The sequence below is a fragment of the Urocitellus parryii genome, chromosome 9 (assembly GCF_045843805.1).
Source record: "Urocitellus parryii isolate mUroPar1 chromosome 9, mUroPar1.hap1, whole genome shotgun sequence".
Taxonomy (NCBI): Eukaryota; Metazoa; Chordata; class Mammalia; order Rodentia; family Sciuridae; genus Urocitellus; species Urocitellus parryii.
Window position 1 is genome coordinate 14,188,509 of NC_135539.1, and position 288,240 is coordinate 14,476,748.

Below are 288,240 nucleotides of genomic sequence, written 5' to 3' on the forward strand. Positions count from 1 at the left end.
AAAGGACAGCAGCTGCTGAATGGCTTCCTTTGGCATTACCCAAGATTTGTGTTGAAAGTAGCAGGAAAAGCAGGTGGTAGAAGGAGGTTTCTGAGAGCAGGCTGGGTTTCCAAGAAGAGGACTAGGTAGAACACAATGCCCCACACCTGAATCAGAAGCAGAATCTGAAGGGTTACTCAAAGCTATTTGGACCATCTTGGTTTCTGCAACTAGTGCTTAAGGGGGAGCCAATCCTCACCGACATGCAGTCACAGTCCAGGTTAAACGGGATCTATGCTATATTTTATAGCTTAGCAAGGTAATAATTCTGATTGGGGGTAGTGGGAATCCCCTCTACACTTAGGAAAGATACTGGGAGTAAGAGGAGGATCCATAGATGTCACATGTCCTCAAATGAGTCCTAATTAACATTTCAGTAACAGTCCTTTTAGCTGCTTAAACAAAATACTGCTGGAGTCCTCCAAGGAAGATCTTTGTCCACCAAGAAAGACCTTTGTCCGTTCAGGTATTCAAGTCATTAACCAAACAATTGACACAAGAAAAATAGGAAACAACTGAAGGAAATAAATTCTAGAAACAGCTACCTTTGGGCTTTGCTGCACTGAAGACCTCACGAAATACAGCAAACCAAACACTACAAAAGATGATGTTTTGGTTCATAAACTTTTCTACAAGTCTCAGTATTGGCATGGTATGTGAGGCCATCAAGTGAAATACCGGGTCCCAACACCCTGCAGTCTCCTGGCCTGAGGACTGAATTTTGGCACCAGCCTTAGACAATCAGTACTGTTTCAGACCAATGCCCTGTGGCTTAATCCTTTCCTCTTTCACAAGAAGGCTAGTTGTATCCACTTTTTAGTGGAAGTTAACTGCTGAAAACACTGCCTTGTACATTTTCAATTGTATTTTCCTGGGCCTACAAGTTTGGGATTTGGATCTTCAGCCAGCTTTTTCCATTACCATAAGGGTATCTATGGGGTTGATGTAACTCTTGTGTGTACACATCTGGAAGGATGAGAGGAGAACTACTGAGGCAACCAGGGGCAGCACAGCAAAGTGCCATTAGAGGAGGTAAAGTTAAAAATGATACACTCAAATTTGGCAAGAATGGGGGGAAGCGATTCAATGAAGCAGTATTTCATCTCATACCAGCTGGCTAATAAATTGCTAAAGAAACATCTCACAGAGCCTTTTGTCCAAACGAAGCAAATTTCTAAGAAGCAAATTTCTAACACGTACTCTTAGTCACCCTCAAATGTTGCAGATCTTCCACATGGCATCCACATCTTGCCCCTCTCCATCTCACCCTGTTGACACAATGCTAAAATGAGGGGCAAGTATTTGGCTTCTTCCCCAAAATTATTGCTCACCTTCCATGAAGCAGCAAACCTATTTCTACACTGAGAGGAACAGGGGCTTTCCATTTCACAGAAATACAAACCCAACACACACTTCAGCTGCTTTCCTCGTGGTCACAAAAGGGTCAAGCACTGGCCCAGAGCTACTGTAGAAGCTTGACTTCCTTGCTGAGCATCAGGGACTCAAACCTGCAAGTCCCCTCCCTGACTGCTCCCTCTTCTGACTTCTCAACAAAGGGATCATTAAAATATAACCAAAAGTAATTTCTCAATGGCTCTTTCATGGGGAAAGGGGTAAGGAAGCCAAATAGTTTAAAAAAAAAAAAAAACCCTGTCAAACCTAATGCACAAATGCAGGCTTATAGTCTGGGGAAAGCATCCAGCCACTTCTAAAGTCCTCAGGTTCTCGGCTCTCTTGTGCTCTCTCCCACACACCCTACTGATCTACAGAAAAAATGTAACTTGGCCAGGTGAAGCCTGCCTCTCCTCCCTCATCCAAACTCTCCTAATCCAGGGTTGGCAAAAACAAGAGTTGCAAACTCTCTGGAAGAGAACGTTCTTTAAGAGAATCTGTACCGCAACTACAACTGAGCCCACAACTGGGGACCCTGGAGGCTCTTACACAAGGACTTCGTGTCTTATTTAGCTACAACCAAAAGCGACACCTGGCCTAGGAGCCTTTTCAGCTTTCCAGCAGTGTTGTCAGCGTTTAATGGGGCTGATAGAAAAATCTCTTATCTGCCACTCTAGAAGGGGCAACCATCTGGTTTAGAAATTTAAAAATTCCAAGTATGTTCAGTATCAATTGTAGAAAAACAGCCTAAACTCCTTAAATAAGCATCTCTGTAAATATGAGAGCCCAGAGCTACTACTAATAAAGGAACTCAAAGCATGCGATTCCTGTCCAGGTTAAGAAATATATACCTGGATGGGGTGGGAGACTAATTAGGGGAGAAAACTCCAAATGTTTAATAGACAAACTCTCATTACCTCAAATGTGTAAAGATTTTTTATAAGTTTTTATTTAAAAGATTCCCTTTAATCTGTTCCAAAGTGTTGGAAGCCGAACTGTTACAAGCTCCTGCCATCCACCTTCCAATACAGCTTTTGAGGATATATATGTTAATGGAAAAATAACAAGAGGACCCTCTACTGAAACCAGATAGGACCAGCGTTAGTTCCTCAGGCCCCAATGGCAGTATGGCCAAAGCTGGCCACATGGAACAAGCAATGTGGGCAACAGGCCCCCATCCTGTAAGGAAGGTGTGGGCAAATTCATGTTCTCCTGTAGTAAAAATGGTCAGATTCAGATACGAAAGCCTCCATTATGATGTTCCCTGGCACTCTTCTTACTTACACTTTATATATTGAAGGCAGCTCCCTCTTTTATGGCCAGTTTAGCAGGCAGAGAAACAAAGAAATATAGATACATATATGTGTATATATATATATTTTATATAGGTAAAATATATACATATTTAATATATGTATATATACATATTTGAGGGTAGAGGAAGGAGAAGAGGATCATGTAAACCTAAACAGTCATCACATCACCCCAAATGAGCCTGACATTAACAAAAAGATAATAAATAACTCCTAGGGGTTAAGTGACAACATGGGTGCAGCAAGAAGGGAAAGGGCACATTTATTAAATACACTTTGACATTTGTTTGGCAGAGTTCAGACCAGCCCCAGGCTTCTGCACATGCCAGACAAGTAAGCTAGCTGATGACACTCGGAAAGGGGAAAAAAAAAAAAAAAAAAAAAAGATTCAAGCAGAGCTCCATACCACAGTTTTCCTTCAAGTCAGCTGGCCGGCAGGCACAGTCTTCCGACCACCAGGAACAGAAACTTTGGCTCCAAGACAAATGAAAAACAAAGTATTTCCACTTAAAACATGAAAATACAGAAACTTCATCAAAGAAAGAAAACTATCAAAGAAGTCAACTTCCAGCAAAACTGAGGTAGCACTGCTTTCTCTGCATTCAACACTTAAGTGGTTCTCAGTACAATGTGTTCTAAAAAAAATAAAACTGCTCACTTGACTGACAGGTGCAGCATGTTGATGGATAAACTCAACATGAAATGCAATAGGTCAAAGAAGGAATGAGCAAGAAGTGAGAGAAATAGGGATTTTGGATAAATTAGCTTAAAAGGGGGTTGTCACCAGACTGCAAATGCTCTTGATTGGCCTTGGCTCTCCAAGAGCTCTCAATTGTCTGGAAATTAATGCAATGTGGTTAACAGTTAACACTGCTATCAAATCTGGGTAAATCTTTAAAAATAATAATTACAAACTAACTTCAACCATGTAAACAGCACTACACACAGTACAGACCTGCCCTGAAAAACAATATGCAAAACTGAGATCTGGCACTGTATCATTTTGTAATGTTAATTCAACCTAACAGTCCCATTCTCCCCACCCGGCTCTACACCCTCCCCCACCCCCCCCAAAAAAACCCCAAAAACCTAAATTTGTGCAAGAAATGGCAGGCTTATTCTATCTGAAGGCTTCAAAAAAAGAAGATACACAACATGTAGCCAGGTTCAAATATTTTGGGGGATTCCCCCCCCCCCAAAAAAGAAATAACCAAAAATAACCAAAAATGAAGAAAGTGCCTAAAACATGATACAGCATTTTAGAGCCCTTTCAGATACAAGGCAGAGAAAGGTGTAAAGTAGAAAATATCCGGATCTTCGGTAATTTCCAGAAAGGTCCAATTCCTCACTTGGCTGCAGGGCAGCAGGCAGATCCTAGCTGCTGCTCCTGGAACAGAGCCATTAAGTCTGCTCCTCGGGACACAAGCCCTCGGGCCCTGAGCTGAGTGCGCCTCTCCCTTCTCCTTCTCGTTTCCTTCGTTCCATTTCCCACTCCACAAAGGTATCGAAGAGACTTGGCCAGGCCTCATCTTCACTGTAGTTGCTGAGGTCTGGGCCAATCACCTGAGTGAAGTTAAGGAACATGTTCCAAGTGTCCCGGGAGATGCCCTTGATTCCCGAGGGGTTCTCTGTTAAGAAGTTTAGCCATTGGTCCAACACAGGAGGATTGTTCTGGGTAAAGACTAGTTTCCACAGGGCAATGGCTATTTCCCGATGCAGTGACCGCTGCCCTTCTTCAGAGTCCAGGCCAAACTGAAATGTAAACCTGTAGAGATCCTTGAATTTATCCTCTTGTTTGGCTTCTATTAAGAGGCTAGGGAACCGTGCACAGATCCCGTCAATGCTGTCTGCACTTATTGCTTTGCAGCCATCAAAAAACTCCTTCCTATAATGGGAAGGAAAGGACATAATTAATTATGATAAAAGATATCATTAATGGAGAGGCAACAGACTATAATGACTGAAGGCAGCAAGGCTCTGAGGCCTAAGGATCGGGATTAGAATTCCAACTCCTCCACTAAGCATTCCTATTTCCTCAGTGATCACACTGAGAACACAGCCTTCATAGGGTTTGGGGGAAGACTAAAGCTAACAGATGCTGACTGCTTCTAACTGTGCCTGGCACTGGGCGGCAACTGATAAAGGTTCATTCACTTATAATCCATTCACCTTCCCAAAGCTAAGAGCAAGTCTCCTGCTCTCTGGCCTGTTGTTTCCTACAGTGCAATAGGGAAAAAGTCTCCTCCCAGACAGAGAGACTTTCTGCTTCCTTTCTGATTCTCTAAGAGTTGTTTTATGAATATTTTTGGTGACGGCCAAGGAGACTCTTGGAACCAAGAATTCTGCATGAGCCTGGGCAACTCTGCCACTAGATCTTAAAGTTCTGGTATTAAAAACAACAACTACATCTGTATTTTAAATACCCGTATGACATGGTCTCACACTGATCGTCTTCCCAGGGGCTGCTGTACTTACTGAAGAGGTGAGGCATCTGAGGTGGAGAGAGCAACCTACCCATGAGGCCCTAAAAACTAGAAACTGTTCATCTGGGTCTTAAAGTTTGTTCTTACTCATGATCCTGTGCTCCTCAAAGCATGCCCTGAGATGACCCTGCCTCACCCTCAACCTCCACACAGATGCATGACTGAGGTAACATCTACAGAACAAATGGCTCCATGGAGTCCCAAAGGGATAGCCCAGAGGTACTCACTGTATGGGCACTAAGTGCCCCGCACATGATAGGCAGACAGTCAATACTGAGTGAGACAGCAAAGGAGTGAAAGGAAAGAAAGGTCTAAGACAGCAGTGGGGCTGAGCAGCAGCTGGGCAATAGGACTTGCCCTGGATTATTCCTCATTTAACTTCAGGCAAAGATGGCTGGTGTCCAGATTCTCACAAGCTGCCTGGTAATGCTATGATAGGCTTCAAACCTGACCTACAAATTAGGCAAAGGCTTTATCCTGCGAGAACAAATGTGAAGTACACTTCAGATACAGGAAGCGTTATCAAAATACAAATGCTTGAGCCCTACCCCGAGATTACTTTCAATGAGTCTGTTGTGGTGCCAGGGATGCATTTTTTCAACCAATAGGAAAGTCTCAGGGGATTCTCTGGATCAGAACCACAACTTAAGTCAGAGCATTTAAGCTTCAGAGAATTTTGTCAGCAAAAGTAAAATAAATAAATAAAACTTACCCCAAACCCTGTGAAGTCAACTGTTCTATCCTAGCTGGCACCACTGCCCAAGGGTGCTCTCTCCTCCTCTGTTCACCTGCTGACCTGAACTGTTGGGGACTTACCTGGTAAATTTGCACATGGTAGCAGCCTGGAACTTCCAAGCCAAGAGCAGCACTCGAAATTCCGTGGGGTCGACACATAGGTCATTGCAAAAGCGCTCCATGCCTTCCTCCAAAATTGCATCCTCCCGCTCATCCTTGTAGCGCCTGAACAGTTCTTCCAGTCTCTGCAAGGAAGACTCCTCAGCATTGGACTTGGACTCCCTCCCAGCATCTCCGGAGGATGTTGGCAGCTGGCAGGCTTCAGTGGCAGCTTCGGCTTTCTTGGTCCCATTGACGAGGATGTCCCCACCTGGCTTACCACAGGGTGGCACCTGTTCCTCACGGTGGCTTGCCCCTCGCCTGCTGTGTGACTTGCTGCTGGGGTCCCGGTCTCCATTCTTGCTGCCCAAGGTTGATGAGGGATTCTTGCACTTGGTGACACACTGGCCCATGGTGGTGGTGGCCTGGCCTCTAGAGTGGCCCCCTCTGGAATGGATGCCCTCGCTGCCACTGGCCCATGTACCTCAACATGCCATCAGCCAGAGGAGCCAGCCAACCTGGAAAGAAATTAAAAAGTGGTCACCTCTCAATAGAGGAGTGGGGTATGGACACTGCCCGCCAGGAACCACTCCATACAGTAACCACTCCATTTCACTGAACCTGAATTCATCATTACCTCCCTCATAAACCAGCTCTGTAAGTTCCCTTGGAAATTCAGGGGCTAGGGTACACATGAAGAACCAGTAAGGGAAATTCCTGGAATTCTTTAAGTAACATGGGTTACAAAAGGCTGTTTCATGTGCAGAACCCATCAGAGACTACAGTTGTGACAGGAATGTTCCAGAGGAAATTTGTCTTGCCAACTAGCCATCACATAACAAAGTTATCTGGACTTGGGTTAAGCAGGAAGGTTCATCTCTGGTTCCTAATTTCAATACCCTCAGATTTTCTTTTTAAGAAAGATGAATAAGGAGAAGGGGTGACCATGTCCAAGGTAGCTATACAGTCTTATTATGGCCTAACGAGATTTGCAGCATCAAGACTATGAACAGGGGCCTAGACAAACAGCAAAGTGAAATTTGCTCTCTCCAGACTCTTTCTTGTGCCTTCCCCTCACAGCAGGCGTAATATCCTTTCTCTACCCTGCTCCACTCCTCCACCCATAGAAGTCAGCCACCAGCCTGTACGCCAAGCAGTTTCCCAAGGAGTAGCTTCTTTTTCACCTCCTTTGGGTCTGCAGCAAGGCAATACAAAAAATGCAAGCCCAGCTCACAATAAATGTGACCATCCTAGAGGACTGTCAGGTCTTCTTCCAAAGCAGTATGTCTCCACTAAAAAAAAAAAAAAAGGCTGGACTGGTAGCAGACTTGCCTAGCATGTGTGAGGCACTGAGTTCGACTCTCAGCACCACATATAAAGAAATAAAATAAAGGTTCACCGACAACTAATATTAAAAAAAAAAAAAGGCTGATTCACCCTGCACAATCTCTAAATGGTAGGATAACTAACCACTGGAAGAAAAAGAAAAGTCTGCAATGATACATACCAGCTCATCATGGTGGTTTATTAATTGCTTATTGTAATTAATAACTTTTAAATGAATTGCCAGAAATGTCTGAGGAAGGTGATTTCTAAGACTACATTATCCATTCAGGCCTCATCCTTACCTTCAATTAGTTTGCTAGAAAATCCATTTATAATTTACAACTTTCAAAATTTTGCCAGTTGCAGCCACTGAAATTACACTGTTAATAGAAATGTGGATCAGGAGCCAGAAATACGGAAAGCAGACACCAGACAAAATCAATGTCAGTCCCAGATGGGCCTCCTCAGTTCTAGTGAGCTTTCATGGGCCTCCCTGATATAAATTCAAAGCTCCTGAAAGCCTAGCAGCGGGGCACAGGGTAGTTTTTATGAAAGGCTGAAACTTTAAACTTTACCTTAACTTGACTTCCTCCAAATAGTGTCAGGATAAAATGGGAGTTGTCTTCAAGAGGAAATTCTAAGGGTAAGCTCTGAATATGCAAGCTTAAAATGAAGTCAGAATCATTCCTGTAAGTTACTGGAGACTCATCATATCAGGGAGTGTCCCATTCTCCACCCTCAAAGAGAATAAATGACAAAAAGACATGTCCACACATGTCCTCAACAGATCTGAAGTTTCAATTCAGCCTCCCAAACACACTGAACCCCTTTTTAGGGCTTTTGTTGTGAAAACGACAGACCCAGGTAAGGTTTTTTTAAAAAGTCTTTTCACGCTTTTAGAGTATAACTAGTAATCCATAAGCACGGCCTATTCAAATTTTCAAAAGGCAAGGGGTTCATTCTTGGAAGACCATCATACCAGAAAAGCAACTGTTCAAGTAGAATTATATCCAAACAAGAAGGACTGTACCATGTGGAGGGTCTGGTCTCCAGATTTGTGTTTCTAAAGACTGGAGCGCTGAAAGAAACAAAAGGCCCAAACTTACACAAACCCCACATGCTCACAGACTGGCAACTCTGATTCCCAGGCAGGATGACTCACCAGGGTTTACTGCTCAGCTCCTGCTGCTGAGGGAGGCCAGGGCACCGGGTGAGATAAGAGGATTTCTCGGCCTCCACTGACCCACCTACCCCAGGCCACTCACCCCACCCACATGGGCAGATGCTTCACAGTGCTGCTTCCTCCACAGTCTGGCACCAGGGTGTCTAGGTAAGCACCAAACGAACGGGGCTCCCAAAGAGCCCTAAGTCTCATTCACCCCATCAGCTTTCAATGTAAGAGCATCTTAGATGACCTGACACAGTGGAACCAGCTGAAATCTGAAGGCTTTTAACATGCCCAGCAGATGAGAAAAGGAGGGAAAAATCAATGTCGACAGATGATCAACCGGTCAATGTCAGAAGGTCAGATCCTTCTTCCATTCTGGGTCCTTTCTTTGAAAGGCCCCCGTTCCAGTTGCCTGTCGAGGCGCATGGTGATCTCAAGTCAGAAGAAAATATTTTCAGGTCTGATGGTGAATATGGCTTCCTAATTACTCTGATTACTGCCCAGTGGACTCCCTTCTTCTTTGTCTACCCCTTTCCTGGGAAAATACTTCTGCTCACAGAACTTTCCGCAGGCCCAATCACAGTGCTCAGTCCTGCATCTCAGGCGGGCAAGCCTTTTAAAGTTAAAGGTCTCCCTGGATTCACTAACTGTTGACTAATAGCTAATAATAGCAATTATCGATTATTGAGCACTTGATTTGGTGCCAGGCACTATGCTAAGCATTTTAACTCACATACCTCACCACAATCCCTTTTAAAGACAGGAACACTGAGGCACAGAGTAAATCACTTGAGATCCCACACCAAACAGAACCTGGTAAGTCTGGTCCAAGAAACCATGACCTATACCCCCGAGCTCTACTGCTGCACCTACCTCCAAGGGAGGAACACCTGGGTTTGGGCCCAGAATTCAGGAGTGACACCACAGCAACCCCAAAACAGCAAATCCTCAACTATCCAGCCACTGGAAGGAAACAATACATGGTTCTATTCCTAGTGCTCAATAAGGAAATGCTCCCCCAGGCCAGGCCAGCCCTGCCACCATGATCCTGGTAAGCACGGTGCCCATGGGCTCAGCCCCACCAGAGGTGGGGACTAGAATTAGTCCAGCTGTCCTAATCCTGGGATGTTTCAGTCCACCAGCATGGTTAAAGCTCCAGCTTTAGAGCTTTAACCAAAGCCCAGTTCTGCTACTGGCTAATTATTTAACCCTGATGGAAACCTGAATTTCTTAGATCTGCCTTATAGAGCTGTTGTAGGGTTCAGTGAAGAAATGCAGACTGAGTATGTGGCACTTTTCCTGATACGGTACCTGTTAAAAGATGCTGAGCAAAGGTTAGTCTGGTTAGCCTTTTGGAAGGCTCAGCTTGTCCCATCTGAACAATGGGCTCCAGGCCTCAGTTTCCCTAGGTCCAGCTAAGATTCCCATACCACCTTGAGTCATTAGCTTGGGTCTTGCTCAGAAACAGTCTCCCTATGTACAACCATAATGCATCTGCACCCACCTTAGCACCGACTCTACTCAAAGGCACCACTGCCCCAAAACACCAGGGGATCAGGCTCTCCACAGGACAGATTTCCTAGTAATTGAGCCTGAATAAAATCCACTATGAATCCTCGCTGTGCCTGATGAACACTTTTATTAAATCGATGATCACACCCTGTCCCTTACCTGAAGCAGGCTTTCAGCCAGTTCTAGATGCCTTTCCCTTCCCACCTACTTCAGCTCTGTAGGTTTACAGGTCAGAGTGTCCAGTTTTCTACTCAGTTAGCTCATTCAGTGGAACTGCCTCCCCAGTTGGTCCTCCTCCTGACCTTTGCAACTCTACAGGAGCAGCCTGAGCACAATCCAGGCACCCAAGTGCCAACATTCCAAAAACAACCGCATTATTATTAAGAAATTCCCTTTATATGTTAGTCTTTTAGTAGCTATATTTAAATGTATTTCTATGAAGTAATCACCCTCAATTACAGGAAAATAAATGGAGGCATACTGAGGTCAAGGAGACTATCTAGCAAGGGAGAAAAGAGGAACACAGTAATTAGGAGGCTGAGCAAACCTAGATTTCAGTCATGGGGAATGTACCAATTAACTGTCAGCAGCTCATCCTTTTGTACATCCAAGGACTGTGGGCAGAGTACTTGAGATAATCCATGTAAAATGCTCTTTTAGAATCAGGCCTCCCTTATGCTAGGAACAGTATTCTACTCAGTGGCAAGTCCAGAGCTGCCACAGCCATTCAGGTATGTTCTCAAAGTAAGTGACTCTGGCTGGGTGCAGTGGTGCATACCTGTAATCCCAGTGACTCAGGAGGCTGAGGCAGGAGGATCGTAGGTTCAAAGCCAGCCTCGGCAAAAGCCAGAGGCTAAGCCACTCAGTGCGACCCTGTGTCTAAATAAAAGGCAAAATAGGTGGGGATGTGGCTCAGTGGTCAAGTGCCTGTAAGTTCAATTCCTGGTACCCCCCAAAATTTAGTGGGACTGCCTTCTGCCTCAGCTAAGTGGCATCAAAGGGTTAAATGGAGCCAAGACAAGTAGCAACGGGGAGAAAGAAAAAAAAACCACAAAAAATAAAAATATATGCACACAAACCAGGGAAACCTACTTCTAAACAGTTTTATCTGAAACACCAATGTCAGTAAATCTGTTCTGCTTAGCTTAGATTGGACCAAGATCAGCCTCTAGCTTTTCTCAATCTCAACTCCAGCTGCTTCTGCCTCCTGCCCTCGCATCAAACAATCTCCAGACTCTCTCCTCCTCTGTGCCAGCCCTGGTTGCTGTTCCTGGGAATAGGCTTATCTTGCAGCCTGGCCCCAGGCCTGCAGCAGGCACTGCTGGGCCCAAAGGGCAATCCCAGAGGCTGAGGTCCCCATGGATGCTCTAGCTCCAAGAAAAGGTAAGGAAGCTGCTCCTGTCTCTCACACAGCTCCATGAAGTGACAGCCAGCTGTCTGTCTTCTAGGTGATTACTCTCAACTGCTGTGACAGACTGCCTCTTAAGAAACAGAATCACCCTGAACTAACCCTACTAGGACCTGGAATAAATGGCAATAGAAAAAGGAAAGAGATGTGGGAACTACTACTATGGAAAGAAAAACAGAGAGGGACCCAGCATTCGCAGAGCCTGGGGCTGTATGCTTCATAGTATCACCGTATCACCTTCAAACCTCACAACAAGCCTAAAATAGGTTGTTCTGTCTTTTATAGATTAGGAAACTGAGGTTTCTTAACCTCTGGCAGTGGGACCTGGGCGGGGGAGCAGTCTGTCAGAGTTCCCATGGGAATGTTTCACAAAGAAGGTAGGTCTTGATCATAACATGAAACAGGAAGAGAGGGGGCAAATATGGTTGGTCCACGTTAACAACATACTATCAATATTTTTAAATCATAATACTTAGGAGTAGATTATCATGAATTGTCATGTCTAATTCATTTGATAGTGGGAGGAAGTGAATAGAGTTTAAGGGAGTAGGCCTGAGGTCACAGAGCCAGCCTATGAAGAAAAAGGGATTCAAATCCAGGAGTCTGACTCTTGACTCTGCTCTCCATACTAGCCTCACTACTGTTCCTGCTGTGATGTGTGCCAGGATACACCCCTCCTGCAAGGAGACAATGGTGCCCCTAGAAGAAAACATACTTATCAACAACCTAAGTGTGTTCCAGGAGTACTGAGTAAATCTGCTCAAACTCCAGGGAGGCCTTTGGTTCTTATCTGAAGTCTTCCTAAGCAATGGGTGTCCCTGAGGTAGTCACTTAAATTCTCTGAGTTTCTGTGACCTCATCATTAAACAAGGGGTCTGGATTAGTGTTCTGGGACTTCCTTCACATTTCTGACATCCAACAAGCTGAAGTTCTAAATGTACAATGCTTCAGGGTACTACTTTGCATCCTAGTGAAAGGTTCTCATGCTTCTTCCTGTCCATGCCTATCAGAGCTAAGCCCCAAAGAGAGAGAGAGAGCATACTCCCATCTGGACAAGGAGTATGGATAACTTGGTTCTGCTGCCTTTCTTTTCCTTAACCATTTCAGTTTGATCTCTGCAGGGTCAGCAATGGGCTCTGACATATGGCAAACAGACCAGAGCAAGCTGGCTTGCTGCTGCAGCTGGTTGGGTCAGGAAGCCTGCTCTGAGGAATGCTGTGTTGGCTGCGGATGGGGAGCCTGTCACCCAAGGAACAGCTTTCCGAAATGAGGAGCTAAAAAACAGGAGGCAACTGCTGGCACACAAAAAAAGAGTCTGCCAAGCACTTGAGATCTACTCTAAGACTTCCTCGACAGAAGGGACCAATCCGATCCACTTCTCTCTGTTCCCAACTAGAGTCTATTCAGTAATAAGAAGCCACTGACAGATGCTGGTGTTCCCAAATATTAGCGATAAGAAACCCATCTTTTCAACTTTTATCTAAATAGTTAGTAGCATTAGCTGGATGTATCTTATTTCTCACTGTATATGCCAGATACCCAAAGGCCAGAAGAAGTAAGTATGTGAATTCCTCAGCTTTTCTACAGCTGCCAAGGGCTGAAGCAGCTGTACTGGCAGAAGCCATCCTCCAGGGAGTCTCAAGGCAAGAACACAAGAGCCCCTGATTCTACCTGGCAGCCCCAAATTCTGAATGACCGGAGAAAAAGATGGAAAGAGGGTGGTGTCCATTTGTAAACTCTTTCTAGAATAACAAAAATTCCAAAGAGGAAAAATCAAGCACCTGCTATAAATGCAGAGTCGCTATTGTCACTTGGAACTCGGGACTTAAAAGATCACCTTTGGAGATTAGGTCTTACTGAGAGCTACTTGGGAGGGAAAGCTGCTCCTTCTGCCAAAGCAAACAAGACCTGTCTGCTTCTATTTTCACGCTTTTAAAAGACTTTTTGTCCTAAAATGTCCTACAGCAGCAACCCAAGGCAGCAGTTCCAGTTAGGAACACATGAGGTTCTACATAGTCAACTCAATACTGCAAAAGGAAAGAGGGATGACGGGAAAGATGAAAGAGAAAACATTTTTAAAAGAAAACAAACCAACTCGTTACATTTCTATAAGATAATCTTAGGTCACATGACTAAGACCAGCTTGTTTAGCAAAGCAATTTCTTTTCAAAGTGCTGTCATTGTTCTTTACCTGCACATTTTGAAAACAATCATGCGCCACATAAACAATGCTTCGGTGGAGCACACATACAACAGTGGTCCTACACTATTATAATGGAGCTAAAAAACTGCTATTGCCTCCTGACATGGAAACCATCCTAGCCATCCTGCTGTGGTCATGATGCAACTTATTACTCACATTTTCGTGTTGATGCTGGTGTAACAACCCTACTGTGCTGCCAGTCATCTAAGAGTACCACACACACAATTATACATAGGTACACAATACTCAGCAATAATAAACTGCTATGTGACGGGCTTATGGATTTACTATGCTTTTTATCTTTAGAGTGTACCCCTACATATAAAAGTTTCCTGTAAAACAATATGTGGTGTGACACCAACAGCAGCCTCATACATCTTGTGTTTACCATCTCTTGATTGCATCAGAGGCTATACAGAGTGACTGACTTTTATCATCAAGATGTTAAGTACATTCTATGATGTTTGCTCAATATCAAAATCTCCTAATGACATATTTCTTAGAACACAACCCCCTCATTAAGCAACACATGACTGTACACTACTGAGAATATATATCCAGTTGAGGCCTGAGGACTAAAGCCAGCGTGGACTGGCTAAACCAAATGTCTGGCAAATACCATCAAGCCAACACACATAAACTACTATAAAAATTTCCAAACACAGAATAACAAATCATTTTTGGTCTCTGGGTTTAAGAACTGAGGTATTTACAAGAGCTACATCCCACGTGACTCAAAATAATCAAAAAGGGGCTAGAGCATTTCACTGACCCACAGTGAAATAATTTTTGCTGTCACTATTTTTCTGGACAGGTCTGACTGCCCATTTATGTGGGAAAGGGGGCAGGAGGTATCATTAAAAAGTATGGTATTTCCACGTTGGCTACTCTTTTTGTTTCTGAGCCAGTTTTCCCAGTGACTTTCCCTGTTTAAAAACCAGAGGACAGTCTTGGGTTGGTTTGTGCTCCATGGTACTATAATAAAACTAGCATGCCTGCTACACTCATCTCTGGGTGTAAGCTTGCAACTTGTCTCCTTCTGTAGGATGGTGGCTCATTAGATCCCACTGAAGGTGTAGGCACCAATTCTCTGCTTCCAGGCAGCATATGGCTATCAGCTACCCTGGAGGCTCACCTGACCATACACAATTTGCCCTCAAACATCCAATTACCATACTTCTGTTCACTTTTCAGTCACCTTCTGAGAAGTTCAAGAGTCAGCAACTAACTGAAAAATACTTAATTGGAGTCGATTTTTGCATCTCAATAAAAGGCAAGAAAGGAAACTGAAATGAGTCAAAAGATGAGGAAGGAACCTGACACAAAGATGATAAATGACTGCCCTCCAAATGTCTTAAAGGGGCACCTGAATGACCACAAATGAACAGATGTGGTTTCTAGAGCCACACAGCCTCTAAGTAGGCCTCAAGTTCATCACATGGTAACTAATCAATGTCTTTTAATGTTTGCTAATTATTTACAAAAAAAAAAAAAAAAAAACCTAAATCCATTAGGACTACATTTATCAGCTTTTTTCTAGAGGCCCATGATAGAGGCTGACAGCTAATGCAGGGCAGACAGGAAGAGCTTGAAGAGGGACAGAAAAGATCTGTACAATAAAAGAATTCCTGCTTTCAACCACATCACCAACCTGGTCAGAAAAGTCAGGCCACTAAAACTTTCATTTCCTGATGCCCAATTCAAAAGTATTACATATTTATTCTGTGAAGATTAGAAAATGTAGACAAGAAAAAAAAGAAAAAGGGTGGCGGGGGGGGGAGGGAAGGAGGGAAGAAATGTAGAGCAGTATAAGGGAGAAAAATAGTCAGTGATTCCACCACTCCAGTTATATTTTAGAGTACCTAATTTCAGTCTTTAAAATAAGCACATATGGATGGCACACATATACACACATGTACATATTATGCACATTAAACCTTTAAACAAAACTGAAATCATACTGTTCATCCCATCTTGCAATCTTTTCCACCCAACACTTTTCATAAAAATTTTCCCCTCTCAAAATGTTTTTAAAAGAGCAGCAATTCAATGGTATTATTGGTATCACCACTAATGCTCCAGCTATTTCACATAACCCATAGACTATTTATACTCAACTATTCAATCTGTCAAAAATCTGGCACTGTACTCCAGAGGTGGACAAAGAGATTGAGATTTTGTGTTAAAACATTTTTAATAGCCAGATAAGGCTTCCACTGAACGCAAATATTATAATTTGTCGATTTAATCCCTTATTGTTTCTTGGACACTTAGTTTGCTTCCAATACCTCACTATTATAAATAATATCAGGATAATAAATAAATTTAGCATATTTATAATTACTTCCTGAGAATAAGTTCCTAGAAGAGAAAATAATGGATCAAAGATCATATATATATATATATATATATATATATATATATAGACAGATATAGATATACACACACTCATACATATATATTTATATACACATGACTTTTTTTAAAAAAAAAGTTTATTGACAGTGTTTATTTCTCTTAATATCTTCTTATAATATCTGCCAACTGATTCAAGATCCTTAAAATTTCTTTTTACCAAAAGCACTTAAGACAACATACTTAAGGAAAAATATCCAACTACCAAAGAAGGATATAAGATAGCTAAAGAAAAAAAAAATTTCTTTCACAGTGAGTCCAAGGACTTTAAGAAAGTAATGCTAAATGATAGAATGGGATGGAAGAGGCTGAAAAGAGAATTCTCCTAAGAATGTCTTTCAAGTTTTATTTAATCTAAATTTCCTCAATATGTTTTTTCAAAAAGAAGACAGAGAGCTCTTCTTCCCTCATGCTCAACCTCAAAAAGAGAAAAAGACTCATCTGAAGGTTTGATGAGTAACTGTCCCCTTTCCAAAGGTTTAGCCTCTGGCCCATAGGCTAGCCAGAACCAGAGAGAATTACATTCCCTGGGAGTAAAAGGTTCACTTGAATGGGAAATGTGGAAGCCATGAAATGGTTCATGGGCTGGACTTTTTTTTTTTACGTGCTTTCAAGCCACAGACTGGATCAAAGGATATCACTTCATGTAGCAGAGTTGTGTCTTCCTCCCCAACAGCTTGGCTCTTGATCAGTGATCACCCAACTTCACCAGTAGGTCCCTGCCCCTCAGTCTTGGCAACAAGGCAGGGTGGGGTTCATAATGGAACATGTGACTAGGACCACAAAAACCTCATATGCTCCTGACTTCAATGGAGATTGGATCGGGAATATGCAGGTGACCCAAGTTAGCCAAAGTGAATCGCAGCACTAAAAATACCATCCTCTTACCACAGCCACCAGGGAAAGTAACACTGCCTATCAAAGGTCAGTGTGAGGATTATATGGGCCCTCCTTACTACAGAGTCTCAGCTCTAATGCAGGTAGAACCCAAGAATGAAATCCCCAAACAGAAAGTAGCACCGAAGACAGAGAGAAACTGAATTCTCAAGGCATTATTTGTACCCCAAATCCAACTATACCTAGGTAAGATAAAAGTCTGGACTTCAAAAATATGTGAGCCATAAACAAGTAAATTCCCTCTTGCACAGACCAGATGTTAGTTTTGGTCACAACTGAAAGTGTCCCTACCAAGCTATGTTACTCAGTTCTACTTCACAGAGCACAGAAAGGGAAAATCTAATACTCAGACTTTCTGATTCATGCTCCAGGACCAACTTGCTAGGCCATATTTCACCCCAATATGTGAGAACCTTTAGCTGAACAACAGGACCAAAGATCCCTAGCTCACAAAAACTGTCAAATTCCATTACAACTCAAAGGATGCTAGTTAGAAGACTGTAGGACTAACAAGCCTGAAGAACCTTTCCAATTGCACATTTTCACAATCTTCGCCCTCCTGAAGTAGACATGCCCCAGAGTACTTACAGGTGTTTTGCTGTACTGTGGGCATATTTTCTGTCCTGCTCATGTTCCTGAGGTGGAGCCTCCTCCCAACATTCAAGGCTATAAAGTAAGAGCTTCTGGAAGTCTTTTCCCATGAAAAATAACAATCTTCCAGCTGAAATGGGTATTTGATCTAAACCACATCCTATGAAACAGACCAGAACTGACCAGAACTTGGCTACACTCTTGATTTCAATTACTATCACTGAAACAATCTCTTTTTGATTTTAAGTGCTGAGGAGCAAATTTAGAAAGTGTTCAAGTTTCTAAGACAGTGACAGGAAATGTTCATGTTTCGTGTCTTTATTGGAAATATATTCCCTACAGGTTGAAACCTGAGGCTCTGCCTGTTTTTTTTTTTTGACAGTTACTTATTTTCACAAATGATTATATGGCATGAAGCCCCAGGATACATGTATAGAGATGAGCAGATAATTAAATCAAAATAGAACTCTACACCTTTTGCTAAGTAAGGCATCTGATGATCCCTACCAGTTCTTGCCCACTACCGACCACATGACCTGACAAAATTGCCACACCTCAGGGCCAATGCAGTGCTGTCTAATCCAACTCTGTCCTCATAGCTAGTCCCTATTTTAAGAAAAGCCAGTATGAGAAAATTCTAAAACAAAGCAAAAGCAATAGAGCCAATAAGATCATTTGATACATATGAAAACCTCAGGATAGCTATGGGTCCCAGAATAAACTGTAAGTGTGCGCACGTGCACACACACACACACACACACACACACACACACACACACACACAATTTTGCATCCAAGAATGGGACTCCACAGAATTACCAGCAACTCCCTGAACTGCCATCATTGTTTAGCATGTACTGCACCACAATCAACCCCTTCACTCAAAATACTGCAGCTCCTTCAGCTGCTCTAGCATAGTTCTGTACCTTTTTGGAAGAACAAAAAGTGATTCAGCTGCAGAATGATGATGTTTGTATAATCTGACCCTCTTGGCTCTCCAGCACACACTTGAACCACCTTACACCTCAGTTTTCTCACCTGAAAACTAGGAAAAACAAAAGATCACTTCCTATCTGAGGGGTCTCAGTTCAAATGTTGAGATGAATTTAAGTGTCCAACCAATTTAAGTGTCATTTCACTCCACCCCAGGACAACACTGTTTTATCTCTTCAAAAGACATGCCACTCTCTGAAATTCTTATTTGTTGACTTATTTATTGCCAGCTTCCACTACTCACAGGGATTTTTATCATGTGCACCTGAGTTATGTGGCACACAGCAAATGTTTGCTAAGTATGCTGAATGATGATCCCTGATACTTACTGAGAACTCCCTCTGTACAAGGCACCTGTCCATCACTTTAAGTATATTAACTCATGATTGAATAAATGATCAACCTGACATGCTTGGCACTTTCCCTAGAACAGTTTCTCAACAAATGGTAGCTATTTATACCAATTCTAATTAAATGCTGATGTTAACAAATACTCAACAGAACTTCTCAAGAGTTGGTTCTCAAGATCCAATTTCTCCTAGACCTCTGCACTCCCAGCACCCTGCCAGCTTCAGGAAAGAGGGCGAATAAATTGTCTCATTGCCCCAATTATTCCTTCCCTTATCAGTTTCTTAGATGTGATAAAACATGGCTTCTCAGTTTCTCAGTCAGCAATATAAGGCTCCATCTCTCCCTGACACTTTACAAGTTGATTTTCACCTCCCACACAGCAAATGTCAGAATTTGAAGCTGAAACAGGGAGATGTTTAACCTGTCTCTTTCTGACCTGCACCTCGGCCTCTTGGGAAAAATTCACATTATTAATGGAAATCTCTCCTGTCTCCTCTTTTATCAAGGACGTAAGTCAAAAGGTTTACTGAGGCTACTTCCATGCAGCACTCTAGAAAGCCCCAGTGAAAACCTTTCCGGTACTGGTGTGAACAGTCTTTCCTATTTCAATAAACGAAGGCATCCTATCAAAGAGGTCTGAGATGCAAGAATAAAAACCAGTACCATCTCTGAACACTGCATACTACTTATTTTAAATAGGGATTCAACTGTTTAAAACAGAAGGGCTCACAGTTTTACATTTCTTAAGATGTTACACCACTGTGTAATTTACAAAAACTCATTCAATGGCAGAAGAGCTCTGGATTCAGACAACTGAAGCATGTACCTTGGCAAAGAGGGTAAGAGTATGGGCAATAAAGGTCTTCCATCTCTTGTAGAACCACCAGAGACAATGGGCATAGGATGGCAAGAAAAGACCAAGATCTAAAGTCCTAAACGGGGCTTCCAAAGCCAGAGGCACTTGCCAAGAAAGCAAAGAGCAAATTCCACCCCCGCTGGCTGGCAGGCCCACACACTCTGCTTACCCTGTGAAACAGCCAGCTCGTGCTCTCCCCACCCCCAGGCTCAGCTATGATATTTGGGGTAGAGAGAGAATAGCAACACTGGTGACTTTTATAGGAGCCTGCTTTATAAAAATAGAGCCTCCAATTTTAGGACTAAAATCAAAAAGAAAAATAGCCAGAATTAGAAGTTTGTTTTAACACAATACATTGAAAATTACAAGTTTAAGTGCTGGTAGCTGGGGATGGGGATCACACCACCACATGACTTCTCAGTGAGTCATAAAAAATAGTACAGGCTTGTTAACAGTGGATGTCCACCAACGCCAGGCTTAAGGAGTCCACTGTGTCAGGTGATGGAAAACCAAACTGACACCCCTTGCGCATTAGTTTCAGCAGTGGCAGGACTGACACAAATGAACTGCAGCAGCAACTACAACACAGAGCATTAATAGACCTTTCGGAGGCTGGTCAGAGGGAATGTTGATTATGCGACTCATTTTTTAGAAGTTAAATCAGTTAAAAGGAGAGAGAGAAAAAACTTCTAAACTATTAATAAATCACTAAAATATTTATGAATTTCTAATGCCCATTCTTGATTAACACACCCTTGTGTCAAAGCAAAAGCCAAATGCAGGTATTTAACAGCAAGGTGCTACCCTTTAGTTATGAGAATCATTCTGGTGGAATTAGATGAGAACAACAAAATTCACCTTCAGGCCTAGATGGATACTGTCATGATAATAAAGACCTCCCGAAAGGGCTTGTGGGTACCAAATTACATAACAAATTCATTTGTGCCAGGCAACCAGGATTAACTCCTATTCACCCAGGTTTCAACTCAGTACTGCCAATGGGCTTATCAAAATGGAAGAGTCATTATCCACCACTGCTTAGCAAAAAGCACAGTCATCTTTCTCACTACAAATCGGTTTGCTGACATTAACTGCTCACTGCAAGAAGTCAAACTTAAAACAATCTTAAAAAACTGACGCTGTTTTCTTCCAGGCCAAAAAAATGTTTTTAAGAACCAGAAAAGAAAATGCTTCATTACTTTCTCCCTCAGTAAGTTTTTCTGACTGAATTTTTAAGTGTGCAATGACATTTTTTTTAATAAAACACTTTATTCTATTATATATTTAAGGTTTAAATGAATGACAATAGTATTTATTTGTAAAGAACACAAACATTCATGAGTCACAAGTAAACAAATATAACAAGGGAATAAAAGAAACAGGACATTACTGCAAGCTCCAAGAAGGGAAGAAGAGTGTAAGACAATGTGAAGAAACTCCTAAGAAACACTTTCTAAAGAATCAAATGAAAAATAACCACCTACCATGTACCTACTGCACTGCACAAATCTTACATGCACATTACACATCCCTTTTTTTCCTATCACTGAGCTACAACCCAGCCCATGGTGTGTGTGTGTGTATGTATGTATATGTGTGTGTGTGTGTGTGTGTGTGTGTATACGTAGACACACATATGCTTTTGAGAGACACAGTCTCACTAAATAGCTGAGGCTGAGGCTGGCCTTGAACTTGCAATTCTCCTGCCTCACACCCCCAAGCTGCTGGGACTATAGGTGTGCACCACTACAACAGATTACTCATCACTTTTACATAATAATATCCACAAATACTTCCCTAAGGTTTACTATGTACCAAACTATATTTTAAAAGCATTTTTGCACATACTAACTAATACAACATCCCAATAATCCACGCAAAGACCCCAGAGGGTAGATGTTATTTTCACCATTTTATAGATGAGAAAATTGAGGCATTAAGTGAGAATAATTTGCCTAAAGCGACACTGCTAAAAAGTGGCAAAGCTAAAATCTAACCCCACGTTCTACTCTTTCTTTTAAGGAAAATGCTTTCAAAGACATTTTTTTTAATGCATGTTTTTAAACTGCCTCTTTCACAAAAAGCACACCACTGTAGGGTGGCATTCTGTATGTTTTGGTGCTCCATATCTTTCAGTTACTCAGAATGAGAGCTTGAACTAGACCAGCAGCTTTCAAACTGCAGCTACAACCTTCAGTGAGAAATACATTCTACATCCTGACTTAATACACCCATGTAAACACATGCATGACCTAATGAAGTTTCACACAATAATATTTACCCTCCTGTGATGCACTCTGATTTATCATATTTCTTTTACATTTCATTTTTAAACTGGTTGGTATGACCCTCCAGTGACATACATGCATAAAATGAAAATCTCAAGACCAAATTTGAAGGTTTCCTCCAACCTCTTATGTGCCAGACACAATGCTGGACATTTTCCAGTCATGATAGCATTTAATCTCCACAGCTACCCTGGGAGGATGGTACTACTGTTATCTCTGTTTTACAGATGAGGAAATGAGCTCGGAAATAAAGCAGCTTACACAAGTCCCTACTCTATGACAGAGTCAAGGGAGCTCAGCAAACACTCCATCGGCTCCCCAGTTTCCAAGTGTCCTTTCATTTACATGGGGAAATGTGTCTATTTCTGGCCAATGGGCTGTAGGCAGAAATGACTCAGTGACTGCAGGCAGATGTGATATTATTTTGAGGCCCAGGCACAGATTTGTCACATGACATCTCACCCATCTTTCCCCCTTAGTGAGCTGAGCCAGTGACCCAAACTATACAAACGGTACCATATGAGATAGTGGAGCCTTCCTACGTCAGCCTGGGTTCCTGTGTGGTTGTATGGAGCAGAGCACTGCTCTGTCTACTGAGCCAAATGGAACAAATCAGTTTTTATCAGAATAAGCCAGGTTTTTAAGTTCTAACTCCTGAGTATCTATCCTTCCCCAATCTACAGTGACTGACTTAGTTCAGGCCTCTGCTGTCTTTATTGTAATACCCTCACAAAAGGTTTAACTGCTTCCAGTCTCTCCACACTGCCACTGTAGTAACACACACACACACACACACACACACACACACACACGTGGGCATGCCATGTCCCTACTCAAAATAAATTCCCCTTCATATACAGAACAAAATCCAAACTCAACAAGGCATACAAGGCTCGTCTGGATTTGTCCTCAACTGCTGTCATTATTCTTCCCCTTTTATTTCAGGTATCTCAGGCACATTGCAAATCTGCCATTCCCCAAGACGTCAGGGCCTCTCCTGTCAGCTATAGGGTTATATGCACCATCAGTACTGTTGGGAATATCTCTTCATTCCCTGTTCTCTAGTCTTGGTCCTTCGAATCTAGCTCAGCTTTTCTTCCTACAGGACTCCTTCCTGCTGACCAAGTGTTTCTATGCCTCTCAGTACCTTTTTTTAATACAACTAATTTTTTTATAGTATTGATTTTACAACCTTAATTGTTCTTGTTTCTGATGTTCCTAAAATACTATAAGGTCCTGAAGAACAACAGGCGCTCCAATTTGTTGGAATGAAGAGCTGGCAGCATATAAATACATTTCTTCTTTCGAAAACACTACATATTTAAATCCTGGGGTCAAACTATGCACGCTTCTCTACGAAGATCCTATGTAATCCTGAGAGGATTACATTTTGGAGGCCAAAATTTTCTAGCTTATAAGACTGGTTTTGAGTTTCAGAAGTCCCCTATGAATGATTCACATTCCATCTAGGAAAGCCAGTCCCTCATTCATATACTTCTAACTGAAAAACCACAAAATCTGGCTCTTTTTAAGGAGAAAATATCTTTTTTATCTGTTTAGAAATCTTGAGCAATGTTAAAAGTGTGTTTCTAAAAATTTTTGCTCTTTTAAGCTGTTATGGCAATCGAAGCTCTTTTGCTTAAGCAGGTTTTGTCAGAAGTATTAATGCTGGAAAGCTTTAGAATTTTGTGTTGAGTGAATCAATTTCAGCACTATATGCAAATAAGAAAGGGGAGTGGCTTGGACCAAATTACTTACTGAGAACAAAAAAAAAAAATCATTCCTTCCAAACAGGGGGAAAGGCAACTGGAAAGATTTTAACCTGTTGCATAACTTTTTATTAGCTCTTTTCGCTGGGTCAAGCAATAGTTGAGAACTATATACTCAGAAAAGCAAATGCTCTGATAGATTGAGCAATTTCAGTTCTTTGCCTAGGGAAGTTTTAAAGTTCGAATTAAAGATTAAATCTTCAATTAAGTGTTTCTTTTTTTTTTAATTTGAATTTTCCAGGAAAGTTCAAGTTTCCAACATCCCCAAAACTCTTTATTTTAGAAGCAAAAAGATTCTAGATGAACTGAAAGTTTACTCTACCTTAAGAAGATCATGATAAGTGGTCCTGGAAACAGCCTGGAAAGGTACTGAACTCTACTACCATGTTTGTACAACCTTCCTCTGAATTATGTATCATCTTTTTAACTGAGTGGTTTCATATGCTTATACTTTTATGGAGATTATACTACCACGGAGATAATTATTTGTATGACTGGGAAAGAATCTTCTTCTTTCATGTGGCTCTCATCTCTAAAAACCCTACTGCTCAGCTGCCCACAAGAAAGCTTAACCAATACACATTGATCCAATGGCAATTTCCCAAGGAGAGAAGGAAATAAATAACCCCACTTTAAGGGCTTTACAAAACCTAGTCTGTAGAGCAACGGCAAATGTCACAAACCATGCCCATTCCCTTTCAAAATTCATCCAGACTCATCAATCATTGTACTAAGGGAATGGACTATTTCAGAAACCTGATATATATCTGCCCTGAGTAAGGTGGTCTTGTGAGTTTTACATCCAAGGAGAGAGGTAAACTGGTTACAATTCAAATAAAATTGCTGCAGATGCATACCATGAAGTAGATCTTTCTGGGAATGAAGATTTTTAATCCGGCAAAACAGCCTTAAAACCTGAAGTGGTGTCCCACGCTGGTAATCCCGGAAGCTATTCCCGAGGCTGAGGGAAGAGGATGGCAAGTATGAGACCAGTCCCAACTTAGCAAGGCCATTTAGAGAGACCCTATCTCAAAAAAAAATTTTTAAAAAAAGGAATAGTCTGGGGTATAGCTCAGTGGTGCAGTTCTTACCAAGCATGCATAAGGCCCTGGTGTGTGTGTTCATGTACATGTGTGTATATATACATATATATATGAATGTATATGACCTTAGGTAAAAGACTTCCCCAATGTACCAGTAACTCAAGTCACAGCCGTTTTCAGAAGACAGTGTGAATAAAAAAAAAATCAAAATTATATAAGGATTTGAAGCATGGAACACTAAATCCCACCTCAGCTGGGGAACATAAGAGGAGTTTCTCATTAGGAAATCATACAGAGGGCTGGGGGTGAAACTCAGTGGTAGAGCACCTTCCTAGCATGCTCAAGGCCCTGGTTTCCATCCTCAGCTCTGTCAAAAAAAAAAAAAAAAAAAAAAAAAGAAAAGAAAGAAAAAAGAAGAAATCTTATATATCTTATATTACACAAATGAAGTAGAAGATAAACTTTATGCTACATCATTATCACCATTTTCCTCAATATTAAACTAATCCTGTAACATTTGGCACAGAAAGGAAATAGACTTGAAAACATCTTTATAGCAATTTTCAAAAATTATCATTTGAAACATTAAACAATTTATAACAGGGAGCAATAATAAATCCATGGTCCTTTATGCCGAGTAAATTTGGAATAAGATCACTTGAAAAACATATACCAACCACCAAATGTATGTAGATGATTAGAGTGGTAAGATACACAGAAAATATACAGTAATGATAGATAAAAAAGGCTTAAAAAAGCAGAAAAATCAAGAAACACAGACTACATCTGGAAGCAGCTTTCCCAACCTCTATTGCTCAATAGAGATTTCAGTTTTATTCTGGGGGTTTACTGAAAAAAGCACCTCCCACAATAGATGGTATCATTTTCACCACTACTAGTCTGCCTTCAAGATCTCCTCATTGCGTTAAATCATGAGCAACAGGAAAGAAAGTGAAACAAGATTTTTAAAAACTGTCTGCCTCAGTGTTTAACTTCACTTTAGGGCACATGTGTCACTGTCCTTCTAAAACAGTTACCAGCAGTAAGTAATGTACAGGTTGGCTCTTGAGATGAGGCAGAGCCTCCGGCTTTCAGAGCCTTGAATCCGTGCCCTGGCTTGTGTGCAAGAGAAGCAGTCAAGGGTTTTTCTTCTTCTTCCCTAACAGAGCAAGTCAGACCCTAACTTCTACCATAGGAGTCCCAACATCAAAGAGTGAATGGAACTAAGGATCAATCCAGGTAGCAGAGAAACTGCTAACAGTGAAGGATACAACATTATGCATTTTTTATTGTTTTAAAAAAAGGGGGGCACAGGCTGGGGATGTGACTCAGTGGCAGAATTCTTGCATAGTATACACAAGGCCCAGTTTTGATGCCCAGTACTATACAACAGAAAAAAAAAAAGGCAGTGCTATTAATGTTTATGACATTTAAAATTCTATACAACCTATGAATATTTTTTCTATGAAAATAAAAATTTGTTAATTTGCTTGAGTTAGAAAAGTCTGTAAGCCCACTCAAATTTGGACCTGCTGGACTGTGGCCATCACCACAAAGATTTAACATTAAGATCTGGCACTGCACTAGAATTAATGAGTCTTTAAATTTACAAACTTCAGCCATTCCTTACCACCTTTATGATTTACATGTCCATTTTCCAACCCAACTACTGTTCATGAGATTTTTTTTTAAGCTTAAAACAATTCTATCTACTTTAGCATTATTCTAAGCCTAAATATCCAGGTGGACACATGTGTCATATTCTAGTTATGTTTTCAGTAATACATATTAAAAACTAGAATAAATTAAAAGTAATCATCACATACCACCAAAAATCATCTTGTATACTGTCAGTGACACAAAAATACACACCTTTGAGTGCTCATAAGAGCAGCTCATATACTGTAAGTGTAACCAAAGCCATAGAGTAACCAAAGCCACACTTCAAGAAATTTAGTCATTTGTCACAGTTAAAGGCTGGGCGCAATGGCACAAGCCTGTAATCCCAGAGGCTTGGGAGGCTGACGCAGGAGGATCACAAGTTCAAAGCCAGCCTCAGCAAAAAGCGAGGTGCTAAGAAACTCAGTGAGACCCTGTCTCTAAATAAAATTCAAAATAGGACTGGGGACATGGCTCAGTGGTCGAGTGCCCCTGAGTTCAATCCCTGGTACCCTTCCCCCCCAAAAAAAATCAGTTAATGAAACAAATTCAAAGAGGGGATATGACCTGCCAAAAGTCACACAGCAAATAATGGCAGAGTCCAGGCTAGACTCAAGGACTGCCCAGTGGTGGTTCTACTTAAGTACTCTCCAGAGTACTTAACTGAGCTAACCAAGTTAGAGACCAGGCCTCAGTAGAGTTTGCCAACAAGTGAGACTAGTCAGTGAGCCCTCTGTGTGTGGATGTGGGCTTTTCACTTCTCCTAAGAAGCAAATTCATAACATGGCACTTACCAGCTGACTCTCTTGTCAAAGATTATCTGGACCTGCTAAAAGAAAACCTTGTTTCCTTCCAAAGTCTCATGTGGTTTTGCCCAACTCACTGAACTTTAAGGCATATGGCCAAAGATTAAAATGTCTCCTGGATCAGTTTCCCAATTTTTGATCCAACAGTATCCTGACCCCTTGTCCCATTGTTAGACTCATGCAGGCTCTATAGGGTTTCAAGAGGAAGGTTTTCCATCTCTGGGTTTTAGGCCAGCTTTGGAAACAGGCTGGAAGTTTCCATTACAGAATCACTCATGTATTTCCCAGATACCCAAAGGGCAGGTTTTATTTTCAAGCGATAGATAACTTGTATCTACTGTGTGCCTAGCAATGTTTTATACACTGCCCCATACTTTGACTATAGGAAGAGGTAAAATGACATAGTTTCTAGCCTCTTGAAAGCTGCCAATCCAGGTAAGCTTAGCTATGTATGCCATGCAGCTAACAATAACTAATATTATTAAATGTTTATCTATATGCAAAGGCCCTATGCCATGTCCTTCAAATGCATTATCTTATTGAATCTTCACACTTATTTCCAGAGATTACTGTCAATGTACACATGATAGAACTGAGGCCTCGTGATACATGGCTCATTCAAGTTCAAATTGCAAGTAGGTGCTGAAGTTTAGACTCAAACCCGGATTGACTCTAGACCTAATCTCTTCACCAATGCACTATATATACCTACACTGTTTTAAAATCATATTAAAAGGTAATGTAATATCTGTATATCTAATTTCTCATTATCTTTTTTCTTCTATTAGGGAGGTCTAGAATTAGTGCACCAGCGTACTGTGAAGTTTTAAGAATATAGCACATTCTGGGAATGCGACCTCCCCGCAATCCTCTACCCCAATGCTGGGGATGGAACCCAGGCATATGCTAGGAAAGTACTCTGCCACTGAGGTACATCTCCCATCCTAGGAATGCCATTTATATTGAGGGAAGTTCACTTCCTGTAACCTGAGTTATTCAACTGTTTGTAGCACCCTGGGTATCAAAAAATACCATCAAATAATAATGCACATTGCTAAGTGTCATCTAAATTAACTGTAGGTAGCCTTATTCCATTACAAAACTGGAGGAAAATGTGGTATAATAAAAAATATGTTCTGTCTTTGTCCCTCATTCCTGGCTCCTGCCAACTCCTAAAACTCTTGGAATTTCCTGACTGATGTGTCTTTTATTATTTAAGAAACACATTTTGGACACACCACAGAAAAACAGGTCCACATTAAAGCCAACTTCACTGATGCTTAGAAGCCACTTCCCAGGCTTGATCTAATCATGAAATCTTCATGTGTCACCAATTCAGAGCACTGCTGAATTTGGCACTAGTAAGAAATCACACTCTTTAGGCAGATTCACATGCACCTCAGTAGAACACAACATGATACCAGGCATGGTTTTGCATGATTGTGAAAGTACCTACTCGGGAGGGTGAGGAAGAGGATCATAAGTTCAAGGTCAGCAGTGTGGACAATAGTGAGACCCTGTCTCAAAATAAAATAATAATATAATAGGGCTGGAGGAAAAAAGTGTCGGGAGGCCCCTCTGGGGATGCAGCTTAGTGATGGAGTAAAGTCTTATATCCAATCCCCAGTACCACCAAAATTAAAAAAAAAAAAATTAAATTAAATTTTTAAAAATGCAGACATGGTATTTTTAAAAAATTTTAAAAATTGCAGACAAGTTTTACAGTGATTTATTGCACATTTACTCTAGTTTCAGGAGAGAGTAATCATGTATAACCTCAAGAGCTTACCTGTTCACACTGAACTGCAGACATTATTATGTGACAATAGTCACTATCTATTGTTCTCTTCCTTACGCACACTCTTTTTTTTTTTATTTTTAGGGGGGAGAGAGAGAGAGAGAGGGAGGGAGGGAGGGAGGGAGGGAGAGAGGGAGAGAGAGGAGGGAAAGAATTTTTAATATTTATTTTTTAGTTTTCGGCGGACACAACATCTTTGTTTTGTATGTGGTGCTGAGGATCGAACCGGGCCGCACACATGTCAGGCGAGCGTGCTACCGCTTGAGCCACATCCCCAGCCCTACGCACACACGCTTAACCCAAACCTTAACAGATCATTATATTTCCCATCTTACTTACCAACTTCTGATTTGTGAATATAAAGTCCTAAGTGACATAAATCTAAAAGAGAAAGCCAGCACTCCATAAGCAGACCATCACAAATAACCAGGGAGTCTTTAAGACCAAGCTAGTCAAACCAACCACTACATCCCTGCACTCCTCTCTCTGCAGCAGAAATATACCTTCCAATTGGGGGACAGAGGACTTGTGGTCAGGGCCCTGATGGGGGCCAGTATATTGCATAACTCCACAGGTCTCTGTCCCCCTCCTAGTAAATGGTATTCCCTGAGTTGGGCAATCATGTGGGACTGTATCTTTCCTACCCACTGTCCCCTCAGTAAGTGCCATTTAGTACTTTTTAGCCCTTCCCAGCTGGACCACTGAGAACAGGTCTCTTCCCCACTATCCCCTGGCCACAATACCCTCCTCTACTACTCTGTTCCTATAAAGGTCTGCTCCCCTAACTCTAATTCTCTCCACCCCAACAGAATCACCTAAATGGCTCCTGAAAAGCCTTTAGATTTTTCTTTTTCATAAAGATTTGGAAACCCCAAGCAGAAATGTCCAGCCCATGGCCATAACTTATAACCAACTGTTCTGAATAAATGATTGGACAAGTGACAAGTTAGGTCTAAGAAAAATTAATTTGCTAAGACAAGAGTGCCATGGAAATTTGGGGGTGGGCGGGGGGCGGCGAGTACCAGGGATTGAACTCAGGGACACTCAAACACTGAGCCACATCCCCAGTACTACTTAGCACCTCGCCATTGCTAAGGCTGGCTCTGAACTCGTGATCCTCTTGTCTCAGCCTCCTGAGCTGCTGGGATTAAGTATGTGCCACCACGCCCAGCACCATGGAAACACTCTTAAAGATGGACACAGCATTCATTAAATCACTTTTTAAATCCTTAATTCTACTTCCAAGAAAGAAAGATAATACTACCACAAGTGAGAACCCCCCCCCCCCAATCCACCCTTATAGGGCCTGAAACTTCTAGCATGTCCCTTGATCCTGCCACTCAGGACTCACTCATGCTTTTAGTGGGCTAGCACGCTCCCCAAAGATGTATCCAAAACCTCTCTTCCCTGTTTAATGAGCAAGGTAACCAGTGGATAGAGAGCAAGCATTTAAATGAAAGTAAATTTGCTTTACAAACATTAAAAAAAAAAACAGTGTATACTCATTGTGGTTATTTCCACAGAGCTATCTGTCAGTGGGTATACCTTCATTTTCCTGTTCAGATTCCAGAGCAGATCACTGGGTAAAGGAAATACTGTACATGGGTCAATATTTTGCACAGGTCTTCTCTAAAGCATGTGGAATTAGCTTAAGATTTAAGTGAAAAAAAAAAAAGCCTCAACTCCTATTTGAATGTAGTGTGACAACTTTCAGAAATATTTTGAGGGGGAAAAGCCTGCTCTCCAAGTTAGTATCCACAACTTCTCTAAACTGGGGAACTCTCATCCTATTAGTCATTAATAAAATTGCTTCACACATGCCATGCTATATATAGAAAGAGTCCTATTTAGAAGATTAATAGTTTGTGACAAAATGTTTAGGTAAAGAAACCAGGAATATAGAAAACCAATACCAAGGATTTACTCAGACTCTACTGAATGTCTACACAGACTAAGAGAGGCTGTGTAATGGAGAGGATAAGAATTAGTGCTGAGAAGTCTCTGTAACTTTCTTGATTTGTTTTCCCACTAAAATCACTGCTATTCAACCTGTTTTCATCTTCAGAACATTTTGTTCAACTGAAATTTTATGGGAAAGCCCACTGTACAAGAATATTATAAGAATAAGAACTTTTTTCAGAATCAAGCAGTGGGGTAAAATGGAAGGAAGAAAGCAAAATCCCCTCATCCCTGCCACAAGCATATTCCAGTAAAGGTCACCAAGAGAGCATCTTAAAGCTCAACTTGTTAAAAAAAAAAAAAATCACAATAAATATTCTAAGGTTCTGCAAAGATCTGACTTTTTTCCTGATTCTTCCTAAACTCAAGGAAGTGGAATTAACTGTATTCAAAAAAGTAAATGCTACCACCTGAGTCTTGCTCAGAACCAAAATTAGAAGTCACACTCCAGTCCAGTTCAGGTCAACACTGAAGAGTCCAAATAACTTCAAGAACAAAATAGAATTAAAAGCTGTAGTCAAATTCTGCTGATTAATAGTGTGGGAGCAATCTATTACTAAAACAAGGAGCCAGGTCCTTCCAACACTGTCTCCTAGACTAACAGGCAGAGAGTAAGGCAATGGCAACAAAAAGGTAAACTCTCTTCCAAAATGAAAAGTCCTATACTATGCAGGGGTGCTATCCAAGATCCTCAGTCAATCATCTTTATAGGTCTCATCACAGAATTATTTCCATTTGCCAGGTTTAGTCCTCCAGCAAGACAGAGCACAAATGGAACATGGATGATGCTTCCCAAAGCTATGTAATTTAGGCTCCCATGATGCAATTCAGCTCAAAAGCCAACAATGCAGCTCAGCCCAAAGGACACACCTGGGCAAGGCCAAGCCCTCAGGATGACACAGATGTCTACCTATCTATATCTATGCAATCAGGTTGGTAACCAGATGCTGGGGAAGTGACTTATTCTGTCACAACAAGGGCTAGTCACCAATTTACTGAGTTTCCCTATTCTGATTTATGGTATTAAAATGAGGTCTCATTTGCACACATCCTAAAAAAGATGACTGAGCATTTCCCCCCTGCTGTTTTCTCTTTTCAGCATACCACAATTTCAGAGAACTGGAGATTGAGCCACTTCCTACCTTTTATCTATTATCCCCCCCAATCTCCTTCCCCCCCCCCCAAATAAGACCCTCTATCACCTACAAAAACAGAGCTAACAAAATCAGATTTGAACTAAAGGACACTGACTCAACTGACCCTGATGTGCAAAGGGCTCCAGCCACTGTCCCAACATTAGGAAGAACCGATCCAGGTTCAATGGTATCAACATCTGTAAACAGACACAAAGAGGTAATTGTAAGTTATCAAGAGCTAGGGAAATAGAAGTTACCACATAATTACCATTGTTTCAATCTGAGTTACCACTTCTTCACCTCAAAACAACTGGCAGCCAGTGTACAATTAACTCTCCTTACTGCAGAACATATATCAAACAGTAACAAAATCAGATCAACTTTAAGTCATCTAATGTGATGCAAAACCACTTACCCACAACTCCAACACCAAGTGATGTCAGCTGACTTTTTAGGTGTACACCTTTCAGAAGAGTTTGCCCAAAGCTTCCATCTAATTAAGAAACAAATTCACTGGTACCCTACATTAAAAGGCCAACCTAGCTCCAAGGCTCCAAATGTACTTGGATTTGCAGATTCTTTCTCCAAACACAATTAGTGGCCAATGTAGGAGTCAATGGCCTCTCCCTGTGTTCAAGTCCCCTCCTACCCATCCACCCCCTTTCAAAAATTAGAAAAGAGCCACCAGTCTTCAAACTGGCTGATGAAATTTCAGCCTACAGGATATTTTCATACTTGAGTTATAATAAACAATTGAAATGAAGATAAATAGTGGACAGCTTAATAACCCACTGGATAGAGCATTTTATGCCTAGCATGAACATACAAAATTAAGTTCAAAATCTTTAACCTGGGCCAAACCAAATGTGTGGCTAATATATGTACATATGTGCATATGTGTACATCCATAAACACAGGTGTGTATCTATATGCATATATGTGTACCTGTATACACCTACATACATGTATGCATATACACACATATGTACATGTGTATGTGTGCATATATTACTTCCAACTGTCCATTTCTTAGTTCTACTCAAAGTATGAAGGGTGGAGTCTATTGTTTGCCTCACCCTAAGCTGTTCACTTTAGTCATTTGCTTGGTAAGGTTTTGATCGTATTCACATCAGAATTCGGTACCAGGCTCTGCTGCATCCCTTCATTGCCCAGAACTACCCCAGAAAGCTCCATTCAAGTTCATTCTGACAACCATCTATAGGTGCTATCACAATACCAGAACCTACAACAGGTGACAAATTCTCAATTTTTTATTAATCTTTCCCAAACACTAAGAGGTTTTATTAAACATTTCTAATACTGAGTTTACTTCAAATAGCCTAAGCAACATTTAAGTCTTTTAATTGTTTGGCTCAAAAGGCTGATTCACTCAAAGAACACACTAGTTACTGTTGTAAAGTTCAAAAGAAAAAAGAAGCATATTCTTTCTGTTTCAGACCACTGTGATATGGCTGAAAAGGGCCAAATCAAGGAGAAGTCTTTATTAGACCTCTCAAGTGGACAATCTGGTCAAGGTGAGGCTCCAAAGCAGTACACTGTACCTCCAACAAAAGGCCTTGGTTATGTGCCAACCCAAAGATGCCAACATAGTGGAAATGAGCCCTACAGTGGTCATTATCTAATGTAATCCATTGAGTGAACTTTTAGTACCAACCTACATATCAGCTGGGTGTTATTAGCCATCAGGAGGACCAGACAAGAGTGGACTATTGCAACATAAAGTCTTCCTCCCCACAAAAAAACAGCTTTAAAGTTGGATCTTCATGGTCATCTCTGTAGACCAACAGGGCATGTATTAACACATGCCTGATCCTTCAACCCTAAATTCACAGAGATGAAAGATTCACATACTAGCATGCATTAAAGTATGCCCTCAACTGAACATCCCAAGTGCCTCCTCCTTTCCCACTCTCAGCTCGGTGACTTTTTGTTACAATAGTCCTACAGTACCTGCAAAAACAGTGATAAAACCCTTAGAAATGTAACAGATTTAATCAAAAAGGAGCTTCATTACCTATTTCCTCATCCTTTTAGCCTTTATTTTTCTACCTATTCTGAGCCCTACCTCCACCTCTCTGACCCTCTCTTTTTACTCAACATTTTGCTCCCTATTCTGGCTATTACTGCCCTCTTCCCCTTCCTTCCACCAATTTCTTCCCAGTCTCTGGAACTTGCCAGTTCATTCCAGCTAGTTTCTGCACTAACCATTCGCTGAACCTGGAAGGCTCCTCCCCTTATCTTTCATGGCTGGCTATTTATTTAAAGCTCAGCTTAAGTATCATCTCAGAAAAATCTTTCTTGAAGCCAGATGTGGTGGCACACACCTGCAATCCCAGCAACTAAGGTGGCTGATGTAGGAGGATCAGGAGTTCAAGGCTAGCCTCAGCAACTCAGCAAGGCCCTACCTGAAGAACTTAATGAGCCCCTATCTCAAACTAAAAAATAAAGGGATGGGGATGCAGCTTAGTGGTAAAGTGCCCCTGGGTTCAGAACCAAAAAAAGGGGAGAAAGATGTTTCTTGATTTGCATTACAAACATTTTCTATCACAACATTCATTTTCTTTAGCACTTAATCAAAATTAGATTTCTTTATGTACTATCTCACTGTCCCCACCCCCACTTCAATTAAGCTCCAATACAGAGAAGACTTTTGCTTGTGTTCACCTTTGTACACTGGTTAGCACTTAGTAGCCAGTCAATAAATGTTTGTTGATTGAATGAATTTTGGACTTTTCATTCAATGGCAAACAAGGCTCCAAATTTATTAAGGTAAGAACAGCAGTCATTCTTTTGTTATTCTTTCATAAAACATCAAGCACACTGTTAGTTGTACAATCAAGGCATTAAGCATTCTGTTTTATCAGGCCTGAAAGACCTGATAAATGGAATAGGAATGTCTTTCCAGCATCAGAAGAACATCTGTTACGATAATTCTTCTAGCAAAATGCATATCAAGCTCAGTTACAGAGGGACAGGATTTATATCCACTTTCTAATCAAAGAACACCTAAAATTTAGGCACTATCAAAGTTCTTAAGAAGACAGTTTCAGATTCAACAGAGAATTTCTTAAAAAAAAAAAAAAAAAAAAAGACCAACACCAAAACAAGAATCATTATACTTCACTCTGAAATCCACACATGACAGGCTAGAGGAATGCTACTTGATGATTTTTTTTTTTAAACAACAGAATATCAAAGACATCTTTCCAGTTATTCTTTGCTTTCTTCGAACATTTTTTTCACACCCATTACTGGTTTATATTCTTCTTTACAATAAAACTGTACAGATCACAATGTCTCATTTGAGACCACCTATACACAAAGAATCAGCTAAACAAATAAGATGAAAATCAGCACAAGTCGATTGTGTCACTGAAGACGTGTGTGCCAGACACAAATGGAGAAAAAGATAAAAGAGCCATTGTCCAATTGTAGAAACAAAAAAGTAATATGGGGTTTTCTGTTCTCTGAAGTGCATCATGAAGTGTGGGTGGAGAGAAACAGAGAAATCCAGAATTAGCCTAACATCAAATCATTCTGGAAAGAGTTGACAACATGTAAATTCCTCACACATAAAGTATTTAGAGCAAGAGACCTTGATTCCTGGGCTATGATGCCATTTAGGATTCCTTGCAAAGGCTTTAGAATTCCACTATTCACAAAAGAAATTGCTCCTCCTTATAATAGGAAGCTACAAGGCGCTGAGAAGTACTCCCAATGCACAGCCTGTGACTGAAGTATTACAAAGCTTGCAGTTAAGATCTGGGATAGAAGCTGAACACCTAATTCAAAAGAGGTAACCAAGATACTAAGTGCCATAAAGGCGGGGGAGGGGGGGACCACGGCTGACACTCAAGCCACAGAGAATTAAAGTGGAAACGAGGGGTGTGTATGGGGGTAAGGGGGGGTTGGAAAAAACAATACATTTGTCACCCCATCCCACTTCCTATACAGGATACAGGCAAAGCGTCCAGCCCCATTACCTCAGGCACAGATGGTTATCGTTCATAGCAAAGGTGCACAGAAAGGCCTTCAGGTCGGAGCCCCTTAATTCCGGGGCTGTTAACGATTAAAGAGACGGATGGGGGTGGGGAGGGAAATGAAGGCGGAGGGAGCTGGAGATTCACCCACCGTCTCCCCCTCCGGCTCCTACCTCTCAGCGCTCACCCGAGACTTAGGACCAGAGTCTGCACCTCCTCCAGGGCAGTTCCGGCCTCAGACCCCCAGGCCCTGGGTTGAGGGGTGCTGGCCGTGGGAGGCAGGGACAGTAGGCAAGTTTTCTGAGCCCTGCGGCTGACACGCCACAGGCTCCCCTCACAGCCTCTTCTTCCTGGGGGACCAGTCCAGACAAGGCGCTGATTTCCACTCCTCCCCTTCCACCCCGCTTTTCTCGAAGGAACCCAACCCCCGCCCCTGCATCTCTCAATGCTCCCCCCTTTTCCTCAACTCCCCCCTCCCCAAACTCACAGCTGCTCCAGAGGTTCCTCCAGTCAAACCCTTTCTGGAAACGACGGCGGCTCGGCGGGTCCAAACCACCTACCATCCCCGTTCGCGTTTCCAGGTTCCCTACCCCCGCCGCCGCCGCCTCTTCTTCCACCACTGCCGCCGCCTCCTCTTCATCTGCGGCCCACCGGCGGCGGCCGCCCCGAAGCCCCGCCCCCTCCATCGCCTCCTGCATCATCACTTCCGGTAACCCCGCCGGCCGCCAGCTCCAGGAGGGAGAATGGGAGAGGGGCGGGGAGGGAACGGGTGGAAGATTACGTCACGGCGTACGCAAAGACGTACGAAGCCATAGCCAAGTAAGGGCAAAGACGTACCACCAGGAGGGAAGGCTACATGGAGCTGGGCTGGACCATTTTTTGACTGGAATGGGGGAGCAGGATAGCGAGAGTGGTGAAGGGTCAAAAACAAAGAGTATGAGATTGGGTACATTGTTGGATGCGACCAAGAACGGCATATAGTTGGAAGTTTAGGAAAGCTCGAGACTGCCCCTGACCTGGGACTCGTGCTCCCACATTAGTCCTCCCGGTGGTTTGGTCCGGCCTGTCCTACCCGACCTGCCGGAGCTCGGTCGGCCACCGCTCTGCAAACCTCCTGGCGCCGCCTCCTCCCTGCCAGCCAGGGGCTGCGGGGCTTCTGTGGGTGGGGGAAGGTAGGACTGACGCAGAGTGAGTGTAAGGGATGGAGACTCTGACTCCTGGCGCCGGGAACCGGGGGAAGGGGTTGGCTCCCCAGAGGCAGGGATGCCGTTGGGGTGCGGGTGCGGCGTCGCTAGGAGACGCGCCTGTGTGACCCCAGCCTCGCGAGGACGGCTTGGTGTCATCGCCACTAGCCTCGGAGACCTGGCTCCGGGAAATGGGCGAGGAAAGGGAGGCTTGGTTTGGGGGTCCCTCTGAGACTTCTCTGAACCTTTTGGATCCCCGAATGTAGATGCGAGAAGACGGGGGCAGTTTTGGGGGCGAGAGGCGCTTGGCTTAGGCAGGTCGGCCTAAACTAGCTCCCGCACGGAAACGGAGACTTTGTGGGACCCTTGAGAGTCAGCGTCGTACCTCCCTGATCAGCAGACTTGAGAACATTTTAGTGCAGGAGTCAACAAGTCAATCAATTCAGAAGATATCCACAAGTGAGAAATGCCCGGTGCAATGATGGAAGATGGTGGGAGGGCTGCTCTACATAGGGTGAGACTGTCAGAGGAGGTCACGGTTTGAGAAGAAGGAAGAATGTGCTTTCTAGGTGGAGAAAAGAGCTGGTGGGAGGACCACGTGACCACCATTTCTGAAGCAGAAATGGGCAGTGTTCTGTGTTGAAGCTGAAGAATTGGCAAAACCTTTTTGCCCAAGGCAAGGATTTGGCTTTTGTGGTACCAAAGGATTTTAAGTAGGATGGTGACCTGACCTGATTTACATTTTTTTTTTTTTTTTTAAATCACTGTAGCCTGGCTGGGTGGTAGCTCAGTGGTAGAGCGCTTGCCTAACATGTGTGAGGCACTGGGTTCAGTTCTCAGCACCTTATCTATATAAATAAAGGTCCATCGACAATTAAAAGAATAGTTAAAAAAAAATCACTCTGGCTGCTGGATGGAGAATGGTAGTCAGACCTGTTGAGAGGCTGTTGCCTTAGGCCAAGGGAGAGATGACAATAGTGTTTGTTGAAAGGGCCTTCATTGTGGAAAGAGAGAGAAATAGATTGGAGTATTTTTGGAGTTTGCAGGACTTGCTTCCAATTGGATGTGAAGTGTGGGGGAGAGGGTGGAACCCAGGGATCACTCCCAAAGTGAAAAGAGTTTGGAAAAGAATGTTAAGTTCTCCTGAACAGAGCTAAGTATGAAAAATCTGTTAACAATCCAGAGAAAGATGTTGAGAGAAGTTTTTAGGTATTCAAGTTAGGGGGAAAGTAGTAATTGGAGATAATAAATGTGTGTGTGTGTGTGTGTGTGTGTGTGTGTGTGTGTGTGTGTGTTTTGGGGGAGTCTGTTCCTAGGTCACCTAGGAACAGGGTAGAGATTCCCAAACTCCTTGGGCTTGTAACACTTAGAGATCTCGCAGAGAGGGAGAGACCAGTAAAGGAGACTTAATATGGACAAGACATCAAAAAGACATCAAAGATAAAAGAAGAAATCCCCCTTAATATACTGGAATAATGGGACCCACCCTCATGATGTGAGATGCATCCTCAAAGGTCTGGCTCAAATCCTTCCTTCCTCTCCCAGCTGTCAGTGCTTTTGGACTTATGCACAGGTAATTTGCATCCATTATAGAAAAGGTGACTTTGATAAATGTTTATTTACATGTCTGTCTTTTTCCTGGACTATTTCATCTTTTTGTCTTCCTGACTCCTGGTACAGAGCCTTGCCAATAGGGTACAACATGGGGTTCTACTGGACAGGAACACAAAGTTCATATATTATCAGCTATGGAATTTAGTAGCTTTTGACAAAGGGGTTCTTGTGCTTGCTGCTGCTGCTGCTAACATCATCACAATTATGTTCCATCTCATAATCTAGTAGAAAAGATATCAGAAGAAGAATCAGAAGGACTAGGTTTCTATCTCGAATCTGCTACTAACCAGCAGAGTGGTCTTGGATAAGGCCCTTTGAGCCAAAATAGTTGGCGTAGATTAGAAGTTGCAAAATGGCTGGACATATTTTGCTTACATATTTTTGGGCCCACAAAGTAATGTAAATTCTTTAACTTGACAACATTGGGTATCAAAACCCAGATTTTTCAACTTCATTTGAAAAATCAAACAATCTGACGCTAGCCTGAGGTTCTTTTAGATTCCTACACAGCAAGTCCGTTAAGCATAAGAACTGCTTTCCCCATTTGTGTGACTTATTCCCCAAGTATGCTGGAGGCCTCTTTTCCCTTCCAGTGCCTGGCTGACCCCTGTGGACATTTGATTTGCATTTTTTGGTCTAGAGCTATGCTGTCTATAATATATATATATATATATATATATATATATATATATATATATAAATCTTTTAGTTACATGTGACTTTGAAATAACAATTCAGGTCTTTGGACACACTATATTTCAAACACTCAATAGCTACATGTGGCTCGTGTCTGTCCTGTTGAATGAGGCAGAAAGAACAAATATTTCTGAAGACAGGGTCTCTCTTAAGTTAACAGGCTGGCCTTGATCAGTCTCATCCTCACAAGTAGCAGGGATTTCAGGCACGCACCACCAAGCCCAGACAGAACAGTTTCATCACTGAAAGTTTTGTTGATCAGTGCTGAAACTGGAGGAACTTAAGGGTACTCTGGCTGCTTATTATTCATATCATAAGACTGGACAATCATTGCTCCTACTCTTAAGGGACTTAATCTGGTTAGAAGCTGAAGTGTCCCTACAGATAAGAAAAGTTGCTCATTTGGTAGTGGATTGGAAAATGTTCTGAAGCCCTGGTCCCTTGTGCAGATGATGTTTTCTCTTGAATAGTTGGAGCTAGGGTTAGTTGCTAATAAAAAGCTCCAGCTGTATCTAATGTAATCTAACCCTTTTATCAGTTTCCTAATCCAGTTTCTAAGAATTATCACAAAACAGGAATTTAGATTAATGTTTTGGCTCTCTTAACTTCCCTAGCTGCTATAAAAGGTTGAAAATCCTGGCTTGGGTTATGAATGACTGGTTGATCTTCAGCATTGGTCTGATTCCAGCCTGTCCTGTACTTCTTTGACACCACTTACTTCTAGTTAACTGGTTTTTGCCACCTCCTACTGACCCTCAGCTTGTCTTTATCTCTTAAAATGTGCTGATAAGGAGCAAGCATGATAGCTCATGCCTATGCCTCAGGAGGCTGAGGCAGGAGGATGGAGAAGGCCAGCCTGAGCAATTTAGCAAGATGTTGTTTCAAAATATTTTTAATATTGACTCCAGGAGAAGTCAATCCCCCGTGTTCCTTCCCCCCCCCCCAAAAAAAAAATGCTGATAAGGAACTAGATATTCCTATTTCTTTTGAATTGAGGGACTGTGACTTGAAATTCACTTAGAATTTGTTTCCCTAAAGGGAATAAGAGTTGTATATCTATTGGTTGATATATCTTGGTTATAGTGTAAATAGCCTATATATCTATTGGTCAGTATAGCTTGGTTACAGTGGTCTGATTGGAGTTCCCCTTCACAAGTATAATCTTGTGTGCACTCCAGTGCTGATGGAATACACAGATGGGCCCAACTGAACGATGGTTTAACTTAGGATTTCTTGTCTTCAATGGTGTGAAAGTGATATGTGTTTGAATTTTGATCTTTTCCTGAACTAGCAATATGTCATCCAGTACTCTCCCAGTACAGGGCAGCCACTGCTAGCCACCCAGAACTTCCACTCGGCCATGAGGGTGAGCAACCAAGACTTCACATTGTGCTGTGTTGCTAAGCCATGATGGTAGTTTAGGAATAACACGTGCATTTTCCACTTAAGATGTTTTCAACTTTTGACAAATTTATCAGGTCCGAGTTGAGGGACATCTGTATTTAGAATGGGTATGTTTACCTCCTATGATCTTATTTGGGATAGTTAGTTTAGAAGTCTTTTGGATATTTCAGTTTTGCCCCTTTACAGAGAGTTTCATTTCTCTTAGGTAAAATAAAAGTACCTTTCCTCCCTGCCCCCAGTCTCTGACACACCAATATTCTCATCGCTTTCTGTGTGTAAAAAAAAAAAAAAATGCTGTTTCAGAGAATAGCTGCGGTAGGGTGAAGCACACCCACAAGTACATCCTGAGATTTGCAAAAGTATGTGGCATTACACTTCCCTTTTTGAATTCTAGTAACCAAAAACTGAATCCAGGACAGGAAACAAGTCTCTGTATGTGGTGATGGTGGTGGTGGTGGTGGTGGTGGTGTGTGTGTGTGTGTGTGTGTGTGTGTGTGTGTGTGTGTGTGTTGCTTGATGGAAGGGAAGGAAGGCAGAGGACAACGGGTGCGTGGTGCCCAGTTTCACTTGAATAGTAACGACGCTATTGTATAGGATACAAATAGTATAGGATACTGTGTGCCAAACAGTAGGAAGTGTCACAGATCTAGGAGAAAAGCAACCAAAGGATAAACAAGGAGTAAGAGATAAAGGAAGAAAAATAGGAAGGAAAGCCTGGTCATGCCTTTGGTGTTGGCACCTGCACTGTATTTCCAGTAAGAAGTATGTGCTGTGGCCTGAAGATAAGCAGTGTCTCCAAAAGGTTATTTACTCACACTGAAGAACAATAGCCCTTTACTGTAAAGGGATTATTAATGATCAGAGGGAAACAGCTTTAGGAAAATCCATTCTACCACAAAGCAATAAATTCACCAACAGGCATCAGACTTCTTTTCCCCTCTCTGCAGACAAAGCATGGCATAGATATAAGAGGCCTCTCGGTGTTCCTTCTTTATTTCCTCTTACTCGGGTAATTTGTACCTCTAACTCCTAGTGCTAAGTGTTTTAATAAAATATCTCATGACTAATCCTTACAATTCTCAAAGAAAGTGCTATTGTAACCCTGTAGTACATTTTAAAAATCTGAGGCTCAGGAAGGCTAATAATTTGTCCAATGCAGAGTAAAGTCAGGATTCAAACCCACCTTTGTCTACCCAAAGCCCATAAATTTGTTTTTTGGACTTTATAGTAAGAAATGTGGAAAATTTTTGATGTCCATATCCAAGATGGGTGTTCTTCACTCTGCTGCTCAGGGAAAGAAAGTCTGATTGCTTTAGCATCTTCCAGAGCATTTCAATTCCTAGAGGTTTTCCAAATGACAAACACTTTAAATTACAATTCCCTGGGTTGGTTTTAACCTCTGATCATTGGTTGTAATGGGCCTTATTCCCCCAAAGTATTAGAAGAAAAAAAAAATCAGAACCCCATTTTTCCCAAATCTTTGGTTCTAAGCTTCCAGAAGCCTTATAAAACTTTTTAGTCCAGTGGGCAAACCCTAACTGGCCTTAAAACAAGTGATGATTATATCATAGCTGTGTATTTTTTACAGCTAGATGGAACTGATAGACCCTCCCCTTACCTCTAAATAACACTGAGTTTTCATTTATTTGTCCTGCATAAAAGTGTAGTGAATAAAACAGTTTCAGCCCTCTTCCCCTCACCCCCACACATACACACACAGTAAAAGAAGAAAGGTAGGTCAAATTAAAAGTATAACAGAGTAGGCTGAACGTTATCCTAGGGGCAAGCTGGAGATGCCAGGGCTGCACATAGTAGGGACAGTGACCCATAAAAAGCCACCCCTGCCCCAAAGTGGTGGAAGCCAAAGCATGAGAAGTAGCAGATAGGCAAAGAAAGAATATTTCAGTCGTGTGGGATGGGGCCTTCATATGGCAAGAAGAAAGGGCCCCTAGATCTAAGCAGCCAGCCAGCAGGACATGGGACGTGCCACCGGTGCAGTGAGTCATAGGCCTGATTTCATTTGGGTGGATTTCACAATCTCCCCCATGCCCCACCAAAAATCATGAGGTGCTTGAGAGATTTCAACTATGGTCATTAATTGTGCTGAGAAAAAATAAAAATTCCATCCAGGGTCAGGTCTTTCTTCAAAGAATGGAAAGAGGTCTTTCCCTTCAGCTCCTGGGGCTTGAGTGTCTTTTTCTGTCTCTTCTCTGGTTTGTACTGCAACACTTTTTTCTTCAGTGGAAGGCAAAGCCTCCTAAGAGTCCAGCATTTGGAATCTGGACATTCCTGAGACTAGAGTCATACTTCTATAAATTTCATCTGGGGAAAGGGAGTTTTCATCTCTGCTCTTAAACTCCTAAGTGTTCCTGCTGTAATGGTCTTTCCAAAGATGGAGGAAATTGTTCCCAGAGGTGGGAAAGAAGGGTTAAGCAGATGCAGCCTGTGGTACTTATGTAAAACTGGATTGGACATACCCTGCACCTAGGTGTGTGCCTGACAGAATAGGTTCCTGAGGCGTCCCCAGGCCTTGTCACTGTACTTACACCCTTATAGCAAGTGTAAAAATTAGTGGGTGTTTAGTTTTATTTTTTAGACTGATCACTGCATGTTATGAGTTCCATTACTGACTCCAAAATAAAAGCAGGAAAAAGCTTGTGGTGAGACAGGGAACAATCATCCTGCTTTTTGGGCCCTTGATCCTGACTCTCCTGTCAATTAGTTAGGTGGCTTTAAGCCAGATTCCTATTTTACCATCTATAAGAGTGATGAAATCATAAGTAGTATGATATGCTTTGATTGCAGCACATTTTAAAAGACATAAAGCACACCTTGTTGGTACACTTTGCTTAGGTTGAAACCACCAACATCTTCCTTTTCCTCTTGGACTACAAACTCTTCTGAGGCCATCCCCACAGTTGGTGCTGGGTGTGTTGACCTGCGGCCTCCTCCCGGGACACTCTTGCTGCACTGCTGTTCACCTTTGAAGCTGTTTCTCACCTCCAAGGCTTTGCTCCTGCTGTTCCCTCTTTCTGCCCTACTCTCTCCTTAATTCTTTCCACTGTTAGGCTCTTCCACACCATTCTGGACCCAAGTGAAATGTCACTGACAACCCAAAATAACTGATTTCTGCTCATTTGTAACATTACTGTTTCATTCAGATCATGTTATCACTGTCTGGAATTCTTTGTCTTTCTTGCATATCATCTGCTTCTGCCGCTACAACATACGTTTAGGAGGACCTGAGTGCTTGCTCATCATTGTATTCTCAGACCCACATGTGTCTGGCATGTCGTGGGCACCCCATAAATGCCGAGTAGATGAACAGATGGTTGGGAAGAGTAAAGTCGCAGGGTGGTAGCAGTGGAATGAGCCCATGCCGTGGTGTCTCTGCTGTGATGTCAGCTCTCCTTGGAGTCAGGGGACAGGGTTGCCACAGGGAACAGGAGAACAGAGCATTCTAACAAGTGCACAGCCTCCTTGAGAGATACTGATGTGCGCCATAATTATTGAAGAAGGGCACTTAGATGCAGGGGCAGACGCTATATGAGGAATCTTATAAAAGATTGTAATTCATATCAAGGAACAAAATAATTTGCTTTCTTTGCTCTTTGTATAGGAAGGGAATGAAACTGTTTGGTTCTCTTTGTTCCACTGGCTAAGCTCTTTCAAGCAATCAACACACATCCAACAACATTTATTAAGATGGAGCTGCCTATGTAGTAATCACTACATACTAAAAGCTTACACAGGTTCTGGCTTCAGACGGGGTTTGAAACCTGGTCCTGATTTACTACTAGCTTTGTGACCTTGGACAAGTTCCTTAATCTCTCTGCTTCGGATTCCTCCTTTGTAAAATGAGGATAATAGGAGCACCTGCCTTATAGAATTGCTGTGATGATTATGGGGTTAATATTTGTAAAGTACCTTGTGGAGTGTCTGTCTGGCACATAGTAAATGCAAAGCAATGTAGCTCTTAATATTGTCACTGTGATGAGCAGTCCCCGCCTTCTGGGAGTTTGGAGACCCTGTGTTATACACACACATGTGTGCACACACACACAATGATATAACTATAAAAGCAATAGCTGGCTATGATAGATGCAGGGAGAAAGGTGCTCTGGGAAAGCTGGATAGTAAATAGGTGTCTACTTGGTGAGGTGAGGTGGGTAACAGAAAAGAGTCCTTCTATGTGGAAGGCTGCATCTCTCCCCTGCAAAAAATGACAAAAAAGTATGCTATAGCAGGTGCCTTAGAGCACAACTCCCATGCTTCTGTTATTCAGAATTTTTACGGTTCTTTTTTTTTTTTTTTTTTGCTATTTTCCTGTGTTTTAAACCAACATAAAAATTTTGATAATACATTTCTTTTTGTTGTTGTTGTTCTCAGTAGTTATATATGACAGCAGAATGCATTTAAACTCATTGTACATAAATGGAGCACAACTTCTCATTTTTTTCTGGCTATACACCATGCAGAGTCACACAGTTTGTGCAATCACATATGTACCTAGGGTAATAATGTCCATCTCATTCCACCATCTTTCCCACCCCCAAACCCCTACTCTTTCTAGCTCTCCCCGTTATGGATCAGCATTCTCATATTAGAGAAAACATTTCTTTAGAGCAAGCTCTATATTACACAGATTCGAAATAATGTGTTCAGTGGGCTATTTCTAAGATTCATTAAAATAATCACAACTAATAGATGTATTATTTGTTTATTTTAAATATGTGTAGATCTAGAATCACCTCCCCAAACAGACTTCAGGGCACCTGCATTAGGGGAAACTTCTCCCAACTAAGACCAGAGACCAAACACTAGCAACAGCACCTTCTCTACACGTGGGCACTCCATAGTGAACTACATCTTGACACTCTTCATACGTGAGGTGTGATTTTAAGAAAAGAGACCAGCTTCCAATTATATTTACTTCTGGGCTCACCTCTTATTTTCTATCTTTTCTCATTCTGGGATTTAGGGATTAAGGGGATGAAAAGGAACAGAGTTTTAAGTGTCAATCTCAAAAATTATAAAACTCAAACTGTAGGAATTGTATAATAGACTTCATGGCCAGTTGTGACTGCAGTTCAAGTGTTGTCCTCTAAACAACCATATTGCTGAAAGAACCCTCCCAGCAGACCCCATTATGCTCAGTTGTCCTCTGACACCTAGAAAAAAGTGTGAGAAGAAAAAAATATTGATTGCAGGCCATTAAATCCATGCAGAGAAAATCTCCTTATAAAAAAGTTACAAATGAACTCTTTTCTAAGAGAAAAGACAAAACTAAACCAAAAGCAAAAGAACTGCTTTTTTTTTTTTTTAATGTCTGACCAGTTCCATGTCTAGAATCACAGGTATTGTGTAGCCAGAGATATTTTCATTTATTCAGCAAACATTTGTTGTATACCAATGATGTCCTTTTCTAGACACTAGAGTCCACTGGGGGAAACAGACATTAACAAGCCTTTACTTGAATGATGAATGCTAAAAAGAAGAAATATTAAGAGCCATGGGGAGCTTCCGCAGAGAGCCCCCAAACTGTGGGTGGGGAAGGAGATAAGAAGGGGGAGAGGATTTTTCTGAGTCAACCATGTTTTCATGGGGAGCTGAAGGATGTATAGGGGTTGGTCAGGTAAAAGGGAGGAAGGAGGTCAGGGAAGGGCTTCTGAAAAGAGGGAACAGCATGGATAAGATCATGGTTCCCTCAGAGAACTGAAAGAAATCAGTAAGGGAAAAAAAAAAAGACTTTAATTTTTCTTGCTTTTATTCTCAAGACTTGTTGATAGTACTTATTAGTGACTACGGCTTTAAAACCTCCTCTCTGGAAATCTTTGGAACTCGGGCTTTCTGAGTCACCTAATAGAGAGAGAATCATCACCTATCTCCTTTTCAGGATTAGTTTTCAAAACACATTAATTAATGCGTTTTAAAAATAGTCCTTCTAAGTATCAGTTGTTAGTATTGCTTGTCCCCTTGACTAACCTAACTACAGGACTTCTGTTTTCAGATTATGGTATATGATCAGAGTTTAAAGGGTGGTTCTCAGAGCAGTGGAAGAAAACTCATTCAAGTCAGGCTCTGGAGGAGTGTGCTAGATCTTAATATGCCTGACCTTCACTTTCAGGGGCAAGTGTCTCCAAGTTAAGGAAGCGTTGTCTGTTAATGACAGAGAAGTGAAGCAATCATTAATAGACGTGACTGTCCCTCACAGGAACTGACTCATGTATTTTCAGATGAAACCATGGAGTTTTAGGGAGAGCCAGAAACTCAGAAACCTGTTTCCTTACCAGGAAAAAATGTCGTCATCTCATCTGGTTTTTTCTTTATTACGCATGATGTTCTCTATTGGTTTTTATGAATTCCTTTTAAGCATTTTTTTTCTGTGAAGCATCATGGACTTCAGAATTGGTTTTGTACATAACTTTGATCCATTTAACCTTTTCCTTGGGTGGAGTAGTGCTTTCAAGGTTTTCATCAAATAGCTAAGCCTCAGTTGTTCCTCATTGCTCAAGAAAGGTCACCCAGGGTCAGGGTAAGTAGGAGGGGCAGTCATCTTTAATTCTCTGGAAGGTGAATTCCTTGAAGGTGCCTAGTATTTCTAGATATATACACCCTCTTCCAGCTTCCATCGCCCAGATTCCTGTAAGCCCAGGACCACCCTCTAAAGCATACCATCTCCAGGTATCCTGCCTCCTCCTGGGGGCTGGAAATAGGTCATGTTCCCAAATGGCAGTGAGTAGCCTACTCCCCAATCCTGATCAGCCTGTTTGAGAAAAATCCAAGACTCATAATGGCATGTCCAAATGTCTGGCCCTGCTACTTACTCACCAAATCTGTCCCCCTGGTCTTCCAGCCTGTCTGTCCCCTTGTCAAAGGCAATACAATATTTATTGTTCTGTCTCACCAAGCAGAAACCTCCACCAGTGAAACATTTCCACAACTGTTTTCCCTGAAATTTTAGATGCAGAAATGTAAATATTAAATAGGCTGAAGCTTTTGTGTAGAGATTGAAATACATAATGCCCATCAACAGAATAGACAGTATATTGGGATGTCTTCATTAGTGGACTGAATTGCAGGTGTGAGAATGTCTGAACTAGAGCCCAGGTGACAACACAGATCTTGCAAATATGATGCACAAAAAATGCAAGTGGCAGAGCAATACCATACAGTGTTAAGTGCAGAGATAACTCATGACAATGATAAAGAGCATTCAGGATAGCAGTTTCTTCTAGAAGTGAGGAAGGGGAATGTGATTTGAAAGTGGCTAAATGAGAGTTTCATCAGAATACACTTAATCTGTTTAAGGTTTGTTGTGAATATAGGACTTGTATAATTCTCGATATTTTTGTATCTGAAATATTTCAGGTTAAAAATAACTTAAAAGTGACATTTTTTTTTTTTAATGAAGCCAGGGGCACAAGTCCCCAGCCCTTTTCATTTTTTATTTTGAGACAAGCCCTCACCAAGTTGGGTACAGCTGAGGCTGGCCTCAAACTTTGATCCTCCTGCCTCAACCTCCAGAATCCCTGGGATTATAGGCATGCAACACTGTACCCAGGTGAAAGAAATTTCATTTAAAAAAAAAAATCAGTTAGCTCGAGGAAATATACTTAGGTCAGTTCTCATTTAGCCAAGCCCTCAGGAATTAAAACTGTTATCACCAGAAAGATTTTCAATTATAATTATTTTACAGTTCTTATTAGACAGGAAAATAGATTTTAAAAATTTGAGAAATATTTCCTAAAATGTTATGATGAACTAAAGAGAGGTCATAACCTGCTGGGTGTGTGTCACACACCTGGAATCCCAGCTATTCAGAAGACTGAGGCAGGAAGGTCTTGAGTTCAAGGCTACCCTGGTAACTTTGCAAAACCTTGTCTCAAAATTTTAAAAAAATTAAAAAACTTTTAGTTGTAGATGGACACAATACCTTTAATTAATTAATTTGTTTATTTATTTAATGTGGTGTTGAAGATCGAACCTAATGCCTCACCCGTGCTAGGCAAACACTCTACCACTGAGTCACAACCCCAGCCCTCAAAATAAAAAAAAAAGTTTTAAAGGGGTGTGTGTGTGGCTCAGTGTCAAGTATTCCTGAATTCAATCTTGAGTATTCTCCCTGCAAAATGGCTAGGGGTGTAGGTCGGTAGAAGAGTGCTTGCCTAGCATATGCGGGGTCCTGAATTCCATCCCCCATATGGCTGAAAAAAGAGAGAGTCATACACTGACTGCCTTTGGGTGGAATTGAGCCTACAGAGTCATTTTATTTGCCCTGCATGGTGCTCACATTTTCAGAAATAATGAATGAGCCTGTTTTGAAATTTATATTATTAAAATCTGGATTGCCACCTATTCTTAAGCTATAAGGCCCATCCATCTGACATCTCTAGGCTCTTGTTTCTGCATGTTAACAGCTGGCTGGAGCTGAATAGCAACTGTCCCCTTTCAGAGGGGTGTGTCCTGTCAGTTGGCCACTGTCCCCATCCAGCCACGCACCCTCACATATGTTGCCTGCCAGGCCCTGGAGGCACTTGAGTACACAACCTAAGCTTTAATTACCAGTTCTTACTTAATTAGAAAATTCAGTTATTCCAAGTGTGTCTTCTAGGCACTCAGGTTTGTGATGTAATTTTACCACTAAAAGTATCATTTCTGATATAATCTGTTAACACTGGCTTTAAAGGGTAGTAAATGCGAATTTTGGTTTTGCCAATGTTTGCAAAAATGGCCCTCAGGGCAGACAGCATGATAGAGCAGCCCTCAGCCATGGGATGATGTTCAACGTCAGTTAAGTTTGCTGCTGGTTCTGCCAAGCCATTCTGGCAATGCTACACAACAGATCTGTTGACAAAGAGCAGTATTTCTAGACTAATTAAAAATCTTGATTTTTTAAAAATATACATCTGCCTAGCTGCTTCCTGTCAAATTGCATTTTTATGCAAATTTTTTCTCTTCTATTTTGGTGGGTCTGGAGATGACAACAGCAACACGACAAGAAGTTCTTGGCCTCTACCGCCGGGTTTTCAGGCTTGCAAGGAAATGGCAGGCGGCATCAGGGCAGATGGAAGACACCATCAGAGAAAAACAGTACATACTCAACGAAGCAAGAACACTATTCCAGAAAAACAAAAACGTAAGTAGGCCTCCGTTGGAGATTGTGAGAAGGGTAGTTTCTCATGTTGTTCATTTCTTTTCTCTCCTAAATTCAGAGGACAGAGCAGCACAAATCAAAATGGTGGCGAGCTGGGCAGGAGGGGCCTGAGCACAGTTTTACTAGCTTGCGCAACCGCTAGAGTTGAACACAGCCGTGCTGCTCTCTTCACTTGTTCCAAATCTCAGTCTGGCCAGTAAGTGGCTCAGTGTCCTCAGAAGACCTTATGAACCAGGTGACCTAAAGTCAGACCAATGAAGATTTTTAGAGGAACAGTTGTTTGTCACATGCTGTGCCCTTTGCAAGCCATTCCCACAGGAGGTGCACACTGAAAAGTTTTTTTTTCACTTTATAAACTAATCATTGCCTCCAAATATAGATGTATTCAGAGGGAAGAGAATAGCATTAAGACACAGGGTTCCCTTCATAACTGAGCTTTGAACTTGAGCCTCTTTGGAGAGCAGAGTGAGGTTGCCCTTTGGGACCATAGAATTGAATAAAATAATGCCTCTATTAGCCAGTTTAACAGAACTGCACACCCAGACCCCAGGGAGCCAGATTTGATCCATTCCCAACAAGCCATAAGGCCTGAGCTCTGAGCTCCTTAGGGAGACCACAGGTGTCATGCATGGAAGGAGATTATCAGCTTCTCTTCAGCCTCGTTTGCATTGATCCAATGGATTCGTGAAACTTCCAATCTGCTCTCATACTTTTCCCTCCCTGAATCTTGAGTCTGTCTCTTTTTGTCCCTGCCTTCTCCACACTCCCTCCCATAAGCTATAGGGGTCCCCTGAAGGTCAGCCCTCTGCACTGAGGCCCATGCAACATGAAACCATATGTGGTTTCAGCCCTCACATCTGAATACCTGGCCTTGGCCTCCAACCAGCACCTGAAAGGACCTCACCACTGTCTGATAATCCAGAGCAGAACTCGCCTCCCTTCCCCACTTGTGCACTTGTCGTAGCTCCTGTCACCACTCAGCAACTCTTTGTTCTTATTCCTCATTCAGAGAGCACTCAAGTGCCCAGCATGTGCCCAACACCAGCTAGACATCAGGGATATGAAAATGAGCAAAACCAAGACAAAGTCCCTCAAAGATGTTTCAGAGTTAGATGGGAGGAAATATAAAATTATAACTGAGACAAGTGCCTCCAAAGAAAACCTCCTGATTTCCCCTTTTTGGAATCCCTGAAGCCTCCTTGCCTTTTAAGGCTGAGTTGGTAATGATGGCTCCCTCTACTCTTCTGACCCTTCTCCAGCTTCTCCAAACTCTTTCTGCTTAGTGTAGACCAGGCTTGCCAAACCAGGGATGTATTCCCCATGAAGTCCTTAAACAGTCCTCAAAGAATAGAAATAAAATACTTCAGCTGATATTTTTGTTTTTTCTATTTCATTCTATAAAAAATGTCTATTTTGTATATTATTTATAATGAACTTATTAGTACATATATATAGATGACCCCTAAGTATTCAGTAGAAACTGTACCTCAAATTTTGAGATATTCATCACTTCATTATAAAATATACATTGGCCAGGCATGGTGGTGCAAGCCTGTAATCCCAGCAACTTGGGAGCTGAGGAGGAGGATTGCAAGTTTAAGGCTAGCCTCAGCAACTTAGCAAGGGCCTAAGCTACTTAGCAAGACCCTATCTCCATATAAAAAATAAAAAGTTGGGGCTGGGGATGTGGCTCAGGCAGTAGCGCACTTGCCTGGCATGCGTGCGGCCCGGGTTCGATCCTCAGCACCACATACAACCAAAGATGTTGTGTCCGCCGAAAACTAAAAAATAAATATTAAAAAAATTCTCTCTCTCTCTCTCTCTCTCTAAAAAAAAAAATAAATAAATAAAAAGTTCTGGGGATGTGACTCAGTGGTAAAGAGCCTCTGGGTTCAAATTCCTAGTGCCACCAAAAAACATAATAACAAAAATATACTTATGTTAGATGATTTTGACCAACCTTAAGCTAATGCAAATGTCTCAGGCACATTTAAGGCAAGTTAAGTTGTGATGTTCGGTAGGTTAGGTATGTAGTATCAAATGCATAATTTTCAACTTACGATGGGAGAATCTGGAATAATCCCATAAGTCAAGGAGCATCTATAATTTATAAATTTATAAACTAGTACATTTATAGATTGATAAAAAGTACACATAAGGGAACTATGGGCTCAGAATTTTTTATTGTAAGGAAGAAGTGGATGATAAAAAGTTTGGAGCCAGGTGCTATGACACATACCTGTGATCCCAGCCACTTGCCAGGCCGTGAGAAGAGCATCACAAAGGCCAGCCTCAGCAATTTAGCAAGACACTGTCTCAAAAGAGTTAGGGGTGTAGCTCAGAGGTTAAGTGTCCCTTTGTTCTATTCCTGGTACCACAAACACACGTAACATGTTTGGAGACCCCTGAGTTGTCATATTCTTTTTCCTTCTTTGTTTCATTTATGTTAGGTTGGTCTTCCCAACAAAGGTCAGTTCTAGAGCACATAGACAGTATCATACACTTATCTCATATCCCATGAGACCTGCCTTGCAGTTTTCACTGAATTAATGAACATTTAAAATTTTTTTTTATTTTAAGTTTTTTATTTGTTCTAATTAGTTACACATGACAGCAGAATGCATTTCAATTCATTATACACAAATGGAGCACAACTTTTCATTTCTCTGGTTGTTCACGATGTAGAGTCGCACCATATGTACAGTCATACATGTACCTAGGGTAACAATGTCCATCTCATTCCACCATCTTTCCTGCCCCCATGCCTCCTCCCTCCTCCGCTTCCCTTTGCCCAAAGTTCCTCTATTCTCCCCCCACACACAAATCCCCCATTATGGATCAGCATCCATTTATCAGAGAGAACATTCAGCTTTTGGTTTTGCGGGATTGGCTTACTTTGCTTAGCATGGTTGAATTAATGAACAATTTACAAATCATTTGATTCAGTTGACCTCTAAGAAGTTTTCCTCAATTTTTCTGCTTCTCCTAACCCCACGTTAGCCACTACTTTGAACAAAAATAGTCTGTAGCCATCATTGCCCTTGATTAATTATATACCAAGGTCCCTTTTTTGTAGCTTTATTTTTTAGAGCTGTTCTGCACAGATAGTAGCCTTAATAGTTGAAGGCAGAGATTATGATCCCACAATGTCCAGCCTGGTGTGGGGGAGTAACCTAAGATATGCCCACTATATCTAGGCAGGCTCCCTCATCTGAGAACTACTTGAAGCTATGTTTTCAGGTATCACGGTAATCCTACCTCTTCTTGGATTGGCCCAAGGGGTAAGCCAGCGGGAGATGTATGTGCCACCGATGCTACATGAAATTATTTGAGGGTGCAGAAAAGAGGTGCCCTAGTTTCTAATTGTAAGGTATGTACTAGCATGTACTAGGGGAAAAGTAGCCAAGGTAGAATTTCACAAATACTACTGCTTAGGAGAGAGTCCATTTAGAGAAAAATTTTACTGTTAGTATAGGTGATGTGTGGATATGGCAAAATCCTGCAGGCAGCCCATGAATGGCTGAATTTGGAGTACTCTGGCCTGAGCTTGTTCAGATAGACAGCTGATCTCCAGAAGATCCAGCATACTTCACAGTATCTTTGTCAGGGGTTTTTCCTTTTTCCTTAATCCTTCATGCAGACATAAGCAGTTTCTTGTAACTTTAATTGCACTAAGAATTTAATAATCCAAAGGTATCTCATTAATTGCTTTGAATCCCAATGGGCAGATGGGAACGTGGAAATCTGTTCCCAATGTGGCAGCAGAGCAGTAGTTTCTGAGAAGCACAGAGGTCAGACAGTTGAGACTCTGCCCCAGAGGACTTGGTGTGCCTCTCTGTGTTTCTGTTCCTGGAACTCTTCCCCTCTGCTCCAGCAGGCACTGTAGGCAGGAACTCCCTTGGAATTTCCAAGCCACATGAGCCCAGACTTCACTGTGGGTGTCATCTGGGGCTGATACAATCCTAGCTCTACTCTGGGGCCACTTGCAAACTCATAGCAGATCCACGTGTTGATTCATTTTCCATCCTAGAATGAAATAGTTTCTCCCCTTCTCCTGTTGGGCTTTCTGTTTTTCGGAATGAATTTTTCATCCCTTTACTTGAAAATAGACTCTCACAATTTGACTAATTTGAGATTTTGAAACTCTTTGTTCCTCTTACTAATGAGCAAAACAATTTACAGTTCTGGGGGATTTTGTTTTATTTTTGTGGTTCTGGGGAGCAAAGAAATTGCCGTTTAAAACAAGAGGTAGATCATTCTCCAGTATCTTACTGAAGGGGATTCTGAGCAGCACTGGATGAAAATTCAGGTTACTTTAATGTTAATCAATATAGAAAGGTGTTAAAAGCACTTTTTCATTCATTGTTGATGGGAGTATAAATTGGTGCAAACTCTAGAAGGTAACTTGGGAATACTGTGAGAATTAGAAATGCCTAAGCATATACTTCTAGCAGTTCTTTCTCTATAAATTCATCTTTTAGCTATATTTGCATCTGAGCCAAAAAAATTTTTTCAGAGGGATCTTTAGCAGAATTGTTTATGGTGACAAAAGATTGGAAATTACCTAAATGTCCATCAGCAGGATATTGGTTAAATTATAATAAAATCTTATGTTGGAATTTTGTATAGCTTTTATAAAGAAAAGGACAGCCCTATATTCGGTATAAATATAGAAAGAGCTTCAAATTATGTTAGTGAAAAACAGGGCTTAAAACAAAGTGAGCTATTGTTTGTGAAAGGGAAAAGCCAAGACTCTACATACATATGGGCTTATATATACATTGAATATCTTTGGAAAGACGCAGGAGAAACTGTTGGTAAATTATCTCTGAGAAGGGGAATTGGAAGACAAAGGAAGAAGGGAGACATGATTTTTTCATTATATCCTTTGATATTATTTTTTAGCATGTATATGTATTACCTCTTTTAACTATTTTAAAAATTGAGTCCACAGTAAGATTTAATATTAAATTTTCATATTTAATTTTTCAAATGATCAAATATTTTTGTGCTAGGAATCAAAGAAATTATCAATATTTAATTTACTGGCTAGTAAACTGAAAAAGGCTGAGAGAGCATGTGTACCTATACTTTATGAACATTTAGAAGGATGCAAAAAGCCTCACTTGTTTTCCAATTTTGATAGCTCACAGACAGAGACCTGATTAAACAGTGTATAGATGAATGCACAGCCAGAATTGAAATTGGACTACATTACCAGATTCCTTACCCAAGGCCTGTAAGTGCAACTCCAGTTAACAGGTGGGGGCTACCTATCCTTGTTGACCCAGTTATTTCTAAGAATGTATACCAAGCTACTGTAAGAGGCATATCCTTGCATGCCACCTAGAGTGTCAATGAATGCCTGGTTTCTCCTTCTGGTACAACTTCCCCACATATGGGAGGGGAAAACAGCTTATGCTTATATAGTGTTCTCTTTTGACCTCCACCTTTTTTATGAAAATCCTTTTACTTTCCTTATAAAAGGCAGGTTTTTTGTTACTAAAAGAATAAAGTTCAAACGTTAAAAGAATACATAAATTAGAAAGTAAAAACTGTCAAAAATTCTCACCAAAATCCTCACTGTGTGGTAATAAGAACTGTAACTATTATATTGCAACACATGAAAATGACAATATTTGGTCTTTGACCTAAAAAAGCAGCAATTTGATATTGTATTGACTCAATCTAATCATTTGGTGATACATCTTTTAGGTTTTTTCCTATACATTTCTTTACATATATGAGATTCTAGGCATACTTATTTTATTATTGCCTACTTATTGCCTACTCCTGAACATTTTTTGTTGTTCTGGGTTTTTGTTTATTTTGGGGAGAGTACCAGGGATTGAACCCAGAGGCACTTAACCACTGAGCCACACTTCTAGACAGTTTTTCTGTTTTGTTTTTTGGGCTTTTTTTTTTTTTTTTTTTTGAGACAAAGTTTCATTATATTGCTTAGGGCCTCACTAAATTGCTGAAGCTGGCTTTGCGTTCTCCCTGTCTCAGTGTCCTGAGTCACTAGGATTACACGCATGTGCCACCATGCCTAGCTCTTCTGAACATCTTTGTTTAAAGCTCTCCCTCAATCTTTTTAAATGGTTACGTTGTATACTATTGTAGGAATGTACCCTTGTATTAGGGTTCTTCAGAGAAACAGAGCCAGTGGGATGGGTATATATTTGGATAGATTTATCTGAGTATATATAAAAGAAGATGTATTATGAGGAATTGGTTCACACAATTATAGAGGCTGAGAAATCTCATGTTCTGCTTCCTGCAAGCTGAAGTCCCAGGAAAAAGCCAGTGGCAGAATTCAGTCTTTGTCTGAAGGCCTAAGAACAAAGTGGACTGATGGTGTAAATCTCAGTGGGAAGGCAGGAGAAGATATCCCCACTCAAGCAAGGCAGACAGAGAGCAAAAGGGGAAAATTCTTCCTTCCTCTGCCTTTTTGTTCTATTCAGGCCTTCAGCAGATTGGAGGACACCCATCCACACTGGGGAGGGAAGTCTGCTTTACTACATCCACTGATCCCAATGCTGATCTCGTCAAGAAACACCCTCACAGATATATCCAGAAATAATGTTTGGTCTGGGCCAGTCAGATTGACAAGCAAAATTAACCATCACAGCCATTATTAACTAGCTATCTACTAGCAGGTTGGTCCCAGTTTTCCACTGTGCACTGAATATCTTTGTATACACACTTTGTTTTTCTCTCCCTTTGGGTACCTTTCCATCTTGCTGAGTGATCTGTGCTCACTGTTTTCTATTTAGATAATATGGTAAAGAAGAGCACAAGAGCTGGAATCAGACAGGTCTGGGTTCAAATCCTGGTTCCCCCACTTAATGTACAATCTTGAGCAAGTTAGGATGTAATTTCTTTGAGCCTCTGTTTTCTCATGTATAAATACTGGAATAATAATTTCTTATGATGTGTTGTAAAGGTCAATGAGTGAAGAGATTATAAACATGAGTCACTGGTAGATTTAGCACTTAGCAGGCAGCATAGTAGGGAGTAAATCCTCAATGAATATAAGCAACAGCAATAATTTATGAGTATAATTCTTAATATCATCATTATCCTTATTGTTTAGATTCATCTGCCTCCAATGGGCCTTACTCCACTACAAGGCCGGGGACTTCGAACCCAGGAGAAACTGAGGAAACTTTCCAAACCAGTGTATCTCAAGTCCCATGATGAAGTTTCTTAACCAGAAGTCAATTTATTTCCAAGAATGATGAGCCATCTCTGTCTTAAATGGAAACCCGAATACAGCACTCTTCACCTTTATTAGGGACAAAAAAACAAGCTGCTTCTTCGGACCTCCACAACTAGTCCTCATCCATAGTATGTGTCTACACATCACAAGGGTTTGTTTGGGTCTTGCTGCCTGAGCAGATGGCATTAACCCTAGAGGTCACTAAAGTCACCTTTAGAAACAGGTGGGAGGAAAGCTAAAGGTGATGAAATTTTTCATGGGAATGCTGTTTGCCACACATCAGCCAATGCAAAGCATCAGTTGTTGGTATAGAAGTTCTTTTGGCTATTCAAAAACTATAAACTCCTTCAAAATATTTTTTTAAAGGAGACTTATTTTTTGTACTGGCAGCTGGGATGTTTTACCACTGAGCTACATACCCATGCACGGCACCCACCTTCCTGCATCCCGTTTGATTTAATCAGAGTTAGGGCCTTACTAAGTTGCTGAGGCTGGCCTCAAATTTGTGATCCTACTGCATCGGCCTCTTGAGTTACTGGGATTATAGGCATGTGCCACTATACCCAGCAAGCAAAATGTTATAGATTTACATAAAAGTGGTTGTTTCTGTGTGAGCTTGTTTATAATCTTGTGATCCTTTCAATTTCCAGATGAACTCCCTTTAAAAAGTAAGATTGATCATGGTGTTTCAATCTGACCATGGAAATTTTATGTGACACCTATGCCCCCCCTCCCCATACACAAAAGCGCATGCCTTAGTTAAATGTGTTTATCTTTGTGTGTGTGTGTGTGTGTGTGTGTGTGTGTGTGCGCGCATGCGTGCGCGTGGTATGGTACTAGGGATAGAACCCAGGGCATTCTACCATTGAGCCACATCCCAGCCATTTTTATTTTTTGAGACAGGATCTCCCTAAATTGCAGAGGCTGGCCATGAGCTTTGTGTTTTTCCTGCCTCCACCTCTTAAGCCGCTTTGAATGCAGGCATGTTTACCTTACCTTAGAGCCTTCTCTTAAAGCCATGATTTCTTAAGATGCATTTGGATCTGAAGAGCTTACTAGAAATTCATCCTGCATTCATTATGAGTTTTTGACTTTAACACAATTGAATAATACAAAGTCTGAAATAGCTTTCAAGTATGTCCAAGCAGAAATAAGACCAATAGAAAGGAACACACAAAGGATTTATATCTCTGTGTGGAGTCAGATGAGAGTTCACATTAAGACATTTGTATATCACTATCATTCTCTGTTACCTCCAAAGAGAGTTGGAGTACCAATAAAGACAAGTCTCTACCAATTTTGGTCTCTTTGTATTCTTTCCAAAATGGGATATGATGACCCTCAGAAGCAGCTGATGAAACTTGCCTCCTATGAGCAGGAACATACTTTATCATGCTCGGGGTAAGTACTACAGGGTTTGGCAGTGATATGCAGAGCAGCTGTGAGTAATAGCATATGCACATGCGTACTTAACACAAATGCAGCAATAGGCCTTTGATACAGAGAGACAGAAATTTTAATGTGCTGGCAGGTGTAGTGGCCATTCAGTGTGCAGTGTCCCAGCCTGGCTTAAATTGGGGGATAGAAATCTGCCATTCTTTCAGTCACTTTCCTTCATTGGGTCTCAGTATGGAAGCATCTCCCTGCCTAAAGTTGATTCTAGTGTTCTAAGTATTTCCCATGCAACATTGTGTCTGTGAACTCAAGCCAACTGCTTCCTCTGGTGGTCCGCCAATGAGCCAGTGAGCTGTATGTACCCACATTGGAGGAAGAACTGGCTGTGTTGCCAAGTGGGCTATGGCTTGTGCATCTCCCTCATGCTCCATTTTTAAGTAACTTTTGACTAGGTGTAATTTTTGCCTTAGTCCATTGAATGTAGAAACCACCCTTCCCACCCAGCCTTCTCCTCAAAGTTGATTTAATTGCTAGCCAACCTTTGAGGACCTTCTACACCACAGAAATCTTACCTACATGTGAATTTTATGTCTAGCCCCCTTTGCAAAGATGCATATACTGTTGCACAGCCTTTATTGTCAATGTATTATCAAACCTTCCATGTAACTTTTAAAAATTTTGGTACTCGGGGCCCTTTACCCCTGAGCTAAGTCCCCAGAACTTACAATTTTGTATTTTGAGACAGGGTCTCACTAAGTCACTTAGGGTCTTGCTAAGTTGCTGAGGCTGGCCTTGAACTTGCAACCCTCCTGTCTTAGCCTCCTGAATCTCCAGGATTACAGGTGTACACCACCACATCTGGCTTGTTTTTATTTTTAATATGATTTCTCCCCATTTTCTTTCCAAGACTATAAAATCCCCATCTTCAGTCTTTTAAAAAAGTACAACCTAGGGCTGGGGCTGTGGCTCAGCGGTAGAGTGCGTGCCTAGCTCGTGCAAGGCCCTGGGTTCAATCCTCAGCACCACATAAAAATAAATAAGATATTGTGTCCAACTACACCTAAAAAATAAATATATATATTTAAAAGTACAACCTAGGGGCTGGAGATGTGGCTCAAGCTGTGGCGCGCTCGCCTGGCGTGCATGCGGCCCGGGTTCGATCCTCAGCACCACATACAAACAGATGTTGTGTCCGCCGAAGACTAAAAAATATAAATATTAAAAAATTCTCTCTCTCTCTCTCTCTCTCTAAAAAAAATAAAAAATAAAAGTACAACCTACCTTCCTGCATCCCCTCCTTTAATGTAATTTTCTTCCATCATTGAGATGGGCTGAACATAACCAGCTACTCAGCAGCTAGGTTTTCAAGAGCAAGGTCTAGCTTGGTGGCCAGGTTTGTCTGATGTCATCTATGCATCAGGGCCTGCTGCTTCCCCGCAGCCTCTAACTCACCATGGTTTCTGAAGAGCATATTGCTTTTTCCCAGGAGGAGACCTTATTACCACACTGGCCCAAATTAAAAATGACCTCAAATTTAGGGCAATCTTTGTTTTCAAAGTGGAGGAAAGATTTTTTTTTTTAAATTACAAAAATTTCATCCATCACACAAAAAACATTTTGTCCCTTGATCCCTGAAGAATGAGAGTTTCTGCCTCCCTCAGCTTTTTGTTGCTGGAGCTGGAACTGGATAACTGTAATTAAAATTCTGTTGTGCTCTTAGCAACCCCCTCTCTGACAGTTCTTTTACAGATGGCAATGTGACTTACCTACCAGTCCCAGATTCTGGGATGTGGGATCCTGACCATCTTTCCATCTCACGTGTCTGACCAGGCTACTTGGAATGGTACAGCAATTCCAGCTATCTGTGCATTCTGATTTTTTCCCTCACTGTAAAAAGTCAGGTTTCTTCAGAAAAAAAAAAAATAGCTATTAAGTTACCTACTGCAAAAGCTAGACCCTAGCTCTTCTTCATGGTTTCTACTTCCTCAGTGGCAAGATTTGGAGAACAAGGGTGTGCTTAATCTCTTGGGTCACCAGGATGATCTGCTGATCTCAGAAGTCAGATTCCTCAATCAGAATTTGGTGCCATAAAGGAACTAAAATGGAAGTTTTCTGAAATATGTTTATTGGTTCTCAGAAACTTCCCGCATTAAGAAGAAAAAAAATTGAAGACCCTGAGTCAGGACATTTGTTTTAGTGAAGAGGATCCTGGCCAGATACATTAAGACTCAAATAGCTATATGTCTGCTCAGCTGTGAAGTGACCAATAGAATACCCTGAAAGAAGCCACTTAGAGCCAAAGAGCCACGTGAAAGGGTTAGTGAAGACTCACTACATCAAGAATTCGATCTTTTATCTCCCTCGGGATTCCCTTCCAGCTGGCCTTGGGGAGAAACAAGTGATTGAAATTTCTTGGCAGTGTTGTGTAGTTGGAGCTAGACATCTCTTCCAGGAGTCTGTATCAACACAGCCAAGTGCTTAGGGAGGCAGCATGTGGCAAATGCATGGGTTCAAGAACCAGACAAACCTCGACTGGAAACCTGGTCTGCAAGTATGAAAAACCTGGATGATCTCAAGCAACTTACTAAACTCCCCTTAACCTCCAGAGGGAGAGTCAGTCATGCCCAGCCTACAGGATCAAGTCTGAGGCCTGGGCACAAATCTTGGTACCCAGTAGGTGTGCAACAAATATGGTTCTCTCATCTCTCCTTTCTTCCTGAAGCTTTAGTTCATCTGCATGGGCTAGTCAGGAAGCAGCTGGGTCCTAGTTCTACCACTGACTGACTGTGGAACTCTGTCTATAAAATAGATAATAGCCACCACCTAAGATCATTGCAGGACATATGCATTTTAAATCTATCAAGAGCCTTAGCAAATAAGAGTATTTCAAGCCCCTAAGGGGCATTGATGGTAGCCCTGTAGATAGACTAGGAAAGAAGTGATCGAAATAAAAAATAATTATGAGAGAACTTAAGTCATATGACCAAAAGTCTAGGTAGAAGAATTCCACTGCCTGTGTTTTAATTCTACTTTAGTGGCTCTGATCTGGGGAACACCACCTACCTTTTCCATATCATGGTTTCTGTGGCCATAAAGTAAGCCCTACCATATAGGGCTGCTGTGAAATATCTGGCTCAGCTCTGTGATCATTGTCATCACCACCACCACCACAATCATCATCATCATCTAATGTCTCTCAAGAATAAAATGGCTTTTAGTAGAGAATAAAATGGCTTTTACTTTGTGCTTTGAGATAAATGCCATCAGTTATCCAGCTGACACAGCGAGGCTACCCCTCGGTTTATCCAGTGCTTCTGGGGCATGTCTGTTGGGAGCTCAATGGAGAGGACGTAGTTGGTGGAGTGGCCCGTGGTGGAGAGGGTACCTCTCCGAGCACTTGTTTTGTAGACTGGACACACGTAAATGTTCTGATGCAGAAATGTTGAACTCTCCCCTGGTTTTAGCCAAATGATGGGCAATGGGTCATAAAGGATTTTGGGGAAAGACTCTGCAATCTGCATCTCTATCCTGTCCCAACGGGCACCTTCTAAGTAAAGTCCTTTTATGTAGGCCCCATCTTCTGGGTTCCTCTCCATGGTTGTTTCTTGTGCCGTTACCTGGAAGAGTGGAAAGCTGTGAGTACCATAACCTGCCATTTTCCTATATGAGGTAGCAATAAGAACAACCTGGCTGTAATCCCTGCATCTGCCAGGAAGCACACTGAAGGACAACAGGGCTTCTGTGATACTTCTGCCAGCTTTATGGGAGCCAGGTCTGATCCTGGTTAGGCTTGCGGTCCTTGTATATTCTAAGCATAGAGAATGTGCTCAAGGAGGAGTCAGAAGGCCACATTAACTGTAGCTTAGTAACCTTCCACAATCCTTTCCCTTTTTGGACATGAATCTAGGAAGTGAAGGGTTAGCATCTGACTCAGAGGCAGGCTTGTAAAAAAGTTCTGGGATGGGGGTGGATAAATGAATTTACAGTTTTTTGTCAGTTTTTGTGGTGTACAGACTCCCACCATGGTTGGCTTCAGGCTACTAACTAAGCTGGCTCACAGAATCCCAGAGAATGTAGTAACTGGCTCTGGTAAATTAGTATGAATGAGCTCCAACATACCACTGTTTAGATTAAGAAGTGGTAAACTCAAATTCTTTCAGGTAAATAGAAAATGGTCCAAGTATAGGATAATAGGGAGTGGTGGGGATTACAGTGAACCAGAGAACACAAGCTCCATTTAATATTCTATTTTTTTTTCATTATGAATGGAATGTTTTCCCCCACCATTTTTTTTTTTTTTTTTTGGTACTGGGGATTGAAGCCAGGACCACTCAACCACTGAGCTACATACAGTCCCAGCCTTTGAGACAGTGTCTTGCTAAGTTGATGATGCTAGCCTTACACTTGTGATCATCCTGCATCAGCCTCCCAATTTGCTGAGATTACAGGCCTGCACCACCAAGCCTGGCTTTTTTTCCCCATTTCTAAGGAAGAAAATAGGGTATTAACATTCCCAAGGGTATTAACATTTCTCCAAATAAAGAGTCCACCATGTTGAACAGGCTGCATGGAAGGATGCTTTCATATTTCTTGGCACCATGGTGACAGAAGTTTTCTCAGAAAAGATTCCTTTTTATACACACAGAGACAAAGCCCTGGGAGTCCCCCATTTCGTAGAGAATAGCTTTTGGAGTTACTGTAAGTCATGCTAAGCATTTCATTTGCTTCTCAGAGGCATTTGGGCCTTAACACGCCCAATGTTTGGATTTACAAGGAAATTAGGCAATGTTGCTTTCTCTGGCTGGTCGCTTGAGAGGTCCTCACCCAGAGTGCCCTTACCTCAAACTCAAATCCAATGTGGTCAATAGGGATGGTGTATTTCCGGGCATAATTCTGAGAAACACCAGTCAAAAAAGACTGTGTGAAGTAGAATCCAGAAATCCAAAAGACCACAGGGGGCCCCTTGTCAATCCATTCCTGTAAAATCAACAACACATCAAAGATAGTTCCAAGGCAGAGAACGGCGAATGAGTCCCACAAAGAAATATTCTAATTCTCATTTTCCTTAAATTGTCGGTCCTCGGTTTAATTTATATTTTCTCACTTTTGAAACGAAGATACAAAGAAATATGTTGGAAACATATGTTTGTTTGTTTGTTTTTTTAAAGAAAAGCACAGGTGCAAGCTGCTGTTAGGGACACAATACAGAGTGATGGGGAGCTTAGCCGGGGTATGTGTCTTGTCTGACTAAGCAAAAGTCGCTCAGCTCCTGTGACAGTTGTCAGGTATGAACACAGGCACGTTGTTTCAGGTCTTCTGTCTTTTGTAGGACAAACATCTATATTTTTTTTTCTAGCAGTGGAATCTGAACTCAGAGTCTCTCATATGCTACCACAGAGCTACACCCTGCAGCCCCTACATTTGAGTTCTTATGTGAAAAATTCCAAGTTCACATGCTAACTCAAAAATTTTAAATGACCAGGTAGCTAAAACAAGTGTATCCATTAGCCAAATCTGTCCCATGAGCCACCAGTTGATATTTATTCTAGTCCCTGTTCCTGCTTCCAGATCTGGAAAGAACATTTCTGGTTGCTCAGCCTGGGGTATTGCATGGCTGCCTGCCCTACTCCCCTACCTCTGAGCTGCTATTTCAGAATGTCCTGTCCACCTGAACAAGCATGCCAGGTACCCAGTTACTCTGACTCCCAGGTACCTGAAAGAAGGCCAGGCGGGCCAGCAAGTCAGCCACGTAGCCCCCCAAGGGCTTCAGTGATGGGTAGGACTTGGCAGCCCACATGGCTGGCACTTTACCCACGAGCATGCTATTAAATACTTCCTCCAGCTCCGAGGACATCAGGACCTGCCCTTTGATGGCTCGGCCAAGATCAATGAGGCTTCTGCGAACCACTTTGGTCAGTCTGTAAGAACAAAAGATATGGCTGAGCCTGGGTTTCCAGTGGTTCCATTCTAGCCAACTTCACTAATTCCAGCCTTCTTGCCTTTAAAAAGTCAATGAACATACAATCCTTAATTGATGGAAAAAAATAGACCTCCCATGACATCACCACCTAAAGATAACTTCAATATACATCTTTTAAGATTTTTTTCTATATAATCACAAATCATTTTTAATGGGTTCCTCCCATATCACCTTGTTTTTTTTGGGGGGGCTACTGGGGATTGAACTCAGGGGTACTCAACCATTGAGCCCCATCCTCAGCCCTATTTTGTATTTTATTTAGAGACAGGGTCTCATTGAGTTGCTTAGGGCCTCACTTTTTGCTGGGCCTGGCTTTGAACTTGAGATCTTCCTGCCTCCGCCTCCTGAGCTGCTGGGATTACAGGCATGCACCACCGTGTCCAGCCTCATATCACCTTTTTGTAATCTTTTCTTAGAGAAATATTTTCAATTCAGTAAAATAAGAGACCTAAATTGTCCTTTCTTTTGACTACAAAGTGTTCCATTTTATTTATTCCCCTATCATTATTATTTCTAGACTATTGTCATTGTAAACAACATTGCAAGGAAAATCCCTGCATATCCATCTTTGTGCAAAATTCTAATTATTTTCTTAGTAAAAGAATTTTGGGGTCAAAGGGTGCATGCAGTTTCAGGGCTTTAGATCCTCAGTGCCAATGTCGTTTTTTTTATAGATTATGAGGTACACACTTGAGAAAAAGCAAGTGAAGGGCAATCTGCAAATACCAAATCACCTGCCTCTCTTTCTGGTCTCTGTGTTCTGAGGCTCAGCCCAACCCACTGAAAATTCAGCTGAGGATGCCAAAGAATCCACCACTGGAAGGAACCTGTCATGTTCAAAGATTCATCCAATCTCAACCCAATGGGCAAAAGAATGATCAAATGTCAAAAAGGGCCTTTTGTCTGTGCGGCCACTGAGCATTATGTTAAGAGGAATCAAAGGTTCAGACACTTGGTGCTTGGGTAGGCTGAGGGGTCAAGGAGCACAACTACCACCTGATGGGTCACACCACGGATCACTGTATCCTTCAAGGCCTATTCTAATAACTGTGAACTCTGCCAGTTTAGAAGTTTTAGTGCTTAAGAACACTTGTGCCAGAAGACAAGATAATGGCCCCCTGGGCTGGAAGCTGATCTGTCACCTCATAGTTTGGATTTCCCATGCCACTGGGAGAGCAGGCAAAAACAGGTAGTGAGGTGGAATGGTAGAGTATTGCTGAAGGTGAAGACTGCTGTGACCCTGTCCTCTTGCACACAATGGCCAGTGGAAAAGTCTGGTGATGGCCCCTGCAATCACCAAGAACCAGCTCCAGTGGCCTTAGGGGAGAATGGGTAGTTGCAGAGGAGGGAAGCCATCAGACCTGATTGGGCCAACGAAGACTGCAGCCTACTGCGCCTAAGCATCTGACTCACAGCAGAAGTGCTGATCATATTCCTCCTGGGTATATATCCCATACCTTGCTTGGTCCCCTATGTGGCCAACTGCCTATTGACTCTAGAGACTAACCCTAAGATTATAGAACCAGGAAGTTCTCAGATGACATTTCTGCAGGACCCTAGTCCTCTAGAGCCAAGGCTGTCTCTAAAACTGAGCTATGGCCCTGTGTGGCAAAATGGAGATAGCAACACAGAGTGTGGAACAAGAAGGACCTTGGAGGTACAGGTGATGAGTTTTAGCCCACATAGTTCTGAGTTGGTTGAGACTTATATCAAACACTAGCATGTCTGAGCCTCAGTTTCCTTTTCTGGCCTACATGGTCTTTGATAACCCTTTTGCTTTGAATGTTTAGAAGTCAAATTGAGATGACTCACTGGGATTTGTACTAGAGTAGCTAGAAGAAAAATGAGATGGGACTAGAAAAGGACAGAGACCTTTGGCCTCATGGCCAGCCCATAATACCCCAACTTTGTAGAAGAGGCAATGGGATTTTACTTACCCTGATTTTGCAATATTGGTTGAGTGCACTGGCTCTGAAATCAGACAACCTGGGTTCAAATTCAGTTCTGACATGGAATGCCTGTGTGATCTTGGGTAAGCTACTTAACCCTTTTGAATTTCAATCTTATGTTACAATGGCCATTAGTAAAGAAGGGCTCCAGTGACCTTATGGGAGACTGAGTAGTAGAGGAGGGTGGCCATCATTGTCAGAATGCACAAGTGAGGGCTACAGACCATCATGCCAAGGTGCATTTTCTCATCTGTAAAATACTGGTACAGGATTAGTAACTGCACATTCCAAAGATTATGTGTGACTTGAATGGGGACCACGCATAGTGCTTGGAACCATGTCAGGCACCAGGGGCTCAAAAACATAGCTCTGATGATTGCTTTTACTATTAGCCTGTGCTTGGTTTCAGTTTGAACTTGACTATAGATGTCACATGAATGAGTGGGAGAGAATAAATGGGAGTGATTTAACCCTAGGCCAAAGCACACTGGGGATGGTCCTATGGGTGGGGCAACCATGTTTATATAGCAGCCCCTTATTGAGTGTCAATCTCAGCTGCTGCTCATTAGATCCTACTTCATGCTCCAACTCCCAGGATCCGACAAGACCCTCTGACCCACCTGTTGAATCTGATGAGCTCCTGCCTCAGGACAGTGTTCATGGATTCCTCATAGACCACAGGGTACAACTTCACCACCTCTTCCAGGTCGAAGTCTTTAGGAAGCTTGGAGAGTATGTCCTGGGCCAGTTCCTCAACCACTTCCTTAAAGTGCAGAGAACAGAGGTGTGGATGAGAAAGATCTGCTGACTGTGGCTTTATCAGCTTAAAATTGACGTAATGAGCATTTTTCCTTTTTAAATATATTCTATCCAACCTTCCTGGAAACTCCCCTTTAGAAACCAATTCTGCCTTTGGGGGTAAGGTGGGCACTCATTATCCCATTAGACTCGAAATGATACACACCACGCCTTTGCCTAAAAAGTGAAAATGCTGAACCATGAGCTGTTTGTTCTCATACCTCGAGTAAGGGCCTGAAGACCAGGCAGGGAATTCCTGCTCAGCCAGGTCACCTCCCACAACAATGAACACTCAAAAAACACCCTGGTCTTTAAGGTCACCCCTGGGTGAGAATTTCCCACAGCACTCTCAGCCAGCTCCTAAGGACCAGCTGGTGCAGATGGACTGTTTCTCAATCCCAGTGACACTTGGGAAGGCAGAAAGTCATTACTCAGCATTGAGAAACAAAAGCCCAGGGCTTAGCCAAGTAGGGAAGGGGAGAGGCTTGGAAGACCAAAGAGAAGTTAAAGCCTGGATGTGGAAGAGCTGCAGTTCTGCCATCCCCTGGGTCTGGGAGGCTGGAATGTGACTTCTTTCCCTCTTCTTACTACAGGGACTCACCACCTCTATGTTGGGCCACATCAACAAGGCTGGTTTGCCCTCATGCCAATGACCACTTATGGCACCACAAACCCCATCACAAAACCCAATGAGTGAGGTTCCCCGCTGAGAGGGGCTGAACATGTGGCAGTTTGGAAGGCAGAGAAGGGAAGGGCAGAGCGGGAGAGAAAGAGAATGGAGGTGGCTCCAGTTCTAGACCTGGTTCTGTCTCTGATTTTGCAAAGGACCTGGAGCCGGACACTTCCTCTCTCAGGGTTCACTTACAGAGTGGGTGAGTACTTCACAAAGTACCCAGGATGATTTTAGGTGTGTTCATGACATTAAATAATGTTGAATTACATGATTATAAAAATCATTCCCTTTTCAAATTTTAATCATCTTTCCCTTTTCATTCCTCTCAAGTAGAAAGCCTTGGATTGGTGCTAATTTAGCAATTCAGGAACTCTTGCTCATCTTCCCTGTTTTAACGAGAAGTCAGAAAGGGCTCAGCTCCAGGGCTTTGGGCATCCATAGCATCTGGGAAGAACTTAACTGTCGAGCTTCCATACCTACCTTCCTCCCTTTCCCCTTCCCCCGCCCCTTCCCTTCTTCTCTTCCTCCTCCTCTTCTCTCCTCTCCCTTCCTTCCATGTGGATGATAACTTTAAAGAAATTATACGAGGTTTCCACTCATGGTTCTGATGTACAGTTTTTCAAATAAATGTTTTTAAGCAAAAGAAAATTAGGTTTAAAATATTACATAAACTGTGGATAGGTGATACATAGATACAGAAAAAAATCATGAAGGTTATATAGGAATAGTTGACGTTTTGGAAAACCTGATCCTCTTTCAGCTCTGTATTTAAGGATCTTCCACAGTAAGAGCAGAGCACACCCCCTCCCTCAGGGGTCTGCCAAGTCCCTCTTTTTATGTCTTCTTGGTCAACAGCCTGGGAGACTGAATCACGTCTCCTCCTGAGCAGTTACCTGAGGGGACTTTCCACTCCCTCCTGACTGTCTAGGGAGGGTCAACAGCACCCCTTGAAAGAGCTGATTGGTTTCCTGATTGTCCTTGGTGATGTCCGCGTTATCATGGAGGCCAAATACTTCCGGGTAGGCTGTGATGGGGAGGGTCCTGATATAGTTGATGTAGGACTGGAAAAGAAATCTTGAGTTGACAAAAACACAGTCTCATGAATGACTCAGGGCTTGGCTGGGCCAACTGGAACAGGAGTCTCACTGTGTCAGGAATTTGCCCCCCAACCCAAGGCTGGGGAAATACATCATAAGCTCTTCTTCATTCAGTTTTCTGGTACAAGTATGAAAGCACATGGGCAAAGAAGAGCTTCCCTCTAAACCCCAAATTCCTCTCTGTTCCCCATGTAGTCCTGATTTTAAAGTTATAGAGCACAGGCTTCAGAGCCTAGCTATAGCTTACACTAACTGTGCAACTGTAGTCCATTATCTGAATCCCAAATTTCCTTATTTGTAAATAGGAAGACAAATGGTTATATAAAGGAAGGCAGCTTGGGCATATGACAGGCAATTGATAGAAGTACTCCTCTTCATCCTTCATCCAGATATCTTGTTCTCATCTTACCTATTTCATTCTCCTGTCCCCACCCTTTACCACCTTCTGAACCTTGTTTATAAGCAGCAATTAACAGCAGGTTCACAACCAAAGCTTCATCTTCTCATCCTTCTCTTCCCCTCACCAAAGTATGGCAGACGGATGCCATACTTTGAAGGACCTTGTCTACCAAATACCTAGCATTTGTTAAACAGTGACAATATCTTTCTTGAAAGCATCTGGAATATTGGAAACAGCTTATGGATCCAAGGCCACGGCTGTTGCCTGGTCATAATATGGAGACTACTGAGTCCCTCTGGGGAAAGAGGTGGGTCATTCTTACCTGGTAGGGGCCATGGGGAGGGATGTAGTAAGTCTTTCCAGGAGCAAGGAAATAATGGTCCTCCTCAACTTCCTTACAGTAGAACGTGGACAGTAGGGACAGCAGGAGACGTCTGTCTTTGTCATCTGTCACTCTACCTCCATAATTACATTCCCCTGGGAAAACCAACAGGTGAAGAAGTTGAGCCCAGGGAAGATCATCATGAGCTTGGTCATTAAACAGAGGATCTTACTGGCCAAGAAACCCTATTGGAAACAGGGTGGCCCCAAGGACACAGTGCAGCTGATGCCATGTTCAGCTCGGGATGAGAAGGCCATTTTGGTACTATGGTTGCTACAAAAACAATAAAAATTAAAAATTAAAAATTTCTTAGAAAATAAAGACAAAAATAAAATACAATCAGCAAAAATTCCACCAAAGATAGCTATTAATGAGGCATCTTTCAAACTCCCCCCCCTACATATCTGTATACATCTATGTGAAAGGCATTACAAAAATTGGGCTTAGTACAAGGAATTTGGAGTGAGACAGTCTATGTCTCTAACACATAACAATAGTTTCCTGTTGACAAAAAGTAGAGATAAAAAGAATCAGGTGATTCTTTGGAGGGGACATCAAATCCAGTTCACCAACCCCAAGATGCATTTTCTAGTTTGCCTAGATACCATAGTGCTGAAGTATGTGGTGTCACCTGGTATTTGGTAGTTGGGGTTAAAAAACTAGGTCAAAAGGAGAAGACATGTATGCATACAAGGGCACCCTGGAGGGTGGGCTCATTCTCAAGTTCAACTGTTTTAGGAAAAGATAGGTTTGCAGATAGGAGAGACTTCGGATTCTCTTGGCCCTGACTTGGAGGGGTGTAGTGTGTAGATAGTGGGGTCTGGGTGGCTAGTTAAGGGAGATGTGAGGGACAGGAGGAAGCCCATACAGAAGCTGTTTTACCTTAAGCCAACTAATCTAGCTGTCTGCAGCTCTGTTGATGTCTCCAGGCCTACAGCAAGGTCAGTTTGAACATGGCAGCTTGTTTCAGTGCTGAGTAGGTTTACAACACACTTGAACTACAGCAACAAAGGGAGAGTGGTTTTCTTCCTGATGAAATCAGTGTGGCAGTGTTCAAGGGTAACCAGAGTTGTGACACGAGGTCCCACCACCTCTTCCTCATTGTGAATTTTCTTCAGGGGACACCCCTGCAGGATCATTTTATGTTTATGAAGGAATGTTCATTACTTTATATCTACATACCTGTCTTCTTTTTTTAGCAAGAGCAAAAGTTCTGAGAGAGGCCAAGATGGACCTTAGATATCTTCTAAATTGTCCCTGTTGCAGGGATGTATACCAGATTAAGAATGGGTGACTTTGGCCCCTCTGACTTGACCACCTTTCTAGAAAAGACCTGACTCTGGTTGGTGTTGGTGGAGAACTCTAATGATCACTTACATCTGGTTCTTATTTCTGGGTCCCTAAGAGTAGAGTAGGGCCAAGTGACGCATTCTCATACATTTAATTGCCAGTGTGAGCCCTTCAGTGCTATCTCTGTTGAAGTATTTGTCAAGATGGTAGCAATAAAAATCAGTGGAGTATATAAATTACCTATAAATAGGTAATTATAATGAGCAGAAACCATTGTCGATTTGCACTGGTCATGTAGAGTGGGCAAGAAATGGACCTTTGATGTCTTTGCCTTTGAGCTTTGGGGATTGTTGCCTCAACCCAAGTGGCCTATCCTGAGTGACATTATTGGAAGTGGACTACCCTCAAGCTGGCTGGCATAGGCAGGGCAGGTTGGTTTGTACCCTGCATGTGGACCTCCACTAAGACCGCATTCTAGGACAATAGTGCACTTATTCTATGGTCTGATGGAACTGTTGGTCCATGCCATGCTTTTATGTGGCACAGAATGATGGAAACATGATCAACTTTGAAGAAGTTCTTCTGTCAAACTAAGATCTGCTGTACTTGTGCCACTTGTGTCACATGGGGGTTTGTTTTAGGGGACACTGTACTGGTTAAGGTCAGCATGGCCTTCTATGACTGAACATAATCTCATATAGGTTTTTCAGACTCGGCACTAGTAGCGTGTTGGATTAGTGAGTTCTGTGTTTATGGGGAGGGCTGTGCTCTGTGTTGCAGAATGTTTAGCAGCATCCCTGGCCACCACCCAGAAGATGCCAGTAGCACTCTCTCTTTAGTTGTGACAATCAAAACATGTCCAGATGCTGCCAAGTGTCTCCGAGAGGAAAAGCTGACTATAGTTCAGAACAACTGCTCTAAAGCCTGTCCCCACTCAGCTGTAAAATGGGGTTACTGACGTGAAGTTTGTAAGATTGTTGTGAATACTCAAAGTGTGTAAAGTGCGTGTCACTGCTTGGGGAAAAACCAGACAAACTTAACACATGGACCTGAAGGGGAATTGTGTGTGATCTTGAGATGCCCAAGTCTTCCTATAAAGCTGAATTTTGATGTGTGGCCATAGTATTTCACCTCTATTTTATCTCCTATATCTGGGATTACATTGCATATTCCTTGAAAGTAGCCACCAACTTTTCTTATGCCTCTGCGTTCTTCTGTATCATATACTAGTATATATTGGGTGCCTAGTAAAAGGTTGCTGAGGCTGAGCAGATTACAAATTACATCTGTAATCCCAGTGCTCATGAGGCTGAGGTAGGAGGATCACTGGTTCAAAGCCAGCCTCAGTGGCAGCCAGATGCTAAACATCTCAGTGAGACCCTGTGTCTCTAAATAAAATATAAAATCAGGTTGGGGATGTAACTCAGTGGTTGAGCACCCCTGAGCTCAATCCCTGGTACTGATGAATGGCTTTAATACAAGCTATCTAGGAGGGTGCCCACCTCAGGACTCCTCTGCAGGAAAAGCTTTCCTTCTTCTCATTCCCCTTTCTTCTGCTGCTTGTCAAATTCCTGCTCATCCCTTGAAACCCAACTCTTAAAACTTTCAGAAAAATTTCCACGATTACCACCTCCAGTCCCCTGAGATTTAATCAAATTGGGATGCTTTTCTGCCTTACAAATGTTTTTCTTACAGAACTTATCACTGTATTATCATTAATTTGTTTATAATTTCTACCTTTGTAGCTTGTAGATTGGCCATAGAGATTTTTCTGGTTCCTGTTTTTTACTATATCGAGAATGATGACCAACATTAGGAAGAGTTCAATGCTGGTCGAATGAATGAATGAGGGAGGGGTTGAATAAGTCAATGGAGACAGGAGCAAAAGGGAAAGAGGGTAAATATGGTTCTGGAGGTTTACAGCAGCAGAGCCCCTCCCATAAATACCTGTCAGGTAGGTCAGAGCTTCAAATGGCACCTCCTTATAGTCATTGAGAAACATCTGGATCTGCCGCATACTAATCCTGAGGTCAGATTCGTTGAATTCATAAGGAATATTCCAACCTGCAAGAGGCAGAGAAGAATTAGAGGCTTCAGTGCTGAGAGCTCTTAATTTCCACTCAGAGACTGAGCCAGTGGAGTTAAGCATCATTAGGGATCAACAGCCTTTTCGGCCCTATGAATATCCAGCCCTGGGCCAACTATTAGCCTTGACATTTATTGCCAACGTGGGAGCCATTCTGCCAGAGAAAACATCCATTCTAAAATCAATTTCCTTATGGGTCTCCCTCTTTGTTAAGGAAGATGTTAACATCCTGGGATTTGTGGAATGAGAATTATTCAGCCTGGCTGCGGTAATTCACAGAGCTCCAAAAATAACACCAAAATGTAGCTGAAAGCAGTAGCGATGACTTCACAGCAGAATGAAATTGGCTTTGAAATGTCCCTTCCTTGAGCTTCTGGGAGAACTGGATGGTCGACCTTAAAGAAACTGCCACTTGCATTTCCAAGGGTCAATGATAACACCCACTGGGACTAGACGATGACATAAATGTATGCACAGGGCCTGGTGTATGCCAGCAGGGTGTGGTGGGCCCTGTGCCTAACCAAAGAGTTTAATTTCCTTCTAAAAATTCACATTTAAATTAAAACATAACAAGATAATAAAATTCATGTGCCGGCAAACAAAGCACATTGGGGCAGTTGGTTCTGAGCCAAACTGTTGCATGGATTTCTAGAGGCCTGGCATGGAAAAGAGGTGGTGGGAGAAGGTAATGGCTGACATGAGATGCAAAGGGAGCTTCCTTCACCCTCCACCCTCCCTAGAAGAGTCATGTGCCATGTGGAGCTAACTGGGGCTGGCCAGAGTGCAGGGGTTGAAGAATAGGAAGTGGATGCTCTGAGAAAATCACCATTAGGACAATTTGTCTCCTTATCTAACCCAAAAGGACTGTGGGGAATACCCTGTAGTAGGTCATTTCATGGCTAGTGAATAGAGTCAAAGGCAAGCCATGGATGAGAGAAAGGTAATTCAACTTGAAATTCAACTTGAACACCACGACAAGGGATTTGTATATAGCAGTTTGACAATCTGCTCTAACAAGATTACTTATTACTTGTAAGTTACGCCAAAGGTAGTTTACATTGATAAACACATTTATTAATAGTTTTCAGGAAGAATCATAGAGAAATGTCCCTGGTGAATCCCTGTCTCTCATTGTCATGCACATGTAAAGAAAGCTATCTAAAATGTTATAAGTCACCTGGTGACAACTTCCTGGAGAATGGTCGTTGTGCCTAAGATAGACAAACACAGGCCCAAATGAAGAGCCTACCTCCTGTTATCACATTACTTCAGTAGGTATTGGCTTCTGATTTGGAGCATGACCTTTTCCCTCACATTGACATTAATGCGGTTATTGGATTGCCAGGTTTAGCAAAAATATAGGACACTGAGTTAAATTTTAATTTCAGATAAATAACAAATAAGAAAAGAGCATAAATACATCCAAATTATTGCACAGAAGAGACACGGTTTTTCTGGTCATCTGAGTGCAAAGCTGAACACCACCTGTAAGTACACCTTCATCTGCCTGTGACCCTTCCCCCGGGCAACCCAGATGCACTGCCATGGCTCACCTAGGGGTCCAAAGTTCCTCCTCTCTTGAACGATGGCATGGAAGAAGCAAAGGCCAAACAACAGCTTTTGCCACATGACTGGCTTGGTACAGCTTTGGAAGAATGTGGGGTCTGAGATGGGGTCATTGAGGTAGGAGCGCAAAAGGTTGGCCCGAAGCCCTTTTGGGGGCTCGTTGGTCATTTTGATCCCATTCTGGAGAATGCTAACTGGAAACTTCTCTGATGGATAGCTGGTTAACCAGAGTCTGGAAAAACAATGGATTCAACTACTGAGAGCAGTACAATAAGTTATACTGAACAAAAGAGCAAACGATAACAGCTATCATTTATTAGCACCTCTAGATGCCCAGCACATGTGAGAATTTATATGTGTCCTTTGAACCCCTTCAACCCTCACAGCCACCCAATGAGAGATATTTACCATCCTGTTATCAGTGAGGAAACAGAAGCATGGAGCAGTCAGGTGGTCTTTCAAGGACACACTGCTTAGAAGTAGCTGCTGTGCGCCTGGGACTCTCTGACCCCGAAGCCTCTGCTCTTAAACCCCTTAATTGGACTTTTTTTTTTTTTTTTGGTACTGGGGATTGAACTCAGGGGCACTTGACCACTGAGCCCCATCCCCAGCCCTATTTTGTATTTTATTTAGAGACAGGGTCTCACTGAGTTGCTTAGCGCCTGGCTTTGGCTGAGGCTGGCTTAGAATTCATGATGCTCCTGCCGCAGCCTCCCAAGTTGCTGGGATTACAGGCGTGTGCCACCATACCCGGCCTTTACTTGGACTCTTTGAGCATCAGTTTTAGATTAAAGTACTATACAAGGCACCCTCAAATCTACTCTATTACCTGTTTTTGTGTGGCTTTTTTTTTCTTTTCTTTTTTTGTACCAGGGATTGAACTCAGGGGCACTCTGTCACTGAGCCATATCCTCAGTTATATTTTGTATTTTATTTAGAGACAGGGTCTCACTGAGTTGTTTAATGCCTTGCTTTTGCTTAGGCTGGCTTTGAATTTGCGATCCTCCTGCCTCAGCCTCCCCAGCTGCTGGGATTACAGGCATGCGCCACTTTGCCTGGCTCTATCACCTGTTTTTGTAAATGAAGTTTCACTGGGACATGGCTAAGCCCCTTCACCTACATCTTGTCTATACCTGCTTTTACCCTACAACTTCAGAGATTTATAGTTGCAACAGAGACAATATGGCCTGCAAAGCCTAAATAATTTATTGTTTCACTCTTCAGAGGAAAAGTGTGCTGACCCCAATCAAATAGGAAATGGTATTTAAAAGGGGCCCTGAAACTATGGGAAAGTTTTTTCTTTAAAATGCAATTTTTAAATTTATGTCCACAAAAAGTGGGAATATATGTAAACATGTTTGGAAGAAAACAGAATTTGTAATTTTTCTACTTGTAGGTTAACATTTGGATACATTGCTCTCCAGGCTTTGATTAATCTGGTTTTCCTATCCAAGCTCAAATCACCCATACACCACGGCATCCTGTTTTTTATTTGTTTGTTTGCTAGACAATATAGAGATTGCCAACAGGTGGGTTGCAGATGGGTGGTCTTTAGAGATACAGGTCATAGGCTGAGCAACCATGTGAATGAGGGGAGCTGGGATGTGGTTAGGCTTGGTGGACAGCTGGCAGTGGTCAAGGCACAGGGCTGGGAGATTTGGGGAGGGGTCCTAAACAATGGTTTAAGTCCCAACTTCAGTCGACAGAGGGGCAATGTCTGGCTCACACCATTTACATTCAACAGTGCTGTAACATAGTTTTGAAGTCGTTTCCCACTTTTCACAAACTAGGGCTTTCTTTTAAAATTTTAGATCTGCAATTTCTTTTTTAAATAATCAGAAAACCTACTACTACCACAAGAAGCCTGTATTCCTGCATTAGAACAATTAGTATTAAGCAGTAACACCTCAACAAGATTAATTTTTTCTTCATCAAATGTCATCAATGGCCCACGAATCCACACACCATCCCAAACCATATAACGTTCATGAAACCAATGGACTTCCCTTCCTTTGGAAGCTTTCATGACTGTAGTAAATCAACAGTGGGTTTAATGTGACTTTGTAAACAAGCACCACTTCCCTATTTTCAGGCAGACATGAGCAAAATGAAAGCAACCAGCAAGCGGGGTTGCCCAAAACAGGGGGTCAGCAAACTTCTCCCTCAGAGGACAGAAGAGTAAATATTTCAGATCTTGTGGGCTCACCCGGTGTCTGTCTCAACTACTCATAGCACAAAAGCAAACCCAGACACTATATGACTAACTGGGGGTGTTTTTCAATAAGACTTTATTTATGCCCACTGAAATTTGAACTTCACGTAATTTTCATGTGTCATGAAAGATCATTCTTTAGGCTCCCCCCCCAACCTGTTTAAAAATTAGATTGCAGGTCATATCAAAAACAGGCAGCAGGCTGGTTTTAGCCCACAGGCACATTCCCTAGCCTAGAATCTAAAAAAGAGACTCTCTGAACATTTTGAATTGGTTCTATTCTTCATCCCATGAATAGAAAAACTGAAGTTCAGACTTGCTGGGCTTTAAAGTTCACAAAAACCAAATCGCTGTTTCCAACGTTGATTAAAATTCCATGAAGCCCCCAAAATAGAGGATAGAGGAATGGCAAATTGTGCCTAGACCACAGGTAGCATGTTTTTTAGATCAATAATATTCAAAATAAAATCAGTCTTGATGGCATTTAATCTAACTTCCTAGACACTTCCCCAAATAACTTCTTATAACAACTTCTTATAACATACACCTCAGAGTCATTGGCTAACCTCTCAGTATTCCCTAATATTCCCTATTTGCTTTTACAAACGCTGTCCCTTAGGACTGGAATCTCCTTCCTGGAAAACTCCTACTCATCTTTCAAAAACCAGGCAATCATCTGTCCTCCAGACCTTCCCCCGCTGTCTTGGCCCTCTTTTGTGTTCCGTGGTTCTTGATCAACTATTGTATGGTCTCCACATTACTCAATCATGAGTTCTTTCCCTAGACTGAGCTTCTGAGGGGCAGGAATGTGTCTTTCCATCTTTGTATCCCGGGCACCAGTATGCTACCAGGAGTTTGAGGCTGGGTCCCAAAGACAGGCAGGCAGGGGAGCGCATCATCTCACCTGAATCTCACGTGGGTGCTCTCAGGAACAATCACCTCCTCACAGATCTTCTCCAGTGCAGGCATCCAGCTTGTGGCCAGGTGGCAGTTCTGTAAGACCACCCAGGTCCCTTCTTTTATGGCATTGTTTATCATTTTGGCAGCAATAGGACCTTGGCCTTGGCCAAGGGAGATGGTCTGTGTTTTGGAACCTCCCATGCTAAGGTCATCTGCAAACTTCAGCAGGCCTGAGACCAGGAAGAACAGGGGGTTTGAAAGAGGATAGGCCAGTTAAGCCCATGTTGCCAGTAAGGAAGGGGACATTTAAAAGTTTGCATTCACAAAGAAACTCATTGACTTTTTTTTTTTTTTTTGAGGGTCTCAATATTTTGCCCAGGATGGCCTCCAACCCATGATACTCCTGCCTCAGCTCTCCCACTAGCGAGACTAAGGTGTGTGCCAACACACTTGGCTTTCATTGGTTTCCATTAATTACAAAATAAATATCTCTCTGAAAGAGCTTTAGACAATCTAGTAAGATGGCAAATGAAGGCTTTTGCTCTAAATGTGTACACATTCTTGCTGTAAAAAGTGTACAGACTGAAAAAAAAATCAGGGCTTGAAAGAAAGGGAAATTGTTAGGTGCCAAAAATGAAGAGGAAACTCAAAACTGGAGGTGTGCATATCACCAAACAAATAGGAACTGTGTTTTTATGAATTTTAATAGGAAATATAAGAAATTATATAGTGAGATTAAGTCTTTTTCATGACTCTATTCCCCAGGGGTAGCCAATGTTATTAGATTTGTGAATCCTTCCAGAGATATTTTATGCACATACCATTAAATTATATGGATTACAGAACGTTTGCTTGTTTCACTTAATGATGTATCTTATAGTTCTTTCTCCTATCAGTATATATGTAAAGACCTTATGCTTTTTACTTTTTTGGAATAGCAAGACATCAAATTTAAAAACCACAGAAGAAAGACCTATACACTTGATTAAAGTCTTTATGCTTTATGTCTTGAAAAAGTATTTTTGCCATTGGAAAATACCATGTTTTATTTAGCCAATCTAGAGGGTGAAGTTTTGACAGGATGGGAAACTTAAGCTTTGAACTCCTAGGAAATGGGAAGCTGGAACTGAGATGTATGGGTGTACCCCTCAAAGGGCTGTACTTCAAGAAGACCAGAAATCTGTCTACTAACTTATGGAAGTTTGTCACTGATTTGGAGCTTGGGTGAAAAAATATAAGCAACAATTCTCTGGTGAGAATCAAAACACTGAGTTCAGACCACATGCAGATGAGGGGTATGAATTCACAAAACCTTCTGGTAGAAAATTCTCTAGCTGAGAAATTTTCCATGAAATTGGTCCAGAATGTCAACACCCCTGGGGACCCATGTTTGCATAGAGAAAGTTGTCCTGTTGGGACACTCCTAAAACCCAAAGTATTTGAGACTTCTACAAAATAACACAACCTTAATTATTGTGGACTCACTTAAAAAGACACAAACTACAGGAGGAAGTACATTACTAAGAGGGATAGTCAGCACACAGAACAATCAGATTCCATAGATTCTCTGTGATAGGTAAATGGTGTCCCTCCCCAACTTATAAGCTGAAGTTCTAATCCCCAGTGTCTCAAAATGTGACAGTAATTGGAGACAGGTCTTTCATAGAGGCAGTTAAGTTGAAGGCAAGGAAGCAATCACAACCTACTGGGGGGTACTGGGGTTGTAGTTCAGTGGTGGAGTGCTTGCCTAGCACGTGTGAGGCACTGGATTTGATTCTCAGCACCACATATAAATAAATAAATAAATAAATAAATAAATAAAATTAAGGTATTGTGTCCATTTACAACTTAAATAAATAACTACAAGGGTTATGTGAAAAGTATGCAGATATGAAGGTGCTTCCACAAGCCAAAGATAGAATAATATGAGAATAAAAAGAAAATGACAGCAGTGGAAACAAACACTAACATATTTGAAACATAGAATATGTTAAAATCCATGCATTCACAATAGTATAGAAAAACCAGAGTGGATCACTGTTCACTTCGGAGATTGCCAGGGCGTCAGTTCAATATTATGAGTGCTAGTAAATAAAAAGAATCAAGCATCCTTTCTGCCCATCCTGTTTGGACTATTCAGAGTAAACCCAAGAGTTGACAAGGGAAAAGAGTTTCAGCTAATGAATGTGGAAGGAAGAACAGAATTAAAATATCACTATTTCACAGCCTCTAATGAAATAATGGATCTTGGTAATGATTTTCAAAGGCTGCTGAAACCATTAAGTCAGTGGTTCCCATCACTGATTGGACACTAGAATTTCCTAAAAAGCTTTGTAAAACACGACGCCAGGGTTCCACCCTCAAGATTTTAATTTAATTGGTCTAGTGTGCATTGAGATCTCTCTGAAAGCTTCACTAGGAGGGACACAGAGCCAAAGAGGTTTCCTCTGAAGTCATCCAAACTGAGTCTGAAAGGGTCAGAGATTGCTCCCTGGCAATAATCCCTTGGTGCTCCCAGGAACCTGGAGCCTGTTCATTTCAGCTCTCCCCTCTGCCCTCCTCCCAGCAGCAGGGTGCTGCTGGCTTTCTACCTGGTGAGGGTAACAGCCAAACTCCTCAGCTCTCACAGGAGAGGGTCAATCTGTCTCTTGTGTTTCTTGTACTCTTTCTTCATTCAGCAACAGAGAAAACTAAAGCCCTGAGAACCCAAAACCACTCTATTCCTGTCAATGACTCACATCCTTCTGTATCACCAGATAGTCTGGAAATCTTGGAATCGTGTATTTCTGGAAAGTTACACAAATCGGGTAAGGGGTGGTTACTTCTGGGAGGGTGAGAAGAAGGATGTTCCTACACTCCATGACGGGCTTTCTCGACCTTGGCAAGAGTGATATTCTAGACAGGGTCATCTTTTATTGTAGGAATTGTCCTGTGCACTGCAGGCTGTCACGCAGTGCCCTCAGTCTCTGTCTTCTAGATGCTAGTAGCATCTCTCCTTCCAGTTGGAACAACACAAAAGTCTGCATGTGTTGTGCAAATGTCCTCCCTGAGGAGGCAAAAATCCCCCTGCTAGAGCCATAGTCCTATACTTTTGTGCTGTTTGATTTTTTTAAACTATATGCAGTATTAATTATCCAAAAATATTTTAATTAAATAAGCCAGAGAATATTAAGACAAAGATAAGCAATTAGCAGTCAGTAGACTGAGACTAGCTTGGCCCTTGCAACATTTTTAGGAAAATCAAATTTGCATGACTTACCAAGATTTTAAAATGGGTCATTTCTACATTTCAGGTCTCTCATGAAAAATCAGATGATCAAGGTGATTCTGGGTTCATCTTCCCAGATGGCACAATTCCCTGGGTGCTGATTAGTGTTACCCTTCTAGGCAGGAAATGAAATATTCACTCATCTCAGTCCCTGAGGTGGTAACAGGCTAAGGTGACTGTTACTGGCTGGGCCTTAATTAAGCCAGGCGAGTTTGTGATCCCTGCTATCAAGGACACACCCCTGTCAAGCATCCACACATTCTGGGCTTTGAGATTCCTCATATAATATTGTGTTCTTACCTGCCATGGGGTCTGCACCTGGAGACAACACGAAAATCAACGGTGCACAACAATTGGAATCCTTGTAGGATCCCTGGAGATCAAATGTAGGGGCTTCAATGTACACCTTTCCCATGTGATCAGAAATGAACTCCCGAATGGCCGGGACTATCTTGTCAGGCCGCAAACATCTGAGGATGACCATCCTGTCTAGTCCTTGGAGGGACTTCCAAGGTCCGGGGAATCTCTCTTCATGGGGCCAGGCTGAGTCATAGATCATCTTCCACTCCTTCGTATTTTGTGCCAAATGTACCATCAGGCCTCTCAGTTTGGGTAGCAAGGATGCCCGAACCACTTCTGCCCACGCCTTCTCAGACAACCATTCGGAAGCTGGGTTGGGGTAGGGGTTGTCTAGGGCAACACCACCGGTGAGAAGGAAGTACCACATTTCCTCATTAATTTCTTTCTTCTCTTTCAAGATACCTACAGTCAGCAGGAGGGAGAAGAGCAGCTTGTCCTTCTCAAACAGAGAGCGGCACACGTTGTTATAGATGCTCAGGGTGAAATGTTCAATGATGTAATTGATACGCAGTTGCAGGTCATCGCTCTTAGCACTGTGGGCCAGGGAATGCATGTAGAGGTTGATGAACCATGTCAGCGAGTACTGGTACATGGGCTCGATGTGGGCCAGGTCAGAGATACAGAAGAATATGGTAGCAGAGTGCACAGCCACGGGCTTGTAGCCCATTCGAGTTGCATCGATTTCCATTTCTGTGGAGGAAGCTATTTCCTGCTTCTCAGAGATCTCTTCAGAGAGCAGTTTGGAGGAGGACAGAACTTTGATGGCGGTTTCGTCCTCAAGGATATTGCCCTCAGACAGGGAGAGGACCTCTAAGATCTTATCTTCAATTTCTTTTAACTGCCTCTTGTTCTGGGCACTTTCCACAATTAACATGTTCTTTTTTTCTTCCAGTTCTGGCTTCTCCTTGGCAGCCACGATGCCGAGGAGTTGGTCCTGGAGACCCAAGGGGGTGATCATGAAGTTGAGGAGACAGACTTTCACGGCAACTTCAGGGAGGTAATGTGGGTTCCTCAGACGGGTGGTGATGTATAACTTAAAATCCCTCGAGTATTCGATGATGTTTTCACCCAGCCTCATGTATTCTACCCCCTGCTGCTTAAAGGTCGCCTTGAGCAAGATGGGTTCAATAAAGGCATCCAGCTCTTCTCCCACGTTTTCCAGTAAGACAGGGGTGCCAAACTGCAGAGCATTCTCCAAAGTCCTTACGTAGGTGGCATCTGAGAACTTGATGACAGACAGTTTATTCACTTTCTCCATGTTCTTGATCCACTTATTGGCCTGACCCTGTGGGTCGATCATCAAGGCCCAACGTCTAGAATTAGACACAATGATGCCATTGTCAATGGAGAAGGAGTCAATGGGAAGCCCAGCAATCTGCCAGGCACGGATTTTGACAGGATCCCCTAATGTGTTGCTGAGACTGAAGTCACTGGAGCGCGGGATAACCCTCTCCTTACAGTCGGCCAACCACTCCTTTTGGCATTGGGCCCGATAATCCACTGTGAAGGCGCCCAGATAAGCCACGGTCCCAGAGGACACTAACACGTCCCCTGTCAGATTATTATAGCGGATCCCCAGCTGCCGGGCAGCTTCTGTCCATCTGTCCTTCTCTCCACCAAGACCACTGATTAACTTCTCTGCCCTGATAAGCTTTTGGGAGCAGATTTCAATGTTTTCCTCCAGCGCATTTTTCTTGGTGTTCATCTCTTCGAATTCGTCGTTCAAGGCCTGGAGACGGTCTTCCACCAGCTTCAGCTCTGCGCGTTTCTGGTTTAGCTTTTGCATCTGTATGTCCAACTTGCCCTCTGCCTCCTTCAGTCGCTCCCGTTTGGGAGCCACCACCTTGGCCACGCGATCATACACCTCCATGGCCCTCACCCACTTGCACAGACCCTCACAGGCAGATGACACGTTTTTAATGACAGCTGGCTGGAATTCTGGGTGATCAATAAATCTTTCCCGGATCCGTTTCATGATGAATGGGGGGATATTGTCTTTGTCATATGTCTTGAGACTCTCCAAGAACTTCAGATCTCCAAGAACCTTTTTTGACACTCCCCAGAAATCTTCTATCATCTTACCTGTTTGGTACAGGAAACAGAGATAGACTGTTGATGGCATTTTGCCTTCTACTCTCTACTCTCTACTGTCTGCCACTCCCTCAAAGTGTAAGCTCCTTCTTTGTTTTCTAGAGATGTGAAGTTCTGCACCAAGGCCTTGGGATTACAGGCGTGCAACACCATGCCCAGCATAGTTTCATTTGTTTACCTTTGTGGTGCTGGGATCACACATGCTAGACACACTCTAGCACTGAGCTATACACTCCCTCCAGCTGACCTTCTCCACATCATCTCTGCTTTGTTCCTTGGACTTGGGCTACAGAGTACCTCCCTTCAATTCCTCTATGATCCCCAGTGCTTCATTACTATGAGTCCTTTGCCTAGGCTATAAGTGGCTGACTAGAACAAAGTTTTCAATTTAAAAGTTACCTCCATCCAGAGGTTTCCCTTGATTTCTCTTCAAAGGGGGAAATCTATTTTGAGATGGGGTCTTCTATCTCCCCCAGTGGCTCCCTGCCATTTTCTTTTTTTTATTTGGAACTAGGAATTTAACCCAGGGATGCTTTACCATTGCTACATCCCCAGCCCTTTTTATTTTTTATTTTGAGTCAGGGTCTTGCTAAGTGGATTAGGGCCTCGCTAAGTTTCTGAGGCTGGCTTTGAACTTGTGATCCTCCTGCCTCAGCCTCCAAGCCACTGGGATTACAGGTGTCCATCCCCACACCTGCTCCAGTGTCTTCTTTCCTCATCCTGCTAGCAGCTCTGTTCTCATGACAGCATTTATTACATTCAGCCATTTTTTGTTTACTCTCTACTGTCTGCCTCTTCCTCAAAGTGTAAGCTCCTTCTTTTGTTTTCTAGAATTTGGCCTAATAGTCAGCTATCAATAAATATGAGTCAAGTGTTGTCTCACTATCCACATTGACAGGTGGAAAGAGTGACAGGAGCCAGAATCTTTAGTTGTGTATTTGGAATATTCTTTCCCAAGTCTGGGAGGCAGGTGGATGGAACCCAGTCAGTCCTTGTGAGGAATGGTGTGAGGCAATGGTCTTGGGGAAGCAGCCTGTAGGCTTACAACTGGGCAGGAGGCCACCCATGGCCAGTCCTGAAATGAAGCCATGTCCTTATCCTCCTTAGCACCTGTCATGCTAACAATGAATCAAGTGAGTTTCAGATCCCAACCTGAAGCAGGGCTCTTTTTCTTGACATGTTAGAAAAAATGCAAGAATCTTTTCAGCTCATGATACCAATCTAGGGTTCATCCAAAAAAGCTGTACTTTGAGACATTATAGTGACTGTGATTTGTTCATTCCTAAGGGCAAGCACAGCAACCAGCCCAGATATTTCCCATGAAGGTTTTTGGTTGCACTCTGCAAAATGATCTGCTTCATTTGAATTCCAGCTAACTCAACTGTTCTTTGGCTCCATGCCAACATACTCACTAAATTCTACAGGTTTGAGGTATATTACTCATGATTTGCTTAGATTTTATTGATGGATTCTGTGTTGATCATCAGTGATCCAGAGTGAGACCTGACATCCATGACCAGTCCACACTCTGAATCTCAGTAGGTCTCAACCTGACTGCACCTTCCAACTACCCAGGGAGTTTATAGAAAGAATGAATGCTCCGGTTGCACGGCAGACAAATAAAATAAATCCTTCGAGAGGTGGGGCTTCAGCATTCTTCAAACTCCTCAGGTGATTCTAGTACAGCCAGGATGCAGGCATACTGATGAGCTCACCCTTGCTCAGGCTGACTTTTTGTATCTCTGTGGCTTCCCTAAAGAATTATTTAAGAAAGTCTGCTCCCCGCTTGGCCATTCTTCAACCACCTTCACATGGTTGCTGGTCTGAAACGGGCCAGATAGGAGGAGATGGGAAGCATAGGGAAGCAGGAGACTGAGGATCCTAAATGAGGGATCAGCGATTTCTGACATTTCAGAAGCAAAGAAGGGACAGCAGGACTGTTTCCAGCACAGGAGTCCTTGTTCAGTTCTAAGGCACTGTTTATGTTTGTTTGTTTGTTTTGTTTTGTTTTTGTACTGGGGATTGAACCCTGGGGCACTTTACCAACAAGCTACATCAAGCCCTATTTTCTATTTTGAGATGGGGTCTTCTTAAGTTGTCCAGGCTAGCCTTGAACTTGCTGTCCTCCATCCTCACTTCCCACAAGTCACTGGGATTATGGGTGGGCACCACCGCACCATCTGGCTCTCTAAGGCACTGGTCTTAATACAAGGTCCTATAGCAAATTCACATTTTAAAGAGAATAGATATTCACTTATTTATAATAATAATAATAATATTATTATTATTATTATTATATATTGCTGCTCAGTGACCTCATATAGAGAGTTCTCCTCCTGCCCCTCCTGCTCCTTCCTTTCCTCGCCATCTCTGTCTTACTTCTCCCTCATCCCAAACCACCAATTTCTCTCTCTCTCTCTCTCTCTCTCTGTCTCTTGGTATATGTGTTTGTCTTCTTTCTCTCTCTTCTTTCTTCCCTCTTTTCTTCCCACTCATTCTCTTTCTCCATCTCCTTGTCTCCACATGTCTCTCTGTTTCTTTCTCTCAGCATTTCTGCCTCTTTTTTTTTTAATTTATACATGACAGCTACATTTCTGCCTCTTAATCTCTGTTTCCATCTGTTTCTTCCTTCACATTCCTCTGTCTCTCTCTCCTCTGTGTCTCACGGTGTAGGTGTGTCTTTCCATTTTCACCTCTCTCTTTCTGTCTCCCTGTCTTTTTCTTCCTCCTAATCCCCCCCCCCCACCCGTCTCTCTGTTCACTGTCTTATCTTTGAGTGTCGTGTGTGTCCAGGTATCTGGGTCTCTCTACATGTATTTCTCCAATCTTGTAGTCTTTCTCTTTATCTCTGCTCATGGTCTCTCTCTCTCTCTCTCTCTCTTTTTCTCTCTCTCTCTCACACACACACACACACACACACACACACACACACACACATCTGGGCACTTTTCTAAATTCTTCCAAAACTCAGTGGTTCTGCCTGAGGCCTGTGGCCGATGGGGTGGGGAAAGGACGCTTGCATCCTTTGCCAGGGAAGAGCGGCCTGGCTGGGGTAGGCTGGGCTGGGGGTTACCGGAGCCGCTGGGGTCTGGCTTCCTTTCCGGCTTCAGCCCCTTCATGACGCAGATGCTCTCCATGACCAGCTTGACAGGGCCAGGTGGGTTCTGCATCGACTTCACCAGTGAGATATCAGCGGGATTCAGGGTGTCGAGAGCAGCAAGTGCGGCCTCAAGGGCTGGCATGGCCTCAGCCAGGTCCCCCTCGCATTCGTTCTGTGGAGCACAGGGATGAAAGGAATGGGTGCCCAGAGCGCAGCATGCAGCGGTGAGGCAGGGCTCTGCTCCTGGAGAAAGCAAAGGAGGCAGGAAGAGGCACTTCCTGCCCAGATGCCCTTTAGGTCAGGGCCTCCCTACAGAACACTGGACTGAAGGGTGGCTCTGACCACAGCGGGCAGCAGGAACATGAGCCTGGCATCTTGGGGCTGGAGTTGGGATATCCTGGACATTTGAGCATCCATTTTGTATGTGTTCTTAAAAAAAAAAATTAAACATTGTTCAAATCAAGGCAATTAGCATTTCTATATCTTCAAAGATTGAAATTTACACAGGGAAATTTCAAACTCTTCTAGTTATTTTTAAATATATAATAAATTACTGTAGATTGTAGTTAGCTCTCCATGCTATAGAACATGAGAACCAATTCTTTCTATCTGGCTGTATTTTAGTACCTGTTACTAAAATTCCTTTAAAAAAAAGTCAGAAAAAGAAAACCTCTACTAGAATATTTTTAGATTGAACATGTTCAGAATGCTTATTAATTCTGTTATTTTGCTAATGGCCACTATTCTTTTAGTTGGAATTGAAACTAGTTGGATTGTATACATCCTTTCCTTTTATCTCCTTAGTTAATAAAATCTATAATTCTGTCTCTGAAAAAAAAGAAAGAAATGAAGCATTTAATTTTTAACAAGTTCCCAAGAGGTACAAAGTGGGTGTTTCCCCTCCATCAATGGGGGTAGGTTGAGAGGAGAGCGAGTCAAAGATGAGCCTTAGAGGTGAGTGACAGGAGCAAGTTGAGGAAAGAAACAAGACCCGAGGGTGGAGGTCAGGAAGGGGTGAGGGTCCAAGATGGGGCTGGTGGGAACCAGGGTTAGGGTGAAGCTGGGCACAGGGCAGAGTTTCAGGCAAGGTGGGTTAGTGATGGGGAGAAGGATTAGAGCTGGGCAAAGATAGGGCTGAAGTCAGGGAAAACAAAATGGTGTATGTTTTATTCATCATTTGCTAATTTAAATACACAATTAACACAATGGAGCATTATCCAGCCATTAAAAAAATGAAGTAGTGATGCCTGCTAGAACAAGGATAAGCCTTGTAAACATCTTGCTAAGTGAAAGAAGCCAGACACAAAGGGCCACCTGTTAATACAATTCCATTTATATGAAATGTGCAGAATGGCAAATCCACAGAGGCAGAAATTAGGTAAGTGGTTGCCCAGGGTTGGGAAGAGGAGGGTACAATAGAGAGTGACTGCTAATGGGTCTTATGGGGTAATGAAAATGTTCTAGAATTAGATAGTGGTGAGAGTTGCACAACTTTGTGAGTGTACTAAAAACCACTGACTTGCACAATTTAAAAGGGTGAATATTAATAAGCCATATGGATTATGTCTCATTTTTTTTAAAAAAAAACAGCTTAACATGAGAATATTTTAAAACCGAAAGGGACTTTATGGATTAGTTAGTAATCCAATTATCACATTCTATCAAAAATGAAAATTAAAAAAAAACCCAAGGATGCACAATGAGTTGGCCAAGGTCACATAGCTTTTACTCACAGAGCCAGGATCTTGGCTCCCCACTCCATGAACTCTGTTAGTTCCCCAAGCCCAAGGAGTCATCACACAGCCACGGGGGAAGTGAAACTTCACAGAGAATGGCAATTCTTAGGCAAGTTAAAACAAGCATGTGTTGAAGTCTTTCTATCCCTCAGGGCTACTGTGATAGGCAAATACACAAAACCTTCTTACATGTGTGTGTGTGCACATGCATGATACGTATACTGGTGTGTATGTTGCAGAATGTTTCAGGGTTTCTGCTTCTCTACAAACATAAAGCAATGTTTTATTTTGCTTCATCATATTGAAACTCCACACCCAGTCAACCACATCAGATGTCCTATTAAATTGTACTATGGAATGTCCTGCTTCAAGTGGCATCAATGGCCCAGGTTTGGGGCAACTCCAGCTTGCTCACTCTTTATCTCTGGCACATGCACCAGGTTAGAAAGCAAGAGGAAAAGAACACAGGTTGGTCCCTACTGTTTGGTGGCAGGGGCAGCCAAGGGTGTTGGCTCAGGAGTAGTTCTGGATACTTGGAAATTTCAAGGATCCCAGGTGCCCGAGGCTTCACATCATCAATAACTCCATGTTGCTTTTTTATAATGTTGCCAGACAACGAGTGGCTTGTGCATGCTTCATGCCCCCATTGTGCCCGGGCAGCTCCACTCCTTTTCCTAAGGGATAAGACCTGGATTCCAGCTCAGTTTTGGAGAAAGCAAGTTTGCCAAATCACTCAAAGGGGCCTCTCATTATGGCATTATCTGTAATAGTGAGTCCCAGCATGGGCTGTGCCTCGGAGTCACTGAGCAGCATTAGAACATCCTTGTGGTCAGGCTCCACACCCAGAGGTTCTGATTCATTCAGGCGGGGTGGGGTCCAGGCATCTGCATTTTTAAAACTCTGAAGGTGATTCTGACACACAGCTCTGTTGAGAAATCCACTTGACACCATCAAAACACAAAAAACAAAGGGCAAGAGGGAATGAACTCCAATGCCCAACAGGGGAATGGCCACTTGATTGTGTGATATACCACCTCGAAATGGTCAGTATGATGACCATATGTTTGTGATAAGATGTTAAGTGAAGAAAACACAGCGTCGTGGAAATGGCAATTATACGATGACCTCTGTGATATAAAACTGTGCCTGTGTGTGGACAGGGATGAGAGGGCTAATTGAAGTTGAAACTTGAAATCGTTTCATATGTGTTGTTGCAACATTTGTATGATGAAAACCCTCACAATTAAAAATGGCCTGTGTCTTGGCAATGCCAGGAAAACCAGGGCTGTTAGTCCAATGAGCACAGCGCACTCTGATGAAAGGAAGTCAGTCTGCAGCAACCCTGCCACCTTATCCTCATTAAAGGGGGAAGGAATGACTCATCAGCTCCTGAAGAGCTGACCCTTTTAAGCCAACTGCTGCACTTGTGAGTTGAATGTTTGGGAGTCTCTTTCTCTTACAGTATCCCAGTCTTTCCGTGTGAGCTCCACCTGTACTGTTGAGTCTCTAGCGCGCAGTAGGCACCGTATTGTGCATCTGCCATGTGATGTCATTTGGAGGGGTTCAAGGTGAGTGGAGGGATATTAGCATCCTCACAGGAAGAAGGGCTACTGCCCTGAGGGATTCAGGAAGGGAGTCTGGTCCACACCAAGCCTCAAGCAAACTGCAGGGTAAACACAGGTTTCTTCCTTCTTCTCCTTGTGTGGTTTCTTCCACCTCCTGAGTCACCTCCAGGATGTCACTCCCAGGAGTGGGGATGGCGTGGCACAGCGTTCAACCTCACCCCTCTCACAAAACCTGAGCGGGCAGTTTATGCCCAGGTGTGGGTGGGTGGGGATCCTGGGTCATCGCTCACCTTCTCCCACTCCAGCAATCTGCTGCCTCACCTGAATCTATGGAGCAGAATCCTGGGTGTGAGGTTCCCCTTCCACATGGCCCCCACGTGTGTGAAAGGCGGACCTTTGTCACACGGTGTACAGGGCAAGGAACGTCGGCTTTGGAGAACAGCTAACCTGTACCTTAAACTCTGGCACCTGCTACCAACTTTACCTGTTTTCCTCTTGGTACCCCCATTTTATAGATGAAGAAAGTGAGGCTGGGAAAGGGGGCGGAGCAAAGGTGGAGCCCTGACGTGCCTGATCTCGCACAGAATGCCCAAGAGGTGCAAGTTCACGTGGCTTCAGGGGGCAGGTGGGTGACATGAGACTGGAAAGTGGGCTAAACAGGGCTTTGGTGGACTGTGACACGCAAAAAACCAGTGTGTACCCTATGCAGCTGATGGGTGCAACCCAGGAATGCAGGATTGATGTTGCCAGAATGCCTGAGTTTTAAAGGGAAAAGCTAATTATTTGAAATTTTTATTTGAAATCTCCTGATTTTTTTTTTTTTTTTGTACTGGGGATTTAACCCAGGGGTGCTTTACCACTGAGCTACATTCCTAGTCTTTTTTATTTTGACACTTTCTAAGTTGCTGAGGATCTTGCTAAATTGCTGAGGCTGGCTTTGAACCTGCAATCCTCCTGCCTTGGCCTCTTCATGTTGCTGGGATTACAGGCATGTACCACTGTACTCAGCTTGAAATGTCCTAATTTTTAAAAGTTGATAACTATTTCTATAAATATAAAATATTATGTGCATTACAGTGTCCATGTGGGTCCTGGGATGCCAGCTTGCAATGGAATAAGGGTCAAATGCCTGGGCTTTGGAGTCAAAGAGCTCTGGGTTTGAATGCTGATTCTGTCACTTGGTAGCTATGTAACCTCGGTCTTGTATCGTGATTTTCTTATTGGGAAACTGGGAATGATGCTACTTGCATTGGACTGATGAACCAGGTATTGCAGGCCATGTGAACTAAGGGTGGGAGAAAATAACCTCCACGAGGAAAGAACTTGCTCTATTGTGTTCACTCCTAGCTTTCCACCTAAAAAAGTGCTAGCACATAGTAGGAGCTCAAAAAGTACTTGTTAAATGAAAAAATACCCACTAAGACACCACAGTGCTGATGAGCATTAGCTATAATTATTTGGTTATAGAAGGCACATTACCCACCAGATTATGGTTCTTGGTGCCTGAAAGTCACTGTATTTTGGGGGTGGGTATGTTATTATTCTCTTTATTATGGTAACCGTCACCATTTTTATGATTTCCATTTGTCTTCTGTCCAAGCCACTATAATCATGAGTAAGCCTTCATAATCCAGGGTATCACCCCCCCAAATATGCCAGAGGCCAGGTCTCAGAAACCACTAGAGAAAAGCTAATTTGAAGGCCTGTCCTTTTGGAGAAAATGCCCATGACCTATTTAAGTAAGAAGGCAGACACAGGCTACTTCTTACAGAAGCCCATGTTTGAAGAATGGTGGAAAAATTTCTCTAAGTGCCAAGAAAAGAGTATAGGGACCTAAAGATAGTGCCATGAACCTTAAATTCTAATCCCACCAAGTAGCTCTGCAGCCCTGGAGGGCCATTTCACCCCTGACCTCAGTGGGATCAACTCTCAGATATTGATACCTGTCATTTATAAGTCTCAAGATGTTTGTGATGCCCAAATGGAATTGTGTGCTCCAAAATGCTTTGAGAAATACGAACCACCACATCAGTGTCAATCATATTTTCTTCCAATATCTCAATGTAAGCTAAGACCTTCTCAGAACTTTGGTATAAGAACCACCTTCAATAGGGTCTTCTAGTGTCATTTGACAGATATCTGTTCCCACATCTAAGACATGACAGAGAAGAAGGAAAGAGATATTTGGATGCCTAAAGGAGGAGCATCTGGGTAGAACAGCCAGTGCAAAGGCCCTGGTGTGGGAGTGTGCCTTACGTTTATATAAGGAATAATCAGGAGGACTAGCCAGTGTGCCCAAGCAGAGGGAATGACAGAAAAGTAATAACAGAAGAGCTAAGATCATGTTATGGTTTTTTGGCTTTGATTCTGAATGAGACAGAGAATGTTTGGAAAATGGTAATGATTCTTGGAGAAAGCCAGGTGTCAGAAAGCCATAATTCATTACTAGCTGTGTGAAGGCAGGAGAGTGGCCTAATCTTCCTGAATCTCACGGGTCTCATCTGCAGGATGGGCGTGACATGCACATCCTGCAGGGCTGGCTCCCTGCTCTCCTTGCTGCTCTCCATACCTTGATTCCCTGGGCAACGGCGGCAGCAGCGTTGGCCTCTTTCTCATCGGCCTGAACCAGAAGCTTTTTGGCATCAGCTTTTCTAGTCTCCTCTTCAATCTTCACCATCATCTTAGCGGTCTCCTCAGAAGTTTGGATGAGTTGAGGTTGAAGGGCGGTCAGTTCTACTTGCATGACGGCCACCTGGCAAGGACAGAGGGGTGGGAGGTTATCCAGGGTCAGCTGGGTCAGTGCAGAAAATGGCAAAGTTGGCAAGAGTTGACCGCATCTCCAACAGATGCAGAAAATATGGACTAATGATTTGGACATGGTCACGGGTCACATTTGTTGGTGGTGTTGCTCTCCTTGATTTTTTAACACTTAGTTGTTGAATTCATTTGTGTGTTGGGGTTATCAAGCTCCGTGCTTGGTGCTAGTTATACAATGGCAAACTAAACCAATTTTAAAGGAATAGTTTCTTCCCTTGTTCTTTATAGTGTTGGGGAAAGATAGAACAAAAGCAAATTAGGAAGTTTTAAAATAAAAGCTGCATTTTTTAAAAGCTATATAGGAAAATACACATATAAGGGGTGCTAGGGATTGAACCCAGGGCCTTGTGCATGCAAGGAAAGCACTCTACCAATTGAGCTATAGCTCTAGCCCTAGAAGGCACCTTTTTTTTTGGGGTGGGTGGGTACCAGGGATGAAACTCAGGGGCACTCGACCACTGAGCCACATCCCTGGTCCCTTTTTATATTTTATTTAGAGACAGGTTCTCACTGAGCTGCTTAGCGCCTTGCTGTTGACTCACGATTCTCCTGTCTCATCCTCCCAAACTGCTGGGGTTACAGGTGTGTGACATCACACCTGGCAGAAGGCACTTTTAAGGCTGATTTCCAACAGTGCTGAGGTCTGAACGTGCTCTGCCTCCCTGCCATTCACATGTTGAAGCCTAATCCCTAAATCAAGGCTATTTGGTGAGGCTTTGGAGGTAATTAGGTTAGATGATATCATGGAGGAGGGGACCTTGTGATGGGATAGATGACCTTATAAAAAGAGGAAAAGACATGAGATTTCTCTCTTCCCACCTTGTGAGGATAAAGCAAGAAGGTGGCTATCTAAAAGCTAAGGACCCCAAGTTAGACCCAGTAACCCCAGAAGCAGAGCAACAGAGGCCACCTCTGGTGTTGTCTTCCATCCCTCTGTTGGAGTGTTTGGGCTTGTTGTATACAGCACAGGCCAACCTACTGTCAATCAACCCATTGCCTCAGTTCTTTACTGGTGGTAAAAATCCACTTCTTAATATGGCTCTAATTTTAGACGGTTTGTTAAGTGGCTCCAAGCTCAAAATCAGTTCATAACTCATCTCCAAGCACTTTGCTAAGGAGTGTTCTTGTGTCAGCTTATTTAATTCTCATGTTAGCCCCATGCAACAAAAATTGTTATTATGGCCTTTTTTATAGAAGAAGAAACTGAGGCCCAAAGAGGTGAAAAATAGGTGGTAAGTTGTAGAGCTGGAATTTGAGCCCAGGTCTGACCCCACAAAGCTCAGCTCTTACCCACTTACCTTATCCAGTTCCCCACAAGAACCGGACAAGTGAGGTACTTGCCCCAGGCACAGCTTAAAGGAGCACAAAAATATTCAGTACTGGGGCTGGGGTTGTGGCTCAGGGGTAAAGCGCTTACCTAGCATGTGTGAGGCATTGGGTTCAATTCTCAGCACCACATATAAATAAATAAAATAAAGATCCATTGACAAGTAAAAAATATTTTTAAAAAATATTCAGTCCTCTAGATAAATAATACCTTATTGGAATCTTTTAAGAAATCAAAATTGGTACAGAAAAATCCACAAGGAACAAAATATTAAAATCTTTAATAAAGGCAGGATCCTGTGGGATCAGAAGGCAAGTGAGGTGGGCTCTGTAAATGCAGGCTCAGATCCTGCCTTTATTTAGTGCCCTTGTAATTTCTATGCCTGAACAAGGGCCTCACCACATCCACTGAGTCCTGGACCTCTCAGTCCCTGTACTGTTTTGGCAGTGCTTACTTGGGAAGCTGCAAAATCGAGTTTCTGCAAGCCCGTCAGGTAGCGGTTCCGCATCATGTCCACTTCCTGCCTCTTGATATTCAGGAGCGTCTTGAAGGTTAGAATCAGCTCAAGGTAGGAGGTGGGGGTGACATAGTTGTGTCTTCGGAGCGTGTTGTAATAATCAACTGACAGGTTCTTCACACTCTCCTGAAAATATTTGCACATAGAGACGACCCTGCCAAGGACACCAAGGTGGTTAGGCAGGATCCAAGTTCCAACAGGGAGACTTGGCACAACTTTGGTAACAGACAAGAGGGTATGAGAAGGCACATACACCGATTGTGGCCCATTTAGAATGCAGCAGGTCCTCATAGAAGAGGCAGCAAAGGATGGAGAAGGTGAATATTCTTACTAGGATGATCTTAAAGGTCATTTCTATCCTGATCCCTTTGATAAGTCACTGGAGCTCAAGCAGGACTTCCTAACCTTCAGCAGTCTGAAGAAGCTTTCTGACTACACAGAATAATGTTTTTAAAATGCATAAAATAAAATATATAAGATTACCAAGGAAATCAATTATATTGAAATAGACTTTTCAAAATATTTTTAAAACTAAAGTTCGGATACCATAATATGTATGTTTATTGATATGTTAAATCAGGAGTTACCAAACCTTTCCTGAAAAGGGTAAAATAATAAATATTCTAGTGTTTTTGAGTCACATGCTGTCTGTCACAACTACTCAACTTGGCAGCTGTAGTATGAAAACAGCCACAGACCAACCATGTGTAAGCGAATGGGCATGACTTTGTTTCAGTAAACCTTTATTGATAAAAACAAGGTGTGGTTTTGAATTTGACACATAGACCATGGTTTGCCAACCACTGTATTAAATAACAAGATTGGGCAGCAGGTCTAAAAAACATAATTTTGAAGGAAGTGATATACGGAGGAAACTTTAATGATTAAATCAGTTAAGAAAAGAACTGTGATTCCCACTGGTAACAAAGTCACAGGCCCTACTAATCCAACTGGGGTTTACTGTTTAAATTCATCCTTGAAGGAAATGCAAAATACCAGCTGGGTGTGAGTGGAAATGGAAAGATGCAGTTCATCCCCAGTCATATTCCCAAACAAACCAAATTCTACTCATGAGCCTATGGATCCAGATTGATGGTTTTTGGTCTAGAGAATAAAGTTCAAAAATCTCCAAATGGAACTTAAGAACATTGATCCTCTGACCCCTGTCTCCTTTGTTCTTCATTCATTTATCTGAAAAACCAGCCATGGAGCCTACTATGTACCAGGCACCTGCTGGGCACTCAGGATGTAGAAGTAGACACGGTGGGTTGACTGATCCTTGTTTTCATGGAGTACTCACAGTGGTTTTGAATCAAAACGAAGTACTGTTTTTAGCACATCTGTGCTTTTCACATAAAAGAACATATTTTCACCCTGGCATGAATCAATTTTCATCCCCTTGGCAGCAAGACGTGACTGCATGTCCTAAGACTATTGAAATCACTGTATTGTCAGATCCAGGTCCTCTCAGCTATGATGATAATACATGCCCAGGCTCCTTCTGAACAATGTATTTTTTTTCTTTTCCAGAAAAGGTGCCTTATTAAATATCTAAATAAGTGTGACTCAATTTAAAAGTGTTCAGACCTCTTCTACATGTAAATTAAGAAATCTTTAAAACAATAACATAAGTACAGCCCACGTAAGGATTTTTAGCTTAGAATACTGTGGGTACTAAAATGTGGCTAACACTTACTCTGTCCGAATGTCATCCTCAAGCTCCACATCCTCTAGAAATTTGTTGGCCACCAACTCCAGGGCGTCTGTGGGCCAGGACTGGAACCAATCAATTGTGCAGCAATTGATGAGTGAAGGGAACATCCTCAGGCGGTTTCTGAAGGCATCCCCAATTGGACTCATGGCTAATGAAAAGTCGACTGTGTTAATTTCCTTTCTCCAAGGCAGGGAGGTGAAAGGGAATAGGTATTTCCCAGGGTTATGGTAGGGCAAGGTAGTGGTTATCATGAGATATTTTCATGTAACTTTGTGATGAGATTGCCATGTATCACAACAGCCTCTGACCACCCTCTCAAACACACCATTATCCCTTATGGATCCTTGGGGCCTCTTAGAGTGGAGCCCTTTGATCTACTTGCTCTATCTATGCTGACTCCGACACAAGGGAATCATAGACATCTTATATATAGTTACTTATAGAAGTTGCCATCAGCTAATTTCTGACCTTGTCTTCATATGACTACAAATTTTGCATATTTCTACATCTCTAATTCTATTCATTATTTACTGATTCTCAGTGTGGTTGAGGAAGCATGATGCATAGGTGGAACTATGGGGTGGTCAGTGTGGCTCAAGAACAGAGAGAAGAGGAGCTTGGTTTGAGATGAGGGTACAGAGGATACAAGGGATAGTCTGATAGGTGGCCATATGAGAATACAGGTTAGAAATTTTGACCCTTATCCTGATGGAAAGCAATTAGAGAGAGTATGTGTGTGTCTATGTGTTTGTGCACACACTTACACACGTACACACGGATGCACAGATACAATGATCATATTTGAAATACATAAAAAAAATCATCCTGGCTCAGTGAAAAAGAAAGCTCTAGAATGGACAAGAGTGGAGGTAGAACAGTTAAAAGGTTTCAGAGGTGAAGTCTGGGTAGGATGACAATGACTTAGCAGATGTGAAGGTGACAGAGATGGAGATTAGAGGGTGGCTATGACAGACAGTGAAGAGGTAAAAATCACCAGAACTTGGTAAGGAGAAAGAGGTATTAAACACACCTCCTAGGCTTCCAGATAGATGGGGGTGTCATTCAGAGAGAGAACATGAGGTGTTGATCTGTGCAAGGGTAACGTGCTAACGCGTGCTCTTTCTCAAAGGAGAATTCAGAGAATCAGGAGAGAGGAGCAGGTGTAAGTTGTTAGGTAGTTGTTAAAAAGAAGAGTGGAAGAAGTTGCTAAAGAAACTCCAGGCTGAACTTGGGGTATTTTGGTTGGTTCAACCATGGGACCATGATAAAGGGATTGAGTTTAGGGTTTGGAGAAGACCCTAAAATACTAGGGGAGAAAGGGTAAACTGAGCTTGCTTCTTCTCACCAAGCACAATGTGGAGATTCTTTTTCACTCTCTCAATAAAGAAGTTGTACATGGAAAGAGGAGTGACCTCTATCTTCTCTCCTTCTGTCCTGGCGGCTGATTGCATCTTCTCCACAATGTCAGCCTTCTCATCAGCTGGAAAGATATTGGGCACGTCGCCCGTGTTCAGAAGCATGTTGATGTCCTCCACAAAGGACTCATCCTTGATCTGGTTATCGGCGAAGAGGAACACGGTGCTCTTGACGGCCACCCCCACCTGCAGCATGATCTTCTTTAGGTCCTCACGCCAGTCATTGCTTGTGTAACTCTTTGTGATCTCAATCTGGTAGAGCTCATAGGAGTTCATGAACGTGGACAGTTTGGTGGCACTCTGCCGCCCGCTGCCCCCAATGCCCACCAGGAGCAAGTGGCCCTTGTTCTGCTTCAGAACTCTGCAGATCCTGGAGATGTGCTCAATGGCAAACCTGAACATGACCAGGGACATGGGGGCCTTGCTGACATTATTGAACTCTTCCAGGTAGTACTCCAGGACCGCCGTGAGATGTTTTAGGTCAGTGATCTCATCATAGATTTTTTGATCACTTTCTGGCTTGGAGAAATCCCCAAAGAAGAGGCTACGGATGTTATCATCAACAATCTTTCCAGTGGGTGACAAGTGGATGAGCACCTGTGAGAAAGAGGAGTTTTCAGTTGGCCACTCAGCTTGTGGCCCTAGTAGGCTGGCAGTGGGAGGTGGGGAGGGGAGGGAGGAGGGGCATGTTTGTTTCTTCTGAGCACATCCTTAAGGCATGGTTTCTCAATAGCTGCATGTTTTAAAAATGTAATATGTGCATCGGATGGTTGTAAAAGACTATGGTGAAAGGACATTAGAAAGAGTGTGAAGGGGAAGGTTGGTCTATTTACTAACCACTTAAACACTGGTGGTCAAGTTGGAAGGTCCTTAGAGAGAGCAGAGGAAGGATGGTATCATTTTTCAAGTCCTTCCTCACTCATCAAACAGAGGTCTGCACCTCTTCTCCAGGCACTACCCCTGGCCCCTGCTCTGTGCCTGGAGAAGGAATGCTTTAGATGTTTCTTCTTGCTGATACTACAGCCTGGCATTGCTTTGCACTGGGCCTCTGACTATAATATAAAATGCTTCTGCAAATTTTTTATGGAGAAATCACAGCTTCTTAGCAATGGGGGTAGAACTACAGGATGCACATATATAGTTTTAAATTTTTTTCTTTTATTAAAATGAAAAAGAAAATATTCACAAATGGAAGATCATTATAATCTTCCATTTGGGCTTTAATAGGGCCTCAGTCAAACCATGAAAAATCTTTTTTCCTCCCTCAACTCTCAAATAAATTGACCCTAAAACTGCTTTTTTAAGTTAATTATAAACAAATAACATCATATATGAAACCACTGTGAATGGATACAACTTTATGTTACTATAGAAATGAAGCCAAACTGGACCAAGTAAAGTACCGCCAAATCAAATGGCCAGCTGATGGATGCCCGCAGTAGCATTTCCTGAGATTCAGAGCAGAGTGGTGAGTCTCTACTGGGAAGGGAACTGGAATCTGAGACTAACATGGTCAAACACTGGGGACCATTTCTGAGGCCAAATGGTCACAGAATCTGACTTACCTTCTCCACAGTCTGCTTGAAACAACTGGAGGTGGTCTCTTTCACCATGTTAAAAAAGACCTCTCTGTCCTCCTTGTCAACCAGGCGATCATAAAACACCCTATAAACCTCATGGATCCAGAGCCGGATAAATTTTTCAAAATCCTAAAAATCCAGAGTTAATTATATGAATGAGTGGAAGGTGGTATCTGAGGTGATAGGTCTCAAGCAGTATCTAAATTCTAGGATTGAGATAAAGTGTATAAAATATTTAGCATGATGCTTAGCATGAATTAAGTGCTTAATAAATCCAGCTATCCCTATCATTATACATCTAAGCATATTGCTGAATGCTCGTGGTAATGAAATGATGGGGGCTCACCTGCAGGTGGGTGTGAGGGCACAGCAGTACCCCCTGGATCACCCGTGAGAAGTCCCGCAGGTTAAACACATAATGGGACTTGGAGGGAGTTGGCAAGAAGTTCTCTACTGCAGCTCTGTAAATTGTCCTGGTTGCTTGTACCATCATCTTTCCATGCCTTGGAAGGAGGAAGAAGGCCGATCATTCAAGAAGGGGCCAGAATGGAGAACCACCACCCCCCAACCCAGGTCAATATCCAGGAAACTCTCACCTTAAAAATGCCACATCGAATCCTTTCCCAAAGTGCCAATCCGAAATAGAACCAAAAATCTTGGTTAAAATGTCATCCTCAAAAGCACTGATGGAAATGATGTTCAAATGGCGAGTGAATCGACCTGGAGAACACACACATTCTAGTTTGCACACACTCATGCTCCCTGGACCTAGTGACCTTAGGACACAGGACAGTTGGGTTTCACTCTGCCTTCATGTTCTATTGCTCTGCTGTCCAGCATGTCAGCCTCTAGCCTTATGTGGCTATTTAAACTCAAATTAATTAACATTAAGTAACACTAAAAATGGATTTCTTCAGTCTCTCTAGCTTCACCTCAAGTGCTTGAGAGCCACACAAGGCAGGTGGTTATTGCACTGCTCAGTACAGATACAGACCGTCTAGTGATGACAAAAGGCCTGTTAACAGCATTAATCTAGTGCACAGGATTATGTTTTAAAAATTAAAACAAGAAATAGTTATTCAGAAATAGTTCTGTAGGAAGTACCTCCTTCATTCATTTATTTTCCATATACCAAATTCACTCCCTTCTCCAATTAACCACTATTAATTTGGTATCTTCTGGGAGGCTGATGCAGGAGGATCACAAATTCAAAACTAGCCTCAGCAACAGTGAGGTATTAAGCAAAGCAACTCAGTGAGACCCTGTCTCTAAATAAAATACAAAATAGGGCTGGTGACATGGCTTAGTGGCCAAGTGCCCCTAAGTTCAATCCCTGATACCCGCCCCTCCCCACAAAAAATTGATATCTGTTAACCTACCTACTCAAGATATCCATATCTATCTACCTATCTATATAAGCTTTATTGATATATCAAAATTAATTAACATATTATATAATTCACCCACTTAAAGTACATAATGCAATGATTTTTAGTATATTCAGTTTTGTGTAACCATTACTACAATTTTAGAACATTTTAATCACCCCTAAAAGAAACCTTGTACCCATTAGTAGTCATTCCTCATTTTCTTACCATTTTCAGCAACTAATAATCTACTTTCTGTCTCTCTAGATCTGCCTGTTATAATTTTATTTTTTAAAAAGTTTCATTATAAAGTAAGTCACAGATTCAGAAAACTACACAAAACCAATGTATAGTTTAGTGAAGTCATTAAATCCCCTTACCTCCATCACCCAGGACAAGAAACAGAACTCTACCAGTCCTTCATAGGACCCCTTCCATGGGCACCATTCAGGTCATAGCTCTCTCTCTTTCCTCCTTCAAAAAGTTATCACTAGCTGGATGTGGTGGTGCACACCTGTAATCCCAGCAGCTCTGGAGGCTGAGACAGGAGAATTGAGAGTTCAAAGCCAGACTTAGCAATGGTGAAGTGCTAAGCAATTCAGTGAGACCCTGTCTCTAAATAAAATAGAAAATAGGGCTGGGAATGCAGCTCAGTGATTGAGTACTCCTGAATTCAATCCCCAGTACCTAAATAAATATGAAATAAAAATTTTTTAAAAAAGTAAAAAGGGCTGGAGATGTGACTCAGTGGTTAGGTGCCCCTGGGTTCAATTCCCAGTACCACCAAAAAAAAAAAAAAAAAATCATCCTGACTTTCCCTGTAATTCCTATGTTATATTTCTTAATGGTTTTCAGCACTCAAATGTTTATTCTTAGGCACCAGAGTTTAATTTCTGCCAATTAAAAGTACTTTACATATCTTTAAATTGTTTTTTAATCCACAGGATTTCTCCACTCCCCATTTCTCTTTTCTGTTGTGGATCTAGGTTGTTTGACCTGTAGAATTTTGTTGATTATATACCCCTGGTGTGGTTCACCATGTTCCTATCTCTCTGTGTTTCCTATAAATTTATAGCTGGATCTAGAGAGAATCAGAGCCAGGCTTCATCTCCTTTGGCCAGACTGTAGGTGCTGGTGTGTTCCTTCATCAGAAGGCACACGATGGTGCTTCTCGTTTGGTAATGCTGGTAGCTACTTGTGCTCAATGGCTAGATCCATCATTTGTAGAGGACTGCAAACTGATGTTTTGAGTTATTTCTGTTTTCATTTTAAAAAATGTTTTATTTTTGCAGTGCTGGGGATCAAATCTAGGGCCTTACGCATATTAGGGAAACATTCTACTACTGAACCACATCCCCTTTTCTATAGAGACAATTTCCTCATTTACTATATAGTTATATAGTGGTACATATCATATGAAAAAGGATAATGCGGTGTACACCTGTACTCCCAGTGACCCAGGAGGACTGCAAATTCCAGGTCTACCTTAGCAATTCAGCAAGACCCTGTCATTTGTCAGTAAATTAACAGAACTGGAGAATATCATACTAAGTGAAATAAGCCATTCCCAAAACATCAAAGTCCAAATATTTTCTGTAATAGGCAGATGCTAATTCTCAATAAGGTGTGTGTGGGGGGGTGGTTAGGGAAGAATAGAAGTACTTTGGATTAGACAAAGGGAAATGAAGAGACGGGAAGGAGAATGGGAATAGGAAAGATGGTAGAATGAATCAGACAATACTATCCTGGGTGCATACACAATCAACGTAATTCTACATCAGATATAACCAGAAGAACAAGCAGTTATACTCCATCTATGTATAATATGTCAAAATACATTCTACTATCATGTATAACTACTTAGAACAAATAAAAATTATTATAAAAATAAATGATAAATGATTAACAAAAAAAAGACTGAGGATGTAGCTCAGTGGTAGAGCACTGTTAGCTCAATCCCCAGTACTGGGGGGGGGCGGGGGAGTGGTGGGGAGGAGTGTAAATGCTTGATTCTGTTTATTAGTTGTAAACACAATGAGTTGTTCCCTATCAACTTCTGAAGTTGACCACCTCTGATTATGATGATTGATTATGCTTTCATGGATTAAAACATATTTTGGCAAACATCAATACATTGAAATCATCATCACTGTTGAAGTTGAAATGTTCTTATCTTTGGTCAGTGAGGGCCTCTTTTTGTTGGCTACTGAGTCCTTCTGACATACCTCTAGTAGTCTCAGATAGCTTTCTCACTATCTGGTATATCAAGAAGCGACAGGCTTATATCATGTTTCCTGACCCAAACAGTCAGTCATTTCTACAAAAAAAACAAAAAACAAAAACAAAAAAAAACAAATCCTGGTTTCTTTTAGTAGGAAATTGGATTTCAAGATGGCAATCTGGGTGGTAAGCCTGCTTGTTGTTAGTGAGTTGATCATTATTCCTAGACCTTTTCAGTGGCTATCATGGGACCTGATGAATTATTACTGCATTTCTAGCTCAAGTCTAAGGCCACAGGGCATTGACTTAACTACTTGTCTATTACATCTTGATCTTTTTCCCCTTCTATGCTGAGACTCCAGGACACAAGGGATAAGAGAAATAGAAAACTGCATAATTACTCATTTGTATAATCTCACTTGGCATACATAATGCCCTTAGAATAAGAAATATAGTACCACTGCCAGTTTTTTTTCTTTTTTTGTATTAGGGATTGTACTTGGGGCACCTTAACCACTGAGCTACATTCTCAGCCTGTTTTTTGTATTTTATTTAGCGACAGGGTCTCACTGAGTTGCTTAGCACCTCACTAAGTGGCTGAGGCTGGCTTCGAACTTGAGATCCTCCTGCCTCAGCATTCAGAGCCATTGGGATTCCAGGCATGTGCCACTGCGCCAGGCACCAATGCCATTTATGATAAATTTTTGTATGCTTTCTCCCGATGACCCCTCCATTTTAGATTGTTCTGTATCTATATCACTGAATCCTGTAATCTCTCCCATACACATATTATAATCTCTCCCATTTAGTCTTAGTTGAACAAGTAATCCTATGTTTTATGCTTAATTCCCAGTGGTTTCATTGATCTCTGTGTAATATTTTGATTGTTTGAACACCATCAGCGAGGAGATTTCTAAGAAAGTGCTTATGGATATAATAGTTTCTGTGTTTTTGTGTGTTGGTAAGAATTTTCCTTTTGGGCTGGGGATGTGGCTCAAGTGGTAACGCGCTTGCCTGGCATGTGCGGGGTGCTGGGTTCGATCCTCAGCACCACATAAAATAAAATAAAAGATGTTGTGTCCACCGAAAACTGAAAAATAAATATTAAAAAATTCTCTCCTCTTTTTCTCTCTCTTAAAAAAAAAGAATTTTCCTTTTATTAGTTAAAGGTTCTGTTATCTAGTTATCTGTATTTGTGTGGGGATTTGGGAAGATTCAAAACCTGAGTTGCTGTTGCTGTCATTTCCTCAAAATTCTTCCTTAGTTTTTCACATATAGATGTGTAAATTTATAGTTTGCATGTGTATACACAACATACACACAAAAGATATTATCTGTCTGTCTATATATATATATATACACTGACATATGTAGGTTTTGCTTTTTTAAAGGGAATAGAATAATATTTTATATATTATTGACGTGGGACCGTTGTTAGCTATGTGAACCTGAGGAAGTCACTTAACCTTTTGATGAAGGGATAAAAATAGTACTTAATGTTGATTTATGTTTGCTCAGTGTTATACGGACACAGACCCATGCCAAAGGTGCTCTCAATACTGTACTATGTTGCCTCAATCCTCAGTTTCCCCATCTCAGCCCCAGCTAATTCTCAGCTAGACAGCTGGTTCTCTGCTGAACACAATTTCTTCAACAATCAGCACCTGTTATGATTGTTCCACGACTGGGTGGTATGGTAGAGACAAGACTGCTCTGCCAACCAGGGACGTGGCCAAACCGCCTCCCTCACAGCTGAAATGGCTCAGCTTCTTCACCAAGTGACAGCTCTACCTCATCTTCATTCCTCCTGACTCTTACATCAGAATTGTTAAGATACGCATCAGATTGCGTTTACTTCCAGGGAGTACCAACCTAGAACAGGGTCCCTGCTTCCCTACTGCCCTCAAGCCTTCTTAGTGCCCTCTCACCAGGCACCCCAACAGGTCTCCCTGCTACTCGGATACCCTCACTGTGGACAATTAATATGCCTAATTTCATTGACTACAAATGTATTCTTGGCCAGTGCTGGGCATTGGGTTTTATTATTGGTTTTTTCCCAAAGATCATAGCTGAAAACTGTCTGCTGTTATGTGGGATGGAAACACATTCCTTTTTGAACAGCTAAATCTTAAATAGAAAAAAGTAACACACCAAGTGCCCTGCTTCTCACTAGTGAGAGCAGTGCTGAGTTTGTGGGTGCCAGGTTCCTTAGATCCCACCATAGCTAAACCCATAGCAAAAGTGTACCTCAACTCTACTCTGGAGGTGGAAGGTGGTGGTCTGGGCACTCAGATGAGATCATCCTCTCCATTTCCCTTATTTTACAGATAAGAAAGCCTCGAGCCAGAGAAGAGAGATTTGTCCAGAGTCACAGAATCCAAGTCCAGAAATGGAATGAAATTCTTAACCAAAGATGGCCATCAAAGTACAGAAACATAGAAGTGGATGGATCAAGTGGAACCTGAAGATGATTTCTGAACTGTTAGATGATGGGGAAATGTTACTAATTTATCTGCTATTACTATTATATATTTTGCTTTGGCCACTTTGTTTAGATCTCTGTCTTGGCAACCTGAAGAACTACAACAATTCCAAAAGGGGACTCTGTCATGCATTCCTCGTTGATGTCGTATCTGGCTTCCCCTCCTGGAACTTTCCATATGCTGAATTATCGCTATCATATGACACCTTCTGTGTCTCCAGCACCTAGGGATGACTTCCTGTTGTCATTTCCCATCCTATCTCACACATTCTACTTCTCACAATGTGAAGTCTAGAGCTGACCCCAACCCCTCCAGCTGTGTGCTCTCTGCTCTCCCAGGGCACAGTGCCCCGTACCAATCCTCCAGGCAAACAGCCCAGCTCTACTGTGGAGTGGGGGAAGGAATGAGCTCCTCCCTTCACATACCAGTGATATCATTCCTTCCTCCTCCAGGAGGACCCATGGCTGTCACAAGCAGCACATCTACAATGTCCAGCCTGGTTGTGTCTTTCTTGTCAAACCAGTAACCGTGGTCAATCCACTGTCTCAGGAGCTCGATGGGGGGCTGGGCCCCATACACCTCTTTGGCCGGCATGTTGAGGTCATCTGTAGAAGGAAGCACAGCTGCACATTATTAAGTCTGTGGGTCCTCTTCTCTCACAGGAGGTGACAGATGACAATTCCCTCTATAGAAAAATTGATGCCCAGCTGTCCCATTCCCCCTCCAGGCAGGGCTGGGTCACTGGACATCCAGGCCAGATGGGAAGGGGTTTCCTGTGTTCTGGACTCTACTGCCTTGTTGAAATTTCTGCCCATTGTAGTTATAGAACTGGCATCAGCAACAAGGTATTTAATTTTTCTCAACCAAAATATATTGATTGCCTACTATATTTTGTTAATTGCTGGAGATATGAAGGTAAGGAAGATAGTCAAACTCCCAGCCAACAGGTTTTTTGTTTGTTTTGTTTTGACTTTGAGATAGGATCTTGCTATGTGGTCCCGCATGGCCTTCAAATTCTGGACTCAAACAATCCTCCTGCCTCAGCTTCCCAAGTAGCTGGGACAGGCAGTCACCACCATGCCCAGTATATATATATATATATATATATATATATATATATATATATATATACACACACACACACACACACACACACACATACATACATACATATACATATTTGGTGATGGTGCTGGGAATTGAACCCAGGGTCTTGTACATTCTAAGCACACACTTCACTACTGAGTTACAACACAGTCCCCAATAGAGAACTTAATTTGACCAATAGGTAATAATAGTTGAACTCCAATGGGAGCAAAGATTTTTTGATGAGTGAAACCAAAATAGCAAGAGTAGACTACGGGCTTCTGTAAGGGCAGGGATGACATTTCCTCCAATAGCATGCTGCTCAATCCTGGCACACAGAAGCCACTCAGTATGACAGAAGCTTTTTAAGTGTTTCCTCAACAAACATTGGTAGAATGCCCAATTGTGTCAGGTAATGTTTTAGGAATTTTACATTCATGATCTCATCTAATCTAAATATCAACTTTAAAGGAAGAAAGCATTACCTCTACATTAATAGTAAGAAACTGATTAGGGTCAGAGAGCTTAAGTTACACTACGCCTAGTTAAAAAGCAATATTTGAACCCAGATATGTTTAGGTGCAAAGCTTAAACTGTTTTTGGATACATAATAAAAACAGGGAGAGCCTTGTGTGGTGGCACACACCTGTAATCCCAGTGGCTTGGGAAGCTGAGGCAGGAGGATTGTGAGTTCAAAGCCAGCCTCAGCAAAAAAGCGAGGCACCAAGCAACTCAGTGAGACCTATCTAAGAAAAAGTACAAAAAAGGACTGGGGATGTGGCTCAGTGGTTGAGTGTCCCCAAGTTCAATTCCCAGTACCCCTCAAAAGAAACAGGGAGGGAGAAACTGGGCACCACAGCACACACCTATAATCCCAGGACCAGGGAGGTTGAGGTAGGAGGATTGCAAGCTTGAGGCCATCCTTGGCAACCTAGAAAGGCTCTAAGAAACTCAGTGAGATCCTGTCTCAAAATAAAAAAGTAAAATAAAATAAAAAAGGCTCAGGATACGGCTCAGTGATAAAGCTCCCCAGCATTAAATCTCTAGTAACCCCCCCCAAAAAATTAGGGAGGGAGACTGAGATACATGAAAGAAAAGAAAGGAAAAATAAGAAAGGGGCTAGGGATGTAGCTCAGTGGAAAAGCACTTGCCTAGCATGCACGAGGCGCTGGGTTCCATTCCCAGAACCCAAAAACAAGAAAAAGAAGAAGGAAAAGAAAAGGATCTCTGTCCTTTAAGGAATTGATGTTAGTTGACAAGAATATAAATACATGCAATGTAAGTTTAGAGAGGATAATCCAGAAGAGTATGGTATTCTAGAACCTTATGAATCAGCAGTCAGACAAAAAATGTGTTAGGTACCAAGAAACCTGGGTTTGTACCATGGCTCCAGAATTTTTTAGACGTTTGATCCTGAACAGGAAATTTAACCCCTTGGAGCCTCAATTAACTCAAGTAAAATTATGATGATGATTAATAACTTCACAGGGTTATAAGGCTCAAATAAAATAAAGAGTTTTGTAAAGAGGTAAATCCCTGAGAAAATTCAGTGTTCTTATTTCACAAATATTTACTTGACATTTACCGGTAACACAAGTTATCTGATACAAAATGGAACAAGGGTTTTGTCTCAAAGTGTATATCGCTTCTAGAGATGTCAGAGGGCAAACACCACAGTTCCTTCTAGAACTACTCATGGAGGGGAGGAAGGTGGGAAGGAGGGAAGGAGAGAGGAAGGGAATGGAGGGAATACTAAATTATACAAACTAGAAATTTTTATCTTCTAGAGAAAGTCAAAAGACCGTACAGCGGCCCCTCAAGGGGACGCTCTGGTTTGCTGCCGCCTGGAGAGGAAGAACCCGGACAGTCCTTACCCACAAACACCACTGCTTTCTTCCCCAAGGGAGGCCCGTAAAGGCCCTTCCGCCGTCGATCCAGCTTGGACATGATGATGTCCTGGGTTTGATTGGCTGAAGTTCTGGCAGAGAAATTGATAAAGTTGGGCAGGTAGGTATTTTTGGGAAGGTGAAGGAGGAAGTTGTTCGTGATGGCTGATTTGCCAGTGCCGGTAGGACCCACAAACAGCGTTGGAATTTCATGGTGCAGGTAGGTTTTCAAGAAGAAGGACTGCCGGGCTGTCTCCATTGTGGGGATGATGAGTTCTGAGACCTGCACCACAAAGACAGGGAGATCTTGGCCCCAGGTCCAGGGAGCTGAGACTTGGCATGCTAGGACCTGGGTTTGAATTTTAGCTCTGTCCTTAGTATCTTTATGACCCTGAGTGAGTATTTAACCTCTTCAATGTCCTCTATCCCTTCATCTTTGAAAGAGGGATAATACACAGGGTTGGTTTGAGATTTAAATGAGACCATGCATGTAAAGATGAGAATTACTGTCCTTGTTTTGTAGACAAGGAAACTGAGTTGCCCAAGTAACACAGTAAGTAGAAATGCAGGGATTCAGACCCCAGCTTGTGTGACTTCAAAGACTGCAAAGTCCCAAGTGGAGTCTAAGGGCTCCATCTTGGGCTCCTGGGATCCCTATTTCTTTGGGAAGAACATCTTACCTTCAGCTTAGCTTCTCTGAGCCTGAACCTCGTCATTGGTCATTTGACCAATCTAGTCCTTTCATGGGGGCAGAAGAGGAGGCAGGGAGATGCATATTATACATGGAAGTCTGTTTGTATGTCTGGGCTGAGAGGGATTCATGGCTTGGGCTGCTTTGCATATGACTCTGAGGAGTACCTGTCACACTGTGGTTTGTGTCAATGCCAAACTAGTTTAGACTTATGCCACCCAAGTCTATGCAATTTGGAAGCCTTTGTAGACAAAATCTTTGCTTCTTTTGAGAAGCAATTTGGCCAAAGGAAAAGGAGAAGATAGGGCAAGGTGGTTAAAGTGGAGAAGAGAAATCACAGGGGTTAAACTCTGGGTATCTTGTCTGCATTACTGGCAGAAGTCCTCCCAGTAACCCTCTGAGGCAGGGGTTATAATAATGCAGATGAAAAAACGGAAGTCCAAGAAAGCTGGCTAACTGGGTGGAAGCTACTTAGCTAGAAAGTAAAGCTCAATGCCTATTTTGCAATCAAGACTGGAAATTTAAAACAAGTTGGGTTTCATAATATTTTATTTTCAGGGACTACATCAATAGTTTGACAAAGGAAAATTCCCAGAAGAATTGAAATTATTTTCTACTCTGGACTCTTGTCTGTATGAATTCAGCTAGATTTCAAATCCCTAGAGTTCAGGTACCCAACTCTGTCCTGAAGCCGGCACACACTCGCCCACTTAAGGCATCCTGAACACATTGAGCGTGTGTCCCACTTGGCTTCTACCTGGGTTGTCCATGTTCCCAGTTTCCCATCCACTGCCCACCACTGTACCCTGGGTCTGAAAGATCTGCACTCACCCCAGAAAGATAAATTATATCCACTAGATGCCACCAACAGGCATGAAAGTGCACATCTGTCCAAAGTTTCAAAAGGCATGAAATGAACAGGGTTATAGGTGAATTACTTACTACCTAGAAAAAAAAATCTGTTAATGAGAAACTACTTTTCTGCTGATCAAGAAAATGGAAAATCTCTTTCTGAAGGTTTCAAAGATATTTTGTGGGGGCTCAGGTGACTAAGAGGTGAACCACATGGGATTATTGGTAACAACAATAATGAGAATAGCAACAAATATTCATCTAACCCCTAGTATGTGCCACATGCTCATGTATTTTGCCTTCAAACTTTGCAATCATTTAAATGTTTCTTTTTATTCCATTTTATGGTTGAATAAAGGGAGGCAGAGAGTGAAGGCTGAGTAAGGAACATAGATCTCTCTGATTCTAAAGTCTGTGCTTTCTTGAAGCTTGATGCAGCTCATGTTGGAATCTTTTATTGAAAGAAGCTTTAAAAAATGCCCACAAAGAACTGCTAATTCCTCTATCCAGGAGGATATCTGGGTAATTCGGGAAGCCACAATTCTATAACCAATGATTTTCTTTTACCTTTGCACCAGCAGGGATAATTTCCTCCTGTTTGGTGATATACTCTGTCCAGGCTTCCCAATGTCCACTACCTTGTTTGAAGAAATAAAAATCATAGATGCTTCCTGGATCCAAAGAAAGAGAACAGGATATTAGTTTACCAAGGATTCCCATTTCCCATTTCGATGTACCTCAGCTATAACAATCAAAATGTGTAACAACCAGTGTTGGCATAACTGTGGTCAGACTTACACATTGCTGTCACCTGTACAAACTAAAACAACACTTTTTAAAGAATGATGATTTTATTTAAAAATAAGTGTTGACCATGAAAGTTACTAAATTATTTTTAATAAAATACATAGCAAGGACTAAAAACGAAAATTAAAAAGGCTATAAATCATTCCAAATTCCATATCCAGAAATAACAACTCTTGATGGCAATCCTTTGGCTCTCTTCTTAGGCACACTAACATGTTGAAGAGGGAAGGATAGAAAGATGAGAGGGAAGTATTTTATAAGCATGGAAACGTGACAAAATTTTAAATAAAGATGAGAAATTTAATTTCACTTAAATCTAGCAGAGGAAAATATTGGAATAAAACAGATGCCTCCACTGAACTTTAGACACATCATTATTCACTATCAGGATATTGGTTCCTAAAAGGTGTTTCTTAATTAAAAAAATAATTTTCAAGCCTTTGCAGAGTTAAAGTCATTATGCTTTTAAAAAATCATCTACTCTGATTTTGTTACTGTGTGTTTTACCTTTTTATTGTGAAAAAATTGAAATGCACGAAAATAAAGAGAATGGTGTAATACACCATCAAGTGTCATCCTCCTGTTTCATCAGTGATTAATGTTTTGCAATTCTTGCCTCATCCATTTCCACTTTACCAAGGGCCACCATATTCATCTGCCTTCCTCATCGCCTTTTCTCTTCCCTCCTTCCCTTCTTTCTTGGTCTGAACTTTTAAAAAGCAAATCCTGACATCATATTCAATTTTTAGGCCAGTTTCATCCATTCCTTTATGAAATGGGAGGTGGCCAACATTCCCTCTTCCTTCACCCTCTACTTCCCTGGCTCTTATTACTCATGCACAACTTCTTCTTTGTCAGGGTTTACAACATTCATGTTTTGATTGCAACCTTAATTCTTCCACTCCTTAGTTTTAGATTTATACAGTCTTTAAATAATTCAGTGCTCAGAATCACATCCTTTAACAGAACATTTTAGAGTTCTTTGTTTTGACTAATTCTTTAGTTGGCTGATTTAATTTTTTTTTCAATAAGAGGCTTATGGCTGCTCACTTCTCTCAGTCTTTACACATTTGAGAATTCTGTCTGCTGCTATTATATTTCAACAGAGATTTGGCTGAGAGTAATATCCATGTCACATTTTCTTTCTGAATTTTGCATAAATCATTCTGTTTTGTTGCATTTTAAGTTATGAGCAGAAGTTGAGGCCTGTCAAATATTTTTCTTTTGACTCTTTTTAAAAATCTAGTTGCCTGATGAAACCTATTTTAACCTGAAAAATCTAATAATTTAATTAAGTTGTCTTTTTGGCCAATTATTCTGCATCAGTTTTTCTTAGAATGTAGCATACCTTTATAATTTATAGAAGTAGTTCTTCATTTTAGGAAAAGTTTTGCATTTATCTCTTTGTATATAGTGTCTGTTATAATTATTGTGTTTGCAACTTGAGGAATTAACATTTTTTCATTTCCATATTGACCATAGTCTGTTTCACTGTTTTTATCATTTTCTTCTATAGAATGTATAATTATATCAAACTTTTCCCCTAAGCCATTTATTAGAAGCCTAACTTTGTACATTTTATTTCTCACTGGACATAGTTTACTTACTAGATCATTAACAGTATTATGTGATTCTCTCACACATTCTTTGATTCTTTAGTTCCTCTTTTATCACCCCTTACAAACTTTTCTGTGCTTTATTGAAATGTAATTCACATACCATGTAATTGAACTTTTTCAAATATAGAATTCAATGGTTTACTAAAAGTTTCTGTATGTGAGGTATGATAAATATCCAAAGAGTTGAGAGATAATGACCACAATACATGTTAGAATTCTTCACCGCATCAAAAAGAAACTTCATAATTCTCAGCCATCAATGGAGTTTTGAGATGAAACTTGAGTTTCTGCTTCTGCTGGCAGGTGGATCTGCATAAGCTATAGGTCTGGGTAGCTGACAAATGTGGGGCACGCCCTCTAGTGTCGCAGCAGACCCCAGGGGCTCACCATCAATTTCTTCTTCCTTGATTCTTGTCTTGTGAATTTGAAGAATGAAATCCACAGACCAGGATGAACGAGTATTTGAGAGTAGAAATTATTGAGGAACAGAAACAGAATTCTGACAGGAGAAAGAAGGATATGATAGCACCCTTTCGCGTCCCAAATGTGCTAGGCTAGAGGTTTATATAGCACTTGGATTACTGATATTGGTCCAAACTTTCACTAATTAGGGTTTGAAAAAACTACCAATGCTATTGGTCCAAACTTATGCTAATTAGGGTTTGGAAATGTACTACCCATTATTGGTCAATTCGTGAGTCCCAACTCTCATTCAAGTCTGCTCCACTTCCATGTTCTTGTGGCAAGTCAGGAAGCAGGAGTTGAGGTCATGGGATGAGAATTGAGCCTCCGCCCCACCAGGCAATGTCAGGCTCCAGGCAGCTGGGCCACCCATTCTTGCCTTGGGCCAGAGTAGGCTGGCTGAGAGGCTTTGCCTCTGGGGAGCCATATCACTATCCTCTGCTGCCCTGTACTAGACAACCACTTCATCTACTTTCAGTCCTTATAGATTTACCTGTTCTGCACATTTAATATAAATAGATCACACAGCATGCGTTCTTTTTGTGACTGGCTTCTTTCACTTACCATAATATTTTTAAGGTTCATCCAAGTTGTAGCATATATACAACACTTCACTACTTATAATTGCCAAGCAGTACTCTATTTTATGGATATATCTTATTTAACCATTTATCAATTGGTGGACATTTGGATTCTGTTTAATTTTGAGAAAATGCCAAGTGCTCTTTTCCAAGAGTGCTGCACCATTTTAAATCCCATTTATAGTATGAGAGGTTTCCAGTTTTCCTATGTCCTCACCAACACTTGTTTTCCATCTTTTTATTATACCCATCCTAGCTGCTGTGAAGTAGTATCTCATTTTAGTTTTAATTTGAACTTTCCTGATAGTTAATAATGTTGAGCATCTTGCCATGTGTTTATTGGCCCCTTGTATGTCTTCCTTGGAGAATTGTCTATTCAGGTACTTTGCCCATTTTCAAATTGGGTTATTTGTCTTTTCAAGTTGAAGTACTTCTTTGTATAGTCTACATATGAATCCCTCATAAGATACAGAATTTGATATAAAAATCACCCATTTTTGATTATCTTTTTATTTGAAATTGTCCTTTGAAATACAAAAGTTCTTAATTTTGATGGTGTCTGGTTTGTCTATTTTTTTCTTTCTTGATGTTGATTTTAGTATCCTAAGAAATCACTGCCTAATTCAAAGTTGCAAAAATTTTCATCTGTTTACTTCTAAGAATTGCATAGCTTTAACCCTTAGATATATGCCTTTGGTATATTTTGAGTACATTTTTGGTCTTGATGTGAAGTAGAGGTCCAAGTTCATTCCTTTACATGTGTAATTCAGTTGTTCTAGCATCCTTTGTTGAAAAAGATTATTCTTTTCCCATTTAATTATCTAGGTACCATTGTCAAAATTCAAGTCAAATAAATATGAGGGTTTTTAAACTTTCAATTCTATCCAGTTAATCTGCATACCTATCTTTTTATCAGTATCCCATACTAGTCAACAGGAAATATTTTGTTTCTTGGGTTATATTTTCTTTTATTCTTAAATGATGTTTTTATTAGTGCATTATAACTATATGTAATAGTGGGTTCATTGTGATATATTCACATGTGCACATAATGTCCTCCATTTCTTTCCCTAGTATCTCCCCTTTCCCTTTCCTTCTCTTTCCCCCTACTCCCTTCCTCAACTCTATTGGTCTTTGGGTTATTTTTTCTATTAGACGTTCTCTCTCTCTCATTTGCACAAATGCCATACCTTTCTTACTTGGATATAATCAGGTAAATTCTTCCTATGTTTACCCAACAATATCTGGGACCAGATTATCTTAGCTATTTCCTGGCCACAGTTCAAGCACCAGCATGTGGCTTTCTTTTCCCTAGCCTCAGGCTGCAAGAATTAAGTAAAAAGAGTTGCTATTCCTGGGACATTTGGGCTCTTCAGTCTTTCTCTGAAATTTGGTCAACTTCCCTAAACCGTGAACCCATCTCACCCCATCCTAGCTAGCAACATGTGCTCCACTCTTGTGGGATTGAACTCTTATCCCCATCCAGCCCACAATTCTGCAAGATGCAAATCGTAGTAGTTTTTCTGGCCCCACTGAGGTGCTACAGCATCATGCAGGGGCTTCTGTGATTGAGGGTTCTCTCAGATCTCTTGTAGCTGCCCAGTCACCGTCACAGTTCTCTGTCCTCCATGTTGGTGATTGCCAGTGAGAACAATCCACCTGTTTTCCTTTCTACAATACCATTAGCAGTTCATTGAGGTGGCAGGTTCTGAACTGAGAAATGCATCATACACCATTTTTTTTTCTCTCTGTCCATAATTTTTTTGCTTATTTCTGGGGAATTTTTAGGATCGATTTGTTGTCAATTCAATTAGGTATAAAAGAAGCGAGCTTCTGTTATTCTACGTCATTCTGCAGCTTTACCTAGAAGTCAATCTGGTACACTTTTAGAAAGCAATCTGGCACTACGCTTACAGAGCTAAAAATGTCCTCTACTCTAAGACAGAAATCCCGTTTCCGGAGATTTATCACAAGGAAACAATTCACAATGAAAATAATCTGTATACATGAGTATTCAACACCATCTGTGATGGCAAAGAAATAACTTACATGTTCTACATTGGGAGATCAGTAAAAATTTGTCTTATGAGATGGATGGAATGTTTTTCAGTCATTAAAATGAACATTACAAAAACTAACATTAACATAGAAAATATTTTTAAGAAGCAATGTCAGATAAACATGGGCATATGCCATTATGGCAATGATATAAGAAGATGAAAGCAGGTTAATAAACAACAAAGTATTTTTGAGAACCAAAATAGGGTAGTAGGAACAAAATATACTTTTCAATTATTTTTCTTTGATAAAATAATTTTTACAAGAAAAAAGAGGGACACTAAAAGCATGAATCAATGAAACACTTTCCCCCTTCCTTGATGATATTGAGCTGGAGCTAATTTGTGGCTTGATTCAGTAACATTTAGGACAAAGAAAATATTTAAATTAACTATAGCAAGTGGATTTACCAGCCATGTGACCTTGGCCAAGTTTACCATTTGCACATCTGTAAATTGGGACTGATTATATGTAGAATTTAGAAAATCACTATGGAGAGTGAATAAAATATATGTGTCAAGCATTTATCATAGCTCCAGGCACACAGAGAGGCAACTGGTAACATTTAGCTCTAGGTCTCTTTAGTTCTCATCAGAATAATGGTTCTTGTTTAGTCTGCATTGTGTTTGTAACTCTGGACTAGTTCAAGTACAAGGGTGGGAAGGGGAGAAGAAGGAAGAGTAGAAATCCTAAAAGATAAATGATTTCTATTATTTCCTTCACCCCAGCTCTTTTATCCTCGCCTCTACTTGGAGAATGAGGCAAACATTTAGATTGAGACATTAAAGACTTTTCAGAGGTCAATTGGTGAATAAAGAGAAAAATAAATCTCTGGTTGACCAATAAGGATCCATGATGGATGATACAACCCAACCTTGAGAGAGTCCCCCAAGCTGCTGGCTTTCCTTGGAGCATACTCCCCCTGCAGTTTTTCCATCATTTACCTGAGAGATCCATTTACCCCACAAGACTCCTGCATCATGAAAAGCTCAGAAAACAACATCCCATGAAATTAGGGAAGGCTTTCCTGAGTCTCACATTTAAAATTTAACCATAGGCCCTTGTGGAAAAGCTAAAAAAAAATAAGAGAGAGAGAGAGAGAGAGAGAGAGAGAGAGAGAGAGAGAGAGAGATATTTTAAGAGTTTAACAATGGGGCTGGGGTTATAGCTCAGTGGTAAAGCACTTGCCTAGCTCATGTGAGGCATTGGGTTTGATTTTCAGCATCACATATAAATAAATAAAATAAAAAATAAAGGTCCAATGACAACTAAGAAAATATTTTTTAAAAGTTTAACAATGATTTAGGAAAGTGCAATCAAAGCCACACACAGGAGGTCATATATTAATTAATTCCATGTAGATGAAATATCTAGAAAAGACAAATCTATACAGAGGCTGGGACTAACAAAGGATCTGCAGTTAATTTAAAGTAGTCATGAAGGGTTTTACTGGGGCTTTGCAAACATTCTAAACCTGTATTATAGCAATGGGTACACAACTGGGTAAATTTACTAAAAATCATTGATTTGTAGACTTAAATGGGTGGGTTTTATGGTATGTAAAATATATCTCAATAAAGCTGTTACGTAAAGAGATTGCATTCTCAGCCCTGTGAAGCAGACCTTTTGAATCAAGTGGGTTCTGGTTAGGAGCTTCCCAATTTCTCACTAAAATACTTGCAATAGGAGAAAAAAGAAGAACGATGTTATTATAAACAAAAACTGAAAGAATCTGGGCAGAATCTCCTCTAAGTAGAAAGCAGAAGAGCTGGATAGAGAAAATGCTATGGTTTGGATGAGTGTCCCCCTGAGAACCGTGTGCTGAAGGCTTAGTCCTTAGTTCTTGGCCTTATTGGTTGGTGGTGGAAGCTTCAGGAGGCAATGCCTTCTGGGTGGAATTAGGCCATGCCCTTGAAGGGCCCCAGTGCTCCTTTTACTTACTCTTTGCTTCCTACTGCCATGAATGAGCAGCTTTGCTCTATCATGAACTCCCTGCCCTGATGGTGTACTTTAGCACAGGACCCAAAGCAACGGAGCCCACTGATTATGGATTGAAAATTCTAAAATCTTGAGCCAAAATAAAACTTTTCTTTTTTAAAAAGAGCTTTATTATTTCAGGTATTTGTTAAGTAATGGAAAGCTAACACAGAAATCAGTCAAGGAATTGTGTGAAGAAAGACCCGAGAGGGGCCGGCGTTGTGGCTCAGTGGTAGAGCACTTGCCTGCCAAGTGTGAGACACTGGGTTCAATCCTAGCACCACACAAAAAAGAATAAAGGCATTGAGTCCATACACAAGTAAAAAATATTAAAAACAAAGAGAAAAAGACACAAGAGTCCACTGGGTCTTCCCCCATGGCTGCCCAAACGCAGAGGAACAGGTAACATATACACAGAAAATTAGGCAGCTGTTCATCTGCATGCCAGCTACTATTCTGGAAGAACTGTCTCTTCACACTCTTTTCCCCCCATTATTAGGCCATAACAATAATATATAATGCTTAATATATAATAAAATATATATAATGCATAATAATAATAATGCATGCTGGAAATCATGGTGTTTTTTTAAATGTTACTTCAGTTGAGTAAGGTATGGAAGAAGGTGATGCAGTCCTCACAGTGGACAAGACATGTTAGAGGGGAAGGTTACCTAGAAATTGAGTGGGAGCTGTGCATGTCACTGCAAGAGAGAAGAAAAGATGTCATCACAAAGTGGGCCAAGAGCAGGGTCAAGGGCAATTCAAGCACCATCTTTATAGACACAGAGCACAGACTGATCTTGAAGGATGGAGAAAACAAAAGAAAACAAACAAACGAAAAATGTAACCAGTGAAAAACTATTGCATTACAAAGGAACATAATATGGAAATTAGACTGGAGAGTTCTCTCTTAAACTTGCTTAATGTGGAACTGAACACTAGTTTTGGGAAACTGTTTGATATTTTCAATAAGGTGCAAAAAATAAAATAAACACCCCCAAAACATCATTTCTTATGAAATAGGAGGAAAAAAAGCCATAAGGAGAAAATAGGTTGAAATGAAATGGCAAGATGAGAAAAAAATGAGATGGATGATCTAAGAGTGATGATGATAACAATGATAAATAGAAATTGATAATATTAACTTAATGCCTTCAACATAAAGCACTATCCATTTTCCTTCATGTCTATCCTAAGTATTTTTGTATTTAATCTTTCCAAGAACACCATGAATATGGTCTATTATTATTATCCACATTTTATAATTGTGGAAACTGAGAGGAATTAAGGGAATTTGTTCAAGTTCACCCACTTTGATTCAGTGTTGAAGCCAGGACTCCAGCTCTGACACTTTCATTCCTTAGCCTATGCTTTTAATTGTTACACTAAAAAAGGATAGCAAGAAAACAAAAGAAATAAAAGCAGAATTAAAATTAATAGAGACAGTGGAGAAACGAAATTGTGGTGACTTATGCCAAAATGTAAAGCCCAACTAGAAAGAGCAAATGCGCACACACATGAGAGAGAGAGAGAGAGAGAGAGAGAGAGAGAGAGAGAGAGAGAGAGAGAGAGAGAGAGAGATATATGGGGGGAAGAGAATATACAGATGAAAGCCAAAGAATAAAAATTTTCCTTACTGCCTAAAAGGATGGATCAAATCCTAAGTGGAGTAAATGAAAGGAAAACTAACATCTAAACATAGTCTGTCAAAATAAAAACAAAACCTACAAAAGAACATTAAATTAGGAACATACTGGAAAACAAACTACTGCTACATAAAAAAAATTCAGCACCTCTAAAAAGAAGAAATTTAGATTAGATTCTATCACATTTCAAATGTAAACAGAAAGACAAAATACATGAGGCAAAACGGATAGTGCTTCAAGAAGAAACAAACAAACTCAATATTATAGTTGGACATTTTGACACCCCTCTATCAGTAATTGATGGTAAGAGAATGAGTGAGACTATAATTAAATTGAACGGCACCATCATCGATCGATTGGATCTACATTACAGATTATTCCATCTGACAATAGCAGACTACGCATTCTTCTCATGGAGCATTCACTTCTCTTCACATGGAGCATTCACCAAGAAAGCCCACATTTTTAGCTATAAAACACTTCAACACATTTAAAAGAACAGAGATCATACAATGTATGCTATCAAACCAATGGAATTATACTAAGAGAAATAAGAGAAAGATGACTGGAAAATCCCCATATACTTTGGGATTCAATGACACACTTCAAAATGCTATACAAATCCAGGAAATCTTAAGAGAAATTTGAAAATATTGTGAACTAAACAGAAATAAAAATACGACGTTTCAAGATCTGTGAGATACAGTGAACATAATGTTTGGAGGGAAATTTATAGTGTTAATTGCATTTATTAGAAAGGGATGAACATCTAAAATCAATAACCCAAGCATTCATCTTAGTAAACTAGAAAGAGAAGAGAAGAGGGACGTTCCTCAATTTGATAGAGAATATCCACAAACTGAACAGATAGCACCACAGATAAGAGTCAAAAAATGAGCAGCTTTCCTTTAAGATTGGGCACAAAATAATGTCTTCACTTATCATATCTATTCAAAAGCATACTAAAAATCATACCTAATGGAGTAAGAGAAGAAAAGGAAATAAAATAACATGAAGGAAGAAACAATACTGTATTTGTAGATGACATAAGTATGCAGGAAATCCTAAAGAATCAGTAAAAAATTCCTGGAACTTATTAGTGATTATAGCAAAGTCTGCAGGATACAAGATTAAAATACAAAACTCAATTGCTTTCTTATATATCAGCAATGAACAAGTGGTATATTATCTAATGGAATATTATTAGGTCTTTAAAGGACATGTACTACAATGTGGATGAACACTGAGGACATTATGCTAAATGAAATAAGCCAGTTACTAAAAGACATAGACCATATGATTCTGCTGAGATGAGGTACCCAATGTAATCTAACATTTGGTGACAGAAAGTAGAGCCATTGTTGCCAGGAAAGGGAGGAAGAGGCAATGGGAAATCATTGTTTAATGGTGATGAAATTTCAGTTTGGGAAAATGAAAAAGTTCTGGATTTGGATGGTGGTTATGGTTGCATAACAATGGGAATGTTCTTACTGCCACTGAATTTCAAATTATTAAAATGGTAAACTCTATGTCATTTGTATTTTATTAAGATAAAAATAAACCATCCAAAACCAAGAGTGAATGAATATACTACCACCCAACTAATGGAAATGTATGGGGCCTCCATGCAATTAGGCTAACAGGTAATCATGCATTACGTGAAATGTGCCAGGTGTACAGATGAGAGTGTAGGGTACAGGGCAGGGAACCTATTGCTCATTCATTGTTTTATTGTCATGAAAAATATAAAAAATACATAAACACTGAAAACATTGTACAGTGAGCACTGGATAACTACCTCTTAGAGTTTACCATTTGCTTTTCTTGTTTTATCACATTCCTCTTTGTCTCTTTATCTACTCATTAATCCATCTTATCTTTTTTGAAACATTTCAAAATAAATTAAAGCCCACCTCTATACTTCCCCATAAAGACTTCAGCATGTATATCATTAACTATGATTCAAAGATTCAGGATTTGATTATGTTTTTCCTTTCAACCTTAAACTAACATATAATAAAATGCCTACCTCTTAAGCCTACATTCTCTAAGTTTTTGAAAATACTATATAAACCAGTTCTTTTAATATACACATTACTGTCAGTCCTGGGAGTTTCCTCATAGCTCTTTATATGCTCTTTTTTACAGCCATAAAAAGGAAAGCTTTTTGGAAAGTATTTATAGTATGATCTTCCTTATGTTGTAGAAATACAGAAAAAAACTAAACACACATACACACACAGCGACATTTCTGGATGATGGAATTCCTATTGATCTTAACTTTTTTATATTGCCTCTCTGCATTTTCTAAACTCTGTATAATGTATTACTTGGATGGTCGGAAAAAAGCAATAAAATCTACTTAAAAGAAACATCTTTCTTTTGGTACATGATGTCACACACACATAGAATACTTATAGCCATTAAAATTATCATTTTGAAGATTATATACCAAAATTGGAAATATCTGAATATACTAGATTATAATGACAAAAATTAAGAGAAATAATTCCATAATTACCATGACATGAAGTATATAAACATAAGAGGAGAGGAATAGACAAGTGTAAGAAAACAAAAGTGTAGAAACTTCTCATTCTATTAGGAAATTATGGGTAATCCCTCCCCCAAACAAAACCAACACAAGCTGTCACATTACTTTTTCTTAATTTAAGAAGCAGTTTAATATCCTAGAAGTCGATGATATCAGGACCACCCGCCTCTTACATATCTGGACCAGCCCTGGAGAAATGAACCCACTCACAAGACTACAGAACCTTCCTTAGCTTTTATAAGGGGTCTCACATGATTCATGCATTTTGGTTAGGTTTGGGACACATGCTTAAAACTATTATAATAGGAATAACAAATAAGTACTGAATTACCTCTATCTGGAAAGATGTTGTTTTTGGTGAGTTTGACACTTTTGGGCCTTGGGTGTTTATCATCCATGCCCATGATCAGGTTGCGGAAATACTGATCAAATTTTTTTCTGCTGTCTGCATTGATGGTGCCGGCCACTGTCCACACCAAGGAAAAGAGGAATAGTCCTTGTAGCCAGAGGAAGACCTGTTGACTTGATAGGCTTTCAAATAATTCAGAGTCCTCCTTATCGATTTCTCTGATTTCATCTAAAAGGAAAGAATAAGAAAAAGAATAAAGGAAGCTCAAGACTGGCACAGAGTACCATGGATATGAAAGATGTAAACTAACAGGTTTGGGCTAGAAAAGGACCTGTGGAGGTGACTCATATTGGCTGAGTGCCCATCACATTCCATATCCTTAACCATACACAGTTTTTATCATGGTCAAATATACAGAACATAAAATCTTTACCATTTGCAAGTGTACAGTTTGGTGGCCTTAAGTAATTCATATTGAACAACCATTGAGCCACTGATATGCAGAACTCATCTTGCAGAATGGAGGCTCTGAACCCATTTAACAGTAACTTGTCCTCCCATCTCCCTTCCACCCCTCACATGACCAGCAGTCTACTTTCTGTCTCTCTAAGTTTGACAACTCTAGATATATCAGAGGAGTAGAATCATACAATCATTTTGTTACTGGTTTATTTCACTTAGCATAATGTTTTCAAAGGTTCATCCACGTTGTACAACGTGTCAGCATTTTCTTCCTTTTGAGGAAGAATTCTAGGTCATATGATTATCCCATAGTTTGTTTATCCATTCATCTGCTGATGGACATTTGAGTTGCTCCTACCTTTTGAATTTGGTGAATAATGCTGCTATAAGCATGGGTATACAAATATCTATTTGAGCACCTGCTTTCGATTATTTTGGGAATATACCCATAAGTGAAAAATATGGATCATATGGTAATTCTATGTTTACTTTTTTTGAGAAACCACCAAATGATTTTCAATGGCAGGATACTATGTTAAATTCCCACCAACAGTACATGAGCGTTCCAATTTCTCTATACCCATGCCAATAGTTGCTATTTTCTGTGTCTTTTATTGTAGCCATCCTAATGGATTTTTGTATTTCTCTAAGTATTATTGAAGTTGACCCTTTTCAAGTGCTTATTGGCCTTTTGTATGTCTTCTCTGGAGAAATGTCTACTCAAGTTTTTTATCCTTTTAATTAAGTTGTTTGTATTTTTATGTTGAATTTTAGTGGTTCTCTCTGTACTCCGGACATTAATCCTTTATCAGATATATGATTTGTAAATATTTTCTTCCATTTTGTGTGGGTTGTCTTTTAAATCTGTCAATAATGCCTTTTGATACATAAAAAGCTTTAAATTTGGTGAAGTTGTTTTACTTTTTTTTCTTTTGTTGCCTATGCCTTCAGTCAAATCTAAGATATCACAGCCATGTTCAGTGTCATGAGATTTTTGCCTTATGTTTTCTTCTGTTCGTTTTATAGTTTTAGCTCTATGTTTAGATCTTTCATCCATTTTGGTTAATTTTTATATGGTATTAGGAAGGGTCCAGCTAACATTTCTCCCCTTTCCCATCTCTTCTCCTTTCCTCTCAATCCCCTTCCTCTAGTCAACTGTTCTATTTTTATGGGATCTTCTCCCCTTGCAAATCCCAATTATTTTGATTTAGCTTCCACATATGAGAGAAAACATTCAACCCTTAACTTCTGGCTTATTTTCTTTAGCATGTTCTCCAGTTCAATCCATTTAACCAGCAAATGCCATATTTTCATTCTTCTTTATGCTGAGTAAAACTCTATTGTGTATAGACCACATTTTTAAAAATCCATTTGTCTGTTGACAGGCATCTGGGCTGGTTCCATAATTTGGCTATTGTGAACTGTGCTGCTATAAACACTGATCACTGATGTGACTATATTCCTACAGTTTGCTGATTTTAGATTGTTTGGATATATATATTGAGGAGTGGGATTTATATGGCCACTCTGGAAAGCAAAGGGTGGGAGGAGGGAGGGAAAGGGAGAAGGATAGGAAAGATGGTAGATTGAGATGAACGTCATTACCCTAAGAACATGTATGAAGACAAAAATGGTGTTACTCTACTTTATGTACAACCAGAGATATGAAAAATTGTGCTCTGTATGTATAATATGAATTGTAATGCATTCTGCTGTCATATATAACAAATTAAAATTTTAAAAATATAAAAAAGAAAGCAAACTACCTATCTAAAAATTCTAAATGATGTTTTTAAGAACATTGATAAAATTATCTGAATAATGAAAAAAAAAACCTAAGACTGGAACCACCATAGGACCATTTTTAGTAGAAGGTGTGAATAGGCATCTTTGTCTTGGTCTTGATCAAAGAGTAAAAGCTTTCAGTCTTTCACGTTAAGCATGATGAAGTAGTTTCTCTTTCTTTTATTTTTTTTCTCCTTTGGCAGCTGTGTCTGTTTTAGGGATCATACAGAATTATAAATTTAAGGTCTTCTCAGGGTTTTTTCTTTTTTTAATGGGTGCATTATAGTTGTACCTAATAGTGGGACTTGTTGTTACATAGTTGTACATGTACGCAGTATAACTATAATTTGGCCAATATTCATCTCCAGCATTTCCTTTCCTTCCTTTCTCAATTTTTTCCCCTAAGACTACATTTTTATCCCCTGTGGTTATCTGTAGTGAGTTTCCAAATTTTTCTGTATATGTGGCTATTTTTGAATGTCCTAATCCCTAAATGTTTAGCTCCTATAAGAGAAAAAGAGAAAAATTTAGTGGGGGAAGGGGGCTGACCCTGGAAGTTTCTTGGAAGTTATTCATCCCAATGTGATGTGACTGACAATCATGGGGGTAGGCATGGGGGTAGTGTCTGTACCTCTGCAAACAGAAGCAGATCCCTGACATCTGGTGGACAAGGTCCTTGTTGTCCACCCTGACTCTCACATCCTACGTGCTGGCTGATCCTAGAACACATGCATAGCTCCTGCCAGAGCACTGCGGGGTGGAGAAGGGTAGCTGCTACCATGCTAAAAGCTGAAATTGACGAAAATGAATTGCAATTTACTATCCAGGCCTTCCCCTGGAGTTGCAAGCCTTGGAACAGACTCCAGAATTGCAAAATAGTTATATTGGAAAGATTCTGCCAGGCCAGTTGTCTAGATGGGAGACTGATTTCTCATGCTTCCTACTCCTTCATCTTTACAAAATACTCTCTCCCAATGCATATTCTTATTTAACTTACAAAACAGATTTATAAAAGAGGTATGGTTGTTTCTATTTTTAGATGAATCAATTAAGGCTTGTAAACACCAGGGGTTACAGATCACAGACATGCTGAAGCTAAGATGTGAATCTAAATCTGGCTGACTCCAAAGCCCAAGCTCCTTATGACTTCTATGATTCTCAAACTTAATCATACATGCAGATCACCCAGGATTTTGTAAAATTGCAGGCTCTGATTTAGTTGGTCCATATTTCTCCTTTTCTAATGAGCTCCCAGGTGATGCAAAATTTCTTATAAATGCTACTTTGAGTAGCAAAACAGCACAGTGCACTTCCCTTTCAGGTCAAAGAATAGACCCAAGGGTCCCCTTCCTCTCAGCACTCCTCCTCTTCCTCTTCCTCCCATTAGATACTTTTCCTTACAGCCATGCTGCCCGTGGTTACCCAGGGGTTGGCTGCACTTCATCACCTGAGTCTTCTGACCAAAGTCAGTCCCTACAGCCTTTCTGCTTCTTTCCTCCCAGCAGCACATAAAAGTATTTGATGTCCCTCTTCAGTAACAGTGAAGAAACTAGTCCCAATGTCTAGTTTCTAAATACCACTCTTCAGCATAAAGAACTGGGGCTCTTTAGAGAAGTCATTAATTATAGGGTGAGCCAGAGAAATCACAAGATGGGCCTGGAATATTTTGAAGTATCAGAAAACAAAGACATGCTTCAAAAAGGATAGAAACATACCAAAAAGACACAAGAGCCAACCTGAAGGAGTTCCCAATGACTAAAGCCATTTGAGTAACAAAACAATTAATTACAGCATGGTATTATAATCTGTAGAATAAAATAAATATCCATAAGTACATATTTTGATCCACAAACAATTGAATAAACAAATGGGGAAGAACAACACTCTTCCTTCTAGAAGAATTCTGATGAATAAATATAGAAGGAATAAAAACAGAAAATTATCATTAGACAAGCACCATAATAATTGTTAAAGGCAAGATGCACCAATAGATGCTCGAAATCTGTGGGTGTTAAGTTTGAGAAGAAATAGATGTTTGCATAGTTTCCAAATACTTTCTCTAAGCAAGGCACATAAAAAATGTGTTTTTGGCCAAAGTTAACCTTGATCAGAACATTTATTAGTAATAAGAGATGTACATCACCATTTCTTCAGTATTCTTACCAAACATGTATAACTTCAATCTAATTCTAAAAAAATGTGAGGCAAACTTAAATTGAAAAGCATTCAATAAAATAGCTGGCCAGTACTCATCAAGTGGCAAAGTTATCAAAAAAGAAAAGACTGAGGGACTACCAGAGTGGCAGGGACTATGGAGACATATAGTTTAATGCAATGTGAGATGTTGATTTGAATCCTTGAATATGAAAAGGTCATCTGTGAAAAAACTGGTGATATTAAAAAAAGTATATAGTTTAGTTAATAGTATAAGAGCACCAATATTGGTTTCCTTGTTCCAATCATTGTACCTTGGCTATGTAAAATGTTAACATTAAGGAAAGCTAGGTGAAGGACCTGCGTACTCTGTGCTTTCTGAAATCATCTCCATGTGCACTCAAGTTTCAGCTTCCAGTTTTTAGTCATTGTGTGCATCTGAGGACTTCTAAGAGGTTCCACCATTACTGATTTGGCAAAGTAAGAGATGAGATCATCTATGATGGGGGAAAATGACTCTATTTCTCATGGTGTTGCCTTCTTTTCCAGGAGATATTACATCAGGATGGTGGAGAGAGGTTAGAAAAACATGCAATATTCACCAAAAATAATGCAAATAAGTGACATTATATACATAGTTGGTATGCTTCTGAAAAAATGCCTCAAAATTTAATTTTTGAAAATAAAATAACATGTAGAAATTCTCCACTTAACTGTTTACTGTGTCACATTAAAAAAAAACTACAACTACAATGCTTTGGGAAGAAATGTGCTGAGAAAAAAATATTTTAAAAGATTCATCTTGAGTTTGAGTTCTGCATCCTCTTGAAAAAGAAATGGTATCCAATAGAAGTCCTCCTAATGGACATGTCTTTTGTCATTCATACTGGAATTCAGCCAAGTTTGATTCGAGTGCCACTGTTATGAAGACGTATAATTGTACCTTGGATAGTAGGTAAATCACAGAACCATTGTTTCAAATATTCCAAACATGATTGGTTCTCTTACGGTGTATTTATGTATTCTGTGAATTTACATTTTTGTTATGTAAGTTTTCTTAACATGTAAAAACTTCCTATTTTTTCATAATTTTTTTTCCTGAGATCTATTCATATATATATCATCTGGGATATCTCTATGAAATAAAGGACAGAAATTATTACTCCATTGTATGGTTGAAGAACCTGAGGCTGGGGTAACTTGCACAAGAATCCCCTCATCCCCGCCAATCAATATCAGATAAAGACAAAACACATGGATTTTTTTCCCCCCTCCATTATCTAAAATTTAAAGTCTCACTTATTCTTGGCCAATTAGCTGTTCCTATTATAACTCAAGTGAGACAAAAGGGAGTGAGGGCATCCAACCGTCATGTGGCTTAAGACCCGTAGGTGGCACTTACCAAGCAGAGAGGAGTACAGTCTCATCATTGAGAAGGCAAGGTGAATGGGAGATGTTTGAACCACAAATTTACAATGATGATGAATAAACTCCAGGCAGGGCTGGACAAGCCACATGAACATGTCATTGACCTGAGAGTAGAAAGCTATGTGAGATTGGCAGATGTTATCAAAAAGGGAGTTGAAGACTAAGAGCTTGGTCCCCCTCAGGAGGCTGGGGATGTAAGACTGCTGATTACTTTTGAGCATAGGTTCAAATTTTAAATATTTCAACTTCCGATTTTTATTTTCTGTAGGCTGGTGATATTCAGTATGACACTCTGTCATGATGCTGAGCGTAGCAGCCAGACAGCTCCATGTCCATCCTGCAATCATGGGAGAAACCACTAATATTTTTAGTGTGCTGTGTTGCTAATGTCCTGTAGATTAGGTGGATAAAATGCATTTTCAACTTACAAAATTTTCAATTTATGACAGATTTGTTGAGAGATAACTTCATCTTAAGCTGAGGAGCATCTGTATTTATTCAGGAAACAAATATTCATTGAGCATCTACTAAATGCATTGTAAGAGTGCTGGGGATAAATGATGGATGAGATAGGCAAAGTCCATGCTAGCTTACAATCTGAGAAGCTAGGAATACAGACAACTAAAAAAACAAACAAGGAAATAAAATAAAATACTTACAGATCATGGAAAATATTTGCAGGAAACAAATGACAGTTGGTCAGGGAAGGTAGGACTAACCCATGAAATGAGATTTCTATTATGAGGAATAAAAAGTGCAAAAGCCTTCACATAGTGAAACCTGGAGTTTTCTAGAATGAAGTCAAGGGAGAATGGCTGGAGGAATGAGCTGGAGGGACGAGGTTGTAGAGGCAGCCAGGGGTAGGTAACAGAGTACTGCAAGACCTGATAAGGAGTGAGGCTCTGAGCTGAAGACACTGGGGATGGGCTGGGGGTATAGCTCCGTGGTGGAGTGCTTGCCTAGCATGTGTGAGGCCCTAGTACTACAAGGGGGGAAAAAGGACATTGGGGAGATCATGAAGGACTTTATAAGCATGGGCCTTGGTAGCATTCACTGTGTGTATATGTGTGTGTGTGTGTGTGTGTGTGTGTGTAGACTGGTTCCTGAATGTACACGTGGACATGTATCTATTTACAAATGCATGTGTTTGTACATATTATACATATATGTACATGGTAACAGTATCCACGTGGTGGGACAGAACTCTTGTCTCCCTCTGTGGGGACTTTCCTAAGGATGTCCCTTAATACAGGGATTAATAGACAAGAGGCACCACAAACACAGGCTGTCCCTCTCTCCTTCCCTCGCCTGAGAGTGTAGCTATGTATCTATGACCTGAGCTTTTCTACCTCTTTAAGGAAGGGAAGAAGGGAGCTGTCATTTGTAGTAGCTGCAAGGAGAGCATCTCTCTGGTTCTAGCTTCCTCTTTGAAGGAGAGGTGGAGGATAGGTTACAGGGATAGGGATCAGCAACAGAGAGGAACATGACTCTTCCTAACAGGGTCCACCTCTACGGCAACTTCTACAGACATTTCTGTTTACAGGCAATAGAGGAAAGGATGATAATGGAGGAAGGGGTGACATAAAGAGCACTTCTCAGGATTCACCACTAGGGAGCTGAGAAGTGATAGAGAAGGTGGAAGAATGGGGAGAATCGACTGCACCATTCCATCCTCATCACATGAAGAAGAAATCTGGGGAAAAAAAATGGCAGGAAGACAGGAAACAAGATAACTGGGGGAAGGCAGGGAATCCCTCCCCTTCTTTCATTCTGGAACTCCGAAGATGAAGATGTACCTAGATGGTTCTGTAGATGAGTAGGGAAATGGGGGTGGGATAGGAGGAAAGGGGCCCGCGGGTCTCACCAATTCATGGTGTTCCTCAGTGAGGCTGGTGGGCAGAGTGTCCATGTACGAATCCTTCAGGGGCTTCCAGCCTAGTTGAAGTGGCTCCATGTAGATCATCCCACACCTGGGAAGCACAGAGAACCAGTCTGGTGCTCTCTGTTAGCAACACTGGCCAACCTGTATTGAACATCTGCTGTATTTTATGCACTATTCTAGGCCTTAGTGGACTTGACGATGGCCTTCATCTAGCCACATGATCTCCCTGTCCTATTCCCCTAAGTGTCCCCAGCTGCAGTGACGCAGCATCTTGAACCTTGACTTCTTTCCTTCTTACATAGTTTTAGAACATTTATGTGTTTCCTAAAACACATTTTTATTTTAGTGATTTTTAACAATTTAAGTGTTGACTGAAGTAGAGCAAATTATAATTCATGCATGTATGATCATGTCAAAATGAACCCCTTTATTAAATATAACTATAATGCACTGATGAATATATAGTTATATTACATATAACTATAAGGCACAGGGGTACCATGCTGAAGGTAATATTGTGGACTTAGTTTTATATATAATATTGCTGTGATTTGATCCTTAATATATTTACTAAGACTTATCTGTACAGTTGCATGTCAGAGCAGCTCATTTATTTTGCATGTTATGTATATCACAATTTCTGGTTACATTATCCTTCAGTTATATTATACCTGTTTCTAAATGTTTGTTTTTGTGAGTTGTGACACTGTGAATATTCTTTATAGGTCTCCTACTATTCATAGTAAGTCTCTTTTGGGCATATAGTTAGGAGCAGAATTGCTGGGTCATGGGCAAATGGAAGTTGAACTATTAGAGAGAAAGTCAAACACTTTTCCAAAGTACTGGCTTGATTTTAGACTTTAGTATGGATTAACGACTGATTTATGACACGTGTAAGTGAATGTCAAATACGTTCAGTAGGGCTTAGTCACATTTGTGGCTTTTCAGAGCTTATTTCCTGATTAGGGTTTGGATGCCAGTGTGAGCTGATTTACCTACTCACGGTGGCAGGAGAGGCCTGTTCAAGGTCGGCTGGCTCAAAGATCAGACTCATCTTGGTGGTCATCTGGATAATCTCCCCACTCATTAAACACAGCTGAAAGGGTAAAGCAGAGGGGTGGAGGACAGGCATAGGGGTTAAATCCCATCTGCAAGTGAAAAATCTCAGTGGAGGCAGAGCTGGTTTGAATGCATTCCACAAATGTTGAGTACCTATTATGTGCTTGGAACATAGTCATTTCTAAGCCCCTTTCTCTTAGTTTAACATAGGACATAACTGCACATCCTCATCCTGTTTTATCTGCTCAAATCTCTCAGACAAGATTCTGTTTGAACCCTGCCAATGGACTAGTCCATGGCTACAGTGATAAGAATCTTTCCATAAATCTCTTTTGGAATGGGATGGAAGACTGTTGAAAGTCCTAGTATTTGGCAGGCACATCCTGTAGAAAGAGGTGCAAACACAAAGGTGAGCCTCAGAATATGTGCCTCATTCGCCATTGCCCACATTGGCTCAGGTAACACCGTGAAGTCCTAAAAAAAAGCCTGGGCCCTGGTCTCCCAAGGAGAAGGGAAAACACCACAGGTCCCTGCTGCTCTTCCTAATTTGTAGTAAAAAAGTTCCCTGCATGTTACCTGGCCCATATCACTACATGCACCCCCAGAAAGGTCACAACTGTAGTGGGGCTAACACCCCAGCTGTGTCATCTTTGAATATAAATAAAAGTAACAGAGAACACCCTGAACTATAGTTTGATTTATATCAAACTATAGTTGTTGAGAGTAACCATTAGGGAATTCCCTGATTATAACTCTCTTAATGCTTCTTCTTTTTCTTTTCTTTCTTTCTTTCTTTCTTTCTTTTTTTTTTTTTTTTTTTGGTACAAGGCAGGGATTGAATTCTGGGGCACTCAACCACTGAGCCACATCCCCAGACCTATTTTGAATTTAAATAGAGACAGGTCTCATTGAGTTGCTTAGCACCTCACCATTGTTGAGGCTGGCTTTAAGCTCACGATCCTCCTGCCTCAGCCTCTGGAGCCATTGGGATTACAGGCATGCACCATCATGCCTGGCTATTTATTTATTTTTAGGTGGTGTTGAGGATTGAACTAAGTGCCTCACACTTGTGAGGCAAACGCTCTACCACTGAGCTACAACCCCAGCCCCTCTCTTCATACTTAAGACCAACAGATACATTAGTTTACATAGTACAGCCCATATCATATAATAAAACATTCCTATTTTTATGTTATATCATCAAAATTATGCACATGCTAGAATTAACGTGTATAATTTGGATAATTAGGACTTCCACTGTTGAACATGACTAATGTGTATTCTTGTGACAGCAAACAGTTTGAAAATATATTCTGATTTGATAATGGCACCTATTTAGCATAGGAACTCTCATTTGATGTAGTGATACATTTTATTTTACGATATAATTTCATTTTAATCAATAGTTTACAGTGCTTGCTTTATGTCAGGCACTATGATAAGCAGTTTGCAAATATTAACTTATCTTCCTAACAACACTTTGTAGACATTGTCATCCCCATTTCTAGATTCATGACTCTTCATTTTTTTTTTTTTTTTTTGGCACCAGGGATTGAACCCAGGGGTAAAATTGAGGACTTGAGAAAATAAAGAGCTTGTCTGAGGTTACCAAGCTGCCTTGTGGTGGCCAGGGTTTGAACCCAGGGTGCCTGGCTTAGGTCCAAGCTCTTTAGTGTCACTGTATTTTCTGTGGCAGATTGTATTTTCCAAAGACTCTAACAATGCATCCATCCCATGGATACTTTTATAGTGTAAACTTGTCCACCTTCATCAAGAGACAGCATCTATTTCCCTGTTCTCTTGACTCTGGTTAAGTCAGAGACTTCTTTAACCAACAAAACTGGAGGAAGTGACTGAGTGTCATTCTAAGCATGATCCTTCATTTTTTTTTTTTTCTGGCACCAGGGATTAAACCCAGGGGCACTCGACCACTGAGCCACATCCCAGTTCTATTTTGTATTTTATTTAGAGACAGGGTCCCACTGAGTTGCTTAGCACCTCATTTTTGCTGAGGCTGGCTTTAAACGTATGATCCTTCTGCTTCAGCCTCCTGAGCTACTGGGATTATAGGTGTGAGCCACCGTACTCGGCTATGATCCTTCATTTCTTGGAAACTTCCACTGCCTGCCTCTTGGAAGTCAGACACGCACTAGTGGAGGTACGACTATCTAAAGACTGCCATGCAAGGCCTGGAAGGCGAGATGCTATTTAGAGAGGGGGGAAAAAAAGAGGCCAAGAGGAATGAGCACCTGGCACTGAATGAAGGAGCTATCGTGAATGTGGATCCTCTAGTATAGTTGCTCCCACTAAAATCACCAGAATTAAAAACCAATTGCCAGGCTAGGGTTGTGGCTCAGTGGTATAGCACCTGCCTAGCATTCATGAGACACTGGGTTTGATTCCCAGAACCACATTAAAAAAAAAACCTAAATAAACAAAATAAAGATACTGTGTCCATCTACAACTAAGAGAGGTGATGGGAAGGGAGGGGAGGGGAGCGGGGTATAGGAAGGGGATAGGAAGGGCAGCAGAATACAACAGACACTAGTATGGCAGTATGTATAAACATGGCTGTATAACCAATGTGATCCTGCAATTTGTACACGTGGGAAAAATAAAAATTCATACCCCATTTGAATCAAATGTATGATATACGATATGTCAAAATCATTGTAATGTTTTGAGCAACTAATACAAATAAAATAAAATAAATTTAAAAACCCAATTACTTCACTGAGCCTTTTTAAAATGCCCAACCCACAAGATCATGAGAAAAATAGTTTTTCTAAGCCACTAAATATTAGCATAGTTTCTTAAACAGTAATGAATAACTCACATTCCATATGTATTATCTCTCTTCATTATCAACAGTCCTATTATATTTTTATGAATGTGAAAACCAAATATATAAGTTGCCTAATACAACACAGCTCAAGGGTGGTGAAGAAGGTTCAACTTGATGTCATCATCAAGGTTTTTAACCACTATTCGACATGGTCTTTAATCAGATTTAGCTTACTGACTACAAATACAAACAGAAGCATAATTCATGAACTAAAAACTGTTCTTCTCTCGTGGAGAATTCATTCTTAGGGTGTTACATGCATGTGTTTGTATCGTTTCACTCACTCACTCACTTTAATAAAAGATGTATCCCACCCATGAAAAAGTGATAGATGCCATAGCTACCTTTTTATTGTCATCCAGAACAGTGTTCATATTTTCAATCCAAACAGCATCCACTGGTCCATCAAAAATAATCCACTTTCGGTCGTCAGACACTGAAGATGCTTGTTCTCGGAAAGCATTGGCTAGCACACCGTCCGTCCATTCGTGGCTCACTGGGTCAAAAAACCCATACAGCTGCCCCATTGTGATGGCCTTGGGATTGATGATCTTGAACTCCACGGCAAACTCCTCCATCTGGTTGGCTGGGCAAGAAGGTCCAACATAGTTACAAAGGCTCCAGTGAGACCAGAACATCAAGCCAGAGATAATGGCATCTCAGAGGATATCCAAGGAAGAGTCCTTAGAGAATATATTTGCATAAAAAGACTGGGGAATCTGGATAGGCTATGACTTAAATTTTTGGGTTATTATAGTCAGTGTTTTCCATCATACTTTTTTGGGGGGGCGGGGGTGGTACCAGGGATTGAACTCAGGGGTGCTAGACCACTGAGCCACATTCCCATCCCTATTTTGTATTTCTTTTAGAGACAGGGTCTCACTGAGTTCTTTAGTGCCCTGCTTTTGCTGAAGCTGGCTTTGCACTTGGGATCCTCTTGCCTCAGCCTCCTGAGCTGCTGGGATTATAGCATGTGCCACTGTCCCCTGCTCTATTATACTTCCCTTCTGTGCCTTATTCCCATCAGGGCAAATGTGCCAGTCAGATCCAGGATGAAAAAAAAAATCTGACTGGACCTAAAGAATTCAAGTATTAAAGAAGACAGATTTCATCTTCTCAGCCCTCTTTACTCGCCTGCTGTTAAAGCCACCTAAGAACCTTGGCATTGGTGTGGGATGATGAAACAACTGATAGGTAGATTCTGAAAGACGGTGGTCACTTTCCTCTATCTGAAGGACTAGCTTAGCCCTTAAATCTTTTTTCTCACCTACTCAGTGTCATCTGTTCCCAGGGAAATGCACACATTTGGAGTTCTAGGACCCAATCAGAGTAACCAGGATGATGGATGTATAGTATTTATAACAGAAAATAATGACACTTTTACATGATCCTTCAGAGTAAGAAAAAGTTGGAATGCATGAACCAAGCAGTAAATAAACAACTATTTCTGCAGAATTTGGAGGCAAAGATAATGGTGTATTCTCCTTTTTCTTCATTTCATTTCTTAAACTATATTTAAGTGCCAAAATTATTACCATATTTAAATTTGAAATGCCAAATTTAGTTATCAAATCTAAGTTCGTTCCTAAAGCAAAATAAAAAAAACACAATTGAATCATCAAATGTCATTAGAAAACAATTTTAAATGAAGTACTTGAAGTGATTATGTAAACACACAACACTGGACTGCTTTTCAAAACTGCAGGTTTGCCTTTTATACCAAAACAAACAACAAATTATAAAACCCCAAACTGCTTATCTGGCAACAAACAGCTTCTATTTGTTGAGTAGGCACAGGGCTAGATTATTTACCTGCATAATCTCATTTAACTTTCATAACAATCCCATTTTACAGCTGGGAAAACAGAGGATAAGAGAAGGGGTTGTTTAAATCATTTTGAGTGTAATTAAAAAATATGAGGGGCTGGGGATGTGGCTCAAGCTGTAGCGCGCTCGCCTGGCATGCATGCGGCCCGGGTTCGATCCTCAGCACCACATACAAAGATGTTGTGCCCGCCAAAAACTGAAAAAAATAAATATTAAAAAAATTCTCTCTCTCTCTCTCTCTCTCTCTCTCTCTCTCTCTCTCTCTCAAAAAAAAAAAAATATGAGCTCTTTTCCCTACCTTAAAAACAAGGAAGAAGGGAGACAAGGAGAAAAGATCAGAAGGGAAAGGGAAGCAAAGAGAGAAGGGAAAAAGGGATAGAAATAGAAAGAAAAGAAAACAAACCATTCAATGGTTTGCTTTTGGACTCATGTTGTTTAGGCCAATGACAGGAGTCTCTCACTGGGGAACTGGGAGAAGCCACTGTTCAGCATTTGAGAAATTTCCTCCAGCCTTAATGACAGACGCATAAAGCCCCTTGTTAGAATTCCCCTACCCCACCATTTATTTTCTGCCTGCAGACATCTGTGTGCCATATTCTATTTCTAGATCTGACATCATGATTCAGGATTGGCAAAACCCGCAGCCTGGCATTATCTTAACATGGAGCCAGCCAGCTGAGCAGGGAGTCCTGTCCTCACTGGAAGTCAGGGATGTGAGCTTTACCTGCATATAAATCACCCAGAGCTGCAGCCAACACCTTATAAGCAGAAGTCTTTCCGCCCATGGGGTCTCCAACAATCATATAGCCATGTCTTACCAGCATCATTTCATAGATCTGGGAGGAGACATCATGTAAGAAGTTAATCATTAGTTGGGTGCTGTGACCCACACCCACAATCCCGGTGACACGGGAAGCTGAGACAGGAGGATCACAAATTTGTGACCAACCTTAGCAATTTAGTGAGACCCTCATTGACTTAGTGAGACTCTGTCTTAAAAAAATTTAAAAAAAAAAGAGCTTGGGATGTGGCTCAGTGGTAAAGCATCCCTGGGTTCAATCCCCAGTACAAAAAAAAAAAAAAGGTAATCATTGCAAACCTCCCCATACTGCAAGTTTTTGAAAAGTCAATGAAGAGAGGCTGAGATTGTGGCTCAATGGTAGAGCACTTGCCTAGCATGTGTTAGGCACTGGGTTCAATATTCTCAGTACTGCATATAAATAAATAAAAGGTCCATCAACAATAAATACAATAAAGGTTCATCAACAATTAAAAAAAATTTTAAAAAAGAATGCTGCAGTGAGTATTCTTAAAAAAAAATCAATGAGGAAGAAAAGGCTCAAAGAGGATTTTCATACACACTCCTAACTGGTGAACTGCAGTCATTTTGGTAATCTATTGTTAAGATATTTTTGGATGAATAAGTATATGTGTGTCTCACGTTGTTAAAGGGATGGGAGCTACTATTTATTTTCATCTATCTATGTGCCAAATATCAAGTGATTGTCCAAATTATTTCATTTAATCTGCTCAAGTATCGTTAACAACCTTTTACAGATAAGAACACTGAACTCAAAAGAGCTTTAGTAATTTGCCAAGCTCTTCAGTGATGGATCTGGAATTTCAACATGGGTCTGTCTGACTTCAATGCCTCTAATCTTTTCATTACTTCATTGATACTGCTATTTCTTTTATATTTTCTTTTTAACAATTTTTGGTTGGCATATAATATTTGCACATTTATGGGGTATAGTATGATAAAAGTCAGGGTTAGCATTTTCATATCCTCAAAAATTTACCATTTCTCTGATCTCACTAGAGTTAGAGTAGAATGCCAGTCCATCAATAGGGCTAAGATAGGGGGGTTGGGATAGGAGGGGTAGAGAGAGGTTGGATTACAGGTACCAAAACTCAGTAATGATAAAAAGAATTACTTCTGTGTTCTATAGCACAGTGTTATAAATGACATACACTTTTACAGTGGAAAAGGAAAGGATTATTCAGCAAATTTTATTTCTATTGGAAATTTCCATTTTAGAGGTCTAATTATGCAATTCTGACACAAATGTTTAGGTCATTTGTTTTTATGTGAAATTTAATGTATTTCTCCCCCTGCCCTCTTTCTTCCTTTAGACTGCAAGTCCCTCAGAGAAACACAGGGAGCTTTTCATTTTAAAGATTGAGTTATTCTTTTTTTTACCTTGGAGGTGACTGTGTACCACCATGCCTGGCCACATAAATTGTTTTTGAAAAATTATCTTATTTTTGAAAGCTGTTGCTATAGGCTATAGAAAAGTTCACCTATAGGTCTGCAGATTTCTTCAAAATACATACAAAAATGAATGGATGGATGTATAAGTAATAAAACAAGTATCATAAAATTATAAAATCTAGTGGTAGGGTGTTCATCACACAATTCTTTTAACTTCTCAGCATATGTAAACATTTTCATAAGAAGATATTCGGATAAAACTCATATTTAGTTAAGACCATCCATCTGTGAAATCCCAGTGCATAAATCCATGTCACTTTGGGAAATGATGATATTGACAATGATGTGGAGATAGCGGGTTGATAATGACATAGCCTTAGGCATGATATCTAGCACTTCTCATACCTGTTATCTCAAAAGTAATCCTGGGGAAAGTTTTACTCCCTTCCATTTTACAGATGAGGAAACAAGGCTCACAGATGTTGAAATAATTTGCCCCAAATCTCATAACAACAACAAAAAGACAGATGGGAGTGAGATTTGAACCTAGGTCTGCATTAATCTGAAATTTACTCCCTTCTCTGGACCCAAGTATCCTTACGAAGGCTGGACCAAATGGTATTTAAGATCTCCTGTAGATCAAACCTATTATACTGCAAAGTAAGCGCATGGGGGGCTTACCATTAAATATATTATTGTAAGTTAGTTTTGCATTGAAAAATGATCCCAGGGAGGCAACCCTGGAATCCGCATGAAGGTGCTCCAGGGTGAGGACCAGGGAGACATTCCTGATTTCCCTGCCCAACACCCCATTTGTTTTCTCTTCTGTTGATAACAGCATCTTAATTTTCCCTGGGGAGCCACCATGTGGTGGTCGACATGACTTGGGTAGACACTCTCTGCATCTACTTGGTTATCATCTGGGTCTTTGTCATACCATTCAGTCAGAGGCAGTCAGGTGACTTTATCAGAACCATCCAAGGCCAAGTCTGAGACCTCTGAGCCACTTGGAAAGGGATGCTTCTCCCCCCATGCTCTTTTCTTCCCTGGGCTTGAACCTGGAACAATGTAAGTCTGAGGTTGTGAGGGTAGGTGTGGGTACCTGAGTATGAATTTTTAACATCTGTAGAGAGAGGCAGAGTTCAGGAATGATGAGGAGAGATTCCTGATGACATTAACTAAAATCTCGGCTCCTGCTATGCCCGAGGCCAACACGTTCCGGCACTTCTCAAATCAGGTGAGTGAATAAATTCCTTTTTATTGATGAAGGCAGTGTGAATTAGATTTCTATCATTTGAAATGGAGAAGTCCTGGCTAATTTAAATCTCAATGCCCTGGAGTCTCAGTTTCATTCTCAAATGTAACCAGAAACCCCAAGGAAGATAGCCACAGAAAAGTGTATATTAAATTTCAACACCTAAAGATAGAACCTGAGGCACAATATATCAAGTGGTCAATTAATTTCATCTCTACTCAGGCACCTCTGCTTGCCGCCAGTCTAGCTCTCGTCTGCCCTATGTCTTTTATATTTTTTGTACTGGAGATTGAACCCAGGAGTGCTTCATCCTTCACCTACATCCCCAGTCCTTTCTATTTTTTGAGACAGGGTCTCTCCCAGTTGTTTATAACCTTGCTAATTTGCCAAGGCTGGCTTCAAACTTGCCTTCCTCCTGCATCAGCCCCTCAGGTCACTGGGATTACAGGCATGCACCCGTCGCCAGCTGCCCTAAATCTTTCTAGTTTCAACTCCAGTAGATAGTAGGACAAGTGCATTCCCATACAGGTATAAGGAACCAACCTGGATAATTTTCCCAATAAACCAAGGCACTGGCTGGAGTTTCATCTTTTTCGAGTTCTCATTCAGTGCCTCCAGAAAAACTTCATAGTCTGGCTTTGGAAGCACGACTCCAGGAAACAGATCTGAGATAATTCCCTGTTTGCAAGAATTCAGGAGAAAGTGGAAAGAATGAAGTATCAGGCATGTGATATCAACATTTGCCTCAAGTAAGATCTACAGATAGCAGAAATATTTGAAAATTTCCAAAGCTTATTTTTCCTGCATCAAAATTCATCTGAAACCACAAACATCAGTACTGTTAATCATGATTATCCTTCCAAGTGATTTTAAAAGTCAGTAAATATTTAATGAATCCTAAGTACTAATTTCTAGTCACTATACTAAGGATGAACAGCCTGGGAAGAAAGATAGGTATAAATTAATTACAGAAGGGAACTAATTATATTGCATAAGAACAACTACCTAAACCCAACAGCAATTATCATCCTGCTAGGGAGACCATTTTTATTAAAATTAGAAACTAGACAGGGATGTAATTCTATTACCATTATTATTTAATATTTGGGAGAAGGGGATCAGGCCACAGAGATGGTAGCTGGAATGAAGAAGGGTGTCATGATATACATGACAATAGAATGCGTTTTAAAAAAGAAACTTTAAAAAAAAAAGAAATGGAAGAAGATACAGATAAAGTGCCAAAAAAACAAAAACAAAAACAAAAACAAAAAAATCATCTTCAGAGGGTGAACCTGGGTTCTTACACTGCATACCTGAAACAGAGGAACGTCTTGAGCTAAGAACTTGGCCAGGTTGACGTCAAGCAAGGCCCGGAGCAGCAAGACGCTTTCATCCTCCTCTGGGTACTTGAGCTTCAGGTTGCCGGCAGCAGTGAGCACAGACTTGACAGCCCGCATGCCATAGTCGTAGTGATGCTGGGAGGACAGCTGCTCTGAGCACAGGCGGTAGGTCGCAACAATCTTCTGGGCAAGACTAGGAGGGAAAGACATGTCTGTAGATCTTTGTGTCTGTCATTTCAGAAACCAGGTTTGCCCCATGGATTTGATGGGCAGAACCTATTATCTGAAAACCTTTTACTACAGTTACCACAGTGAGTTCAGGAAACAACTCTCCTTCAAATATAAGATGGAAAAAAAAAAAAGCAAGCACACACACACGTATAACATGTATGGTGGATGAAATTACATTATATGCTTTCCTGTGTATACACAATTGCATGTACCACATGTGCACATCACATACACGAGTTGGGAAAGAATACATCAAATTATTACAATGTTAATCCCTTAGAGTGAAATTAAAGGGAAATTCACTTTCTTCACTTCTGGGACATTTTTTATTTTGTTGAATAACATTTGACTTTTTAATTCAAGAAAACCAATTCAAAATGTAACATACCCAGCACACAACACCTACCTATGACACTCAGGTTCATAGCCATCTCCTCTTCTTCCTGGATATACACAGCTGGACTACAGTTCCCAGTCTGCTGTGCAGTTAGGGGAAGCCATGCCCCTGGGTTCTAGGCAGTGAAATGTGAATGGAGAGGCAGATGCCAAGTCCAGGATCAGCCCAGGGAAACCTCCTCCCTGAGGCCCTTCTGGTCGTGTTGCAGTCAAGAGATAAACATAGCCTGGGGGTCCCTGAGGGACCCTTGGGGGAGACTGCTCCTGATCAGAAACATCTGCTTTGAATTTTTAGTAAGTAAAAATCAAGCTTTTGTCATGCTAAGCCACTGGATTGGGGGTGTGACCCTAACTAATATACTAATGTACATTCCCCTTAGGGAAATCCTCTTTACAAAACTGATTCACTTTAAATGCAAAGATTTTGTGCTGTTCACCAGCACCTAGCACAGGGCTAATAAGGTGGGTTGCTCAAAAATGTTTCATTAATTGAATTTCATTAATTGAATTGAATGGTTAAATAAATTGATTGAATGGATAAACCAACGTAATGCAGGTCTACCATAGAAAAAATAAATTAAGCTTCACATGAGAGAGGAAGTCTCCTGGCCTAGGAAGGGTGACACATTCTGTTGATGATTTATGCAGCAAAATACTCACCCATGGAGAAATCTATTGTTACAAAAAAAAATCAATCAATCACAGCAAAGACAAAGTAAAAGACAAATGTGAAATTTGGAAAAGAACAAAAAAAGCCATTTTAAAATGATTATTCAAAACTCTTGGGAGCATGTGTTGTGTGCCTGTGTACACATATGCATATAAAGATGTTGATCTACTAGTGTGTGTGCGTGTGTGTGTGTGTGTGTGTGTGTGTGTGTGTGTATGTCTTGGGAAATTGGGCAATAACTGAATAAGAAGTAACCCAGCTGTTGGGAGTCATTAAATGTTAAATTGAAAACAATTTAATAAAATTGTTAAATTAAATAATATTAAACATTTCTCTTCAACTTTCATGGTTTGCTATTTTACCTTAAGCTAGTTAGTAAAGTGATGTGGATGTATTAGAGCTATGGGTGGGGAGGATATGAATGGGTACTCTCCTTAACAGAAGTCCAGGTGTAAAGAGAGAGGAAGCTCTTTCTTTAGCATTTCCTAGTCAAAAATGGAGTCAGGAGCAAAGTTAGGACTATATGTTCTCAAATTAGCCAGTGAGAGGAAGCGAGTTTCTCAAGTGATTCTTTTTCAAGTTTTTAATTCACCACACAAAATCCACTCTCTGAGGGCCTTCATGACCCACTGGAAAACCAGTGTAACTTACCTTCTAGAGTCCAGAAACCCCATAGAATATAGGGAGATTTCTCCAATGAGGGCATAATCTGGCACCATCATAGCCACTGTCCGGAATAATGCCTGGAAAAGAAATAACCAATCAAAACCAGAACACAGACAAGGGAGAATCCTGGGGGAATACACATCTACAGAGAAAAGGGAAAGGAGCATGATCACGCAGGCCGCGTGATCATGTGACAATCAAGGAAAGGAGGGGCGGAGAATGATTCAACACAGAGGGACCATCTTCAATGTATGATACCTTCCCCTTTGTCCCTGTCCAAGTACATGCTATTACATTGAGTCCCTCAATGGCTATATGGAAGAAAGCTCCTAGGTGCTGGTGTCCCAACACCTCATTCTCTTGTGTCCAATGAAGACATCTCATGGTATCTTTCAACTGTTGGAGCTTCCTGGTGCTGAACATGGACATCAGAAGTCATTTAGGAACACAAGACCAACATGTGCCAGAATTATCCTCATGTCACAGAGATCTTAAATTGAGTTCTTATTCTTAGCTATGGGCAAGTTATATAACCCCCCTAGACTTCAGGTGTTTTGTCTCAAAATGAACTAGCAACTTTAACTCTTCATGGAATTAACATGAGAACAAATGATATTATGTAAGTGAAGTGTTTACACATGGATATGGCATAGAGTGAGTGCTCAATAAACATCAACTCTGGTGCTATTATCTTGGACCCTAGAGGAAGCAACTTGCCTGGCTCATGCAGTAAGTTAGAGACAGAGCTGCTTGGAATCCAGGCTTCCTGATACCAGCCCCTGGTGCTTTGCATTTACCACCCTGTCTCATGAAAGTTCTTTATATAGATCTGACATGGTTGTGTGGGATGAGAGAAAGGGATAGTTAGCATCTGGGTGGTAAAAGAGAGAGAGAGAGAGAGAGAGAGAGAGAGAGAGAGAGACAGACAGACAGACATGTGGGTCCGAATTCTACGTTGACATTAATTAGCTTATGCTGACTTACAGAGGTGAATTTCCTTGACTCTTTTCTATTCTGGGAGAGAAGAAGTGGTCTATCTGAATAAGACTGAAGGGTACATTTAATGCATTTCTAGCAGGGCAAGTACCTTGGGTAAAATCAGTGGATATGGGAGTGTCTGTGTCTTTCTGAACTCTTCCACGCAAGGTGATGGAGCAATAAATTAGCATAAAATCAATCAGGAAGCAGGTCTGGGAGCCTCTGGTCTCTCTTTCCATGCAGCTTGGTGACAGGGGAGCTAAACATCTTACATCCATTGTGTGTGTGTGTGTGTGTGTGTTTGCCTTCCATGAATGCAGCATGCTAAAGTCATCTAAGGCAATCTTTCCTTTGAAGATGGCCTGCTTGACTCTTTCCCTTTCAGAGGTACTTTCCTTCTTCCACTAGCAGCAGAGCCAATGGATACTGCCTTGGCTCAGGCCAGATCAGCAATTGGCAATGGAAACAAATAAGCACCCGTGCTATCTCTCTACTAGTGAACCAGCCTGCGCTGGGATAGAAACTACTTAGGTTTAACCTGCTTAGTAGGAAAGAGGGAGCTCCCCATGCTCCATGCTAGGTTTGCCAGAGTTCTCATGTTGAAATTTGATGATGCTCTCTTGTAAATAGATCTACTTTGGCCTATAGTAATTCTTTTTATTGAGTCAAAATCTAAAATTTTGGAACTGGGGTTGTGGCTCAGTGGTACAGAGCTCACCTAGCACATGCAGGGTGCTGGGTTTGATCCTCAGGACCACATAAAAATAAAATAAAGGTATTTAGTCCAACTACAACTAAAAGCAAAATATTTTTTAAAAATCTAAAAATTTAGGAGATTTCATACAAAAATCCAAATTCCTAGTTTCTCATGGAAAAGAAAAATAAAATGAGAGAGAGAGAGAGATCTGATAATTCCTGCTTGGCAAGAGTAGGCTGTAGGTACCTGCTGCCTTTGCAGTCGCAAGAGTTCATGTTTCGCCTTCTCTCTGGTTTACATTACCTTTCTGACTCCTGTAGACAACTGAAATGACGAACCTTGCTCTAGCATTCATTGTTTTCTATTTGCCATTGGTCAATATATATATATATATTCCCTTTCTTCCCAAGACCTTGTTTGAGGAGGATTTTGGGGCCAAGTATTATCTTACTACCATTAGTGCTCCACTAGTACTTCTGACAGCTAAATATGCTCCTATTCCTGTGGCTGGGCTTCTCTAGGAGACCCTCTAGTGAACTCCTCCAGAAGTTCCTATACTATAAGATATACCTGGCACTCATCAGGCTGGTGTTTACCTTGAGGTTATCTGGCAGCTCTGCCCTGCCAGCATACCCGGGGTTCATGGTGATGAAGACAGCACAAGTTGGATTCAGAGAGAGCTCAGTGCCTTCAAAGACGAATACCTTCAGCTTCCGGATAATGGCTTGTTGAATGCTGAGAATCTGCTGGGCCACCACGGACAGCACTTCTACCTGTGGTGGGAATGTGGGCTCTGCCAGGGTCCCCCCTCAGGAAGGAACCCAATATCATGAGAACCAAATCTTCATGTTTGAAATTAGGAAATTAGAAGTATGGTTTGGGGTTTTGTCAAAGAAAAAGTGTGTGTGTGCATGTGCGTGTGTGTGTGTGTGTGTGTGTGTGTATACATGCATGCATGTGTGTGTGCCTGGGTGTGTAAATACTTTCTATAGTATTTTATCTTTGTTTCAACACTTAGGATTGTACTTGGTCCATAGGAGGTACTCACTGTTTCTGGGTCCAAACTATGCTTACATTTCCTGATCTCCATTCTTTGCCCAAATATAGTTAATCACCCACTCTTTTATGTCGTTTGAACCACTACTATAAATTTCTATCAGACTCTGGCTCATTTAATTTTTATTCCACCTACAGGGCAAGATTATTTCTTACTCATCTTTGTATCATGAACACATACAGAGTTGCTGACATATAGTGCCTGCTAAATACATTTTTGAATGAGTCAGTGAATGAATGCATATGGTAGCGAGGTACAGATATGTATGCAAAATATGTATTCTGCCTCCTTGTGGATGCTTTATAGACCTACTCTACACCAGCCACAGAGGAAACATAAGGTCCTGTCACTAAGGAGCAGAAAGCCCAGAAACAGGATACTCTATGCCCAACCCCTTTGTTCTTTAGCCTAGAAGCAGAATTACCTCAATCCTGTTGAATTCATCGAAACAGGACCATGCTCCAGCCTGGGCCAGCCCCTTGAAGAACTTCCCCATGGCTTTGTAATCCAAACCATCTGAGCAGTTGAAGACCACACACTAGAAAGAAGGAGGGTGAGGATAAGGATGTTAAGGATGGACTCCATCATCTCTGTACTACCTGGCACCCTGAAACAGGAGTGGGGCCCTTTCTTCTTATTCCACTCTCTTCTTATTCCCTGTTATTCCTGTTATACTAAATCATCTTGAACTTCATGTTCATTTCCCTGGACAGGGTCCAAGAGGGGAGGGAAGAGCAGGTGGAGATAAATGGCATTTTCTCACCTGCTTGGCCAAAGCTTTAGCCAGATCTTTGGTGGTTTCTGTCTTGCCTGTTCCTGCTGGACCCTCTGGGGCTCCCCCAAGGTTCAGCTTCAAAGCACCCATCAGTGTCCTAAGGAGAAGAAAACAAGAATGTGGTGCCTGAGTCCTGAGACACAGGAAAGAAACTGACTTTTTGTTTATTTTGATCTATGCAAAGTTTAAAAATTTCCCCCTGATTATATAACCAATATATCATCATCATAAAAAATTCTCTGTATTTTAAACTAAGAGCCTGGTGCATGGGTGGCAACCATAAACATTTATTTGAATGAATAAATGAATATATACAGAATTGATTCCAAAAAAGGTAAAAAAAAATCTTAAAAACTTCACTTTCAAAGATCACTAGTGCTAATGGAATGGTGAAAGCAAATACATTTCTCCTACTGAACTTTGAACTCTTAAGTTCAGGAGTTGTATTTTGATTTATTTCTATATCCTCAGAAAGAGAATACAGTGTGGCAGCATGTGGCAGGTGCAAGATGAATGTTAGAAATTAATGATGTGCTAACTTGTTTGGCCTTTGGTATAAGTCTTTACAATTTCAGTTAACACACTACCTTGTAATCTTCTGCATAGGCCTCCCCCACCCCCAGTTAGGGTTAGGGTTCCTGGCTATTATGCATGGAGCACAGGAAAGTTCAAGAAATAGTTGTTCACGAGGGCTGTAGCTAATAATAGTGTACTGCATTCAGAATTTTGCTAAATGGTAGATTAAAGACATTCCTGCTACCCAGGGTAAAAGGGGCAACTGGGAGATGATGGATGTGTTAATTCATTCCACTGTAGAAATCATTATGATATCATGTTGAATGTCTTTAATATACACACTAAAATTTATTTTAAAAAGAGATAGTTGTTGAATAGAATAATGAGTAGAATAAATGAATTAATGAATAAGGAGTCACAGAATATAAGAAACAAGTGATTGAAGATTTTGAAAGGAGAAAATCCTCTCAAGTATTATTTTTATAATCTAAAAAATTTCACTCTAAAGGAAAAATACAAAAGCAAATAAAATCTGAACATCACAACATTGATACATTTACAAAATATAAGTTTCTAATGTTAGGAATTCCACAGAAAGTAGCAAAGTGCTTAGCTGAGCACCAAATGACTGTATCTCCTTAGCAGACTGGCTGGCAGAGCTTAGGGATGACTTGTCTGGTCCTTGGCCTGGCTCCTTGTCAATCTCTTGGCCACAGGATCTCCAGGCACCCTCTTGATTCTTGCCACTGCAGATCTTTCTACTCAGATACCATGTCCTTTTTACAGCGGTGCATCAATGTTCTGCTTACTGATTCTAAGGTATTCATTTGCACCAGGACCCATACTAGTTTCTCATTTCTAGCCCAAAGACCTAGTTTCCATAACCATATGTGGGACTATGGTGACTGAGAAACGTTCTAAAATCTAAGAATCTGAAATGTAGACAGTAACAAATCTAAGACATCCCTGGCCTCTTCCCCAGACTCTTTTCTCTCTGGATTCCCCTGTTCACCCCTCCAGTCTGGCAGCCCTAGAAGGTACCTATAACAGCGGTCCGTGAGGGGTGTAATCACCAGCCGGGGGGAGTTTCCCAGGTACTCGTAGCCATACAAGGCTTCCGTGGTTATCATCTGCACATGCACATCGTTTTCCTCCCAGTAGTAGCGCAGCTGTGAGATCCACTGGAAATCATTCAGATCAGAGATTCCATCCTTAGCTAACTTGGCCACCACGTCACGAGCTTTTGGGATCCAGATGCAGAAGCATGTGAGAAGCCCTCAGAATTCGCCCATCTCCAAGGCCTCCTCAGTTAGAAGAAGCTGTTATCAAGGCCACCCCTCCCAACAGTGTCAGGTTTTATCCCCCCCTTCCCGCTTTCCACCTGAAGGCAGCAATAGCTTTCAGAAGACAGTCTTGGCCTTCTCCCGAGGAGTGGGCAGAGGGGCCTGCTGCATTGTCTTCTCTCACAGAGTAGAACTATTAAATGTGCATACTCTGAAATCAGACTGCCTGGTTTCAAATTCTGGTTCAATCATGAACTAGCTGTGTGATTTTGGAGCAATTACTGAACCTCGCTGTCCCTTAGCTGCATAATCTATAAAATGGGGGACAACATAGTATCTATCTTATATGGTTATTATGAGAACTAAATGAATATGTATATGAGTGTAATATACAGACATATAATGTAACATAGACATGGAATGTACATATATATTATACACAGAGAGAGAAAGGGACATAGAGAAAGGGAGATAGACAGATAGATAGATAGATAGATAGACAGATAGATAACTGTATTCAGCATATAAAAATATCATGTAAGTATTTACTACTGTTATTTATCCCCAAATTCTTGAAGGAGTGAATCAGAGGGCTTTGCAATATGTATGACCCCCTTCTGTAGCAGGTCTCTAGGACATCCTAAGAAAATGCAATCAACTTGACCTGAGATAGTTACCCTGGGAAGGTGTCCGATGAATCCAGGATTAGAGTTATTCTTCCCCCCTGGGGTTTGAGAAACAAGCTAAGAGATACATTTCCACCTTTTCTCTTTTTTCTCTCATATAATTGTGAAACTAATGTAATTTTTTCACAGTGAGAGGAGCCCTGAAGTTACAGAGTGATATAGTTTCATGAAAATCATTAATTATCTTTCAGGCAGCTCACAGGGTGAGGGATACCAAGATCTCTAAGCTAGTATAGCTGGCTAGAAATAAGGATCTTAGAATTGTAATTTGGTGCTACTGGGAATTGAACTCAGAGTGCTATACCACTGAGCCCCCTCTACCACACCCCCAGACCTTGGGACAAAGGTCTTACTAAATTGCTGAGGCTGGCCTCAAACGTGTAATCCTCCTGCCTCAGCCTTCCAATTCTCTGGGATTACAGTTGCACACCATCGCCCAGCTTCTCAGAAACATAACAAAGGGAAGCTTCTGCAAGTCTGCTGCCTCTCTGAGAGAGGTCCTCTTGATTACAGTAAAAGGCCAAAGCCCTGCAGAGACGAGTCCTTGAAGATTATACCAGAAGCTCTTCCTTTCTTCCCAAAGAACTAAATTCCCTGTGGGGTTCTTGCGAGAACCCATGGGGTGCTGGCAGGAGTAGGTTCTGCATGAGCATTTCAAGAGGAAAGTAAATCTCAAGGGGTTGTTGGAGTTGCCCTTGCTATACTGTGTGTGTGTGTTGGGGGGTTTACATGTGCATACATTTGTGCTTGTGAACCCAACCACTCTGGGCTACCCTGGGTAGTAACCACATCTGCATTTATTATCCCTACCAGCAGGGATTGAGACTGGGAGGGGAGCACATTCCCCCTCCTCCCTTCCTGATTTTATGCTAGTCTATCCGGATGAAATCAGACTGAAATGAGCATCAGCCCAAGGGAATGACATGCCAGTAGGAAGCTGAGTTTATGAGCAAGAGAGCCACTGTTCCCAGGCAACCAGCCTGGTCCAGCCCTGGTTTCCTTGGTGATGATGGAGTGAGGGTGTGATGGTGGTTTGTTTTATATAAAGACCCCAGTTCTTCCTCCTCCTCCTCCTCCTTCTCCTCCTCCTCCTCCTCCTTCTCCTCCTCCTCCTCCTCCTCCTCCTCCTCCTCCTCCTCTCCTCCTCCCTCTCTTCTTCTATTTTTTTAAGGGAGAGCTGAAAGGCATCATCCTCACCACTCCCTCCCTGCATCACTGCCCATTTCAAGTCCCTGGGGTTTGGAATCAGATGAGGAGTCTCCGATAAGGACTTTGCCTCTTAGCAAGTTATTTACCTCACTGAGCATCAAGTTCTTTATCCGTGAAACATATGTGGAAATGAGATAACACAAGCACTTAGCACAAAGCTTGGTACCTGCTGAGTATTCAAAAATATTAGCCATGGCTGCTTTGAATCAGTCACCAAGTTAGAGTATCTCAGAAATGTCTTTGGCCATCACGGTCTATGTAAGAGCCCTGCTTGGAGGGTCCCTGGAAATAGGATTGGGGACGGGAAATGATAGAGACATACAGAGCCCTCTGGAATTGGCTTTTCTGTCCTTACCCCTTAGTTAGAGAAGCCTCTCCATCATAGAGAAGGAAAACCTGAATCATTCCATTCAGGAGGACTGAGTGGCAAGACTGACTGCCAAACGTGGACAATGAGGAATGCCAGGGAAATCTTGCTTACCGTGGACATCGATGACAGTGAGGGCCCCGAGAGTGAGTCGAGCGCCACTGCTCAATTTCCCTCGCACCAGTTGGACAATCTGTGCAATCTGGTCATTGCTCTTTTTCAGAAAATCCTGGCAGGAGCCACAGGAAGCAATTGGTTACAGTGGATTCTCCCCCCAGCAATTTCCATCTCAGGGACTGACATCATCCAAGCCAGACTCCTGTATGTCAGCTCTCAAATCCCCAGCCATTAACCTCCAAATGAATTTTAAATGCATTAGACTAACTAAAAGAGGCTAGATTTGGAAGACTACATACTGCCTCATCTTCTTTTAATGATATTATAGAAGAGGCAAAGCAATAGAGGCAGAAAACAGGTGTCTGTAGAATCTTGGAGAAAGGGTTGACTACCTCGGATGTGAGGGAATTTTGGGTGGAGTGGAACTGTTCTTCATCACTGGGTCATGATGGGCATAGAACCCTGGCCTCTGTGATGCTGTGGCACAAATTGTTTTTTCTTTCTTTCTTTTATTTTTTTTTGTAGTTGTAGATGGACAGAATGCCTTTATTTTATTTGTTTCTTTTATGTGTTACTGAGGTTCAAACCCAGTGCCTCACGCAGGATAGGCAAGTGCTCTGCTACTGAGCTACAGGCCCCAGCCCCACAAATTTTTTTTAAACTAATTCTGTAGTATTCATTTATTTATTTATTTTTATGTGCTGCTGAGGATTGGACCCAGGGCCTCACACGTGCTGGGCAAGCACTCTAACGCTGAGCCACAACTCCAGCCACCCCCCCCCCCAATCCAAAATTGTTTTTTTTTTTTTTTTTTTAAAAACATGGCAACTCTAATTATTTGTTTTTCAAATCCTAGTTGATGCACTGCAAGCTTCATGGCAGGCTCACTTACCGGTAGGGTATTTTCAACCAGGGCTTCGGAAACCTCCTTGGTCCAAAAGATGGAGGAGACACAGATAACTACCTGCCCAGGCCACTGTAAGACCCAGGAGTTACGAGGGACCTGGGAAGGGGTAGGGGTTCGTTGTAGGGTCAGTTCATCACGTGTGGTTTAAAGTGACTTTCTAAAAGCATGCCCAAACACCTCACTCTGACAATGAAAACAAAATCCTCTCCCTCCCTCAGATACTACAAAGCTTGACATCTCTGGAATTACTGATTTATGCCTTCCTCCCCGAAGCTTATGGAAAAGAAAAAATAAAAACAACAACAATTTCATCAACTTTACATTTTTTTCTCACACAAAATCTACCAATAATTTTTATATGGTTATAATCAAGGAGACGTTCTCAGAATACTTATAACTACTCTTTTAATGGCTATGTAATATTGCAGTGCTATATCAGTTTTTTATGCATTTTTAAATTTTAAAGCCAAGGCCCCCTTCTCCCACTTTTTCTCTTTAACGACAGATCAGAAATGGGCAAATAATAACCTGGGGACCAAATCTGGCCATGCTTGTCTTTGTAAATAAAGTTTTATTGGAACACAGCAATGCTCATCATTTACTCATTGTCTAGGCTGCCTTTGTGCTATAAGGGCAAAGTTAAATTGTTGGGAGGTGGGTGGGGAGGTGTCCCACTGAAATGAACATGCTTTACCATCTGGCCTTTTACACAAAAAGTGAGTCAAGTTTTGCTATAGATTTGCTTGCATGAAATAATTTCATATTGATAGCTGTTTCTTCTTAATTTTTGATTTAGAATCAACCATAAGAAAACAGATTTGCCTTCCATTCACAATGCAGAGACTACTATGAGGGATGGGAGGGGTTCCTGAATAATACTTTAGGGTGAAGGTGTTAATTGAATGTTTTACTTGATGCAAGGGGTCCTAGGAAAAGGGATGGGAACCTGGAAATAAGAAAAGACACTTAAAGTAGAAAGGACAGTAGCAGAGGCTGGCTCAAGAGTTGTCTTGACAGGTTATTCCCTCATAGGCTTTGTATCATGCTTGTTCCCCTCAAAGCTCTGGGAGCTTAATGAGTTATTAAGTTACATTTGTCCAGGACAAATGTAATGCAAATGAATGATTAATTGGAAGAGCGTCTAAACAGACTTCCTGCCATCAATTCCACGTGACAGAAAAGACTGGCTCTGAGTGTTCCAGTTAACCCTCTGTCTGATCTGCTTCTAACAACAAATGTTTCTCCATAAATATGTTCATCATTGCAGATGTACAGGTAAAGGCCAGAGCAGCACAAAGGGGTGGGATTTGGTAGAACACAGAAGGCCAATGGAACAGATCCATTCAACCTTCTCCCTAGAGCTTCCTTTAAGGTACCAACACCCTGCACGTGTGCTACGACAGTTGCTTACCTTGGCATATGCTTCAATCCCTTGTCTGATAACTTCCCGCAAGCTGGCCAGCATCATCTGCTCCACCTGCTGGAGCCACTTTTCCACCATGCCCTGTGCGCCAAGACAGAAGGAGGTGATGACAATCAGTTAAAGCCCAGGAGGGATATGGGATGAACCCAGCTCTCTCTCTGGGTAGGGCTGTAGGGAGGCCAAAGGCTGGAATAACTCTTCAAGCCAGTAGTCTTTAACTATTTGCTTTACATTTATTTATAGTGTTCTAGGAAGTGTATTTCTCCTGTAGAGGCAATAGATTTTTTAACACACATTTCTTTCATGTCATTTTCTGAAACATAACTTCTAAGGAAGCAAATGAAATATTCACATTTCAGTTAATAAAGTAGCTCCTGATCATTGGATCAGTTCTAATTTATGCATTATTCCAAAGGTTCCCAAACTTTGCTGTGTATTGGAATCATCTGGAGATCTTTATAAAAAACAGATCTCTCTCTCACCTCCAGTATTTCTGATTTTATTGGTATGAAATGAAACTCAGATATTTGGATTTCATTTAAAGCTGCACAAGAAATTCAAGTGTGCAGCAAATTACTCAATCTTAGCATTTCAAGTAACTATGGCTATTGACTTCAGGTACCTGTAAACTAGCTAGTGGGTGTCTGGGCTGGTGATGTGATCCCTGATTGTGGCAGTTTATATGTGTAGGTGGCAAAAACAGTCAACAAAGGGAGGCCAAGAGTGCTTGTCTATTTCCACTTAACAGTGCTGCCTTGTTCATCAGAAATAGATGTAATTTACATTTTACTCATTATAAAAGGAAATATGTATGAAAACCCAAGTAAATTGACATCAGATCTGTGGTGTACAGTTGACCTATAAGCAAATGCTCCAGGAAGCTCTTCATCTGACTGGATCATTTTAAATTAGGTTCTTTATGAGGAAATTTAAACAGTGTCTATTACTTGGATCTGATTCCTACTACTGCCTCCACATCAAGTTAGTATAAAATCCTTCCACAGGTTTAGTATGTGGTATGGCTTACAATATCAACCCCATTTTAGAGATGAGAAAACTGAGACTCAGAAAGACTACATAACTCCTCCCAAACACTCAATCTTCTTACGTCACGGAATCCAAATGTTCTATACCCAGAACTAGAATCCAAAAGTGAAACCAATATGTTCTCTCTCTGGTTTGCTCTACTATGGAGAAAAGAACCAGAAATGGATAAGGGGAGTTACTTTGGCTTTAGCTGGGTAGATTTTCTGTATGAACGGAACAGTTTCCTTCTCTGAGCTGATCATGCCTGTGATTTCCAGATTGTCTGTAAACTCCAGCTTGGCAATGCCTTCAAAGCACTTCTTCAAGTGAGGCTGCACTCGGAGGGGGTCCTTTGTCTCAGACAGAATCTCCAGCAGCTCATCGTTTGACAGAAAGAAGAACCTGTTTAAAAGCAAAGGAAAATGGTAACTGAGACCTCTTCTGGAAAATTCTGTTTCCAATAAAGTGATACTCCATAGCAGATCCAGGTGAATACCAGCCATGACCCCTGCCCTCGTCTTCTCTCTTTCCTTTATTTTTTCATATATTTTATTGGTACATTATAATTATACATAATAGTGGGATTGTGTGTGTGTGTGTGTGTTGCTGGGGATTAAACCCAGGGCCTTGTGCATGTGAGGCAAGCACTCTACCAACTGAGTTATATCCCCAACCCAATAGTGGGATTTGTAGTAAATGCTCATGATACAACAATTTAATTTGGTCAGTTTTGTTCCTCCATCTTTCTGCTTTCCCTCCCTCCCTTCCTCCACCTGGTCCCTTTCCTTTATTGATCTCCCTCTTTCATTTTCATATTGAGATCCCCTGTCCCCTGCCCTTTTTCCTCTCTAACTTCCACACACAAGAGAAAGCATACAACCATTAACTTTCCAAGCCTGGCTTGTTTTGCTTCATATAATGGTGGCAAGTTCCATCCATTTTCCTCAGGCTCTTCCCTAAGGCCTGCTCCTCTGCACTATTTTCCATCTGGAGCATAGAAGGTGAAGACAGTTTTGACTCTGAGAGCAAGAGGAAGGAGGAAGGCTGGTTTACGTGAGTTTAACATGGTTGAAAGGAGCCTGGATGAAGCAGTGGTTCGAGACTTTGCCGATACTTTAGAATCACATGAGGAGCTTCTGAAAAGGCCACTGCTAAGAGAGATCTATAGAAGTTGATCAGGGGGGTAAGGTCTGGGGAAATGTATAGATTTTAAAATCCCAAGTGATTCTAATGTGTAATGTTGAGAATCAGTGAGTAGAAGAAAAAGACTTCTTGTCTTTCCTTCTCTCCAGGTGTGCCAGAAAATACTATAGGTGTGAAGAAAGAAAGTGCACGTCTGTAATGATCTATTTACATGCACAGTCTTCTACCATCTTTTAAATTAGAGACAATAAGACAACTTCATTTCTTGCTCAGGCCCTAAAAACAGCAACAACAAACCTTCGGAAAATGTTCAAGGTACAAACTTCTACTGTGACCGCCAGGTTGAAAGTCCCATGGTGGAGGGACCCTGTGGACATTCAGTCTTCACTGAATGTGGCAGATGACAACAATGGCGCCAGTGTTCACAGAACCAGCCCAGGTTTCAAGAGGTGGAGTCTGTTTTCACATTTCTCCAACCTGGGCTGGTTCTGTGTCTTTTTTTGGACAACAGAATCCAGTGGAACCTGAATCTGCACATTCCAAGTCTATAAATCAAGAGGCCCAGATGTTTCCTCTCTTGAAGTTCTTAGGAACTTTGTGACCATCACCATGTGAATAGACCCAGGCTAGCCTTTTGGAGGATGAAAGACTTTCTAGCCAAGAGGAAGCCAACCCAGACAAGTGGTTAAGGCGATAGATGGCCAGCCAACTGCAGATACATGAATGCGCTCTGGTGAGGCCCCAGGAACCACACAGCTGAGCCCAGCCCAATCTGCCAAACCACAGACTTATGAGCTAAATGAATGGTTGTTGTCATTTTTTTTAAGCTTCTAAGTTTTAAGTGATGAACAGGGTAGGTAGGAAGAGTTCAATAATTATTTGTTGGCTGATTGACTAAATAATTTGTAATAGGCATGTAAGTTTTTCCCATTCCCAAGTGAAATTCAAATGAGTGTTATCTATGGACTTTTATAAATCCTATCTCTAGCATGACTAATAAAACCATTATTCAGCATTCTGGACTTTCAAGGTAAAATAAACTTAAATTATGTAACTATCAGTAACATTTTGAAAGTATTCACTGAGAGTGGTGTATTTTGTTTATAAAAATGCATAAAAAATTATTGAGGAGGCTGAGGCAGGAGGACCGCAAGTTCAAAGCCAGCCTCAGCAAGAGAGGAGCTAAGCAACTCAGTGAGACCTTATCTCTAAATAAAATACAAAATAGGGCTGGGGATGTGGCTCAGTGGTTGAGTGCCCCTGAGTTAAATCCCTGGTACACCCACCAACCCCCCCAAAAATATTGAGGTGTCTATGTTTAACTTATGGAGACAATGTGGCCAGAGATGTTAAATTTCTAAGTATTATATCCAGCCTTTCTGGGTTTAGATTCCAGTCTGGCCATTTTCCAGTTTTGTATCTTTGGGCAAATTATTGTTTTCTCATATTTAAAATGTGGGTAACAATAATACTCCAAGTAATATTTTAGGACCTGCGTATTATTCAAGTATTATTCATAGTTTTACCAGCAGTGACAGTAGTGGATACAGCTGATATCCCAAACCTTAAGGGTTCCTGAGTTTAATCTCTTCTCAGTTTTGTGCTTCCAAGACAGCATCCCACCAATGTTTGCTCTATACTTGGATTATTCAATAGAGAAGCCATTAGCCACAAGTAGCTATTTTACATTTAAAAAAAGAATATTAAATAAACTAAAACTTCACTTTCGCAAGTGCATTTAAAAGTGCTCAATAGCCACATGGGGCTACAATGACTACAATTTTGGACAGCACAGATACACAGCATTCCTATCGTTGCAGGAAGTTCTGTTGGATAACATTGCATTGAACATACCAAGAACATTTCTGGGTTACAAACAAAAAATAAACCACTTCTCTTTTTGGTGGAAAGATGGGAACTTTGTCTTTGTATAAAGGAGACTTTTTGGTGGAAAGCTGGAACTAACTTTGTCTTCTGTAAAGGAACACTAGACTTTACTTTTTTAAAAGGCATATTAGGATCAAATCTACATTCTAATCAGACCCAAAGACATGCAGTGACGATCCATGTGCAAACCACACCTGGATGGATTTTTGGGGGAGTGAGGATGGTCCCTTCTGGAGCCAGCCCTCTTAAGTCACTTTGACTTTTATGTAAACACTAATTTTTGTGGAAAAGAGAGTCAAATTTTTAGAAACTTACCTACCAGAAACTACAAATTTTGATGTAAAAAAATCAGTTGGGTTCTCTCAGGCACATCTAATTTACATACACCAGCTCATTGCACAGTGAATATATGAAGTCAGAGCACTATTATTATTCTATTCTGATTTTTTAGCTGAGAACCAAAGACTCAGATTTGCTGAAGGTCTTAAGACTACTAAGTGAAAAAGCTGGGACTCCAAAAGAGGTCTGTTTAGCTCCAAAATGAGGCTCTAATCCCCATTCATATACCACTTTAACTGGGGGGAATGACAAGTCTTGCTGGTCAAAGTGTGGATTTGACCCCTCCCACCCCCGCCATGACCATTCAACCTCATTTTAGATAATGACCATGAAGACATGACTTACTCCTAGTAGCTGTATCTTGGGAAATAGAATAGATGGGTTAAAGGTAATCTCAGTATGAGAAATGTCATTCTACCAAAACATGGTTCCGGAGAATAACTCCAATTAAGAGAATACTGGATACCTGGGGAAAAATAGTCTCTTCTTTTCCAAGTAATCATTTAGACCTTTCTGGATGTCCTCCAGTAGTATGTTGGCTTCTTGAAGCCTCTCAGTCATCCGTGGCTGGTCTGCTGCCATCAGAACCCTGGGATCTTTCACCTGGGTTTTCACCAAGAAAAAAAAAAAAAAGGCAAGAATCATTGTGGGGTTCCCGAATTCTGAGATTGGTTGAGGAAATGAATGTGTGACTAGCCCGTCAACCAACTATGGCCCCTGCCCAGTTAACAGCTTTTTCATCTCCCTCCTAAATGTTCATAGGGGGTTAAATGTTCATTTAATCTTATTTCTCTGTTCATGGTTGACTGAGCAGGGATTGGGCACTTGAAACCAAGTGAATCAATTAATTTCTAATTTCCAGGGGTTTAGAATTCAGACCATGACACTTTATGCTTTGGGTGGTCCCTTGTATCAGAGAGCTTTGGATCTGTGTGAGGATCACCTCCCGCCACGTGATTAAGTGTTCAAGCAAGGCAGACTGCCAAGAGAGACTTAAGCAGGCAAGGAAAGAGAAATAGAGGTCAGAGGTAGGGGAAGGGTATTTCTGGATTTCTGAATTTCTGGGTTCTAGGTCCAACCTTTGGGAGCCTGTGCTGCAATTTCTGCCCTTGGGTCTCAGGAGACAATCACCTGGTCTTTTTGTTTGTGCTACGGAGTGGGTTTCTGTAACTAGCAAACTTCACTAATGTAAAATTGGTTCCATTGGCTGGGCCATTAAATTCCCACTTATTTCACTACTGCAAACAGGGCAGGTACATTCCCTTGAGACACACTTTTTGTTAGTGCACCCCAGTTTGAGCACATTTAACTTAGACAATGAACAAGGTATGATCTCTTAAGATGTGTCCCAACTACCATGCACACTCAGTTGAACTGTCATCCTTTAAGGCTTTGTTCTATTGTCACCTCTTTAGGGTCTCCTAGAGTTTCCAGGCAACTAAATCATTCTTCTGTATTCCAAACACTATTTGCATGTATATTATAGACCTTATTTATTTAAGCTTGTCTCCTCAAAAGACAGTGAATTCTACAATGGCAGAAATCATATTATTTTAAAGTATTTTCTGATTCCCTATATAATGCCTGAGTAATCATAGGTAACCCACAAACATTTATGAAATGATAGTAACAATGTAGGCAATTTTTTGAATTCTAACAGGATTCTCAATATATAAAAATTCCATCAAATCATCATCCTATAACAAAATCTTTTATCTCATTAGAAATGATAGTTATGTAATGCAAACTGCTAATTACCTCTATGGAGCACAAGGTTACTACTCTCTCTCTATTTCCATGTTTGAATTTTTAGTAACTTAGAACAAAGACATAAAAATGTCAAATTTGCAAAAAAACCAATTTACTTAATAGTTTCAACGGACGTGTTAGTGAAATGTGTTGGGGGAAAACTTACCGCTTGGGCCATAAGCGTTTTCCAGTAACCATCCACGATGACAAATTTTCGGCCCTCTTCTGGCATCTGGGCGATAATGTCCTCTGAACTGAAGATGGGTTCCAGGTATAGCCAAGTGGCTTGGCATTTCAACCAGGCATCCAAATTTTCCTGCACACGAACAAGCTTTTCTTCCCATTTCTGTGAATTTAACATTCCGCACCTGAATCAGTGACCTGCCACTCTGCACCACAGGCCCCATAACTGAACAAATGGATGGAATCATTCACTTATTTCCCTCACTTGCTTGTTTTAAGAAATACTTATTGAGTGTCCTTTATATTTTGGTCACTTTTCCAGGCAATGTGGATACAGCAATGAATGAAACACACCAGAGTTTCTGCCCTCATGGGAGCTCACATTAAGCATAGCTGCATGCTTACTCCATGATCTGTGATGGCCAGAGTGCTTTGTTCATGTCAATCCAATTTAATTCAACAGCCTGATGAGGAAGGTATTATTAAAAATCTCAATTTACAGATGCAGAAACTAAGACAACAATTTTGGGGGGAGGGTACTGGGGATTGAACTCAGGGGCCCTCAAACATTGAATCACATCCCTATTTTGTATTTTATTTAGAGGGTCTCATTGAGTTGTTTAGCGCCTTGCAGTTTCTTAGGCTGGCTTTCAACTTGCGATCCTCCTGCCTCAGCCTCCCGAACTGCTGGGATTATAGGCATGAACCACCTAAGACAATGATTTGACTTGCACAAGGTCACATGACTATTAAGGGGCAGAGCCAGAATTTGAAACCAGGCAGTCTGGCTCCGGAGTCTGTACACTTGGCCTATGCCACTTTTCTACAAAAAATGAACAAAGGAGGTCAACCTCCTACCCTCGTGTTCTTCATATTGTAGGTTAATACAGCCCATAAGATACTTTCCAAATATATTTTTATTTGGTGTATTTCAAAGCTCATCTTTTTCTTCTGGCAGACAACCACTCAGCATGCCATATGGTTACTTGGATCATTATCACTTTCAGTCTTATGGTTTTTCTTTTTCTTCCTTACTTTTTTTTTTGTTGTTGTTGTTCCATTCAGGAGAAAGTAAGGTTCTTTGTTAACTAAACTTGAAAAACTTCCCCTTCCTTGGAGAAACCCAGAGCCAATGGATTGTCAAAATACATGCAACCCCATTTCCTCTTACCCGGCACTCTGCTTCTATTGGCTTGATGAATGCAGAGCCACACATGGTCTGGGTCTTTATCACGTGGTCATCAAGGAGCAGTTGAATGTCATCAATTGCACACAGGATGCTTGTATCCTGCAAACACACACACCCTGCCCTGTCAAAGTCATCAGACCTCCAACCCGTCCCTACCCCATTTTTGGAGTAGATATCGGGATTGAACTCAGGAGCACTTAACCACTGAGACATGTCCCAAGCCCTATTTTGTATTTTATTTAGAGACAGGGTCTCACTGAGTTGTTTAGCTCCTCTATTTTGCTGAAGCTGGCTTTGAACTCATGATCCCCCTGCCACAGTCTCTGGAGCTGCTGGGATTACCAGTGTGTGCCACTGTTCCCCATTCCTACCCTATTTTTTTTTTAACTTTTTAATTTATTTTTTATTTATATATGGCAGCGGAATGCATTATAATTCTTATTACACATATAGAGCACAATTTTTCACATCTCTGGTTAATGCTTGTTCCTGAAGGCTCAGAATGGCACTCCAGTGGGACAGGCATCTGTGTCTGCAGGAGATGGGATTTCTATTTTCTTCCTCGAAAATGTCTATAAAGACATTTGTTGTGCACCTGCTTTGCAGAAAACAAATACCATCTGATCCCAGACTTGCAACTAGAGTCTCTTGGGGGAGGAAGACTTTTGTCCCCTTCCCCATATCCCTTCTTCTCTGTCCACTCACTTTCCTGCTTGTCCTCTCCCTCCTGTAGGATCAGCTGCTGGTCTAACTGGTTAGGCCTAGACTCATGCACAGGGCAACTCCAAGTAACTATCATGGTCACGTAAACATATAATACAAATATTATTTTTATTGCAGTTTATATGTATTGTTTTAAAAACATCTATGACATAAAAAACTTCTATGACACAAATGCTTATTAAGTGTTTAGAGCTAATTACTTCGTAAACAAAATATTTTGGGTTTTTTTGTTTGTTTTTTGGTGCAGGGTTACCATGGTAAAGGTATTTAGACCCCAAATTCCCCCTGAACCAAGATAGTTTTTGGAACTCTGTGCTAGACATTTAATGGGTCATATTTTACTAGCATGAAAGGTTCCTGTGCTTAATGGTAAATGGTAATTTTCCTCCTGAGACATTATGTCAAGCTGATAGGGTCTGTCCCCTTTGGCAAGTCTGTTCCCATTTCTTTCAGTCCTACATCTGGGTGGCTAAAATGGGCCTAGGATATATTCTTTCATCTACCCTTCACCAGGAGCTCTGCACTGGGAGGCATGTCCAGCTATTAATAAAGCTATTAATAAACAGCTGTATTCCCATTTTGTTGTTGGTCCTGTAGATACAGCTACTTCAGTCAAAAACTGAAGATGGGCCAGCAACAATGCAGCTTCTCCCAGGCCCCTAGCTGAAATTCACAGCCCAACAGCCTCTACAGCAGGATCTAAGCCAATCTGTCCATGGAGCACCAAGTTCCTGGGACCCACAGGGCCCTAGTCTTGCCAGAAGAGGCTCAGCGATGAACCATGTGTCTCCAGCTCTCCTCGCTCCCACTGTCTCATTGATAGTTCTTATCCAAGTGTGAAATTGAAGCATCATGACTGTTAGAACAAAACTGGGGGAGAAGTCAAAGGAGGATAAGATGCAGCTTAAAGGGGAAGGAAGATATAGGAGTAAGGTTCTGGTTCTCAATCTTCCTGGAATATTAGTGAAATCAGAGGTGCCTTAAAAGTTCAGATGCCCAAGCACTCTGAGGGTGGAGGAGACAGGAAGAATCAATGTGGGAGTTTTAAAGCAGGAGTGATTCTGTTGTTTACCAGCACTGGCAACACTTCCAACAGTATGCAGCAAGTATCAGCCTGTTCCCAGCATGATTTACAGAGCCGTAGCCCTCCTTACCCAAGAGCAAGTCAGACCCGAGACAGCTGAGCAGATAGATTCTTTGGGTTTATGCACCTCCCCATGCACTGTACAAACTCAAATGTTATTTGCAAGTGCCAGAGAAAAAGAGAGAAATCTACACCCTTGCCATTCAAACTTCTGTGCATATATTTGAGAGTTTGTTAAAGCAACAGAACTTCAGGCCCCACCCCAGACCTCAGGAGTCAGAACCTGCAGTTTAACGAGATTGCTGGGTGATTCCTGCATATAGTAAGATTTGAGAAGTTCTAGGCATTGTCCACCCCCAGTAGGCTTCTGAGGACCCAGGGGAGCATTAGAAAGGTATGTCAACTTGTGCCCTGCCTGGGAGATGCTAATTCAGGAGGCTTGCTCGTTTCCTTTGCACTGAGCATGCCTATTGCACCAAATCAAAAGGCCTTTCTGATTTGAAAACGCATCTCTCCAGTGGTGTCTGAAAGGAAGGATGAGTGTAGACAGGGGGAAACAATCGAGATGTAGGGATTATTCTTCCATGAGTTCTGTTGCAATTCTGAATGAGTAACCTCTGTAATCCACTCCATAATAAATGGTGCTGTTTTCAGGGGGTTGCAGTTTAATGGAGACTCACAGTGTCCCTGTATTTCACGAAGCTGAATGTCATGTTAATCCAGTCTAACTTCATTTTCTCCAAGTTCTTCTCCAGGGAATATTCCTTACTGGCAGCTGCACCAATGGGCTCCAGTCTAAAGAAAGAACACGCAACAGCAACGTCAACAGGAGGCAGCAGAAGAAACATGTCAAAGGAGAAAGCTCTACTCAGTTTTAAGAGAATTTCAAAAGGCTTTTCATTTTACCGCAATATTTACTCCAAGATTTGCCGACTACTTCCAATGTGTTGCAGAATTTCTCACTTTCAATACAATTGACTTTTTGGGGTTATGATGAGTTGAACATTGTCCCCTAACATCCACATGTCAAAATCCTAATCTCCAGTACCTCAAGTTGCGCATGAATTTGGGGAAAGGTTCTTTAAGGAGGTAATTAAGTTAAAATGAGGGAATGAGGGAGGACCCTAATCCAATATGACTGGTGTCCTTATAAGAAGAAGATATGAAGATAAGACACACAGAAGGGAGACTCCGTGACCACACAGGGAGAAGATGGCCCTGACAGTGAGAAAGCCCTCAGAAAAATCAATCCCACCACCAATTTGGTGTTGGACTTCAAACCTCCACAGTTATGAGAAAATAACTGAGGAGCCACCTTGTTTAAGCCATCTAGTCTGTGGCACTCAGTAATGGCGGCCCTAACAAACCAAGCGTAGGCTGGTGCCGATTTTCAAGCAATACCCCCAAACACAGTGCCTTGCATGCTGACATTGAACTAAGTAAAGGAGACTGGAAGGCTCAGAAACAGGTTCAGAAATGAAGCCTCTGACCCACTCCTGCTCACCTGTTTCCCACTTTTCCCCCCTCCCCCAAAGCAAGTGATAGAAACCAGAATTTTTCCTCCTCAAAGTTGGTCAAAGAAACTAGAATCCCTTTCCCCCAAAGCCACCTTATCACTCTAAGCGTCCCCTGCCTTTCTGTGTAGGAGTTGGCCCTAAGGAAATCCTCTGACGCACCTTGTCTGACAGAAGATCATAAGACCCTTGTTCCAGAGTCGTCCTGCCATAGCCAGGAGGCAGGAACTCATCCCAGAGAGATCGGGGACAGTCTGAGCAGACCCCTGGCTAGCTTTTCCTGCCTCGGTCTATTTCCATGAGTTCATACTTTTCACCCAATTGCATTTCTAGAGAGCTGCCCATTCTTCATGGAATCTAAGCATAAAATTACCCCCCCCCCCCACCCACAGCAGGGAATCTGGGCATCATTTCTTAGGCTCCTGTTATGTCATTTTGATTAAATCAAATTGCTGTGCTTTTATCTTGTTAACCTGTCTTTTCTTATAGGAGTGTTGGCTTTGACCCTTACATGGGAATGGAAAGGTATCATACCTTTACTGCCCCTACACTGGATGATTCGGTCATTCGGCTGTCCTGTATGTTGTGGCACATTTAGCAGCATCCCTCCCTCTACCCACTAGACACCAGTAGCAGATGACCTACCCAGTCAAGATGACCACAGATATCCCCAGACTACACCTGGGATGTCCCCTGAGAGTGGGAAATTGCCCCCAGTTGAGAACCAGTTTTAAGGTCACTGAAACAAGACTACTTCTTTTCATCTTTGCTTTCTATTTATTTGTCCTTGTTCTGATTTCTCACTTAGTTGGAACTTGTCTTAACTTACATGATGATGTTTGCTCCTTGTCTCCTCCCTTCCCTTTTCAAAACACCTGCTACTTTCCTGACACTCTGGGTCAACCCATCTACAGTCCCCCTGTTCCAAAGTCAGAAAGAGAAAGGGAAGACAAATTCCTTTCTTATTGTTTCCACACAGAGATCTGGTCCTAAAACCCAGGCAAAGCCAAAGAATTGTAAAGCAAAGCAGGGATTACTTTCTTGGACTCCGTCCTTATCTTTCTTTGTGTCTGTGCTGTGTAGGCTACACCTGGGCTTTACTCAGAGGAAGCTGAAGCTCAGAGAAAACAAGTGACATGTCCAAGGCCACACAGCTGGGGAATGCTGGAAATGGTTCTAGACACCAGTTCCTGTGACTTCTAATCTGGTATTTCTTCTCCACGATGGGTCTCCTCCCCTTTCTTTGTGGGAGGAACCAAAGCCCTATTTGGTCCATCAACTAGGGCTGACTAAATGCAGCTGAGGACCCTTATCTGGCCTTGTGAAGAGAGGCAGACTAGCCATTCCAGTTAATGGTTAATCAAGATCCAGATGTGGTCATCATCCTAACGAGGCCCCTGGGAGACAACCAACATGAACATGCACAGAGAGAATAATTTTAAAAGGCAGGTGCCAACCAGACAAACACCAGACAAGGAGTCACAAAGTCCAGTCTCCATGCCCACTGGCTGTGTGGCCAAGGCCAAGTCACCTGACAGGCCTCAGGTCACCATCTGCCCATATCATAGAGTTGTTGGTATAATTAAATAAGACAAAATACTTGCAATGTGCCTTAAGAACAACCTAGGACATGACTTCAAATGCAAATGACCATACAAAGGAGGGAATCCATGAAAGTATATCAGGAGCTGACCTCACCCAAATATACCAGAGAAGCTCATTAGTTATGAGCTGTGACAAGGGTACATTAACTATGGTGTAAGCAGGACACAGGGGACATCACAACTCACTAATACATGACTGGATACCTGGACATGAAATCAGGTTACATGCCTGCTATAGTCTGCTGGTGCTGTCCCTCCAAATTCATATGTTGGAACCTAATACCCAATGCGATAGACTTTACAAGAAATTGGGACTTTGGGAAGTGGTTAATTAATGAGGGTTATCATGAATGGAATTTGTGTCCCTTATAAAAGAAGTTCGAGGGAGCTCACTACTCACCCTATATGTGAGGATGTAGCCCAAACATGCCATCCCTGGGCCCTCCCCAGATGCTGAATCAGCCAGTGCTTAGATTTTGGATTCCCCAGCCTCCAGAAATGAAAGCAATAAATTCCTGTTGTGCATAAATTACTCAGTCTAAGGTATTTTGTTTTAGCAACAGGAAGCTACAAAGACAATGCTTTATCTGATAATTCTTATAGTAACTTGAATCTCCCAGCTACCATCGTTCTTCCCATTTTGCAGATAAGGAGGCTAAGGCTCACAGTGTTCAACAATGTGGCCAAAGCATTGCCCTTTCTAGATTTGGCACACCTGAGCACATTTAGGTGGAAAAAGGAAGAGTAGCTGTATATTTGTCTGCCTAGTCTCTGTCTCCTTATATGAGTGAATATTTTAGGCAGTAAAGGGTAAGGGTTCAGGTTTGGAATCTATTTGCCTGGGTTAAAATCTTGGTTCTATCAATTACTAGCTGTTACTGATGGCTAGTCACTTTGCAGCTTCATCTGTAAAATGAAAAGAGAATTGTTTAGAATACTAGGATGTTGTGAAGGATAAATTTGTTAATGTATGTAAATGCTTGGTGCAGCCTAAGTGTTCAACAGCTTGTGTCTTTTGGAAACATCTTATTGAGGGAAAATTTAACAAAATACAGGTGTCCTTCAGTATCAGCAGAGAATGGATTTTGGGATCTCCAGTGGATAACAAAATTCAAGGATGCTCCAAGTCTCATGATTAATCCCACTCCTTGCAACCAGTTGCATTCAGTCATACCTGACCATTGTTCATGAGGCATGTTGTGTTTTGTCTTACTTAATTATACCAACAACTGATATATGCAATGGAATTTGCATATAGCCCCCCATACCCCTATAGACCTTAAATCATCTCTAGATTTCTTCTAATGCCTAATACAATGCGAATGGTATGTCATTAGTTGTTTTATTGTTTAGGGAATATTGACAAGGAAAAATGTCTGTACATGTTCAGTACCAACACAAATTTTCTTCTGAATATTTTCAGCTCATAGTTATTTGAATCTATAGATGGGGAGCCATGGTTACTGAGGGCTAACTACAATCTAAGCTTGTAGGAATGTATGTCTTTAGACCTGATCCTTAATGTGGGACAGTAATAGTGGTGTTGGAGGTGGAAGGCATCAGAGCACTCAGATGGCAGAGAGACTTGGCTGGGAAGCCCCTGGGTTGAACCTGTCTGCTACAGAATTGGGGAGGAGTTCCAAGAGTCCAGCAAGCACCAGTATTGCCCAGAGCTGTCCATCATGCACTGAGGGCAACATGCATGATTTCAAAGTTTCTAGTAGCCACATTTTTAAAAAAATGGATGAGATTAATATCAGGAATTTATTTAACTCACTATAGCCAAAATTATTACCATTTCAACATATGGTCAATATTAAAAATTGTTAGCTATTTTTGCATTCTCTTTTTCTTAACAAGTCTTTGAAATCCAGGCTGTACTTACAACTTTCAGCACATTGAACTCAGACTGGCTACATTTCAAGGGCTTATCTGTCACTTGTAGCTAGTGGTTCCTGCCCTGGGCAGTGCTGACCTGGTGGATTTGGAAAAACCAAGATGGTGGTGCCCATCTGCAGAATTTGATTCAGCAGGTTGTGGTGGAGCCTGAGTGTGTGCATTTCTAGCTAGTTCTAACTAGTTCCTAGGTGACACTGATGCAATGGCTCTGTGTCCCACACTTTGAGAACCACAGGTATCCCATCAGACCTGAACCCAGCTGCCTAACAGTGTCTCCAGTCCCAGCAGTACGAATTTTTTCCGTTCATCACCTGAACGAAGTGTGGAAAAGCAAACAGGGCCTTGAGAACCTTTAGTTTTTTTTTTTTTTTTTTAAAGTGCAATTCAAATAGTACAAATTCTCACAATGAAATTCCACAGGCGTTTGGAGAAGGAGAAAAAGCTAGTAAAGAGATCTCTTATTGGTCACATTTTATGGGATTTTAGAGCTCAGAAGGCCACTCTCAGTCCATTGTCATTTGTTTAAAGAAGAGGAAACTGAGGCCAGGAAGCTGCATGATTTTGCCCCAAAGTCACTGATCGTTGGGTTTGAAGTTCATGTTCAATGGCAAAAAAAACTTTTTTTTCTTTTAAATTTTCCTTTGAAATAACATCCCTGACAATTTTCTAGATATTTCTAGCAACAGTTCTGCAGCTAGAGATGCAAGCTTCACTAGTACTAAGTCAGCTAGCCATCTCAGACTACTAGCAATCTTAAATCACTCTAAGCTACAAGGAGAAAACAAAAAGACTAATATGAGGCCAATCACATCAATGTGGGAACTTACAGATACGTGGAACAAAAACCTTGCAGAAGGAAGGAATGAGCCTTACTTTTCAACGTATTTGCCGAATCCATATTCCAGCATATTTAAGAGGCAGGTTGTTTCCGTGGGCTTTATTTCATAGCCAACAATCTCACTGATCTGCAAAGAAAAGGAGACAAGTGTCTTCATCCAAGCTGGCACCTTTCTATAGGACCTTCTGTGGTGGTGGAAATGTCCTTCGCTAAATAAAGGGAGAAAGTCATGAATCCATGGGACAGGCAGACTCCCACATTCTGTGACCTGGGGATGCCGGGAAGGAGGAGGGACTCCCCCTTCAAAATGCCTCCCTTTTTATGCCCAGCATGCTTTTTGGAAATCCTTCTCGTATAAATGCTACCCCAGGATTACCTTGTAAGTGCAAATATCCCCAAGAAGGGACATAATTGAAGACTCTGGTGGCATTTGAACACTTCTCAGAGGCTGAAATATCTGGGTAGTGTGAGGGACTTGTGCACTGGAAGGAAGATGGAGGCTGGTCGGGGGAAGAGACTCTATGAAAAACCTCACCTACTATTCAATTGTGTCTCTGTCCAGCCCCCAGAGGACTAAAGAAAGCCAGAGAAAGAAGCGGTATGGGAGCCATGTCACACTATCACCTATCCCTGGGTCCCTGGTGTCTCTGGCATTTGGTAGGCACAGGTAAGTATTTATGGAGTGAAAACATCAATGGACCAGCTAACTCAAATGGCTTCCAATCTGGGTTCTGAGGCCACCTGGAGGGCTGCTAAGGTAATGGAAATAAAGAGAGGAACCAATAATTATTGAGGGCTTATTATGTAGCAGCCCCTATTTCTGGCTGTATGCACTTATTCAATTTGCACAGCATAATGAGGAAGATACTTGTGTATTATTATTCCCATTTTACATATAAAAATCTGAGACAAAGAAATTAATTATCTTGTCCAATAACACCCAGCTAATCAATGGCAGAATTGGGACTTGAATCCAATCCTGACTCCAAAGCTCTTATCCATCAAACTCTATCCTGTCTCTCACAGGTCTTCCTATGTACAGTTGTGCAAGTTATATACTGCAGAACTCTAGAAAGCACAGTTCATGCTGTAGTACACAAAAATAGCATTTCCTAGAGTTAGTGTAATAGACAACCTACCCTGGTGACCCTGTTTTCGTTATTCTCTTACATCTCTGAAAGAGTAGCTCAGAGTAACACAATATCTATGAGACCAAAGGACATAGCTATGTAAAGCACTTGGCATAGTGCTTGGTCCATAGAAAGAACTCAGAGATTGGTAATTTTATTTTTTAATTGCTTTTGTTGATTTTAAAGATTGACAAACATCTAGTTCTCTAATTCTAAAAGCCTAGATCTACACTGACCAGTGTGTAGCCATTAGCCCTTTGTGGCTTTTGCGTACTTTAAATGTGGCTAAAGTGCAAAGTATAAAAATATGCCATATTACAAATATTTCACATTAACATTATTATATTAATATGTAAATGATAACATTTGGGGTATACTTGGTTAATTTTTAAAAAATTTTTTGCTAGGAATTGAACCCAGGGGTGCTTTTACCCTGAGTTATATCTCCAGCCCTTTTTATTTTTCATTTTGAGGCAAGGTCTTGCTAAGTGGCCCAGACTGGTCTCAAACTTGTGATCTTCCTACCTTACTCTCCCAAGTTGCTGAGAACAGAAGCATGTGCTTTTTTAAAAAATACATTCATAAAATTTATTTTGCCTGTATCCTTTTTTTAAATATGGCTACTAGAAACTAAAATTTATGTATAGCTTATGTTTTCTTTCCTTCTGTTGGACAGCACTGTTCTAGTCTGAGTGCCAGCTTTGGTATAGAATAGTGCAATTCCTTCCCAAGGTCAAATGTTATCTTGTTCCATCTTGTTTTAAACCACAGAAGCAACTCTTTTGTTGACATTTGTAGAGTCTATGTCCCACTAGTTTTTCCTGCTTAAATGCTGATGAGTGACCAGGAAACACAGCACAGCCACTCTGTGGTTCTAGAAGATCTCTCTAGCGTTGGAGCTGCAAACAGTTTCACCTGCAGAACCTCCTGCCAGAGCCAGGATCTGTACAAATACATCTCCTGAGTTAGGCATCAAGGAAGACAATGGCTTCCCCAGGCCTGGAGCCGTCACTGGGATGGGACACTGGTCCAACCTACAAAACTTGAAGACATGGGCTCTTGAGTGGAGGTGGCCCTGAGTGCACCTGGAGACCTTGTCCTTTCTGAGCCCACCTTTTCCTGCTCAGCCCACTGGGCTTCCACCTTTGAGGCTCATAGCTCAGGAGTCACCTTCCTGGGGCCACACTTCACTTTTCCCTATGGTTTACTGCCCCCTACTGCCATCCCCCTTCCTCTGCCTGACATTTCTTGCCCTCTTTTTATCTTTATAGTTGAGCCGAACAGAATTCTCATTTCCTCCTTGTGCCCCAACTAGCTATGTGACAAATGACTTAATCTCTCCAATCTCAGTTTTCTCATCTGTGAAATGGAGATAATAATAGTCACTACTTCAAAGGTTTGTGTGAGGATAAAATGGGAGAATCCAAATAATGTAAGCAACAGAGCATCCACAATGCAGCTGTTACTGGATATGTTTTCACTATTATTGCCATTATTGGACTCTAATTCCAAGGAACAATTTTTTCCCAAGCTGCTTATGTAAGACTTTTAAAAAATATTTTGATTAGTTGTTCATGGACCTTTATTTTATTTACTTATTTATATGTGGCACTGAGAATCAAACCCAGTGCCTTCCACATGCTAACAAGTGCTAGACCACTGAGCCACAACCCCAGCCCAATATATAAATCTTTAAATGAGAATTAAGAGTGGCTGGGTTTTTTAAAGTTCCCCCAGTAAGAAAAGTGTCATCACAGAGGGAGCACCAACTGGGAGGGAATGGAGGCCTCCCCAAGAGTGTTCTTTAAAGGTTCTCTATGAGGTCACTTTTGATAATGCCATCTCACAGAGAAACTTGGCACTAACAGAGGTCACCTGTCCATCCAACCTCTGTAACCCCAAGCAGGTCTAAGTTCTAGCTCAGCTGGGTGCATAGGGAGAGGAGCCCTGTGGCACCAAGTGAGGACAGCTACTCTTTGCAGATCCCCTGCAGGGGCATTCCAAGGCCATGAGTCCACACATGACCTTTCCCATGCCTTTCTTAGGTCTTTAGTCTCAAAGCTTTCAGAGAAACTGAAAGTAGCTCCTCGCTACAGAAGAAGCCTGAACCTTTCATGTATCAAGACCCTCATGGAGGGACCAAAACGTTCCTAACCACTGGGATCAGGAGTTCATCCCCCTAAAGGTAATGCATGTGACATCAGATTGAGTTCTTCCAGGGACAAGGTCCTCAGTCTTGTCCATGATTCTGAGAGAGGGAATTTCGGGTCAAATCAGAGAAGTGCTTTCCATGGGAAGTCAGTCTCTACCTCCACAGGGAGCAATTTCCTGAAAAGGACTTTTCAAGGCCATTGCTAGCCCTTGAGGATGGTGATTATTTTAGAAACACAGTGAGTTTTGCTTTTTGGCTTAATGCTCACACCACACTTATCAACCTCACACTTGATTGCTTATAAAAATCCTAGCTATTTTTATGAAGAATATTTATTATTCTCATTCATAGGCTCAAAGGGCTGCAAGAGGAGTGCAAAATTACTTCTGAATATGGGCTGTTTGACCATGAAACTGCACTCCAAAGTCAGCCTGAGCAGGAATCAAGCAATTCTTTTTAGTGTATGCTAGGTCAAGGAACAAACCATCTTTAATTTAATAATACTCTAATCACTAGTTAGGACCTCCAGTAAAGCAGACAAGGAGACCCTTTGTAGCCACTGGCTCGAATAATATTCAAGAAACCAGCAACAGGTCCCAAGGGAAGGCTCAACCTGATCTTGAGGCAGGAAGTTCATTCTATATCCCACCCATTCCCTTTCTTCCAGGGCTATCATCTCCACTCCCTTGGTCTCAAGTAGATTCTCCTTTCAGCAAGGAGAAGCTCAACACAGCCATGTTTCCTGCCTCCCAAAGGGCCACAGGGACCAGGCAAGGGCTGGGCCAGTGGGGCGGGCAATGATAAGAACCTGCTGCCAGTGCCGATCTTTCATTCCCGGGTTGCAGGCAATGATGAGAATAGGAATGTGCTGCTTGAACTTTTCGATCTTTATCTTGACATTCTCTGCTAAGCGTTTGGGTGCAGGCACATCTGCAAAGGTTTTGATCAATTTATATGTCGTCCTCCACATGTTCCCTATCTCCTCTGCGATTTCCTCAGCATTCAGTAAATAGAGGGGGCCTGAAACAGAAAAGATGGGGTGAGGGAAGAAGGGTCAGTCCATGAAGTAGATGTTTGTCCTGTCTGCCTTTAACTCCCTGAACTTAGGATTGAGCCAGTCAACAGGACATTGGAACACACATGGGTTCTGGGGTGAAACCTCCAGGTAGCCAGTCTAACTTGCTCTGTTATCAAACTTGTCTAAGCCTTGACAGTATTGCCTGCAATACAGGGGTGATAATGGACACTGTGATGAATGATTGGGAAAGTGACACAAGACAACATGAGTGACTCCCGTCACACCTGGCACGTAACAAATGTACAGCGAAGGCAGCTGTTATGATTTTCAAGTGCTCTCCTAGTAGCATTAAGAGGAGTTCCAACTTGCTGTGAAATAACAGGGAATGCAGGTGAACAGGGTATGGCAGCCCTCTGTGTAGTTCTGGCAATTTCTATATAAACTTGAAATTATTATTATTATTTTTTTTATTGGTCGTTCATAACATTACATAGTTCTTAATACATCATATTACATGGTTTGATTCAAGTGGATTATGAACTCCCGCTTTTACCCCGTATACAAATTGCTGTATCACATCAGTTACCCTTCCATTGATTGACATATTGCCTTTCTAGTGTCTGATGTATTCTGCTGTCCGTCCTATTGTCTACTATCCCCCCTCCCCTCCCCTCCCCTCCCCTCCCCTTTTCTCTCTCTACCCCTTCTACTGTAAATCATGTCTTCCATTTGTATTCTCTTGACTTACCCCTCCTTACCTCTTATATGACATTTTGTATAACCCTGAGGATCACCTTCCATTTCCATGCAATTTCCCTTCTCACTCCCTTTCCCTCCCACCTCTCATCCCTGTTTACTGTAAATATTCTTCTCAAGCTCTTCGTCCCTACCCTGTCCTTGTTTACACCCCTTATATCAAAGGAGTCATTTGGTATTTGTTTTTTAAAGATTGACTAGCTTCACTTAGCATAATCTGCTCTAATGCCATCCATTTCCCTCCAAATTCTATAATTTTGTCATTTTTTTAATGCAGAGTAATACTCCATAGTGTATAAATGCCACATTTTTTTTATCCATTCATCTATTGAAGGGCATCTAGGCTGGTTCCACAGTCTTGCTATCGTGAATTGAGCTGCTATGAACATCGATGTTGCAGTGTCCCTGTAGCATGCTCTTGTTAGGGCTTTAGGGAATAGACCGAGAAGGGGAATAGCTGGGTCAAATGGTGGTTCCATTCCCAGCTTTCCGAGAAATCTCCATACTGCTTTCCAAATTGGCTGCACCAATTTGCAGTCCCACCAGCAATGAACAAGAGTGCCCTTTTCCCCGCATCCTCTCCAGCACTTATTGTTGTTTGACTTCCTAATGGCTGCCAGCCTTACTGGAGTGAGATGGTATCTTAGGGTAGTTTTGATTTGCATTTCTCTGACTGCTAGCGATGGTGAGCATTTTTTCATGTACTTGTTGATTGATTGTATGTCCTCCTCTGAGAAGTGTCTGTTCAGGTCCTTGGCCCATTTATTGATTGGGTTATTTGTTATCTTATTGTCTAATTTTTTGAGTTCTTTGTATATTCTGGTTATTAGGGCTCTATCTGAAGTGTGTGGAGTAAAGATTTGTTCCCAGGATGTAGGCTCCCTATTTATCTCTCTTATTGTTTCTTTTGCTGAGAAAAAACTTTTTAGTTTGAGTAAGTCCCATTTGTTGATTCTATTTGTTAACTCTAGCGCTATGGGTGTCCTATTGAGGAATTTGGAGCCCGATCCCACAGCGTGTAGATCATAACCAACTTTTTCTTCTATCAGATGCCGTGTCTCTGATTTAATATCAAGCTCCTTGATCCATTTTGAGTTAACTTTTGTGCACGGCGAGAGATAGGGATTCAGATTCATTTTGGTGCAAATGGATTTCCAGTTTTCCCAGCACCATTTGTTGAAGATGCTATCCTTCCTCCATTGCATGCTTTTAGCCCCTTTATCAAAAATAAGATAGTTGTAGTTTTGTGGATTGGTTACTGTGTCCTCTATTCTGTACCATTGGTCCACCCGCCTGTTTTGGTACCAGTACCATGCTGTTTTTGTTACTATTGCTCTGTAGTATAGTTTGAAGTCTGGTATCGCTATACCGCCTGATTCACACTTCCTGCTTAGTATTGTTTTTGCTATTCTGGGTCTTTTATTATTCCATATGAATTTCATGATTCTTTTATCTATTTCTACAAGATATGCTGTTGGGATTTTGATTGGCATTGCATTGAACTTATAGAGAACTTTTGGTAATATCGCCATTTTGATGATGTTAGTTCTGCCTATCCATGAGCAGGGTATGTTTTTCCATCTTCTAAGGTCTTCTTCTATGTCTTTCTTTAGGGTTCTGTAATTTTCATTGTATAAATCTTTCACCTCTTTTGTTAGGTTGATTCCCAAGTATTTTATTTTTTGGGGGGATATTGTGAATGGAGTAGTTGTCCTCATTTCCGTTTCAGAGGATTTGTCGCTGATATACAGGAATGCCTTTGATTTATGCGTGTTGATCTTATATCCTGCCACTTTGCTGAATTCATTTATTAGCTCTAATAGCTTCTTTGTAGACCCTTTTGGGTCTGCTAGGTATAGAATCATATCATCTGCAAATAGTGATAATTTAAGTTCTTCTTTTCCTATTTTTATGCCTTTAATTTCTTTTGACTGTCTAATTGCTCTGGCCAGTGTTTCGAGGACTATGTTGAACAGAAGTGGTGAGAGAGGGCATCCCTGTCTTGTACCAGATCTTAGAGGGAATGCCTTCAATTTTTCTCCATTCAGAATGATGCTGGCCTGTGGCTTATCATAGATTGCTTTTACAATGTTGAGGTATGATCCTGTTATCCCTAATTTTTCTAGCGTTTTGAACATAAAGGGATGCTGTACTTTGTCGAATGCTTTTTCTGCATCTATTGAGATGATCATATGGTTCTTATTTTTAAGTCTACTGATGTGGTGAATAACGTTTATTGATTTCCGTATATTAAACCAGCCTTGCATCCCAGGAATGAATCCTACTTGATCATGATGTATAATTTTTTTGATATGTATTTGAATCCGATTTGCCAGAATTTTATTGAGGATTTTTGCGTCAAGGTTCATTAGAGATATTGGTCTGTAGTTTTCCTTCTTTGATGTGTCTTTGTCTGGTTTCGGAATCAGGGTGATGTTGGCCTCGTAGAATGAATTTGGAAGTTCTCCCTCTTTTTCTATTTCCTGAAATAGCTTGAAAAGTATTGGTGTTAGTTCCTCTTTAAAGGTTTTGTAAAACTCTGCTGTATACCCATCCGGTCCTGGGCTTTTCTTAGTTGGTAGTCTTTTGATGGTTTCTTCTATTTCCTCTATTGTTATTGGTCTGTTTAGGTTGTCTATATCCTCCTGGCTCAATCTGGGCAGATCATAGGACTCAAGGAATTTATCAATGCCTTCACTATCTTCTATTTTATTGGAGTATAAGGATTCAAAGTAATTTCTGATTATCTTCTGTATTTCTGAAGTGTCTGTTGTGATATTGCCTTTTTCATCCCGTATGCTAGTAATTTGGGTTCTCTCTCTTCTTCTCTTCGTTAGCATGGCTAAGGGTCTGTCAATTTTATTTATTTTTTCAAAGAACCAGCTTTTAGTTTTGTCAATTTTTTCAATTGTTTCTTTTGTTTCAATTTCATTAATTTCAGCTCTGATTTTAATTATTTCTTGCCTTCTACTTCTTTTGCTGTTGTTTTGCTCTTCTTTTTCTAGGATTTTGAGATGAAGTATGAGATCATTTATTTGTTGGTTTTTTCTTTTTTTGAGGAATGAACTCCAAGCAATGAATTTTCCTCTTAGAACTGCTTTCAATGTGTCCCATAGGTTCCGATATGTTGTGTCTGTGTTTTCATTTAACTCTAGGAATTTTTTAATTTCCTCCTTGATGTCTTCTAAAACCCATTGATCACTCAGCAACCTATTGTTCATTCTCCAGGTGATGCTTGCTTTTTCCTTTCTTCTTTTATCATTGATTTTCAGTTTCATTCCATTATGATCAGATAAGATGCATGGTATTATCTCTACCCCTTTGTATTGTCTAAGAGTTGCCCTGTGACATAGTATATGGTCTATTTTTGAGAAGGTTCCATGTGCTGCTGAGAAAAAAGTGTAGCTACTTGATGTTGGGTGGTATAGTCTATATATGTCAATTAAGTCTAGGTTGTTAATTGTGTTATTGAGTTCTATAGTTTCCTTATTTAACTTTTGTTTGGAAGATCTGTCCAGTGGTGAGAGAGGTGTGTTGAAGTCTCCCATGATTATTGTATGTTGGTCTATTAGACTCTTGAACTTGAGAAGAGTTTGCTTGATGAATACAGCTGCACCATTATTTGGGGCATATATATTTATGATTGTTATGTCTTGTTGGTGTATGGTTCCCTTGAGCAGTATGAAGTGTCCTTCTATATCCCTTTTGATTAGCTTTGGCTTGAAATCTATTTTATTAGATATGAGTATGGACACTCCTGCTTGTTTCCGCGGTCCATATGAGTGATATGATTTTTCCCAACCTTTCACCTTCAGTCTATGTATATCTTTTCCTATCAAATGCGTCTCCTGTAGACAGCATATTGTTGGGTCTTGTTTTTTGATCCATTCTACTAGCCTGTGTCTCTTAATTGGTGAGTTTAAGCCATTAACATTTAGGGTTATTATTGAGATATGGTTTGTTCTTCTATCCATATTTGTTTATTGATGTTACTAAACCTGATTTGTTATCCTCTTTGACTACTTTCCCCCCTTTACTGTCCTTCCTCCCATTGTTGGTTTTCAATGTTGTTTTCCATTTCCTCTTCCTGTAATGTTTTGCCAAGGATTTTTTGAAGAGATGGTTTTCTAGCTGCGAATTCTTTTAACTTTTGTTTATTGTGGAAGGTTTTAATTTCATCTTCTAACCTGAAGCTTAATTTCGCCGGATACACGATTCTTGGTTGGAGCCCATTGTCTTTCAGTGTTTGAAATATGTTATTCCAGGATCTTCTAGCTTTCAGAGTCTGTGTTGAGAGATCAGCTGTTATCCTGATTGGTTTACCCCTAAATGTAATCTGCTTTCTTTCTCTTGCAGCTTTTAAAATTCTCTCCTTATTCTGTATGTTGGACATCTTCATTATAATGTGTCTAGGTGTGGATCTCTTATGATTTTGCACATTCGGCGTCCTGTAGGCTTCTAGGATTTGGGATTCTGTCTCAATCTTCAATTCTGGGAAGTTTTCTCGTATTATTTCACTGAATAGACTGTTTATTCCTTTGGAATGGAGTTCTGTGCCTTCCTGTATCCCAATGACTCTTAAATTTGGTCTTTTGATATTGTCCCATAATTCTTGGATGTTCTGCTCATGGTTTCTTAGCAGACTTGCTGAGCTGTCTATGTTCTTTTCCAGTTGAAATACTTTGTCTTCATTGTCTGATGTTCTCTCTTCTAAGTGATCTACTCTGCTGGTAGTATTCTCAATTGAGTTTTTAAGTTGGTTTATTGTTTCCTGCATTTCTAGAATTTCAATTTGTTTGTTTTTTATTACCTCTATCTCCCTGTGAAATTGATCTTTTACTTCCTGGATTTGTTTGTCAATGTGATCTTTCATTGTCTGATTTTGCTGTCTCATGTCTTCCTTGAGACTCCAGATCATCTGAAGCATATATATCCTGAACTCTTTATCTGATATTCCATCTGTTGCAGCTATTACCTCTTCTAAAGTTGAGTTGACCTGCATTGCTTGTGGTCCTTTCTTTCCTTGTCTTTTCATACTGCTCGCGTTTCTTTCTGCTTGGTGCAACTGTTGTGTTTTGAAATTTACCCCCTATTTATTTATGTTGCTCTTGTATACTTGAAAAGTCTCCCTTGCAGGTGCGGGCGGCGGCTGTGCCCCTACTCCAATTGGGGTGACGTGTCTACCACGCTGGCGGCTCTCTGGGCCTGTTCCGGGAGTGGAAGGCGGCTCTGCTCTGTCCCTATTCCAATTGGGGTGTCGTGACTACAATGCTGGCAGGTCGCTGGGCCTGTTCCGGGCGTGGGCGGTGGGCTTGGCTGGCGGGATTCCACCTAATGGCAGTCCCTAACCTCCCTGCTTGCTAATTAATGGCTTCTCTGAGGCGCCACGCCTTCTGTAGCTGCGGGGCAGGCCGCGCGAATCAGTTGGCCTGGATCTCCGTGGTCCTGCTGCTGGCTGTTTTGATGTTGCAAACTGTTGGAGAGTGGTGGTGTATTCTTCAGCTTTCCCGGATGGTGGCCGCTGACTGCCTGGATGGAGTGTCCGCTGTTTTGATGTTGCACTCTGAAGGAGAGTGGCGGTGTATCCTTCAGCTTTCCCGGATGGTGGCCGCTGACTGCCTCGGCGGAGTGTCCACTGTGGGGGATGGGACTGTACCGCTTCCTTCCCCTTCTGAGAACCCGTGCTCGGCCCAAGGGTCCGTGTGGGCTTGGCTGGTGGGATTCCACCTAATGGCCTTCCCTAACCTCCCTGCTTGCCAATTAATGGCTTCACTGAGGCGCCACGCCTTCTGTAGCCGCAGGGCAGGCCACGCGAATCAGTTGGCCTGGATCTCCGGGGCCCTGCTGCAGGCTGCTCAACTTGAAATTATTTATAAAACAAAGAATGATACCTTCTTTAAAAAAAAAGTGCTTCAGAGCATTAATTTCCTTCTCCATCTTTATTTTTGTAGGGAATCTTTAGCACTTGGATTCCACAGTCAGCCAAAATCTGAGCATGCTGCTGGGTCCCCCTGGACATTTCAAATTAGCATTAACACTTACATCATGATGTTGCTAACTTACTCAAAACCATGTTTCTTTCAGGATTGCCTGGACTAAATGTAGCTTCGTTTATTCAACAGGCTTCATCTATTCAACATTTTTATTGAGTAATCAAAAATTAAAACTAAAAAAAAGAAACAGACATGTGGGTACCATCTGTGCACCAGAAACATTGTAGGTGCTGGTTTAGAACAGAAAAGCACCTACATGAAAGGAGTAGCTTCTGCCTAGGAGGGATTGGCCGAATTACCAGTGAATTTACAAGTAGGATGAATAAACTAGGTGTTTTTTTGTTTGTTTGTTTTTTTGGGTTTTTTTACCGGGCCACAGTTCCCCCTCAACTGCTGAGTCAGGCACAGAGGACGTGAAATATTTGGATTCTCTGCTAGGAATCAGGCTAAGGGCAGACAGCATCTTGTCTGAAGCTCTTTTCCTGGGTGTTTATGAAGCAAGGAATCTGACTTCTCAATAAACATTCAACTTCAATTGTAATTAAGGGAAAGAATACTTTTTAAAAATAAACATAGCATTTTAAATATCAAGTTGGCAAAAAAAATTTTCAAAGCTATTCATTCATTACTAGGTTTGTTGGGTACTCTTAAAAATGCAATTAGAAGAATGAATTAAAATGTATAGAAGAATGAATTAAAATGTATAACTTTTCTGGAAGGCAATAACTAAAGTATTCTTTTAAATCTTAACAATTTTGATAATATACCATCTGATCTAGCCATTTCACATTCAGGAATTCATCCTAAGAAAACCATCCTTGTGGTGTCCAGAAAACACGCAGTAAAGACCTTAATCTTAGTTGTATTTATAATACTGAATCATCAGAAATAAGCTAAGGGTCCCCAATTTTATCCTCTGCTCATTCATGCCTTTAATTATCATCTGCACATCAATTACTCCCTATAAACCACTCCACCAAACCCATCTCCTAAAGTCCATCCCGAGTTAATATTTCTGTTACAGTTTAGATATTAGGTGTCTCCCAGAGCTCATGTGTGAGATAATGCAGGTGATAATGCAGGAGTTTAGAGGTGAAATGATTGGGTTATGAAAGCCTGACCCAATCAGTGAGTTAATCTCCTCAGGGATTAACTGAGTGGTAACTGAAGGCAGTAGGTATGTGGCTGAAGGGGTGTGCCTTTGGGGTATATATTTTGTATGTGATGAATGGAGTATCTCTCTCTCCTTCCTGGTGTGATGTCTCAAGCCACTTTTCTCCATTACATCTTTCTGCCATGATGTCCTGCCTCTCCTGGGTCCCTGAAGAACAGAGTTGTCCAACCATGGATTGGGACCTCTGAAACCATGAGCCCCCAAATAAACTTGACCTCCTTAAAATCATTCTTGGCAGGTATTTTGGTCACAGCAACTAAAAAGTAACTAAAACCATTTCCATTTGGATGTTTTCAGATATATCAAAATCAATGTATTCAAGTGTAATTTTTCCCTAACAAATTTGTCACTTCTCTGCTCAGTGAAGGCAAAGCCTACCAAATTGCCTGAGCTAGTAATTTGGAAGTCACCTTGGGTTCTCCCCTCTTCCTCCCTGCCCCTTACTCCATATCAGCTCAATCATGAAGTCTTATTGCTTCTACCTTCTCCATTCCACCCTACCTCCAGAGGCTAGAGGAAAAGGTGGCTTATGGTCAATGGCACACTGGCTCTTCTGCCACCTCATCCTCCCTGCTTCTGCCTCTCTCTGGTCCCTGGCTCTGGGCACTGCCCATCCTATCTGCTCTGGCAACAGTTCTGGCACTTAGAGCCACACTTTCCTTTGTTATCATGTCAGAAAATGTTGACTGTGGCTGTTTTAACCTGGAGTGTCAGAATTTGATAAAAAGTCCAGCCAGAATATGAATAGCAGACCTTGTTTATTTGTTTCCTATTTTTTCCTTTTTTTGTACTGGAGATTGAACCAAGGGCACTTTACCACTGAGATATGTTCTCAGTCCTTTTTACTTTTTGGGACAGGGTCTCACCAAGTTATCTAGGCTGGCCTCAAACTTGCCATCCTCTAGCCTCAGCCCTCTGAATCGCTGGGATTACAGGTGCGCACCACTGCACCTAGCATTAGACCTTATTTCAGAACTGCTTGAAAGGGGAACCCCCTTCCCCATCCCCATTCTGTCCCTGTGGAGTGAGAACATGCCATACCATTCATCCATTCCTCGGACTTGGTGCTGAACTCGTAGGCCATCACCCACAGCTGCTCGTAAGGTACTTTGTTGCTTATCAAGGTTTGCAGAAGGGGGAATGAACTCTTCTCCTTTTCCAACAGCTCTTCCTCTTTATTGATCAACTGCAGGACAAAAGGGGGTTCTGTCTATCAGGGAGGTGGTTCCCTGAACCCTAAAAGCCTCCAGGGAAAGTTCCTTAGCACACTGAAAACCCAGTGGAGGAAGATGCTCCCTCACCTAAGAGTAAAAAGAAAATAAGATACAGACTGCAGCAAGAAGGTCCCTCTACTACCTTCAAGGGCCAGGGTAGCCAAGATCCAGCTGGTAGATACTACAGGAAATTTGCTGCTTGATCCATCACCTTTGTTTCCAATGTACCATGTCCTGGCCTTTTTTCCTAATGTCTGACATGCTTTAGTGGTTTATAAGACTGTTTCCAGGCCTTCCTAGGTGGACTTGCCTCAGAGAACTTTAATGGCTAAAAAAACTTACCAGTTGACCTTTTGAGGAAAGTTACTTTAGTGTCTTCAAGTTTTAGTCTCCCACTTCAAATAGGGATAAACGGGGATAACGAGCCCCAGGAGTTTGCTGCAGACATTAAATGAGATATCATACACAGGAGCCCTTTACATGTCACTGAGCACATAATAAATGCTCAACACGTGTAAGCAATTACCCCCATTATTATACCTTCTTTGTGTAAGCATATGGCTTACAAAAAAAAAAAAATCTGTTGTAGGCGTGTAGAAAAACATAGTTGAAAGTACCAATGAAAGAACTAGTCAATTAATCAATCAATACTATCCACCTGAGAGATGTCATTGGGAAAATATAAAACCAAGAACCAGAATCACCAGAGTCACAAGTCCCCATTCTATGATCCCAAACCTCAAATTCTATCAGCGCCTGATCCAAGTTCTTTGAAAGCTCATGAAGCTTTTCAACGTTGTTCTTCATTTCCTCTGTAGTCATCACTTCACGCTTCCTAAAGCCTTCCAGTTCCTTGCCGTAGCCTTCCAGTCTAGACTCAAATTCTGAGCACCTGAAAGTAAAAGCCCAGTCACATCTTCCATTTAGTGATCTTTCATTGCTCACTCTGGGAAGAAGTTGATCTGGCATCTGCAGATCCCCCCACTCCTCTTTCTCTCTCTCTACTTCTCTATTTATCTAAAAATAAATGAAGAAGAAAAAATAAATTAAACTACCTATAATTCCACCTACAAGATATGGATCAGCTGTGAACCTGTGATTAAACATTTTCGTATGTTTTCCTGTACAGGTAAACAGGTAAATATGAAAATGTATGTATGCACCTATTGCTTTTCATTTGGATATTATTTAAATATTTATTATTGAGTACTGAATACATTCCATAACTGGTCTAAGCATCACAAATAAATCTGAGAAGTATGTTATTAAGCTATCTTCATGGAACACATATTTTAATCGTGGGAGACCTAGACGATAAACATGGATGGATGAATGGATAGATGGATCCACAGGAGGATAAAGGTGAAATGAGATATTCCTGATAGTGATAAATACTCTAAAGAAAACAAAACACAGTGGTTAGTGGATCAGTTGGTGGAGGGCTATTTCAGCTAGGGGGATTGGGGCAGCTGTGGGCAGGGAGCATTTACAGAGATTTATCTACTTCATCCATAGGATCAACAAAGCAAATCTCAAACTTGCTTCTCCTTTTTCTTAATCAGGTAGAATAACACTGTGCTTCATGGACAGGGTCTGGAGCCAGACAGGCTTGGTTCAGATGCTTATACTGCCACTTCATAGCTATGTAGACCAGGGCAAGACACTTAAACTCTCCATGCCTCCAAGATAGAAAACAGAGAGAGAAAAAGGTTTTACTTAATAGTAACTTAATATAAAACACTCAGAATTGAACCTGCTACAGAACAACCACTATACAAGTTCTCACTCACTGGAATGTAAATCTATGAAAACAGCTTTTGCCTCCTTAATTCCTTGTTGTATTCCCAGCACTTGGCAGAGAGAACTGACACGCGGCACACAATCAATATCCGTTGAATAAACAAGGGGAGGTGCCATGGAGAACAGCTTCAGTGACACTCCATAAATTTGGCTATTATCTTAAAAATATTTAATTCTGTTATGGCAGTTTTAATGTTCTTTTTTTTCCTCCTTAGGAGCATGAGAGTTATTTTCAAGTGATTTGAGTGATTTGATTTGGATTTATTTCTAATTGCACTGCGTGGGAAGCAGCCTAAGGATCCCCACCTCCTGGTGTTCTTACCCTGTGTAATAACTCACTTCTTACAGACAGATATGGCAAAAGGGATGGGGTGTCGCTTCCAAGATTAGCTCACAGGAAGACTGACTTCTATCTTGCTTTCTCATTCTTTCTCTTGGTCTCTTTCTCTCTTGTTCTGAAGGAAAACAGCTGCTGTGCTCTGAGCTAGCCTGGGGAGAAGCCCTGTGGCAAGGAATAGATGGCGGTTTCTGGCCAACAGCCCATGAGGAACTGAATCCTACAATATCATGTGAGTAGGTCCAGAAAGAGGTCCTCCCTAGCTAAGCCCTCAGATGAGGGCACAGCCTTGGCTCAGACCCTGACACCAACTCCAAGGGAGACCTTGAGCCACAGGCATATAGTTAAGCTGCACTTGGATTTATAATCCAGATTCTATGAGATAATCATTTTTTAATTATTCTAATCTGTTATGTTTTGATATACCTCAATAGATAACTAATGTACATTATTATATAATTTCTTCTTAGAATTTTTTAAGCCCATATGTATATACACATCAATTTGCATATATGTATATAAATGTATATGGGTGTATGTATGTATATTCGAATTTCTATACAATAGTTCACTCAGGAAATTAGGTCAAGTAAATGAGTTGTACTTGTGGGACCACCTGGAGTCCAACGAAGGATAATAGAAAAATTTAAAGATGGTGGATTGGCCAGAATTCTGGCAGGAAATGGGATTATCTCTGATGTTCTAAGATACTTCAACAAAGGAACTACCTACAGAGGTAAAATACTGGTACCGTTAAAAGAACAGTACATAGTAGGCACCCAGAGACCTTCCTTCGAGGGGAACCCTTATGATCCCTAGGCATGAGGGGATAAGGAGAATTGAAACCCTAGAGCAACTGGCATTGCCACCCAGAGCCCCAGGGCCAAGCAGAAAGGGAAAGGAGAAAAGGGCCCACAATCCCTCTCCAGCCTCCGTGGGAGTCTCCAGTGGCAGGATCCCACGGATGAGGGAACTGGAGGCCACAGTCTGGATGTCAGCCTCTCAGACAGAGCAGGAGGAGAATGGACAGCAGGGTGAGGTGGGGGCAGCTCAAGGAGAATAACTGGCACGGAAGCCAAAAATTAATGAGGGTTGGAAAAGCGAGTTCAAGCTTCTTGGAGAGGAAACAGGATTGTTTTCATAGAAGACAGATGAAACATGAATATTACTCAGCCCTCCTCCCAGGACGCCCTCAAGGTTAGTTCAAAATTATGGACAGGATGGATGTCTAAGGTCAGCAAGGAGAGGGCTGGGCCAGGGCTGCTTGGTAAGCCTCTTCCAGATGGCTCTTCTGTGGCCTCTACTGCTGAGCCCAGGAACCAGATTCCAGGATCAAGCTGAGAGCCCTCAGAAAGGAGAAGCCCGGCTCTCTTCTCCTCTCACCATAAGTGACAGCTGCTCCCACTTTCCCCAGGGTCCATCCTCACTCCTCTTAAGTCCAACAGCACTTCTGCCTCCAGGGTAGTGCATCCTAAAGTACACCTTCAAGGAGGCAGCAGTCTGGAAGTTCAAAAGCATTCTTCACCCAAAGGGGTCATTGTTAAAAGCGAGGGGGAAGCTGACAGCATTGATGCCCACCATGCACTAGAAACCAACCAGCACACTCTGAGCTCATCTCATTTCATCCTTGAACCCAATGTTTGGCTGCAGTGTTATCCCACCCTCCAGATGAGGGATACTGAGGTTCAGAGAGATGATGGAACTTGCTTCTGTGCATCTATCTAACTAACAAAATGGTTTTGCTTTGTGGTTAGGCATAAAAGTCAGTTCCACAGGGAAGGCTGTGTATGTGCGTAGGTGTGGGGCATTATCCGGGAACCCTTTGTACTCTTTGCTCAGTTTTGCAGCAGATCTAAAACTGCATTGAAACATAGTCTATGAATTGAGAAATATATCTCTTCCACCCATCAGGCTAAGTTCCAGGCTCTGGAGACAGTATTCATGTAGGTAAGGAGAAGGTTGTAAGAGAGAAAACAAAAAGACATTTTTATACCCCCTGGGGAATAGATCTAGGTCTTCTTTTCAAGGTAGGAGATAAACGGGTTTCTCCTCAGGCCAAACTTTCATTCTGTGTAGAGTCTGTCTGTCTGCCTCTCTCATGATCCCGTGGGCTGAACCCCAGGCCTCGCACATCCTAGACAAGTGCTCTATCATTGAGCTACACCCCCAGCCTGAAGTCTACTTTTATCCACCCCTTTCCTTTCTTGAAAGTATTTACAGGGATTATAGCAGTGAAGTTGGGCAGTGGGAATCTCATGTGTGAAGAAGACAGGGTAATTGGCATGAATCTGTAGTTCATGGTCCAAATGTTACAAGCTGGTGTGTGTGTGTGTGTGTGTGTGTGTGTGTGTGTGTGTCTATCATGTGAAAAACACTTGGCTCCCTTGACTTCACATTGTTAGATTTTTCAGTATGTCTGTATTTTCTCTGTCGCTGGATTAAAATCTTTATTTAATGGCCAAACACATGCATGTCTAGAATAGAACCCATCACATAGTAAAGATCCACAATAAATTCCCATTGACACAGAGTGAATGAAAAAAATGATTATAGCCACATTAGCACTGAACAAGACCAGCTGCAAAACAGTCAATTTCTCAGCCCCCTGCCGTGCCTTTATGTCTCCTGTCTTGATACCACACAGATCTGTGGTCTCCAACGCCAGGCTGACACTTCTGCTGTTGCTATTGTGGAAGCCGTTATTACACGTCACTATTTTTGCCTATTTCTCTCTGCTCTGCCAAATTCCAGTTATTCAAAACAGGGAGGAAAGACATTGGCAGGGGTTACTACAGTGAAGCAGGATTAAAGAGAACACCCCTCAGTGGGAAGCCAAAGGAAATTCCTTCTCCACCAACTATCTTGAGTCTTTACCCACTCACTGCTATGGGATGGCGGGTGCTCTATGCAGCACTGGGAACCTGCAGAAGTGTTATGAAGTCTGGTCTCATTTCCAAAACAACCCCAGACTCTCCCTGTACCTTTTAATCAGGTCCATTTCTGCCTGATCTCTCTTGTTAAGGAGCAGGTTTCGGCTGTTTTCAAAAATATCTTCAATCTGATCTGGCCAGAGGAACAGAGTGCTGTTCAGTTTGATATCTTCTTCTGCAAAACAAAGACAGAGTGCTTCAGGACACTGCCTAGCATGTGGGGAATTAGTTCAGCAAGTCAAAAGTTCAACCAAAGCCAGTGGAGGGTGGCAATGAATGAATGGACCTGTGATGGATGAATGCTAGCCAACATCTATTAAGCACTTACTAAGGGCCGGGCTAGAAAGTAGATAATATTATCATCTTCATTTTTTACAGATAGGAGACAAAATGGTTAAACCAAATGGTCAAGGTTACACTGCTAGAGGTCAGCAGAGCAGAATTTGAATCCAGATCTAATAATCCCCAAAGTCTATGTTCTAACTACTCTGTTTTATTGGCTAAGTAGAATCAGAAACCTGGGTTGAATTCCACATTTCGAACCATTTACTTCATCTGAATTTTAGTTTCCCTTTGGTTAAATGGCTGTAATGGTATTAAAGCCAAATGCCCTGCCATCATGGTTCCGTCAAATTAAATGCACTGGGTTTCCTTGTAACTTTTGGAGGCAGAGACAATGAGAGAGCCCAGGGTCCAGGGCACAGCTCATGAATGTATGCATGGAATTAGGGAACCCCTTTCCACTTCCAGTACCCATCTTGCTCTCCTGTCAACAGCCCCCGCACTCCTCATACACACTGTGAACACCAGGTAACACGCAGGTGTTCTCAGGTGGAAAAGGGCTCTTGGAGAGCATTCAACTTTTCCCTCAGGGCTTAGTCCTTACTTCAAAACTGTAACTTGACCAAGAAGCCTTCAGGGGTTTTGAACCTTTCTTTCCTTTTTAAGATATGCAGAAGCATAAAGGAAAATAACCTGGTACTCTCAAAGGTGGGACTGTATTAAGATTACAGAAAAGTAAAATCTAAGGAGTCTGCATTTGGAATTGACATTTCCAGAAATATCAGACACAAGATGCCCAAGACAGGCATCTGACAGCTACATGTCAAGGTTCTAGATGCATTTTCCTTTTGTCTAACAAGATTCCTTTTGTGTGAATCAAATCCCCACAGGTAGGAGTATGGAATTAGTGCCTCCATCTCATGAGGACAGCTGAAAAGCAGCTCTTCTAATATTTGGAGGTAGGATTCCCATATCCTTTTCCCCCTCCAGCTTCTTACTCCTAAAAAATATAAGTTATTTTATCTTATATGTACATGTGAAAATGTAAATATACATATGCATGTGTGGCCCTGGACTTACGGGGCAAATCTGCATAGTCCATCAGGAACTCCAGCCGCTCACTTGCATCTCTAAGTTGTCTCCTGAGTTTGAACACAGTGACATCACTGGATTTCTTTAAGAATTCAATGAGAAGTACCAGCTCCTTAGTGTTGGCAGGAATCTCACTGACTCTTTCTGCTATGGTGTTGTACTGATTACAAATGCTACAGAAAAAGAAATGGCTGCCATCACCATCACCATCATCACCACCACCACGATCGTCATTGACATCAAAAATGTCTTCTTGTAAGACCTGTCATGCTAAGCAGACATGATCCTTATTTAGAGACTACACCATTGTTTTCCAACTTTTCTCTACCTGCAAACCCTTGCTGGATAATATTCACATGCACACCACACTTCAGGGATAGTAACAATGGTAATGGTTTTGTGTAATGACAGGTACTAAGCTCTTACAAGGTTCCATGCTCCATGCTAACCATTTATATATATATTAATTATTTAATAATTATAAAAGGTAGGTACTATTATTATCTACATTTGATGATGGAAGAAAGTCAATCTGAGTAACTTCATCCAAAGCAACACAGTTGCTAAGTATCAGATCCAAGATCTAAATTTTGGTTAATTGACTCTAAAGCTCATAATCTTAATGAATAAACCATACCAATTCTCATGAGTAGACCAAAACAGTAAGAATATCACCACAACCAACAACTTCTCACATTTTATGGTAAAATGGAGCACCAAGTTAATTCATAATCACCATCTTAACAGTATACCAGCAAGTTTATTCTCATATAATGGACCTGAATTCTCTGTCATCCTCACTCTGGGGCAGAAAACACTTGAATCAGAACTTCAGCCTGGTCACTGCTGGAAGGCACAAGTTCTGGTTTTTGATTCTCTGGGTTAATGTAAAATATTATTGCTGTTTACACAGAATGATGATACCTGGAATTGGTCTCCCGATTTACATCCACTTGGTATTGAATCAAACGGTCTTTGAGATTTTGGGCTCTCTCACAGAGATCATAATTTAGGGTCACGGTGTCAAGACAGAACATGGCTAAAGGCACAGTAATGTGCATGGATGCAATTTCACTTCTCCGCTTTTTTATGCCATTAATGTTCTGCAGAAAGGAGCACATTCAGCAGCTTGATTTGACTTTGAGCTTCTTACCCATTTGCCCCCAGCCTCCTCCGGGGCAAACACCAGCCCAATACTGAGACCTATAAACCCTAATGAAACATGATGACTACTCTTTGGATTGACTGTAGCACATATCACTAAGGAATGAAGTAGCAAGAGGGGTTCCTACCGTCACAAAATCATCAATGTCTTGATTTTCTTTCAGGAAAGCAGTGATGTTTTGTTCTGCTGTGTTATCCAATAGATCATTGTACTTTTTGTATACATTTAAATATCTTCCATGTTGAAGAACATAAAATCAAACACACAAATGCAGGTCAACAAATCAGATGAGTCAGAGTGGCCATCAAAGCAGACAATAGCATTAAAAAATGAACCCAGGGGCTGGGGTTGTAGCTCAGTGGTAGAGTGCTTGCGTAGTACGCGTGAGGCACTAGATTCAATCCTCAGCACCACAGAAAAATAAATAAATAAAATAAAATTATTGTGTACCTACAACTAAATTTTTTTAAGAGAACCCAAACCAGGAAAGCGAAATATCAAACTCAGAATTCTGAATTTTGTGGCTTCTAATTCCAATTTGCCAGTTTCTTGCTGCATGAATTTAGTTAGTCTGGGTTCTCAAAACTCAGTGTTCTTCCATTTTAAAGGGAAATTATAATTCATACTTTATAGAATTGCCATAAATCTTAATTATAATTACATGTATACACATATAATTGTATACATGTATACATATAGTGATTAATACTATGCTTACAATGAATGTATAATAAATATTAGTTTCCCTCCATCCTTCAAAAATTCTATGTCTAATTTTTTTTTTTTGCATTGCTGGGATTGAACTCAGGGCCTCACACATACTAGGCAAGTGCTTTACCACTGAGCCACATCCCCAGCCCCTCTATGTCTAATTTTAAGATGAAAATTTGGAGTCAATTAACCTAAAATATACTAAAATAAAAATTATCTATTTTAAGACCCCAACAAAGTGGCTGAACAGATTTTCCAATGTTGACATTATATTTGGAATAGTCTGTCTTGAAATAAGTTTAAATTAAAATTAAGGTTTTACTAAGTAAACAGAACTCGCTGGAGCCCGCAGGTTTCCAAGTGTTGGACAACACGTCAGAGACTCTGAAACTGAGATGCAGAGAGAAACCCATGGAACTGTCAGTCCAGAAAGATAAACTGTACAAATAAGTCTCCATGAACAGGGAAAACATGTGCTTCAAATAAAGTCCCCACATTAAATTCCTGAGGGCAGCACTTCCAAATTCTGAGACAATGACTTTCAGTCAAGTTTAGTTCTTTTCTCCATTAGAGGCAATTTGGGCCTGCAAGGGATATCTGGCCATGTTTGGGGAACTTTGGGTGGTTCTTGTTGACATTGAGCAGGTAGCAGCTGGGGATGCTGCTAAGCATCTTACCACATAAAGCACAGCCTCCCATGATACAGAATCAAAAGATTCAATAGAGCACAGTAAAGAAACCTGGGGTTCCCAGAATAGCCAAAGCAATCCTTAGAAGAAGAGTGAAACAGGAGGCATCACAATACCAGACCTTAAACTATACTACAGAGCTCTAGTAACAAAAAATGGCATGGTATTAGCACCAAATAGACAGGTAGACCAGTGGTACAGAATAGAAGACATGAGACAAACCACATACATGCAGTTATCTCATACTAGACAAAGGCACCCCAAACATACATTGGAGAAAAGATAGCCTCTTCAACAAATGATGCTGGCATAACTGGAAATCCATATGCAGCAAAATGCAAATAAACCCTTATGTCTCACCATGCACAAAACTCAACCTTTGTCAAAGTGGATCAAGGACCTAGGAATTAGACCAGAGACCCTGCACCTAACAGAGGAAAAAGCAGGCCCAAATTTTTATCACTTCAGATTAGGACCTGACTTCCTTAATATTCCTAAAGCATAAGAAATAAAATCAAGAGTTACTAAATGGGATGGACTCAAATTAAAAAGCTTCTTCTCAGCAAAAGAGACAATCAATGAAGTGAAGAGAAAGCCTACATTTTGGGAGCAAATTTTTGCCACATGCACATCAGATAGAGCACTAATCTCCAGGATACATAGAGAACACACACAAAAAAAATACCCCCCCCCAAAGAAAACCAACACAATCAATAAATGAGCTAAGGAACTGAACAGATACTTCTCATGTTCAACATCTCTAGTAATTAGAGAAATGCAAGTCAAAACTACTCTAAGATTTCACCTCACACCAGTCAGAATGGCAGTCATTAAGAATACAAACAACAATAAATGTTGGTGAGGATATGGGGGAAAAGGCACACTCATACATTACTGATGGGACTGCAAATTGTGCAACCAATCTGGAAAGCAATATGGAGATTGCGTAGAAAATTTGGAATGGAACCACTATTTGACACAGCTATCCCACTTCTTAGTCTATACCCAAAGGACTTAAAATCAGCATACTATAGTAAGGCAGCCCCATCAATGTTATAGCAGCTCAATTCACAAAGCTAAACTGTGGAAGCAACCTAGATGCTCTTCAATAGATGAATGGATAAAAAATTATGGTATATATACACAATAGAATATTACTCAGCATTAAAAGAGGATAAAAATTATGGCATTTATAGGTAAATGGATGAAGTTTGAGAATATCATGCTAAGCAAAGTAAACCAATCCCCAAAAAACCAAAGGCCAAATGTTCTTTCTGTAAGTGGATGCTGATCCATAATTTGGCAGGGGTATGGGAAGAATGAAGGAATCTTGATGGGGCAAAGGGGAAGGTGAGGTGGGGATGGGGCATGGGGACAGGGAATATGGTGGAGCGAGATGGACATTATCACCCTAGGTACATGTATGACTGCACAAATGGTGTGATAGGATATTGTGTACAACCAGAGAAATGAAAAGTAGTGGTGCAATTGTGTACAATGAATCAAAATGCATTCTACTGTCATATATACCTAATTAAAATTAATTAATTAATTTAAAAAAAAGAAAACTTGGGTTAAGGGAACCAGATGTCCTGGCTTGCCTGAGACAAAGCACTGTCCCATGGTAATTGTTAATAACACTCCTTCTACATCTCAGTTTGGAAGTGACATTATGTGATTACACTAAAATAGTCACTGCTTGCTCACATTATGTTAACAGCTGTGAGATGTTCTACGGTGTGGTGATGACAGGATTCTGATAACTGCTCTTCAAGCCCTCTCCCTTAAATTCCCCATTCCAAAAATCTCTGAGAAAACAAAGTTGCATCAGATACTCATTTGGAAGCAAAATCTGGCCTAAACTGAAGTGAGGCTACTGATATGAATATTTGCAGGTTTCACAGCAGAAATATGAATATGTTGCCCTAGACCTTGCAGAAGCTGCAACTAATATGTGATAGATGACTTTCTTAAAATCCAGAAATATTTTTAATGCCAAAATCCATCTGACCCCTTGGCTTTCAGATAATGGAGACAGATCTGCAGTTTCATTTAAATCCTGGCACTTCTGTTTATTTATGGGTTAACACCAGGAAAGTTACAGTTTCCTCATCTGTAACATGGGGATAAACAGTAATACCCATGTAAGTACTGGCAAGTCATTTTATGTACGTGTTTAGGTTTGTGGAAATAGAAATTGCTTATTTGATGATAGTTAAGAACCAAAACCACAAAGACTGTGTAATACAGTTATAGCTCAATGAACTTACTTGTGGGGGCCAACTTGATTTTTCTGAAATACGTCAAAAGTTTGATCCACAAAATCAGAAACAAGTTTTTCTTTACTGTCCACTGTTCCAAGGATCAGGTTATATCCCTTCAACTCTGGGAACAGGACAGACTCCACCTAGAGAGCAGAAAGCACTTTTAGACATCCACAAGAAGGGAGACAATACCAAAATGCAAGATTTCTAGCAATGGACTCGTTTCAGGGAAGCCAGCTCATTCTCCCTCTAGTCCCTCTCAGGCAGTGCAGGAACCACCCTCCTGTTCCGGCTACCTCCATTCTCTCCTCTCTTCTTGCCTGGATAGCTCCCTTTTTTTCCCCCTTTTAATTAGGCATTATAGTTATGCACAGTAGTTGGGTTCATTTTGACAAAGTCGTACACAGTGGAATTTGATTTACTCCATTTCACTGCCGTTCCCCCGACCTTTCCCTCCTCTCCTTCATTCCCCCATTCTTCTTCTGCTCTACTGATCTTCCTTTCACTCATTTATTTATTTATTTTTGATTGGTGCTTTTTACATGCACATAACAATGGAATTCCCTGTGGTGTATTTATCCATGTTCATAGCATAATTTTATTACATTCACTCTGCATTTCCTCCCCTTTTCTGTCCTTCTCCTCCATCCCTCTTGATCTCCTCCTTCTACTCCATAAGTCACATTTGATTATACGGGAGTATTCTGGAAGTCAGTTTATGAAACCCCAGGACGAAGCTTTAACTATAACATCTGGGGGCTCGTCCAGGATCCATTTCTTCCCTACCCTCACGCCAAATTTGCCTCCAGCGACGGGCCTTTGGACCTCGACCTGGGAGTAGAGAGGAACTCCTGAGAGACTTCCACCGCTTCACTCGGAGGACGACTCCAATCCGTCCTTGCCTATATCTTTATGATTGGATTACTCCTCTTTCAGTACCCTGTTCCTTTCAAGTCTCATGTTTTTAGAGAGTCCTTGTGGGCCCCCAGGAGATCCTAGGTTTCCCTAAAAGTTCACCTTCTGCTGTGGCAGTTCTCCCATGCCCTAGAGAGCAGTCTGTGAAACTGAAAACAGGAGCAATCCTGTCCTTTCCAGGTAATTAATTGTGACATTCTGCTCTTTTCTCTGGCTCTCTGATCTTGGATTCCTTGGTCTTGACATCACCCTCAGTGCTCCCTCTGGGCACTTCTCTGACTTGGCATTCCCTGGCACATTGAGGAAGAGGACTCACCCATTAGGAGAGAGACTGTCCCTTGGCCCTTCTCCACAGCCAAGTATGATTTTGCCTCAGTATGAAAGTAATGCAGCAACATGACAGCTAACAATGGCTTAAATTCTAAGCATTGCATTTTAGTTTTATAAACATTCCCTTATTCACTCAGCTTCATTTTAATTCTGCGTCTCATTCAAATTTTTTGCATCAGTCAGGATTAGAGCATCCTTTCCCTCAGTTATACTGCCGAGACAAACAACTTCCAATATTTCCTTTTACTTTCTTTAGTAACTCTCATCAATATGCCTCTATCCTGCACCTTGAATGCTATTTATTTTATTTCCCAAAGTTTCTTACTGAATTTTCTGCCCCCTTTTCCCCCACCAAAAACTTAGGTTTAATCATAAATAAAGCCAGACTGGTAGGGAAAGGGGGAACTGCCAATCTGTCACTGCTTAGATGTAGTTTGTAGCTATTCAACCTAAGAAACTGTCATTTGATTTTTCATTGTTAACTAGAACAGCCAGAAGCACTCAGAGAGGGAGCTGTACTATGGGTGGACATCACCCTCGAGGGAGAACTCCGAGACCTTGTGCTTTTTTCTCATGGTTTGGTGCAATAGCTTTCAAACCTGGCACAAATCTGTCCCCTAGGAGGTTGTCTTCGTGCCATTACAATCCACTAAGTAGGGGGGTGGAGGGTGGCACCAGCCTCTGCTAGGCCTTCCTCAGCAGCATCCCAGCTGCTGGCTCTCCCGCCCCAGCGGCTCGAAAACATCACCCAGCAACAGCAGGGAAGGGGCCTTGAGTAGGGTGTATTTTAATCAGGTCCAAGCCCCACACTTATCATTTCAAATCACAGTCTTTTCTTTCATTTTCTTCCTAGGAATCCTGGTTACAGGCAAGCTGCCCTCTTTCACCCACTTCTGCACACCCAATTTTCATGTTCACCAAGTTTGGTTGAGATCAAAACTCCTTTGCTGCAGTCAGCTGGAACCTTTAGCTTCACAGGCTTCCCTACACACCTCTTCTCTAATCTTGATTTCTTAGAACTCTCTAAGTACAGGATTATCCAGAGAAGAGGACTCAAACGTGTGTAAGTGTATATTCTGGCGAGAACAAGAAAGAAAGAAAAAACAAGAATCCCCAGCTCCCTCCCCATGTGGGTCTGGACACAGGTCCTCTTATCACACCAAACACCTGGAGGGAATCAGACAGGTGTTAAACAATGTGGATGATCCTGTCTAATGGCCAACGTTTGCTCATAACTGTCCGTATCTGATTAGCAATTCCACCCTGAGAAGTAAATGGGAAAGGGCTTGGGCCAGGAAGGGGAGATTTCTCTCTGGAAGTCTACAAGGCAAAGAAACAAACCAATGAGAACTTCAAAATGAAATCAAATCCAATTTTACAAAAATTCCTGTCAAGTTCATGGCAAGTAATCCATAATGAATTATTAGCCTGAGTTGGATATGGCTTGGGACACATCTGCTCCTTGGGAGTTGGCATCATGGAAGGGACTATACTCCCTCAAAAACAACTCTTAATGCCCTTACTAGAAGCACAGTCCTGGGCTGCATGGACCTTTCTTTATGGCCCACATAATCTTTCTGGGAGTTAAAGGAGTATATTCAAGATATATTCCCAAAGTAAAATTTCCTAAGTGAATACCACACCCATTATGTCTTGTACTATCAACCACTTAAACATTTTATTCAGGAATAAAGATACAAATGAGGATTAAGTGAATAAATACTATACCTTGGGGATCCCATTAGAGTTCTTAATAATTTCCAAGAAAGAATTTTTTATCAATTCCCAGCATGCATCAAAAGTTGGATTAAATACAATATTGGGCTCCTGGACTTCAAGTTTGATCACAATTAGCTGGGGTATGAAGAAATTCATCTCTTGGTAGGGCTCTGTGAAGTCATTTCCATCCTTCAGGAGATATAAGGTATGACAAATGTCACCATATTGGGCCTTTCAAAGTCAGGGGAGTGAAAGTCATGCATTCACAGTCTACCTGAGCACCAGGGAGGGAAGTGAACCATACCAATACTACGCATGTTTAAATCACAGGCTCCGCATAGCCTACACCACTCTGAGCTCCTGCTCCTCCCCTTTCTCAAAACCCTTGTTTGGTATTGTTTATTTTGCTTAGTGTTTACTGCACTCTAATTTCTAAATCCTTCCCACCCTTCAAAATTCAGCTCTGGGAAGCCTCCCTCCCTGGATAAAATCTCCTGCACTGCTGAACTTCCATATTTCCACTTCCTTCATAGTATTTATTTTTATCTTCAGCAAGATTTTAAACTTAAAAGGTGGGATCTACATCTGATCCATCTCTCACCTCCAAAATATCCAAGACAATATTTGGCATGTAGTAGGTGCTCAACAAAAGTTATTTAAAGCATGGATAATTATCTGTACACCCCAAATGGCACTGCTTATGAGTGTATGGTCTATTTCAGATGCTCAAAACATCAGTCTTCCTAAAACAGAAACATTGACTTAAAGGTATTTCTAATTTTATTCAAAAAAAGTAGATAAGTTTCATAAATTAGAGTGCCTAATGAAATTTCCTTAGGGAGCTGTAAAGGACTTGTCCAGTAATTAAAGATCTCTAGATTTAAAGTAGAACATTTATTGCACATCTACTGTGTGTCAAATACTCATAAATTTCCCCTTTCTTCAGACACATAACTTTTACTTTTTTCTCTGAGTGGAATTTTAGAGTGAGATTTCTCCCCCCATCTGGGTTTCTTCTGTTTGGCAAAGTAGATGCTTCTAATGACATCTACAGCGTTGCCCTCCAGCTTAGAGAGCTAACATGGCAGTCACAATTCAGCAGCGTTGTTTTCTATATTTGTTAGCCAAAGGTCCATTATTTACTTTATTTGGAAAAATACTTAAAACTTCATTTTTATTAGTCTTTTTAAGGTGAAATACGAACATGGTGACAGAATCCACAAGACTCTTCTCCTTGATTCCTAGGCTGTATCTCAACTGAGGGGAATTCTGTCGTGCTTTGAAAACTAGGACTAAATTTCTATTTTTATTTCATCAAAGCAGTTTCATGAAGAAAGTTACTAGCTAGGTCAACAGAGCCTTTTCTTTCTGGAGGGTTCCCCTTTCAAAGAACTGAGTCACTATAGTCAGTGGATACACACAACAGTCCCTAAATATCAAGCCATGGGTTGATATCAGACCTTTTCAACTCCTTCCTTGTACCCGAGATGATAAAAAGTGCCCTCAACCTTACTGTAAGAAGTATGTGTTCTGTTTTATGCAATCTTTCTTTAAAATTTCTTAACAACTTCTCAATTTGGGTAGATGTTACCAATTATCTCAGGATGGTTTACTGTGTATTTAGACAAAATTTTTGTAAACTAACAATGGCCCATTGTGGTTCCAATCCAGAACTTTACTTTTGGGCTTGGTTTACCAGCTGAAGACATACGTGATGGTATCCTGGTTCTAACAAGGTTGTTTTCCTTCGAGAGGACGCAGTGTGGATTCCCAGCATACCTTGTGTATCATGAAGAGGGCAACGAGGTCCTCGAGGGACTTGATGACCAGCTCTCTGAGCTGCAGTGACATGAAGGAAGCAACCGAAGCAAAATATTCCTCGATGCTTCGAGAGGAGTCATAGTCACTCTTGGGAGCAAAGCGGATCCAGTGTTCTTTTTGTGAGACAAAAAGCTGGGCACAGGTAGGGATCCACCTGCAGAGAAAGAAGGGCATCCATGTAAGAAGCTTTCTGAGCTCCGAGAAGCCCTCTCTGTCACCCCTCTGCTCTCTGCAACCAGGCAGATGGCTCATTTCCTACTAAGTGGCCTTGTAAATTGGTCATTTCATAACTCTGGTTGCTTCACCTGCAAACACCTCTTTCCTGGAAGCAAATAAGATTTAAATTGAGAAGCTGTTCAGGTCCTGCTGAAAGTCTATTGCTTCTTCTTTATAATCAGAGATGGGGTACAGTGGCTTAAAGAACTAGAATGTTGGGCTGGGGATGTGGCTCAAGCGGTAGCGCACTCGCCTGGCATGCGTGCAGCCCGGGTTCCATCCTCAGCATCACATACAAACAAAGATGTTGTGTCTGCCGAGAACTAAAAAATAAATATTAAAAATTCTCTCTCTCTCTCTCTCTCCTCTCTCACTCTCTCTTTAAAAAAAAAGAACTAGAATGTTCTCTCTCTAGCAGGCACTTGGCCTCTGATTTAGATTTTGCAGATAGAAAGAAAAGAAAGGAAATAAACTTGGGAGGAAAAAATCCATTGTGACAGTGGATACTCAGAGTTGTGAGTAGAAATCAGACTTATTATTTCAAATCAGTCTTTTCTTTCTTTTCCTTCCTAGGAGTACTTGTTACAGGCAAGCTGCCCTCTTTCACCCCCCTCTGCACACCCAATTTTCATGTTCACCAAGCTTGGTTGAGATCAAAACTCCTCTGCTGCAGTCAGCTGGAAACTTTGGCTTCACTCAACAGGTGGTTATGAGACTTCTTATGCACCTCCCTGTGGGAAGTGGGGCTTTGGCACCAATCGTGTTTGGCTGGCTGGGAACTTGATTCAAAAACACTATCCAAAGTTCTTTGCAACAGAAAAGGCGCAGAGGAGAGGGCCAAGTACAACACCATCTTCATCATTCAGAATAAGAAATGGGTGCCTTTTTTTTTTTAATCCCACTTCTCCCAATTTCTACTTCACAGTGGGAGCCACTGGGTATTTCATCCTATCATGTTTGTTCTCTGACCTACTCTAACAATCAGAGAAGTATCTAGCAATAATCACATCTGTGAAAATAATACTTAAGATTAATTGAGCTTCTACTATGTGTCAACAATGACCTATGCATTTTCTCTGATAATCAGCGGGTATTTATTATCACCATTTTACATAAAGTCATGTCTCTTACTCAGGATATAGACCTAAGTTGCTGAGGTTGGCCTTGAACTTGAAATCCTCCTGCCTCAGCCTCCCATGCTTTTGCAAAGGGAAAAAAAATCTGTCTAAGCATCTGAAAACCCTCTAACTTTGCAACCTTGAGGCTCTTCACCTGCACCATCTGAATAAAAGTTATTCAAATACATTGTCCTATAGCCCACTGAAGACTAAAGGATTCAGAGGAAGGAAATGAGAGTGGTATCCTCATAAGGAAGAGCAACAAGAGAATTTCCAAAAGGCAGAGGGAGCCTGGGAGCCAGGGGCAAAGAGCAGTTATACATGAGGCTTCCAGGGTAGGGGAATATGGAAAGAAGGCGACCGAGAAACATGTCAGTAGGAAGTCACTAGGGTCTGTGCAACCCCCAGATGGGAAACCAATTTCCATTTTTGAATGTTCCATCTTTAGGGGGCTGTGGTGCAGCCCCATTCAGAGGCCAGGCACTGACTTGGTGAGGAGAACTTGGCGAGCTTCCAGGCAGTGATTCTGGATCACTTCCCAATATTCGCTCGGCTGCAGAGGCAGTTTCCCTTCCAGTATTTCTGCTGTTCGCACGAACCTGAGGTCTTTAAATCTGCCAAAAGAGAGGGAGAAACCTCCTAAGCTGAAAAAGCCAATAATGAATTTTACAGGAAAAGTTCAAAGGGCAAATGGTCTTATTTTTCAATGAGAAGAAATTGAAGCAGAGTAAAACTCATTTTTTAATTTTTGTTCTGGACATTTAACCCAGGGGTGCTTTACTACTGAGCTACAACCCCAGTCTTTTTTGTTTTGTATTTTGAGACAGGGTCTCACTAAGTTGCTGAGGTTGGCCTTGAACTTGAAATCCTCCTGCTTCAGCCTCCCAAGCTGCTGGGATTACAGACGTGTGCTACCGCACCTAGCAAAACTCATTATATCCTAAAAACCTGCAGCTCTAGTCTTTTGGCTAGTCCAAAAGAGGAGACTGATGAGTTCACTCAACAGGTGGTTAGGAGCCTTCTTACGCACCTCCCTCCGGGGAGTGGGGCTTTGGCACCAACAGTGTTTGGCTGTCTGGGAACTTGATTCAAAAACACTATCCAGGGGCTGGGACTGTGGTTCAGTGGCAGAGCGCTTGCCTAGCACATGCGAGGCCCTGGGTTCCATCCTCAGTACCACATAAAAATAAATAAAATAAAGATATTGTGTCCAGTTACAACTAAAAAATTTAAAAAAAAAAAAACACTATCCAAAGTTCTTTGCAACAGAGAAAGTGCAGAGGAGAAGGACAAGCACCATCTTCATCATCCAGTGGGCTTCACCCCAACCTCAGTGTGGCTTCTGGGGTGACCTACTTAAGGCAATGCAGAGGACTGCCTTGATTGGAGCCACTGGGACAGTGAAGAAAGGCCCACTCGGGAGGAGATCTGAAGTCTCTCCACCATCAGGGGGGTCTTTTTGTTTTTCTTAAGTATATCTCCAATTTTTTTTATTGATTCTTTTTAGTTATACATGACAGTAGAAGCCACTTTGATAATATTATAGTTGCATGGAGTATGTCATTCTAACTAGGGCCTTGGGGATGTCCACATGGGATTCATCACGGTTTACTCCTATATGTACATGGGAAAGTTATGTCAGGTTCTTGCCACTGTCTTCCTCTTCCCTTCCCGTCCTTTCCCTTGGTCTAATACTCTGAACTTCTGTTCTTCCCCTCCACCTTCTTATTGTGGGTTAGCTTCCACCTACTCGAGAAAACATTCATCAAGTGGCTCTTTCTAAAATCCAAGCCAGATCATGTCACTCGGCTTGAAATCCTCCAATGACTCCCCCTATCAGAGTAAAAGCCAGAGTCCTTGACTAGGGCACACAAGGTCCTCCACAGCCTGTGCCTCTCTCCTACTCCCTGTCGTCCCCATCATCTCGTCACCTCTCTGCCCTCCTCTCCGACCACCCTCCCCAACTCACCCGCTCTACACTCTTCCTAGGAACCCCCCAGCATACTACCACCTTGGTCCTTTGTAACAGGTTGCTCCTGCTGTCTGCAATTCTCGTATCCCCAGGACCCAGCGGTCACAGAGGGATTAATTTACCCCAAATCACATAGTCCACCAGTGACCAAACAAGAACCAGAACCCCAGCAGTCTAGTTCCAGAGTGGATTCTATAAATTATTACTATACATTTCTGACTAGCCAGAAAATTACTTTTCTCTAACATGTCTATATCTTAGAAAACTGAATTTTGTTCAGAAAAGAGAATGTGGTTATTTCTTATCATTGGTGGGTTCTCCTAGATTAACTTCACCCTTGGTCCCCCCTCATTTTTTTTTTCATACCAGGGATTGAACCCAGGGGTGCTTAAGTAAAAATGAGCTGGGTGCAGTAGCCCATGTCTGTAATTCCATGGGTTGCAGTTCAAGGCCAGCCTGGCAAATTCAGTGATGCCCTGTCATTTATTCATAAACAAATGAATAAACAAACAGATAAATTTATAAGAAAAGCGTAAGAAAAACAAATAGCTTGTCCAAGCAACAAGGCTCTCTTCAGACTAAATGTGTTAAAGACTAAAGATCCTCAAAAAGAACAAAAAAAGCATAGAATTTGCTGATAACTTTAGCCAATCAAAATCAGGTCCACATATCTGCCTCATTTTTCTAACAAAGAACCCAGATGTTGGTAGTTAATCATTTCATTAGCCTGCCCTTTCAGTGAACTATCCTGCCAGGACGTGTACCCCTTCGTAAGGGGCCTAAAAAGAACTTCACAGTCTCCTCGTCCTCCTCCAGAACAATCAGTGAATGGATAAATGGAATCTGGCCATATTATGGATTATTATTCAGCCATAAAAAGGAATGTAGTACTGATATGAGCTTCTATGCACATAAACATTGAAAACATTATGTTTAATGAAAGAAGTAGATGCAAAAGCCATATTTTGTATAATTCCACTTATAGAAAATGTCCAGAATAGGGCAAATACACAGAATAGCAGTTGCCAGGGGCTGAGAGGAAGAGAAACTAGAGTGTGACTACTAACAGGTACAGGGTTTCTTTTGGGGTGATGAAAATATTCTTAAATTAGTGGTGAGAATAGCACAAATTTGTGAATATACTAACAACTAATACATTGTGAACTTTTAAAGGGTGGATTTTAAGGAATGTGAATTACAGTTGGCATTCCATATCCGTGGGCTCTGCAGCCATGGATTCAACCAACCACAAATGGAAAACATTCCAGAAAAAAAAAATTGCTTCTGTACCAAACATGTATAGACATTTTTTCCTTGTATTATATCCTTGTATGTATATAGTATTTTCTAGATATTATAAGTAATCCACAGATGATTCAATGTGTGTAGATTATATGCAAACACTATTGCCATCTTCTATAAGAGACCTGAATATCTGTTCATTGTGGTATCTGTGAGGGATCCTGAAACAAATCTCCTGTGAATAGAAAGTGACCACTGTATATCTCAATTTTTAAAAAAATGATTGAGAGAAAAAAATGTGAATCTCCCCACCCCCACCCCCATCTCTTATAGACTCCAGCAATTCCTGGGGCCAATTTAGTCACTGATAAACAGAGCCAAGAAACCCTAGCTTGCTGGCTGTGTTCCATAAAGGAGACCCAAGCCCCTACACACCTCACAGAGGCAGATAAGCAAGCACACAATTACAATTCAGGGTGATAAGTGTCATGATGGAGCTTATGGTGAATCCATGCTTCCTGGGTACTTAGGTTATACCAGACACCGTGCAAGGCACTTTGCATGTATTCAGTGGTTTATTCTTCCTAGCAACTGTACAAAGTAGGAACTCTCAAACTTCAAGATAAGAAAAGGAAGACACAGAAATGATCTAGCACACACACATTTCCTATGAAGCAGCAGAGCTAGGCTGTGGACCTGAGCTGGGACTGGCTCAAGGCATCTGCTCTTTAACCAAGTTCAGTGCACAGAGGCACTAGGTACTCCAGCAAGACCAAGGACGGCCACTTAACCCTGCATGTAGGGTTCTCGGTCACAGTTCATACGCACTTTTGGTCTAGGATTTTTCTTCTTTTTATTATTATTATTATTGTTGTTGTTGTTCGATTAATTTTGCTGCAGTCAGAGCAAAATGTCACTGTGCCCCACCTAAGAGGCTTGCTTCTATGTGGAAACAATGAAGAAAGGAGAGGACAGGAGGGGAGACACTTCTTACTCTTCAAACCACAGGTTCTTCAGGATGAGCATCATGGGGTTCACCGTGTGCAGGTGCTCCTCGTTCCACTTCTTGTTATTCCTGTAGGTGGCGTGCCAGGGCACAGGGGCCCGGATCACTCTCTGAGGAAACATGCGTGGGATGCTGTCAATGAAGAGTCTTTTTTTCTCCAGTGGGTCCATGAGGATGTAATCAACTAGAACCAGGAGGGCAAACACCCTGTTATTAGGCAGGGACCTTGAATATCCCATGCTCCTAGCTTTAACAATGCAAATGAGCCTCTGTCCATTTACACTGGGAAATTCTCCTTTGTTTGCAAGGTCCTAGGCAGTCCTTGGGTGTCACTCCATTGGGGAAGCTCCACTCTATTGGTATGTCTTTTCTTTCTGAAGGTATCTCATGGGAAGGAGGAGTGTAACTTCATGGTTTGAAGCACTTAAACCTGGGATTGAGTCCCATTAGGATTCCCAGCATCTTACATGACAATACACAAGCATGCTAATACCTCCTTCATCGACAGTTGATTTCTGATATCAAGACACTTACCCCCAAATCAACAAATTGATCACACCAGTTACATAAAAATGCCAACTTAGAGACCAGATGTGTCTAAGGCTAAGGAAGGAAGAGGAAGAAACTCTAGTTCTGGATCCAAAAGAGTGAACAGGAGTTTATTAGGAAGAGAAAGGAGGAGCATAAAGAGGTGAAGTACCATCTCTTTTAGGCCTGCTCAAGGTGCTGCAGCAGAAAGATCAGGTACAAGTGAGGAGGTTAGAGGTGATGCAAATGGAGGAGTAAATTGGAGTGAAGGACCTCATGTGTTTATTTTCAGGAGCTGGGTTCTGTATGATCATAGACAGGGGCCATTACACTGACACCATTAGAAAGCTAGTTAGAAAATAAAAATAACCAGACAAATTGGTAAAGAGAGAATAGAAAGGTGGAAAACTAACAGGATCACCCCTGTGGTTGGATGTGCTTCTCCCACTGCCCACCCATTACCAAATCCTTCCCACTGACCTACCACATGCACAAGACACTGGGCTAATGATAAGTGGAATGGGGATCAGTAGCATCTTCCATCTCCATCCAAGAGCTAACAGTCTGACACAGGAGACAAGACCCAGGAGAAATGAAAGGACAGCCCCAGTGTGAAGTAGTAGTAGAGAAATAAAAGCACAGGAGAACTTAGAAGGGCAAATGAGTTGAAAGTAGGAACAAGAGGTGCTACGGGTGCAGAGAACAAAGGGACCGTTGATGGTTGTAGGGAGAGAAAAAAAAAACTTGAGTGAAGAGGTAGGTCTTGAGCTGGGTTTTGAAGTCTGAATGGGCTCTTGCTACTCACACTATGGTCCCTAGTGAATCCCACTGGGTCACCTGGGAGCTTGTTAGAGATGCAAGATCTTGGCTCCATCCCAGAGGCTGATCTCCTGAGTCAGAATCTGTCTTTTATCCCCAGTTTCTGTGAATGCACACTGATGGTATGGCCATCGGTGTTGGTGGCGGGGGTGTTGGTGGTGGGGGTAAGGGGACATTTGAATTAAAGGTAAACTCATGTTTTAGGCACATTCAGTGGAACCAGGTGGCAAATGATAAAGTGAGGGGAAAGCTGGTGCCAATTTATCCTTACCAATGCTTTTCTTTTTTTAATTAATTTTTAAATTTATATGTGACAGTGGAATGTATTACAATTCTTATTGCACAAATGCATTACAATTTTTCATATCTCTGGTTATAAACAAAGTATATTCACACCAATTCGTGTCTTTATACATGTACTTTGGATAATAATGTCCATCACATTTCACCATTATTTCTAACCCCATGCCCCCTCCCTTCCCCTTCCACCCCTCTACCCTATTTAGAGTTCATCTATTCCTCCCAGGCTCACCTTCTCTACCCCACTGTGAATCAGCCTCCTTATATCAGAGAAAACATTCAGTATTTGGTTTGGGGGGATTAGCTAACTTCACTTAGCATTATCTTCTCTAACTTCATCCATTTACCTGCAAATGCCATGATTTTATTCTCTTTTATTGCTGAGTAATATTCCATTGTGTGTGTGTGTGTGTGACATTTTTTTTTATCCATTAATCTATTGAAGGGCATCTAGGTTGGTTCCACAGTTTAAAGCAAGAATCAATAAATGGGATGGACTCAGACTAAAAAGTTTCTTCTCAGCAAAAGAAACAATCAGTGAGGTGAATGGAGAGCCTACATCTTGGGAGGAAATCTTTACCCCTCACACATCAGATAGAGCACTAATCTCTAGGGTAAATAAAGAACTCAAAAAGCTAAGCACCAAAAAAAACCCAAATAACCCAATCAATAAATGGGCCAAGGACCTAAACAGACACTTCTCAGAAGATGATATACAATCAATCAAAAAATATATGAAAAAAGTTCAACATTGCTAGCAATTAGAGAAAGGCAAATCAAAACTACTCTAAGATATCATCTCACTCCAGTCAGAATGGCAGCTGTTATGCATACAAACAACAATAAGTGTTGTCGAAGATGTGGCAGAAAAGGTACACTCACACTTTGCTGGTGGGACTGCAAATTGGTGCAACCAATATGGAAAGCAGTATGGAGATTCCTTGGAAAACTGGGAATGGAATCACCATTTGACCCAGCTATCCTTCTCCTCAGTCTATACCCAAAGGACTTAAAAACAGCATACTACAGGGACACAGCCACAACCATGTTGATAGCAGCACAACTTACCAATGCTTTTCATGAGGCTACTGTAATAATCGTTTTCCTTCTCTTCCTCAAGGGTGACCAGCAGCGGTACCAGGGAGGGATTTGTCAACAATGCAGTAGAAATCAGCTTTGAAATCCGAACCATCACTTCATTCTCTTGGGGTGTAATCATGTCTTTTTGGATTCCATTAGTCAAATAGTAACAGTATCTCTTTCATGAACAAGTCATCAGCAAGAAAAAGGTCATGATTGAGTAAGTGTGCCCATCTGTCCCACCCATCACCTGCCAAGGGACCCTGTTCATGCAGTACCCAACTCCACTCTTCATTTGCTACGATCCTTCTTTCTGGCCTGGCACATTTTTGCAACAAGATCACTGGCAAGTTTTTCCCATAGCTCTGGAAGATTCAACCAAAGCCAGAGAGATTTCACTAGGGGCAATAATGAAGGACTTGTCAATGCCTTGCTTAGTATACACTAAGTGACTTTTAAAAAGAGGAATGACAAAATCCGAAAATGACTCAAATAATTCGCCCTCCTGAACAACAATGATCCTCTACAAAGCACTTTAATCCTGTGGCTTGTAGTTGTCAGTGAGGAAAATATCCCCAAAGTCCTTAGGATTTTTTCCCCCTGTAATCCAACTGTGGGCTTTTGAATTTAAAAATCATAAACACAAAAACTAAATAAAAATGCTTGATGTGACCTGGGGACTTCAGGAGGTTGTTTATGTAGGGTTTTTCCCTAAATTGCTGATAGCTTTGAGGAGGAATAATTTCAGCTGAAGAAGAGGCACAAAGTTTGGACAAGAGGTGTCATGGTTTGGATCTGGAATGTCCACAGGCTCAGGTATTAGAGAATAGAGAGGTGAAAAGATTGGATCAAGAGGGCTCTGACCTCATCAGTAGATTAATCCATTTAATGGATTAAAATGGATTAATATTTTGAATGGACTTACTGTGCACTGGTGAAAACAACAGGCAGATGGAACGTGGCAGGAGGAAGTATGGCCCAGGCCATGGCCTCTCTGTCCCTGACTCTCTTCTATCTCTCTCTCTTTCTGCTTTCCGGCTGCCAGGAGCTGAGTGGCTTTGCTCTACCATGCCTGTCTGCCATCTTGTGTGGCTTTCCTCAAATAATGGAGTCAGCCAACCAGGGTCTGAGACCTCTAAAACTGTGAGCCAGAATTAGCTTTCCCTCCTCTAAGTTGTTCTTGTCAAAGCTATGAAACACTAACACAGGAGGTTTCAGCCTCAACCCACTTGCAGCCCACTTCTTTCCAACCTTAAAGGTAGCAGCTTATACAGGACACTCCTTGACTTATAATGACGAATCTAAGTTGAAAATGTATTTACTCCACCTAACCTACCAAACACCCTAGCTTAGCAACACAGCACACTGTGGATATTGCTTGTATCCTCTCATGATTGTGTGGCTGTCTGGGAGCTACAGTTCACTGCCACTGCCACGTACAACAAGAGAGTGTCATGATGCATATGTATAGCCCAGGAAAAGATCAAATTTCACAATTAGAAGTAGAGATTCTACTGAATGTGTATTGCTTTCACACCATTGCAAAGTCAAAAATTCCTGAAACAAACCATCCTAAAGCTCATCTGCAAAGGACAGTAGTGCCAAACTTCCCTGACTTTAAGAACCACCTAGGTGGGTTCTTGTTAAAATGAAGCTAACCAGGCCCTCCTCAGGTAGTTAGGGAGGTTTAACAAGCACCTAGGTGAGTCCTATCTTCAGGCAAGTTTAAGAATCGTTGCATAACTCTTTAAGAGCACAGAGACTTGGGAACAGCCAAATCTAGATTTGCCTCTTACTGGGTAACCTTGAGCAAGTTGCTCCATCAGTCTTAACCCCAAATTCCACACCTGGATGATGGGGATAATCATGGTACCAGGTGTCTAGTGGTTTCAAGAAGCTAAAGGGTCTAGCATGGAATTTTGACAATTGCATATATCTAGTTGCTGTGGGGTTCTATTATCAATTATTTTATTACATACTATAAAACCACAAGCTGTTTGTGCTAAAGCTTTGGTCTTTTAAGAAAAGGATTGGAAACTCAAACGTCTACCTGGAGCCAGGCAGGTAATGCTAATGAATGAAAGTTGGGTAGACATAAGAGTAGAGACTGGTGAGGACGAGGACCAGTTAGAGAATTTATTTCTCATTTAAGGGAGGAAGTTAACCAGCTCAGCTATAAATATTTTAAATTTTTTTAAAGAGATTGAAAACCTAGCTTAGATGAGTTTTCCCTCATTTTCAAAATACATCTACAGGCCACATTCAGCTTATGACAGGGTTGTCAGGAAAAAAAAAAAAAGGACATATTGGGATATAATGATACTAAAAAACTACTTATTATTTATCTGAAATTCAAATTTGACTGGGTGTCCTGTTTCTTGTTCTGAAAAATCAGATAACTCTAGCTTATGGTTCACCTATGTTCTAAAAGGACCCAAGGGAACCAATTTCTAAGACTTAGTAGGTCAGAGTACTCTCTTTCTATATTTCTCTCAGTCTCTCTCTTTTGCTGTGTCTCTCTCTCTCTCTCTCTCTCTCTCTCTCTCTCTCTCTCTCTCTCACACACACACACACACACACACACACACACACACACACACACAAACAGTCATTCAGGTCTATCATGTGGTTTGGACCAGTTTGAATCCCTCAGATGCCAAGAACAACATTTAGCACACTGAGGGAAAAGGGCCAGAAAGAACGTACCTCCATGTCTAATTCAGATGGTTTTTTCTCTTTACTTTCTATTTCCATCTCCTGCTGCAACATCACATCTATCTGCTGTTCTGGACTCATTGGTCTGCTTCCAGGGAGGCTAACAGCTGTGTCCTCCTCCTTCTTCATGGATGAGTATGTAGAGCAGGGCGACTTGGTCCTGGAAAATAGAAACAGCTCAGCCCTTGGTACTCCACAGAGAAACTATGGCATTGGACCCATTTCCTCCAATCTGGTGAGTGTGGTTCGGTAACAGAAGACTCTTTCCTCTGTATCATCTAATGGCATGTGTGTGTGCTTCAAAGATGACCCCAACCACTGAACACCACGAAGCTATATCACACTGCTCTCAGTTGGTTAATTTATTTTCACTTAGAACCTGAAAGTTTTGAATTAAGGCAGTTGGTGAGAAAAAAACTAAGTTACTGGGTGAGTGGGAATGCTTTGAAACCAAGAAGCAGAGAGTGGCTTTAATGAGACCACAATCTTCTTAGGTTCAGCCCAGTGGCCTTCCCTCTCTGTTGTCCACAGTGATACCTTACCCAGTAAAATCCTCTTTGTCTTTGAGACAGAACTTCATTCTCTTCTTGTTGGGCTCTGATGAGCTTTTGGTTGCTGCAAGACATCAGTGAAGAAAAGAAAGACATCAGGAGTAGGCAGTGGTTTTGGGCCATTCTCTGTCCACAGGGATATAACTTTTAGGACAGTCCAGGAGCACACTAAGGGGAATGGACAGAGTGTGGGGCACCAGAGAGGAGAGGTGGGCTCTGCTCCCACATGTGTCACTAATTACTTGTGCTACCCGAAGGAAGTGACTTTCTCACTCCAGGCCTCAGCTTCCCCAGCTGCAAAACAGGGTTAAGCATACCTCCCACTCACTCAGCTATACATTCCACAACTATTGATGACTGCCTACTCAATTGGCTCCCAAAAATGTATTCTCCAATTTCTAAGCATCAGTTGTATTATTATTTAATATTTCTCTTTAAATAGATTCAGGCTTTTAAACTTAGTATATTTATTTTTAGAGGAAATTTTATATGATCACAAATAGAAAAAAAAGTATCATTTGTAACAAGTATATAATAATTACAAACAGAAAACAGTATCATTTGCAATAAATAGAAGGTAACTATGAATAAAATCAATGTTTTAAAATAAATTTTATATCAAACTCTTCATTAAATTTAGTAATATCAATTATAAATATTAAATTCAATAGTATCCATGGAGGTATTATTAATCTTACGTTAATATTTATTAAATTATTATTTATTGAATATTAAATTTAATCATATTGTTAAATTATTATTATGTTATATACTAAATAGTATTACTTGCTAAAGGCTTTAGCCTAAAAAAATTGATAATTAATAAAAAAAAGTTAAACACATACTAATATTAAATTGACACTTGGAGGAAACCAAGAGAATTGAAGACTCCCAGTTAAGATGTATTTTGAGTTCACATTTTGAGCTTCTTAATATTCTCTAAACACAATAACAGACAAAATACTCTTTGCATTTGTCTACATATTTGTTTGCTTTTTGCAGTGCTAGGATTGAAGCCAGGGCCTTGAGCACACCAGGCAGGTGTTCTACCACTGCTCCACATCCCCAGCCTGACACCCACGATGCTGGAACCTAGAACCAGAAACCAGGACTGACGCAAGGCTGTAAAGAGAGCAACACTGCCACGCAGAAAAAGCACATGTGTCATCAGTTCATATGGCAGCTAGACATGACTCAGAAAGGTTCACCAGGCCTCAGAGACCAGATCTATAACATCCCTGAGTATCACCTTAGGAAGGGAGCCTCAGCATCAGTGTATGACAGTGGGGACAACATGGGGTCCTGAAAGGCCAGATGGAGACACAGGAAAAACATTAGATTAAGAAGAATTCATCAAAATAGTCCACACTACATGACTGCATTTACATGTGAAAACAAGAAAAACTTATCTGTGGTGACCGAATTAGGAGCTGGTTACTCTCGGGTGGGATGGTGTGAGGTAAGGGAGAGATTTGATTAGAAAGAGGCACAAATGAACTGTCTCTAGTGATGGTACTTCTCTATATCATGTTTGGGTGACACTTATATATATGTTATAAACATATATATGTGTTATATATATGTTATAAACAATTGTCAAATACCACTGAACTCAACATTTAAGATCTGCATGTATTATTGTCTGTAAATTATAACTCAATAAAAAAATAGAGGGAAGCATGCAGCAAAAAGGTTGGAAAGCCTTTCAATATAGGCCTGCAAACTAAAATCTCAGCACACATGAGAAAAAACAATACCAAGAAAGATAGCTAATAAACTCAACAGTCGAGGGAAAGATGCACACAATGGAAATAATGCAGCTATACCAATACTGTTTCAAAACAAATATTGAACATCCTCCAAATACAAATATCCTTTAATTAATAATAAGCATAATTCAACTCAAACAAGAACTTGAATGACAGATACTTAGCAATTTCTGTCTTGCTGGCTCTCTGTTTTGCAGAAAGCATGTTAGCAGTTCATCCTCAAGACTCTGACTAGGCTGAAAACTCTTGTGACAATTAAGTCTGGGAGGTATTAGCACTAATTATTCATAGATAAAAATTTTTCAAAATACACAATGGGAAAATATAATTATTACAATAATTACTATTTAAGAAAAGTGTTAAATGACGACCATTTAGACTGAATGCTTCTGCTGAAACAATATCCTGGTATTTGAAGGAAAGGTCTTTGGGAGTTAGTGCCCTTATAAGAGAACCCAGAGAGAACACGGTCATCTCTGAACCAAGAATAGGCCCTCATTAGAAAATGAATCTGCTGATACCTTGATCTTAGACTTCCCAGCTTTCAGAATCATGAGAAACAAATTTCTGTTGTTTGTAAGCTACTTGGTATATGGTACTTTGTTATGGCAGCTTGAACAAATAATGACCATGATATTAGTAATTATAACATCAAACTTAAGTTTCCAGGTATAATGATCTTGAATACTTGCTGTGTATCCTTAAAAAGCAGAAGCATGCAAAGATAACATCCTAGAGATGTGCATATATATTTAATAAACAAATTCTGAAAGGGTTATGACCATAAGAATAGAATAAGAAATTAGGAGAAACCATACATATAACCCATTAGAAAGTATGAAAATGAAAAAATACTGTTGTGAAATAATAAACACTTAAGAGACATGATAAAATAAAGATAGAACAGAGTTGAAGAGAATATTAGTAAATTAGAAGATATAATGAAGGAATTCACTTAGCACAGGAAGAAAAAATTTAGAAAATGAGAATTTGAGACAGAATTGATTGAGTGGCTCAAAAGTACATCTAACAAAAATAAAATTACTAAAGTATATCCTTAATCAGATATATGTGTACTTGGTGAGATGAAATAAATTAATATCTGTAAGGCACTGTGGTAAACAGCTTCCAAGATGGCCCCCAAGGATCTCTATTTCTTGATACCATGCTTTCGTATAATCCCCTTCTCTTGAGTATGGGCTAATCTAGTGATTCATTTTTAACAAATAAAATATGTTAGAAAATGATGGAACGTCATTTGGAAGATTAAGTTTTTGGAAACAGCATGATTTCTGTCTTGTTGGCTCTGTCTTTCTTTCTCTTTTCTCTCTCTCACTTCAAGGGCTGCCAGAAGCCATGCTACTGACTGTCCTATGGAGAGACCCACATGGTGAGAAACTGGTGTCTATGGCCAACAGCCAACAATGATATAAGGATATGAATGAGTTTTTAGTTGCTTTTAGATGACAGTGGCCCTGGCTGACATCTTGACTGCATGCTCATGAGACCCTGAGCTACCCAGTTAAACCAGGCCCAAATTCATGACCTACAGAAATTGTGAAATAATAAATACTGGTTGCTTTAAGTCACGACATTTCTTGATAATGTGTGATGTAGCACTCATGGTACGAATACATAGAACGGTGCCTGGTATATGCAAATAATCCATTAATGTGAGTCATGAGAATAATTTCCATTTCATAGATGAGGAGAGTTTGGCTCTATGAAGTTATTCAAAATTAGCTGAAGAGGAGGTAGTAGAGCCAGAACTAGAACCTAGGAGTAGAAGTTCCACTGAAAAGCTCCATTTTACACAAAACATTGCACACTGCTACAAGTACCTGATGGCAGCCCCAGACTAGCCCTGTTCCTAGGGATACTAATGTTGACTGGCTGATAGACCTTCAGCAGGTCTTTCATCTTCAGGTCTTGGGCCATTAAGGAATAGTTGTTGGCAATGGAGTCGCTGGGTCCACGGTGGTGGTTCTGCTCTTTGAAGGGCACAGCCAGGGTCCATGATGTGCGTTGCATCAACGGGGGATAAAAGCTGTGCGACATGACAGTCTAAAAGAGAAGCAATGCAAAGCAAGACTTGATCAGAGACATCTCCCATGAGTCTGAGCTCTGTTCACATGAGACAGAGTTTCACACCCTTTATGCTATGCTTCTCCACACGGCACTTAGTGGAAATATTTTCTGAATAGACACCAATTGCAACTCTCTGACTACTGTGAGCATGATTTCTAAGGCCAAGGCTAACTGTTGGCATTCAACAATAACTTTGTGAGTCAGGTGATTTGCATCTCTTGCTTTTATTTCTTATGGACATGACTATAAGAGAGGAAGAATGACCCTCCTTTTACAATGAAAGATGGAGTAGTTCGGAGAGTTTCAATTAGACAGCAGGTTAATGGGAAAGGCAGATTCTAACTCCCCTACATACAATTGTGTGGCTCTTTCTCATAACCAAAGCCACTAAACCTATTTGTCAAGTCGGACTGTTTGTCCCCTACCAGCACCTACTGAATACCAACAGAAGGTATTCAGCAAGTTCTTTACCTTGCCACCCTCAACAGCAGGTCTGGCAGCCAGGGGCACATACCTGATAGAGTTCAGAAGGTTCCTCATTGGCTGAGGCAGGCAGCGGGGGCAGCTCTGGGCGTCCCTGGGAGTGGCTCATGTGATGTATGGAGTCACTCCTGGAGAACTGTGGGGAATGGGAACAAAGGCACTTGTCAGGAATTAGGAGAATTTTTCCAAGCCCCTGAAGGGTTAAGGACTAGTTAAGGATTAAATAAATCCCCAGGAAAGATTTTAGGCACACAGTTCTGCCTGCAGAACACCCATTCCACCCCCATTTATTAAATATACTTAATTTTTTTAGCACCAGTTTGTCTATCCTCTGGTGTCTCTTCCTTGGTTTTCCCTCTATGAACCGATTTGGATAATCCCCCCCCCCTAGGAAAAGCCCAGATTCTGAGGGTGCCCCAAGATACCCTATTCTTGGTAAAAGGGGGGTCACTTTAAAAAACTAACTCTTGTATTTCATATACATAAAGTTCCAAAGAGAAATCTGCTCAGGGCAGTAGCATTGCATGTTATATGTGTTTTAACATATACACAAGCAACACTGTGCTACCTTTAAAAAGCCTGAGTGTGTAAGTCCTCCATTTCATCACATTGTGGAGACTTGGGAATGAGCCTTAGGTAGGTGTGAATGTGTGTCTTCCAGTCACTCTCAGTTTCCAAGTACCTCTCCACCTCTTCTGAACAGAGGTGAAGGTGACAGTACTGTTGAATAGTATTCATATGTGTTTTTGTCTTAAGACTCAATCCTTTGGGGCACAGTGGCACATGCCTGTAATAACAGCAGCTCTGGAGGCTGAGTCAGGAGAATCACAAGTTCAAAGTCAGCCCCAGCTACTTAGCCAGGCCCTAAGTAACTTGGCAAAAATAAAAAATAAAATGGGCTGTGGATGTGGCTCAGTGGTAAAGTGTCCCTGGGTTCAATTTTCAGCTTAAAAAAAAAAAGACTCATTCCCCATACCTAAGACAACTATTTCATTTGGGGCTGTGACAGAGAAGTTGCAATTTGTTCCAACACTGGAGAAAAAAACTATTGGCCTAGATCTATGGGGAGGTGTTTCTATATAGCAGTTTAAAGATGGTTTGGAGGAATATCAAGGGGAAAATATTGGCTCTTTGATTTTGACCTTAAGCAATGACTTTGGACTTAACTCTTCTGTAAAATGAGACATTATTATATAGATTTTATTTATTTGGAAATTATATTAAACATAATTTGAAAATTATGTTAAGCAACTCATTGGTGAGGGGTAGGGTGGATGAGTGGCATTTGACTCAGTATTATCAGTGCCTCCCACTATGCCTCAATAAACCCCTCCCTGCTGATTCAAGCTAATGTCCATTATCTCCCCTGAAGTACCTACCTCATTAAATAATAGTAGTAGCAATAATTTCTAGCATGATTCCAAATTATTATGTGCCAGGCATTGTACAACCTTATGAGATTTCTTATACCCATATTCTAGCTGATGAAACTAAGGCCCAGGGATGATGGGTAACACATCTCAGCCACATAAGAGGCAGACTTGCCTACCATGGTGACTTTTAAATACACACCACTCTGCACCACAACACATTGGAAATGGCAAGTATCACATGGACCTTAAAATTAAAGGAAAACATGCAAGCCCATAAACAAGGATGGGTTGGGATTCTTAAGAACATGCAATGGGTTCATTGTTCTCATGGCCTAATTTGGTGATTCTCAAAAATGGTGGCATATTAGGTACACCAAAGTACCTTTCTTCAGATCAGGGATGCTTCATCTTTATATGATGTGTTTGAGAACTACTGACCCTGCTTTTTTTTTATCTTACAATGTTGATTTAAATCACTGTCTCTGCCTTTCTGCTCTTGACCTCAATCTCCAGGATCTGAGAACTGACAGGTCATCTCCAGGAGTTCTCTCTTCCATTACTGGGTTTAAAGCCACATGTATATTGATGAAGTGAACAAAATGGAAATTTCCAGCATCAATCAGAAAGGAATATGGTCAACCAAAGCAGGTACCGTACCATCCAAGGAAGATATTGGCAGAAGTACTTTCAGGGATATGAAGTCATTCATTATTTCTTTCAGGATCCCAGGCGGAAGACATGTATCAATTGATAAGTTAGTGCTGTCTGTATTGTGTTTTGCAAGCAAGAAGGTTCTGTGGTCAGTGGAAATCTTTCCTTTGGCCTAGCTTTTTAAATCTGTTTCAAATAAAAATCTTTATTAAAAGAGAAATGAGCAAACACCACAAAATTGGAACACCTGAAGAAAGTACAGCAAGAGTGAGAATGAATAATTAAAACCAAAAATCTCTGACCTTCTGCAGTCAAGGAGAATGGTGACATTCTTTGGGAAGTGGTATTGACATTTTTGTTTCTGCTCAGTGTGAGAAAAATCTGATTTCAGCCCTAACACCATTTGGAAAGTTACTCTTCCCACCAAAAGAGGTAAACTAGAGCCCTAGTGGGCATAACCAGCTCTACTCTCATTTCAGTCCATGTTATAATATGTGGCTGATCCCAGCCCCTGGCTCCAGGAGAAGGCACAGTCTGATCAATCAGACTACTCTGGCCTCCTGGGCACAGTCACCGGTTCAGGGAGAAGCATAAGACCCAAGCTGGGTTGACAAAAGTATTTCCTGACACTTTTGCTAGAGCTATTGAGAAAGAAGTACACTCTCTTTTCATTAAAGTCGTTGTCAGGATGTTTATGACTAGAGTTTCTGATAGTCATCTTTGTCTAACATGGGGAAAAGTCTGCCTTGGATTAAGGCCAACATAGAAGTAAGCAGAGTTCCCCAAAAGAGAAGAGAGTTTCAATGACATCAACAGGAACCCTGGATTCAACTTGTACTTCTTGTTTACTTAAGCTCATAGATTCTTTTGGGTTTGAGGCATGATGAATTATATTTATGTCCCTCCATATTGAGAAATGATCATCCAAGAAAGCTGAGTCAATAAAAGATGCTTAGAGGAGAGAACAGAGATACCTAGCCATGCAATAGATAGATAAGCCATACTTGGGATAATGAAGAAAGGAAACCACGAGCATTCTGTAGAACACAACAGAAGCTCTTCAGAAACAAATTCAACTCTGAGCTAGTTCACAGACACAGACACAGACTTACACACTAAGAGTAAAAAATACCCTGATAACAGAAAACATCTCAATCCATGGGACAGGAATAGATGGAACACTTGCAAGATCAGCAAATTTAGAAATCAATTCCAGAACAAAGGGAGGTTTCTTGACTGGCTAAGAATTCTCTATGGTACCTTTAAGGGGAAAAGATAGGAGGTTTTTGTAAGAACTATCTGGCTATGTGAAGTGTTTATTAAAAAATTATGAATACTTAAGTCTCTTCTTTGTGGTACACACCTATTATCCCAACAACTCAGGAAGCTGAGACAGGAGGATGGCAAGTTTGAGGCCAGCCTCAGAAAATTAGCAAGGCCCTAAGCATGGTGAGACCTTGTCTCAAAATAAAAAATAAAAAGGTCTGGGGATGTAGCTCAGTGGTAAAGTGCCCGTGGGTTCAGTCCTCAATACCTTTAAAAAAAAAAAAAGTCTTTTCTTTGCTAAATGTGAGAACCTTTCATTTTATAGCATGGGCTTGGGTATTATCAGCAAATCTACTTTAATTCTTATAAATTAAATGGCAACCCAGTGGATCTTGACTTCTACAACCAAGATTCTGACATGTAACTTGGGTAGAACTAGATGGCTTATTTCTAGTTAGCCGTGATATTTGCATGTCCTCATGTCCCTCTGGAGGCAGTTCCCAAATGCTCAGCCAAGAATCTGTTACACTAGAATCACTTGGGTCTTAAGCTGAACATAGATTATGTCACAGCCCCACTCCAAATCCTCTGGATTAGAATCTTTGTGGGGTGGGGACCAAGACTCTGTTTTTAAGATATGCCCCAGAAGTTTGGGAACTGCTGGGATTGAAAACTCTTGGTTGAAATATATGGTGTAATGACCCTTGAAGGGTAGGAAAAGGAAAAGATATCTACTGCTAATATTTTCACAGTGAAACCTAAGTATTTCCAAAACTTTAATTCATCAAAAATCATGTTTCAAAGTGCACACCTTGGAAATGCAATTAACACCCTTGCTAGATCAAGGGTACCTAATGTGCCCCTGGTCTATGAGCCAAACATCCCTCTTTCCACATGTTCTCCGATTCCCTTCATGTTGAGGAAACATGCCTTAAAATTCACACCTACCTTCTGAGAGTAATCCGTGTTGCTCATGGTGTCCACTTTAATTGTACCTATTTGAAAAATGAATAAAGAGCTCTTGGCTTCTCCAGGGATGCTCCTCAACTATCTAGTCGCCTGAAATCCACAATTCCTTATAGCATAATGGGGATGACACAGACAATGGAACTTTCTGGATGTCCTGAAAGCTCCATTCACAGGGCTGCCTCTCTGAGGTCATACACTTCCCTGAGGAGTTTCCTGGTAGGAGAGGAGAGGAAGAGGAGCTAAAGAATGAAGGGGCAACACTGGGGTTCTTCTGGGTTTTTTGCTTCAGTTCCTATTCCTTGTAACATTCACTCCTCCTTTCCCTGAGCAGGTCTTCTCTTGGAACTCTTCTGAGAACACACCAAGGTTCCTGTAGAGGAAAAAATGGAAGCAGAATTAGATATTAATATAGACAAGAGGGAGGTCTCACTTTCCCAAACAACACCCCTTGCAGCTGGACTATTTCCCCTCTGCCTCCTCCTGGAGCAGTTTTAACTCTGGTGGATCCTGTACCCAGCCCCCAGGGCCAGTAACCAGGCACCAGCGTCTGTTGCTAAGGGAAGGAGGGGCCTCTGCTATGCCTACATACAAGACTGGGCTTGACCTCGCTCCTTGTCCTGCAGACTTCCTTTGCTGGAAGCTCAGCTGGGCAGCAGGAAGTGTTGATAGCAGAAGGGACAGTGGGACGGTATTTAGCAATGGCTCAGGAATGCAGAGGTGTGGCAGAAAGAGAAGATGCCTTTGAATAGGTCTGAAAGCACTGACCAGAGGTTTCTGTTCTTGGGATCTATAGCTGGATAGGACTGGCTCAGATCCTGCTCTTCCCATTAATTAGCCATGGCTTGAGCAAATTACTTCATCTCTTCAAGTGGACTTTTCATTTGCAATAAGACAATAATGTGTTGAAGGTTTAATGAAATAATGCATATATGACAATTTGGACATAGTAAAAAGAAGTCTATCCCAGTTTGGCTAGAACTTTCCCAGTTTCAACACTGTAAGTCCTGCATCCTGGGAATCTTTTCAGTCCTGAGACAGTTTGGTCCCTGATACAATAAGCCTTCTAAAAATGTTGCAGCTAACATCAATAGTATCATAAATGTAGGCACACATGTATGCAAGTGCTAAGATTAGCAGCTGCCCAAATACTCAAAGCATTTCTTACAAGGCTGCTTTTTACAGTCCTCTCAAAACCAAACTGGACTTTTGTTTTTAATCTTCAGTTTTCCCTCAAACCCCATAATGTTCCCATTTTAAGGACAAGGAATCCAAAACAGAGAGGTGCATAACTCTCTCCAGTTGGCATGACTCATAAGCAATGCTGATAAAATCTGAACCCTATCCTGATGACTCCAAGTCCAGTGCTCTTTCCTTAAGAAACTTTCCAGAACACAAACATTTCTGAGTTCCTTTGGAGAGTACTACATAGCACTAAGTACTTCCACTTCTTCTTTTTCTCACTGTACCCTCAAAGTTGGATTCTCTACACTTTCAAAATAACCTAAGCTTCCTCATCTCTTACATGTTTCTATTTTGTACCATAAAGTGTAAAAGTCAGCCCTCTGTATCTGTGGGTTCCACATCTGGGGTTCAACCACTTGTGGGTTAAAAATATTCAAGAAATGAAATGTGTTTGTTGTTTGTACTGAATGTGTACAGTCTTTCTTTTATCATTATTTCCTAAACAATTTAGTATAACAATTATGCAGGACTTACATTATAATTGGGTATTTTAAGTAATGTATAAATGATTTAAAGTGTACAGGAGGATATGTGTAAGTTAAATGCAAATACTATACCATTTAATATAAGAGAGTTGAATATCCAAGGATTTTGGTATCTACAAGGGGTCCTGAAACCAATCCCTTGTGGATAGTGAGAGATAACTGAATACAGGTTTTAAATAGTATTTGGAATAAAAGAGCCAGTGGAAGGTTTCAAGACTTTGGCTTAGACATAAATGGGACATTTATATTTAGACATTATCATCAGGCTTCCTGTACTGCATGTGAAACCTCATATCCAAGGAAGTGAAGAATTAGAAAGGACCTGGTTCAGGGTTAATGAGACCTATGACCTTGTGTGTGAGCTTCCATCTGAAATTTAATGTGCTTGAAAAACTAGCTGTGTTCAAAAACATCAAACCAATATGATATAATCATAATAACAATATTACTATATATGTATGTCTGTCATCTGACTTATCTTTCTTTTCAATAATTTCCAAGAGGGCTGGGGATGTGGCTCAAGCGGTAGCGCACTCGCCTGGCATGCGTGTGGCCCGGGTTCGATCCTCAGCACCACATACAAACAAAGATGTTGTGTCCGCCGAAAACTAAAAAATAAATATTAAAATTCTCTCTCTCTCTCTTTAAAAAAAATAATAATTTCCAAGAGAGGATGCAAGCCTCAAGATCTTCAAACCCCTCAACTCCAAGTGCCTAGGTTTGCCAGATAAAACCACAGCTGTGCCCAGTTAAATCAGAGTTTCAGGTAAACAATTTCTCAGGATAAGTATGTCTCATTCAATATTTGGGGGATACTTATACCAAAAAGTTATCTGTTGTTTACCTGAAATTGAAATTTAACTGAGTGTCCTATTTATATTTGCTAAGTCTGCTAACCTGGGAGGAGAGTTCAGTCAGGTTCCCAGTTGGTTCTGTCTCTGTGGTACTAACAGTTTAGGGGCTCAATCTGTTGCTGGGGAATTTTCATACATGCCTTATTCAGAGCCAAGTGTTCCTGGTAGATCTTTTTCTGAGACCTGAAATTATTGCTTAACTAGAGCCAAGTGTCTTAGTCCACTAGGGCTTCTAGAATAAAGTGCCATAGACTAGATGGCTTACAAACAACAGAAATTTACTTCTCTCAGTTCTGGAGGCTAGGAGGCCAAGCTCTGGGTGTCAGCATGGTGGTGTTTGGGGGTGGGCCAAGGAGGGGGATTTTCCTGTGAGAAGCTCTCCTTCCAGGTTGCAAACTATCAACTTCTTGTCTCTTCTTCTTTTCATTGCAGAAAGAGGCAAGAGAGCTCTCAGGGGTCCTTTTATAAGGACACTAATGCCATTCATAAGAGCTTCAATTTCATGAGCTAATTAATGTCCCCACTTCCTAATCCATCACATTGGACAAAGGACTTCACCATGTGAAACTGGGAGGAACACATTTAGTCCGCTGCAGCAAGTCATTGCGGAAAGGCATAGAGAAGGCTGCAAGTGGACTTTTTTAACTGATCCATTAAATGTTCATCAAAAGCCAAGACCTGATGCTATGGGAAGATGCTGGATCCACACCACTGACAAAAATGCTAGAGGTGGGAGGAACTTGAGGATTCACAGAGGTGCCCCTAGATGGCGCCATAAACACAAAGCCCAGTGGAAGCCCAATTCAACTTTCCAGAGTGAGGTCCACCCAGGGAGTGAGGATCACAAGGCCTTAGTGGAAAACAAATGAATCTTTTCCTGGGTGGGGAACCCATCACATTACAGCTGAGCAAAGTGCACAAAGCCAGCAAGATAGCCTGAAACTTAACAATTTAGGGATAGATACTTGTCTATCCAAGGTCTCCTAACTCTTCTGTTAGCTTCCCTTTTCTTTTGTTGTGGAAGACATCCAGCAGGATCCCTTGGTTTATCTTTACCACCACCACCACCACCACCATCATTCCTAAACTTATTATAACTTATAACCTGCCTAGTTATTTTTAGAAATATAAAGTGGTAGAAGTAATTACACACTTGAATATTTTTGAAGCTCCACTATGTGCCCAATAGTGCCTCCGTTCTTGACAGCCATTGTTAGCAGTCCTCACTAGAACCTCTCTTTATGTGACCTCTCTTTATCTTATGGGTTATTTTCCAGGTGGATATAGACACAGGCCACAGAAAAGAGATGTCTACACAGGTCCTTGGAAAGAAAGCCTGAAAATTATTCAGTAGCAACCAGCATCTGGGTTTTATGGATGAAGCCATGGCTCAAGAGTTAACTCCTCCCAGGTAACACGGTAAGAAACAGCCATGGGGCCAGAGCCCAGGACTGCTGGACCTCAGCCTATGGTCTTTACTCCTATGCTCAATGGCAGTGACTCTCAAACTGGAATGACTTTCTCCTGCTTGCACCCCCACCCCCCACCCCTGTTAGGGTCATTTTTGGTTGTCACAGCTGAAGGGGGGCCTGTTATTTCAGCAACAGAATTTCTGTGCCCAGAAATATGATTTTCCCATCCATAATGGTTATAGCACTGCTATTGAGAAATCCTCTCCTCAGGTCTGGATATAGGGTCAGGAAACATGGCTTCCTCGTGAGCCGTGGGATTTGGGTTTATTTACTTTTTCTCTCTGCCTCTCAACTTTTTCATCTGTAAAATGGAAACAATAATACAAATCCGTCTCCAAGGTTCTCACTGGCTGATGACATTTGCATCTGAGGAGTAATGGTGAAAACCCTCCATCCAGTCAAGGCGGTTCCTCATGACGCTTTCTAGCTCCGGAGACGCTTCCAGAAGAGTGGTGCTGGCTATCTTAGAGGGGAAACCCTCCTTTCTTAGCTGCCATTCTATACCTGCCTGGGGATACCGGAGAATTTTTACTCCAAGCCTTGGGTGTAGGAGAGATCTCTAAGTCTCAGAATGCTCTTCTATAAACCTCTCAGAACTAGTCAAGGTGGCTCCACAGGTGTGTGGAGCGACCGCTCGCACAAGCTGCGGCACCGCGGACCGGCGCGTCTGGGCCCACTCCTTCCCCCGAGGGGCGGGGCCAAGCGGAGCCGAGGGGCGGGGCCAAGCAGAGTCAAGGGGCGGGGCCGAGTCGAACCGGGGGGCGGGGCCGAGTCGAGCCGAGGGGCGGGGCCAAGCGGAGCCGAGGGTCGGCGGAAGCGGGCGGCGGCCCCCGCCCGGCGCCTCGCTCCTTCCTCTTCATCGCTCCTCCCAGTGCTCCGCCCGCAAATGCGGCGGGGGCTGCGCGGCTCCTGCGCCAGGTGAGAGCTCGAGGCTTCTAGGGCCCGGGGCCCTGGGGCCCGATAGGCTAGACCCTGCCGGCCAGCCTGAGGGAGTGGAGGGACGCGGGGCCCCGCGCCTGTAGCGCTGGATCCGGGCGTTAGTCACCTGGGTGTCTGAAGCCTCCGCGTCGCTGAGACAGGACTGGGGACTTATCAGGTGGGAGGAGACTAGGTCCATCCCCCCTACACCTGCCTACACCTGTATCTGTTAAGGGGTTGTCGGCCCCACCCCGCCCTCAGAGACCCTGCCCCTTCCTGGGAAACCTGGTTGGGAAGATGTTGAGCCCTCCCTCGACATCTGGACCATCTGGACGTCTAAACCTCCTTCCCAGGGTCTATGAAAACGGGTGCCCTCCCCTTCACCATTCCCTCCTCTCTTCCGAGGACCCCATCCCCGGTCGTTGCAAGAACCAAAGTGGGTTCTCCCCAAATCTCCCCGAGTTCCTGTTTCTGTGTCTCTGAACCCTCTTAGAGGCGGGGACCTTCCAACTCCTGCGTCACACCCCTTTCTCCCCTAGGTCCTCCCGGCCTTTAAGGATTGAAGCGCCCTGAACTTCCTTCCCCCCTCGGGAGATGCGACCCCCGCCCCCCAGCTGGAATGTTCTGGGTAGCCGTTTGTTTCCGGAGGCGCGGGGGTGGGAGAGCCCGGGGCTTAAGAGCCTCGAAAGGGGAGGAGGTTTTTGGCTAGTGGTGGCTTGGCCCAGCCCCCACGGTGCAGAGAAGGGCATCAAATCGGCTTTGTGGGGTAGTGGCCTACTCCCTCTGGAGAGACTGCTCAGTGCCAGCGGAGGCCCTGGTGAGGAGGAGTCACTGACTGGGAGTCTGGGAATTGATGGTCAGGTAGATGTATTTGAGGACTGCGGCCCTTGGCATTCTCTCGCCCAAATCTAACTCCTCAAACCGGTCTGGGTGGCGCTTGGATTTCCCAGGCCAAAGGAAACCTGTAAGGGGACTTGAGCTTGTTTCTTCCAGCTTCAGAGATGACATTGAGGCAACCAAGAGCTGGGAACATCCCAACTTCAAGATCTGTGCTTGCTGCAGTTTTAAAGACAGAATATGGTGGTGGAGGAATCTGTCCTTCCCTGTCTAAAGAGAGATGATCTCTAGTTGGAGCGGTTAACATGGGCTTTAATGTACATCTGGACCTTGTAGATATTAGTAGCTATGTATCGCCTCTGTAACTCACATGATTAGCTTGTGGGATACTCATTATGGCAAATAAATGTCAGGATCTCTCAGTTAATTTTGGCCACTATGACAAAACCTATTAGGTATTTATACCATAGGTCAGAAGGTTAGTTCTAAGGCAGAAAGGGAAGCGATACCTGTGTCCAGCCAGACAGTTGTTTTTCTGGGAAATATAAGAATGATTTTTTTCCTTGTTTAAAAACCCAAACAGGTTAAAAACATATTTAACAAATTTTCTTTAATAAGAGCTATGTGAGATTGAGACAGTCCTAGGAATTCCTGGCAGTTTGATCACAGAGTGTAATTGTGGCACTGTCTATCCCTGAGGCATGGCTCTTGTTACTTAGTGGGAAGAGACTTACCCATAAATAGTGATTTATGGCACAGTGTCATTGCAAGCCAAGCAAAGAAAGAAGAGAAATCATCCAAGGCCACTGTTGTTTGAAAAAGGTGTTCAGGGGTATGGGCAGGGTGAAGCAGTGAGATTTGAAATAATGTATTCAGCTGTCTTTGCTTTTTTGTGTATTCTTTTCAGCATTTATCAAGATAAAAAAAAAATAAGCTCTCAGAGAGTACTATTAACATTTTGTTATATGTCTTACATTTTTTACTCTTCAGAATAAAATCTATATGTAACAAAATGTTAACAATAAACTATATATAACAAAATTTTATTATATAAAATCTATATGTAACAAAATGGAGTATTTTGTATTTTTTTTAAAAAAAACTATAGACATCTTTTCATGTCACCATGTAAATAGCCCCATTATTTTAATGACTGAGTTTATCATTATTTAACCATTTTGCTACTCACAAATAGTTAGCTTCTTTTTTTTTTTGGTGAATCATTCATTATATGTTATAAACAAATGTGATGCACATCTTTTTAGTATGTTTTGCTTACCTGACGATTTCCTTAAGAGTCCTAGAAAACAGGTTGCTGTATCGAGGTGTATGAAATTTGAAATTTTGATAAACATTGTCAAGTCATCCTCTATCTAAATGCCTGCCATCAACTTGTAGAAACTCTTGTTGAACTGGTTTGATGAAGACCCCTAATGGTTTAAGAAATTTTTTGTTTCCCCAGTGACAGTGAGAGCCTGGGCAACATGAGAGATTGGACAGCTCACTACACTGGAGAATTTATTGTTAGGAGAATTAATCCCCAAAGAGACTGAAGTGAGTCCCAGGATGGCCAAAGAGGAGCCCACCAGTACCTTAAAGGACTTGCAGGAGCTGCAGAAGAAGCTGTCTTTGCTGCTAGAGTCCTTCCAGAATAACTCAAAGGTCAGTTTCCAATCACTATATATAATGGAAAAATTTCAAGTTAATGCTCATGTAAATAACAGTAAGTTCTTTCTTTCTTAGTAAAAGAAATTTGTAGCTAAGTCAGGGATCCTTCTAGCTCACCCCCTGCCATGTCTAAGTTGTGAACTTTCAAACTGGTTGTTTAATGTGGCTCCAAGAGCATCAGCCATCATATCCATATTCCAGACAATAGGATGGGAAGAGAGCCAGAAGAAAGATTTGCAAACCATTTTCAATTTAAGAAGGCTTCCAAGAAATCACACACATTTCCAGTTATAGACCAGAATTTGGTTGGATGATCACCCCTAGTGGCAAGTGCAATTCTTTAACTTGATTCAGAGAGGCTACTCTCAAGCTGTGCCACGGATACCATCCTTTTCTGGTTTTATTGTTAATTTTGGCTTATGTGTTACCCTGAAAATGAGAGGCCAAAGTCTACTCTAAGATTTGAGTTCAGGTTCCAGTAAAAATTCAATTACCTAGCCAGTAGTATAATTTGAGCCACATATAGTGAAATTTTCTAATAGCCACATTTAATAAGTAAAAAGAAGTAGGTGAATTAATTTTAAGACTGCATTTTATTTAATCTGATATGTCCACAGTTGTATCATTTAAACCTCTAATCATTATAAAAATTACTATTGAAAAAAGTTCTGATATTTGACATTGTTTTTTGTACTCTTTGAAAATTCAGTTTGCGTTTTAGACTTACAGGACATTGCAATTCAAATGAACTACTTTTAAAGTATTCTGTAGCCACTTGATGGCAAGGGGACTTGGGTATATTCTGTTTTCTTGCATATTTATTGCTTTCTTCTATATGCCTGTTAGCATTTTTTTCATAAATTATGCTATTAACATTTTGTTATCAAGCAAAAACAAAAATCCACAAAGACAACTGCTGTGACACAACCATCAACATGTAAAAAGTTATATACTGAAGAGTCATACTTGATATCTTTCTAGACTGTGTTATGCACTATGACCATAAAAATACACATGCAGATGTAACAGTGTGAACTATTTTATAATTTGTTTTTTTCTGTGGGTCAGCATGGTCCCACTGGTGTCTACTTGAGCTATTACAGAGGTCCTTTCTGGATTTACTCCAGAATGCATCTGCCACTCTGTAAATCTGCCAAGCTATTTTTAAATTGGTCAAGCGGCTTTCTAATCAGTTGGCTGAGAATCTTGTTATTAAAAGTTAGCTCAGTAAGACAGGTCCTCATGCCCCTTCCACATTCATAGCTGTTTCCATTCACTGGTGGTAGTTATGTTCTATAAAGTGACCACAAACATGGGATCAGCAAATGCTGAACCATTGCTCCTAGGAGAAATACACTTGTTCCTTCTCTCTCCTGGTCCTAACTTTTCATCAGCTGACCAATACCTAACCTTGTTTTATGTGCATTTTTGTTTAAAGACACTATTTAATATGTGTCATTGATCCTTACCATTGATCTCAAGGCCAATAATACTGAACCTCATGGCTCAAACAAATACATGTGTGTTCTAACTCATGAATTTTTTTCTCCATAAGGCATATCTTTGTCCTTAGGAATACTAGGCAACCAACCCTATGGCACAACACTTGGGGCCATTTTAAATAGTGAAATGACCAACCAAAACCACAAAAATGTGAAATTGTGGCACTAAACATGATGCTATAGTTTGTCTCTTGAGTGTCCCCCAAAGGCATATGTGATGTGTTAAAAACTTGGTTCCCAGGATGGCACTGTTGGGAGGTGGGGCCTAATGGGAGGTCATTGGGGGTGTGCCCTTTTAGAGGATTGTTGGACCCCAGCTCCTTCCGAATTCTCTTTTTCCCCTGGTTTTGCTCCATTGCACATTCCAGCTGTGACATGCTATCTGGCCACAGGCCCCAACAAGGCCAACAGGGTCAACCGATCATGGACTGGAACCTCCAAACTGTGCCAAAACAAACCTTTTCTAAGTCAGTTGTCTCTGGTTTTTGTTTTAATAGTGGAAAGCTGACTGACATACCTAATAAGGACACATTGAAAGAGCTGAAACCAGGCAGAGTTTCTCCTTGAGTTTTCCTTGATTTTTCTCCATTCAGCTGGGAATGTAGGTCAGGTGACTTAGCTCTTCATTGCTGTGCACACATCCACTAGTCCTCAAAAGCCAGAAGTATCGTTTGTGAGGTTACAAATACATGTTAATGAGGAGGCCAGTTCTCAGAGATGTGGAATTTACAAATAATAAGGATTGTCCATTCATCAACATTGATTGAGCACTTATTATATGCCACACGCTGTGTTGGACACTTGGCATGCCTTACATCTGCCTTCTGAGGTATGCATTTCAACCAAGAGGAACTCACTGGTTGCATTTCTTCCTCTCAGGTCCTCAGCTGTGTTCACCAGAATAGGTTTGGGCTAGATAATTACCCAGCCAGTCTACTCCCAGATCAAAGGAAAAAATTATTAGCCGTCTACATCCTGATGTTTTCAGATAGTCCCGTCATAGCATATTTCTTTTAAATTTTAAAAAATCATATTAATTATGTTAGTATTAATTGCATTGTCAACTCAGGGAAGTGACTCGGAGGGAAAAGGAGAGCAAATCACCTATAGGCCCAGTGGTGGTGATTATTATTAATAATTATTATGACTCTTTAGTATAATAAATGGTTGTGTCATGGCAGGTGTCTTTCTGGATTTTTGTTTTTGCTTGATGAGTCTTGCAGCTTTTCCACATCAACGTGGGGATCTCCAGAACAGTTGTTGCCCAATAGTCTATCAGCAAGGACAGCAGATTGACATACCATAATTGACGTAACTGTCCCCTTGTCTGAGAAATTCAGATGATTTCTTTCCCCCAGATAATGTGTCCCCTCTCCTCATATGTTAATGAGCCTTTGGAACTGCAGGTAAGAATAACTGGGCATTAGTTGAAGTGGGTTCCATCTCTCTGGGAAACCTCTGGAATGCCTGGTTAGGTTTTTATTGTCTTTACTTTTAGGCTTTAGATACGGGAATCTGCTCAAGAGATGGGACCTTTTAGGCCTTTGGGAAATGTAAGGCCACTTTAGAAACCAAGGCAAGGAGTGAAGCAGGACTGACCCTCTGAAGGAGTTGGGGTCAGGCAGGTTGCTGGGTGAGAGGTAACTGTCAACATGCGTCTCTTGGGCATTTTAGCTCCTCTGTGTAGCTTTTCATTTTAGCTTTTCCTTGTGTGTCTGCTTCATTCTTTTCCTCTGCAGGCTGATTCCTTGGCCTTTTCTTTCATGTGGGCACCTTTGACTTCTCACCTCTCCTTCAGCACCCAAATGAAGCCCTCCCCTTAGGGACCTGGGATTCTCAGTGCCTGATTCCTGGGAGCATGGAGGTAGCTGTTGGGCTGGGGACTTTCATTCATTGCTCCTTCCTTGGAGGAGGCTGTTGTCAGGGAAGAGGAGAGGTGGCCCATGAGTTGGGCAGATAACCATGGTGGCATTTTCTAATGTAGATTTTCTCTGCCCACATGGTTTTCTCTCCTCCTGCTGGGCCTTCCCTGACCCAAGGGGTGTTTCTGAACAAACATTCCTGAGCACCTGTGTGCCAACTCTGAATCCGATGCCAGCGGCACCCAGGGACTATAATGTGGGAGTGGCTGTCACACAGCACCTTTGACTTGTGATTACCAGTGGTTTTAAATAGTCCTGGCTCCACTCCCTCCTGTTTTCTGGCAGCAAGAGACAGTGAGTCACCGATTGTCTTTCCCATTCTGACCCCAGAGAATTTGCCTGGCTCTGAGTAGCCTCCGGTGGAGGGGCAGAGTCTTCATGCCTCAGATCCTGACCACCTGGCCCTGCTGTGGAACCTTCCAAGCCAGGGTTTATATTTACAAATAAATCACCGTTGTCTGACCTTGGACAAGTCACTTCAGCTTATTTCCATCTCCTGTTTTCTGGAATAAGCAAGGCCAGGCCTACGGTCTTGTGGTGAGGATTATCCATGATGCCATTCGAGAGGCCTTCACAGGGAGCCTGAAACACAGTGGAACCATTTCCTCACAGCCTGCATTGTTCAGTGAAGCACTGTACCTGTAAAGTGTAGGTGGGGACCATGTATCTCCAGGATGGGGATGGGGAGTCGCAGAGCATGTTGCTGTGTGACAAGCTGCCTTGCTTCTACTTCCACCCTCCCATTGTGTGTCCCCCCCACCCCCATTCTCACCCCTGGGCTTTAGATAATGTTAGGGTGTTCCTCATCACCTGCCTCATACCATTTTAGGGAGAAAGTAGGAAATAGGAAAGCAATCAAAACAGTGCCTGGCACCTGTGTGTCTAACAAATATCCTCCTTGCTAGGTGTGGCTAAACTGGCCTCCACTTCCTGACACATGGGCCTGAGCAGGGCCATCCTTTGTGGGAGAAGACAGTTGCTGGGTTAAGCTGGTTGAGTCTGAAAATGGTGTCTGCATATCTGAATGACTTTCTGGTTTTTTGGTTGTAGATCCCAGACTTCCTTAAGAACTGGAAGCAGGATTGTCTTGCCTTTCTTGGTTCCCATGCAAACTCTCCCTAAGTCCTGCTGATTTTCCATCCCACTCCCAGTCTACATCTCCCTCCCCTTAGCCCCCACCATCGAGCCCAGATTTGGCCATTGTTGTTTCTTGCCTGATGTCCTGCAGGTCACCCTAATTGCCTCTTCACACAAGCACCAGGTTTATCTTCCTTGAATTACTCTTTCAGTTTTGTTACAGTTCTGCCCAGATGCCCTCAGTCTGCTTCATCCCACCCTCAAGGTAAAGTTTAAACATGTGCTGTCCACTGGAAACATTATGTGAGTCACATATATAATTTTAAGTATTTTAGTGGTCACTTTAACAAAAGTAATAATTGCAATAATATATTTTATGTAACCTTGTTTACCCGGAACATTATAATTTCAGCATGTAATTAATATGGAAAGTCATTAATAAGGTAACCTATATTCCTTATTTTCATACCCTTAGAGCAAATTTCCACTGGAAATACTTGATATCTTCAATATTCATGAAATTTCCAGTTTAAAAAACTAGATCAGCCTGACCAACCTATTTGAAACATACTTAAAAATTTTATTAGTGCCTAAATCAATTATCAATTTTAAAGTTTAAATTGTGCCTGCCATCTGAGTGTCCCAGCTTCATCTACTCCTCTTGCTGTATAGGTGTCCCTTCCTGGCAGGGTCCCCTCGGTGCATGCACTGTTGCCCCTTACCTGAGCACTCATCCATTCTGCCTCGCCGCGCTCCCTGGGCTCTTTTGAGTATAAGCATCAGGGAGAGAGTTCAGTCTGTCAGATGAGGCAGGGGTGTTTGCTAAGGACCCACCTGGACTAGAACAGAAAGCAATCAAGACCTTAGATGGCTGGAGACCCCAGCCTGCCCCCCACCCCCAAAGCCTCTCCACCTCCCTCTCTCCTTTAGTGCTGTAACTTAGGATCTCACTGGGCTCTAGTAATGGGGTGTTTGAGTTGGGCAGCTCTGGCTCAGAGGTGATTCCTGGTATGGTCACCTCTGGATAGAGAATAGAGAAGCTGAATAGCAAGGTCTTTAGTGAGGAGGCTGTATTGCCAGTGGGCATAATGCCATTTTGTAACCTGCCGGGAAGTGAAATTGGCATGCCTTGAGAGATTTCTCCTTAAGAGCCATTGCTGAAGCCACAAGACAGATGGCTGTGGCTTCATGGAACAGCCTTTTCTATTTTAGCAGAGTGAACCCAACACTTTGGTTGCCATCAGCATGAACTGTCGTACCCTCCTATTTCCACCTTGCCCCCAAATTCTCACCATTTGTGGCACTTGTGCTTTGGGGATCACTGCATGTGAATTATGCTCTCATGTCTGCTCATAAGTCCTGCCACTGGGTGGGGGACCTCAAACTTGCCTCCTGTCTCACAGCTGCCTTAAATGGCTGCCCAAGGGACTGTCCTGGGAGAAGTCTTGAGGTGACATCTTACTCAAGAGCCCTCCTACTTTCTGAATGTTGGTTGTGCTTCTCACAGCTCGGGGAATCCATTCAACCTGAATTCAGACATGGCACTCAGTCCCCTTCTCTCTGTCCTTTGCCTGCAGGTGGTTGCCTTCATGAAGTCTCCGGTGGGTCAGTACTTGGACAGGCATCCCTTTCTGGCCCTCACTTTGCTGGTGTTCATTGCTGTGTCGGCTGTACCTGTTGGGTTCTTCCTGCTCCTGGTGGTGTTCACCTCCTTGGCTGCTCTCGTGGGGGTCATCTTGCTGGAAGGTATCTGCTCAGCTGTTGGAGAATGACTCTGTGGGGAGGGCAGTGTTTACTGGGCATCTACCATTCTTGTCAAAGGTTCCCAAGTAAGGTGGCTTATCAGGGTCGTTAAGGCACGGGCCCTGGAGTCCACCAGTGTGATTTTGAACAGTTAGTTATTCACCCTCTCTGAGGCTCAAATTCAATAGATAACAAAAATAGGCAGAGAGGCCCAAGTGTTGTATGATTTGTGAACAGTGGGGATTGGAGGCAACTATGGGGCTGGCCAGTTGCCAAGCACCGGGGCCCACTCCATTTTTAAATAATGCCAGGAATCTGGATTTGGGGGGGAAATCTCACATAACAAAATCTGAGTTATCTGTCATTTTGTAAAATACATTGGCCCTGGGTCTGCCCATTTTCAACCTGTTTTATATGAATATTTCTCCTAACCATGTTCTTTACCTAGGACTAGTCATCTCTGTGGGTGGCCTTTCACTGCTTTGTGTCCTCTGTGGCTTGGGCTTTGTATCAGTCGCATTGTCGGGGACAATCATGGTGTCCTACATGGTGGTGTCCAGCCTCATCAGCTTCTGGTTTTCTCCCAGGTAAATATGCGTCAATGGAACAGTGTGATCAATGTCATCTTGTCCATTTTCATGGACAATGTGCTAACCCCAGTTGATGTCTAGAAGCCTAGTTGTAAGAGGCAGGTGTTTTTTATTAGTTCTCAGTACACATCAGACATCAAATGGGAATTTACAGTGGAGATTCCAACAAAAAATTTATTAACTTCATTCATCATATAGAGACCTCATTTCATTTCATGGCAGCTCCATGAGGTAGTTATTGATTCCTTTAAAAGGATGTTGATTTAGTTTACAAAATCAAAACGTTCTTTGGGGTGTGGTGGGAGTAGGCAGGAAAACAACAGGAAAAAATGGCCCCCTCTACTCCATCTTCCAGAGTGGTATAGGAGCAGGAATCTGCTGCCCCCAATAATCTGCCCTGATCCCTTCTGCTCTTTAGAGGGTGAGTTTCTCAGTGTGCCAAGTACAAGTCTTCGTGTGTGTATAGATTTTGTTCATACAATATGCCTCCCTGGCCTTGACCGGAGGAGCAGCAGTCTGTTAGATGATAGTGGGAAAAGAGCTGTGTTGAAGTTACTGAGACACTGTGCTTGTCAATAATGTGCTGCCCTTCTGAAGGATTTTCAGAGGTGACACTTTTGTCCTGTGGTTAGATTTTAACTCTGGGTCATTTGAAGATGGTGGCTAACATCTATTGAGCACTTTCCAGGCCTCATCTTGTGTAATCCTCACAATTAGCTCCATCATAGGGGAAGTGAAGCCAAGTCCCAAAGCTTTAGTATAGCAGAGAAGGGGCTTAAATAACCCAGTTCAATTAACTCTAAAGCTTTCTTAGCCAAGACACTGAGTGACTTCTGGAAATTTCTAGAAAGGTTTATAGTAAATATTTCAATTTTTGTAGGCCCTGCTCTTTTCTCACAGCTGTTAGAATCTGCTGCATAAAAGCAGCTCAGACAATACGTGAATGAGCGGGTGCAGTTTCGTTCCAATAAAACTTTATTTATACTAACAGTGGGCTGTATTTGGCCCACAGGCTGTGGTTTGCCATCCCTTGCTCTAAAAGAATCAATACTCACCTGAATTTTGTTCTCATATAGAAGAGCCCTTGAACTTCTTACCAAAAGGTTTTCCTATTGTCATCGATATGTAGAAGTGGGTATAATTTAACATCACTGGGTGATTCCACAGGACATCTTAATTGATATCCATGGAGTCACATTTAGCTTTTCTAAAATGCTTTGATCACTGTTAGGCTTAAAGGAAATAAAAAGAGGCACAGTGGCCTATTTGTTTTTTGAGGGTGATGTTTCTGAGCCCAAACCCCTCCCTGCCTGTGCACCCTCTTCTTAAAAATCATCACAGGAAGTAGCAAAATTTGAATGGCTGTTTATCAATGAAGAGATTGAAAAGAATACCCAAGATCTGTCCCTGATCTCCTTATCCTCCCCTGCTCTTCCCTAGAGGCACTGGGGACCTGTGGTTTTCACTTACGCAGAGATTCTTAAAAATTATTCAAAATCTCCATACTTAATCCAAGGAGATTTTGTTTGTTTATGTGGGTTAATTATTAGAAATTACAACAGAAAATTTTAAACTCTTAACTTTAAAAGGAACAATATTACCTGTTGATATGAAAAACATGGTGTAGTTAAAAACAACTGTATTTTCCAAAAGAAGATGAAATTAGTCAGTGACAGTGACATTGTTTCATGTTTTACAAATCTCTTGAGTATCTGCCCTAGTAGAAGTCAGCTGGGTTCTCATTTGTCATCTGCATGTGTCCCACTGTGGCATGTTGTTCTGATTGGCATAACTGAAGAGGACCCAGCCTCACAAATGTGCAGCTGGGCAAGGGGCAACTTTCTAGATAACTACAGCTGCTCTTCCGTGGTGGTGCGTAGGTGATAATAATGTGATGTTGAACAAGTTGCTTAACTTCTCTGATCTTGGTAATGGCAAAACAAATGGTAAAATAAAGCCATTGCTCGCCCTGCCTTTCTCACTGGATTGTTGGCAGAGATGCTGACAACTGGGGAAAACAATAACCAGATTAGAAGTGGGGAAAGGGGCCTTGACCCTGCCCGCCTCCCAGTTGTTTTGACCTCTCATGCCCTCAACTTCCTCTTCCCTGAATGGATTTAGCCCCAGATCTTGTGTGGTGACAAGAGGCAGCTAAAATAAAGACCAGAGAATGTCATCTGTTCTGGGGGTTCTCTTAGCATTGCTCTTTAGAGGGCCCTGTGCTGACCATTTTCATCCTGTCACCAAACAGGCTGCTGATACAGCAGAACCCCAGCACCGACTGTCAGTTGGCTATGAAGGCCGCAGACTTCGAGGGGCTCTACCAGGAGTGACCAGCCGACTGGAACCAGGCTTTCCTCCCGCATCTCCAGAAAGCTGTTGGTCACACTCGTCCACTGGGATTATGGCCTAGGAAGACACTCAGGCACCCTGTGGCTGGGTCCCCTGGCCTTTCCACTCACTATGTGTAAAATCCTGTTGTGGACAGCATGGCTTCTCCCTGCCCTACGCTCTCCACGTGTGCAGCTTGACCTTGGCAGGGATCTGGGCCTCCAGAGCCTAGGGCTTATGTCCAGGGCCCCAGTTGGGGGTAATAGTGAATTGTTTTTTAGGGTGTTTATTTGTTTATTTTTTGAGGGTAGTTGTTTTTCACTCATTTGAAATGAGATAAGGAGGAAAAAATATCCAAAATAGAACCAGCTTATCTGCCTTATTTGTTTTTTATCAGAAAGAACAGCAACAATTGGGAATAGGGTTCACTCAGAGTTGGAAGAATCCATACTTTGTGGCCAGGAGTCTTTTTGAAAATGTCTAAAGGTGTGGTTTCCATTGTTACTGTTGAATGCTGTTAAGTGCCATTGACCTTTTACATATTTGCACTTGGTACTTTTGTATTATTTTAAAGAACTTGTCCTATTCAGCCATTTCTTAAAAAAAAAAAAAGTGAAAGGACTACAAAGTAAAAATAAAATATCCTGTGTGGTTTTTACTTCAGTAGTTTATTTGCTGCAGGATCTTATTAAATATTTATTTGAGTGGGCTTTAAGAAAATCTGCCCCTTCGACTCTCATATGCCAGAAGACTGCATTAGTCAGCTTTCTGTAAAGGTAACAGATACCTGAGATATCAGTGTTATAAGAGAAAAATTACTCAAGAGTTTCATAGTTTCAGCCCATGGTCCCTTGGCCCTGTGATTTGAGCATGTGGTCGTGCAGTACATCATGGCAGAGGATGTGGCAGGGAACGGCTGGGGCAGCTAGGAAACCAAAAGAAGAGACTGAGGGCTGCATGTCCTCTTCAAGGGATGCCCCCTCCTCCAGTTACCTAACTTTCACCAGGTGCCATGTCCTAAAGGTTCCACTGCCTCCCAATAATAGTACCACAAGTTGGTGACAAAGCCTTTAACACGTGGATCTTGGGGGACACTTACATAGCATCTACCTGTTCTCTCTGTTGATTTCATGGCAGATGCTGGCTAATATGGGTTTTTAATTGGAGTGATGGAAAGAGGGATTAGTTTCATTCAACCAAAAAGCCAGAGGGGGGATCTTCAGGCACTGCTGGGTCTACGGGCTAGGTGGTCTCACCCCTGCTTTTTACAGAATGAGCTGCTTTTTCAGGTAGACCTGTCAAACACGGAGGTCCCAGCTGCTCTAGTCAGCACTCTGAATCTGGCAAGAAAGCGTTTTCCCAGAGGACGTGCAGATGTGCTGGGTTTGGCTCTGATTGAACAGACTTGAATCATGTGAGCAACTTTGAACCAATCATGATGGTCAGGAGGATGGACTAAGCTGATGAGGCCGGGCTGGACAATCCTTTTAGGAGCCAGGGGAGGGGTGCAGAGAGATAGAAGAGGCTCCCAAAGCAATGCCAGAAGAAAAGGAAAGACTTGCTGGGCAGACAAAAACAAATGGTGCTACTTGCCATAGTGGGACACACAAATCTTAATGTGGTACTGGGACCTTTCTGCCTTCCATGACCTTGAACCACATTAGAGAATAAGATTCACCCATTTCTGCCAATACCATGGTGGTATTGATGTTGAGTTACTGATTTTTTAATGTTTCTTCCCTTCATGCAAGTGTCTGATATAATCTGTCTATGCTGTCCACACCGCTGGGTTCTGAGACTTCAGTAATGATGAATGGAAAGGTCCCTGGCTTCCTTCCTGAAGTTGACTGTCCAGGGCACCAGGCACATAACGATTTACCACCCATTGTTGGCTTAAAAAGACATGCGTGTGTCACCTCCCATTCTCTCCCTATTAGGAGTCCAGGCGGAACTCGGCTGGATCCTTTGCAAGACTGCAGTCACAGCCAGGGCTGGGTTCTCTTTTGAGGCTTGACAGGGAAAGGATCCACATTGATCATTGGCATCATCTAGTTCCTTGCTGGCTACAGAACTGAGGCCTTGGGTCCCTTGCTGTGTGTCCTTGTCTACATAGCAGTTCACAGTGTGGCAGTTTGCATTTCCAAAGCCACCAAAGGAGAGTCTTTTCGCAATATGGATACTACTTTCTTAGGTAACATAACATATATAATCACTTACCTCCTGTCATGGATTCTGCACTTTGGTGGTTAAAGTCGCCATATTCAGAGGAGGGGATCACTCCGGGCATAGAAACCACAGATGGGGATCATGGACTGCACCTTAGTTCACCCACTAAAGTACACAAAATATGAAACTGTGATAAATGCATAGAATAAAAGTAAAAAGGTGACAAATCTATAAGAAAGCCCATTTGAGCCTCAGTGATCAGGGATTTCATCTCTTGGAACCAAAGAATGAGAAGTTGCCACCAGGTCAAGCACTGTGGGGACGGTGTTCCTGGTAGAGGGAACAGCAGCACAAAGTCCCAGAGGCTGCAAAGAGCTTAGTGGGTTTAAGGAAATGAAGAATGTCATGTGACTGGGCCTGTTGAGCCAAGGGTTAAGTGGAGGGGAGGCAGGAACTCATCTCGTAGAACCTCAACGGGAAAGACAGTAGAGGATCTTACATGAGAGTGTGATGTGGTCAGACTTAGGTTTTTTAAGAATCACTCCCCAAAGAATTGGGAGCAGGAAGGCCCATTAAGAGGTCCCCAGAGGGATTCTAGGGTGGAGATAATGGAGACCTTCATTTGGAGAGCCAGCAGCATTTGATGTAGATCAACTGTAGGTTGAGAAAGAAAGGACACCTATCCATTTTTAGATTGAGCCAGTGGGTGGCCTGAGACACTATTTTTTGAGGTGGGGGCTGTGTGGAAATTCAAACCCTTCTTTGCTCATATTAGTCCTATTATGCCTTTTTGACATCAAGAGGATATGTTAGGAGGAACATTGGCTTGGAGAGTGGTCTGGCCGAGGTTATAAGGTTTGAGGGCATTTCAGTGCTGAGAGCTTTACACAACCTTTTTGTGAGTAGCAAAGAGAAGATTTGAAAACATGCTTCTGTCCATTAAACACCTTTGCTTCAAGACAGGCCAAGTGCAAGGTGCTTCACATCAGAACTCAAGGTGCTTCACATCAGAACTTCTCGTGGATCAGACCAATCGCAATCTCCACCAGTTTGCTTCTTATTTTTTTATATCAGCATCTGAATTTTAGAGGTGAAACCAAGGTTCAGAGAATAAATGACTCACCCAATTCATCTAAGTCAAGGCAGTAGTGTGAGGTCATTTCAGCCTCTGTTATGCTGCCTGGACCTAAAGCCTTTGCATATCAAACAGTGAAATTATGTACAAAACTCTGCACAGTGCTTGCTGCAGAATAATATAAAAATGCATGACTGCAGAATCATTTAAAAACAGCAGAATGGGAATATGTAAAATACCTACTAGAGGGTTCTTGGGGGCTCAAGGTTATTAAACAAGTATCATTGGAAAAGTAATTAACCCCCAGAGCATAAGAACAGTGACTTCATAAAACCATGGTGTTAATTTAACATTATGCTCATGTTTGTTTTATTTATTCTTGGGCATTTGTCATGTGCTGGGTGCTATCTTCAGCCCTGTGTGCACATCAATACATGTTTCCAAACATCCACACTATTGCACATTTTAAAGAGGAGGAAGGTGAAAGATTGAGAGGTTCAACTGCCTAAGGTCAGATAGATTAAGAAGTGGAATCCAAAGTGTTTGCCTGTCTGCAAAACCCACCCTTGTAGCCAGTGTGCTCTGAAGTGTTAACACTTGAGATGAAATACAAATGGTTAGCTCCCTCTAGTGTTGTTCTTATAAGAATATTGTCTTAACCACTGTTCCCTTTGGACTTTTATTGCCTACCACGCAGAGAACAGGAGTTCCTGTTTGGGTGTGGAGCTTCAAGACCTACCTCAAAAACCTTAAGGAAAAAAAAAAAGAAATCAACAACAATGGGTTTCCTCTTTTATTGCTGAGTAATATTCCACTGTGTATATATGCCATATTTTTTATCCATTCATCTATTGAAGGGAACCTAGGTTGATTCCACAGTTTGGCTTATCATGAATTGTTCTGCTTTAAACATTGATGTGGGAAAATTGGGAATGGAACCACCATTTGACCCAGCTATCCCTCTCCTTGGAGTCTATACCCAAAAGACTTTAAAAAGATCCCATTTTTAGTAAGGATGAGCAATGCTTCTGAGACCAACATTACAAACATGGTAAAAATATTTCAAAATTGATCCCATAATATCCAACAACTGAGCCAATGCCAAATTTTGAGATATTAGTCACAAATTGAATTTGTGTCATCACTGTTTTAAAATCCTGCTTGTGAATAAAATATATAATTTGTTTAGTTAAAAAAAAAAATGGGTTTCCTAAAGTGTTTCCTGTCTATGCCAGTGGAGGGCGCTCACATCCAGGCTATCTGAAGCTGGCTCAGCAGAGACATCACCGCTCAGACCAGGAATAACTATAGACTCCTGTTCTTAAATTTTAATGTGCGTACATCCAGGTTGTGAAAAGACACATTGAGTTCAGATATGTGGAGCAGGACCCGAATTTCTGCACTGCCTCCCTGCTCCCAAGTGAAGCCTTCCACCACTGACCACATCTGAGTAGCAAGGTAACAGATATCCTCTCCAGCTCTCCCCCTCTATGGGCCCCGAGAGGCCCAGAGAGGGAAAACTGCTTACCCACAGCACACAGGAAGTCTGCACTGTCAGGGCTAGAACCCCTGTACCTCTAAATTCAGGCAAGAGGTTTTTCAAATGAGAAGCAAAGAGATGAGGCTGTCTGCTTTCAATCAAGCTTCTTTGTGCAGTTGGTCCTCAGTGTCTGGTTTCTGCAGCCATGAATTCAACCAGCTCTTGTTCTAGAGCTCTATATATCCTACCGTAGGAACCTGAGCACTTGTGGATTTTGGAAACCGCAGGGGGTCCTGGATCAAGTGCACTGTGGATATCAAGAGACGACTATATTATATTTTTCATCAAATCACTTGCCTTGCAGACAGATGTGCCAGTGGAAATTGAAAGGTAAATACAAGACCCTGGTCCTCGTGGGCCTTGAGAGCCAAAGCAAAATAAATTCATCAGCAAAAGTTATCTTAGTTTTGGTTTATACAAAATTTTTTATTAATCTAAAGAAAAACATAATTTGGTATGTGGAGGGCGCTCACATCCAGGCTAAACACTTTAGGAAACCCATTTTTTGTTGGATTTTTTTCTTTTACTTAAGGTTTTTGAGGTAGATCTTGAAGCTCCACACCCAAATTATAGATGCAAATTATAGACATAGACTCTCTTCTGAAAACAAAATTTTTAATTCTGAATGAGTTTGCACATTTTTACTTACAAAAACCAAAATACCTCCTTTAAAAATTAAGAACCCTTAACCTCTCCCTAAACATTGAACTCCAGAGGCAAAGGCTTCCAGGGTTGATTGAGACAACTAATGAAGTCACTAAGGATCTAGGCTCATGTTTTTGCCTACTTATTCTCAGTATTGGAAGGCTTGCTTCCTCAAGTTCATAAGCTGCCATAGTTCAAGGAATCAGGATGTCATATAATCATATTCAACAGCAGACAGAAAGGGGGATCACTGTATAAACCGGTTTTAAAACGAGGAGGAAAAAGCCTCCTTCCAGTTTTCCCTTAAATCTCATAAAAAGCACATCACATGCCCACCTCTAAACAAATCTCTGGCAAAGGGGCTTGATTTTGACTATCTTAGGCCAATCGGGAAGCACTTCCTACAGGTAAGCTAGGCTGTGCCTGAACAAAAAACAAGATTCTCTTAGTAGGGAAGCCGGGAGGAGAGAAGAGGAAAAAGCATGAAGATCCATTTTAACTAAGCCTACAATACCTGGCCCAGAGCTCATGGGCTTTAGGTGCATTTATTCACAGAATAAGGAGTGATCAGAAGGCCAAGGAGGGGCTGGAGTTTTTTCCGGCCTCTGTCCCCTCTGTTCCATGGCTCACAGCCCTTCTTCACAGCCTCCATGACCCTACAGCCTTCTCCTCCCCAGAACCAAAACTCCCTCCTGTAAGGGTGTGCACTCGTGTGTATGGCCCACCTGGATCACCCAGGTAATTCCCCATCTTGGCATAATCACGTCTGCAAAGTTGCTCACGCCATATCTGGGAACATTCACAGATTCCAGGAATTAGCACAGACCTTTTGGGGGCCATCATGTATTCTTCCATGGACCCCACTCCTTAAAGATTCACTTAGTAGGGTCTGGGCAAGTATATTTTACAAAATAAGAAATTGAGAACCTCTGGGTTGGCATATGGCTTTATTCAGCCTCTAGTAACCGTTTTACTTAGAATTTTTAGAACAGTACTATCATCCTGGTGTTGAGATGCTCTGGAACTGACTGGCAGCTGTATATCAATGCATCGAAGAGCTCCTTGAACCCTCACAGGCTTCTAAAGTAGATTGTATTCCCATTCTACAGACGTGGAAACAGGCTCAGAGATTGTTCTGTCTGCCCCAGGCCACCAGGAGGAGGTTGTAGCCAGCTCTTGTTCTAGAGCTCTATGCATCCTACCAAATTGCCCAAAGCAGCAGAACAGGGCAGGGAGGAAAGGTACATTGGAGATGGCTTCCCAGGGCCCACAAGTCCATTCCCAGGCCCTGCAGCCTTCACCTTCAGAATCATCTGCAAGCATTAGAATCCCAAAGCCCTTTCATTCTACTCCTGACACCTTTATACAGCCGCAGCCCCTAGATACCCAGTGACTTCAAACACCAGCATGGATGAACAGCAGCCCTTGGGGATTTGAGCTCAACTGTCTGCCCACACAGTTCCTCTCCGATTAGGCTGCCTCCCCCATATACTGTAGGATGTGTACCTTGAGAAGTCGAGGACACGACTCAAATCAACTGCTAGTTTTACTCGTTCCAGGCTACCATGGCAACAAGTGTTCATCCTGGCATCTGCTCCTGGCAAGGTTGGCTCTCCACCCTCAAAGTTCTGCATTAGCATTTGTGTCAAGCACCTCAGAACAAAGTCATGCTGTGGGGCCGCCTTGAGGCCCACGTGACCCCGATCCCTACACAAATGGAGCAACTTGCCAATGAGAGGTTCTAGCTCTACCATCAAGGAACTGTGACATCGAGATGAGCTACTTAAGGGCTCAAGTTGCTCATCTATAATGTGAGCATTTTTAGCAAAGTATTTTTCCAATTAGTGGGTCATGATTCATTAGAGGGTATGTTGGTTTCTTATTGTTACTGGAATAAGTGAAAACAAGCCTATTGGCATAAAACACAGATTATCTTACAATTCTGGAGGTTGGAGGTCCAATATGGGGCAGTAGAGCCAAGAATCTTCTGGAGGCACTGGAGGAGAATGTGCTCCCTTGCTTGTTCCTGAAATACACAGAAACTGCCTGTGTTCTTTGGCTTATGGCCCTGCCTCACTCAGACTTCTGCTTCCAGTGGTATATCTTCTGACTCCAACCCTCTAGCTTCTGTCTTCCAAGAACCCTTGTGATTGGGCCCCCCAGGATAATCTCACTGTGTTAATAAGAACCTTAGTCATATCTGCAAAGTCCATGTTGCCATGGGAAAATAACAGTATCAATAAGTTCTAGGGATTGCAATGTGGACAGTCAGGAAGTCATTTATGTGGCTACATTTTTATTTTGCAGTGCTGGAGATCAAACCCAGGGCCTGCCTTACTCATGCAAGACAACAAACAATTTTTGAAAATGCCTTTAAAAGAGCACAATGCTTGAAGGTTTTGTTTCTGGGTCTAAATGTGCAATGATGTAAAAATGTAAGTCACACATGGAAAATTTGAATCCAAGATTTTCTTGCTTTATCATTAGCAGAATACTACTTTATAACCTGTGAAGGAAGATCCAGAGAAAAATAGCCTGGATGAGATGGCCCCTATTGCTTTGTAAACACCAGACACTCCACACAATGTAAATGCAGTTATTCTTTCCTCCATGCCTGAATACAAATCTAAAAAGGGATTTAGAAAGGGTGGATTGAAAGAGGGCAGAATTCAACGTGGATACCTGTTTATCACAAGATGACAAATAGACATCATATTCTCTCAACTTCAAGGTTAGATTTTGAAACCCCAAGAAGCTGAATGTGGTGGCCCATGCCTGTAGTCCCAGTGACTGACTCAGGAGGCTGAGGCAGGAGGATCAAGTTCAAGGCCAGACTGGGCAACTTACTGAGATGCAATTTCAAAAAAATTAGAAAGGTCTGGGGCTATAGCTCAGGGGTAGGGAACCCCTGGGTTCAATTCCCCCCAGCACTGCACAACATCCCCCAAACGATGGCAGAGCAAATCCAGGCAGCAACCCCTCAAGGAAGTGGTGAAAGAACTGCTGACCAGAGAGGTGGGTAGCAGAGAAGCACTCTAAAACTCAATAGTGGACAGTCAGACACAGAGGAACGTGGAGCTTGGTTACCAGAAAATAAGGACAGGATTCCTTGACCCCAAACCCTTACCAGGGAGGGGCTGTCAGGGGAGGAGTAACAAAGAGAAACGGAGAGGAAAAGACCATAAGTTACAACGATGGCTGGAAAGAAAAGCAGACCGAGTTCAAATGGGGCAAGAGCAGCAAAGACAGAGAAGGAAGCACACAGTCTGGTCCAACTGAGGACTGAGAGCCACAGCCGGCAGGCAGCCGTTTTGTAGGGCCCACAAATTAAACAAATTAGATCAGCACAGCTTCTCCCACCTTCAGATAGAAATAAAACCACAGGGAATGACTCTGAAACAGGTTCTTTTAGTAATCCATCTAGAAGGAATTGCAGAGGGATGCTGCTAGCTGAAAGTTACTGACACCCCTACCCCTCACATGGACCAGGGGAGTGGGGTGGAGCTGACCCCGGAGCTAATTACCCCCATGGTGTGCTAACCCCAACCCAGCACTCCCCAGTCTCTGGCAAAGAGGGGCCAACTGACATCACACCCCCATCACGGTGATGGGTAAAACCCTGGTGAGCTGCACTAGCCAGGGTGGAGGTTGCTGTGCCACAGAGGGCTCCCAGATGGCCTGCACCCAGGAGCCCCCAGTGCAGAGAGCCATCAAGGGCTCCGACTGCTCCAAAGAAGGCCCAGTGAAGGGGCGCTGGCACCCCAACTCAGAGTAAGAGCAGATGCAGGGAAGCCAGCTTTATCCTAATCACAGGACAGTACCCGTGATCTATGCCAACCAGGGTGGGGGCTTGTGCCCCACAGATCAACCAGAGAAAGCCCACAATCACAGTTCCCACACTTGCAGACAGCCACCATGCTCCATGCCACTTTAAAAGAGGACCTGTGGAGGGGAGTGGGGGGCAATGCTGCACCCCCACCAGAAGGACCACCCAGGACCACAAACAGACTACAGTACCTCTACCTTAGACTGCACTGGTGTCCCACAGCACTCAGTGACAGCCCTGAGCTTGAATCCTCTGCCCCACCCAACAGAAAGAGCCAGCAAATGCAGTACAGCATCCTTCAAGCACACAAGCTCAGGCCCGGGCCACCAAGAGCTGGCCACCAAGAAATCCATATTAACCAGAGAAGCAGCTCCTGTGCCCCAGCATCTCTAGGAGGAGTCACAACTGCTAGTCCCTGAGTTGCCAGATCACCAATTCTCATTCAGATACATGGGCCTACAGAAGGCAATCCCTGAGGATAACCCCAAGTAGCCAGCAGAAAATGTCATGCATGTGCCAAAGGGGCTTACAGAGCAGCGCCCCACGAGCACCAGCTACCATGCAGTGTGCCCAGATATAAGCCCACTGGCCTGTGATCTGTGCACTCCAGAGAAAGTGACTATGCTGCACCCCCATCCCAAGGACCACCCAGGGCCACAAACAGAGTACAGCACCTCTACCTTAGACTGCCACACCCTGCACTCTCCAAAATATGTATGGGGTAGCCCATACTGGAATGGACAGCACTGGGTGCATGGAGTTCTTCCTGAAGACACATAAGACTACATCACCTAACCAGGAATAACCAGGCCACTAAGTCACACAATTAGGAACCATCTGCTCTGACTCAACAAAACCATACTTACCTGGATACACCAAAGATCAGAGGGAGGCCTCCCAGAGTTGCATCAGGTGAGCTGGTATTAATCACCACCTCCACACCCAGGGAAATTTAGAGGTGAAGCTGAAGAGTGGTGGACATCTTCTAAAGGTCCCCAATCCTGATAAAATCCAAACCAGGAAGAATCAAGAAATTTCTCCACCTTAGAGAAATTTATAAATAGCTCTAAAGTCAATTTTGATCTTACATATATTGCTTTTCATTTTGAATTGATGAAAGTTTTCCTATTATTTGGTATTGTACCCTCAACCCACTTGATTGAAATCATTCTATCAACATTTTTCTAGCTTAGGTTTACACTTGCTCTTCTTACTCCTCCTTTATCCTCTTGCATTATCTGCTCCTGTCTCAAGCCCTCCCCACCATCTACGTTTATTTAACCTTGGTTTGTATTATTCTATCCTATCCTCTTTTTTCTTTTTCCCAATTTTCCCTCTTCCTCTTTCCAGCCCCTATGTAATGGAATCGTAATTTTATTATAATACCTAATTTCTCAGTCTCTTCCAGAATATTACTGAAAGTATATACCCAGATTAGAGAAACAGTGGTGAACATTTTCAATGGATCCCCTACCTCAAGTTTTATTAGTCCATGACTTTGAAGTGATTGCAATTAATAGGGTTTAGTATCTTCTCTCAAAATGTGCTGATACTGGGAATAGTAGAGTAGTGGGAGCATCAATACCTGCATATTTACCCAACTTGGGCACTTAAAAGAAGCTCACTAAATAGTCCCTTGCATAAGAGTAGAAGACAGAGTCATCCCAGTAGACAAGCAGAAATACAAACAATATGAAAAAAGAAGGAAACAAACCACCCCAACCAGCCCATGACACTTAAACAACTGATCCCAATGACACCACAGTAGAGCGAAGGTTGGAGAAAGAATTTAGAAAGCTCAGAGTTAAAATGTTAAGTAGGTAAAAGAAGATGTAAGGAATGAACTTTGAAAATACAGAAAGTGAGCCAGATGTGGTGGTGCATGCCTATAATCCCAGCGGCTCAGGAGGCTATGGCAGGAGGATCATGAGTTCAAAGCCAGCCTCAGATAGCTAGGACCAAAGCAATTCAGCAAGATCCTGCCTCTAAATAAAATACAAAAAAAGGGCTAGGGTTATGGCTCAGTGGTTAAATGCCCCTGAGTTCAATCCCTGGTACCAAAAAAAAAAAAAAAAAGAAAAGAAAATACAGGAAGTGAAAGATCGTTTCAATAAAGACACCAAGATTCTGAAAAAGAACCAACAGAAATCCTGGGAATTAAAAATTCAATAAGTAAAAAATTCAGTCAAAGTATCACTAATTAATTAGATTCTCAGGCTTTGAAGACAAAGTCTATTGTGTGTGTTTGTATGTATATGTTTTTTTTTTGGTACTGGGGATTGAAACCAGGGGTGCTCTTTCACTGAGCTACATCCCCAGTCCTTTTTTTAAATTTTGAGACAGGGCCTTGCTAATTTGCTGAGGCTGGCCTCAAATTTGTGATCTTCCTGCTTCAGCCTCCTGAGTCACTGGGATTACAGGCATGTAGCACAAGGATTGCTATAATCTTGAAAATAAAGTTGACAATAAAGGAAAAAATGTTAAGAAATCATGACCAGGGTATTCAAGGACTCTGGGATAGTATTAAGAAACCAAACTGGGCTGGGGCTGTAGCTCAGTGGTAGAGTGCCCACCTCACACATGTGAAGCACTGGATTCTATCCTTAGCACCACATAAAAATAAAGGTATTGTATCCAAACAACAACTAAAAAAAAAGAAAAGAAAAAGAAACCAAACCTTAGAATCATTGGTGTAGACAAAGACACTGAAATATAATCTAAAAGGAATGCACAACCCTTTCAATGAAATAACAGAAAAATTCCAAACCTTAGGAATAGGATGGAAATCCAAATGCAAGATTCAGACAGAACTCCAAATAGTCAAAAAATGATCCTCTCCAATATACATTATAATTAGTATGCCTAATATACAGAATAAGAAAAGAATCTAAAAAACTGCCCAATAAAAATGGCAGGTCACAATTAGAGGTAAGCCAATTAGGATTTAAACTGATTTCTCAGCCCAGACTTCAAAAGTCAGGAGGGCTTAGAATATATAACAAGCCTTGAAAGAAAATGGATGCCAACCAAGATCACTATATCTGGCAAAACTATACTTCAAAATTGAAGATGAAATAAAAAACTTTCTATGATTAGCAGAAACTAAAATTAATAATCACTAAGCCTATACTACAAAACATGATATTTAATACAGATTAAAAGTAAAAATCAGAGCCAGTATAGGGATGAATCTTATTATAACAGTCAATTAAAGGAGAATCAAGTCTAAAGTGAGCATTAGAAATAAAACAAAAGTCACAGGAAATAAAATTTTTCTCCATTGTAACACTGAAGGTAAGTGGTCTAAATCTTCAATCAACAGAGATTGACAGACTAGTAAAAAACAAGCCCCACCCATACTTTGTTTACAAGAGACTCACAGGCAAAGACATCCACAGGCTGAAGATGAAAGGCTGGAAAAAGAAACCACTCAAATGGAAATGGAAAGCAGCAGAAGTAGTTACATTTGCACCTGACAATGTCAACTTCAAGTCAAAATTAATCAGAAGAGACAAAGGTCACTTCATAATGGTTAATCATCCAACAAGAATATAACGATTGTAAAGATTTAGGCCTCAAGTGTCAGTGCATCTACATACATAAAACAAATCTTTCTCAATATAAAGAATCAAACAAACCAGACATAATAATACTGGGTGTTTCAACACCCTTCTCTCATCATTAGGTCATTCAGACACAAACTGAAGACTTTTCTAAACAAACTATTGATCAAATGGACCTAACAGATGTCTCTACCGTATTTCTGCCATTCACAACTGAATTTACTTTATTCTCAGTGGTACACAGAACTTGCTTTAAAATAGATCATATTTTAGGACACAAGTCTTACCAGATACAGAAACTATAGAGAATTCCTTGCATCCTAACACATCATAATGGAATGAAATTACAAAAGATAAAAACAAATCATTTTAACACCTGAAGATTAAATAATACCCTTTTGAATGTGAATTGAGGAATGAGTTATAGAAAAAATCAGGAGAGAAACTGAAAATTCTTAGAAGCAATTGAAAATCGAAATACAACATATCAAAATCTCTGAGATGGTTTGAAAGCAGTTCTAAGAGGAAAGTTTATAGCATTGACTGCCCCCCATTAAAACTAAAATATTGCAAATAAATAATGTTACATCTCTAGAAAAGGAAGGTCCTAAAAAAACCAAATTCCAAATCAGAAGACATAAAATAATTAAGATCAAAGATGAAATGTTGAAAATAAAAAATACAAAGGATCAATGCCATGTAGAGTTTGTTCTTTGAAAAGATAAATGAGATTGATAAACCTTTAGCCAACTAACCAAAAGAAAGACCCAAACCAAGAAAATCAGAGATGAAAAAGGAGATATTAGATATTTCTGAAATCCAGAAGATCATTGGAAGCTATTTTGAAAATTTATAGACAAACTGGAAAATCTATAAGATGTTAGAAAATTTTAGACACATATGACCTACCCATATAGAAGAACATAGAAAACTTTAAGACCTATGTCAAGCAAGCATACTGAAGTAGCAATTAAAAACCTTCCAATAAAGGAGAGCTCAGGGCCATACGGCTTCTCGGCCAAGTTCTATCAGACTATTAAAGAACACTAATGGCAATCTTCCCCAAATTATTCCATATAGTAGAAAGGGAAGGTACACTGCCAAATTCATTCTATGAAGCCAGTATATCCCGGATACCAAAACCAGAAAAAGATACATCAAAGAAAGATGATGAACAGACCAATATCTGATGAACATAGATACAAAAATCCTTGATAAAATGTTGGCGTTAAAAACACATTAAGAAAATACTATTCCATGATCAAGTGGGTTTTACTCCAGGGATGCAAAAATCAAACAGTTAAGGACAAGAATCACATGATCACCTCAGTAGATGGAGAACAATGATTCAACAAAATCCAGCACCCATTAATGTTAAAAATGCTGGAGAAACTAGGCATAGAAGGATCTTACCTCATCATTTAAAGGCTATATATGACCAAGTTAAAGTCAATACATACTGAATGGAGAAACATTGAAAGCATTCCCCCTTAAGAAAAAAAAAAAATCAGAAAAAAGACAAGGATGTCTACTCTCACCACTTCTGTTCAATGTGGTTCTTGAAACTCAGAAAACTTAAAATTAAAAAAATTAAAGGGCTACAACTACAAAAGTCAAATTATCTCTGTGTGCTAATGACATATTCTATATGTAGAAGACTCCCAAAATCCCACCAGAAGACTTTAAAAGTTGAAAAATTCAGTCAAGTAGCTGGATAAAATATCAACATACATAAATCATTTTCCCGTATGCTAATACGCTGAAAAAGAAATCAGGAATTTTATCCTATCCACAGTAACATCAAAACAAACAATCCCTTGGGAATAAATCTAACCAAGGAGGTGAGAAACCTCTATGATGAAAATTATAGAACACTAAAGAAAGAAATTGAAGAAGACCTTAGAAGATGGAAAAACCCTCCCATATCCTTGGATAGGCAAGAGTATTGTCAAAATGGTTATATTACCAAATTCACTATACATATTCAATGCAATTCCCATCAAAAAAAAACTACAGGTGTTGGGGGGAGTCTTACAATTCATTTGGAAGAAACAAAGACCCTCAATGGCCAAAGCAATCCTGAGCAAGAAGAGTGATGCTGAAGGTATCACAATACCTGACCTCAAATTATGCTATGAGCTGTAGCAACAAAAACAGCATGGTATTGGCACCAAAACAGACATGAAGACCTGTGGAATAGAAGACCCAGAGAAATCCTTAGATACAGTCATCTGATATTCTACAAAGATACCAAAAAAAAAAAATGTTGGGAAAAGATAAGTTTTAATAAATAGTGTTGGGAAAACTAAATATCCATATGCAGAAGCACAAAACAAAAATCCCTGTATATCACTCTGCATAAAAGAAAAAAGAAAAACAACTTAAAATGGGTCAAAGACCTAGGGATTAGACTAGAAATTTGGCAACTGCAAGAAGAAAACAGGTTCGGCACTCCAACATATTGGCACAGGCACCAACTTGCTTAACAAGACCCTTAAAGCTCAAGGAATAAAAGCAAGGGGGAGGCAAAGGTTGGCAAATTAGTGAAGCAGCACCACTCAGCAGTCCCTCAGCACCAAACTTATAAAACATGAATACTGCTCCTCAGAGGGGTAATGAAAGTGTGAAACACTGAAATACGGAAGTGTAATTTAAAAATTTAGAGCTACAGGAAGTTGGGACCTTGAGCCTAAGACATAATATCTTAGAGACGCACCAGCTTCCCACCACCAACAGGGCTGAGCAGGGAGCATAGGCAATGAGACATTTGGAGGGCGGATAAAGAAATTTTAAAAATTAAGCAAAATAAATCTAGGGAAAACTGTGGTTTATAGAGGAAGGCTCCTTTTAGTGGGCAGAGTTGGAAGGGTCAGTGTCTCAGTGAAAACAAATCCCAAGCAGTCCTGAGGTGAGGTGGAAGCATCCAGCAAACCCTGGCCGGTGGGCACAGTGCAGAAAGGCCCCCCACCCTCCATGAGCAGGAAACATGCCGGCAGGTGAGGATCATGTTCCCAGGATCTGAAAGCTGTCCCCAGGCAGCTCACACAGCTGTGGACAGAGACCAAGTGCATGGGAAAGTTGGGAACTCATAAAAGAGGTCATCAGCGTTGGACAAAAAGAATTCCCAGAGCATGTCTGAATCAAAGGGATGAAATGGGCACAAAGAACATTTAACCTGGACCCTTCAGGAAAAGTTCCTTCTGGCCATAGAGAACGGCTCAAAGTGAATCAAGTCTACACTGGCTCAAGGGGAGCATCTCTGTCTAAACTCTGTCAAAAGGAGCAAGTCCCCATCTACATTGGCTTAAGGCAAGTGAGTCCCTATCTGCCCTGGCTCAAGGTGAGTATCTGCAGTGAACAGTAGAGGGAGGCACAGTGGTCCAGGCTTTGGAGAGGATGGCTGCTGGGCTCTGGCACTTGCCCCGAGGCCTCTGCAAACAAAACAAATAAACAACCCAACTGCTTTTTTTAAAAATGTATATTTGAATTATCAACTTTATAATACAATTTGTGTATTATACTAAATTTCTCCCAGAGCATGAGAGAAAGGACAAAGAACCGGGCAGGGGGAAGTGTCCCAGGGAAAAGTGTCTATGATGTGTCTTTGCAGGTGGGGGCAGAGGAGACGCCTGGTGGATGCAGAGATGCTCCTGCCTGGAATTGCACAGAAAAGCCTCACTCCCACACCATGATTTCAGCATCACCTTGGTCCATCAGTTCTGTCAGTCTGGGCTGGGGGCATTTGCACTGGAGCCACTCTGTTTCCGGAGGCTGGCCCACGGAAGCCCAGTAGCAGCAGAGTTGCTGGATGCATTTGGTGATGATCCTCCTCAGCCTCTTCCAGCCCTCGCTGGTGCCTTGGGGTTGCGCTGTCGAAGTACCTTGGGAGGATGAGCAGCTGGGCACAGGGTAAGGCTGGGAGGAGATATGTCCTCAAGGAGGAAGCGGAGAGGGGTGGCAGGTACTCTGGCACTTGTAGCACCCTTCTGCTGGGACTGCTTGGCCTCCTCAGGCTGCTGCTGTTCCCAGGGCAAGGGCAAGGGCAAGGCAGGCTCATTGGAATACTTCTTGGGGCAGACCCAGGGCAGACCAGGGAGACACATCATAAGGCCTGGGTCATGCTTGGGCTTCATCTGGAGTGCGCAGGCCTCCCCCTGGGTTCTCTGGTGCTCAAGCGTTCTGTATATCACCATCACATCAAATTTGCAACTTGTCACGGACACCCAGGTGTTGAAGGGGTGGTAACCCATGTGGATCATGTTCATAATTGTGGGATCCAGGGGTTTGGGGAGTGCCTCTCTAGGAGGACTGGGTGAAGCTTCCTCACCCTGACTCAGCCATGGGTACCCCATTACCTGCTCTACGGTGGGTTCTGCATGGGGTCCACTGTGAGTATCTCAGATGAGGCTCCGTGCCCCCTTGGAGATATGCAGGGGAATGTCATAGGTGGCCTGCTTTTTCACCTGCATATTGCTGCTGGCCACAAATGGCCTTTCCCTGTGAGCATGGAGTAGAGAACCACACCAGGCTCCAGATGTCTGAGGGGGCAGTACTTCATGGCTCGGGCAACCTGCCTGAACAGTCTGCGGCACTCCTCCTCGCACATGGCATTGGTTTCCGGGATGAGATCCCATAGCTGTCCCCCACCTGCATGCTCCATGACAAGGTAGATATACTTGTTGGTATTGATGACCTGCAAGAGCTGGATCATTTTTCCATGGTCCAAGGCTGCCATCATCAGCGGTTGAGAGAGAAACGGGAAGTTTGGGGCTACTTTGGCCAAGACCTTCACCTCTGTCCTCTGTACAATGGCTCCTTGTGAGCTCAGGGCCAGAAATGACCCAGGCACACCTGAACATAACCCCCAGTGTTCATCTTTGGGGCCTCCAGGATCTTTTCCACTTTTTAGAAATCACTTAATTGCCATATCTTATTCTTTTAAAAAAAACATTTTTATGTGGTGCTGAGGATTGAACCCAGGGCCTCACACATGCTAGGCAAGCACTCTGCCACCAAGCCCCATCCCCTCCCACTTTCACAGTAAGAATAAGAACGAACTCTGCAAGGTTTTTGCTTTAGTGGGCTACAGAAGCTTATATTTACTTGTGTAGAATTTAAAATTTGTAGGATACTTCAGTGGTCTTTAAGTCTGAAAATGTGTAATATCTTTGTGGCTTTGACAGACCACATCATATCTACACCCAAGGTTTCTGCTTTGCTTCTCTGTACTGAGCAGCTTCCTCCCCTGGGCCCTTGCCCTGTGATAGACTCCATTGCTGTGCCCAAGGGGAGGTAGACAGCCATCTAGGAACGGAGACCTCTGGAACTATTAGCCCCAGAGAAGCTTCTCCATGTTGTTCTTGTTGGATGTTTTTGTCACAGAGACAAAAAAGCAAAGTTAAACAGAGCCATACCTCATTGTGCCCACCGTGTGTGTGTGTGTGTGTGTGTGTGTGTGTGTGTGTGTGTGTGTAGTGCCAGGAAATGAACCAGGTCCTTGCATGTGCTGGAGAAGCTCTATGTGCACATCTCATCACTGGGGTTTGGGGCTCCTGCACTAACAGCTCTCAATACTGTTCCATGGAGGCTGAACCATCAACAGGATTTTTGGAGGGACACACATTGAAACCATAGCACCCAATACACAAGATCCCAGAGAGTGGGTCCCCACCAGATGTGCCCTGTGTGGGGTGAAGTCCTTCAGGTTGTACTGAAGGACATTAGAAAGGAACTCATATTGATGAAGACAGAAAGATCCCTTGCTACAGCAAATCCATGACAATTATAAAATCTAGTGCTATTTTGTTTTCTATAAGGTGTAAGAATGACATATCCAAGCACCCCCAACTCTATTCTGTGGGTATCGAATACACACCATATATAACACGGTAACATCAGTAACTGAGGGGGAAGACGTCGGAGAGGTACAGCAGCTGCATCTGTACTGAGGTCATGTAGCTATAGATTCACGCCAGTGTAGCATCTCTTTCTCATGTTAAATGGACCCCCCATGGAAACCACAAAGAAATACACATACCCAAAATGACAGGTAAGAATTAAGATATTTCACTACAATTATTTACTAAACAGAAACAGCGGGGAAGATAATCAAATAACAAAGCAAGTCTCAGTGAATCAAAGCTTGGGCTGCTTTCCTTATAAGGACACAAGGCATGCTGAACCAGGGCACCCCCCTTATCTCCTTGTGAGAACACAAGCCACACCAAAACAAGGGTTCTGCTCCAATTGCCTTATAAGGACACACGCCTCACGGAATCAAGGGTCTGCCTTGATCTTCTCATAAGGACCCAAGTCACACTCAACCAAGGGTCTGGCCTGATCTCCTTATAAGACACAAACCACACTGAACCAAAGACCCTTCTCTGCTCTCCCTATAAGGAGACAAACTACCATAAAGTAGGACTCTGCCCTGATATTCTTATAAGGACACCACACTCCTTTTTCTTCACTTCAGGTAACTTATTCCTTCTTTAAAGCCGACACCTGCTCCCTATATCTGTCTCTTCTCTCATCATTTTTTAAACCCTTCAACCTTTTTCTTGCCTTCCTACCCTATTTTTTCTTACTCAAGACACTATAATCCCACTAAATGAAAATTATAGTTTTTTAAAAAATAAAAGTTATACAGACCATGTAATTCCTACCTATTCAAGTTGTTCTGATTAATATAATTGACAACATAGTGAACACTGCTGTTTAATGTCTGATCTAGTTCGTGTTTTTTTTTATGGTTGGTCTGTTAAATGCTGCCCCACCATTCCTATATAGCTAGTGACTAGTGTTATATCATAATAGATACTGGACATTTATTTTAAGGCTGCACATCTGTTTCTGACATAGAGCCATTCCTGGATTCTCACAGGGGCTGAAAGTCATTGGAACACTTCAAGATCACAGTCGAGATCCTGCATCAATTGAGAAATACATCTCAAGCAAGAAACAATGAATCTCACCCCACAAACAATCCAGTCCCACCCAAGCCTTAACATTACTCCAACTTGAATGCAGGAGACAAAAACCTCCAAACAAAGACCTAAGGAGGAACAATCAGAAGGACCTCAGGTTCTACCCCTTGATATCTACTCATATCAAAATCAGAAAAGTCTCAGAATAAGTAAGATAATCACACACAAGGGCACATATAAAAGAGAGGAAGGGAAATCCATCTCAAATGATGCACAAGTTCAAGATCTCTGAAAACTTGAGGAAACAAGCAAACAAATCTCCCCCCAAAATTCACAATTATCCACAAAAAGATCCCACTGATGTTGATGTGGATGAAATCCCAGAGAAAGATAAAAAACTGATTATTAAAGTGTTCAGTGAAGATCTAAGTAATGAGTTGGGAGCACAAATACAGGAGCTGAAATACAAGTTTCATTTAAAAAAATGGTGAAAAAAGCCAATCAGAACGCTTAGAAATGAAAGAAAATTTTTATTTTCACTTGAAAGCATCATTAACAGATTGGATTGCATAGAAATAGAACTTCAGGCCTTGGTGATAGGGTATATAAACTTTTTTTTCTTTATTGCACACAGAATGCAATAAAGAAAAAAAATTATAGAGTATGATGAGATACACAGGGACTCAGACAATATCAAAAGGACAAATTTGAGAAACATTTGAAGATACAAGCTAAAGGCTTTTTCAATGAGAGTTACAGAAAATTTTTCCCACCTCATAAATGAGACAGACATCCACATATGTGACCCCAAAGTAGACCTATCAAATAAGCTTTCCAAGACACATAATGATCAAAATGGGGACATAGAAAATAAGAATATTAAAAGCTACAAGAGAGAAACATCAGGTCACATTTAGAAGCAAACCAATAAGCCTCATTTCTAATTTTTAAATTCATACCCTAAAATCAAGGAGGGTCTGGAATGAGATATTTTAAGCTCTAAAAGAAAACAACCACCAGCCAAGGTTATGATACACAGCAAAGTTCAGTTTCAAATTTGAGGGGGAAATAAAAACTTTGCATGAAAAGAATAAACTAAAAGAATTCATGGTCACCAAACCAGCATTACAAAGAATACTCAAAGGTAAACTGCATACAGAAGAACTCAAACATAAATCCTAAAGCTCCCAAATAGTGTATTACTCTTCTATTGATCTTCCTCTAAGAATCAAGACAGTATAAAATATAGCAAAAAATCAAAATGAGAGAAAAATCATAACTATATCCATACCAACACTACATGTTAATGGTGTCAACTCCCCAATTAAAAGATGAATTGGCAGAATGGATTAAAAAAAAAAAACAAGATCCAACTGTATACTGTTTCAAAGAGACTCAGACACTCACAGGCTGAAGGTAAAAAGATGTAATATCTACTCCTCTTTGTAATTTCCATCTAACAAAGCAGCTTTCAAGCAAAAATTAATCAGAATACACAAAAAGGCCATTACATCCTGATAAAGGGAACAAGCCAACAAGATATGATAGTAAATATTTATGCCACAAATGTTAGCACACCTAATTACATAAATGCTTCATGACATTAAATCTCAAATAGGCCCAATATCCAGTTATTCTGGGTGATTTCAATACACCCTTAACAATTCATAGGTCATCAAAACAAAAAAAAAATCAAAAAATATTTTTTAACCTAAATAATAATCAAATGGGACTAAGGCATCCACAGAATATTTCACCCCAAAACAGCTTAATTTATCTTCAACAGCTCATGGAAAACTTTCCAAAATAGAGCATATTATAGATCACAAGGTAAATCTTAGCAAATACAAAAAGATAATCCCAAGCATTCTGTCAAATCATAATAGATTGAAACTAGAAATTAACAGCAAGAAAAATAGAAAGCACATAAAAACATGGAGATTGAGCAATATTCTCTTAAACAATGGTTAGTGAAATGAAGGTAGAAATGAAGAAATTCATAGACATGAATGAGAACAGATACAGCATATCAAAATCTCTGAGATAGTATGAAAGCATTTCTAAGAGGAAAATTTATAGCTCTGAGTGCCTACCTACATTAAAAATTATATTTCAAATAGGCTATTCTCCAATTCAAGGCCTTAAGAACTAACCCTAAAACCAGTAGAAGATAGGAAAGAATTTAGATCACCAATGAAATTAATGAATTTGAGGATTAGAAAAAAAGAAAATGCACAGGATCAATGCAACCAAAAGTTGGTTCTTCAAGAAGACTGAAGAACTTAGCCAAATTAACCAAAAAGACAAATAAATTAGAGATAAAAAATAGGCTATATCACCAGAGACCCTTTTGAAATCGAGGATCATCAGAACCCAATTCGAAAATTTGAGTTCCAAAAAACTGGAAAACCTAGAAGATGTAGACAACCTAAACAGAACAATATTGAGCAATGAAATTGAAACAGCAATTTGAAGCCTTCCAAAAGGGTAAAGTCCAAGATGAAATAAGTACTCAGTCGAGCTCTACCACATCTTTGAAGAATCAACACCAGTCTTTCTCAAATTATTCCATAAAATTGAAAGGGAAGGAACACTCCCAAATATATTCTATGAAGCCAGTATCACCCCGACACCAAAACCAGACAAGTATGCATCAAGGAAAGACAACTACAAGTCAATATCGCTAATGAACATAGAGGCACAAATCCTTAATATTAGCAAAGCACATTTGAAAAAAGCACATCAACAAGATAATACACCACGATCAAGTGTTTTTCATTCCAGGGGGGCAATGTTGGTTCAACATATGCAAATCAATAAACATAATTCAGGATTAAGGACGAGAATCAGATAATCATTTTGATAGTTGTTCTTGCGTAGGCAGAATTCATTTTGTCTAAATGGTCTAAAAGGCCTTTGATAAAATCCAGCACCCATTCATGTTAAAAACCCTGGAGAACCTAGGACAGAAGGAACTTACCTCAACATCATAAAGACTATCTATGACAAAGACAAGTCTGACATTGTACTAAAGGGAGAAAAACTAAAATCTTTTCCTCTAAAATCAGGAACAAGACAAGGCTATCCATTCTCACCACCCCTATTCAATATAGTCTCCAAAACATTAGCCAGAGCAATCACTAAAGAGAAGGAAATCAAAGGGATACAAATAGGAAAAGAAGTTCAACTCTGGTCAATGACATGATTCTATACAAGACCTCCAAATCTCCAACAGAAGACTGTTAGAATTCAGCAAAGTAGCAGGATACAAGATCAACACCTATAAATCAATAGGTTTCCTACACTCCAACAGTAATTCAGCCAGGAAGTCAGGAAACCATCCCATTCACAATAGCCTCAAAAAAAATATTTGAGAATTAGTCTAACCAAGGTGGTAAAAGAGCTCTATAAAGACAATTATAGAACATAGAAAAAAGAAACTAAAGAAAACCTTGGTTGATAGACCTCCCATATTCTGGGTGTGGACTTTTAGGGAGGGAGTACTTGGGATTGTACTCAGGGGCACTCAACCACTGAGCCACATCCCCAGTCCTATTTTGCATTTGATTTAGAGACAGGGTCTCACCGAGTTGCTTAGCACCTCGCTTTTGCTGAGGCTGGCTTTGAACTCATGATCCTCCTACCTCAGCCTCCAGAATTGCTGGAATTACAGGTGTGTGCCAACCATGCCTGGCCATCCCATGTTCTGGATAGGCAGAATTAACATTGACTAAATGGTCATACTACTAAAAGCAATATACATATTCAATACAATCCTCATCAAAATACCAATAACATCTTCATAGAATTAGAAAAAAATGATCCTTAAATCTGGAAGAGACCAAGAATAGCCAAAACAATATTGAGCAAGAAAAATGAAGCAGTAGACATCACAATACCTGATCTGAAATTATACTACGGAGCTGTAGTAACAAAAACCACATGATATTGGCATCAAAATAGACATGAAGACCCATGGAACAGATTAGGAGATGGACAAACACACATACTTACAGCCATCTGAAACTTGACAAAAGGTGCCAAAAATATATTTTGGAGGAAAGACAAACTTAACAAATGGTATTGGAAAACTGAATACATGTAGAAAAATGAAACTAGACCCCCATATCTCACCCTGCACCAAAGTCAAATAGGAATGAATCAAATACTTCTGAATTAAACTATAAACCTTCCAGGTGCTAGAAGAAAACTTAGGGTCAACAGTCCTACAGAATAGAAAAAGATCTTTGTCACATGCTTCTCAGACAGGGCATTAACATCTGGAGTATATAAAGAATTCGAAAAATATCCCCCCCAATAACCCAATTAACAGGCAAAAGTACTAAACAGACACTTCTCAAATAAATATAAATAGCAGACAAGTGTGAAAAAAAATGTTCAACTTCCCTAGCAACTGGGGAAATGCAAATCAAAACTACATTGAGATTTCATCTCCTGTTAGAATGTCAGTTATTAAGAATAAACAATGCTGGCAAGGGTGTGGGGGAAAAGGTAACCTCATAATTTTGTGGGGGGGAGTACTGGGTATTGAACTCAGGGGCACTTGACCACTGGAGCCATATCCCCAGCCCTGTATTGTATTTTAGAGACAGGGTCTCACTGAGTTGCTTAGCACCTCGTTTTTGCCAAGGCTGGCTTTGAATTTATAATCCTCCTGCCTTAGCCTCCTGAGCCACTGGGATTACAGGCATGCACCATGGTGCCCAGAACTCAAATTATTGGTGGAAGTGCAAAATTAGGACTACCACTTTGGAAAGCAGTATGGAGATTCCTCAAAGGGATACAACCACATATGACCCAGCTATCCTACTCCTCTGTATTTATCTCAGAGAACTAAAATCAGCATACAACAGCAATACAGGCACAATATCTACAGCAGCACAATTAATAATAGCCAAGGTATAGAACCAACCCAGGTGCCCATCAACAGATGAATGGATAAAGAAAATGTACATACCCAGTGAAGTTTGAGTCAGCCATACAGAACAAAATTATGGCATATGTTGGTGATTGGGTGGAAATGGAGAATATCATGCTGAAATAAGTCAAACTCAAAGGTCAAATGAATTCCTCTACACACACACACACACACACACACACACACACAAATGCATTAATAAAAACAAAACTAAGTATGAGAATTTAGAGTCGAGAGTTAAAAGTCTGAACAAGATTTTCATATTTCTATTTTTACCTACCATATAGAGAGATTTAAAATGTTTATGTTCTTTGCAAGAATTCTGGTTTAGGTCCAACTTTTCTAGTTGAAGGATACAAGCAAATTTATTTTATAAGCGGCGAGCTCCAGTGTTCAGCAGGCATTATTCACACTGATGATGTAATTGCAGCCAAGGAGAAGACAGGGCACCATCAGGAAGAGAGCCTCAGGATGAGGTAAGAGTCAAGCGTAAGCAGAGAACCTATAGCCGTTCAAGTTCAATTATAGAATCTTCATACCAGAAATGCTGCAATTCCACCTAAGGAAGACGGAACCTTCCTTTCCATCTCCCAGAAGCTATTGCTGATCTTTAGACTACAGGAAGGTGTGATTAAGTCACAAATTCTCAGGCAACTTCAAGCCACTTAAGTTAGGAAAGACTTTAAATCACTAGATCATTCTTGGGAATACCTCATCGGAAAATTTTGCCACTAAGGTGGTTCTGTGTACATGGATGAACATCCCCCACCCCCAAATTCATGTTAAAGTCCTTGTCCTCTGTGTGGAAGTATTGGGAGGTGCTATGGACCTTTAAGAGGTGAAGCCTAATGGGAGATTATGTTATTGGTGCATGCCACCAATGGGGATTGTGGGACCCAATGTCCTATGCTTCCTGGCCTCTTGTGTGACCTCTTGCTCTGACATGTCCTCCCATGATGATATGCTACCAGACCATAGACCCAAACCAATGGTGCTACTTGACCTTGGACCTGAACCTCCAGAACTATGAAAAAACACTTTACTTCATAAGTATTCTGTGTCAGGCATTTTGTTATAGCAACTGAAAACCGACTAACAGATGGTATACTGTTCCTGATTCCCTATTCTGTGGGAGTGGAAGGAATAAGAGACTTATTTAAGCATACCCTCAGAGATGGGTTATAGCTAAGCTTCATACTATTGAATGTAGGTGCCAGAGGAGCCGAGTTTATGGGTGAGGGGTCAGAAAATGTCAAGTAACAGGTAACTATTAATTTATAAATTTCCCTATTCATGACCACATAAACCAAAATTTGCTGTGATAGATACCACATCCACCCTTAAAAACCACTAAAGTAACTTTAATGCTATCTAATGCCGATAGAAGGCAAGAGGTTTACTTTATTTGTAAGTACAATTAGTGATTTGACATGGTTCTTTTCTTACATAGGTAACCGACAAGGCCTAGAGTTACCACCAAGCCTGCTAAGGCAGCCACAGCAGCCACTGTTCTAGAAGAAACGCCTCCAGCAATATCATGTCCTTTGGAGTCCTCGACATCTGGAAAGGAAGCAAACATTCAACTCTTAAGGTTTGTTTAAAGTATAAGTTGAAGCTTTACATATTGAGTCTTCTCAAAGGAGGACATGCAGTTAAGCCTCAGGAACTTCTTTAGCAAGTATGCAGCAGGGCACAGCCTTACCCAGGGACCCATCCTCATCCTCCCCTGCTCCACGATCATCTCTGCCTGCCACCACCCCTGCCCCACCTGCTTTTTCCTCATCTCAAATCAGATGGTTAGCCATCCCTCCAATGTGTGATCTCAAGCTGCCGGGGATTGAAGGCAGCTGAATATCAAGTTCTGAGGTGAAGACAGATTATGTTCCCATACACATCCTAATACAGGATAAGTTTGTCAATGGCAAGGTGAAGGAGGCTCATGACTTTTGACCTATCAATCCTATTATTAGAAACAGAGCTTGAATTTCTTGTACAGTAGGCAAGACCCTCTTAACAACCCAATATGGCAATGAACAAGTACACGGAAGCAAGCTAAATGTCCACGATGGGTTGTGAATAAGGCAGAGTCACAAGAATGTTGTACAGCTGTGAACAGTGAGGTAGTCGCCTTATATCTACAGAGACCCAAGACAAGAAGTTGTAGGCCAGTGGGCAGCATCTATGATCCCACTTGTATTAACAGGGAATGTTTGGGAGGGAATACAAGAAGCCTCTTTGGGATGGGAGACCACCTTTTATTTGCCCTTACTTAGATTTATTATGAACATGTATTATGCATTAGCATTAAACTTTTGGTGTAAAAGGTAAGAACTTCAGTCTAGGAAGCACTCCGGGCTTTAAATCAATACCTCTGAATGAAGAGCTATCTGATAACAGGATAATGGGTCCCGGGAGGCTGAGTGTCATTTTGTCCTCTTCAGTGGTTCCTCTGGCTAAAAGAAAAAAAAAAATTGAGGTTGTGTTTGACCTCTGGAAGAGCATCTGCTAGGTATTTTTACAGAATCATCAAGAGATGCTCCAGGTTTCTCCTTTGTCACGAGCCATCCGTGGGCTGTGTGGGAACTATTTATTGTGCAGAGTCGCCAAATGAGGGGAGAGGCCTGGCACTGCGACCTCCCCGTCAGGGAGTGGTCACAAGATGCAGGTGCACCTCTCCCTCTAGCTCTGCCTAAGATCCCACACAGCACCCGAGATGGGTGTGACATGCCAAGATGTCAATCAATCTGCTGACCAAAAGACACCACAAAGCAAGACTCCACCCTTGCTTGAAACCTTCTACCTGCCTCTGAGGTCCCCATCATAAAATAAAGGAAATGCAGACTCACGTTCTTTCCAGAGTGCTCTTTCCAGCTTGGAAGCTGACCCTTAAGGTTGCAGAGCCATCCTGCCCTCAGTTTAAAAACTATTCTGGGATTTTTCATGCCGTCTTAGCTTAATGTTGCAGCCAGCTCTTTTAAACCCAGTTCGTCTTGTCTGCGTGGGTCATGGGTGAGACTCTTTGTATTTGGCCTGCTTGCGGAGGAGAGGTCATGCCCCCTAACTATTAAACTGGAATGGATTCTCAAAGACCTTGTCCACAGAACTAACCAAGAAGCTGCCCATCTCAGGCTCATCGTACAGGTAAAGGGAGAGGGGGCCGAGACGTCTCTCGGGACCTCAGGAAGAGTTACATCCATCTCAGGATGCTGCAGGCACTGCTGAGAGGAAGAACATTTGTGTCCGAGTATGTGTATAGTTACAGTGAAGAGTGAATTATGTCTGTCCTCAAAATCTTCAATTCCCAAAGGTTGAGGATGGCTTTGAATAAGATGCACCTAACAGGCATTTGGGGCTTTTACCTCGTCGGGGCCTCGATGATGCAGGGCAAATCACAGAACACAGAGGGGAGGAGTCGGGAGAGAGCTGATTGCAGATTAAGGCGCTGCAGTGGAAATAGACCTAAAGAGAAGAGAGCCGGGTGGGACAAGGCACTCACATTGAACCTATCCTAGGCAACTTCCGGGTCACTTACCAGGCTGGGGAACACCTGAGCCTCTGAGACAAAGGCAAAAGTCTTCACATCAAACCTCTGGTAGTGGTTAGGATGGGTCATGAAGGGACCAACTGGATGGAAGGTAGTTTGGTAGTTGTCCAGGTTATATTCACAGCTAGGAAGCAGGGAGGGACATCAGTCTCATGCACCCCTACGTGCCCATTTGCCCAAATCAAGTCATGATACCCACAGGACCACCTTCTACCAGTACCTTCGTTTTACTTATAAAACTTTCTGACCTGACCTATCCAATGCTACCCACGAAGTCCAATTATATGTAACTATTTTTATAGTATGTATTAAAACGAGGAGAACTGAATTCAAAGTTACATGTGCATTACTTAAGATACGGGCTTAATTATTTCCATTAGTTTGCCTACTTGTCTTGTCACCAACGTATTGCCTGGGACAACTCCTGCCACTTCGTTTTACATGCTAGAAAGGAGTGATACTATCAAGAAAATATACTTGGTACTTACCAAGAGATAAATAGTTAGACCAGGGTAAGAGATAAGGAAGATCAAGAGAGATCTCATGGAGAAGGGCTACTTGAGCAAGTCCTCCGAGAGGCGAGGGAATAAGATGTGCAACTGTACTGGCTGTACCTAGTCCTGGGGCAGGAGTGGACATGGAGGATAAGAGTGTAGCAACAGACTCTTACAATGTCAAGAAAGCTCGACATTCTCTGCAACAATGGGTAGGACACTGCATGCAGAGCCGAGAGTGTAAACACCCATATCCAAGCATATGTGTAGTTACAATCCCATGGCATCAGAGTGTTCAGTTTCTAGAGTCAAACGAGAATTCCAATTCTAGCTTCACCACTTAAATAACCAGCCCAAAGCAATGCACAAGTAGCAAGCTTGGACTTCTTGATGAAGCAAGAGGGCGAGTGATCCCTCACAGGGCGATGAGGCTCAAGCACGTGGGAAGTGCTCAGTGAACAAACAGGGTCTGGGACTCCCCTTTTTGTCCTGATGGAGTATTAGAGCCTGACTCCTTTGGGGGGGGGATCCCATTCCTTAAGATTCCAGGGTGGTAGGAAAGCAGCATGAGCCACCTGATTAGAGCCAGGGCAGATGACTAGGTGACAAGGACAAAAATAAGGGTCTTTGTGCACAAACATGCCTCTAATGCCCAAGAGTGTCTATTCCTGCATCACTGGCGAGTCCTGAATGGGTTGTCTGGGCAGCCTATGGCACAGGGAGCACCTACCCATCCATGACAATATTCCACTGGGGGAGAGAGGCCGGGTCCACAGCGGTTGTTGCCCAGCAGTCATCTAAGACCAGCTTGATACTGGGGTCATCCCTGTTTAGGACTCTGACTTCCATGTAAATTGGTTGGCGGAGATATTTCACTATAGGGTACTCATGGTTCCCATAAGGTCGCTGGTAGGTTTCGTCTGAAATGAAAAGGAAGCCTCTTCAGTATTCAAGCAGGTGGTGGTTGTAACGTTAGATTGCAGCGTAGGCTTGCAGAGCCTCACTACTGTTCCATTAGGGAGGTATCATCAGAAAGTTCATCTTAGGGAAAAGTCCAAGAGTGTTTAAGGAACTATCACAAGCTGCGGTATGTCACTTGCTCACCTGGGTAGGTTTGCAAGATCAACACAAGGGGACCAGGTTTCACAGGGGCCACTGGAGGAGGAAGACTTTCAACATTGGCATTTAGTATCACATCATCCCTGCCGTAATAGCACTTCACTGTCATTCTGTAAGAATGTATGGAATGGTATGAAAAATTTTAGGTCAACAAATTTCTTGAATTTAAAGCTTTTTTTTTTTTAAAAAGAAAGAAATTAACTGTTTCATACCTGAACTCACTATCTCTGGATATTTTACTTGGAGGAAGATCTGACCAGAGAGCCTGTATTTCATTTTCATAGATGACTTTATCATCTTCAAACTTGAAGAGATATTTGAGCAAGTTGGTTACCAACCAGTAACTTCATAGGTTAAGTCTTAACCTTTTACCATCCACCGGTACTAACCTTACGTCTTGTTCCACATCCATTCAGGGGTATGTGAAACCAAGCCCGCCTCTGAGGTTGAGCCTTGAAGACAGGTTGACAAGAGGAGTTTCCCACCCTGAGGCTCCCCAAGTCGAGAGCTGGTTTTGTTTGGTGGCTGTAGACCTCGAAGTCCATAAACCCATCCTGGGAACACAGCTCTCCTGTAACTAGATCACAGTGAGGGTTTAGAGAAAATTAATTTGTCTGCCTTGTGAAACCATCATCTGTCAATCTTGAAATGTTTCGATGGAATGATCCTAACTTTTGGCAGGATTAAGCCATTCTGGTGAAGGTCTTAAATCTTTGTTTGGGAAATGCCTTCACAAGCAGCTCGAGTCACAAGGAAGCCTAGGAAACATTTAAGCTGTTCCGTATCGAAGTGCCACAGAGGGTAGGAGACTAGTGGGGACCCCTGATGAGGGGGCTAAGGTGACAAAGATCAGATTCAAAGTAGCTTTCCGCATGGCACCTGTATCATTACATAACCTTATTTCAACGGTGCCGACAGGATCCTCAAAAACTGTAGATTTCGGAAATTTTGGAATTAGAGGATGCCTAACTGCTAAATTTTATGCAAATTCTCAGAAACTCCCAAAAGACTAAAATTTAAAACTTTTCTGGCCCCAAGCCTTTTGGATAAGGGATATTCAACCAATAATCACAAATCCCAAGTGGTGGAGGAGAAACTAAGGCAGAAACTAATTTTTTTTTCTTTGGCTTGACCAAGGTCAGAGTCAACAGAAGCACAGAGACAGTCTAAACAAGAGGTGACACCCGCTCGGCATTCCTTTTGGGGGAATATGTAGGATTTAGAGGAAAATCTTTTAAACTTTTATGGTTCCTCTAGTTAATAGTTTGAGGCATCTTTATCTAGTCGGTGGGCTCAGGTCTCTAACCCAAAATAACTAGATGATTTCAACATAAGACAGTTACAGCAAGATCTACCTGCAGGAATGGTTTAGAAACAAGGAGGACTCATGGTAGCAGCTAGATAGATGTCTCAGATCTGACTAGTCTTTAGTTTTAGCCACAAGCAAAAATTCAGAATTTTTATGTTTCCCCACATACACAAGAGGATCTAAGAGAATAAAAAAAAAAAGTAGGTGATGATTTTAATAAAACATTTTACCTATAGAGACTGGTGACTCACAGAGACACTCAGGCTCAGTCACCATGGATACCATATCCAGTTGAAAGTAAAAGGTCAGCTTGAGTGACGATAAGTAGAACTGATGGCCGAGGCATTTTTCAGAGGACTGAAATGAGAGAAGAATGTCAATTAGCAGCCACAGTCAGTCTGGGGCCCAGAGCAGGAGGCAGGAAGGAAGTCCTTTGAATACTTGCAGGGCACATTGCAGGACTTATCTGGTTTCCCTCTAAGCCAAACAAGAGAGACCCTATCACTACCCCTGATCAGGATGCTTCCCCAGGCAGGAAATTTATTGCTTTAAACTCATGCCCTGAAGTACCCAGTGCTGTACGCTCTTTGTACTGGGCACTAAAGCTTGAATGAGCAGATCAAATTCCAAAGAATACTGAAGTACTCTGCCAAGCCAAGTCTGAGCCAAAAGGACTATAGATGTTACAAAATGCTATTGCAAAATGCACACCCCAACATAAGATTACTCTCTGGTGTCCTTGGCAATTACATCAGTCAACACTGGTCTCAGTGAGGACAGGAAGAGACCCTTTTGTTTGGATCAAGTTATCCTTTCTTAAAGGATAACAGAGGTTCATTAAATGTTGCACAAGAAGTTTGTACTCAAATGAGCTGAGAAAAACTCAGGAAAATTTCCATGGCAGACATTAAAAAAAACTTGGTGTTGGACAGAACTTTACTTATTTGAAATATCTTACATGAAATGGGGGCATTTTAGAGTTTAAAATCACACTGGCAATTAGAGTGCAAGGGCAAGTCCTCAGCTGTGTAAGGATCACCCACAAGAGAACACTTCAAGCCAGGCTTTCCCGGAGGTCAGTGGTTGATAACGGAACATACTTTTGATTTGAGAAGAGTTTTGCTGAAATGCAGTCTCAAGCCATTTGCTGCTTCTGCATTGATCCCATTGTTCTGCAGCTGGTCCATAGGGATGTTCCTATTTTCAATGCTCACAGCCTTTAGTTCCCCAGGAAATTCCGGTATGGCGAGAGTCATGTGTGTGGCATTACAAGTCACAGAAGGATCTGGAAGAAATGATTAACAATTTCCATTACTCCTCTTGATGAAGCCTCCAGAACAGCGTTTCCCACTGCTGACTTAGCTTTCTGGGACCTCACCTAACACACAAATAGCTTGTGATGAGAAGATGATCTTCTGCCCCGGAGATAAAAATGAAAGCTTCAGAAGTGCAGTGTAGAGGTGACCGTTTCCTTCCTGGAGAGACAGCATTTTGGAATCAATTGGTTTATTTGAATCTCTAACCAGTAAGAATGTACAAGGGCAAGAATATACTCAAGTTTTGGATACCCTTTGATACGAATGGGATGGAGGAATTTTTTTCCCAGGGTGTTCTAGTCCTAATCTCATCCCAACATATGGAAAACAAGTGCTGTCCATGGGAAGGACCTGTAGCTGATGATTTCTGGGCAGGAATGAGAAAGATGGCCTTATTCCAAGACTGTTTTTTAGTATCAGCAGTCAGAAAATTTATGACTTGGCAATCTGCTTTTGCTCAAAGTGAAAGGGACCATTCTTGTCGAACTGGATGACATTTGAGCACTTATGTGCCAGGACCTATCCCAGGGACAGTCATGTGTCACAGGGATACCTCCTGAGAAATGCCATTGAAATGAATGATTTTGTCAATGTGCCAGGGTGTTCTTATGCAAATCTGGTTGGTATAGTCTACTGTAAACTAACAGACAATTGTGTGTGCTATGCTTTTATACAAATAGTGGCACACTAGGTTTGTTCATCCCAGCATCACAACATATAATACTTTGTGCCATGATGGTTCTATGGTTACGCCGTCACTAGTCAATAAGAATTTCAACTCCATTATAATCGTATGGGGCCACCACTTTATGTGGTTCATCATTGACCTAAACTTTGGTATGCAGCACCCAACTGTACCTTAATACTTTGATTCATTTAATGTAGTGTCTCACTAACATCAAAACAACTTAGAACAGTGTAACCCAAACTGAACACCTTAATCCATAGGTTTTTAAGAGTGCCCTTGTTCTATGACTCACCCCAGCCTGTTTTCTCCCTATATCTCCAGGGAAGGGAGGCGAGGCCCATGTCTCTTTTGTTCACCATTTCATCTATAGTACCCAGTGAAGTGCTTGCCATGTAGTAGGCATTAAAATACTGTTAAGTGGGAAGTATTCCCAATTATTTGGGGACATGGTTGAGAGCATGCTTAGAAATACTGGTCTGTGCCCTGGGGGTGTTACACAAAGATTTTCACACTTACCACATAGTGAGTTACTCCAGTGGCAGTGAATGGCATATGGACAATCATCTTCTGGCTGTCAATCAGGAGACTAAATCCTTGTCTTAGGGCCTCTGGCAGGGTCAGCTTATGGGTACTTGAACTGTTGCCAACCTCAATGATCCATCCAGTATCAGATTTGTTCATCTATAAAGTCAAAAACTTTGTTTGGGAGGGCTGGTGCACATTCAACTGTAGGCTTATTATAGTCTGTTTAATGTTTTATCAGACTCAATTAATGTCAGCTTTAACAGATTTAAATGTTAGTAAGATTTTTAACTTTTAAAGTTACTTTCATACCTCACTATCATCAGCAAAGCCAGAGATAACTTGTGGAAAGGAAAACTGAAAGGAAAAAATAAAATAAAATCACGATGTGAATCTTCTATTTGGAGGAGAGTTTCCAAAGTCCTGCCACCTGCCAGTATACAGAAAACATCCAGAGTAACTGCTATGTCATTCTTATACCAAGAAGCCTGATTGGGTGTAGCAGAAAAAGCTAGCAGGAAAAGCTAGGTTTGTTCCGGGCCAGTCACAAACCCCTGTTGTGCCCTTAGATGTCATTTCACCAGATTTTCTGATACCAAAAGGCACCTGGAAGATCCAAGTTCCCTCCCTTCCATTGTAATTGGAGACACTAGGTTCTTAAATATGCAGCTTTTTACTAAGTCTATGGAAATCAAGCACAATGTAAAGCCATCCTGATCCATTATGATGCAAAAGAGTTACTTCTTGTTAACCATACTCATGCTGGAGTAAACTTCATGAAAATGTGATTGAGCTATTAGGCTCATTTACTGTATCTTAGCATCTGGGACAGGTCCTGGAGTGGGGCAGGTGTCCAGTTTATTGAGTGGTTATTAATGTGATAATGGAATTCTAATGGTCTCCATCCACAGGCATGAAGTGCTAAATATTGAATGTACTCAGTCAAGTCTTGGAGTCACCCTATACGGGGAGTGTTATTGTTCCTTTGGACTTGGAAACATAGCCTCAGTGTGGATGAGAAATTAAACCACAGTCACTTAGCAAATATAGTGAATGCAGGACTGAAATCCTGTTCAGTTTCTCAGCTGTCTAGAGCACCATTTTGTTTCCCCCGCTGGAGCCATTTAAGAAGCAATCAGCCGGCTTCACTTACAGCCACGAAATCCTTCATGCAGACTGTGGATTCTGAAAATCTGTGGATCTCCTCCACCTGCATAGTTGGACAGAAAAAATGATACATGCCATCCGTAGGTCTTAAAGCAGCACTGTTGTCGGCGATTCTGATGTTTATCTCGTGCCCACGAGGCTGTGTGCAAATAGCATAGTAAGATCAGATTAAGTGCTGGTACCTCAGTGAGAACGGCGATTCCAGAATACCACCTGACCCAGCAGAGGGGCAAACCCCTTGAATCTATCAAAACTACAAGTTCTGGAAGGTACCTCATTCCTATGCCAGGAGATTCTGTAGACAGCTCTGTTGAGATGGTAGTAAAGATTCATATGTTGGCAGAAGAGTTTAGCATTAAGAATTGAATTTAGTTTTTATTTTTCTCTTATATTTCTCCTATGCCTGGGCGTCATGGTCCTGGCTCAATGGGACTGGTAGGGGACCTCTTCCCAGGTGATTCAGAGCTACCCATTGATCCACTAAGTATCAGCATTGTGCCAGGCAGAGCCACTTTTGATGTTACCTCTGACCTCAGGGAGTGGTATAAAGCATGGGTCTGCTAACCTTTCCATAATGTTAATTGCTGTATACTGAGCCACACATTGCACTTAAAAATTTTTCTTTAAAGCAGGTCATGCATTCCTGTAATCCCAGTGGCTCAGAAAGAAGGACCACAAGTTCAAAGCCAGTCCTAAGCAACTAAGCTAGGCCCCGTCCCCAAATAAAGAACTGGGGGTGTTGCTCAAAGGTTAAGTATCCCTGAATTTAATCCCTGGTACCAAGAAAACATTTTTTAAGCACCATTCTTAGCTCCGGGATTATTGAAGAAAGGACATGGGTTAGACTTTGACCATCCATTTGTTGACATTTGCAGATCCCTGGCTTAAAGAAATGTAACTCTAACACCCTTGAAGTTGGGAAGGTCTTTTAGAAGGAGAAAGTTTAATCACTAGAGATTTTCAAGAAGGGCACCTAATTATTTCATTGGGCAATGTCAGATGGCTTATTTTAAAAACCTGTTCATGGACCAGGATCTAAGGTTGTACCTGCACAAAGCAGAGACTGTAGGCTACTTGCACTGGGATCAGATGATGTGGCCTGTGAAACATAACAATTCCTATGGCTCACCCCAGCCAGACCTACCTCAAAATTAAATTCATGTTTTTCTAATTCTCCAGGTGATTCTTTGCACACTAAAGCTCGAGAACTTCTGCTATGACAGGTTGCTTTCATTACTCCTAGCAACCCTGATTGGGCAATACTGTTGCTTGGCAATAGAGAAGCTCTCATTGTTTAGCTACCATTTGCTTTTAAACACCTGTTGGTAGGCTAGAGATTCTCTATTTGCTAGCAATGAAATAGCCGTCCATCTCACAGGGGTCACTGATAAAAATAGTTCATGTTTGAGCATTTGCTTAGGTTATGGGCCAAGTCTTCATCTAGGGGAGTATCAGTCTTCAGTTACCCTGTGGAGTGGGTACCATTAGATGCATTTTCCAACAGGCAAACAGACACTTAGGCAACTTGCTTGAGACCATATCTAGTCAGTGGCAGAGCCAGAGCTTCTCAGCATTGGCCTTTCAATCCGATTACAGTTACACAGGACCACTTTGGGCAATGTAGGCTGTTTAGCAGATCTTGTACCTCTGGGCGCCAGCAGCAGCCCCCTCTCCGCCCATGAGTATGATAACCAGCAATGTCTTTGGACATTGTTAAGTGTCCTCTGGGAAAGATTAAAATCCAAACCAAACCACTGCACTCTAGTTTATTTAGAGCCACTACTTTACTCCAATGCCTAGCTCCTTAACTGCCAAGTTGACTACCAAGTGGCTCTTAGGTTACTACCAGCCAACTCACTCCTGAAAACAATCACTTACCACTTTCCTGGTACAGGTCTCATATGGGACCTCCAGGGTGAGATTTGCCGAGTCCAGTGTGTAAGTGCAGTTCAGTATTTCAGCCCCCAAGGAATCTGCAGAGGCCAGAGCAGGTTAGACAGGGGATGGCTGAGAAATACATTTCAATGACAGTCTGCCAAGGACAGAGCCAAGGCTGCCAGTCCATTTCTACAGGATTGTAGTTACTCCACATTTGACCCAATTCGGTGATTTCACTCCAGCTTTGAGAAGCTGTGCCTTGCATCTAGAAGTTTCCTAGGAGATTCTGATATAAGATACTCTTCCTAGGAAAGATAGGTCTTCCACACTTGGTGGCATCACAGAGTCAGGGACCTGGCAACAGGGGAGTTGGATGCTAGTTGCTCCAACATTCAGGTTCTCTGTGCACCAAATAGGCGAGTCCTGTACCAAGGGTTCTCTAATTGGGGCTAAGATGAGAGTGCATTTTCCTTACCCACCACAGATGCATGCCATTTCTTGGTGCCATGATGGTTTGAGAAGCTGACTGTTACTCCATTTTCTTTGCAATTGACAGCGCCTAGAAAGCCAAGGAAGCATTTGAGATACCAGAGTTCTAGGAGGCACAGTTCCTACAGAAGTATATGAAGAGACCCTCCCTGATCAGTATCAGAGAAGGATGTCAGGTAAAACAGGCAAGGGTTGCCCCCAATCCTTAGGGAGCTCACACGTGGGCAAGACAAACACAATGTAATATACCAAGGCCCATAAGGAAGGGATCAAACACTCAAAGCTTTCTGAAGGTCCAAGGGTATGTCTAGACTAGGATTAGCAAGCAAGTCTGCAGAGGCCAGGTCAGAACCTTGGCAGTGGAGCCGAAGGAGATGGTAGTTCTGTAAAGAACTGAAAAACAAAAGCTTTGACGACAGGTTTTTTGAGTTGAAGTAAAAAATTCTGGGTAAGACTCAGGGCACAATTCTTTTTTAGACCCAATTCTGCCCACGACCTGCTTTTCTGCAACTTCTGGCTCAGATAAAATCTTGAAAAACTCCCATTTCAGGGGAACAGCTTTGATTTTTTTTCTTTCCTGTTATGTTGATGCTTCCTTTAATCATGAGTTCACAATTGAAGACTACCAATTCTGGGGACGAGGGCCTACTGCTATGGCTTATTCTGTGGATTCCATAAAACCGAGGCCACGGGAGACTGGAAAAGCAGTAGAGTGTTCTTGCAAACTCCTTTATTTAGATGACATAGTCAGCCCATAGGTAGGAGGTTAATGATCAAGTAAAGGTGGTGAGTTGTTTATATGTTGCCTGGCCATCTAGGCATTGACCTATAACCTGTTTTCAGAGATAAGGAGACATCCTCACCAGAAAGGCATACCTGGGAAGCCAGGATTCACTGGCTGAGGAACTAAGTTCACCGAAGTCACAAGACTGAAGAAGAGATAAAGTGACCTGTAGGTGTTAGAGGAGAACAGGAGTGAGAGTGGAGGAAAAATGAATTTTTCTGCTTATTATTCTTTCCATTTTTTTTTAGTGGTGCATTATAGTTGTATGTGATGGTGGGATTTGTTGTTACAAGGCCACACATTGCACACAATGTAAAAATTCAATTTGGTCAATATCACTCCCCAGTATTTCCTGTTTCCTTCCCCTGGTCTCTTTCCTCTGCCGATCTCCCTTCAGCTTTCATGAGAAACCCCTCAGTCTGTGCCCCCTCCCCCCGCCCGGCTTTTCTTTTTTCCTTTCTAGCTTCCACATATAAGAGAAGGCCTATGACCCTTGGCCTTCTGAATTTAATATTTCTCACATAGTGTCCTCAAGTTCCATCCATTTAAGGAAGAATTAATTTAAGCACACAAGGGCATTTCATCTCCTCTCCCTGATTCCAGAATTACTCACCTCCAGCTCACAGGGAACCAGCTTGTGTACCTCCTGGAATCTCCTCTCTGCCCCCACGCCATGGCAAGATCGCCACCCACTGCACCCGGCAGAGAGTGGGCTGCTCTGTGCTGTTATATCAGGAGGCAGGGGTCGGCCCCGCCCTCTCACCACTCAGGGCACCTGAATCTGCTCAGCACAGCTGAGAGGAAGGGATTTGGGAAGGAAGTGGCATCTGACTTCTGCCTCTTGTCTTGGGTAGTCTGCCAGCTGCTTCTATGGGTCAGTCATGAAACCAGAGTTCCCTGAAATTGGTTTTAGGTGGGTGAACTGCTGTTTTCCCCATAACTTTGGAAAAACTTGAGATCTTTTGGACAAAACATTTACAACTCCAACGTACAATGAAGAAGGGTGATGGACTTTATCAAGGAGGGAACAAATTTAGTTATTGCTAAATCTTTTCTTTAACCTTTAGTGTCCTGACTATTGGAGTCACCCTGGTAATAGGCACTTAGAAAAAAAAATGGATGAAATATTTACCTCCAAGCATGAAAGTTTAAGCTTGCTGCAAAAGATGCAGAGCATTTAAAGAAGAATACAAAGAAAAAGTCAGTCATCCATGATCTTGCTACTATTATATTTAGATGTGTAACTTCAGAGACTTTTGCTAAAAACACCACACACAAAAACAAAAAACTAGGAGTAAAATTTAAATACTGTTTTTTTAAAACCTGCTGTCATTACTTACAACATGTCATAAAATTTCCATGTCATGTAGAATGATCTCCATTATCATTTTTAAGGTTGTATAGTATTCAATGCTTAGATAAATCAGTGTTTATTTAGCTTTTATTGATGGCATGAAAATGGTTTTCAATTTTTCATCATTATAAACAATCTGGTGAGTATTTTTAGACATTTCTTTGGTTAGCCTTTAGCATAAATTCCTAGAAGTATAATTCCTGGGTCAAGGGGAGTAGTGATCTGAATAAGAATGCCCTATTGAGTAGCACTGAGAAGTTTAGGGGTGGGGAAACTGAGGCAAGGCAACTTCTCCAAGCTCTGAAAATTGAATGTCAGGGCCAGGTTGAAATCTCAGATTTCCTGAGACCCAGTCAATGGATCTTTTCAGCATCTCTCATTGCTCTTGGGACACCTAGATGTCAGCTCAGATTCCCAAACAGGTGAATTGAATGTTTGAACTCTGCCCAAGTAGCAAGATAGCATTTGCAATTACTGCTTTCTGCCCTGCCTTCATGGTGTAATTGGAGTGGTAATCTCCATTCTCTGTTTCAGCTTCTGAAATACCTTTGTAGTTGAGAATAGTGTTTCCCAGGCTTCCTTGATCAAAAGGATCACGTGGGACTCTAATTAACATCACAGATTCCTGGGTCCCACCCAAAAGCTGCTGAATTAGACTCTCCAGGGGCGGAGGCTAGAGTAATCGACCCTTAACAAGCACCACAGTGATTCTTATTATAATCAGGAGAATCTGGAAAATACTGAGGAGAGGAAGGCAAGAAGATGAGTGGATGCCACAAGTTAACCTCACTAGGGGAGTGGATTGCTTAAATCACGTCCCGGTGGTACTAGGTTGCAAAATACAAAGAAGTAGATTGGGGGCACTCAAGATGCTGAAAGGATTTTGTTTCAGAGCAGAGTCACTCTAGCAATGGTAACTCCTTCTAAGCATATTTCTCCCAACATGGAACCTTTTCTACAAATGGAATTTACCCTGATGGTTAAGAAATGGCATTGAAGAAGGGGTGGAGGCGTGTGATTTACAGACCTATGGAGAAGGTGGTCAGAGATAATGGGTAAAGGTGCTTGTCTGGCCTCTCCCAGATCCCACTCCCCTAATCCCAAGACTATCATTTTCACCAGAATAGGATGTTTTGCTTTGGAAAAGGCAGCTTTGGTCAGAGCCCAAACCTGGGGGCTCCTGGGAGGCTGAGAAGCCCTGAGGAGGAGGCGTGGAGAGGAGAAGGTCTTCGGTGGGCTGGTGAAGTGCAGCAGAGATTAACTTCATCTCTGTCTCCTCACCCAGGCCCATGCTGTGCCAGGGACAGCCACCCAACAATTGGCTCCAGGCCCTTGGGATCAGTTTCTAGGATTCCACTTTAGAAAATCCCTGTGTCCATCTATGAGGAGTGAAGTCAGCTTTAAAAACAGGAAGAAATAGCTGCTCCGTAAGATGAAGTCTCCTTAGCAGTAGGTAGGGAAAAGCTAGTCTTTACAAAACAGACAGGTTCTTAATATCTCACGAAATGAAATAGTGGGGTCTCTCAAATGTAGGTGTCCACCCTCTTTTTCAATGAACTTTTTAAGTTTGCTAATTTATGATTATAGGGGTGTTCCTTTTCTTCTTTTCAGAATGCCCTGGTCTTTAGTTGAGTATCCCAAGGCCTCTCCTGCTACCTGCAAGGCATTTCTTGAGGGAGTTTAAGTTGCTCTTATGCACGAAGGAAAGCTTATTGGTTTGTTGTGGCTGAATTTGGGTGGTGCCCTCTTTCTGAGGTGCAGTTCCCATAAAAATAGTTTGTGACACTTAAAGACTGAATCTGCCATCTTGTTGTCCACAACCGTTAAAATATGAACTGAAGAGAACCTGAAGGAATGAGCTTCAGCTATTAGATATGATTGTGTGGATCCATCCAAACCTATGAATGCTGATGTGGAAGGTAGCCATAACATGGGACTTTAGTGTCATTAGATGTGGAAAATGACAAACCCCCAAATAGTGCAGTCTTGGAAAAAGGAATGAAAAAGAAAGCCATACATTAATAACATCCATCTTTTCCCAGTACCTTCTTTCCTGGTGACCAAAACAAGCCCTGGTAAGAAGGTGTCCATCCAACCAAGAATAACAGTCTCTGGGAAGAGACTTAAGCACAGATCTCTCGCAAAATAAGTCCTTTCCAGATGCTGGCCACTGACCCCCAACCCTCCGCCTTGCCCATAAATACAGATCCTGGATACTGACCGCTGACTCTGGGCCCTCCACAGCCCAGTCAAAACAACAACAACCAAAAAGCAAATTCCTGAGTGCTCAAAGTGACACAGTCATTAATTAGTAAAACAGACCAAACTGGCAACGCTCATTAATTAAGTCACTTCTCAGTATAATCTGTAAAAGCCCAGACTCCTCGTTTGGCTGGTGGCTCATTTTCCACCAGGAGAGTGGGTCCATCAGAGATGTAATTCCATCCTGAATAAAGACTGTGGTGATCCCTGACATTTGTATCCAGCTGGGTCCTTTTGTACTAATAAGTGTGTTTTCATTTGAAAGAAAAAAAAGTGAAGAAACTTCTCTGTATGTCTCTATCTTTATGTGGGTACATAAATGTGTCTTTGCATTGAAAATCCAAAGGGTCTTTCAGAGTGTTAACAGTGTCACCCAGGGAAAGAGACTATGCAGGTGCTCAGTGAGACCACGTGGCTTTGCGGGGCACTGACCACCGTGGCTGCCAAAGTTCGGCTCCCTATCACAAAATGAAAACAGTAAGTCTAAAGAGGTCTAGTGATTTTTCCCAAGGTCATTTACTAAGTTAATAGCAGACAGCTCCAATGAGAAGCCCTGTCTCTTGATGCTATCCCCACCCCTCCTTCAATTTCATTTCCATTTTCTGTGTGTGCATGAGGGGGCGTTTTAAAACTCTGTGCTTTTCTTACAGTTCACTTAGCTTTAAAAGTACAAGATGACATTAATTAGAATTTAGCAGTATAAGATAAATAAGAAATAGACTTCTACCAGTTATGCTAATACAGATTAAAATAGCTTCCAAATATCAAATGTGAATTTAACTTGGCAAAATAAGACTGTCAATGAGAACATTCTTGAACATCATGTGGTAGTTTCTTTTTTACTTTCTTCTTGGTACTAGGGATTAAACCCAGAGGTGCTTAACCACTGAGCCACGTCCCTGACTCTTTTTTTTTTTGTATTTTTATTTAGAGATAGGGTCTCATTGAGTTGTTTAGGTCCTTGATAAATTGCTGAGGCTGACTTTGAACTTGCAATCCTGTTGCCTCAGCCTCACAAACCGCTGGGATTACAGGTGTGTGCCACTGAGCCTGGCTATGTGGTAGTTTTTTTTTTTTTTTTTTAAATAATGTAACTATGGTGGTAATGTGCTCCCCTTTGGACCTTTAGACAGACCCAAGTTGAATGAACCTTCTAACAAGTAGTAGATTAAGAGGAAAAACTAGGACAAAGGCTTTGCCTATAAATGTACAGGTAGGACTGCTTCGATAAATTAAGACAGAAAGCTTAGATGCTCTAAATAAAAGCTCATTTGTATGCAAATGTCAACTACAATTAATTTATACACCAATGTTAACACAGATTACTCTGTGCTAATAGCTGGGGCGATGGTTACCATAGGAATAAAGAAAAGGTTTTCTTAGCAATGTAGCATGTTCCTTTTAGTTAATAGAAAATAAAATACTTGTCCCCACATAGCCATGGGGGATTGATTCCAGGATCCACCAATGACCCCCAAATCCTCAGATGCTCAAGTCTCTTTTATGAAATGGCACAGTGTTTGCATACAACCATGCACATCCTTCTGTTTACTTTAAGTGATCTCTAGATTACCTGTAATACCTAATACAATGCAAATGCTATGTAAATAGTTGTTATGCCATATTATTTAGGGAATAATTATGAGAAAAATAATACAGAAGCAATATTTGCTTCCTGAATAGCTTTGAACTGTTTGGTTGAATCTGAGGTGGGAACCTACACACATGGAGGGCTGACTGTATATTAAATTTCTTAAAGTGATATGATGGATTAATTGTAAGGGCCCCACTTTTCTACCCCTCTCTATACTCCCACTCTTTGCATTGTGTGTCCTTGTAGTCAACCTGTTTCACCCCTTTCCCCCACATCTGCCTTATGACTTGCATTTGCCAGTAGAAAGTGGTGTGCCTGCATGCCTGTTCCAAGCCTAGCTCTCAAGAGGTCTTGCCCACCTATGCTTTCTCCATGAGAACAAGCCCAGCCTAGTCTATTGGATGATGGGCAACCCCAATGAGCAAAGCCAGGCCATCCTGGAGTAGCCAGACCTCCACTGAGCTGCCAGTTGACTGCTAATGAAAAAGTGAGCCCAACCAAGGTCAGCTGAGTCCAGAAGAACTGAGCAGTTGACTGCAAGCTTGAGTTGAATCAGTGCCTGCTGTTTTAGACACCTAGTGTTGGGTGGCTTGTTATGCAGCACACTTATGGCAGTAGGTATCTATGATTATTATTAGAATTAGAGATTCTATTTCGAAACAATCCCAGTCTTTAATTATGAAATACAACACGTACTCCTATAGGGGTGGGGAGTGTTTATTGAGCAATCTTGAAGCTATGAAGTCTTCAAAGAAGCAACACATAGATATGTGAGTGCACACTGTGTGTACACCCACAGAGATTCACACACACACACACACACACACACACAGAGTCATTGAGGGGTATCTGATGGAGGAGATCAAATGAATACTCATTGAATACTTAAGTAACACTCAAGACCTAGGTGTAAATGAGTAAACTTAAATACATACAGGTATATATTTTTTCTGTCTAAAAAGAGTAGCACTGTGATGTAGCTGGCCATAAGGAAATCTCTTTCCCATGAGATGTAATCTGGGTGATGCTTTGTCAAGCTGCACTCTTTGGATGAGGGTAGGAATGTGACCTAAGCTAATCAATCAACCTTTCTGTGGAATCTGAAGTTCCAGGGTAACAGGGGCTAGAGCTCAGCCCATTCCCTGAAGAATTAGCTGTCTCTTTGATCCTACAAACTCTTCTGGTTTTGTAGATATGTATAGGTTTTATATCTAATTATTCTTTTAATTTTGAAATCTTACACAGAAAAGTTAAAAAATAAAGCAATGAACATGTATAAACCATCTTCAGGGTTCAACAATTACTGATACGTTTCCATATTCGCTTCATCATGTCTCTCTACGTGTTTTTGTCATAGAATCATTTAAAAGTAAGTTGAGGGGCTGGGCATCGTGGCTCATGCCTATAATCCCAGCAATTTAGGAGGCTGGGGCAGACCAAGTGCAAGTCTGAAGCCAGCTTCCACAGCTTAGAGAGACCCTGTCTCAAAATAAAAACTAAAAGGCATTGGGGATGTGGCTCAGTGGCAAAGTAACCCTGGGTTCAATCCCCAGTATCAGTCAGTAAGTCAGTCAGCCAATCAATCAATCAATCAATCAATTTAAGTTGTAGATATCATCATACTTCTAAATATATTATCAAGTGTCAACTAAGAGCAAGGTCATATTCCTCCATAACCACAATATCATTCTCTGTCCCAAGAAAATAATTCCATAATGTCATCTACTACAGTCCAGAGGCAAATTTTCTCATTTGTCTCAAGAATATGAATCAAAGCTTCTCTTTTTATAAAGAAGGATCCAGTTAAGTTTCATGCATTGAATTTGGTTATGTCTCTTTAGTCTCTTCAAGTCCATAAAATACAATCCCCCATTTTTTTTATAATAACATTGATTTTTTTATTTGTTACAGGTGGTTTTCTCACAGAGTGACTTCATTTCTTGCCAATTAATTGTTACTTAAAAAGTGTTTTACCCAGAATTGATTTCTGTTGCTTGATTGTGAAGGGAAACACAAGGTGTCAGATGAAATGGCAATATAAAATGTGAGCAGGTCAGGGTGGTGCTTGTGGAGCAAGGCTTCTGACACTCATTGAACATCTGCCCTGAGCCAGGTCCTTGCTACATGCAGAGGAAGACAGCAACAATGTCTGGAATATCTGGATACTGAATTGATTTTCTTTATCCCACTTAGGTGTGTGATTTTGCTTATGCTGAATTTGGTTCAAGAACCAAGAGAAGTTGATAACTGTTGAGAGATTAGAGTTGTGTTTGTGTACACATTATGCGTATGTATATATATAGATACATATTATTTTTTCTTAGAGTGGTCTGCATATACTAGGACAGTGATGTAGCAAGAAATGTGCTGCTGTTTTCAACTGTGACAGGACTTTGCTTGCTCAGGGAGTGTTTGTGTTAGGTGCTCACATAGCAGCAACACGAAAAGACCAGGATAAGTTGTTCCTAAAACACACAGTGACTAATTTATGTGTTGCCACTTCTGTTATGTTTCTATATCCTTGGCTGGACTGGAAAATTCTCCTGCAAGTAAGTGTGTGTGTGTGTGTGTGTGTGTGTGTGTGTGTGTGTTTTCTTTCTACTAATTCATCTGTAATTGGACTATATGCAAGTTTCTTAAGTCCACAGCCTTATGAGGGCAGGTGTGAATATCCCCATGTCCCATTAGAACAGGTTTTGTGATGCTTAGAGGTTGAGAAGAAATGTAAAAAATGGTGAATAGAAAGGCTTCTACATAGGTACATAATATGTATTTGGTGAGTGATTGACACAAGGGAAATGAAGACAAGTCAGGATTTAATTGGTGTAAGAAGTATCAAGGGGACATCATCACACTGAAAAAGTGGTCAGATGTGCCTCTTGAAGCCCGGCAGATACTGTGTTTGTGTGAAGTGGATTGGATACAAAGAAATAGCATCTGCCTAATGAAAAATGGCAGTAGAGTAACTGCAACCCTCAGGGTCAGTATCAGCCCAGAGCAGCAGGGTAGAAGTTACTGCCATCATCTTCCATTTTTCATCTTGAAGTTGAAAATCCAGATTTTACTACATTTCCTCTCTGTTAAGTGTTGATATTTAATTTAAAAACTATTTTCAAAATCCTATGCCCATCAAACAAGCCATCTCTCAACATCTACAAGCCATACTTAAGTCATTGACCGTGGGAGTTTAGTTTTGCAAACCACGGTGACCACATGTGTTGTAGCCAAGCTCCTCCAGCTCCCTCCAGATTTTCTTAGCATCTCTGAATCCTGGGTCAGGTTTGTGCACAGCTCCATCATGAAAGATGGCAGCTTGTCCTGCAGGCGCCAGCATCCGTGCAGTTGGAGGTGATAAATACGGGCCTGGGTTCCACTTTGTTCTCCTGGGTTCCCATTGGACCCTGCCGTTTCTAGTTTGCCTTTTCTCACCATGGTTTCCTGCCCTCTTTTCTTTCCCAATTGCTGGCCCTGCTGTCTCCAGGTATAACACCAGGTACAACAACCTGCTTCTGAAAGTCTAATTCCTATAATGTAATTCTAATTTCTATAGTCACCCCTTTGTTCTATATCACTCAGAATGGTTCTGCTTCTCTGATCAAATCCGAGTGATGCAGAACTGGTTGCTATCTCATCAGGAGAGGAATCTGGAACCCAGATAGATGCAATAGCTCTAGGTCCCACGGCTCCTCACTGACAGTCCTGGAAATGAAATGCCATCTCCCCTCATCTGTATACTTTTTCCCTTCTGTCTAAAGAATTTGATTCTCATGTTTGTATAATTTTTAAAACATCTTTCCCAGAACATTTTCCCCTTCATATTCAAGTCGGAGTTGAGTCCTGATAAATCTACCTTAACCTTGGCTTGTAATCCACTTCTGCCTTTTTTGGTCCCCTGCAAGTTTTGTAAAGCCACGCCTATGTCTTTCACACAGAGTGCTGGGAAGGAGCAGGCAGTTCTCAGAAACACGTGAGTGGATGAGCCTCTCTAGGAAGAAGGGAAGACAATTTTTGTCAAAGTCCATTGTGTAGAGGTCTTGTGCTGGGCACCAAGAGAAGTAAGAAAAGGAGCTGAAACCTCCTAGAGATGAATCCCCCCAGTTGTTATAGACCAAACGTGTCTCTCTCCATGAAAAAAAAAGTTCATGTCAAAGTCATAATCCCCAGAACCTCAGAAGGGGACTGTATTTGGAGATGGTATTTACAGAGGTGATAACATCAAATTGAGGCCACTAGGTTCCCCCCCGCCCCGCCCTCCCAAACCAACATGACTGGTGTCCTTGCAAGACAGGGAAATTTGAACCCAGAATGAACAGGGAGAAGACAATGTGGAGACCCAAGAAGAAGATGGGCAGCTATAAGCCAAGGGCAGGGATGTGGAGCAGATCCTTCCCCCAGGACTCTCAGAAAGAACTGGCTACTCCGACACCCTGATCCCAGACGGTCCATCTCCAGAACTGTGGGAAAATCAATTTCTGTTGTTTGAACATCCCATTCCTAGCAAACGAATATAAAATTCCAGACGGAAAGCAATTCTATATGACTATAAAATCCATAATTTTTTACTATATCATGATGAGAAATAGGGCGACACCCTCCCACACCCCCACATCCCACCTGTTTTTTGTTATTGGGAAGAAAATGCAGAGGAAAGGGAAGGTGGTTTTGGAGAATGAAGTGATCATATGTCTATAATTGGCTTAGAGGGGAGGTGATTTCTGCCTTCCTTCTATTTAGTGGTACTGCTGATAATTTCCACTCGTTGAGTACTCACTCCATACCCTACCTGGTACCAAGAATTTTACGAATATTCATTCAGCAATTGCTTGCAACAACCCCATGAATAATTGGAAAATCATTCTCATTTTTCTAAAATAAAAATTATTCATTTTACTGATGAAGAAACTGAGTCTCAGAAATAATCTGCCCAAGTTCATGGCGAGATCCAATTTGGGGCTTTCTGTGTGACTCTGGCTTCAGAACCTGTGTTTTCTCCCATAATTCTGGTTTTATTTCAATGCAACACTTGGCATTTACTTTTGCTTATCTGCCCAATCCAACCATCAGCTTCGAAAGTTAAATGGTTCGGTGATATTTGATGATATGCTAAAGGGTGCTGTCATACACCTCCCCTGTGGTAAATTCTGTCATCTTTAAACAAATTGGCAGCTAATACATATTTTTCAATGACTTATTGCTTCTGCAGTTTTTAATAGGACTTGAGTTTTGAGGGGAATTCAGGTCATAGAGTTCTACAGGCAACACTCTGGTGGAAGAATTAAGTTGTCTGAAATCTTCAAGTCACAGAACCAATAATTAATTAGGAAGGGGGAAAGGCATAAGGAAGGGAAAAAAAGAAAATTTATCCAGCTAACAAAGCTGGTTGATTCAAGTGTTAGAATTAAAATTCATAGCCTTTGCTTAGACTAGCCAGTATTCAAATTTTAAAGAATTTGTTATTTGAAGCCTTTATAAAACTCTCCACTGTTAAAATGTATGCCATCTGGGATTTAGCATTTATAAAATGTGCCGTTAAGAGATGCCAAGAGATTCCTCATGCAAACCAGATGGTACAATAACAACTCTGTATTTTTTTTCCTTTGGCAGAAAAATAGTGCTCTGAATGATTTTAAACTTATGTGCATAAATTAAGCCAAATCAATACTTCAGGGACATTACAATTTCAATATTCAACTTAACCCACCTAAATATTTTCATCTGGAAAAGAAAAAACAAAAGTGTAGACAATGGTTCCTTTTGATCTCTTCATGACTGTATACATTTTTTTAAACAATGTTTCTAAGGAAAACAATATCAATGACCTTCAATGTGGGAAAGAAAGTTTCTTCTTATTTTAAGAGTGATAGTATGTTTAAATCCACATTGAATAGTTTGAACAGTTTTATTACTGTGATAAAGAGAAAAAAAAATAGGACAGGTGTAAGTGACATTTTCTGGAGAAAACGTTTGACATGTGTTTACTTCAATAGTTTGGTTTCTCATAAAGCCCCCATTCAGCACAGAGAGAGGGTGGGAACAGTGTCTTGTTTCACTCTTTCCTGGTTCTTGTAAGTTTTTCATGTAACAACAAGACTTTTGTAATTCCCTTTTAGATTTCCTTTACTTTCCTTTATTGTTTTTTATTTTCATTGAAATTCATAATAAGACCCTCATTAGATGAAGTAATCTTGTTAAAAGCAATGTTCTGCTCAATCTTTTTCTTCCTTATTACGTAAAAATATGCTTCCCCCTCCCTACAAGCAGACTTCTTCTGTAATTAGACATGAATAGCTTTATTTAAAGAACAAACATAATTTGCTTTGAAAAACCAGATCTTTTAGGGTGCAGGGGGCAATCTCATTACCCAAAGTATGTGTTTCTGGGACGCAGAGGCCATTGAGTTTCTTTCCCAATTAGCAGCGAATAGCTCTTGGGAACAACAAGGGAAACGTTTGGTTTTTACTTTGCTAGTGCTGGTTTTTCTTAGGAGTACATAAGACAGACCTATCAACTGTCGCCGTGTCTCTCAGTCTGTGTTGCCTGTTTTCCCTTCTCCAAGAGCAAAGGAACCCCACGAGACTCTGTGTTACAGATAATCAGAATCCTAGGTAAATTCTTCCTGGCCAGCATTGGACCCTGTGGTTGATGGAATACCTGTTTAGTTTACCTGGCTGTTAGTAGCTACTGCAAAACTATAAACTCAACATGGAACAGTGGACTATGTCATTGTTCTGAGGGGAGCAGAGCATCCGTTGGTGGGAGGATCTCTTCTGTGCTGCCCCTGGAGGGGTCTAAGAATGTTGTTTTCTCTGGTCAAAAGTAAGAGCTGTCTGGGTAGAAGGGATTCTCAAAATGAAATTTGAGACTTAAATACTCCAAATGCCAGATAATAGATTGAGTTGAGTTTCTAGAACTTTAGGGAAATAAATGACAAAATAAAAGCTACTCCCATGAACCTAAGTGACAGCCAGGAGGACACACAAGTCACTGCCGGATGTTTCTTGAAGCTGGGTTATACTAGTGGAGGAGGGTGGAGAGGTGTAGGGGCGAGGCTTGGCTCCAACAGGACAGGTTGAGGGCCATGAGTAAGGTTACCGCCACTCAGGTCTGACCCTCCAAGTCTCTGCCATGTGTAGGGCAAATATTCTTGACCTTGAAAGAGGCCAGCAGTATACTGTTACTACACCCTCAAATATTAATTTCCATGAGAGCAATAAGTTCAAAACATAGTAAAAATCCATAATCTCCCCAACTGACTAGAAGACTCCCCAGAAGGACTTGGTATCTAAATGATATGCACGTCTACATTCTTTTCATTAACTTCTGCCCTCACTATTTCTCAGGAATTTTGTTTCCTTTGGGCTTTGGGGAATAAGAAAATAGACCAATCTCAATCACAGGACTCCTTACAGTTTGTAAAACTGTACTTTATAGTTTGTAGGGAATTTTATCTTGCTTCATCTTTACTACTGTAAAGTTAGTTGATGGTGATATTTGTGATCATTAGCAACATCTCCCAGTTTCACCCACAAGGAAACTGAGGCTCAACCAGATGGAGCCACTTGCCGTAGATCTTAGGGACTCCAGATCTTCTAGCTCTGAGTACAACCTTCTTTCTCAGCCTCACCTTGAAGGGGTGAGGTATGAAGGATATTCAAGTTCAGAATGAGTTGCTTCTGCTTTTCCTTCTCTCCATCACTCATTTTTCTCCCAGGGAAGAAGTTTCCTAAGGAAATGTCAGAGGGTTCCGGGATCTTTTACCATTAAAAAAAATTCAGTTGTTTTATCTTTCTTCCCTCTCTCCTCTTTCTTTTTTCTTACTGCTGAAGATTGAACCCAGGAATGCCCTACCACTGAGCCACCTCCTCAACCCTTTTTATTTTTTACTTTTAGACAGGGTGAGACTAGCCTCGAACTTGCCATCCTCCTGCCTCAGCCTCCCCCATATCTGGTATTATAGGCAAGCACCACCATGCCTGGCTCAGATATTTTATCATTTCATAGGTAGGTTTAAGTCCAAGTCATAAGAACCACTAAAGCCAAGATACTCTTCCTCATCCTCCCTCTCTAGTCCTCTTTTTCTCTATAATTGCTCTGTCCATTTAATCACCTGCATTCATCCTCACCCTCATTATTCTCCTCCTCTTTATCATCCTCTGACAGCAGAATCCTTGGTTGATTGACACATAGGACTGTACCACAAATAATTTATCTTTCAGAAGCCCTTTCCCTGGATATGTATATTTTTCTCTATCATACTGCACTAATTAATCCAATTGTGTCTACAGATCTTATGCAAAAAGTGAATTGAGAAATAATCTTTCCTTTTTCTCAAAGTGTTCACAAACATGTTTGAATATGTCATTCTCTCTGGGCTAAAAATGATTTTTTTTTTATGGCTAACTAATGCTGTCCTTCAGGCAGCTTCCTACAGCTTCTGTTGTTCACATAGAAACCAGAAAAAAATAACAGTGACCCTTGGAGCTAATTAATTATTGTAGGGATTCTGGAGATGAAAGCTCTGTACTTTTACCAAGCGGGCAAATAATTTATTTTGAAATACAGATAGACAAAAAGAGTTAAGAGGAATAAACATCATATCACTTTAGCGGACTATTCTCCAAAATACTAAAGATTTTGTAACAACATGGGAAGATATTTATGGCAGGTTAAAGACAGGAAAATACATAATGCAAATGGTATGTAATGTTAAAAATGACATAAAAGTATACCGCAAGTTCTCAGTTACGTAAAGGTGATAGACTTTAATTTTCTTGCACACATAGGCTTGGAACCTGTTGTTTGTATTTGTTGAGACCTGCATTGATTCTATATGGGGGTCAATTGTTATAAATATTTCCTGTGTGCTTGAAAAGAGCATGCAGTTTTTGGTTGATTGCAGGGTTTTATGTATGATTTAATATCAAGCTTGTTAATTATGTTTAAATGGTTTATATCTTTACTAATATTTAATCTGATCTATAACACTAAGGGGATATGTTATAATCTCCCATGATGGTTATGTATTTGTTTTTTTCTCTTAATTCCTATTTAATTTTGGTTTTATCTATTATGGGGGCAATGTTATTTGGTATATATAAGTTTAGGACAGTCATTTTTAAATTAATTTTTCTTTTCATTTTGATGTATTTTCTCTTTCATCTCTAGTAATTTTTTGGTTTGAATTATATTTTGTGTGATATAAATGTAGCTACACCAATTTTCTATTTGCTTAATATAACTTTTGTTTTTTTTCTTTCAGTCTTTCTGCAATTTTATATTTTTAAATGTATATATTATAAATAAAACACATTGACTCTTTTAAGTGGTGAATTTAACTCATTTAATTTTATGTTGATTACAGATAGATTTGGATTTTCTGAGTATTCTATTGTACTCCTTATTTACGTTAATTTTTTCCATACTTTTCCACCTTCCCTCAAGTGGAAATTCGACTTAATGATTTAAAACCTTTTTTTTCTTTTCTAATTAAAACCTATGAATTTCCCCTTAAGTAATTTAAACTTTATCCTATAAATCTGGATGTGTGTTTTTCCCCTCCATATTGGGGGGACTGAACTCAGGGGTGCTTTACCACTGAGTTATACCCCAACCTTTATTTATTTATTTTTATTTTTAATTGATTTTTAAAATAAATGACAGTGGAATGCATTACAATTCTTATTACATGTATACAGCACAAATTTTTATATATCTGGTTGTAATATAAAGTATGTTGACACCAATTCGTGTCTTCATACATGTACTTTGGATGATGATGTCCTTCATCCTTGCTAATCCCCTGTCCCCTCCCTTTCCCTCCCATCCTTCTGCCCTATCTAGAGTTCATTTTTTAAAATAACAAGATCTCCTGAAGTTATGCAGCCTGGCCTCAAACTTGCAACCCTCCCGCCTCAGACTTTTGAGTAGCTGGGATTATAGGCATGAGAACTGTGTCCAGCTCTTTGTTCCAAATATTGGAAAAAAGACCTTTGTCCAGAATACATAAAGAATTCTTACAATTCATTAGTAAAATGACAACCCAATGAAAAAAAATGGAGAAAAGATTTGCATGGAAAATGTAAGAATGTCTAATAAGCCCATGAAAGGTATTCACTTGGGCAATGTCAATTAAAGCCACATGATGCCATTTCATACCTACTGGGATAGACATAAACAAAAAGATGGACAGTAACAAAAAGATTTGGAAAAATTGGAACGTTCATACATTGCTGGAAGCAATGTGACATGGTACAGTCACTTTGGGAAACAATTCAGCAACTTTTTTTTTTACTGTATTTTATTTTTAACACAAATGTAACATAATTAGTGTAGTAGTTTTACACATTTATGGTGCATAGAGTGAAACTTTAGTATAAATCCAATCAAATCAGGGTAATTGACACATCTGTCACCTCAGACATTTATCACTTCTTTTTGTTAGGAACATTCAAAATCCTCTCTACTAAGTATTTTGAAATATACCATTAATTGCTGTCGACCATAGTTATCTTACTTTACTACAGAACATTAGTTTGGTTTGGTATTTTCTAAAAGTTAAATATAGATTACTATATAACCCAGCAAACATTCTGCTCCATGGCATATACTCAAGATGTAAAAATATAAATCTGTACAGAAACTCGTATGTAAATATTGATAGTACCTTTTTTTTTTGTATAATTGCCAAAGAAAGGAGAACATCCCAATGTTCATTAAACATTGAATGAATGAAGAATATTTGATAGGTTAGCATGATGGAATATTATTTAGCAATAAAAAGATAAACTTCAAAATATATCCTTTGGAAAAAAGCTAGATGCAAGACTATATATTTTATGATTATATTTTTATGAAATGCTCATAAAAAGCAAATATACATAGAGAGGAAAAAGATTAGTGGTTTCCTAGCATTGGGAGTGGGAATTAAGATGGGTGGCAAATGAACATGTGGGATATTCTTAGCATGATGAAAATGTTCTA

General features: G+C 41.4%; 5 protein-coding genes across 11 annotated transcripts; 2 read left to right on the top strand and 3 right to left on the bottom strand.

Annotated features, from left to right (window-relative positions):
• Positions 1-3,832: 3,832 nt before the first annotated feature.
• On the bottom strand, positions 3,833-36,896 carry Dcun1d3 (defective in cullin neddylation 1 domain containing 3). Of its 2 annotated transcripts, XM_026402487.2 has the most exons (4): positions 36,728-36,896; positions 24,696-24,799; positions 6,044-6,579; positions 3,833-4,629 (listed from the first exon to the last, which is right to left on the bottom strand). In XM_026402487.2, exons 3-4 carry the CDS (start codon positions 6,472-6,474, stop codon positions 4,146-4,148), a joined length of 915 nt encoding a protein of 304 aa, XP_026258272.1. In that variant the 5' UTR covers positions 6,475-6,579; positions 24,696-24,799; positions 36,728-36,896; the 3' UTR covers positions 3,833-4,145. The 2 variants fall into 2 exon arrangements, with proteins under 2 accessions (XP_026258272.1, XP_026258273.1); XM_026402488.2 differs by lacking the exon at positions 24,696-24,799.
• A 212-nt stretch (positions 36,897-37,108) lies between these two features.
• Positions 37,109-59,926, top strand: Lyrm1 (LYR motif containing 1). Of its 3 annotated transcripts, none has more exons than XM_026402491.2 (5): positions 37,109-37,428; positions 38,970-38,997; positions 50,119-50,277; positions 55,442-55,534; positions 57,392-59,926. In XM_026402491.2, the coding sequence occupies exons 3-5, from the start codon at positions 50,119-50,121 to the stop codon at positions 57,506-57,508; spliced, it is 369 nt and encodes a 122-aa protein (XP_026258276.1). In that variant the 5' UTR covers positions 37,109-37,428; positions 38,970-38,997; the 3' UTR covers positions 57,509-59,926. The 3 variants fall into 3 exon arrangements, with proteins under 3 accessions (XP_026258276.1, XP_026258274.1, XP_026258275.1); XM_026402489.2 differs by having other exon boundaries at positions 37,109-37,412; XM_026402490.2 differs by lacking the exon at positions 38,970-38,997 and having other exon boundaries at positions 37,109-37,412.
• A 2,249-nt stretch (positions 59,927-62,175) lies between these two features.
• Positions 62,176-217,425, bottom strand: Dnah3 (dynein axonemal heavy chain 3). The gene is made up of 61 exons (XM_077802616.1): positions 217,399-217,425; positions 213,192-213,296; positions 212,425-212,653; positions 208,812-208,884; positions 208,261-208,429; positions 205,543-205,732; positions 202,816-203,011; positions 199,096-199,221; positions 197,232-197,427; positions 195,462-195,641; positions 192,495-192,631; positions 188,952-189,057; positions 188,584-188,762; positions 187,648-187,832; positions 186,337-186,460; positions 181,957-182,110; positions 181,046-181,190; positions 171,872-172,083; positions 167,817-167,908; positions 162,607-162,721; positions 160,102-160,218; positions 158,914-159,093; positions 157,465-157,601; positions 153,830-154,031; positions 152,592-152,684; positions 151,166-151,276; positions 150,271-150,385; positions 147,653-147,851; positions 146,084-146,192; positions 145,745-145,858; positions 144,860-145,036; positions 142,574-142,665; positions 140,599-140,818; positions 139,829-139,963; positions 136,543-136,654; positions 134,336-134,577; positions 131,083-131,183; positions 130,070-130,175; positions 128,180-128,309; positions 122,359-122,604; positions 110,888-110,991; positions 108,766-109,060; positions 106,231-106,410; positions 100,332-100,455; positions 100,082-100,238; positions 99,721-99,864; positions 98,086-98,752; positions 96,723-96,888; positions 94,964-95,180; positions 92,935-93,117; positions 87,038-87,236; positions 81,814-83,955; positions 78,250-78,475; positions 75,121-75,365; positions 73,429-73,545; positions 70,132-70,286; positions 69,206-69,373; positions 67,462-67,604; positions 64,626-64,830; positions 63,752-63,889; positions 62,176-62,529 (listed from the first exon to the last, which is right to left on the bottom strand). The coding sequence occupies exons 1-61, from the start codon at positions 217,423-217,425 to the stop codon at positions 62,176-62,178; spliced, it is 12,207 nt and encodes a 4,068-aa protein (XP_077658742.1).
• A 4,820-nt stretch (positions 217,426-222,245) lies between these two features.
• Positions 222,246-234,718, top strand: Ldaf1 (lipid droplet assembly factor 1). Of its 4 annotated transcripts, none has more exons than XM_077802438.1 (6): positions 222,246-222,390; positions 224,690-224,889; positions 229,620-229,661; positions 230,974-231,142; positions 231,588-231,726; positions 233,981-234,718. In XM_077802438.1, the coding sequence occupies exons 2-6, from the start codon at positions 224,794-224,796 to the stop codon at positions 234,060-234,062; spliced, it is 528 nt and encodes a 175-aa protein (XP_077658564.1). In that variant the 5' UTR covers positions 222,246-222,390; positions 224,690-224,793; the 3' UTR covers positions 234,063-234,718. The 4 variants fall into 4 exon arrangements, with proteins under 4 accessions (XP_077658564.1, XP_026258291.1, XP_077658565.1 ...); XM_077802439.1 differs by lacking the exon at positions 222,246-222,390 and adding an exon at positions 222,417-222,568; XM_077802440.1 differs by lacking the exon at positions 222,246-222,390 and adding an exon at positions 223,137-223,207.
• A 25,439-nt stretch (positions 234,719-260,157) lies between these two features.
• Positions 260,158-272,725, bottom strand: Zp2 (zona pellucida glycoprotein 2). Its single transcript, XM_026402498.2, has 18 exons — positions 272,664-272,725; positions 272,143-272,225; positions 271,253-271,336; positions 270,778-270,872; positions 268,886-269,038; positions 268,045-268,089; positions 267,727-267,891; positions 266,585-266,681; positions 266,307-266,491; positions 265,437-265,563; positions 264,287-264,474; positions 264,110-264,201; positions 263,883-264,007; positions 263,509-263,698; positions 262,273-262,408; positions 262,100-262,199; positions 261,110-261,193; positions 260,158-260,300 (listed from the first exon to the last, which is right to left on the bottom strand). Exons 1-18 carry the CDS (start codon positions 272,723-272,725, stop codon positions 260,158-260,160), a joined length of 2,154 nt encoding a protein of 717 aa, XP_026258283.1.
• Between the last annotated feature and the right edge of the window lie 15,515 nt (positions 272,726-288,240).

Excerpts from the sequence above, each read along its gene's own strand:
- Dnah3 (XM_077802616.1), bottom strand. The coding sequence starts at position 217,425 with ATGAGCAACACGGATTACTCTCAGAAG. Across the intron at positions 199,222-202,815 it reads AAGAACCTGTGGTTTGAAGA|ATTTAAAGACCTCAGGTTCG; the intron begins GTAAGAAGTGTC and ends CTCTTTTGGCAG. Across the intron at positions 157,602-158,913 it reads AAACGCTTATGGCCCAAGCG|GTGAAAGATCCCAGGGTTCT; the intron begins GTAAGTTTTCCC and ends GTGAAAACCCAG.
- Ldaf1 (XM_077802438.1), top strand. The coding sequence starts at position 224,794 with ATGGCCAAAGAGGAGCCCACCAGTACCTTAAAGGACTTGCAGGAGCTG. Across the intron at positions 231,143-231,587 it reads GGGGGTCATCTTGCTGGAAG|GACTAGTCATCTCTGTGGGT; the intron begins GTATCTGCTCAG and ends TTCTTTACCTAG. Across the intron at positions 231,727-233,980 it reads AGCTTCTGGTTTTCTCCCAG|GCTGCTGATACAGCAGAACC; the intron begins GTAAATATGCGT and ends GTCACCAAACAG.
- Zp2 (XM_026402498.2), bottom strand. The coding sequence starts at position 272,725 with ATGGCGTGGGGGCAGAGAGGAGATTCCAGGAGGTACACAAGCTGGTTC. Across the intron at positions 264,475-265,436 it reads TGAGTCACCAGTCTCTATAG|TTACAGGAGAGCTGTGTTCC; the intron begins GTAAAATGTTTT and ends ACTGTGATCTAG. Across the intron at positions 261,194-262,099 it reads ATCATCGAGGCCCCGACGAG|CCAGAGGAACCACTGAAGAG; the intron begins GTAAAAGCCCCA and ends TTTTTCTTTTAG.
- Dcun1d3 (XM_026402488.2), bottom strand. The coding sequence starts at position 6,474 with ATGGGCCAGTGTGTCACCAAGTGCAAGAATCCCTCATCAACCTTGGGC. Across the intron at positions 4,630-6,043 it reads ACCATGTGCAAATTTACCAG|GAAGGAGTTTTTTGATGGCT; the intron begins GTAAGTCCCCAA and ends TTCCCATTATAG.
- Lyrm1 (XM_026402491.2), top strand. The coding sequence starts at position 50,119 with ATGACAACAGCAACACGACAAGAAGTTCTTGGCCTCTACCGCCGGGTT. Across the intron at positions 50,278-55,441 it reads TATTCCAGAAAAACAAAAAC|CTCACAGACAGAGACCTGAT; the intron begins GTAAGTAGGCCT and ends CAATTTTGATAG. Across the intron at positions 55,535-57,391 it reads AGATTCCTTACCCAAGGCCT|ATTCATCTGCCTCCAATGGG; the intron begins GTAAGTGCAACT and ends CTTATTGTTTAG.